Raw genomic sequence first — 234133 nt, forward strand, 5'->3', positions numbered from 1 at the left:
GCAGCAGGTCCCACATGCATATACCGCATTCTTTAGCTTTAATAGGTCATAGGTCATATAATGTCAAAAGTCATGGAACACAATATTAGTCTTATTTTCAACTGATTTTAAATTGCTTTTTAAGCTACTTTTACTACATATAAGAAGTTTTTATTTATTCATTTTATTATGTGAGGTGATTTTTTCCTCTAAAAACAGAGAAATAACACCTCACAAAATAGAAGGAAGCAGGAGATGCACATTTTGCCACACTTTAGCAAATAATAAGGGAAACAGTATTCAGATTAATGTAAGACAACGCATAAATATCTTCCATTAGTAACAACAAACATTTACAGATTTACTGATCATTTAAATCTGTCATATGTTACAGTTCTGCTGTCCACAAAGGCTGTTTCTTGTCTACAAAGGGTGTGGTAGATGTTTGGAGGCGGTGGAGGATGGTTCTTCTGCTCTGTCTTAAGAGTAAAGTCAATAAACCCACAGGTTGAAGTAGGCCTTTTCCACTAACACAGATTATACTGGAGATAAGAGGGTCATCATGGGGTCACCAAGACAATCACTCTTCATGAAGTCAATAGCAGCATCCAGCACGCACAGCACATCCCTGAGGGCTCTAAAACCACGTGCAAAAAATGAGTTTTTCTTCCGAGTTCGTAAATCACACCCAGAATGCTGTTTTGCTTTTCAATTCTTCAAGCACAGCTGCAGACATTTGATTTCATATTTGTTGTGAAATATAGTTATCACAGCATAATCTGAGGGTCTTAAATGAACATTCCAGCATCACCAGCCTGATCTCTGTGTGCCACTCTGGTGTAGTAGGGTATGGTATGGTCGATTACCACAGGCAATCATTTTGATACATTTGCTCGTAATCCTGTAGTATCAAATTACACTATAATAGAAGTCTGTGGGCTATGAACACCGGTTCCAGTGGAAATAGTACATTTAACAGTAAAAGCCAGCAAATATAGAATAAAATCCACTTTACAGGCTGAAATCACAACACAAGAGAAGTATTATGAGAGGATACTGAGAGTCTTCACCAGCTCTGGTAATATGAGAAAGCCTCTGTGACTCACTCTGTGTCCCAGGCCATGGCCAAGCCCCTTCTGTTTCATTAGCTACTCCTCCCGTTTCACATTAAACCCCCAATTTAATTTCAGCACAGGGAGAATGAGCCCCTCACACGCCAGCATTCCGCCAGCAAAATCTTTTTTATGGCCTTAAACAGCGGCAGACCTAACGACCTCCTCTAATTACACAGAGTCAATATTGTTGCATTCTAATCCCATCCCAGTCGCAACACACAGAGAAATGGCCGCTCAGCCGTGGCTTCTTCTCTGTAGATGCAGGTTTTGAGCGAAAGCTAGGGAGACTTTCATCTGCTCTGTGACTGTATTCTCAGCATATGTTGTTTGTTTTCTGATCTGTCTTGTCTTTAAGATCGTCTGGTATGATGTTGTTGATTGACCTGCCTACCTAATAATGTGGCTACAAGAACACTTTAGTGCACTATAGCATAATAATGCTTAGTATACTTTAATCTACTTTTTTTCACTAGGGCATGTTGCTGGTATAATTCTGAATAACCAGCATACCAATGTTTAGATCACATCAAATACAGGTTTATGCTGGTCTGATTATGATTCACCAGCACACCAATCTTTATTACATGACAGAATATTAGTAAATACTGGTCTGATACCTGGCTGACCAGCCTACCAGTGTTCACAACAAACAATGCTGGGCTGGGCTGTTGCTGGTTGACCAGCTTAACTGTGTTCAAAGTAAAACAAATGCAGGTTTATGTTGGTCAGATGCTGGTTGGCCAGCATGCCAGTGTTGAAAATACTATATATGCTGGCTTTTGCTAATCTGGTGCTGGTTGACCAGCTTGCCAATGTTCAAAATGCAAAAAATGTATATGATTTTGCTGGCCAAACGAAGGTTGCCCAGAATACCAGTGCTCAGAGCACAACAAATGCCGGTTTATTTGTACTTGGTGCTGGTTGACCAGTTTACCAGTGTTAAAAACATAATAAATGCTGGTTTATGCTGGTATGTTAAAGGTTTACCAGCATACCAATCTCTAAACACAACAAATACTGGCTGACCAGTCTACCATTTGTTCTAAACACAAATACTGGTTAATATTGATCTGATTTGCTCTGGTATAATGCTGCTTTACCAACATATCAATGTTTAAAACATAGCAAATGCTGGTTTATGCTGGTCTAGTGCTGGTTCATCAGAAAACAAATGTTAAAAAAAAACACAACAAATATTGGGTTATGCTTGCTTGGCATTGGTTGACCAGCACACCAGCGTTCAAAACACATCAGATGCTGGTTTATTCTGGTCTGTTAATGATTGACTGGCATACTAACCTTCAAACCACAACAAATATTGATTGTTACTGGTATGGTGATGGATGCTCAGCACACCAGTGTTCAAAGCTCATTAAATGTAGGGATTTTAAGGTCTGGTAATGGTATGATGCTGTATGATCTAGCGTACCTGTATTCAAAATACAACATGTGCTGTTTTTATTGCCTTTTTAGTAGTTTTTTTTTGGTTCTTCTTTAGAAAAGGATTAAACACTGAAGACCTCTGTATTTGTTTCAACTGCTGGAGTTTAAAATTTGAAGCCTTTCATTCATTATTTCTTTCAGACTCTTGTTTTGACCTCAGTCATGGCCTGTGCCGAGTGACATTGAGCAGTGTGCCCTCATCCAATGCAATGATTGATAATGAGGCCTAATCAATATGAGGAGAAGACTCAAACTTTATTAACGTCTCCAATTAGACACGCCAATCAATATTCTGTGTGACATTTCGACAGAGAGACGGATCAGCTGCTACAATGACAAGCAGCGACAGACAGTCATCTAGACGCCAAGGAAACAGGCGCGTCGTTATAGCATTGAACTAGACAAGGGTTAGCGTGAAACAAGAGCTCTGGTGGCTTCTGGGAGTATAAAAGATTTTTTTTTGTTTTGGTGAGAGTGTCTCTGTGTCAAGGCAAAAAAATAAATAAATAAATCTTAAAACACGTGTCCAGCTACAGCCCACACCACCCCCACCTCCATGACCTGCCACAACCACAATCGGATTCACTGCTGTGTTGGATTAATGAAGCGCAACACAAAAGCTTATCGTGCTATCATCGGATTTGCAAAGGATATCTTGAAGTAAATGCCCAGGCGTAGAACCGTGTACGCTTGGCTGCAGCAAAACAAGGGATGCCTGCGTTTGAACGCAGCAGCGTGTAATTCACTCCAGAAACCTATCCCATTCCCACTAGAAATGAGGCAATAACTCAGCTCTGAAGAAAAAGCACTGGGGGCAAAAAGTGCCAAGTACTGTTTAAAGGTAGTGCAGTTCTCAAAATGACTTTGACCCCCAGTAGGGTAAACAATAACTCTCTTAAGTAAATCTGATTTACTACACACTTTAAAAGACAAATTCACTGCATTTGTTTGAAGGAATGGTGAGATATTAACATTGAAGGATAATAAGCAGCGTTACTTAAAAAAATATATGTAATTCAAGCTAAATTACACACTTTATTTATCTCTTAAAAGAATCATTATCAGTTAAAAGGATAAACTGTTCTACATAAATGGCTGCTCTAACCCAGTAAAAGTGTATGTGGTTTGTGTATATACTGTAAATGAGTAGAATTGATATTAAATATGAAAATCATACTGTTACATCTTTTAAACCACATGTTTCAAACAGATCTTTGAACAACTTTTTTATTTTATTTCAATTTGTTTCCCCATTTTTGCCCCAATTTACATGGCTAATTACCCAACCCACTCATTTTCCGGAGTGCAGGTATTTAACATTCCTTGGTCCACAGTGTCATTTCTGTACTGGCAATACATCATAGAGGTAGACAGCACAGTCTACCTCTGTGTGGTAATGTAATTAGTCCCTGTACCTTTTTGGTCAACAGAAGACAAATTGCTATCAGATATTAGCAAGTTTTTTGTTAGATCATTACTGCAAGACCAATGCAAACAAGTCTGGAGCTCCTGCTTTAGGTTTTAAAAGATTATTCATTATGGAATTATTTCTTATTATTATTTCTTACAGGCTGGTAAAAACTGTTTGCAGATTTGAATGCTGATAAACACAACAATAACCAGTGCTTTAATGAGATGGGGCACTCTTTGGGTGGTATTGCTTTAATAATTACACTCTGCATTGTTTTAGATTAAGTCAGTTTTTGTCTGCTTTTGTCAGTTTTTTTTTTAACAAAATGCAAAAAATGACAAACTTTAAGTAATATATATATAATGTAATATATATATATATATATATATATATATATATATATATATATATATATATATATTTCTTTTTTATATGTAAATAATTGACCCATATTTATTGACACACTTAATTGACACAAATATATTTCATAGGTTTGATGTCTAAAGTTTCTTTATACAGCTCTGGAAAAAAAAAATAAGAGACCACTTAAAAATGATGATTTTGTTTTTATTTTACTAAATTGAAAACCTCCGGAATATAATCAAGAGGATGATGGATGATCTAGAATTGTTGGTTTAGAGAATAAAACAACAATGTTCAATTTAATCGCTCATATAAATATAAATAGCAAAATCAGAGAAACTGATTCCGACATTCATTAGCTCTATAGCTCAAAATTTAAATCAAATAAAGCAACTTTAGACACTAAACCAAACATTTAAAATCGGACTATATTCAGGTTAAGGGGAAAAATACATAAATTCAGTTTTTTACTGAACTGTTCCTTTAAAGCAACAACATATACAGACGGACTGTTCCATATGACAATAGATAATGAGCTGAGAGTGAGGCCAAATGTGCAGAAAGGCGTGTCCCTTTGTGAGAGACAGTGGGTGGGATGCATTCTGGACCATCTCTGTCCAAATGGAGTGATTTAACCGCCTGTCATTTCTGCCATAATGTCTGCTCATTAGGGTAATTAATCTCAGTAATTAGTGTGCCATCATTAATACAAGTCTAATGACAAGACCAAGAACAACGGCCACTTGAATTGCAGCATCTGCTGTCATAATCGAAATGAATTCTTCAAGAGCCTGTTGTGTTTTACACACTAGATAAGCAACTATATACCACACATGCTCACGCGGTAATGAGAACGAATGAAAACCTTTATACTAAAGTTAGAATAATTAAAAACACAGAGAGATATTTCTGTTATTTTAAATAGCTAGAATGCTCGGCAAGCAATAACTTCCTGTGCAAAGACTTTCTGAGTTTAAAAGAGGATAGAATACTTTAAGACTTGTATAATCCAGCTAAATATTCCTTAACGTAAGACTTGTCTCTGAGTGGGGTTTAATAAAGGATTAATTCAAACTTTATCCTGCAGATTAATCTGGTCTTATCTGGGGAAGTCAGTTGTTGGAAACAGGATGATGACTTTTGTTTTTTTTGTAGCTACTGTTGCGTGTTGGTCTGTCACTACATAACTCTGAGTCTGCAGTTTAAAATGCTACACTACTGAACTGATGAAGCCTGATGCTACAAAAGACTTCTGCTATTAGACTTTGTGACAAACAAACACTAACCCAAGCTAAAGCCACTGTAGCATACACATAACCTATAATATAATTCAGAGTTACAATATAAATATAATCATATAAAGTGGTATAAAAGGTAGGGGAGGAGCCCAGGATAAAAAAAAAACACTTATCAGGTTGTGCTGCTTCAACATCACTCACAAGATAACACCTAACAATTTATATATGTGTGGTCATTCCCAAATTGCCACCAGAGGTAACACTTTGTGATCTAGTAACAAACTGCAATCCCTTCACTTCTGGTATTTCCATGGTTCTGAATCAACTGTAAATATAGTTTCACTGCATGAAAAGAAACAGTTTAAATTAGTGGTGTAAACTGATATGAAAAAAATTATCAGATTAATCACTTTAATCATCTGTGATTGATTATGATAAATCAAGCTTTTTCTTCTTCTTAGTACGTTTAATATAATAGTGGATATTTATATGTAAAATAATGTTATATTCTTAAAAAAACAGTTTCTTTTAAAGTCAAACAAGTGCTAGATCTTAATTTACACAGATTTCTCTTCTGAAAACTGTTTACTTGGGTGAGTAAAGCATGTTTATTTACAGTAAGCTTAGATTTCCAGATTTCCACTAAGGCTAGCATGACAGAGCTACACTGAGGAGCCCTGAGTGTTCCAGTAAGCCAGGGCGATATTAGCCACGTAGCTTGTTTTAACATGGTAAATGCGCAAACTACAGGCCGGTTATACTCACCTCTGAACAGCCAAAGCTAGCGCTAAGCATGGTTAGTAGAGGTGTGCCAAAAAATCGATTCACATAAGAATCTTGATTCTCATTTACTATGATTCAGAATCGATTTAAAATGTCCCAAAATCGATTCTGAGGGGCGGGTTTTAGACTGATTTTGGGCTGGGTATTTTTGTTGGACCTGGCAACCCTGGGGATAGGGCTTGTCCCTTCAAACTGAGATCTTCCAGACACACACAGAGCGTAGGTGTTTGAGAATCACCGGTAAGATGGCAGAACAAGCACTATATTACCTTAGATTAACGTGTAGTTTCAATGTTTTATGGCAGAATGCTTCATAACAAGCATAAAAAAGATCGCTAGTAGTTAGTTTCAGTAACTGTTAGCTAGCTAACTAGCTAACTTTCCAGTTCCACCTTAAATAACGCTACAGGTGGCAGCGGGCTGCAGCATTTAAGGCGGAACGGAAAAATAACAATAAGCTAATCAGAGCTAATTTCAGCTCCTCATCACAGAGGAATTAAGGAATGGACAATATGAATTAATTTCTCCACCTCCTGCCCCCTTTCTGAGAAAATACAACGACCTTAAAGTTAACTAGTTAATCAGCAGCTGCTCCTGAACTTTAGCGCTTCACTGCTATCATCACATCAGCCCAGCAGCGTCACCTACACACCACCGCTAGTAGCCTGGTAATAAAGCAGTGTTATTTATTATTTATTTATTGTTCATTAACGTCATTGTGATATCCCAGTGATTTCTCTGTCACTGAGGACCCACATTCCTGCACATTTTATTGTTTTTGTAACACATTACTTGCTCCAGGACCAGTGTATATTATGGAGGGTTTTTTTTTCAATAAGATTCATAAGCCAGAAGCAGAAATTTTTATAATTCAAATCGTTTTGAATCAAAAATCGATTTTGAATCGAATCGTGGCCCCCAAAATCGGAATCGAATCGAATCGTGAGATAGTAAACGATTCCCACCCCTAATGGTTAGCGTCTAATGCTAATGCTGCTCCAAAACACCTCTGAAAGGCAAAAGAGCTAGCGCTTAGTACAAACTCCTGTACAATGCTGTACTTAAAAGTGGCTTTACTACTCCTTTCAACCTGACTGGTAAAATTCATACATAAGGTGCACTGGATTATAAGGCACACTGACATTTTTGGGTGGAATTAAAGAATTTTAAGGGCGCTTTATAGTGCAGAAAACACTGTAATAACATTGATAGCATAGCATTAGTTTAAATATTGTAAGTGCTAGCACAAGTGCTTGGATTTACAATATTTTAAATCCAAGCATATGAAAATGCTTGGATTACAGGACATTTTGTGGCCAGGAATAAAACATTTTTCCTGGTCAGACAAACCAAATCCAGGATGATCCAGGAAAATCCTGGACAGGTGGTCAGTCTACCTGCTGCTGAGTTTGCCTTGCTGTCTGTATGTGCTCATAGGTCAGTTATCCATGCAGTATAGAGAGAGTGGAGAATTTTATCAGCCATGCCAGCTTGCAAGATTTACGGCTGCTCCTGCCAGAACCACATGTTGGCATGGCTGCTGTAATGTCGGTTCAGTGTTAGCTTGCATGTAGCATGTACTGTGTGATGCAGGCTAGCATTAGGTTTTTTCACGTAATACAAACAAACCCAAATGTATTTCATTGGGATATTGTGTATGATGACATACCAACACAAAGTAGTAAGTAATTGTGAAGTGAAAAAAAAATTAACAAATAAAAATCTGGAAACCGTGGCAGGTATTTGTATTCATCCCATCTGAGTCAATACTTTGTCGGATCATCTTTCACTGCAATTACAGATGCAAGTCTTATGGGGGTATGTCTCTACCAGCTTTGCAGAATAGCTCAATCTCATTCAGAACAGATGGAGATCTGTGGAGCATCTGTGAACTACAACGTACAAGTCTTTCTAAATGGGATTTAAGTCAGGACTTTGATTGGGCCATTCTAACACATGAATAGAATTTGATCTTTGGCTGTATGTTTAAGTTTGTGGGTGTAATGTGAAAAAATGTGGAAAACTTGAATGGGTGTGAAAAGTTTTGCAAGGCACTGTACACTGTCTGTAGACTATGTTTTGCGATGCTTTATGGGTGTTTGATAGTGAACTATATAGGGAATACAATTAACTGTTGGGTTGTTGAACAGCACTAGAAAATGGCTGACACACTGTATATAATAGGGAGTGATTTAAAATGCAGCTTAAAAATGTGAAAAAAACAACATTTTATAATAGTCTCTGCTATGGGCTTTATTTTCAGCAGCTGAAAAATGCAGCCAACCTATCAGCCTATTAGCCACACTAGATTAATGACAAAAACCTATACAATATCAGTAAAAAATCTAATAGCATACTTACAATCTTCCCACAAGTTTCCCACAAGATGTAATGGAATTTTTTTTACCAGCATTTCTTTCTAGCTAGCTTTACTGACCTATCAACAGTTGCTCTGAAAGACACAGACAGGTCAGTTATCATCAAACGGTGTGCTTTCCTTCAATTCCTTTAGTAAGCTGATCAGCTCTGTGCTGAATTCCTGCTTTGGCTTGTCTTCCCGCAGCGATAAAGCACAGCTACTGCACGTGTGCTGCTCAGCAACAGCGAGAGGAAAAAGGAAACCGTGTCAGTGTTTCAATCTGGGAGGTGGTGAACAGGAGGCAGGTGTGTAATCCCACACTGAGTTTGATTTAGAGGCCTAGAAGTGGGACATTGACGGCGGTTGAAGCGCAGGAATCATTAGCGTGCACCCGCCGTCACCCCTGTAAATCACTCCACTGTCAATAAATGTAGCCTTTAAATATTAATAAAAACTGCTCACATCCTCATATGAGGGCCCATCAGCGGTAAAATATATCCCACAGTGGTGCTTCCTATATTAGTCATCCCTGCACCTCCAGCTATGTCACCCCACTCACAGACAATCATCTACTCAGCGTTTTTCTTAGTAGGCTATTTACCAATTCACCAGCAGACTGACATCTAATACAGAGAGCCCACAGGCCCAGCCTTCATATTGAATTCACTCTGTGTATTACAGTGTCCTGTTCAGCGCTGCTTTGTCTTACTGAAATCTGCTGTACTGGGCCAGGATTTGAGCAACTGGAGGAAACAAAGAAATATGTTGGATTTGAGGAATTCTGAAGAAATATGGCTAGATTGATGATCATAGAAAAACATGTAGCCTAAGGGTTGTTGCATCAAAGTTATTTTCTTTAAATGTATCACTTTTGAGAGCTGTCCAGGTACAAGGTACAGCCTCCCCACAGTGGGGTTAGGTTAAACACAGTGTTACAACTTAGCCTCCCACCGAAAAACAGGAGAAGTTGTTTTGTGCCCCATATAAATAAAAAAGAATGCATTTATTAAATGTTTTATTCACAGAATTGTCAAAAATATATTTTATTTTTTTCTGTTTAACTCATTCTTTTATGTGGTCAAAAAGAAACGACCCGCTATACAATCGCTCTTATGGTTGTCAAAATATGCAGATATAATCCACATTATTAACACACTAATCAATTGCATGTTTAATCACAAAGAGAGTATACTAATTTCTGGAGCACTACAGTGAATGATCCAGTGAAATATTTCTAGCAATTATTAGTCACCTCTAGCATTCGGGTTAGAGAGCTTGTCTGATTTGAAATATTGGATAAAACCATTTTATTCACATATTTTGTTTAATGTGTTTTAACATTTATTAGTAGTATTTTATTATATTTATTATCCATTTCATCCATTTTTAATTTTATTATTATCATTATTAACCACTTTAACGTACCAGAAATAATACTAATAATACTACTAACACTAATAGGGCTAAATAATTACTGACACCTTGTGATATCCAGTTTCTGCTGCATCACCCACCCATAGAATTTGGACTGGAACAATTGCCTTGAACAAACAACATTGATCTGCATTTATTTAACTTTACCAGACTTTTAGTATCTCTTATGACTAGCCCCTCACACTTATGGTATATATGTCCTCTATGATATATGTCTTACAAATATATTATTTGTATCTCTAATTTTGACATTTTTAAGCAAAGAAGCTAATGTTTAGGTTGTGCCCCGATCTCCACTAAATGTATTTATTTAAAGAATTTATCACATTTTAATCAATATTTGTTTTTGCATCTATGCAATGCTTAATTTATCATTCCAGTATTAAAAATGGAAAATGTGCTTTTTATTGTGTTAAATAAGTTTACATTATTATGATATATAGTTTATATGTAATGAAAATCTATAATACATTTTAGACTTAAGCTCTTGTATTTCCTTCCAATTAATGATATTGCTCTTACATCACCCAGAGTATGTATGCTAATAGTGACTAAAAATGGCAGATCTATATAAGCTTGTATAAGTCTATAAGAGTGTACAATTTTAGGTAGAGAATCACAGGCATGTCTGTTGAAGTTGAATGTAAATGTTCACATTTAAGGTATTGAAAAATTGGCGTTTTTTTCACGCAGCTGTCAGCTTGGAGACTGTCGGTGAAAGCAGGGTCAAATCCCCCAGGGGTGAGTGACCTGTCTTATAAAAGCCCCTGCGGAGGCCAGCTGGACTTCAACTTGGAGCCGTGGGACCCCTCGCTCTGAGGAATTTACATAACAACATAACAGACTGTATTCATGAGGCTGCGAGCGTGTCGGGCCGAGCTCGGGCGGGACGGGGCCTCTGATTTCAGCTCAGAATTGATATTTTGGCCCGGGGCCCGGCGTGAGGGATTACACCAGGCTCTGAAAGGTATTGGTCCATCCTCAGATTTAGCCTTTACATACACGTGCGGTGTGTTTGACCTTAACATGGGAATATTGGAGCAACATTTCTCCCAATATCAGATATAGACTTAATATGCAGTCAGAGACTTCACTGACAATGCTTTAAAGAAAGCTATCAATTTTAAATTTGAGGTTAACTACATAAAAAAACTATTAAATTTAACTATATTTATATATTATATATATATATATATATATATATATATATATATATATATTTTTTTTTTTTTTTTCCTTATTTTTCGCTCTATAAGGCACACTTAAACTCTATTACCCCCTGTTCTTTACTAGTGTTGCATAATGCGCCTTATGTATAAAAATAGACCAGAAAACAGATGTTCATTGTTGACGTTCAACGCCTTATAGTGCATTATAATGCTTTATAATATACATGTACAAGTACTATTCAGCTCAGAAAAAAATAAGAGACCACTTAAAATTATGAGTTTCTTTGATTTTAACAAATTGAAAACCTCTGGAATATAATCAAGAGGAAGATATATGATCACAAGCCATCAAACCAAGGAGTGGAGTTCCATAAAGTTACCCAAAAACAGTGTGTAAGACTGTTGGAGGAGAACATGCCAAGATGCATTAAAAACTGTGATTAAAAAAGGGTTTTTCCACCAAATATTGATCTTACAACTTTATAAATATGAACTTGCTTTTTCTTTGGTCTGAAAGCTCTGCATTTTTTTTGTTATTTCAGTCATTTTTCATTTTCTGCAAATAAATGCTCAAATGAAAATATTTGTATTTGGAATTTGGGAGAAATGTCGTCCGTAGTTTGTAGAATAAAACAACAACGTTTATTTTACTCAAACGTATAGCTATAAATAGCAAAATAAGAGAAACTGATTCAGAAAATGTCTCTTAATTATTGCCAGAGCTGGATGTGAAATTGAATATATTTTCTTAGTAAAGTTTACTATTTAAATTATGTTATTAAACACAAATTCACACATAGAGTTAGCCATATGGGTTTATTTTATTGTGTGAAAGAAGAATACAACATTAATCACACAAATCAACAGTACATAATAAATCATATTCTGTTTACATTTTGGGAGCTGAGCAATGCATGTGGCAGTGGTCTGCTTTCAACAGTGCCACTGAATAAAGGTCCACTAGCTCCATCTGCAGGATATACAGGGGAGGAGAAAGGGGCTGAGGGAAAAGCACCCTGCACAAGACACATCAGCTGACTGGCCCCATGTCAGCTACTGGGGCAAATTTTTGTGTGTGTGTGTGTGTGTGTGTGTGTGTGTGTGTGTGTGTGTGTGTGTGTGTTTATTTGGGCTAATAATACAGTACAGTACAGTGGTGTCATGGTAATAAAGGCACCTCATCAAAGCAAAACAAAAAAACAGCAAAACTTGAAGGGTGTGTCGCAACTGCATAGTGTCTATTAAAACCCTGGAACAATATTAGGAAAAATGTCAAATACCAATGCAAGTGCAGCAGCAATGGGAGCAATAGAACATGCGTTAACATACAGTATGTTATGCAAGCCCATACTTTAGTGCTTCACTTATACTGTAAATAACTGTAAATTATTTTTATCAGTTCCATAGGCCATATGGTAGAACCCAGAGGAACGCTATATTTCCCAATAGTTTCTGCTTTGGAAATGCTACTATGAACATCTATAAACATTTATGAACTGCCACCATCTATTTTACACCTTTTTTTTAAATTAAACATTCAAAACATAATAAATCTAATATATAATTTTTATTACAGTACACTTTGTTGAGCTTTAGTAACCGTAAAACCTTCAGATTGCAATATGAGACTCCTTCTCATATATACAGATCTGGAAAAAAATAGGAGACCACTTCTGGTACTGAATCATTTTCTCTGATTTGCTATTTATAGGTATACATTTGAGTAAAATGAAGATTGTTGCTTTTTTCTATAAACTACGAACAAGATTTCTCCAAAATTTAAAATATAAATATTGTCATTTAGAGCATTTTTTTGCAGAAAATGAGAAAAGGCTGAAATAACAAAAAAGATGCAGAGCTTTAAAAGAAAACAAGTTCATATTCATAAAGTTTTAAGAGTTCAGAAATCAATATTTGGTGGAATAACCCTGGTTTTTAATCACAGTTTTCATGCATCTTGGCATGTTCTCCTCCACCAGTCTTACACACTGCTTTTGGATGACTTTTTGCCACTCCTGGTGCAAAAAGTCAAGCAGTTCAGCTTGGTTTGACGGTTTGTGATCATCCATCTTTCTTTTGATTATATTCCAGAGGTTTTCAATTTGGTAAAATAAACAAAACTCGTAATTTTTAGTTGGGTCTCTTATTTTTTCCATAGCTGTATTTTGTAAAGACTTAGAACTGTAAACATGTTAAATAATAAGCACGGTCATGCACATACAGTATATCTTTCTGCCGTTTACTTTCTTCTGTCATGTTGATCTACTTCAGCTGCTCAGCCAAGGGTCCGTCCCTCACCCCCGCCGCCACCACAGCGAAGAAGAAACTGGGCAGCAGTGAGCGGATGTAGAGGGCGGTCCAGGGAATGGGGTGAGCTAGAAGCACCTCTCTTCTCTTTCCATTCACCACCTTCACAATCTCTCCAGCCAGGTCTTTGGGGTTCACACCGTGAGTCGTTACAGTCCTTAAAATGTCTGCACAGATAAGAAAAACACAATAAAAAACAAATCACTAGTGAGGTAAGACTTACAAAACACTGCTGCCTCATAAAGAGTATAAAGAGACAACACCTGCTGTTTAAATTGGTGCTTTATATAGAGTATGTTCACATTTGGCAGTTCAAAGCAATCAGTGATGCGATTACGATTGCTCCGTTAGTTAATTAAAACAACTGAGAATGCTGTGAGCCTTATAATCTCTTCACAATGTCTTAATTGGTCATTACTAATAATTATAAAAATGTACAATAAATCATACCTTCTTAAAAAGTACCCAAATGGACTATTTACGTTCCTTAGTCTAATCAGTTCTTAGTTTTAAAAGAAAATGGCTAATGCACCACCCATGCACTAATACAAAATTATGCCATCATCATTTGTGAAAATGTTAACTGGCAATTTGCCAGTTATATAAAGACTATACAAAAATGGAAAAGGTCTGTTAGAATAGTTTTTTGAATGGGCAACATAAAATATGTCCAAAGAGCTTAATTAAGTAAGTGACTGAAGTAATACACTTGGTTTAGCTGAATAGCAATACTTTGAGTTGGATTGGCCAAATGTACTTGTGTTTTTTACACAGGACTTTTGTGCATAGTTCCATAAACACATCCATCTTCCTCTTAAATATTATATTCAAGAGGTTTTCAATAAAAAAAAAATAATATATATTTTTTTATTAAACTTTCAGTATTTTCAAATTGTAGGATTTGTGAAAACTACAAAGAATGTGAACAGTTTGAAGATAAAACCCTCTGTCCATAAACTTGCCAGCGTGTTTCTTAATGTCTTATTTATTACCTTTTTGACAATATAGTGCAGTAGATAATTTAACTGTCTGTCTTTCCCTGTGTCTAACTGGTGTATTTGTGTATTCTATATGCATCTTATTTGTAATTGGTGGATTCCTATGTCTATCTATATTTTGTGTAAAACTAACCAGTGGATAATCAGGAAATAACAAATTAAAATTAAACTTGTTGTTTAGCAAGTCAAACATATATTTTAGGGGTTGATGGAAATCTCAAGCCTTTTTCATATCATTGTAACTCTTAATATGTAAGAAGGCAGATTCTCCAAATTTAGAAGAATTTTTAACTGTGTTTCTGTGACGGATTATTACTGAGATATTAATAGAAACACTGAGATGAGCAGCGAGGTCATGGACCCCAGAGGGTTAAAGAATGACAGCCCAGAGGATCGTTCTTCACATAGGACTGAATACTTCCTATATAGTTTCTGTGTCTGTTTAAGACTTACCAGAAGACTTATCCACACTAACACATACCAAGATACAACAAACCATGAAAAATATGCGTTTTTATTGCATCATGTTAACAACTCTATTTGTAATTTAAAACTTAATAATTTAAAACTTTTTAAAAAGTATAAACCACACATAAACTTACATAAAACTTACGCAAATGGTTTCCAAATATTATTCCCATTATCACTGTAGAATATCATTAAATCTGCTCAGTCAGTTTGTTGCTTTTGTCTGTTTAGATATGTTGATATACTGTTGAACATATCACTGTGATGATGCTATAATGTATAAAACCCAGGCCTAGTCTGGAACAAGGAACTGCACTATAATTATAAACACATCCTTAAAGGAAACAGTTCTCAAACAGCCAAGCCTCATTTCCATAACTGGGTCAATTAATTCAGCGTTAATCATTTCTTGTATCAGCTAGTGTGATAAATGTAAGACTAGGTACTGTAGCACCAATTAACCTTTAGAGCTCCATTATAGTTTTATGACTATTCTAGAGTTATTATAGTAATTATTAATCATTTAAATACAATTCTAAAGTACACTTTATTTAATCATTCATTTGCTCCTGCCTGGTCAGGGCTGTGGAAGGTCTGGAGTCTGCCTGAAATCACTGCAGGAATACCTGGACTCAGTGCCAGACTATCACAGGGTGCCACATACAGCCAATTCACTAGGGATGCACTGAATATTCAACAGCTAAAATTATTAGTCAAAAAGTGACATAAAAATCTCTTTTAGTGTTCGGCCAAATAAGTGAAAAGACTGAATAATTTGTACAGAACATTAGTATTCTTTGTTGAAATGGTTTGTCATCATTTTAAAATGTTTGGCATTGTAGATTAATATTGAAGTCATACAGACTATGAAGAAAAAACTATATATAAACTAGTGTTAAACAAACCAGGATATGTTTTCTCTGTCAGATTTATGAGGTAGTCATCTGAAATGGCTTTCAGTTAACAGCTGTGTCTGAACTTGTTAAGAGTTAACTACCTGAATTTCTTTCCCTCTTAATGTGTTTGAGTTTATACACAGTAAATCACACTATTAAAAGAAAGCCTTAAAACCCTATCACCTACGATGTGTTTTTAGGGAGTGGAGGAAACTGGATTGGACTTGAGGAGAACACACCAACCCCCTCATAGACAGAGACCTCAGGACCCTGGAGCTGCGTGGCTGTGCTACCATGCCTCCCCAGGTAATTACATATGTGCATAAATAATCATACAAATGTAATGAATTACATTTACATTTGATTAACATTTAAGTGAGAGCTATGCACGCTAATCTTGCCTTTGTTACAACATAAAGAAATATAAAAAACGTAACACAATGAATGTTGAACTGATTGTGTAATCTCTACCATTAGCAGAGGTTACAAAATCCACTGGAATCACTTTGACTTTGTATTTGCTTTACAGCACATGACAATAAATATACCGTAAAATTATGGGTTCCTAAAAATATACTATTATTATCATATTATATTGAATGTGTATATATATATATATATATATATATATATATATATATATATATATATATATATATATATATATACAGCTCTGGAATATAAAACCTCTGGAATATAATCAAGAGGGAGAAAGTTGATCACAGGCCATCAAACCAATTATTTAAGGTCTGAAAGTGCATCTTTTTCAGAAACTGAAGTGGTCTCATAATTTTTTTCCAATGCTGTTTATGGCTTCAAATATCAATATGAGTATGGCAAATAACAGTATCGTGCTATCATAGTTATCGTGGGCAACATATTAGATAATATTGTATTGTGAGATTGTATCCTGGGATTCCCACCCCTAAAAATACCCCATCTTCCACTACTGTTCTTCTACTACAGATTTTTGTGTGATTAATTCAACCACATACCACAAATAATTAAATAATGACTATAATAGTTATATGCAGAATACAGCAACAATGATATCTAAGTGTTATAATATATAAAACATTTCATCCTGCTTTGCTGTGGGAATGAGTTGCTGTCACTACAGTCTGGCATGTCTGCTACAGGTATGTGGGAGAATCTGCGTAATTGTTTTTAACGTTGTCTAGAAACCGGAATGGGAGTGTCTGCAGCCGTATGCATGATGTTTTTTAAGTGTTACTGTATAATTACTCACATGCCCACAGGGCGTTTTTGGGCTGGGAGTTGGAGGGGGCGGGGTTCTGGGCGGTGGCGTTAATGAAGGTGTGGCTGATTGTGCTGACAGAGATGCCGTACTCCTCCACCTCTGCTCTCAGACAGTCGAAAAAAGCTTGCACTGCATGCTTGGAGGGAGCGTCTTAAACAGAAGCACAGTAACAACATGAGTAAAAACACGCTTATCTGATAATAGTAAGCACCAGTTATATATAACTCCAAATAAATGGGACAGGACTGAAAATGCAAATAAAAGTATAGTGTTTCTGACATTTGCTTTGACATTTATTTCATTGCGGACAGTATAAACCTCAGATACTTCATGTTTTGTCTGTTTAACTTCATATAATGTGTCACAATGTTACATTCACAAATGCCCCTGAAATCTTAGCATGCTAAACAGAAGCCGTATGTTAGCCATATGTTCAGAAGTGGCATATATGTTTTTTTGGGTTTAGAGGCATCTAGAGGCATCCACAAACCTGTATTGTGGTCAGAAAAATCAGTATTTCAGATCTTTTTTGAAAGAAATGGACAATGTGAGCTATGATCAGTTATCAAATCCAAAACCCAGGGACTGCAATGGTATAATATTGGTTCAAAACACTTCTGTGATGCAGCAGTAGTGCAGAAATGTATACTCAGATCTTAGAGTAATAAACGCTGCATTCAAAATTGCATTTTCCTCCAGGGACATCCATGCATTTTCAGCAAGACAATGCAAAACCACAGGCTGCACATATTACAAAGGCATGGAAGAAGAAGGTATGTGTACTGGTCTGGCCTGCCTGCAGTACTAACCCAAAATATCACTTCATAATTTGGTATCCTCAGTGCCAAACTGTCTTTTAAAATTTGTAAGAAGGAACAGCAACATTACAAAGTGGTAAATGCTGTACCATTCCAACTTTTTTGGAATATGTTGCAGGCTTAAAATACAGAAATGGATTTATATTAATAAATAAAATGAAGTTAAACAGACAAAACATTAAATATATTGAGTTCATACTGTCTGCAATCAAATAAGTCAAAGTAAATGTAAGGTATGTAAATGTAAATCAATTTTTAATTGTTTTCTCTTTTACTCTACAGTAAAATACATGTAATTTGACAAATAAAAGAAAGATATTTTTTAAATCTTACAAGAACTGCGGTATGGGACAGCCAGTCTTCCTTGGATGCTGTTGACGAGTACAAAGTGACCGGTTCTCCGAGAAATCATTAATGGCAGGATGCCTGGGGAAAAATCAAAACACTATTTAATCATTTGAACATTCAGTTGCCAATAAGCTGACAGTGCATTGTTATAAAAAGTATGTTTAATATGATAATTAATGATTTATATATTACAGTGACAGTGTGGGGAAAAAAATCCCTAAAGTGGCTAATGTGCTATTAAAGATTGCACTACACCAATTAGCACTGTGAAAAAAAAGTGAGCATAAATTATAACACACACAAATACAAGCAACTATAGGTGTGTAGGTGTGTACTATAGGTAATAAAAGACAGTATGCCTTTTTATGATGCTAATTGTTGAGTTAAAATGTCCATGTCCAACCATTTTATAAATAAAGATCTGTGAAGATCTGAAAAAATATTAACTGTATGAAGCTGATCTTTGGAAGTTTAATTTAGTATTTAAAAAGTATTTAAATATTTCAAAAATATTTTTACTGTCTGTGTTAAATGTTTAAAAGATAATCAGATAATCAGATAATCTGCAATTAAGGTTTTTGTGATGACAATAATAAATGTTTAAAGTACAGTCAAAAAATACTTTTTTTCTCATTTTTCCATGCTCTCCCAATATAGCTAGGCCAATTGCCTCACCCTCACTCCTCAGATACATGTGAAGTCAGACACCGTCTTTTTTCGAACTGCTGCTCATGCAGCGTTTCCGAGTAGCATCACAGTGCACTCAGAGAAAGGCGAAGCAACTCGGTTCTGATACATCAGCTCACAGACACAGCCTTGTGCTGACCAGCATCACCCTTTGGAGTGATGAGGGGAAAGAGTGCCATCTACCCACCCAGAGAGAGAGCCAGGCCAATTGTGCTCACTCAGGGCTCCGGCAGCTGATGGCAAGCTGCATGACCAGGATTCAAAACAGCAATCTCCCAATTGCTTGGGATTGCGTTGCTTTGAATGTCTTTTGAATGTCAATTATTAACAAACTTTTGAATATAAGTAATTGATGTTTAAAAGACATTTTTAAAAGTAGTGGCAAACAATTATCTTTGGATGTGTTTTGGACATCAAAAGGGCATCTTTTGGATGTGACTTTCCTCATGTGTAAATATGTTATTATTATATGTTTATTATGATTATTAGCTCAATTAGAAACTGTATTTATCCTCTTAAAATTAAAGAAACACCAGTGGTTGGTTTAGGGCTTTATTCCCTACTGGAATAACAAAACAGGCCAGTTTGTTTTTTGTGTTATTATCATATAGTATCCCTTAGTCTGTATTAAATTTACAGCATATGGGGTTAAGATACCAAAGGATTTTCAGAACACTCATATCTACCCTTTGCCAAACTGATGGGCCCAAAGAAGTTGACGTCCATGACGGTTTTGTCCATCTCCAGGGAGAGGTTCTGTACGGGGGCTTTGACCTTCATACTGCTGTTGAATATCAGGACGTCCACACAGCCGTAGCACTCCCCGATCTCTGTGATCACTTCCGCCATGCTGTCTATATCACTGAAGTCCAGCAGCACCAGCTTGGGTGTGAAGGTCTGTGACAGGAAACAAAGATAACAGCCATCAGAGGGATGGAAACCAGAAGCCATTAGAACAGTTGAAAATGGTCATACTGAGACCCATTTTGGAGAAAAATAGCCTGCAGGTCAAAAACTTCATGGAAATGCTCGACCTCACTCTGCGGTCACCACTTTGAAGTGCCTGGATGAAAGTGAATCATTTTTAAACAAGGGAGTATAAGAGAACTGGATTTATTTAACTATAACTGAAAGATTATAGATGTAGAGATGTAGAGAGTTCACAGGTTAAAACAAATAAAAGGGGAAAAATCCAAACTTAACAATAATTTGATTCCTCCTTGTCCCTAAACAATTTGTGTAATAATCTGTGTAGCATGAAAATGCTTCATGACTACAAAGCAGGAGAAGACTATTAAAAGCAGGGCTGGGCACTTGACTATTTACAAAGCTACATACATACCTACCTACCTATCTACCTACCTCCATATTTTAATACATACCCACCTACCTTTTTACATACCTGCGTCTCTACCTACCTACCTACTTGCCTATTTACCTACACACAACTCTGGAAAAAAATAGGAGACCACTTAATGATGATGAGTTTCTTTAATTGAATTTTTGCACCAGGAGTGGCATAAAGTTATCCAAAAGCAGTGTATAAGACTGGTGGAGGAGAGCATGCCAAATTTGATCAAATATTGATTTCTGAACTCTTTAAACTTTATGAATTTGAACTTGTTTTCTTTGCATTATTTGAGGTCTGAAAGCTCTGCATCCTTTTTGTTATTTCAGCCATTTCTCATTTTCTGCAAATAAATGCTCTAAATGACAATATTTGTATTTGGAATTTGGTAGAAATGTTGTCTGTAGTTTATAGAAAAAAACAACAATGTTCAATTTATTCAAACATATACCTATAAATAGCAAAATCAGAGAAACTGATTCAGAAAGTGAACTTTTTTCCAGAGCTGCATATACCTACTTACCTACATATTTACCTAGCCTCTGACCTATTTACCTACACTGTAAAAAAAAAACTGTAGTTTTTACAGGAAAACGCTGGCAGCTGTGGTTACCAGAGTTTTCCTGTTAAAATTACAGACGATAAGTAAATAACTCTACTGAAAAAAAATGTAAATTAATTTACAGTGATTGAAATCACTGCTAAATTACAATAATCTGTCAAGTTTACACAAATTAAATGTTAATTTTGCATAGCAGTGTTCTACATAAAAATACCCTTTCCTGTATTTTTTACCTCTAACAAATGTCTATATCTATCTACCAACCTACCAACTTACCTACACCCACACCTATTTACCTACCCAACCTACTTACCTGCCTGTGTACATACCTGTTTACCTACCTACCTACTTTTTACCTACCTACCTACGACTCTACCTACCTTTTTATTTACATATTTACCTACCCACCTACCTATTTACCTACTTATGTGCCTATTTACCAACCTATTTATCTACCTGCCTACCAAACTTACCAAACTTCTGAAATATTTACCCACCTAACAAATTAACCATCTATTTATCTACCTGTCTATGTATCTACCTACCTATAAATAAATTCACTCAGTAATGTGAACGCTAATATACTTGTTACTCAGAAAGTTCTGGGATGTGTAAGATAGCAGTAGACTCAGCTGTAGCTGTCCGTGAGGATATCCTGCTATTGTTCATCAAAGAGCAGGAAAAGATGACAGTGACACTCATATATAGTTCCAACCCCAAGCATTTAAGAGCCAAAATAAAGACAAATAAAATGGGGAAAGAGTTCTGACTTTCTGCTCAAAGCCCTCAGTGTCCGTGGCGGTGGTCCTTCCTGTCCCTTTGTCTGGTAGGGAGATAGGACGTCTAACTCAGGTGGGTAAATAGGTGACGTCAGGCTCTCAGCCCATATGGCCCTGAGTTAAGCTTTACTCACTTTACTGGGGTCTGCTCCACTGCACAGTGAGTCATACAGAGACTCCAGCTTATCCCAGCTTGGTCCACACAGCACCAACCGGGCACCACCCTCATGAAGCATCCTGGCACACTCTGCAAGAGGAGGAGGAGGAGAAAGAGAGAGAGCAAAAGAAATCTCATGTTATTAAAAAGTTACAGTTAGTATATTACAGATTGTAAAGTGTATCCTAGTTAAACAGGGTACTTTATACCAGTTTATCTAGAGTATATTAAACATGGCATACGGATGGTATCAGTGGGTGGTGGTGTGCTGCTGACATCAGCAGAAAGTACAGGATCAGATATCAGAGAGAAAAAAAGAATGGATTTGATCCAATCCTGTAATAAATCTGTCTAAAAATAACACACGCTCACGCTGTGGAATGTCAGTGTGTCAGCTGTGTGTTTATTAATGTGAGGTGTTTGTAGTTTGAGCATGATATCATACTTTTAAATGCTCGAGATCTTCATCTTAAGAACTTAACATATTTCTTATAAGCTCTGGAAGAAATGAAGAGACCACTTCAGTTTCTGAATCATTGTCTCTCATTTTGATATTTATAGGTACATGTTTAAGTAAAATGAACATTGTTGTTTTATTCTATAAACCACGTACAGCCTTTCTACTAAATTCCAAATATTGTCATTTAGAGCATTAATTTGCGAAAATTGAGAAATGGCTGAAATAACAAAAACAAGATACTGAAAAAGGTTTTTAAACCTTAAATAATGCAAAGAAAACAAGTTTATATTCATATAGTTTTAAGAGTTCAGAAATCAATATTTGGTGAAATAACCCTGGTTTTCAAGTACAGTTTTCATTCATCTTGGCATGTTCTTCTCCACCAGTCTTACACACTGCTTTTGGATAAAATTTTAAGCCACTCCTGTTGCAAAAAATCAAGCAGTTCAGCGTGGTATGATCGCTTGTAATCATCCATCTTCCTATTGATTATATACCAGAGGTTTTCAATTTGGTAAAATCAAAGAAACTCATCATTTTTAAGAGGTCTCCTATTTTTTCCAGAGCTGTATGTAACATAATCTATAATTAATAATATATCTATATCTGTCAGCACTCATGACTTCATGACTCATGACTCATGAACAACAGTATAAATATAGTTTTATTTTTAACTGCTCATCTTATGAAAATAATACTGATAATTGTTCAAATGTTTAAAAACGTCATGCTTAAATATTATGTCTTAGAAAATCTTTTTTTTTCTTGGAAAAACTTATATTCCCAATTAGCTGTTTTTAACTTTTTGACATCATTTAAGGCTGTTTTTGAGTTCTTGTTTTTCTATAATATGTTAAGCTATTCATTAAATAGACAATATCTCCAAAAATATGTAATAGCTAATAAATAATATCTTTTTATATTGATTCTTTTGGAGGATTTGTAGAGGACTTGTTCTTTTATTCTCTCTTATAAAAAATAAAGAAAACATACCAATTGTGATGTTTACACTTTTGTATACTGCATTATTTATACATAGTAACAGTTCAATTAAATTCAAATCATACCCTGATGAAAACTTTTACAGTTCATAGGAAAATGGAGCAAAGTTTAATATTTTAAAAGGTTTAATGAATTGCACAAATATATTTTTCATTTATTTATTAAGGACATGTTACGTTCATTAGGAAACAAAATGAAACAGTATCGATAAAATTCAAGATTATGTACAACTCATTAGGAGATCTCTTCTCATACTGCGGTATAAGATCTTTTTGTGTCCTGATTTTATCAGAATAGGTCACATGTCATAATTTATACACGAGTGAACCTGAAATTAAGTTGTTTTGCACATACATACAGGAATCCCTGTTTAATAGAAAAAACTATTAATTAATTATTATTATTAAATATTATTAAATATTATTAATATTTCAAAAAAATATATAAATATTATTAATAATGTTTTATTATTTTCTATCCATTATAAATTAGCCAATTTTGAACCTGTTTTAAAGATACTGCGAAAATCGTGATAACCCTCTCATGCATGAATTATAATAAACTCAGTAAGGATTTTTTAAATAAGTGTTTTTATACATCCTTAGGGATGTAAAACAAGGTTTGAAAAAAATATATATTCTATCTTTATTCGATAAAGAAATATTTATCTGTCCACCAAGTGTACTTCATGCATGTTTTATTGTAAAAAACACGTATATGTAATAACTTGGTAGTTATATAGGTATACTGGTAATTCAGTTATACAGTTGTAATATGGTATTCTGTTGGAATGGTGGAACTGAGGAGGATATTGTGACACGAGAAAAAGTCTCTGAACTGTAGAACCTTATAGAATCTTGATTGTAACTGGTATTATCATACTGTATTCTTGTCAAGTCTCTGAACTGTAAAGTCTCTAAACTGAGCATATTCTCTAATAGTATTTTATAGCATGCATCATATTTCCTGTCAAATCACGCTTGTTGTTCATTTCTGAGATTATTTTCTATGATGGTTGCCAAAGCATCCGGTGCTCAACTACCTCAGTAACATTTCCAGACTCCTTACCTTCACTACCACTGCTTGACCCTACTTCTCTGCTTGCACCTGTCTGTACTGGCAGCCATTTGTCAATCAAAGAAGTTGATTCACAGCCAAAACATTAAAAGATGTAAATTATTTTCAAGAACAACATTGGTAGTAATTGACATTGTATTAAAGTTAAAACATAGCTAGTGATGCATGATGTACAATTAAGTGGACAGATGATTAATCTGCAATGCCTCTAAATATAAAATTGAAATTTTGAAAATCTTTACATAATATGTCACCTTAGATGTTATTTGATGTAATTATATTTTTTTACCTGCAATGGTATAATTATATAGAAGGTAGAAACAGAAATAGCCAAGGTGTTTGGTGGTTCTCCCTGTCTGCCAGCCATCTTGGTTTCATTGACTACTTTTTCCCATTACAAGGACCAACCAATGGGAATTTTTTGTATAGGATGATGCAATAGTTTCCACTAGAGTGGACTATTCACAGCAGTGCCCAAAATTGCAAACATTTACAGAGAAATAACACTTTTAAACAGCTGTACACTGTAGTGACCTCAATGCATGAAAGGGTTAAATTATTATTATTATAAATATATTATATATTAAAAATATTATTATTAAAAATACATTAGTTTGTTGTGGCTGATCAGATGATAAGGGGCCACAGATTCTTTAATTGTTAGGTGTGGAACCTGTTTTTTTGTAGTTAAAGGGGTGTGAGTGGGAGAGAAGAATATAGGGGAAGAAAATAGGCTTTTTATGGTATAACGTCAGTTGTTATGTGTTGCTTCTATAAAAATCAGCAATATAAAACATTCACTGTGAGGGGACAGGAAACATTTAAATGTATTTGTAAATATTACCACTGCCCATTCCAGACACAGCATCCGTGATCACCACCACTTTGTTCCGCACTATGGACTTGGACATGAACTGGATGATCTCATTGTACAGGTAGTAGATTCCAGCGAATACCACCACCAGCAGGGGTAATATCATCACAGACGGGATGCCCATCTGCAGAAGAGAGAGAGAATAAAGGAAGATTAGATTATAAAAGGAAATCTGGTGTGTATTCTATTACAATTCCACCTACAAACCAGGAATAAATATTTACAGTGACCTTAGAAAGGCATTTGTGACTCAGTATCTGAGATGACAGCAGAGCACATGGACGTGGGAGTGTTTGGTGTTAAGTTGGTCATTCTGTTGATATTAGTTGACTCAGTAGAGTGGGTCAACTGAAAACACCTGAACCGAGTCCTGCTAGTGTACTGGCATCCTTTTCCTCTCTAGACTGCTAGACCTAACTGCTCTTTACGAGAAACAAGATTGTTGAAGCAACACTTTTATCTAAGCTAGATTATGGTGATGTGATTTACAGATATGAATCAGCAACTACACTCAAACCACTAGATTCTGTATATCACACAACATTAAGATTCATTACTGGTGACTCGTACAGTACACATCATAGTTTACTGTATAAAAAAGTTGGCGTGGTCTTTTCTTGCTCTGCGTTGAGAAACACACTGGTTTATTTTTAATTTTAAAGCACTTTCTGGCCATATGCCACCGTATATCACACAAATGCTTATTAAAAAAACACACCAGACTCACTCCAATGATTGGATCACCCTTTAGGTACCAAGAGTTTTTACTGATCTGGGAAAATCTCTCTCTCTCTCTCTCTCTCTCTCTCATATATATATATATATATATATATATATATATATATATATATATATATATATATATATATATATATATATATATATATATATATATATGCTTTTGTGTTTTATTTTTCATCTGTAGTTTCATTCTTATCATATTTACTACCTTTGATTCTTACTTTTTTTTTTGTTTGTTTTACATCTTATTTAAAAATATCTTATATATCTTATTAAAAATGTTGTGTTTTTTTATTCTTTTTCTTTGTCAATCCCTTTCCAATGTTCCAATTTCTCAGCTACATTATAAACAAGGGTCCCCCTTGTACTCCATGTACTCCATGTTTAAATAAATGTTAATTGATTCATTGATTTATTGATTGAAAGTAACTTATATATCAGACTAACTTAAAAAAGAATATATGAGATAAACATTTTGGACATGTATTGGTCATTATCAGAATTCTAGTAGTCTTTTGGCCCTCATAACTTAAAAAATAAAAAAGATATTTATAAAACTTATTTTTTCAAACTACACAATAATAATTCTAGCATAGTATCTTTTTTTTTACTTTTTATTTCCAGTCATGCATACGTCCACCCTGTCATGGAAAGCTGCAAGGCAGGATGCACAATTTGAATGAAAATTGGTTGAATTTGAATGAAAACATGGTTTACCCAGAGTTGCACAGTTGTTCAATTGTTTATGGTGATTTAAAAAATACAAGAAATTTTAATTAGGAGGATTTTTTTTTCACTACAGAGTGCACAGCCTAAACTTTAAAGGTAGAGACACTATAAAAATATTTATCAAATTTATTATTATTAACATGATGCAAGTGTCCTTTATCCCTTAAAACAGCATGAAGCTTGTGATGTCACTGAGGTTACTCTGCTTTCTAAAAAAGATCATAATAATGGTCTTCATGAAATGTCAGGTTGCTTTGCAATACATTCAAGTTTGCAGTTGCCTTTACAGTAATAAAGCACCATGCAATAACTACAAAATGATCCCGATGTGTATTTAATATTATATATTTAAACTTGGAAATAAATTCTAAAAAAAAAAATAGGGTTGTCAAGTCTTTCGAATCTTAAAGTTCATGTTCAATTCAAGTTGCAAATCTTTTTTTATTTTGTTGAGTCAATTTTAAAGCCTTTAGATTTGTGACTTGGGTCAAACTTAAGTACAAGTCATGTGATTTAAGTGCACACCTTTGCTCAAGGTTCAGAAGTAACCTGCCAGCCACCATGTTTAACAGAAGGGGGAAAAATCCTAGAGTGACCACAACAGAACAGAAAGTTTGTTTAAACATTGTTTAAACTTCCTGTCTTCGGGTCCTTTTTGACCCATAAGATAAAGTGAGTAAACAGAATGTTAAGACTACATAAGGGATTAAAGCACACAGTATAAGCGGTATAAGTCTGCTCACTGAGCTGTGATCTAATCAGCAGACTAGGTACTGAAACCAAGATCAAGCAACACAAGTAGCAAGACAGTGATATGATTAGCAATAGCTCCAACTAATTTTATCTTCCAGCACATTTCAGCTTTATCTGCCTTCAGTTCACTACATACAGCTGCCTTTGTCTCCTAGCACGTCCAAAACTACTGCCTTGTAAAGTGTGGTCGAGGACATGGTTCTAAATATACATTGGCCTGCACTAATCTGCTGCCACAAATGCCACCATGTGTGACACTGGATATTCAAGGACAGTGGACTAGGATTCTGTGGATTTACTGTTTTATTATTAATAATAAAAATTCACAATTATATATTTTTAAATATCTTAAGGGTTTTTCCAGCTTATCTTAAAACACACCTAAGTACAACCTAAGCTGGCAGAGCTTTACAACTGAACACACACAGATATACACACACAGGCAAGCAAACACAGTCTGTAATCTGTCTTATTTTCACTTACAGTGTGTGTGTGAGGAGTTAAGCCTCCAGTGGAAAAGTCTGTTGTTTTCCGCTTAGGTAACCAGCTTGAACCCTTCTTCCTCCTGGTCCATTCACAGACCCCACTCCCTCTCTCTTTCTTGCTGTCTCTCTCTCCCTGTGTGTGTGTGTGTGTGTCTGGCAGGAGCAGGGGTAGGGGGCAGCAGGTCAGGATACAGGGTCTTTTAATAGCATGTGGCTGACTTAGTGATTTTTCATGTGTGTTGTAAGTTTGGCACAGAAGACAAATGGTATCTCCTGGAGATGAGTGAGCATCTGTCTCTTTCTCTGTCCATCTGAATCTACCAAAGTAAAACATATTTACTTATATTATAATATATAATAAAAAAACTAATATCACACATTTTTTCAGTAAAAAGATACTGAAAAGATACTTCTACCTGCAAACCCACAAATGCAGAACAGATGTAAAATTGGCTTCACATAGTATTTGGTTTGTTTAATACTTTTAAGTTTACTACATGATTTCTTATGTGTTCCTTTAAGTGTTAATTTAAATTGTAAAAAAAAACATTGAATTAGAAGGTGTGTATAAAGGTTTGACTGGTACTGTACATATATTTGCGTTTGTATATTATTTAAAATGATTCAATATTATTTACCATGTTTATATTTGCCCAATATAATATTATTGTAAAGTAGGAGTATTTTAGTTTGTGTAATACTTTTAAGTTTACTACATGATTCCTTATGTGTTCCTTTATAGCCTGGATGAATTCAGTGTTAATTTAAATTGTAAAAAAAAAAAAACATTGAATAAGAATATATGTATACAATTATGACAGGTACTGTACATTTATTTGCGTTTATTTCTATGATTTAAAATTATTCAATATTATTTAACATTTTTATATGTACATAATATAATATAATATCATTTAAACGTTTATATTATATTTGTATATTAATTAATTAGTTTTGAATATCATTTATTTTATTGTCTTCTTATTGTGATTGACACCATACATTTTAAATAAATATATAAAGTAACAAATAAAAAATACTGCCTTCAACAAAAAATTTATAAATTGATAGATTTATATATTTATTTATTGTTTATTGTGTATTTTACAGTCTTAGCCCTTGACTTTTTTGATGCTGGGTGGCGTGGTGGAGGGGTCGGATCTCGCGAGATGTGCGCAGAATTCCAACATGACGGTACGAGAGTAGCGTCTCCCTCCCTCCCTCCGCAGGGAGAGATCCGTCCAGCCTGAGCAGCGGGGAGAGAAAAGCGCACATTACTGCCACTAACGCCGACTGTTCGTACAAACCCGGCCAGCCGCTCTCCTTTACGGGCCCAACGTTATGCCGAACCCGTAGCGTTTGGTTTTGAAGCCAGAAGAGAGGAAGATCATGCGGTTTCGAAGGAGACAGAGAGGACTGGAAGCAGCGCTGAGTTCAGGGGAGATCTTTCATTAGCCTGTTAGCTAACGAGGCGGCTAGCTTAGCCTGCTGGAGAAGTTCGAAGGTGGGGAGAGATTGGGGTTAAAGTCGGGCTACCTCATTATTAGCGCTTTTTTGTTGTTATTCTCTTTACAAATGGGAGTTTGGCTTCGTCACACTGGTGGGTACGGTGTGTGAGGCTGACGGTTGAAGCTGAAGGTCTGAAGCGGCTGTTTTGTTTACGGCTCTCTCTCTGTCTCTCTCTCTCTCACGGTAACAGCTGAGTGGAGCTGGAGCAGCCCTAGCTACCGTTAGCGCTCCTTAATCACCCCGTGTCTGCTTTGTGAAGGCAGGGCAGCAGGCCATGGACTGAACAGCCGCTCCTCCACCCGCTAAAAAGGTATTAGCACGCTAACGTGCTGGCTGGCCGCTTGTCTGTTTACACAAAGTCGGATTCAGACCTATAAATTTTATCTCCGTGCTCCAGAAAAGCACACAGAGACTCGGGGCTGGACCGTGCAGAGGAGAGAGCCTGTACTTTCAGACCATGTTCTGGATGGTGGAGTCGTCAGTCACATATTGGACGAAAGCCTCGTGAAGATCACACCCGGATTATTATTATTATTTCTATTCTATTCTGAGCCGCCACATTTGGGACCTTAACGCAAGCTGTGGGAATCGATTAGCCAGCTACAAACATAGACGGCTGTTCATCATGTCTACCGCGAAGGAAAACCCTTGCAGGAAGTTTCAAGCAAATATCTTCAACAAAAGCAAGTGCCAGAACTGCTTCAAACCTCGGGAGCTGCACCTTCTGACCGACCAAGACCTAAACCAGGTAAGCAGCAGTGTTGACTGGAATGACTGGGTTGTTGTGCTCGTTAGTAGGAGGCTGGTTTCTCTTATTCGCCTCATTCCCTGCTTTAAGCGTGACTGGAGTGGAATAACCAGGCAATTCTAGGAAGGATTAGCTAGGTTAAGATTCCCATGTCGAGTTGTGTAATCATGGGAATATCCACACTTTCTGAATTGTTAGCTGGATTAGAGATTATTAGACATTAACCTGTTAATGGTAGGAATGTTTTGCAGTTTTTTAAATAGTTTTTGCTGTTTTTTTTCACTACCATGTTGCCACTGAGGGAAGTTCACATTTTGCAGTAGCCCAAGGTACAGCAATGTCAGACAGAGTGGCAATAAAATAAAATTTAATATTATTACAATTCTAAACAGCTATATGATCAAATAAAAAATTTATATGAATTATAGAAAACAGGAAAACCTTGTGTGTATTAGGGATGCAGCAATTAGTCGACATAATCAACAATGTCTATTTAAATTTGTTGACTACAAATTTCATTGTCGACTAATCGTTAATTTGTAATACTTCAGCATTACATTGGGGACAGAAGTGCAATGGGAGATGTGCAAATGGCTCATTCACACAGTTTACACTTAACTTAGTCTGTGTCTCCAAAAGTGCTTAAACAAAACAGATATACATATTTACCCACTAAAGGAAGGAAACTCACAACATTTGAATGTTTAAATGGCTTCTGAATCTTATGTTCAGCTGTTTCTATTTATTTATTTTTTTGAGATGGAAAATATAGCAGAAATAATCGCTGACTAAACGACTAATAAAAAAAAAATAGTAATCAGATTAGTCGACAACCAAAATAATCATTAGTTGCAGCCCTAGTGTGTATTGTGCAAGTGTCACCCAACTATAAACAGTACAGCAGGTCATTGATGCTTTTCCCACAGAAAAAGAAAAGTGTTTATTTGTTGAAGTTCACTGAAGTTCATGCTTTTCCCCATGGCAGCATTGCAAAAAAGTACTTGGTAAAGTTCTGTGGCCTCTGAAAAATTGAGTTTGATCATCTGTGCTACCATACTAAAGGGATCAGGCTAAAGCAAATCTTCTCTTTGCCCTTCTTCATCAAGTTAAAGGAGTGGATAACAACATTTAATAGTAATAATGTCATCAGGTTGTGAGGAATGGCTCAGGATTGTGCTATAAAGTGGGAAAGTCAGGAAATTAAGGTGAAGTTGTGTTTTCTGAATTCTGCTAATTAAAAGCATTCAGTAGATTTTCCTGTTTTGATGAATGACCTTATAAACATGCATGTCTGTACGTTTGTAAGTAAAGGAGACCATAACTTTAGATTACCATCCAAATATAATAATACTGTGGTGAAAATCCTCATCGTTAACTGATCACCAAATGTTTATTACTAATTTTGTAGTGCAATTAACATCCAATTTAACAGAATTAACAGAACCCTCAGAAAATATAGGGAAAACTGCAGTATTTGACAAATATGAGTCCTTCGGACCTCAGTTAAGAGGTATAATGATATAATGGTATAAAAGATGTATATATGTACAGAACTTGGACTGGTTTCACCAAAGTAGAACACTTGCACTGTAAAATGGCTTTCTAGAGTGGCTGTTACATAGTTCTTTTTGTTTAAAATCAGTAACAGTTAATTTAGTTTTAGGTACTGGAGTTATTCTCCAATTTCTCTCAAACCATACAAACACAGTTAAGACTGTTTCTTTTTTCAAAATATATACATACATTTTCTCTCTTCGTTTTAGTTTCCGTCAAAAGAATTTGTCCTGAAGGATTTTGTTTTCCTTCAAGAAATTCTTTCTTCACTGCTGTATTTGGTTTCATTAAAGCAACAGCCATTCACAAATGTGTCTCTTTTAACAGAGAGTAATAGAGTAATCTGACCAGCCTGTGTCAGCATCCAAAAATTGTCAGCATCCATTTTGTGGAGCCATCCAGTAAATGGCTGGCCAGTTGTTTGCCAGCATAAAGGGGTCAAGGGAAAACTGTGCTTCTGCCAAGTCTTTAGCGATTGGGATGCTTTGAAGAGAACATCTCCAGACTTATTTCAGGTGCTTCGTACTGCGGTTTCTAACGCTGATATGCAGGCCTTAATTGGTCATTTGGCCTTAGTGTCTCTAGGTTTTCTGTTTTTAGATGTGTAAGAATGCATCTTGAATTGATTTAAATTGAATTTAGTTCTCTGTGGAATGTGCTGTGTGAAGGTATTAACTCTTAGAAACTTGAATGTGATTGTGAGCGAGCCTGAGTAAGACATACGGGCTGAGCTGGTCAGTGGATAGCTACTTTGACCCCAGGAAGTTGTCTTAACCCCACATCCCCTCATGCAATGAGAGAACAAGAACATTGTAATACTTTTAGTGACAAAAATAAAATAAACTATGACCAGCTGTTAAGAGCATCACTGGTACAAGGTTTAGGATGGGCCTAATGCGTGTTCTAGAAATATGATAAGTAAATATGACACACTAGCTGAGTTTGCATTCAGCTGTTTCACAAATATAATTCACAGTTACAAAATTTCTCCAGAAAAAATGTGAAAGGCGTGTTTCCTTATATTGGAGTTGCATGAGGAAATTGTAGATGACGTAGGCAACCTTTTAACACGTAAAATGAAGAGCTTTAACTCCTTTAGGCAGTTTTTATATTGCTATGTTGTTTGCAGTTCAGATATACTAGGCAAGACAGAAGTGGCTCACCTAATGATTCTGAAATATTGGTTAGGCTTCCCATAAGGCTACATCTAATAGCAACACCCATGCCAGTTTATAAAAGAACGTAACTTACAACTTCAAAAAAACCCTGTACTTGTATTTTTTTTATGAATTTTGGTTTTCCATGAAAAATTCCACTTTTTTAAAGGTATATTTGGGAATATTTTTAATGCATTTTTTTAATTCCCAGAAATGTACATGGATATTCTATGTCTCATAACCCTATCTAAGACCCTTTTGATTTTTGTCTCTCAAGACACCACACACATTGCATTTTCCACACACAACAAAACACACATTGCATAAATTCTTTGGATCATTAAGGACATCCCACAATTGACCACTCACACACTTTATAGAAGAGCTGAAGACCTAAAGCAAGGTCAGCATCTTGCTGGCCACATGTGGGGTGTGTGTGTGTGTATGTTTGTGTCTCAGAGAGAGAGAGGGAGAGATAAACAGCCATTAACCCTTGCTCTGTGTCTTCCAGATTACATCACTTATCAATCCCCCTGAGATGAGGTAATGTTGATAGATGTACCGCTTAAAAGCTCTACCATCTTTTAGAAGATCATACTTCTGACGTAACTGCCAAAAAGTATGCTTGTGACCTAATAAAGTCAAAGAGGGGGTTTGGGTGTCGGTTGAATTTAATGGTTTAGTAACTTGAGTGGATGAGATGGAGCATATTTGCTCATTTGTTTCTGTAATTTCTCGGTAAAGATTTAGTAATCATGGATGAAGAACTTGGTTACTTGTGTGAAAGCCCTGTCAGGATTATGACTTCTCTGCATGAGTTGATTAGTTAATTACTTAATGTGGTTGAATGTTTTTGTAGTAGACGGTTTTTACATGTGTGTTTGTACAGCTGTTTGGTAACCCTATGAGCTATTCTCATTTTTTTCTGTTCCCATCTGCAATACAAATAGATGGATGTGCGCCCACCCTGAATGAGAAAGTAACATGGCTGCAGGAAGAGGATGTATAACCATATAAGGTTTCGCAGAGAGGCTGTAAAAAGGATAGCGACTGTGGATACACTTCAGCTGTGTTACTTAAGCTTGGATGGATTTCCCAAAAGCATATTGGCGCAAAGGTCTAGCAAGCATCAAACTGAACACTGAATCAGTTATAAGATGATCTTACTTCTAAGACACTAATAGGAAGCTGGCCCCAAAATTGGTTTAGATTTTACAAGTGCAGAGGTTTCAGGACACAACAGTTGCAAAGACCTAAGCTCTCAATAAATAGCTCGTACATGTGGCGTTTTCACCTCGTATCCTTCTTAAATTAAACAAAATTCCTCTTGGTTTGAGGAATTTCCAACATTATGAAAGCATTCTTGATATCTATAGAAGAGCTTCAACAACTAACCAACATTTTTATACAATTGATTTTAGATGGACCTAGCAGTGTTTTTGCACTATATACTAAGTATCCTTCTAAACCAAGAGCAGGGCTGGATGCCCCAATAACCTTTCATGGCAAACTTGGTAGTGCATCATTATTCAGGACTTGTGTAACATTCTGTGCATTGGCCTTTTAAGGTCAAATTACTTTTGGAGTTTTTGAAATCCGCAACATTTGTAATGATATGTAACTCTGAGCACCAGCTATGGACGTCTGTGAATTCCTTTAGTTTCAGTTTTTAGTAAAGCTTGCTAGCTCTGCTGATACTCACTGGGCTGAGTGATGTTCTCTCAAAAGGGGTATCAGGTTAATAGTTTTAAACCTTTATTCTGCCTTACCCAATGCGGGATAAGCTAGATTTTACAGGTTATATGTAAATATGTAGGTTATATGTAAGTTTGACTTGTTCTAAAATATACATACAATCTGAATTGATCTCAGGATTGCCTAAAGTACCATACATAGCCATTTGCTCTGTTCTCCTCTAATGATGTTGATACATATGGGCAGTGTATTACATTATTGATCAGTTGACATGATTTGTGCAAACCGCTATTGAACCTTAATGAAGAGATGTCTGCTGTTTTATTATGCTACGTTTTATTACTGCAAATACATTAGTTACACAGTTGTGACTGCTAAAGCTGCTTGTTTATTCAGCTACAGATACTGACAAAACGTTTTTTTACCTGACTACATGAAAACAGTTTTAGGCTGCTCTGCAGTTTCTGTTTTCTTAAGCAGTTGGATGTTTTCGAAAAATCTGTGATTGTTTTATGTGTTATGAGCTGCTTTAAGACTATATGACGTGACTAAAGGCTGGTTGTTTCTATGTGCAGTAATGTTATACTTTCTTACATGATGCCCATAAGCATGCTTTCTTTTTTTTTTTCTTTTGCTAATAGGTAAAACTGTTTGAATAGAAATGCAGCGCTCTACAAAAATCAGTCAACTTAATAAAAGCAATGTCATATGTATTTTTGTTAATTCTGCACCTGTTACTTCAAGTACTAGGATGTCCATATGTCTTGACTAGGTGTCTTGTAATTAGTCTCATGCTTTAAATATGAAATATGTAGTTATTCATTGACTAAGAACATTAATTATTCTAAAGCATAATGAACCAAATAATAATGGATGATTATGAAAATAGTCATGCTTTACTGCCATACTGTATACATTATTAGTTTATAGAAATCTTTTTGTACAGTTGAGAGAGTCTTGTGTCTCTTCATTGTGGTTAGCAGTTCTGTTAAATGCTTGAAGCTAAAATAGAACCAGTCAGAGCAAGCAGGTCTCATGTCTCATTATTTGTGTAGTACTACTCTGGCACTTGATTGATCAGATTAGTTGTATTTACTTAGTGTGCTCATAGAAACAGGCCCTCAGACCTGGCACTGCAATGCACCCGTCTTTCTTCTCGAACAAACCGCTTAGCTTACGACCTTAATTGGTAAATTGAACAACAGTTAACCATTAACATCTCCAGTGTCCAGCAGAATAGTGTCAAATACGTGACTCATACACTTGGCAAGGAAAGAGTAACCTAATAAAGAGATGAAAGCTGAAAGCCATTAACAGTGGATAAATGCACACAGGGATGTTGCCAAAATACAAAATATAAGAGTAGTTTAACAGTGACTAAATAAATAAGAATACTATATAATGAGTGTCCATGACATGTGTTGAGTAGAAAGGCTAAAAGAATAATGCTATAAATGTTAGCATTGAGCGATTCAGTTCTTACTGTTTGTCCACTAACAGTATTGATATGACAATACAGTTAATTCAATACAGCTAAAGGTTTCTAGTGCCTAAATAGTAAGGACCACCTAATTTTTTTATTACATCTGTAAGAATATCATTGTGAGTTATTTTAGACATGCATAAAGTACAGGCCAAAGGTTTGGACACGTCTTCTCGTTTTCAATGCGTTTTCTTTAATTTAATGACATTACGGTTCTCACTGAAAACATTAAAATTATAAATGAACACGTGGAGTTATGTACTTAAAAAAGTTGAAATAGCTAAAAATAATAATTGTATATTCTAGTTTTTTTTCTTCAAAATAGCCACTCTTTGCTCTGATTACTGCTTTGCACACTCTTGGCATTCTCTCAATGAGCTTCAAGAGATGGTCACCTGAAATGGTTTTCCAACAGTCTTAAAGGAGTTCCCAGAGGTGTTTAGCACTTGTTGGGCCCTTTGCCTTTATTTAATTAACTTATTAAAGATGAATGCTGTTTTTTAAAGCTGCAGCACACAATTTAAACCAATACACTTTTTGTACAATGTTTATTTAGTTTCCTTTGTCTTTGTGCTTTTTGGGAGTGGGTAAATGGAAAACGAACAAAGTGTCTCAGACTGAGAAACGCAACACTATTCCTGCCAATCAGCAAGAGGGAAAATGTGTTTCCATGCACTGGACAGCGAAACTGCAGGAGAGACTATGCACTGTGTTTTGATTAGCTGCTGTAGTTGTGGCTAACACAACGTAACTAATGCTAAACTAGCTAAATTTGCTATTGTTTAATGGCCTTGCTCAGTAATTATTACAATTTTATTTTATTTTTGTTTTTTAAACTACACAAAGATACATATACATTTTGGAGGTGGATCTTCTGAAGCTACACTGAAGGGAGAGGTGTGTGTGTGTTGCTCTGGCATTCAAATAACAGTCCATTATTATGCAACTGACTTGCTGGTTGATAGTAAAGATGATTTGGTGATTACCCGTTTTTCTAATCATGGAGTGGATGGGTGTGAAAGATTCTTCAAAATAAGCTGAAGAACAAAGACAAGAATAGAAAAACTTAGATTTTTGAGGACTGGAATGGTCTTCATCAAAGCTATCAGATTTTGTGTGTGGGAGTAAACAATAGAGTCCAGATGATACTATAACCATTGCCCTGAGCATTTAGTACCTTTTCTTGTGTCATTTTTGGAAAATGGTCTGCTTTGTTTATCTGAAGCTCTCCCGTTAGCATCAGGGAGCTGGATTGCCGGGTGTGGGAGGCCGAGGCGAGAGGTGGGAGGAGGGCTTGTGAAAGGAAGTGTAGGTTGGGAAACTGGAGTTTCCCAAAGGTCGCTAGCACTTCAGAAGCAGCAACACAGTCTGCAAGAGGGGGACTGGTAGGCTGAGGCTGGGAGGCCGGGGGGTTGGGGGATGTCTCGAGGGGGGTCCTGAGCCGGCAAGACTCAGAGAGTGCATCCAGGGGTGAGAGGGATGCTGGGATAAAGCGGCCCACTGGGAACGGCCCGCGCCCCTAGGATTTAGCCTGGGAGGAAATTGGAAGTTAAACCTGATGCCGGCAGGAGGCTGCAGGGTTAGAAGAGGAGCTCTGGAGAGGAAGCAGGCCTTCAATGTGTGGAGGAAAAGTGCAGGGGCGTGCCGCCGTTCTCTTGGCCCCATGGCACACCAGCAATGCAACACTGCAGCCACAGCTGTGTTTTGTTGTTGTGCCTTTTCACCCTCCTCGAAAGAGGAAGGAGCTCTTGGTCCTAGTTCTTTTTTTGGACTCTCCCGGATTGGTGGGTCTCTCAAAAACTGTTAAATTGCTTATCTCATCGATGTTGCCTTTGTTGACGTGGTTGTCTTGATATTGTGGTATTGGCATGTTGTGAATCACGCTAGTGATTATTGAGGAGAAAAAACATTTAACACTTTGCACTGGGGAGCAGTTAGGGACAAGGTGTTTTGTTGGGTATAAAAACAGAGACCTCTGGTTCGAGGCTTGCTTCTCTAAGTCTGGCACACACTCTACAATTATTGGTCTGATTTTAACTCCTATTTTGATCTTTGTGAAGTGAAATCTGAAGTGATTGAATCTTTGGCTACGTTGACATTACAAGCCTCAGATTGGAATTGGCTATCTTGACGGTTCACACTCACTAATTTAAGTGACCTGTATCTGTGTGTAATGTGAACGAATCTGTCCCTAAAACGCCTCACATGCGCATATTAATACGTGTATAAATGTCACCTTCTTCTCCAACAACAAAAATCGGCAACTCATAGCTTTATAAAGGGAAATGGATGAGTTAGCAGCTCATATGTGGAGTATCTTTTGCTTGATTGGAGAGTAAACAGCTGGTCTGAAGTACATCCTCAGGTCGAGGAGGTCAAAAAGGTCAGGCGGTTTTCTTTTGCTGTTTTTGCAGCTATAGCTGCCCAGCTGCACCAAGAGATGTGTGGGCACGAGAGAGAAGCACGTAGCTCATGCATAAAAGCATAAAGATGCATGAATTCCTATTTGACCGTTCACATTCACATCACATGTCCGTGGATTGGATACGTATCTGATTTAGGACCTTTATATGATAGTGACTGAAATCTAATTTGAAAAAATCGGATTGGGCACAGTCACACAGCCATAAAAAAAAAATCAAATCTGAGCCATATTGAGCAAAAAATCTGATTTGAGTCACTTCAGCCTGGTAAAGTGAATGTAGCCTTTGTTGTGTAATATTATATATTATAATTCTTGCTTTTCAAGCCATATTTGAAATAGCTTTTATTTGCTTGAAAATATAACTTACCTCCAAGGAAATGATGTTTGTTTTACCAGTCAAACATTACTCCATGTATTTTGCTTTGTTTATTTTTTTTGTTTTGGTGCCTCTCTTAAGATAAAAGCACTGACAACATGGACAGCCAGGTACATAACGTTTCACAAGGATGCTTGCCGTATTTGGGGTGTGGGAGATTTCTTTGTTGTTCAAATATAGGAGACCTGATGTTATGTCCGAGATGTGCTCCAATCTGTTGGGATTTTCAAAATCCTTAGTGTGTACCAGGTTTTAGGCAACAGCTGTTCAGAATCGAGCTTGCAACTCCTGTTTTACCAGACCAGCGCTTTAGCCTCTGAGCTATGGAACCCTGTGTGAATGGGGCTAGATTCACAGCTACTGTTGCTGATTAATTAATGTAACTGGGTAATTTGCACATTTTGCAGTAATTTAAATCAGAATTGCCTATGACTGTGCAGTCACTGGAGAAAGAGAAACTGTTTGAAATAGTTTGAAAGTTTGTTTCTGTGTTTTAGCAATATACAGTACAGTATAAACTAGGGCTGTCCCTAACGATTATTTTTTAAACGATTATTCTAACGATTATTTTTTCGATTAGTCGACTAATCTATTTATTGAGAAACATATTTAAATAATTATTATTTTACGTTTTAAAGCAAACGATAAATTACTATATTTATATATAATAACAACAACAACAACACAAGCCTACTAAACCAAACCCCACACTTATAATCACTTACATGTACAACACGTTGTTTAGATCTATAACGCTAAAAATGGATAAGCTCCCATACATCACAACCGTGTGTTGCACTGTTTTCTGTGACCGCTAGATTTTGTGACCACTGGCAAGTAGTTCTCAGCAGACCGTGAGCACTGGCCGATTCGAAACGTGTTCGTTTCTAATGTTTACCCCGACTGGCCAAAACGGTTAAGTTTAGGGCTGAGGGTAAGGTGTAGGTATAGAATGCTTCCGTTTTGCCAATGAACGCTCATAACCGTGAGCACTGGTCACAAAATTCCGACGGTGACAGAAAATGGTGTAACACCGCAGCGCCGACGGCGCTAGCTAAAATAACTTAAGGCAGCTTAGCTAAACACCTGAACTTATGAATAATGCTACTGTTTCTGGAAACTGCGAAATGCCATGCACAAATATAAACCAAAAATTTATAATTTCTGCCCGTGGCAGGTTTAAAACCTTTGGTAGACAGTCTTAAGTCTTTTTAAGGACACCCGCGGAGACCCTGATGTAAACGGTAACTTACTGTGTGACCCTGTGGACATAGTGCTCCTGGATGTTTGCGCTTCAAGTGCTCCTTTTGCACATATGGCAGAGGACCACATTGTTGCCCTTTTGCGTGAAATGCTCCCAAACTTTAGATGCCCGCTGGCGTTTTTTTGTAGCTGGAGATTGCTCTCCGGAGTCCAAGCTCTCTAGAGCTTAGATTCTCTGCCCGAACCCGACATGACCCGAGGCCCGCCCGGAAATCCGACCCGGGCTCCAGAAAATAGTCCGAGATGTAGGCGTCTGTTTTTTAATTATATTTTTATTTAAAAAAAAAGCGAAAATAACGAAAACTGAAAGTGAAACTAAACTAATTTATTTATAAGCGCTGTTTTCACTACCGCAGTTCTACAGAGGGGGTGTTGTGCCGATTCTGTCCGCGAAGCGGGAGTCGGATTCAGCAGGGAGTCGGATTCGGCACAAACGCGGCAGCACCTCGCGGTCCGCGGTGTCAGTTGTAAGCTCTCGCGCTAGCCGCAAAATACGCAGAAAACACTGAGGGAGCTGCAGAATTATGAATGGGACTAGAATATGAGCACGAGGAGATCAAAGAGAACCTTCACATGTGAGTAGCTCTCACCAGAACACGCAAATCTCTCTCTCTCTCTCTCTCTCTCTCTCTCTCGCACGTGAACTCCTCCGCGTTTGACTTGCAGAACTGTGTTTAGCTGTTCTTAAAAATCATTTTAATTAAATAATAGTTGTATGCCTCTATATTACAGTGTAATTTAACATAATTCTGATCATATTTCGCTCATTAAAACAGCCCGAAAACAGCCAGTCTGAATTTTTGGGACCGATCTAACCTCTAATGCTCTCCCCAGGCGCCGCCATGTTTACGACGCGCCGACGCACGTTATGCAAATCGATGTATTTTCGTAATCGATGACGTCGATTATGTCGACGCGTCGCCCCAGCCCTAGTATAAACAGTATTTTACTATTCGGTGGTCTGCCATTCTGTACCACCTCTTTAGTTGTGAATCAGTTATAATGAAATGAAAATGTCTAGACGTGAATCAGAGTTATTGCTTACATTGGCCAAAAGCTGCTAGCTTCAGGGCACATTAGAACATTGATAAACAATTTGTGTGGAGCTTCATTGCATCATTACACTATGCTCAGCTGTCCAAAGCATTTCAGCTAAATGACAAGCAGTTATAGATGACACATGTTTGGTAATGGAGAAGTCGACAGTGCTGCACAGTTGATGCTCAGAGCAGAAAGAGCACTTTTTTTTTTTTTTTACTTTAACCGGTTCAGTGCTGTTCTGCAACCGGCAGCTGAATGCTAATATCCCACTCAGCTTTTCTGACGTGGCTGATGCAGCCATGTGGACTTGTCCCGTCCTGCACTGCTGTGTATGCGTGTACTGATGCTGGAACCAGTATTGCCTTTTTTTTTCTTAGAACTGAGTATTAAAGCTAAAGACTGGACAGTTCTGAAGACAGCAAATGAGGAAAATATGCATTAATACAGTTTTCTGCACAGGGGTTCATACTGGAAAAAAATATGGACATAATTTAGTCATGCAATATCAATATCAAGAAGTCCTTCTTTTGCGGAGTGCCATGACTTATTACTGTATTGCACAAACATCTCCATTCTCTCACTTATTTAAATAATTTAAATGTCAATAATTTTGACTAATAACATATTATTAAAAAACAGAAACTAAAATGGGTCCAAAATGACTTGTTTTACATGATGTCCAGTGTTCTTTCTCTTGTTACCATTTTGTAGATGGAATGATTGAGTATGACAGTGCTATGCTAATGAAAATGAAAAAAAAAGAATAATCATAAATAATGTTCTTATGTCTCTTGATTATTAAATTATAGATTTTTCAGAAATATATAGACATGACCTTAATCAATTTAGCTGACCTCTGTATTATCCTTTATATTTTACTCTACTAGCAAGGAGACTCCATTAACATAAACATGCCAATATATTACCCTTGTTTATTTTTTTTTCTATATGTTAGGTTAATTTTATATGTTAAATTTTATATACATTGTTTTATATCAAAATATTCTTGAGATTCAGAGGTGTAAATATATTGCACAAATAAAGAATATTACAATCACAGGCTTAATAAATAAATAATAAAAATAGATGTGTGCAAAAAGCACACAGCTTGAATAATAGCAAAACTGAACACGTTTAAAAATCTGTTCCTCAACCCAAACGATGTACAAATGAACATCTCCTGTGCATTTCTGTATGAGCGCTAAGCTTCTAGACACGATCTGTATATGTTTAAATGCGTGAGTGCGTATGTTTGGCGTAGTGCCACTTCCTAAGGGCTGATCAGCTTCTATTAATCTATGTGGTGGTGTGTGTGTGTGTGTGTGTGTGAGTGAGTATGTGTATATATTATTGATTTGAGTGCTGTTTCCTGCCTTTTCATATCCAACTGCAATTAATCCTGCCTGAAAGAAACAGAACAGTAATTGTTCAGCAATGATCGGGGATCTGGAAGATCTGGCTGGTATAAATCATCTAATTAATGTTATTGTAACACCAGGATGAAAAGTCTGGCTTACATCTTATCTCACATGATGATGATGCATAAGCGCACTGCTTAGTTCTCACAGTTGTATTCCACTCAGTTGCTGATGAAGCATTTTCTTGTGTCTTCACAGGCCAAACCTATCTATGGAGGATGGCTGTGCTTGGCTCCAGAAGGAACGGATTTCGACAATCCCATGCACAGATCTCGTGTAAGTATTTAGATACAAAATTGGCTGTTTTGCTATGTCCATTCTGTGCCTTATGTAGTAGATGTTCATGAGATGACATTGTTCTGCCAAATACTGTGGACGTATAAATAGGAAGCTCATAATAAGCCGTAGAGATGGCATGAAGCAACTTTTTATTATTGGCTGATACTAATATCCTTTCTTTGTAGGCTACAAATATATAAAAATGAACTGTTTTTTTTTTCTTTAAAGTAAAGAAGAAGATCTTAAAATATTTTGCACTGATTATGTAAACATTCTGCTTTCACACAGGAGGGAATGCAGCCAACATTACATCCTACAAAACGTTCATGAGCAAAATCTCTTAGAACAACATTTAAAAAAAAACTCAGAGTAACACCTTTTTTATATAGTAATGCTTGTTATTTCACATCGGAAAGGGGACACACATTGTAAGACATTACTCATTACTCAGCATTATCTGTCCTGCCTGCCCCCAGTACAAAGTCTGGTTAAGGTCCCAGTGAGCCCATGGTATGGAAAATCCCTGGCTGTACTCTATATGTATGAAAGAGTAATTGTAGATAATGACCGCCAGACATATTTTTATTAGTTCACATGGGTATACGTTATAGCATCAAAGATAGCTTTTTTTTTCTCTCTCTCTCTCTCACTGCAACATGCTTTGATGGTTTTCTTTATTTACTTTACGTTTTTTGTTTATTTGTTTTTTCCTTAAATCAGATGGCTTATAGCTTATTGTCATGGAATTTAATTTTAAAATACTCACTTTCACTGTTTATTAAGATGTTTATTTTTTTAGATGGCATGTGCAACAATAATATCATATATTTACGGGATTTTATGCACATTCTTTCTTTAAACCAAAGCCATAATAATGATGCCAATGTTACTGAATTTGTAAGACTGCATTGATTACAGAATATAGGCTTAAGTATTAAAAACTGTTACATTAGCTGTAGATTCTGAGCTGCTATCCGTTATTGCTAATATGCACACATACATTTATAGACATTTGTAACAGTTTAAGGGACCTGTCCTAACCCACAACCTTCTTTTACTGCAGAAATGGCAGCGGCGATTCTTTGTCCTGTATGAACATGGCTGCCTGCGCTTCGCCCTGGATGAATCGGTAAGCTCTCGGAAATTCCTTACTATTTCTGAAAACACTGAACTTTTCTCAGTAGAAAGTCTTTCTCAGAAAAAAGAGGTTGTTTATGACTGCCTTTACTGCTTCCTAGCTTGTTAAAATGCATGCGGGAGAGCACATGGAGTGTAAAGAGGAAGTGAGGTATCCTCCAGCATCGTCACAGTTAGGGCGCTGGGGCTAACGAAAGCCTTGCTTAGCCAGTTTGACTCGTTGGAATGTGACATGGGTGACCAAATTAGCTGCCTGATCAGCTCAGAGATTACAGCGTTTGTATATAAACAGTGAGGCCCACACACGGACCTGTCATGAAGATCGAGAGCCACGGGGCCTCAGCACTGAACCCCTGCAAGCCCCAGGGCCCTTTTCCTAAAACCAAATGTGACTCCCTATCAGCAGCTGCAGGACTGTTAGTTTATAGCAGGGCAGTTTTATTATTTGCATGCGTAGTAGCCGGCAGATAGCGGTGAGCTGGGTGTTGCCTGGCTGATGTCATGTTATCTTTTGCGTTGACTCTGAGGGGAAACTGCAGAGCGCTTCAGCAGATGCTAGGGACGGCCGACATCGGTTCGGAGCTCTGTAGCTTTTCCTTCAATTGTAAGACTGTGAAAATTCTGTCAGGCCTATTGTCTTCACAGGCTTTTCATCTGTGCTGGGTGCCCTCAGGAAAAGTCTGGAAATTAGGTCAAGAAAATGTCTGCCTTGCACACTGAAGAAGCTGAAATTAAAAATAATAAATTAAAGTGGTTATGTAATTCTCTAGAGCCTTAGAAAAAAGAAATACAAATTAGAAAACTAGATCAGTAGATCAATGCATCGTAGAGGCTTGTGTAATAGTGAACATGGTTCTGCAAAGCATACAGTATAGCTGCTCTTTGAAGTTTGCACAGTATTATTATTGTAGTGAATGGTAAAGCTCTGGGGGACATTTTCTGACATTCAAGTTGTCAAAAATTGATTGGCAGTTGGCGGGTATTGCAGTTGATTTTATTGGTTAGCCTGAAGAGAGCACACTTCTGTGCATCCGCTTACACACAAAAATGTAGAACTGATGTGGTTTGTCATCAGTGAGCTGATCTCTGCGTGGACCTGTGCTTAGCTGGGAGCTAAATTAACTTTTTCAGGCAGGCTAAAGCAGGCATGATAAATATTAAAATACGAGCATGAACGCAGTTAAGTTACTCAAATGCCTGGTCAAAAAGTAAAAGTCACACACTAATATTTTGTCAGACCGCCTTTAGCTTTAATTTTGGGCGCACAATCGCTGTGGCATCTGTTGACAAACTTCTTCAATGTCATAAGATTTATTTGAATTCAGTGTTGCATTAATTTTTCACCAAGATCTTGCAGCATTGATGATGGTAGAGTCTGACCACTGCACAAAGCCTTCTCCAGCTCATCCCAAAGATTCTTAATGAGGTTAAGTTCTGGACTCTGTGGTGCCAATCCATGTGTGAAAATGATTATCTCCTGCTGCCTGAATCCCTCTTTCACAATTCCAGCCTCATGAATCCTGGCGTTGTCATTTTGGAATATGCTTGTGCCATTAGGGAAGAAAAAAAGTCCATTGATGCAATAACCGGGTCTATATTCAGTATATTCAGGTAGTCAGCTGACCTCATTCTTTCAGCACATACTGTTGCTGAACCTAGACCTGACCAACTGCCGCACATCATTTACTTAAGTTTTCTTAGCCTGACAGTGTATTATAATACACTTACCACAGTGCAGTACTGTAAGTTTCAATACAACATTGTGTATCACAGTACATCTGAGGATCAATTAGCATTTATTATGGTTTAGCAACTAGCATTTACCAGCTGGGTAAATTGGTTACCACGTAAACAGTTAAATGAAAATGTACTCGGAATGATTTATTAAAACTGTGTGCATGCATAACTATGTTCAGGCAGTGGGTGATTAGTGTGTCTGCTCCTCTCAGCTGAGGGGGGTATGTAGCAATTAGCATACTGCCCTGCTGTAAGAGTAAAGTCACAGAAATGTAATTATACACACTTTTAACACAACCATGTCTGCAGTCTCTCGCTCTTTTATTAGTTTATTTACAGACCGTGGAGAAGAAGTGGTCACATTTAGACAGGGCTAACATTAGTATGTTCAGAGTTGGGTCACTATTGGTTGTGTGTGCAGAATTCTGTGTTCAAGGTCGCTATAGTTGAACATTTCTAAAAGTGCAGCTTAAGCGGCAGCTTATTCATACTGCAAGTTGCTGGGTTGAATTCCAGCAAAAATCATTAACAGAAGCCTATACAAGTCAATAGGAATTTAATTTAATGCCGGCATTAGCTGATGTCCTGAGCATAAGGTTAGGACAATAGTAGTAAAACCTTTATTTTAAATATTATCAGCAGATATAGCTTTTTTATTGCGGAAAAATGCAGTAGTTTCTCAATTGTCTCAGTGTTTGAAATTTTCCTCCATGTTGCTTCCATTTCACAGATAGGACAGGGAGGAGTCACGTGACTACACAATTGACAGAGTGTTTTTAGGGGGTGGTACATGAGAGCAAGCGAAAGTATTACTAGAATAAGAAAACATTAAAGAATAATAATAATAAAAAATCTGTATATAATGAAAAAATAGAAATCAAAGTAATCAATATTGGTTAGAAATTAGGAATCTTGATTTTTATTTATTTTTTCTATTGGACAATTAAATTTTGTCTTTAAAATGATGTAGCTCTGTTCTGATTGGCTGTTCTATTTGTTCTGTGCTTCATTCAAAAAGCACTCAGGGCTAAAACACTCCTGATAACGTCTGCATGAATTGGTGGATTTAAACTGGGATAGTGGGCTAAGGATGTGCAAATGCAATGTGTTTTATGATATCAGAGAGACAGGACTTATTTTTTATATAATCTATTTTAACAGGATAAGTTTAACGTAAAATGAAGGCCCTTTAATATGAAGGCACTTTTTAAAAACTTTTGCAGTATGCATTATACAGTATGTAGTATGTCATTAATAATTTTACTGCCACCTTTCAGGTGTTTCCAGCTGTTTGAGTACCTTTTTTCCAGTAAAAGAGATGTGTTCTTATATGTAACAAGCCACAGAAGACAATAGGTCTTCTATTGTCATTCTGAGATGCTTGTGTTTAGTAAATTCAGAATTCATCTGTGCTGTTGAATCGTTTAAGGTAATTTAAGTGTTGATTTACTTTAGTAAACTTGAACTGCCTATGTTTCCCCATGAGCAACCTTTTTTCCCCTGTGGTTTAAATAAAACAACTGCGTCTGCTTTAACTGTGCCTGAATATGGTCGAAAAGGTTTAAAGCAGGTTTCTTCTGCTAATCCCACTAATCCCAAATTTGTTTCCATAACTTGTCTGTTTAGCTAAAGAGAAGCTGGCAGACAACCACCATTCGTCTAATAGGCTCAGCATTAAACGCTGTAAACATTGCGTTGCGTTTGCCAGCTTGAGCGCGAGCTCTTGAAGCAGCCTGTTTGAGCTGCTAGATGGAGATGTTCTGAATGCGGCATCCAGGCTCAGAGGAGCATTCCCCCCTGATATGACCATATTTGGTGAAACAGCTAAGAGGGCTATTGGTGACGTTGCTATACTCTGAGAACGTTTAGCCCCCTAAAACCACATGGAAATGTAAAATATGCTCCGAGATTTTCATTGCACTGAGGGCCTTACCACAATACCTATTTTTGTAACCAGAGCCTGAGTTTAGAACAGCCAAATCAAATCATCTGGAGAAGACAGAGGGGCAGAGGGTCATCGCTGTGCTAGTTTTAAACCAGTCTCTGATGTAACAGATGTTCCAGAGTCAGCGAGAACACTTAATTTTCTTCTAAGAGTCGTGGACCAGCGGGGACAGAACACCAGGTGTTGAATTAAATGCTGCCGTTTTATTACCTTGACATATTTTAGAAGTTTATCAGAGGGAAGGATTTGCAGTGAAGTTAACACACTGTCTTTCTTTTGCCCTTGAAACTTGCTGCATTTGAATTGAATGTACAGCAAGTTGAGGCACATATGTGCTATAAAATGTGTGGTTACCAGGCTTTGTGGTTGCTGAGATGCCTAAGGATTTTCCTATGCAGTTTTGAATTAGCTTGCGTTTGGAGATTATCAGCCATTATGTTTGTTTAAAGGAGAAAAATAGGTTTATTCCCCCCATAATAAATGATTAGTACTTAGGTGTCAGTAAGAATGTTTTTATTTTCCATAATAACATGTCTAAAAATAATCAGCTAGTTAAAAAAACTGTCTGAGACAATAGAAGGATATGGTATTTGATCCTGTGTTTTGGAATCTGCCTCAAGATAATGTAAAACGTATGAATGGCAGACTTGGCAGACTCGCTCTCTTTGTGTTGTTGCCAAGATCAGACATTTCGTACTCCGACACTATAGCTATCCTTTAGCCTGTGTACAATAACACTAGAATGCCTTTTTAACTTCAGCAAATGATTTGCAGCCTTGCCTCATGTTTACATCTCTAATCTCTAAAAAAGCTGTTTAAAGATTTCCACTGCAACATCTGCAAGATCCAAGTCATCTTCGGGTGAACTTTCACCGCACATATATTATTACCTACATTACAAACAGTCCTGGTTAGCATATGAGCTCTCCCCACGCTTTATAGTACTCACTGTCTCTCGTGATATTCGATCTGACAACATCTCTCACATTCACCGTTCCCGTACTCTCAGAGCTTTGTGCTGAGTGACGTGCTATTCTTTATTATACACTCCTGTGCCTCTTCCACTGCTGGTGTCTCATTACCCAGATTTTTCCCCCCAGAAGCACTCTGTGCAGTGAAACAGAAACACTGCTGCAGTTTGTAACTGTGACACACTGTAATTGCCATATTTGGCAGTCCCTGAGGTTTGCTGGCAGCTTTTAATAAAGCAGGATCACTTAAAATGGCCATAAAAGGAGCCAGGAAAAAGACAGCACCTGTTTTACATCTAGAGGCCGCAGAATGTCTGATAACAGCTCAGGCAGAAATTGCAAGATGGTCCACCATGAATCTGAGGCTCTAAGCAAGGAAAAGTCCAGTGGTGGACGCTTGGGTGCAGATCAGTGGATTGTTTGTAGGAACTAGGTGAAGGTTGTTGATAGTGTAACGTTGTTTATTCTACTTTATATGAGTCTATACAAGGAACTACAAAGTAAAAGTGATAGTGCTGTAGATTATGAAAGATATTTATATAAATGTATATTATATTAATTTATATTAACTTATATAGCAACTATTTATCTAGCTATGGTTAGATTTTAATGTCCATAACCATTATTATGCTTGGAGAGCTTGAACCATGTTGATTTTTACTAATCTAAATAAATATACTACCCAAGCTTTTTGCTTACACAAGAAGCCAAAACCAACATCTGTACTATGCTACCTCCCTAAAATATTTCCCTAACTCCATGGCGGTTTGTTGATAACCATGTAATGACCTTACAGTACACATAGATAAGCCAGGCCTTTCACGAAGTCACAAGTAGGACATGTCTTTGAAATTATACACTGTTGAATGTTACAAAATGCATAGCTGTAAGTTTTAACCAGTGGATTTTATAGGGCCGTATGATTTCTGTGGGGCAGAGAGCATGGACCAAATTGCAGTTGATTTCAAATATAAATTTAATTTGTTCTTTTAGCAACTATGCTTATTACACATGCTGGCATGCTCCTGTCTTTTTGCACATGCATCACAGTTAGTGGTGGAAGTGAGAATGCTGAAGTGAAAGCTGCAGCTGCGTTGCAGAGCTGCAGTAAAAACATAAAGACTAAGCAGCTAAAATTATACTCGCATGTCTTCTATTTTTCTTTTTGCTGATTTTAAAAACTGAGCAGTTCGGATCCTCAGCAGACATGGTTGCCCTGGGTTTGTGAACAAGCCATGGATGCAATTTTTCACATTTTTAAAGCATTTTATTTATAAAGTGGTAATCACAATTAATTTCAATAAAAACAGTGCTTCCCTGCTACATTGGAATTTTGCAGTTGTCTGTGTGAATTATAATTGATGATCCTTAAAGGAAAACCTGTTTAAACAGAAATTTATAAATTTATGAAAAGATCAAACATAATTCACATATTTAATAGGACTTCCTATTCCTATTTCATTTAATGACCTTACAGTAAACATAGGTAAGCCAGGCTCTTCATGAGCTCCTGACACGTTTGTGGAATTATACACTCTTAAATGTTACCGAAGCAGAGCTGTTCGCTGTTAACTGACACAGCGTGTTAAAATTATTTATTTCATGCCACTGTTTCCAATGTAAGGATGATGTTATGTGAAATAAACACTAGGGTACATTGTAAGGTAAATATACTGCTACTATGGGCTTTGTTTGTTTGACCTGTTTAGTATAGTTTGGTTACTAAAGATATAAGTGGTATTTTATCGATGTTTTTCTTTTGTAATGGACCTTTGGATTTACTGAAAGAAAAATTTCCGTCTGGTTTCCCTCACAGCCAAGCACACTACCGCAGGGAACTGTCAACATGAACCTGTGCACAGATGTGATCGATGCTGAACCTAAGACCGGCCAGAAGAATGCACTGTGTATCATCACTCCTGATCAGGAGTACTACATCCGGGGAGATAACAAAGAAATTATCAATGGGTATGTAGAAGTTACCCACAGCACACTGGCTTTCATTGTCAGCAATAATGGATGGAATGCAGAAATGTAGCCCCTGTGTGGCACTCCCTTGTAGGTGATTATTTGTCTATTACCAGGTGGAGTGAACAGCTGGTTGTGTATCCAAGGACCAACAAGCAGAATCAGAAGAAGAAGCGCAAGGTGGAGCCGACAACTTCGCAGGTGATTTCTGTGGGCCTTTTATTCAGTTTAATGCATGCTGTGTGCATCAACTGGAGTTATTGTTAACTTTTTGGTAGTGAGCAGTTAGCTGCTAGTGTGTAAAAACAGTGCTTTAGTTTTTAATAAAGTGCTTAGGTAAACAATTTCTTTTTTCCAGGAGCCTGGTCCGGCTAAGGTAGCTGTGACTGGTTCAGGCATTCCCGAAGCAGAGAAGGTTCCAGACTCCAGCTCCATCATATGGCAGGAGGAGTTGCACAACAGAGAAGCAGATGTGGCGCAGGTGTGGGCTTCCACAGAAATGTCACCACAGAGCGCAATGTTGCCCTCTGCAGGTATGGATGACCTTAAGTCAAGTTGGGGAATACGTGGATTATATTAGTAATAAAAGAAAAGGTTTTATACAAGCTTATAGTTATTGTTATAAAATTTTACACGATTTAGGACGTACAAAAAGCTCTGTAAGGTATCCATGGGGGATTTTTTTAAATTTAAATTTAAATTCAATATATATATATATATATATATATATATTAGTAAATAGCTATTTATTCTGTAACTGCTACGATTATTTTGGTGCAATAAAATTAATCCGCTCTCTTTTTCTCTCTCAAGCCGAGGAAGTGTTAATGGGTCGTGGTTCGGACCAGGGCTCAGTGAATGGAGACGAGGTGGATCGGAGCGGGTTCTCCTTCCCACCTGTGGTCTCTCATCCACCCCAGGACCTCCTGTCACCCACAGGAAGCTCTTCTAGCCGGCACAGCGGGGAGCTAGGGGGCATCCCACGATGCCTGTCTCCGGCGCCTAGCGACCCCTTTCCTTCAGGCAGCAGCCTTCTGTCCAATGGCTCACACATCAGTGGTTCCATGAGCTCCCTGGACTCGGACGCCAGCGGCAGCACAGTCACTAGCACCGAAAGCCACCCGGCCGAGCCTCTGGGCCGAGCACACCGGGCCCTCCACGACCCCCCTTACTCACGCCGCCTCGAGGGAGAGGCACGCAAGGCTGAGAAACGAAGTCGCCTCCGCAGCCCTGAGAGGCAGAATAGAGAGCCTCTCTTCAGCCCAGAGAGAAGGTGAGTCTGGCCCGGCAAGAAGTGTTGCTTTCACTTCAGCCTACGTTTGCCACTGTTTCTCCTTATAAAGGCATCCTGCAACTGGAGCCTTTTCTTCCCTTTCTTCTCCTTTTCCAGCCTCTTTCAGACACTGCAGGCAGGGTAGATCTAGATGTGTGAGGGTACCAACAGAGGAGATAAAACTACACATACCTTATTAGGCCACAGAAACACATAAAAGCTGCCCACAGCAAAGGCTAGTTTTGCATGCTTTTGCCATGGGATAAGGGTCAGTACAAGCGAGTACTTCCCCACCCTCAGTTCCCAGTTTCTACATTGCTTATGTTAGAAGTAAACACATTTACGATAAACAGTTCATGTGCTCTCGACGAGAGGCCGTCTTTCTGGGATTCTCCTCTCCCACAGCTCAGAGGTCAAAAGCCTCTGTGACGAGTGCTTCAAATAAAGATGCTGACATGCTCCTCTTTTCGTCAGGACGCAGAGAACATTCCGATACCCCTTCTCATGAAGACTATTCACAGAGAGGCAAAGAGAGTTAAATAACTCAGAACCTGTCCGATGGAGAGAGACTGCTTCCATTTTGTTTAATTTGGGTTTATGGGAACTGTGCCACTCTGTACCCAGCAGCCAATGAGGCTGAGAGCAGTCATGTGACATAAATGCCTTACTGACTAGCTGTCTTATTTCCTTTTAAGGAGGACCTCCACCACTCTGCATTCCCCAAAAAAGGGCAAAATTCAAAATGAGCAATTTAATATTTCCAGACACCACTTTCTACACTGAATTCTTTGAGTCTTAAAGAGTAAGAGGAGAATACCTCAGTTATGCCGCACTATTAACACTTTCACTATTAACACTTTCATTATTTTAGGATGCTTTCTACAAAAGGTTTCATTTAGTTAAGATGATGCTAGGCCTTTCACAACAATGAAATGATCAGACTTGTTGCAGACCCTAACATTGGCTGTGGTGTTTACTCTCATGTTTGTTTATATAAGAATGATACATATATATATATATATATATATATATATATATATATATATATATATATATATATATATATATATATATATATATATATAACTTTTTTTATTATTATTGTTTTATTGCTGAAAAAACAACAATTATTAGAAAAGTATGTTTAATTAAACGTCCGTTGGTCTTTTGAAGGGTGTAATTGCATCATTATGTTATTATACTACCAATATCAGTGTTTTTTTTTCTTTACTTATATATTGTCCTAAAATATTAATTATAGGACTAGATTAAGATGTAATTCTTTAATGTAATTGCACTGAATGGCACTGTGTGTTTACTGTATACAGTAAGCAAGTTAGTCTATTCCATAACACCTAATTTAATAGGAATTCAGTATTTGTCTCACTGTATTTGCTAGTTTGGGCTCTGTCTTTTATTACCTATTTACTTAAAAAAACAGTTCACTCTTATATAACCTCAAATCCTGGTTGTCTCTTAGAAAAAAAATGGCAGGTGTTCTTCCTCTCTTTCTCTCACACAGCGGACGTTCAAATGTGATAGAGAAGCTGGAGGCTTTAGAGCTGGAGAACGCTGAGCGGATGGAGGTGGAGGAGACAAGTCGCGGCGAGACCAGACAGGGCCGTAGTGAAACTAGACGCTTCCAAAGACAGGTAGAAGACTTGAGAAGAGTTCTGTCTCTGTCTGCACACACAGTGCAGGTGCTAGGCCTGTTCCTGTTCTGCTACCACCAGTCAGATTGTTTGCATTGAGGCAAGGGGGTCCGCTGCATACCGACCTCATTGTACACTCTAGACTGTGATCGTTTTACGTTTTCCTCAGTCTGTGCTGTTTTTGGGACAGAATTTCTTTATAAGGAATTCCTTTAGCTTTTTCAGTGTTCAGCGTGCACACCCACATATTTTTTTAAAATGCTGTTCTTTTGTTTCCACTTAGGCTGGTTCACTGCAAGGTTGGTGTTTACCCAGAACAATGAAAAAGATAGAGATTTTGATAAAGGATCACATTCTTATGACGCGTGTTTGTGATAATATCTTCCATGTGCTGCTTAGGTTTTTGCATTTTTCTGAAAATGGGTCCATTTGGTAAATGTCTTGAGGCACAAGTGTTAGTTTTGAGTTGACTAAATAACAGACTCCATTATCCCAAAAATCTGCATATCCCCCTGTACTGAACCTTATTAAAAAAAACAAAGCCTGGGCAGAAACATTTTATACAGTCATGCAAACGTTATGGGTATATGTTACTGTAATTACTGTTAAGTAATTGAATTTGGGCATCCTATATGGTCTGTGCTTAGTTCTTAGCAGTACACAGCTCTAATGTTTAGATCATGTTTAGGTCACTTTAGCATGCACTTCTTGAGATACTCCATTGTGGATTTTGAGGTGATTTATCCCGCATGTAGAAGCCAGTGCTACAGACAGTGTGTTGTAGTGCTGTGCAGTACGACCTCAAATGACTTCAGATTACTTTAAATTATATTGATTATGAATAATCAGTTATTCTTTTAATTAATAACGGACATAACATTTTCTGTAATATTATCTGTGAGCTGCTGCTTGAGTTGCTCAGTTGTTTTTTTTTTTTTTTTTTTTTTTTTGCTTGAGTTCTTCATGTTGCTCCATGTTTCCGACTTGATGGGGTGGGGTCATGTGACTACACACATGGTCGTGGTTTATTTTTAACTGATATAGCTGATAGAAGCCTACAAAAGAGTACAAAACGTGTCTGTGCTCTAAACTTCAAATTTTCAATTAATCTGAACAAAGGACTCTTTTCCAAAAAGCACCAGACTGGATTGGGTGTTCCTTCTTCTTCCGATGTTGAATTTTGGGGTGAGGTTTCAGAAAACATTAATTTCAGTGCAATATAAATTTATTAAACACAGTGGTTAGAGCCTGGTTTATGGATCAGCATCCAACTGGGAATGGACTAGAACCTATGGCTAGAGCTATATTAATTGAAAGTCCATGACACAGTGCTGTTTTGCAAACCCAGTAGTGCAGATCACTGATGATGTGATGTGTCCATATAGATCAGAATTGTCCAGGAGTTGCTGCATACTAGAACAGTGCACCTCCACTTAAGGGTCTGAAAAATCTTTCTGAATGTTTTTTGCAGACAAACAGTTTTTTTGATTTGCCTTTTTAGCAATCCTGTGAGAAATTCTCTGTGAAAGGTCCTTTACTCTTCCAAACCTCAAATTGAACTTCTTGACCGTTTCTTAAAACTTGCATTTCTTAATTACATTAGAAACTGAATATACAAGCCAAAGCCCTAAAAAGTTAATCAAGGTCTGTGATCTTGCTGAAACCTTTCTTAGAATCAAATCTCTCAAACTATTTCATGCTGCTACTTTCATGGACAGTGCCCCAATTTTTTAAATGTTAAAAACAATGCTTTATCTTTAACACCACACCTTTTGGACATCACTTTATCTTTATTTATTAACTTTTTAACCAAAGTTCCTCTAAAACTGACGGTTTTTGCAGCTGAGTTTCCATAGATGAATTGTATGGGAGGGGAAGCGAGCAACATTTAGTGTTCCACAATATGCAATCTGTAATTAAAAAGGGGTTAAGTATCTGCTTGTTTGTGCTTGTTGTTGTTTTTAATAGGATCAAAAGCTTGACCAAGCACAAGGTGTAGACTTCCACCATTCCACTCTGCCACCACTGAGAAGAGCCAAGTCACTGGACCGCAGGACAACAGAGTCAGTCATGACAGTAAGTACTCTCCCCTTTACTGCGACTTACTGCCGGAGTCCGAAAATTAGCCTGGTGTTTGCGGGGGAACGCTGATATCATTGAACATTGTGTACTAAGGGTGTGAAGTGAATGGATTTGGAAAGAAAGTGCTCACAAAGACTCTGTTGTTCTGAGAGGTTCAAAGGTCAACGAGAGGCATGTTTTCTAGGAAAAAGTGAACTGCTGTTTCGGAACATTTCAGCTGTTGTACAGAGTGGCACAGTTTAGCGTGAATGACGTTGGATTTTGATGTTTTTACACTTCTATTGTTGCATCATATAAGTTTTTGTTAATTGTTTAGGTGTTTATATAAGCTACAAGCTTACAGTAGTTCATTTTGTTAAAATCAGACTATGCTGTTTCAGTTATTGATTAGGCTGGAATGTTTTGTGCAGTGCTTTTCTGTTTGGAATGCAACAAATGTTTGGCAATCGAAAATGACAAAAAAAAATGTATATTGACAAATTACTAAATTAAACTAAACTAAGTCTTATTTCAGTGTTTTTTTTTTTCATTTTTTTCAACTGATTGTATGCTAAGCCTTTAGCATCATTAATCATGCTTATCTTACAGAGCCTTTCTCTGTGTAAATTTCCCTCACATGTGACTTGATTAGCACTGTTGAGATAAATGTATGATTAGAATAGCACTGCTAGAGTAAACGTATTACTAAAATTGTACTTTTAAGCGATCTAGCTAGCGAGTTAGCTAAATGTATGACAGAACAGCACTACTAAAATAAACTAATCTTTAGGATAGCACTGCTGAGGTAAATGTATTGGGGTTTGTGTGTTGGGATATTGATGTGAATGTTGAATAAATATTTTTGAATTGCAGTTTTGTAATCGTTTGAAAACAAAACAAAAAATGCATTTAGGCAATGTAAAAAAATAAAAATAAAAAGCTTTAAATCTTTGGATAAATTTTATTTTGTTCGTTTCTGACAAAAAATATTCCTTTTAATGCATCCCTACTTTCTAGTAGAAATTTCACTGGTTTCTATACTGAGACTAATCCTGGTCGCCATCTTGTTTCTTTGTGGCATCTTTTTTGTTGTTGTGAGAACACGGACGTCCTAATCCTCCCGTGTGTGCTGCTGGGTGTAGCATACTCCCTTCTCCTGCCCAGGTCATCTCTACATCCTCCCTGCATTCAGCCACACATTCCAATCCCTTCTGTTCGCCTTCATGTCTTCTCTCCTTCGCTCTGTCTGAGTGTTCTTAGTCGAGAGTGGATATGGGTGTATGTTTGTTTAATATAAGTGCATATAAGTGGTGTTTCAAATGCTTTGGTGGTGTCTGTCTGTCTGTATGTGTGTGTGTCTGTCTGTTCTCAGACTGTCTAAACTCTCGACACCCTGTGTTTTCCGGGCACAGTGCACAAATGCCTGTTTTGAGTTTCATGTCCACTGTGTGGATCACCTGAAGGTTTATTCACAACCAGCAAACATGCTGCGGAGAAAAGATGCTGAGAATTAGAAGCATGTGGTGTGTGTTTGTGTGTTTTTATTATCTCCCCTTTTCTCTTTAATCTGGTAGAGATCTTTTGACTTTGGAGCTGTTCACAATCTTCAAGAGTAACTCAAGTGACTCAGAGTCACATAATTGATAAAATGATAGATAACAATGAATCGAGGTAAAGAGAGCTGGTAAGGTTGGTCAGGGTTGTCTTGTTGAAATGTCTGAGCTTGTGGAAAGCTCCTTGTGGAGATTGTTCCTGAAGATTCTTGTTCAGGTGTCTACTTCAGTAAGTAAACTGTTGATAAAACCTGCAGAGTGCCAGTGTTCAGCTCATTCTGCATGTAATACTGTGTGATCTCTCTGCCTGAATGACTCCTCATTGTGGTGGTGTTCATGTGTGTGATAATTTGTCTCCTTTCTGCTTTGCAGCCAGATTTGCTAAACTTCAAGAAAGGCTGGATGGTGAAACTTGACGAGCAAGGACAGGTAAAGCCACCACTCCATGCCTTGTATAAAAAGATTTTTTATTCCCGCAACATAAAAAAGGTTACTTCTCAACCTTCCCAAACCTTGACCCACCAGGTCAATCACAGACACAAACATACTAGTCTCTGGTGTTTTTTTCAATGTGGAAGCAAAGGCTTCAGGGATGATCTCAGCCCAAAATAATATAAACTAACTTAACCATAAGAAACAAAAGAAAAGAAAATCATAGCATAAACAAACCACCAAAAAAAGTATAGGCTACACTCTCACAGTATCACACTATAGAAGGTTCAAGCTAAAGGTACAGGAAATTACATACCAACAAAAAGCATCAAAACAAATCAAAGCTGGACAACGTGGTTATAAACCATCCTCCAACACTAGTCCACGCAATCAGCACAGAGTCTCGTTCGGCTCAGCAATCACACCTGAAGACTACTAGGTTACGTTTACATTACAAGCCACATGGCTCGAATCTGATTTTTTTTGCTTGACGGTAAGTATGTAAGTGAACTGTATCTGTGAGTAATGTGAACAAATCTGTCCCTGAAATGCCTCACATGCGCACATTGATACTTGTAGGAATATCACCTTCTTCACCAACACAAAAAACGTCATATTTGAGAGACGACTCGTAGCTTTATAAAGGTGAAATAGATGCGTTAGCAGCTCATATGTGGAGTATCTTTTGCTGGAGTGGAGAGTAAACAGCTGGTCTGAAGTTCATGCTCAGGTCAAGGAGGAGAAAAAGACCAGGCGGTTTGCTTTTGCTGTTTTTTTGTAGCTATAGCTGCACAGCTGCACCAAGAGATGTGTGGGTACAAGGGAAATGCACGTAGCACATGCATAAAAGCAAAAAGACGGATCACTTCTGATTTGATATTCACATTCATGACACATGTCCATGGATCAGAAACGTATCCGATTTAGGACCCAATCTGATTTAAAAACTCGGGATTTGGCAAGTTCACAAAAAAAAATCTGATCTGAGCTACATTAAGCAAATAATCTGACTTGAGTCACTTCAGCTTGGTAATGCGAACATAGCCTTAGGTAGTAAGGGAAATGACGGAGCTCAGAAAAGTAAGAAGGCGAGAAAACATGTAACGAAACAGCCTCTGCACGTAAAAAGATTATTGCAACTCCTAATCAGAAAATGTCCATGTTTTTTCCTGATCAACCTTGCAGCAATGACTTTATAATGTGTGCAGCATGTGGTTTTGTATATATCTTGTAGGAAAAAAATGCACAGCCCTCCCTGAAAAAATATCCACTGCATGTAGCTCTTATTCACTCAAACATGTTATTCATGGACCTCACTGAATGTTTACAATCCACAGATACTTTATCTGCTATACTGTTTACAGTGGACTGATACTTCATCTTACTTGCTCTTTTAACAATACACATTACACATAGTATTTCTCTGTAGTTTCTGTAGTTTTTATCAGATTTGTATTTTATTGTATAGTTCTTTACTTATGTACATATTGTATATTATTATTAGATTTTATTTACTGTTATCTTTGCCGTTTCTCTACACTGGTGTGCTTCAATTTGTGCATTTTCCTGGGATTAATAAAGTATTCTGCCTAGATTTTTTTTGCAATGTGTTGCAAGCCTGAAAAATGTTTTAAAACGGCATTTAATCAGTCTTACAAGCAAACCATGTACAGCTTAAGTACCTGAATAGTTATTTTACAATAGAACAATTTGTTCTTTCTTTTGCTCTCTCATTTCTTTGATCTTTATTATGTTCTTTCAAACAAATAAATAGTATGTATTTAAAATAATCTAATGCTTATGAGTTGACCATGTTCCAGCTCATGAGGTTGGACCAGAGGCCTGCTACATCAAAAGGTTGAACATCTGCAGCAGCTGCTTTCAGCTCTTGCCAAACCTGTGAAACAGCCATTGCCCTTGTGTCCATTCATCCAGTGCTAGTGCAAGGCTGAGCCTTTCCTGTTTAATATGTGCACTGACAAGGATTTGACGGCTTTCATTTCTCGTTATGAAAAATCTTCACCTTTCTCTGTGGTGAGGTTCTTCAAAGTTGCGTGCTCACATGTTTGCTGACGTCGCTCTCAAAAGGCTAAACAGAGCTTTGAAAGGGCACCGTTAGACTTTGATAGCCATGCTTCAATGGGGGAAAGTTAAAAGGTTATGGTTTTTATGATCTTTAAAAGCAGACTATGTGTCTTAAAAAGCACATGCAGACCTCAGATACCAGCAGTACTCCTAGCCAGCAGCATCCATTTAATCAGCGACAGGATGTCTTGTTGATGTTGACTCTTTTTTTTTTCTCTCTGTCTGGTCATTTTCAGTGGAAGAAGTATTGGTTTGTACTGACGGACCACAGTCTGCGATACTACAAGGATTCAATTGCTGAGGAGGTAATGTTTTATTTTCTATTCAGGCTCAACTGCCTGGTATGTTTGTGCTTTGATATTGTATGTACTTTTTGTCTTCCTCGTTGTTCATTCATGAAACTTTGAATACATTGTTTTTGTGAACAGGCTTCTGACCTGGATGGGGAAATTGACCTCAGTACATGTTATAATGTAACGGAGTATCAAGCCCAGCGAAACTATGGCTTCCAGATTCATGTAAGTATATCAGGCTTTCTTTAAGACCGGTTTATTAAAAAAAATAAGTAAAAACATTTAGAACCCTAGTTTAACAAACAGAGTTTCTTGAGTGTTTTTCAAATATTAAAATAAAAAAAGAAAGGTACAAAAGATTCAAAAGAGAGTTATTCAGTTAGTTGCAGAAGCTAACCAATATAGCTACAGTTTGACTTAAACACCTGTAAGGAAGGGAGCGTGATGACTCTCAATAATAGCTAGACTTCCAGAGTCAGGTTTAGTCTCCTTAGTTAAGTTATATAAGCAGTATAAGGTACTAGGTGTATTTAACTAGAATTTGGAAAGGTCCAGTTCCAAACAAAGTTGCATTGAGAGTTGCATTGTAATGCTTTTCAATAAAAAAAGATATATTTTTTGGTACTAATAGATGCTAGATACTAACAAAATAAGGCATAGATTTTATAATCAGTAGAAAGTCTTATGTCCATTTTACAATTGTGGTGCTGGTGTCTGTTGCATTTTTTTATACAAAATAAAAGTGTTGTCTTCATCAGGGAAACAAAATCAGTTAATGGACAAACAACAAATAGGGACCCTGTTTATGCTTGTGCCTTTGTGCTGACTTTTTTTTTTTTTTTTTTAGATGCCCTCATCCAAGTGCTCTTTTTGTGTTTCTATAAATGTGTTAATACTTCCTGAGCTGATATACAGCTCTGTAGTTTGTTCCTGTTCCCTTAATCAGTGAGTTAATTATAATTTACAAAAAATAGTTAAGACAGGATAAATCACTACAGAAGACTTTTACAGAAGCATTGATGTTGCTTGTTGAGGAAGTTACAAAAATACAGCCTTTTTTTTTGTTTGTTTTTAATACATACACTGATGGGCTCTGCTGCAGTATAAAGAGAATTATTATTACAATAATTGAATTTCTAAATAAGATATTACATGTTTCTTTAAATATAAATTGATTTGGTTTGAAATTGTAAGAATCCATGGAAAATGCCATTTTTAAATGTTTCCAGTGGTTTCATAAGTAGGCCACCAATTTGATATTAATCAGAAATGCTCGGCATACTCTATTCTTATGTTGTCCTTTCTCATCAGACCCAGGAGGGAGTGCACACCCTCTCTGCCATGACAGCAGGAATACGACGCAACTGGATTCAGGCTGTCATGAAAAACGTGCGCCCCTCCACTGCCCCAGATGTTGCTAGGTGAGTAATTTTTGCTGCTGTGTGGATGTTCAAGTTATATTTGTCTTTTTTTAATTGTTTATTTATAAATGAACTGTAACTGAACAGAGCAGTCAATCTTCAAATCAAATTAACCTACATATGTCTATGTTGTACAGCCTGACTGATGACCATGCTCCCTGTGGCCCTTTTGAGAGTCTTGTCCGGCCCGACATCACTCAGGACTCTCCCTCCTCCGAGACCTCCTCTGTAGAGCGAGAGCCCAAGAAGAGTCGTGCACGAGAGAGACGGCGCGAGGGCCGATCTAAAACTTTTGACTGGGCCGAGTTCCGCCCCATAGCTCAGGCCCTGGCCCAGCAGAGAGTTCAGGAGGTGGACGCTCTTCAGGCTCAGCTGGCTGACCCAGAGCGCAATAAGAGGAGGGAGGAGAGGCGGAGGAGGTATGAGAGTGTGACGGGGAGCTCGTCTTTCGAACCCACTACTGACAATAGCAAGATGGACTTTGAGAGCGTGGGCGTTGTGTGTCCGCCATCCCCGGAGCGGCAGCAGAAAGTGGAGGATGAGATTGAGCAGCGCTGGCAGCAGGTGGAGAAGACTCCCATCAGGGAGGAGAGGAGGGTTCCTCTGGCCACATCACTACAGAACAGAGATTCCGCTGAACTTGAAAAGCTACTAGAGAACTACAAAAAGGGGGTGTGTTGGTGTTTCATTTAAAATAGAGAAAAAAATAACACTCTTATTTGCTTAAAAATAATTTACAATAATGCGGTTGTACATATATGTGAAGCCATCACAGGTCCAATTACACTAGTGTTTGTATCCCTTGCCAAAATATTTCTATGTTCTGCACCAAATACAGTTTAAAACATTATTTATTCTTCTTTTCATCTTTCTAAATCAGAATCCGTTGGAATTATGAGGTGCCTAAAGATTTTCACCACTACACTCCTAGAACCTGAAAGGGATTCTTCAAAATTTCAGAAAATACACCACAATTCTGTAGCAGGTCTTTAGCATACAATTTTTTAATGAGTTAATGAGATTTTTAACTAATACAAATACTGAAAAATTAGTGTTGCATAATAATTTTTTTATGGAATATGAAGTGGTTATTATATATCATTACTCCTAAGATGCCTTTTGGCACCTATAAATCTGATTATATTATATTATTTAAGTTTGCAGGCAGACTGACCCAATTCTAACTGTAGTCCAGACATTATTAATATCTCATGTCTTGTGCATTTTCTGGATTTACAGGTAGAAGATCTAAAATCTGAATTAGAAACTTGCTACCAGCATCTGGCTGATTCAAACCACCACAAGTTGGAATTAGAGGATCAGCTCAAAGCTGCTCTAGAACGGGAGCATCAGATCCGTGCTGGGTACATCTCACCGGTAAGCCCAAATTCATTTTATATCACAGGCTTTTTGTGATTTTTATAGATATTCATATTTTTATACAGTGGTTGAGTGCCATTATTTCCATTAAACAGACTTTGCATGTCTCAGTTTGAGAATATAAACAAACTTTCATCTTTACCATCGCAGATACAAAGCTGCCAAAATGTGCCTTTGCATGTTCAAAGTTTCTTGCATGTAAATGAACAGATTCATTTTCTCTTTATGCTTTTGCCTCTTTACCTTTTCTTGTTGGTTTAGAAGTAATGACAGTTTAATATTGCATGCTACATTATCCATTACATTACCTCAAAACATTACCTTTATGTCTTGGCCTTCGATGTATCCTCCAGATACATTCATTTACTGATTTCCCAAAGAGTTTTGCAGTTTGCAGTTTGGTTTACATATTTATGATTTTTGTCAAAGTAATGAATAATATAATAAGCCAGTAAATAAAAAATGAACATACACTTTAAGGAGAGCTGAGTTTCTCTCTTCCTTCATTTCCAACATTCTCTTAAAAATAAAGAGCACTGATTGATCTAAATTGTTCTGTGTTGTAAAATGTCACAAATGTGCTTAATTATGAAAACTTGTCGAGGGTCAATTCAATAAAATCACCAAAGACCTGCTTGACCACCTTAGATATGCTTAATACTTTCAGGAAATAATGTAACTGTGTCCAAGATGGTGTTAAGGACTGTAGGCTTGATTTTTCATTAGTTACATAGTTTAGATTCTTAGTGATCAATCAAATTTATTTAAACAAATGCTCTGGAAAAAAAAGATATCAGATACTTAAGATATATTATTGCTTCAATAAAAAATCTGAGGGGTTGTTTGTTTTTGTTTTTTTATGTATAGGAGAATATGGTTAGTTTGCCAACTAATTTAGAAGATTAAAATTCTTTGTTTAGTTTAAGTTTTTTAATCATAATATTACTTTGTAACGTATTTGACACTGCTGTAATGTTTTGCTTATTTGTTTTTGACCTTGATCTTTGAGACAAAATCCTAGTTGTAAGCAGTAAAAGTTTAAAAGATGGGAGAGTAACATTTGTCCAGAGCAAGAAAATGTTAAAAACTAGTAAGACATTAAATGGTAATCATTCATCAATATGCTCTAGCCATTAAATGTTATATTAAATTTCTTACTTCATCCAAGGAACTCATGAACACTCAAGCCTAAAGTTTTTCTTCCTCCTGGGGCATAACTATATTTTTTCCCTAATGTATTAAATAGATCTGAAATGGTCGGCAGAACCTTTTTTTCTCTGGAATATGGTGATTTGAGGCAGATTTACCTTCAGAAATATGTAAAAGCATGCATGATATTATTGTTTTGAATAATAATTTATCTGTGTAGTTTCTGAACAGTTAAACATATACAGTATTGTGGATTGAAAATGCATGCATCAGTTTATGGAGGTGTGTGTTTGTGTTTGTTTGTCTTTCAGTTTTAAAGGGTTTTTTTTGTTGCAGTAAACATATTGGTTGCAAGTAAAATTGAATTTAATTAAGACATCAGAAGTAATTTGGATTACATGTGGTTAAATTTAAATCTTTGGTTTTAATCAATAGGAAACTGCTTTAGTTTTAGATTTTTTTTTCTGGCTGTGAATGGTGATATTCCAGCAGTCACTAGACAGACAGTAATGCAGTATTTTTGATATTTAATTTTGCTCATGGACATGTTTTTTTAGTTTCACTAGTTTACAGTTTGATATTTGTATACAGGGTATGTAACCAGACATGGTCTTGCTATAATCAACAGGGCTGTCCCAATTCAGGCAAAGATTAGTTTAAAGTGTTTTAAATTACATGAAACGTTAAAAAAAAAAAAAAAAAAACTTAATAAAATACTAAAAATAGGGGTGTGAATGGTCCAGTGAACTAAGGCGCTGCCACTATGGCAGATCGGTAGATTGCTGGTTCAAATATTGGTCAGGCAGCTTGCCATTATCTGCCAGAGCCCTGAGAGAGCACAACTGGCCACAATTGGCCTTGCTCTCTCTGGGTGAAGGATGGCGTTCTTTCCCCACATCACAAAGGGTGATGTCTATCAGCACAAGGCGCCTGTGAGCTGATGTATCGGAGCAGAGTCGCTGTGATGCTTCTCGGTAATGCTGCATCAGCAGCAGTTCAAATAGAGGTAGTCGCTGACTTCACATGTATCAGAGGAGGCATGTGCTAGTCTTCACCCTCCTGGTGTTGAGGCATCACTTTTGATGGGGGATAGACAGATGGCTAGCAGCTGAACCGGTTGGACAATTGGCCAGAATTTTGGAAGAACAACGGGAGAAATTTCTAAATAAATAAAATGAAGCTGGCGTTTTAAAGTAATTTGTAGCTTAGTATTTAATTTTTCTTTTACTATCTTGCTTACTGTATTGTCTGTGAAAATACAAATGTACAATGGGATACCTGACAGACACTTTATATTTAACAACACTGATCAGACTTTGGGCCTGGAACCAGACATCCCTGCAACCTAGTCTATAAAATTCAGTTGTTTAAGTTGTTTGTTCTGTAGCTGGCACAAATATTGTTTTCCTACAACACATGGAAAGTTCAGTACTACATGCTTGCGGTAATGCTATGCAGTCTGTTTCAGATTAAACCACTAGAACTAATTTTGCATTACTTACTTCATGAAGTAACTCTTAACCATTTAATGTGCATGCACTGTGATTTTACTAACCATGGCCATTAAGCCTCTTTTTCCAGCACTCTAATATGCATCATTTAATGACTGAAGCTGGATGTGTCCATTCTCGCTTTAACCTTAACGGCTGGACAAAGACATTTTTGTAATTAAATATGAGTTTACTTTGAATCCTGAAAGAAAGTGTTGATGTAATCTACAAATGAAATGATCCTTAATCACCTCTGCTGAATGTTAACCAACTGTCTGGTCCCCTTTTCCAAGCTGGAGTCACCTTTGAGTCTTGAGACAAAGCCCCAGATGAAGAGGCCAGAACTGGTTAGTTCACAAGCTCAGAGCTTAACAAAGAAGTACCAGGAAACCAAAGAGCTTCTCCAGCTGCAAGAACTGAAAAAGCGCAACATGCAGGCACAGCTTGGCCTTTCTCTTTCACACCTGTCCACCACGGAACCTCACTTTTCTGACACCACAAAAACCTCCACCTCAGAGACACTTTCTTCTGCACCTATTAAAAAAGCAGTCACTCTTGTGCTTCTGGATGATGAGGGAAAGATCAGAGAGCTTGAGGATTTGATAGATGTTAGTAAGCCTTTGTCAGTTAAGGAGGTGATAAGGCTGCTGTTCTCTCACAGTGATTCAGTACTGTCTGATTTTCCTCTAGAAAAGAATGAACTAGATAGGTCAGGCGACATTACAAAGTGTCATGAACTTTTGGAGTGTCTTAAAAACCAGCAGGAAATAGAGAACGAGACCGTGCGGAAGAGTTTGGCAAAGGCTGGGGACAGCATTCGTAATTATGAAGCTCGTCTTATCACCATGGAGGACATGCTGGGGAGGGTCCAGAGACAAGAGGGTCTCAGAAATCCTTGCACGTCTCCTTGTCAGAGAGATGAATCTACTCAAATGACCAACCGAGGTCTGTCTCAGAGGGTTGAAATACTAACAAGTGAAAATGAAGCGCTGAACCAACGGTATCAGGAAATTGTCAACCAAATGAGAGAGGCAGATAGGGAAATAGACAGGCTGAAAGCAGAGCTTCAAAGACTCCACAGTGGGCACCCTTATCAGAAGGGTAGAGAAAACCAGGACATGTTGGAGAAGGAGGACTTAGACGTTACAGCCTTGAAGAACTTTTATGAACAAGAACTCAGCGACAAGTCAAAGCAGCTTCAAGAAGCTCTAGTTAAGATGGAGGTCATGAGCCACAGTTTAAAAGAGACAGAAAAACGATTACAGCTCAAGGAAGCTACTCTGAAAGGCCTCGGCTTTCAAGTGTCTGAGAATGAGCAGAATGAAACACTGCTGGAGAAGGAGCAGCTCAGGCAACACATCAAGGTCATGGAGTCCAAGCTTTCTGAAAAGGAAATGTTGATTCATTCTGCTGATCAGACTTGTAGAGACCTTCAGGCACTGAATGAAGAGCTTCAACTGAAAAGCCAAGAATCTGAAAGAACTTTTAATCAAATGCTGATAGAGGCTAAAGAGGAGATTCGAATGTTGCAAGAGAAAGTTAGTGTGGAGGTGGAGTCCGATAAAGAATGTAGAGGAAATAGTGAGTGCCAGGAGTTAATGCAGGCCAAAGAAGAGATGATTCAGGAAGTGTTGGAAGGGTTTAAGAGAAGGTCTGATGCACTTTACCAAGTGTTGGGCATGTTGATGAAGGCCAGTGAGGAAAATCAGGAAAATCTGTCCAGCGTTGGTGTTGAGGAGGAAGGTGTGGGAAGGAGTTGGGCCGGCATGGTGAAGGTATTGTTTGAACGTGATCTTTTAAGTAGAGTTTTAGATGGTATTGAGAGTAGTCAAACTGGTGAAGGAGATTTTGTTATAAAAGATGTTGTAGAGCGTATGTTAGCGGAAAATAAAATCCAGTTTTCCAAGATGAAGCTGTTTACGGAACAAAAGATTGGAGAACCTTTAAATGCGGGAAGTGCTGAGCATGGAAATTTGATAGGTGATCAAGGAAAAATGACAGATGACGGTATGCTTAGTGGTGTCATTATGAAAGAACTTACTGAAGCAGTGCAAAGTAAGGTAGCCCTGTTGAATCAGATTGCTTTGAGCAGTTATGAACCTGGGAATGACCTCCTCATCCAGTCCTTGCCTTCAGCTTCTTTTACTCCTATCTTTGCATCTCAACAAGGACAGTGGATTCAGTGCATTCGTGATGCTGTGTTAGATGTAACTTGCAATTATCTTCTAATACGTCAGAAACATCAACAGAAGATTGAATTACAGTCAGTCCTGGATGCAAGCAAAGCTGACTGTGCTAATTGTTTTCAGTTAAAAGAGCAAAACATGGAGCTGAAATTAAAGCTTGAGCAATTGTTAGACCACCAGAATCCTATCAGTGACGACTTACAGCCAGTGACCCACATCCAGATTGAGGGGGAACCAATTGATTCTCTGGACAAGGCAATTCAGTTGCAAGACACGGTAGCTAAACATAAGAAGGAGCTTAGAGAGTTGAGGGAGGTCTATGAGAAAGAAGCAGTTAATCTACGTCAAGAAGTAGCCAAAGCTGGAGAAACCCTAAGACTGAGGTCAGAGGAGAATGTGAAAGAGATCGACTCTCTGACCGTCTGCATGGAGAATCTGAAGGAGAAGCACGAAACTGAGCGGAATGTCTTGGTAGAACGTTTCAACCAGGAGCTAACTGAGCTTCACGATGCATTGGGCCATTATGGAGCTGACCTTGCAGAAGAAGGCAAACCTGATCCAGCTTCCATCAAGCAACAGATCCAAAAGCTAGTGGCACAAGTGTCTCTCATGACCGAAGAGATGAAACGTCAAGATCGCGACGGGGAGGCTGCATTACTTCGTCTGAAATACGCGAAAGACCTGGAAAACCTAAAGGTCAAGGTGTTCCTTGTCCTTGTTGTTCTCCATCCGTGATGGCTTGTATCTCCTTGTGGCAACTTAAGACTTGACCCTTTCCCCATCCTTTTCACTTACTAATTCTGCCATCCTTTTCTGCTTCACCTATATAACTCATATTCAGCCTTGCATGGTCGTTAACCTTCGGCATGCTTGTAGCTTTTGGTGTTGGCTATGTGTCGAGGAACCCATTTTGATAGCGCTTAGATAGTGCGTAGTCTCGCAGTGCCTCCTGAAGAGGAGGGGGATAAATGAGTTCCTCAGAAATAACACAGCATGCTTCATGGCAGACTCCTAACTCCTGAGCAGTTGTTGTGCAACAGTTCTCAAAGTCACTCAGTTCAGCCCTTTTGAAGCACATTTAAAACTGTGTAAATAGAAAGCAACACGTTTTTTTTAAAGCAATAAAATAAAGTATTTTGTTTGCTTTGAGCTTTAATGAGTTAAGCATGCTCTGTAAATTGTTTTAGCTTTAAGTGAGGCTCTGTGCTGGGGACCTGATTGACTTTGATATGGTGCATTTATTTATTTTCTTACTTACACCTTATTTAACATCTTTCCTTGCAACTGTAGATTAATAATCAATGAATGTTTTTTTGTATTAAAACTATAAACTACAGTCTTATATACCAACTTCAGTTTACGAGGCTGAAAGAATCAAGAAAATAAGGAGCAGTTGTTTGTTCAACACAAGTCCTGTGTCTTAGAATCACTAGATCACATGTTTCTGTTCTGTTCCAGCTCCCAACACACACAAGCCAGGCAAACAGGGGCAATGGAATGCTGATTGCCTGGCTCAGGTGTGCTGAGAACTATAATAAAACAAAAATGTGGATGGCCTGGTGGCTTTCAAAGATGCACTTGACTTCAAAGACTCATTTAGAAGTTTTAGTTGAAGTCAGAGAGAACATTTGATTTTGGAAATGGATACTTTCTTAAGCTGATTGTAGACGCTATTATTTAAACAGTGTAAGTACTTGGCTAGACCTGGCTCTGTTAGTGTGTATAATTTTAAACCTTTCTTAGATTCTTTTGTGATCCAAATAAATATATTACACACAAATTAATTACAAATTGGAAGTAAAAGGCTTATTTATGCTCAACATTAAATACTGCTATATAAACACATGGGGGGCAATCAAAGAAATTCAACATTTTTACACTATTTTCAAGGACATTTACTGCACTGCCTCACGTCTTTTTTTTTTTTTTTTTTTTTTTTTTTGGCTGTAGTAACTACATTAGCACATTAGCACGACCACCACTGTCACCATGATTTTTGTTGTCAAACTTTTAACTCTAGTAGATGTTTTGTTTAACGTCCATGCCAGTTTAAAAGATTAAAGTATGTGGGCATTGTTGGATACAATATTTGATAATTAATTATAGACATTCATTTTCATACAATTGAGGTAGTATAAATGATCCTTAATATAAATCCATTGTACAAATATATCTCTTATAAGGTAGCAATTTTTTATTCTGTTGTATTTTTGGCACTCTAGCATATACCTAACTGAGCACAAAGGTCCATTTTTAGTGTGGTGATAAGTGTCAGGAGTGGAGCTGACATGAAGCATTAGTATTTACTTCATTATTTATTAGTGTCATACAATTAGTTCTTTATCTTCTTTATACATTTGAACTGTCTAGGGTTAACAAACACGCCGGCGTGTCATATTCTTTAGTATCTTTGTGTTAATATATTTGTCAGTCAGGCAGCATATCTTCTGCTTCTCACAGTGTCTGTGACTGTGTCCATCTGTTTTGTGTGAAAATGACCAGTAAACACTCTGTAAATCACTAAGGACTTAATTATATAATTGAGGAATGCAGCCTTCCAATTAAACTTGCTTCTTCGTTAAGTCAAAGAATCAGGCAGTGAAGCGCGATTCTACTCTCAATCCTGATTCATACCCTCTTAACTACAGATTCAAGTCCGGTTTAATCCTGTATTAAGATGCAATGGTCAGGGCAGATGCTTCAGGTTCATATATAATTAAAATTGCAAAAAATATTAATAGAAACATAATTTTTGATCTGCCAATGTGTTTGTTGAGACACTGTTGGCTTTTGTTGGCTTTGAGTGATGCCATAGAAAAATATTGATTGTTTTTTTTAAATTAGTAAAATACCTTTGCATTTATTTTTTTAAATGTTTATTCTTCACACAGTCTTTTGCATCTCTTAAGCCCTATCCGGACAGAATTAGTTTCTCAGGTTGTTCTGGGGTAATTTTGTATTTTATGTGGGGTCCTCTGCGATTTTATTCCCGTCCAGAACTATCATTTGCGTGTTTATCACACACACACACACACACACACACACACACACACACACACACACACACACACACACAATACTGAGCCCACAACTCTCTACTCAATAAGTCTTAATTGCTCCACAGCCACCACTGACCCTACAACCAATACCAAAACAGATTCTTCTATGGTGTCACTTAAAGACCTCCTCTAGCACTTTTTTTAAAAGTGTGTAACTGACATATCAGTAAGCAAAAGAAATAGCTTTTTCTATATATTTCGGCAGTTTAAAAACAATATATAATGTATGACCTTTTTGTTTAATATTATACTCGTATTCTTCAGTGCAGTGCAAACTTTTAAGCCTCTAAATAGTTATATATTAAACCTGAATATTAACCCTAAAGCAGCCTTTTGTTTGTATATTTATTATCACCCAGTGGTAGTATCATTTTTTTTTCCCAAACAATTGAGGAAATTAGGCTTTCCCACTAAGAGATTCTGATGAGTAAACAAAGAACAGTGTGGCCTGGACAGGAAGCTGCTCTGTTCACCGTGGGAGATGGCTTCTTTTAAAGCAGAGGTTCATGAGACAGAGCCCCGTCTCTGGGACTTAGCCCTATGAAAACAACCGCCCTGCATGCTCATCTGATCAGGCCCACAGAGAGTTGGACAGTTTCGACGAGCGAGGACCAAGATTAGAGGCTATTCAGTCGGCAGAGGAAGTGGGTTTGTTCAGACGCAGGAGGAAGGCTATTCAAATTCCCTCTTGCGGAAACTCGCGCTGTAGTTATAAAAACGTGGTGAATATTTTGCTTTGAAACTGCTGATAAAAGATTAGAAAAACAATCTCCTTCTATAAATGTCTTGTCATTATTAGTAAACAGTTGATCCTATGCACTAAGCTTCAAATGAGCATTACCAACACATTACCAACACTTTGGAGTTTGGAGCTGTTGCTATTTTTTTAAGGCTTGGCCCTCGTTCCAATAAGGATATAATAAAGACGGCTAATTAAAAACGCTTCCCAAAGTATAATTAGCCTGTGGAACAACTAATGAGCAGTGTTTCGGTAAAAATGAGGGGGGAAAGGAAACATTAAGGCTGTGGAAAATAAGATTGCACCAGTTTAGGAAGAGCTTCAAAAACCTTCCTTAGCAAAACTTCCCTCTCTCTCTCTCTCTCTCTCTCTTTTTCTTTGGCTTTTATGTGCTGTCTGTGTTCAGTGTAGACCCTTAATTTTTAGCTTTGTGTGGAAACCTCTCTGCAGTGCTAATGTCTGTCTGTGTATGTGTGCGTCTGTGTAACTGTTGTCTTTGTGAAACGACAGCATTCTAGTCCGGGCCTTCTGCTAAATCGTGCACTAAACGGCGCCCCCTGTTGCCTGCCTCCTTATTGTACCTACAGGCCACATGTGAGCGAGGCTTTGCTGCCATGGAGGAGTCCCATCAAAAGGTGATAGACGAGCTGCAGAGAAAACACCAGCGGGAACTGGAGAACCTGCACGAGGAGAAGGAGAGGCTTTTAGCAGAGGAGACAGCGGCCACCATTGCTGGTGAGTTTTGAAAAAGTCTGGTGCATCAGTGTTGTGACCAACACATAAAAACTAAAAAAAAGAATCAGTGTTTCTGTATGTACAGGTCTGGCAAAAAAATAAGAGACCACTTCACTTTCTGGATCAGTTTCTTTGATTTTGCTATTTATATTTTTGTTTTATTCAATAAACTACGAACAACAGAGTTCAGAAATCAATATTTGGTGGAATAACCCTGGTTTTTAATCACAGTTTTCATGCATCTTGGCATGTTCTCCTCCACCAGTCTTACACACTGCTTTTGGATAACTTCTTTTGCACTCCTGGTGCAAAAATCTAAACAGTTCAGTTCGGTTTGATGGCTTGTGATCATCCACCTTCTTCTTGATTACATTCCAGAGGTTTTCAATTTGGTAAAATCAAAGAAACTAGTCATTTGTTAGTGGTCTCTTGATTTTTCCATAGATGTATTTTGAATATTTCTGTACTATTTTATTTTCTAGCTATTGAAGCAATGAAGAACGCACATCGAAATGAGCTGGAAAAAGAGTTGGACAAAGCGCGGAAGGCAAATAGCAATACTGAAAATGCAGACATTGAAGAGATTCGCAGACAACATGAGTAAGTATTCCACTTTTACCACATTAAGTAAGCAGATGTCATGCTGATTTGTCATTATCTGTATAAATAAGTAATAGACACCAGGTTCTCTGTTTTTGAAACAGTACACACGTTGTAATTCAGCCCAGCTTCACGTTCCTCATCAAACACTGTGCATCAGTTTGGGTAATAACAGGATTATTGCCTGTAATGAGATGATACTGGCAAATACGCACGGCTTCCTTTTATAAACTAAAGTAATTGACTTGTTTGAAGTGTTTAGGGTGATTTGACCAGAGCCTGATTGTGTGACTTGGCTTGGTTGCCAAGAGCATTCTAGAGCAGTGAGGTTAAGGGCTTGATGAACTTGCCAAAACTGGTATTACCCAGCATTTTCATTCGGATGTTGTTTGGTTTATTGGCATGGTAATAATAGTAATAATAATAATCTGCCCACAAACCATACATTGGCACAGCTTCTGTCTAGACACGTTCAGTTCAGCGTTTGTTGTTGGGCAGCAACATAAATGCAGCGATGAGTGAAGTCACTGTTTCCTGGCATGTGTGTTTGGTAGGGAGGAGCTGCTGTCATTCCAGAGGGAGATTGAAGTGCTGTCAGAGCAGTACTCACAGAAGTGCCTGGAAAATGCTCACCTGGCACAGGCACTAGAGGCAGAGAGGCAGGCCCTGCGCCAGTGCCAACGAGAGAATCAAGAGCTTAATGCGCACAACCAGGTGAGTAAGAGCACTGATTGCAGTTGAAGAGTGGAGTGTATGGCAACAGTGAAAAGCAAAAATATACAGTGATTTATTTAAAGATTTAAAAATATAGATTATTTGAAATGGAACAGGAGAAAATAACAAATAGTTTATAAAATAACTTGAATTTAATGAATTTAATGTCTACAGGTTTCTTTACAATTTATGCTGCTGTTTTCCGTATTTAGTCTAAATGTGTCTAAATGTGACTATTAACAATGCCTGTGTTCATGGCAGCACAAAATGGACATCTCAAAAGATTAAATAAAATAATATAAAGAAATAGGAATTATATGATAATGTCAACTTAAGTGTAATACTTGCTTCTTATATGTTTTGTTAAATTGATATGTTGTGCTATTAAGAAAATACAGGAATTTTCTACCAGATTTTACCACAAATCAGTAATACAAAATGGAATGATCTTAATAACATGCTCACTAATATTAGTAATATTCATTACATCCTGGCGAAGCTGAAACAACATAGAGTGAAACCCTTCCCATGATGTACTTAAAGAAAGCATATGATCATGTAATATAATAAAGTAGCTCATTGTCAGTTTGACCATCCTTGTTTAAAACACCTAAACAAGCACAGTGGCTTCCTTTATGGCCGTCTTTTTCATTTTTCTGTGTTGGATTTTACATATTGAATTTGTACTAATTAGTTTTAATATTAGAAATAATTGTGATCATACTAATTAGTGGTAGTAGGTGTATTTGTGATGATTCCATTAAAGGCTAGTTTAAACTTCTGCGTCAATGTATGCCGTAGCCTGACTCGCACCTCTCCAGCAGCTCTGATTGGTCTGCGAATTGTGTCAAATTGTGTTAATAGTATTTAGTGTTAAGAGTAGTACTAGTAATAAAACTAGTTACTGATATTAGTAATCATTGTGATAACAGTAATAATTTTGATTAGTGTAGAATAGATGTATTAGTAGTTGTTTGTGTCTTTTTTCTTTTAAGAATATTTTTAACCCAGAAGATCTAATTGTACGAGCTATATAAAGAAATTAACACACAGGTTTTTTTTTTTTATTTTAGAAATGATTGCATTAAATTTCAGGTAAAAATGTGGCCTTTGCCCCTGTGTGCTTATGCTTATAACATGTGAGTCCAATATCAATGTGTTTGGCTTCATGTTGAAAGGAGCTGAATAATCGTCTGGCTGCTGAGATAACAAAAATGAGATCAATGGCCAGTGAGGATGGAGGAGAAGCTGGAACAGTCATTCAAGGAAAAGAACTGTATGAACTGGAGGTCGGTGTTCCTGTTTTTTAAAACACCCTTTTATGTAAAATTCTTCTTCTGTACATTCCAGGCTCTTTACTGATGTGGCTGTTTGCTTATTTCTAGGTAATGCTGAGGGTGAAGGAGTCAGAAGTGCAGTATCTGAAGCAGGAGATCAACTCATTAAAAGACGAGCTACAAACCGCCCAAAGAGTATGAGCTTGTTTTTGTGTTTTTCTAATTCATCAAGCAAATTTATTGAATATATTTGAATGTACTGACCGCACTGGGAACCTGAAACTGATTTGCTTTTGGTGTTTTAGGATAAGAAATATGCAACAGATAAGTATAAGGACATCTACACAGAGCTGAGCATTGTGAAGGCCAAAGCTGAGCGGGACCTGGGGCGGCTGCGAGATCAGCTCCAGCTGGCCCACGAAGCCCTGGGAGAGCCTTCACCAGAGGAGGTGCAGCGAGGAGGTTATGGTATGATCTCAGATCCTGATCCTGTCTGGTGTTGAAGCCATGAAACCAATCACAGTGACAGCATTTAATCTTGGGATTAGAGGGATTTTTAATTTGGAGTACTGTTTTATGTGTGATCTATATGAGTTTAGTTCATCATTCATATCACTGACTTTGTGTACTTTGATTTCAGATATCATGAAATCAAAGAGCAATCCAGATATCCTGAAGATGGCTGCAGTGGCTGCGAAACGCTCGGAGCGTGCCATGAGGTCAAAGGTATGTGCCTGGACCTACATTGAATTCTGAAACTGAATTCTGGTTGAAGTCTGTAGCCTGTTTTGTCTTCCGCATATTTTTGTGATTTATAAAAAACAAGTGTAGTGGAATTGAACAAACATAGTCAACCTCAGCACAGCTTACCTGTCCGATTAAAGCCACTGGGAACACATTTTATAGAGAAATTTGTTGTATAACACTAAACTTGGGTGTTACCGAAGGCATTAAGTTCCCCCAAAATCAACGAATTGCAATTATTAGACCTACATTCGAGTACATTCCGGTTGTGTTCTTAATATTCTAATGAATATGCTTGATTAATAGGCCTCTATCAATATAGAACATTTATAGAAGCTGCATATTTTTTCCGTTTTTCTTTGATAGGCAGTTGTACTCTCCCTGTTTAGTTGTAGATTCTTAGTTTTTATACTTAAGCTTTCCAAGTTACTTAGACTCAAAGAGAGGGCAGAGGCATGTAAGCATTGTGATTGGCCAGAATATGCTGATGTAAATCTGACTAGAGCTGGACAATAATGTAATATCAATATATTAAGGAGGAACCGAGAGGGGCAGGAAATTAGACTAGAAGTAGTTAGATTATTTGGGGTGTTAGAAGAACAAGTGCTTTTTGAAAAGCTCTGGCTTTATTTGTTTCTTAAAGGGAGTGAGAGATTCTCCTGCTCTAGTAGTGGAGGGTAGTTTGTTCCACCATTGGGGAACTCTGTATGAGAATAGTCTTGATTGCTTTGTGTGAATGTTTGGCAAAGTGAGACGACATTTACTAGAGGAGCGAGAGGCACTGTGATATCTGTGCAGAGATCGGGTCAATAAACAAGAATGACAGATAGAGCTGGGTGTAGTCAGGAAAGCAATGGTAGAAGAAGCCATGTGAGCAGATAACCTGACCTAGAGGGGTGGTGTAGATGGAAAAGTGAAGGAGTCTCAGTACTGAGCCCTGGGGAACCTCAGTGGATAGTGAGTGGGCTAAGGGCCGCTACATCCTAGCCACGACACCTTGAATGAGCGCCTAGTGAGATATGATTTGAACCATGAAGCAGCATTGTCTGAGATGCCCATGTTTGAGAAAATCATGATTGACTGCGTCAAAGGCGGCGGAGAAGTCCAGCAGAATGATACTATGTCTTTTAATAAACATTATTTACTGTCACTTAATGATACTCATTACAGAACACATTACTTGAATTGGCAAACTCAGTTTTCAAGGGTATGGACATTCTTTCTTGACATCTATTGCAGGTTTTTTTGTGTCTTTTTTATATTGTTCATACTAATATCTGAAGGTTAAGAAACATATTTTCTGATAAATTGTGTCCATATCGCCCAGCCTTAAATTCATTAATTAGGACCACCATTCTAGAAATGGTGAAAAGAACAGTACTGGCGAAATACAGCAGATATGTGTTGTACTTTGGGAAGATATTCATCACACATTCTTTGTACATTTACACTGTGGGCCCTGAGGAGCCAGATTAAAATAATTAGACAAAAGACTTTAATGTAGGTTCCCAGGGGCTTTTATTATGTTATAGTGTATTGTGACATTTAGTTTACCACTCTCTTAAATTCCTTTAAAAGTTTAATACATTTTTGTAGCACTTCTGAAATATTCCCTTTTAGTGATGTTTAAAGTATGGAAGCTATATGTTGCTTCAGCTTTTTCTGTATTACTTCTTACAGGAGAAAGCCTGGTAAGTAATGGTGAGGTGTGTCCTTACATATTCCCTCCTCTAACACAGTGATGTGGCTGTTTGTTTGTGTGTGTGTTTGTTTTCCCCATTTCCCCTCAGTCTGTGAATCGTGACATGCCCTGGGACAGCTAAAGACTTAAAGGTGAAGACCTACTGACTGCTAATTTTAGGTGAATTGCTTGGAAATAGACAGACAGAGAACTACAGAAGACTCCATCTTTTACTGAGGACACTGGGAACCTCAAAGATAGCAGATAAGGCTTAATAATGGCTTAATGAAGTAATAGGCAGGCAGTCACTATCACTGTGGTGGTTATGGGTGTTTTGGGGGGGTCTGTGCATGCGTTATGTTCTTTACACCGTTCCACCATGTGCACTGAGAAGAGCTAATGATGTCATCCCCTCACATCTGCAGTCACCTCCATTCTCACTCCCTACTCACACAGTATATGGAAAATGTTAATGTAATTATGAAATGTTATAAATGATATGTTGTGCACTTTTTTACTGTTCCAAATGGGCTATTTCAATTATTTACACTTCAAAACAACATGGCATTTGTAAATCAGAAGGTCAATGGTAAATTTGTTAATCGGAAGGACCTGCTTAAGCCTGAAGAACCATCATGCAAAATGTAGTTTCAGCTTTAATTGTACATACCTGGCACAGATACACTAGCTGTCAAAAAGAACTGCTCAGGTCTGCATGTGGGATAGACTGTTTTGTTTTTGTTTGTTTTTTTCTTGTGAATTACAGCAAAAGTAAATTATTATTAGGGGTGGGTGATATGGCTCTAAAATAATATCACAATATTTCAGGGTATTTTTGTGATAACGATATACGAATATAGGAAAACTAAAATAATTAATTTGTTTCAGGAATATTATAATAGTATAACAATAATCATAATGTGGCAAAATAAATAATATAGCATAAAATAATATAATGCAGCAAATACTGCCCACCCCTAATTTATATACCTGTATCTATAGCATCCAAAACCTTTGGTCAGCCGTCCCAGACACGGGAAGAAAACAGTTCTGAAGCTTCAAAATGGACTGACATGCTGATCCACCAACCAACCACAACTAAGATGCTTTTCTCTCTCTCTCTCTCTCTCTCTCTCTCTCTCTCCCCCCCTCCCCCTCTCCCCCTCCCCCCCCTCCCCCTCCCCCTCTCCCTCTCCCTCTCCCTCTCCCTCTCTCTCTCTCTCTCTCTCTCTCTTTCTCTCTCCCTCTCAATCTCCATGGCTTTGCAATGACTCCTTGCATTACCAGCAAGCTATTTGGCTCTTTTTTAAAGGACGGGATTTTATGTTGAGTGTTCTCCTTATTAATCACGTATACACAGTTTTAGCATATGTAGTGCTGTTGTCCAGAAAACATTAAAATTGTGCTATATCTGTCAGCCCATGGGAGGCATTAGTCCGGAGCCACAGGAGAATGCTGTATGGTAATTCTGAAACTGGAACAGCACCCTCTACTGCATGTTTGAAATCTAATACATACAGACTTTTGAATGGAGTTTGTATGAGTGCTTGAAAGGCTATGACTGATGCTGTTTCTCAAGTACAGATGAGAACACAGGTTGAGATTTGGCACTTAATCCTCGCTTCCTTTCAGTTTCTTGCACAGTATGTGTATTGCCAATCTTAGCAGATATAATCTGCCTTTCTAAAACTTATAAAGGCCAAGCAGTTGTGAGGTAGTCCACAAAGCTAGAGGAAGGCCAACACATCTTGACACTCTTGTCTGATTTTCTTTTTTTTGTTTCTTTTTTTTTATTTTTGTCTGTATGTCTATGTTTCTGTGATCAATACAAAACCATTTGAGCAATTCTTTTTGACTGTCATGTAAATGTATCCAGAAAAGTCAGTCCCAATCAGCAGGTTCCTGCGCTGCTAGTATAAAGCATGTTTATTTATCCCAGTGGCCATTCACACCCTTCCTGTTTCACACAACCATGCAAGTGTAAAACGGGTGGAACTGCCCTTTCTGCAGTTCTTCTGAAGCCAAGATGAAGGAATTGCATGTCATGAAGTAACCTTTAACTGGGAAGTGAAAGTTCACACGTGCACGGATAAGTGAGCTTTCTCTTGTCTAGTCATGAGAGAATGCTTGCTGCCAGCATGTTACTTGGATTATTCAGATTCCTGTCGGTGTTGAATCATCCACAGTTCCACCAAAATGACCTTTTTACCTTCTCCTGTCTCTCTTCTCTTTTCAGAGTCTCAAGGAAGGCTTAACGGCAGAGCAAAGACTCCACTTGTTTGACAACAAGGACACTAAGGAGTTCTGACAATGACGCGTCCTCCTGACTTGCTGCATGTTATAACGAGGCCCACCGTATTTTAGCCGCGCAATTTAATCACTTAGAAACACACACTGGTCACTGCACACGGCATATATTAAACATGGTATGAATTTTGAGTTTTATGTCTGTAGTCTGCATTCTGTGCACTTCAGTTACTGTGACATTTTTTTTATTACCATGTCTTAATGTAAATATTTGTTTTTAATGAAGCCTCTGTCATGCATACACTAAAACTGACCGTGTAAGCTACTGTTTTAACTCTTTAGTATGTGTGAATAGCCAAAGGATAAATAAATATGTAATGACTCAAATAATACTTACTTAATAAAGAGTAGAAACAATCATACCTGCAGGTTTCCTTATTACGCTAGATGTGGTCTTCACATTCCCTCTGGTTTCGTATTATTCGACCAATGGTAAAAGGTAAATTGGACAAATTTGACACTGCTTAATACCCAGAAGTGAACCTGTACATGCTGAGTACTGAATGTTTAAGTATAGGACCATTTTTTGAGACATTGTCCAGTAAATGCAATGAACTTTTGAGGGCTTTTGTTAGTGTAAAAATATATATGAGTTTATATAGGGGTTCCCTTATGTAATCATGATGGTCAGTCCACTGATTGGGAGGTCATGGTTGTTTAGGATTTTATTTTTATTTTGTTTGGTTTGTTTATTTTTTTTCCTTCATCTTGTCTCACTCTTCAAGCTGATAATGTCTGTAGTGTTGTTCAGTGGCAGTCCCTTGTATTTATTTAAATGTCTTTTTTTTTGCTAACATTTGCATTCCTCTATACATTATTATTGTAAATATACCACAAATGTACACCAACTGACAACAGGTTTATTAGCAATAAATATTTTTGCACCCTGTATGTTGCATATTAATCTTTTAGATTTGCACACATTGAAACTTGCATTCCATTTACAGGTATCAGGATTATACCTGCATATGGATAAACCACATTATAATGGACATGTTGAAATGGATCACACTCACTCAAAAATGTGTAAACACATTTAAAACAAATCCAATCACTTAAATCATATTAAAAAGTGATCTTAAACACAAATACATTTGTGCCATGTTAAAGCAGTTTAACTGAATCAGTCTGACTCATTTGACAACCAAAACTCCACTGTACAAACAAATAACTAGCTGTAATTACTGCATAATGAGCAAATTTGCATAATTAGATTAGATTTCAGTCTGACTAACTGGAGATGCATTTGACAATCATGCATGTAGCTTAAATATAATCAGGATACAATCACAATACTAGTCACATGGGAACAGTGGAAACTGCTTTTTCTGAATTTCATTTTATTATTTGTCTGTTTTGATTGATCAGAAATAAACAGGAGTGAATTTAAAACGAATGGGAACACTATATTCTCCCACAATGCACTTGTAATTTATGGTAAAACACTGTCGATCACTGCATGATTTAACTGGTGAAGAATTTAAAAGGGAAGAGTTTATCATCTAGGGGAAAAAAACTAAACAGAAAATATGTTGAATAATAATGAAAGTGCATTAGAAACAGCAGCGGGAGAACTTCAAGTGATGTATGATGGCACAGCAATGGCTTATCACTTTCTATTAGTGCAAACAGTGTTCACATATTAATGTTTTCTGTACTAATCTGCTGGACTTGCACTATTAAGATTATTGTTATATACTTAGTACATAGTATTACTGTTTCTCTGCATTATTAGAAAATGTCATGATATTTTCCCAGGTAGTTTATTACAGGAATGCTTAGATTTCTAAACAACATACATGTCAAAGATTATTATTCTATGCTTTAACTAACTTTTATTCAGAGTTCAGTTTCTATGTATGGAGTTTAAACATGGCTCAGCCTCTAAAAATAGTACACTGAAATGGTGTTTTTACCGCACACATTTGTTTATGCAGTACTTATTGTGCCAAATGTACAATAAGTACTGAATTAAGGTGCGTTTAAATGCATTATGGCCGTTTACTCCAACATGAGTATAATTACATTCCTACTAGTAAAACCCTCCAGTTACAGATATCTACAATTATTGTTTTATTAGTTATTCTAGATATCGACACTGAGTCCACATAATGTGTCTGTAAATGAATTCTGACTAGCGCCAGTGCTTATGTGAGATATATCTAATGTAGTTTGACCTGTTTAATGTGCATAAGTTTAGATCTATAGCTCCCTTCATACAGAGGTGATTTAAAGTGTGAGATTTGAGACATAATACAGAACAATGTTAAAAGAAGGTCACAAGACATTATTATTAAAAGAATAAAAATATAATGAAAAGTAGGACCAAAAATAAATAGAATAAAAATACATTTTTTAAGCTAAATGAACGAGAAAAAGTTCTAAAAGTGTGCAAAGGAGTCAAGGCAATATTAAATAGTTATAGGTAATATAGATTTTTGTCAGAATTACATTATACATAACTGCTATTAATGGAAAAAAAGTCATTTTACATATATGTAAAAAATGTCATTGTTATTATTATTACTTATTAATTAGGCAGGGGAAGTTTATATCTACGGCACCCTTCATACAGAGGCGATTCAAAGTGTGAGACATAATACAAAACAATGTTAAAAGAAAGTTACCAGACACAAATTAAATAATAAAAATGTAATGAAAAGTAAGAACAAAAATAAATTTAAAAAATAAACATAAAATTGTATTTGTATAAAACAAAATTAATAAATTCTAAAAGTGTGTAAAAGTCAAGGCAATAATAATAAATATAAGTTGGTAATATATATAGATTTAAGTGTCAGAATTGTATTATAGATTTCTAAAATTACTAGCTTTTATTATTATTATTATTATAAATCTCTGTAAATCAGTAGTAAAATATGAATAGTTATATTATAGAATAACATTAGGGTTATGTCGTAATGTGACGCAGCTATAGTGTCTCTATAGCACTAATATTGTTAAAAAATAATAGTAACGTTAACAAATATAACTGTGGCGGTTATGGTTGTCCCATAATAAAAATATCCCATGGCTGGTATCTAAAAATGGAGTTTATAGTAATAAAACTGTATTACTAAGATGCTGAATTAGATTTTTTTTTATCAGTAAAAGGTGAGTAAAAGTAAAAGGGCATTCCACAGCTGATTCCTCACATTACTACAAGTCCCATAATTCTCCCTAATGGCCTCATCACTGACAACTCTGCCTGTATATGAGCTCAGCTCGGACTCAGCTAGCCTAGTTAGCTCTACCATGGACAGAGGACTTCAAAGTATGACAATCTCCTACTTGTGTACAGTCTTATCTGAACTCAGCGGCGCTGCGCTCTTTTACAGCCGCGCAATGATGAAGTGAACAGTGGAGTGGAGTCGGAATGGGGTTTGGACTTGTTTTATCGGTGTGAATATTAACCCCACTTTTCGGGTAAGTTTTAACTAATGCACTCTTTTCTTTGTTTTAGCTTCAGCTGGCTGCAGCTGTCCTCGCTGAGAGTGTCTGACTCGGGTTCAGCTGCTGATTGTAAAGCCTTAGCTTGGGAATTGGGGGTAGTTCAGATATTTAGCTAAGCTACTTTAGCCCGGCTGTGTTTTTCTGAATTTACTTTGTTGGCTGGAAGACTCTCAACCTGTCTGTCTGTCCAACTGTCTTGAGTGTCTACCTGGTAACCTTTTTACTGGTCGGACTCATGTTAGTGCCAGAAGTGTCAAATCTAGCTCCTTATAGTAAAAAGCTGCCCCAGGATTTTGTTCCAACTGCGTGGATGACACAGGGCTGCGGTTAATCCATTCGGGCAGTTGGAACCAAATCCTGGGGCGGAGTTTTACTGTATGGATCTGGATTTGGCACAGTTTGTTACTAGCTAGGTAGCTTAGCTAACGTAGTTAGCTACCTCAGAACCAAACAATCTCACAGCACTGCGTTAACGACATGATACGTTTTGTTGTTGTTTTATGTGTAGTTGTAAGCGTTTGAAAAGCATTCGTCAGTTGTAAATTTGTATTATTTTTATTATTGTTTAAAAAAATGCCAGTTAGCTAACGTTAGCTTACTCGCTTATGCTAGTTAGCATGCTAGCTAGTTGAAGCCAGACAGTAGGTTATTTTGATAACCACGTTGTTAGGGGGCGATAGAGACTTCGCTAACTAGCTTAGCTAAGCCATCTAGATAGCTGACTAGCGTTAGCTTAGCCGGCTATTGATCTCCAGTAGTATCAGTCCTCAGTGTGTTTTGACAGCAGGACTTCAGCTGCTGCAGCTGCTGCTTCTGTTGCTTTTGCTGTTGGTTCTCAGTCCTCCAAGACTAAAATAATGTGCGTAGCTAATAATTAAGAGATTCGTTGTTCACTATCTGTTTTTCTTTCTCTAAAACTCTGATGCGTGCTGTCCAGTTTCTTTACTCGGTTAACATTAACCAACGATATCTGTATTCACAGTAGGTGGGTAACCTCGTTAAGCTAATTAATCTAGCTAAGGGTTGTTTATGATCAATGACAAGCCGTTTTCCATAAAAGAACACCACTCTATCTCAGTTTATGTCAGTAAAAACTGTACATTTAGATACCAGCAATGAAAAGTTTACTATTATTATCAGTTTTACAGATCTGTGAAGTCATTTTAACTAGACGTAATGCCAGTATGATATGTCCTTCATTTAACCCTTTCAGTTCTGAGTTGTGTTCCAGTGATGGACAAATATGTAAAAAAGCTGTTTTCTACATCTGCCTTCAAAATTAAAACTAATAGCATAATATAAAATCCAGTTAAATCTAGTTAACTAAAATATTTATTCTCCATTGTTTTGAAAGCCTGCATTTAACATTTTTTTCTATTTGATAGGGCTGCAACTAATGATTATTTTGGTAATCAACTAATCTGCCGATTATTTTTCTGATTAGTCAACAATTATTTCTGCCATGCCCTGTTTGCTCTGTTTGCTGAGGGTATGGCTCCTGTTTGTAGGCTTTACTATTGGTTCAAAACAATAAAACAGCTGAATGTGGGATTTAAATGCCCTTCAGATGTCCAGAGCATTGTCCTTTATTGTCCTGATATTTAGTGAAAAAAAGGGTAAATCTGTTCTGATTGGGCACTTTTGAAGACGCAGGCTGATTTGAGTGTTACCCATCTAACATTGTGTTTTTGTCCCCAGTAATTTGTGTAGTGCTACTAATTGACGGTTAGTCAACAACAGACATTTGGAGTTGAAAAATTCGACACTGCTGATTATAACGACTAATCGTTGCAGCCCTAATATTTGATATTGATCTTTTTATGTCACAAACCATTCCTACACATTAAAATAAACATGATTTATTATGTAAAATCACATAAAATTAGTAAAGATGAGCTCTTATTACTTTGCCTTATTGGCTTAGTGAAGTGGATGGGGCTAAGCTACTGACACAGGGTTTGAAAGGGTTATATATGACGAATCATATCTTACCATTAGATTACATATGATTAAAAACACTAATTTTAGATACCAGCGAGGAAACATTTGCTAGTAACATAAGTTCTGCAACTGTATGAAGCCATTCCGTAATGCCAGGACATCCTTCATGTTAAGTTAAATCAAATAAATTATTTTATTGTTTATATTTTTTTTATTGTTATTTTGATACAATTTTCACAGTAAACACAAAGAAAAACATGCAATAACATCATGAACTATAGCGAACTATACAAGGCAGGTGGTAGAGTGAGGTAGACGTCCACAGTGAACACATATGCCAAATTACGTCTTGGCCTGGAAAAAAATAAGATGTTTTAGCTGTTTGTCAGGTTAGCTGAAAAAGACCTCTGGGGAATCTTTAGCAACTTGTTTCCCTCTCAGCAAGGGTGTTATAACAGCATTTATTAAAAAACTTAAATCATGTTTTAGGGATACAAAGGCTTGTATAGAGTGGGAAACTTAGCTAGAACCCAAACCTGACAACCTGGTGGCCAATTTTTGTTCTAAGGAGCTACCACATTTTAGATTTTAGCTCTAACCCTGATCCAACACATTTGATGTGGAGAAGAAAGCTCTCCAGGCTCATCTGAAGCATGTAGAGCCAATATCTGTGTGCTTCACAGTGGTAGATCTCTAGGCCCAAGCCCAGATGCTTTCAAGCAACTGTCAGTTAAATTGTTTATTTGCTTTATAATCAATAATAGTTCTAAACCCATGTGTATTTTTGACTTGCAGCTGATATGGAACAGCCACAGGAACAGCCTCAGGAACTCTCCTCTGCCTGCAACCTGCCCAGTGTTTTTGACCTGACGAGGAATGGCGAAGAGTGTCTGTTGAAAGCCGGTTCTATAGAGTCCTTGCATGTCGTCCAGCCTCCAAGCTGGTATGTGAGTTCTGGGACAAGTAATGCGATGGTGCTCCCAGTGGATGATTCCCTCCCCCAGCCACAGCCCAACTGTGACCAGATTCAACCGGACAATGCGTTTTCGAACACAACTGTCACACTCTCTTATGTGAGCAGGTCTCATGTCTTTTCTGGTCAAAACCCACTCTCAGAGCATTCCCAGATTTACGGGGTTCCACTTGGCAAGACATTCTCTCTGCACCCTGCTGCCTACGATGCTGGCCAGTTGGTCACTGATGCAGGAGCCGCTCCACTCTGTGTGGAGTTGGACCAGCATTGCCTCCAGCCGATCTCTGTGCCAGTTGGATTAGCAGCCTGTGCCAACTCGTTTGAGTTTGTCACTCCAGCGCAGGTTGTTGAGAATGTTGCAGGGCTCTGTTATCTCCAGCAGGCTCATGACCTCAGTGGCATACAAGATGTTGAAAGCCTTACTTTGGAAACCCTTAGGTCTTTGCAGCAGAACAACCCTAATGAGTGCAAGATTCCTCTCAGCCTGGACGATATGCAGAATGGCACCATTGGCACTCTGTGGGATGCAGGAGCTTTTGATGGGAGCTTCCCAGCTGGACACATTGCAAATGCAGAGGATCAACAACGGAACGGAAATCCTGAGGTACTGTTCCTGATCTCCAGATCAGAGGAGCCAGTTGTGGTACAAAACAGCCAGGCACCTGCAAGCCTTGCTATGGCTGTAAACCAAGACTTTATAAGCAGACCGGAGGATCCTGTGTCAGCCCCTGTTGCCCCACTGGATGAGGCAAAGGATGCATTCTCTCTGCCACAGACTGCAGGATCACCAAGTGAGGAAAATGTGAAGTCATTTAGTGAAACTGATAACACTAGGCAAGGTGAATTAAGTAAGGCAGAATCTGATCTGACCACAAACCTGGAAGAAACAGGTTTATCATCCGTCAATGAGGTTGCATTACAAATCGACACCAGAACTAGCAGTCACTGTCAGCTGACTGGGAATACTGCTGACATATGCAAGCCTGAACAGACGGAACAGAGCAGTGATTTATCTGAAGTAAAGGAAGATGAGGCAGAAGAACTGGCGCCAACAAATAGGAATACTGATTCGAGCTGTGGTGTGCTTGCCAAAAAAGACACTTTTATAAAAAAAGAACTTCCCCCACGGAGTAGACGAGGTAAGAGATTAGAGGCCATTGTTCAGAATATCTGCCCTATCAGGTTCAGATCAAGTCATGTTCTTTCTACTAAAAAGCTGCAGCATTTAAACACTCGGGTGGATGAGACTACTCACCCGGGTCTTGAACAAGATGTGCCATTTGACAACAGTAGCCAGGTTTTTGTGGAGGAGGAGTACACTGAAGAGGCGGCGACTAAACCTAAAAAAAAAACAGCACAATTACAGGAGAAAGAAGAAGAAACAGGTGTCACTGATTTGAACAGTTCTGAAAGCCAAATATCTACCTCATGTTCTGAAAGTGTTTCAAAACATTCACTTGACCATAGGTCTCCAGGGACGTTACACAAACCAGTCAAATGTGGAAAGAAATCAAAGAAAAGGCAAAGAGTTTCTAAGAAGTCTCCTGTGAGGGTAAGAAAGCGAGCTGCACCGCCTACACCGAAGACTCCTACAAAAAGCCCTTCGAAGCAGAAAACATTACGCACAAGTAGCAAAGGTTCACCAAGAGCAAAGAAAGTTCATACACCCAAAAGAAAAAGGAAAAAGCACAAAGGTGGCCAGAGTTCCATTTTCTCTCCAGAGGAGCCTGAGATAAAGCTCAAGTATGCAAACTATAAAGAGGATAAAAGGGAAAAGAGAGACAAGATCTTCTCACCTTTCGTTCGCATGAAACTGAAGCCGTATTCTACCTGCACGGTCATCAACTACCCGGAGGAGAGCGAGAGGGGAAAGCTAAAGGTGCCCTCCAAGTTTACATCTGGGGCAGTACCTACATCGCCTTGTCTCCAATACAGCCGCATCTCTATGGAGGCAGCTCAGCGGGGTGCTTTGGTCTGCTGCCTGTGTGGAGGCTCTGCCAATGCTATGGACTTGGGGGACTTGCATGGGCCTTACTATCCTGAGGGTTTCAAACCAGTGTCAAAAACACCAGCTAATGCACAGGAGCAGAGAGAAGAAGACTCCAGTGACTCGGACTCCTCTCACCTTGTCAATGGCAATGCGTGTGTGGTTCAGTCACAGACTAGTTGGACTCGTAATGGTCACCACAAACTCCGTCAGGCAGCTGCTATAGGGACCTATCAGGCGTGGTCCAGTGAAGGTGATCTTTCCTGCAGCCCTGCACCTAAGAGGTCCAGGACAGACTCTGTAACGGACTGGTATAGCCCTCCCATAGTGCCACTAGAGGCCAATGAGTATTGGCTTCACGAGGACTGCGGCATGTGGTCAGCAGGTGTCTTTTTTGTGCGAGGGAAGCTCTATGGACTTGAGAAAGCCATTAAGGTTGCACAGGAGACGGTATGTACACAAATCAGTAAAAGGTTGCTTTAGCTACAGTTACAGTTCCTTTTTGCAGAAATTTAAATCAATCAAATGAAAGGCAGATTGTTTCCACAAGTTGGTTAAAACAATGATCTGATTTGATGTGTGTTGAATGTCAGATTGAAAGAAGGCTCGCACATAACCCACAGGCCAGTGCAGAATTATTTAGCTTGCAATGATCATGGAAAACGTAATGGAACAGAAAACTAGGTTCTATCCCATGACTTTTAACATGTCAGTGTATATTACTCATCACATGTTGTCAAGAATTCTTAGGTAGACTTGGACCATGTTTTACATTGTACTTCAGTCCAAAACCTCGGAACTGTGCTATAGACAACAAAACCTGTCATGCCTGATTGACTCCATTTGAGATGTGGGTAAAATTGCAAATTTAATTTGTTTCTTAAACTGGGGTTACACTACATAATTTATGCAGCAGCTAGCTACTTTCTGTCCCAGGTACACATCTGACACTGCCTTATCATTTAAGTTGCAGTTGAGATTCCTAATACATCTCATATTCTTTCAGTATATTACGTTAAAATAGATTAATCCTTGTCCTTGTTCAGAGTACAGATACAGAGCCAAATTAATGCAGTTTGCTTTATTGCAAGATGACAATATTAATTACACAAGTTCAAAAAGTGTGACAGGCAGTTCTGTGGTTACAAGATGTACCGGGACTGGAAAAAAATATCTATATACATAATAGATACAAATATACATAATGAGTGAGAAGAATTTAGATATATGTTGTCTGTGCAATGAAAGCAGCATTTGTAAAGTGAAATAACATACAGTGCATCTTTCCAGGTTTGCTCGTCTTGTCTGAAAACAGGAGCCTCTTTGGGGTGCTTTTTCAAAGGCTGCCCTAACAAATATCACTACAGATGTGCAATGCATTCAGGTAAGTGGCATTCTTCAGACAAAAGGCAAACAGCTGCATGCATACAGTGTAGATGAACTGGCCATGCTGCAGACTCCCTGCTTCATGTTTTATTAAGAGTTGCTTTTTTGGCTGCGTTAACTAAGCAAACTTGTCCAAGCATGAGAGTTGACAGAAACAAGAATCTTTAAAATGGGGTGGTGTTAAAGTTTGAAAGGATTGTGTTTGAGCATGTAAGATATTAATATAAAGTTTATAGAAGTTCAGGATGTAACTTTAATTCTGGAAGGTCTCTTTTGTTAGGCCTGAATCATAAACCTTTCTCAGACATTAAAAGCTGTTCTTCTTGCAGGAGTGTTGTGATATAAACAGTGTGCTGGCTACAGTTTTATATGCTTGGCATGCCCTTCAGGCTGCTTTTAAACAAAGTTTTTAAACTATTTTTTTCTTCGTCTGGAGTATGTAAGAGCTGTTTGCTTTTTTTCTTTGCAGGCTGTGTTCTTAATGAGGAAAACTTTTCAATGAAGTGCAGAAAACACAAGGTATGTTGCCCCCCCCCCCCCCCCCTTTCCTTTCACAAATGTGAATTTGAATAAATACTGTTCTTGAGGGTCGGTGAGGCTAAACTTAAAACATTGGCTGTGTCTGAAATGTAAGAAATGTTGAGTACCTAGACAGGATTCTGAGGCAGGAAGGCACCCAGTCATGTCTGAATCAGAGTTTAGTAATCTAGCCTTCTAGTTAGAACGTATGGCTTCCTTTTGATTTGGTTCTAAAGGAGATGGAGTTTGCAGCAAGGCTTCAATTGAGCATTTCCTGTGTTTAGGGTACTGGGAAAATAAAGCCGTATATTTTACTTTCTACTTTTTTAGCTGTAGTTTGTACTTATCATGTGCCCATATTCAGTAATAAGGTATAGTCATGTGATAAATTAAGATACCCCATAAAACGTTTGGCTAATCAAAGCTGTATATGTGAATGTTCTCAGCTAGTGTGTGGGATAGTGGTATATACTGCCATTTATTCCTGTGGGAGAAAAATGTACTATGATACAGTAGATATCTTAAAAATGTAGGTCTTTCTTAAGGTACAAAATATGTGAATAATAATAATAGCTGCAAAAATGTAATTAATAAAAATACAAATTCTATATGCAAAGTTAATTAATTGAAGTTAGCAATATTATTTACATCTCACACTATTATTAAAATGTCCATATACCTTCAGTTAGATAAAACATATCTATAATAGACAATTTGTTGGACCTTCAGAAATAATTCTGTATTTTTTTCACTATTGATTGTTTAGATACACAGAGCAGCTTCCATACTTTATTTGTACGTACAAGTGTTTTGGTTTGAGCACATCCATGGCTTACATTATAGGTCTGTGTGCTTTTTCTTTTCACACATTAAACGGCTAGTTACAGTACCGTGTTTTTTTTAATTCTGAAAGTATCCCAAGACATGATGCTCAAGAGCCAAACACATCATGCCCAGATAGAAATCCTGATAAAGGATCATCAATACATAAGTGTTTTGAAAATGCCATTTTACATGTGTTGTCTTATACATGTGGACACTTGCCTTTTTTGAGCTGCATTGCACAGTTTCTCCTCAAGAGGGAATCTGAAGTCAGTGTGGTATGATGTAGACTTTCTGATGACTTTGCAAACAGTGCTTTCAGTTTTCTTTTTTCTTTCAACAGAACAAATCCTTAAAAGGTGTTTCAAATAATGAACAGAGCAGCAGGTGACCGAGGACGCGACCCTACACAAGGTTTCTGTTTCCAATATATAATACATTTGTATTGGAAATGATTTTAATGTTTCTCTTTTATTTCTTTCATACTTAAAAAGTCTTTAACAATTTTCCTTTTTTTTTCTTTTTCTTTCTTTTTTTTTTTAGAACCGGAATCATCTCTTTGCGCTGGCGTCTACACTCTCTGAACTCTGTGGACAACTTTAAACGGACACAAAATGAAATGCAGACACCCATATACCTTAATGCTTTCTCCAACTCTTGCACTAATTCCTCTTTCAATCCTTCTCCACACCAACAGAGGCTCTGGAGACTACAGTTCACTGCAGTTATTTGCGAGGTGAAGGATTCTAGAATCCTGCAGAAAACAAAGCCTAGTTTCAGCCTAAAGCAATTCTTAGTGACACTGCGATCTTTCTACTCCAGAGCTTGACTTGCTCTTTGTCTTTGGGCAAAATTGGCTGTTATAAATAAATGGGATACAGTGTGAAGCATCTGAATTATATGCACATTCATAGGGCTTAAAGAATCTGACAAATCTCCTAAACCATTGGCGCAGCACAAAGTCAACTGCCTAACAATGTTTTGATTACACGTAGTTAGTTTGTAGCACATTTGTCCTGAATTTATTTATTGTATTTGGGGTAAATTAAAATGGAAGCCTCTCAGTTCTCAGAACTGTGAGTAATCTGTGTACATGTTAATTTAAAAAGTAAATTAATTCTCAAGACTCTGCTCTTCTCCTAATGGATTTTATAATAGGCTTTGCAAAATGCCCTCTTAATTAAATGCAAGAAATCACATTCAGTAGATTTATAGGCAACACAACAGTCTATGTACATTTGTATTTCATTTTCCACATCAGCTTAGCAGCGGCGGTTGCCCTGTAAATTAACTGGTTGATGAGCAGTTCTTGCAGAAGCTTCTGGACCATTTTCTGTGCATTGGTGTTTCTTTGCCTAGATTCATTATTATAGCCTTTCTTGTATATTTGTAAGTTAATTTGTGAATATGGAGTAATTATTCTTAGCGAAACTCTAAACTGGGTGGGGGGATAATTTTCAAAAGCACTTTGAAAGGCATCTCCTATATAAAAGCATTTAATTATTGAGTCTATAGGGTTTTTGTATTTTCTTATGTAGTTCTACTCTCCCTATAGGACTTGACCTCAGCCCTCCCTGAAATTAAACAGAAGAATACAGTGATAGCTACATCATCACATAGTATTGTAGTCATTTTGGTACTATGCAGACCTGATCACTTGTATGCAGTATGTCTGTCCTAAAAAATGAGTTCTATGTATTGTTGGAAGATACATAGGTCCTTCAGATCCTACAACCGGTGCCGAACTGTTTCATAATCGGATTACTTGCTTGTTGTTTTACCAGCATTCATTTGTTCATCATGGGACTTAAGCAATTCAGTTGAAGTCAATCCTACATTGAATGTAGGGCACTTTGCCTTTAATTAAAAATTATTTTATTTTCTTAGAAATGTAAAAATATGTAATTCCATATCATTCACTTCCTAAACAGCTTTTCAGTTCATGTCTGTGTAATATAAATGTATTTTAAAGGATTTGAATTGGAAAATTCTTTTTAGGGAAGCAAGTATAACTTAGAACAATACTCAGAAGGCCGCCAGCAGATAATGTGGAGGAGTATTGCCATTTACAGTTGAGTTGTGAAGCTTAACTATAAGGCTAGAGATATATTTACTCTTTGGCTATGCATTCATGTAATCGGCTGCATTGTGAACAAAATGCCTTAAATGTGCTTTAGGCAAGGACATGAATTCTTACAGATGCACAGACTGGGTTTTGTGCATTATTATATAAAAAAATATGCCACATTTTTACGTAATGTAATGCAAATGCAAGCTGCATTCTGATTATTGCCTCAAGAGGCACTACAGCAACAGTCACATTGTTTTGTCCAGTCAACTTTCATGATGCTGTTATCTGTTCAATAACAAATCCCGTGAGTACTGAGTGTTTTAACTGACACAGTAACGTAACACGTTATATTTGTAGAGCGTAGGCGTTGTAGGAGTTTGCATACTTAAGTTGAGCATGTTTATGTCATGATTGTTCAAATATTTGCCACTGGATGCTACTGGCTAATGACACAAAGCACAAAGGCAAGTACTTAAACAGTTACATTATTCATGTAACCTGCTGTCTATGAAAAAGCATACCCAATAAGCAAATATATCTCTATCCTAAAGCATTACATTCACATTTTCAACTTAGTTTATTTTCTTCTCTTTCCCTCTCACGTGTTACTGCCTTGCCAAGACTAATCAAAAGTTAAAGACCTGCCTTGTTTGGAGTTCATTTTTGTTAATGGTGACATGCAAATGTTACTTTACTGAAGGACAAAACCCTTCTCATGTGTTTTCTTTCCTAAAGTTACTATAAAAAGTGTCCATAGGGTTGGTCAGAAGCTTTGACGCTGGCTTCTTTAACCTGTTCCTGTTGCTTGCTGATGTAGTTTGTGTTAGGATGGGAAACCGTACACTGTTAAAGATGTTCTAAATGGCTGTCTGTCTTGCTGTGTTCATACTCTGTGCCATATTCTCCTATTGTAATTCTACACTTTTTGCTGCAGATTTTAATTGATTTCATTATCCATTTCTGTCAGATTCACAATAAGTCATTGAGCTTTATATCACCACACAACTGACATACTGACAATGTACCAAAAAATGTGCTCTTCTGTTGTGACCTTTTTCTTTCTTTATTCATGTGTTGTGTTTTTTCTCAAGACTTGTTCTCAGGGTCGAGCCTCAATTCCTTTGTCATCTTTTTACTCCCAGATTTATTTATCCATGACTGACAACTCGAACTTATTATTTGCTGAATAATAAATTGGCTTCTTTTATTTTCTCTAACACGCTACTCTGCTTTGCAGTTTTGTTTCTGTCTGTGGTTTTCTCTACCTGACAGCTCAGCACAGACCAGGCAGAAGTTGCTAGATTATGTTTTTGTTTTTTTATTTAAGTTTAAGTCTCTGGAGCAGTATAGGAAAGTCTGAATATTCACTGATCTTTTTCAGATGTCTGGAAACAAACTTGATAAAGGTGTTTTGAACTGAAGGTCAAGATCTGTTTAATTGCCTGTAACTTCCCAGTGCAACAGGGTCCAGATCCACCAACTAGATTAACATAAATAATATACATATGTAAATCTAAATAGCAAAGTAGGCTACACCTGAGAAGTAGTTATATATTTGTGTTTCTTTATATCTTTCTGTGGGTAATTTAGTTTAAGCACTCCCTGGGGTCTTTTTTCTTAACAGATAATGATAAATGCTCTTTTCATCTCTTTGTTTTTACTCTATTGATGCATTTTTTCCCAGCAACAAGCAGCACTGCTAATTTGGGGTTTCTTACTTTTCCTAAGCTCTCTTACATGCTTGGATGCATCAGTTTGAAAGTGGTGAATTACATTAATTATACACAGAATGCAGCTGGTTGCTTACCAACCAAGCATCACATCCAACAGCAGCTGGTAAATTAAACAACACATCCAAAAGTAGACAAAACACCAATCAGTACATCTTACAGCATTCAGGACAAATAAAAGTCACATTTAACCCAAAAGAGCCCATGGTGTTGTATGTCACAGAACCTTTTAAATATGTCAAAATCCTTACAGCACTCTTTCCTTTGTTTTAATTCATGAAGTTCATAAAAACATACTGAACATCCTGAGAGAGCATCTTGGGACAATGTTTGAATGGGTGTTCTTTCAGCTGACCTTATATACAAAATGTAGGTATGCTGGGTTAGCAGCAAGTTCGTTTAATGTAAAACGCTCTATTTTAATAATCTAACATTAAATATAGAGAACGAACTGCATCAGCCTGCTTCTACCTCTTTTGCCCTGTATTAATGTGTGGGCATTTTGGTGCCAAAGTTGCATGACTACTTTCTACTTTCTGCCGACCTGTGGAATAAAGTTGCAGTTAGATAGTGCTGATATATTCAGGCTATAGGACTACCCAGCACAATCTCTTCAGCTTGGTCAGAGTTGCTAGGTTTAGGGTTTTCCCGCCAAATTGGGCTTGTTTGAAAATCCAGCCGCTTCAAACATGTGACAGACATATACAGAAAAAATTAAAAGACCTTAAGTTTCTCTAATTCTGCTATTTATATGTATATATTTGAGTGAAATGAACATTGTTGTGGTATTTTATAAACGACAACATTTCTCCTAAATTCCCCCAAAAATGTTGTCATTTAGAGCATTTATTTGCAGAAAATGAGAAATGGCTGAAATAACAAAAAAAGATGCAGAGCTTTCAGACCTCAAAAAATGCAAAGAAAACAAGTTCATATTCATGAAGTTTTAAGAGTTCAAAAATCAATATTTAGTGGAATAACCCTGGTTTTTATTCACAGTTTTTATTCTTGGCATGCTCCCCTCCACCAGTTTTACACACTGTTTTGGATCATTTATGCCACTCATGGTGCAAAAATTCAAGCAGTTCAGCTTGGTTTGATGGTTTGTGATCATTTATCTTCCTCTTGGTTATATTCCAGAGATTTTCGATGTGGGAAAATCTTTTAAATGGTTTCTATTTTTTCCAGAGCTGCATTTTGGGCTAGTTTAAACTTCTAAAGGGCAGGTTTTTGACTGACTTTGGGCTGAATGTTTTTGTTGAACCTGGCAACCCTGAGCTGGGTCCTGTAGCAGCGTTGTGTGAACCTCAGTGCGTGGTGCTTTTGAAGGAGCGCGCTGCGGCGGGAAATTCAAATATTCTGGCGGTTGGTGGAGGCCTGACAGGATTTACAGTAAGTTATTTATAAACTAGAAACATAATGAATTTTGCAGCACACTTTTACAATTTTATATCCCAGCTTTCTATAACTAACTTGGCAATTTTCTCTTATACATTATTCTGAACAGCTAATTCAACATTGTTACTTTTATCAGTTCAAATGAACCTAACATTGCTGTTAGCATTCAGCTAACTGATAGTGAGCTAACCCAGCTAGCGTTAGCTACCAAACTTCCACAATTGTTGTTTTCTAACGTATTTCTCTGTAATATTCAGGAGTGTATGAGCCTCCATTGAAAATATTAAGTATATTTAAGTTAATTCGACAATTGTGACTGGTTAATGAGGCTGAAGTTGGCTTTTTTTACACCAGTGTTCTGGCCAATAATATTTCAGAAAAAACACACTGAATGCTCCAGTGGGCTTTTATATAAAAAATGCACAAGTCTGTTTAAATTAGTCTTTAAAAAGTCTTGTATTTATTTTTTGCTGTAAATGGATCAATATACTTAAAAGCAGCATACTTAATAATCAGTACAAAAATGTAACAACCCTCTGTTAATGTTTTTCATTTTGACATACTACTAATGTAGCACAAACTACATGAACACTTTGTAACTTCTATGTTGGTGTTTTCTGTACTACAATGTTTTTTTTTTTTTTTTTTTGAGTGAATGTACAGGTAAACAAGGTGCCAAAAGAAAAAAAGGTCTAGAGCTGGGGTTCTTTAGCCAGTCCAGAAACCTCACTGAAGATTAGTGTTGTAGTTAATTAATCAATTTTTATACCATTGCTATCATGAAAAACCTCTTTAAAAAACAGCAGCTTTACATAAAAATAAAATTATTCAAGACTTTCAGCAAATGTCATTTGAAAAAAAATTGTATTCCAAGTAATTTGGGGGCATTTTTATTACAAATCCATTTGTTACAAAATTGTGGAAATTAACACACTGGAGATGCAAGAATTAAATATGAAGAATTTCCACACAAATCAAAGTTGATTAAATAAATTATAATAAGTTATTGCAAAAAAACAAAATTGTCATTGAAAAACCCTTAAATGCTACTGTCATTATGATAATAGAATAGCATAACTTAGCAATTATACCATTTTAACAAATTACCCATAAATAATTAAACAGGCCACACAATGTACTTTTTAAACTTGCTTTTAATAAACTTTGAACAGGAAGACAGTAGTATTGCAAAGACAGAAGTGGACAGAGGGTCAGGGGTTTGGTGCTGACTGAGTGAAGGTCCACTGGAGGTGGCCAATCACTTTTTTTATTCTAAACTAAAAAATGGCAAAAGCACTTTGCTCTGAGGGTCTTTGTGTCTGGTACACTGCATGTTCTACCAACATGGCCACAGCTGCACACAATTTTCAGAAGGTGACAGATGGTAATATCTGTGCTGATTGCTGTACAGTAGATCCAGCCCCTTTCTGTAGACTGAGAGACCTTTCTTTTCTTTTTTTTCAGAAGATGTTTCCAGCACAGATAAATTTAAGTTCATGCACACATCATAGGGAAAATAAATAACACACATGAATATACACAGAAGAGTAGCAATTATCCAGTTTTTCAGGGCAATATGAACAAAAAAATAGATTCTTCTGTGGAAGAACCCCAGTTACTGTGCCAGTCAGTACTCTGGAACTTAGTCCTTAAGTTTTAGGAAGACAGTAACACAACAACAAGTACAACAACAAGAACAACAATGCACAAATAGAACACGTTAAAAACTAACATCATCTTGTGTTGATTTTAGCCCTAAGTTGTTTCATAACAATGATTTCATTCTGGAACATTATGCAAGAAATTGTGCTACAGCAAAAATAAAATTCACTTAACGGTCAGATCTTCGTAACTAATCTTTCCCAGTAAGGATGCTTGTTTTGGTTTCTCAAATATTCATGCAACTAGTAGACGTGATTGTGTACACCCCAGTATGTTTAGTTTCTCTTTTGAATTCAAATCATTATACTGAAATAAAATTCACAACAATTCGCTAATCAAGGGTAAACAAAAAAACAAATTATTACAGCAAATTAAGAATATACAGTAGTAAAATATGAGTTCTCAACCTGTAAATCTTCCTGTAGATATGTTTGTCTCGAAGGGCTGGTAAGCAAAATGCAGCCCAACAGTCTCACGACATCATAATGAGAGCATTCTCACTACCAACAATCATATCCTTATCGGCAGATAATTGCTTTAAAAAAAGTGGACAGGTTTTAATATTTTACTGATATTTGCTGACATATTTATTGCACTCCGGAAGAACAGAATGTTTAGATGATGTGTTGCATCTAACTGCATTAACCCTTTACAAATAAACACAGCAGTCACATAAAAACCTTGTATCTCTAAAAACATGAGCTTTACAGTAGAAGTAAAAATATCTTTATTTTCAATAGAAGTCAATGTAGAAGATTCGTTTCAACTGCATTTCTATTTGTTCATTTATTGTGAATTTTTGACAAAAAAAAAAGAACTGGCAGATTTAAAATGCATTAAAAGTGAACAAAAACAGCAAAAATGGAGATACAAGGTTTTGGCGTGATGTTATATTTCTTTATAAAACTGATCCAGGTGGATTTAGACCTAATCTCTATTATATGTAGGAGGTTTTTGTGCAATGTCAAATTTTTTTTTTTTTTACATTATTCTGCTTGATGTCAAAGAAATGACAAATTATTCTCAGTTTACATGACAATTCTATGATTATTTTTATCTCACCAGTATTGTTCATTTTACATCAAAACTGGATACGCAGAGTGCATTAATAATATTGTGATATTTTAGATCATTGAGTTCTGGTATATTGCAATGCCAGTTTTTTTTTTCTCGTCCAATATCGTGCAGTCCTAATATGTATTTTATGCATTAGAATCAGTTGATATGAATAAGAAATATATCAGATATTAGCATTGGGCCACAATTCCCATTATGGGTGTTTTCCTAGAGAAACAGTAAAATTACAGTACAATACCAAGAGAAAATCCACTAAATATCTGGACTTCTATCACACAATGAAATCATAACCAGTCGTTAGCTTTTATTGTAAAAGAGGTCACCAGAGGTCACTGGAGCCACTTTGACCAAAAGGTAATACACAACACTAAAGTTGGCTCAGTATGGATTACAATTACATGATAAAATAGCTTTAGCTTTCAGAAGAATCTGGATTAATCTGCTAAAATAACATAACACAGTGGGTTGTAGGGTCCATGTCCCTTCACTGACATGAACTCTATGAGCCACTACTTTTAGTCAAGTACCATTAGCAGTTTATTAACACTCTCTGTCATAAAAGGCTTATTTCAAATTTTAGTAGGAAATGAAGAGGTTTTTCACACTGCAGTGTGGCTGCACAATGCCTGCTAGATTTGGCACAGGCAGGTCAACAAAGTACCAAAATAACTTAAATGGAAAACATGAAACTACATATAAATAAATAGAAAAAATATACTTCTGAATATCGAGAGCTCAAATAAGTTAGATCAATCTAAAGTAATACTCAAAATAACAAAACTTCTACTCCGTACTCACAAAAACCTACAAATACACTCAAACACACACCCACACACATACTTTTTTAACATTTTGTGTACAGCAAAGTCTTTTCGTATTCTTGTCACATGTTCAAAAAAGATTTTCCTGACAACATCAAATGGAAGTTTTTTTCCATACCACCATTTCCACCACAAGGAGCCAATGTGACTTTTTTTTTTGTTCCAAAGTGATCATCATTGTCCTCCCAGGCCGGTTCCTTTTATTCATTTTTTGCATCATGTATTGCTTATTAATCTGTTTTGATCTAGCCCTAATCGCTCCTTTAAATCAGCCATTTTCTAGCACAATTTGGCCTACTTTGTGTAGCTCATGCTTTTCCATTGTTTTCTGATCCTGGTTGATCCAGCATGCCCATGGCTCCTTTCAAGATTTCCACTTGAGGAGGTGCACTCTAAGACAGTCAGAGACTGTACTGAAGTCATTCCCTAAAGAGTGCAATGTAGTCTCACTCTAACTGTACATAAAAAGACACGAATCACAAGCAAAAATCAGCTTCAGTCTCTGGAGAGTTGATCAAATTTTTTGCTTTGTTTCACTGTTGAATCGCACTCAGTAGCGTCAGGTTGTTCTTCATTATTCTGTATTAGGTTGTGGAAGTAGGGAAACATATGTATTACTCAGATAGGAAATTATATAGTAGTTTGTGTACAGCAGTGGTCACCAAGCATCCTTTTAGAGATCTAGATTCAAACTACTAGTTACCAACTTCAGAGAACTGGTGATATATGAGCTGTATGAGGTGTTGGGAAGTCATGCTAAATGATATATAGATATATTGATTGTTATTTATTATTGGTGATATGTGCCTTCTCAATATCTGTTACTGACATCATTTAAGGCTACAGTATGAAAATTATCTCTCAGATATAATTTTATTACACAAGTTGTAAATACATCGTGTTGAAGAACCTTTGTGACAAGATCATATGATGTTGTAGCTGAAAAGGTTTGTGATGGAACCCCATCTAGGATGGCTGCTCTGTTATTAACTCCAGCACTGCTATTTATCTTGTTTTTCATGTCTCCCAATGAGCTCCCCAGTGCGGTAAAGTTCCACTTGCTATTATATTTGCAGAAATGCTCAACACACAAAAGCACAAAATCTAATAAGCCTTTCTACCAATGTAGTACAGTACATCCCTCTAATCACCCAAAATGTGACTACATCTAACTGCCATCTAAAGCTATATGTAAAATAATAATCCCCTATTAGGAAACAAACCAAGCCCAAGCCCAAAGTTGTAAAACATGTCCTTAACTTAGAGTCCTCTACTGCATTGCTTATTACAATTTCAAGAAACATAACTGCAATGGTAGTTGTCTAGGCATAGGGTTGGTGACCACTGGAGTACAAGTGGTGTACTGGATCTCTACACACAGATCTCTATGGGGGTTGTGACCAGGATACGGCCGTTGGCAGCATTGTCCCTGGGAACACGTTCATAGCTGTTGGTAGATGACACAGAGCTGTTGGTAGAAACAGAGGTGAAGTGGTGGGCGGCTGTTCCTGCCTCTGCTGCTCCATTCTTCGCACCACTACCCTCTGGAGACAGTGTCTGCTGCTTCATGCGGTCCACCAGCTGCTCCTCCTCCTCCTCTGAGGAAGAGCTCAGTGTTCCCTGATGAAGACTGCCTCCTCCTTCTCCATCCAGCATCCAGCGGTGGCCAAAGTGTGCAAACACCTCCTTGACCTGGCACCGGCGCTCTGGCTCCAGGGATAGCAACTTACGGAACATCTGCAGTGCCCCATCGCTAAAGCGGCGCCACTGTGAGGGCACCACGGTCGTCCTGCGCCACTGCCAGCGTGCAAACTCCTCGTAGAAGGCATCTGAGGGCATGGCCTTCTCCCAGGGGAAGTTTCCCGTTAGCATGCAGAACAGCAGCACACCAAAAGCCCACACATCTGTGCCATAGTCTACACGGAAGCCGTCACGGGCCGCAGCATCGCACAGCTCGGGTGCTGTGTACGGGATGGTGCCACTCACTCGCTTTACAGGAGACCCAGCCCGCCGTGTCATCCCAAAGTCAGACAGCTTCACCTTGCGACACTCCCTGTCAAAGATCAGCACGTTTTCTGGCTTGATGTCGCGGTGCACCAGCTTCTTGCAGTGGAGGTAGTCTAAGGCGATGGCTACCTGGTGGACGCAGCGCTTGGCCACAGGTTCCGGAAGTCCCACCTGTAATAAATAAATGTTTTTTATCATCTAGTTTATTGCATTGCAATAGGCAATAGTCAGAAGGCTCAAACCATGTGACATTATGTACAGCAAGGGGATACTGATGGTTGTGGGTTCAACACCTGGGTCTGCTGCTGGCTGGTGGCCCATAAGCAAAACAGCATGGCTGACTTTGTCTTTGATTTAAAACTAGACCATATTTTATAAATAAAGTTTACTTCTTATGAAAAAAAAACACTGTTGTAACCCTAATGTAAATCCAATTGATTACATACCTGTGTTTTTAATTAATTTAACTGTATCCATAATTTCTATGTATACTATTTAAAATCTAATGGTAAACATAACCTTTACTGCATTAGCTGATTAAACAAGGGATTAAATGAGTGGGATTTTTAATACCTGTGGAGGAATGATGTCAAACAGATCTCCTGCTAAGGCGTACTCCTGCGCAAACACATAGTAATCCTCTGTCTCGAACGCAATGCCAAACATGTTGATTATGAAGGGACATGGAGAGAGGTACAGAGAGATACTGTACTCTCTCAGAAAACTCTTTAGCTTCGTTGTTTTCTTCTTAAGAAACTTCAGAGCCATCTTGGTACCTGGGTTATGAGAAAAGAAAGAGTATATAAAACCAACTTCACAGCATGACTCAAATACAGAAAAGTAAGACTGTGTTCTACCTCTGATTTTATGAATGACCAGGTCCACTTTCCCATAGGTGCCTTTCCCCAGTTCCCGGATCACCTCATAGTACTTGTTGACCTCAACCTTCTCCAGGTTCTGGGCTGCAAACACCTGCAGCTCCTCTAGGATGTCCACAGACACACGAGAGCCAACCGGAGAGGAACTCATGCTTCCACAGGAGCAGTTCCAGCTGTCCAAATCTCAGCTTTACTGCATATAACAGAAGAAAGGTAACACACAATCTAAGATTAAACAGGATTACACAGAATATTCACCCAAAAACGACCAAAAAAGCAATGTTCAATGTTCAGGTGCACAAGTGAAAAGCCCAAATAATTTATACTGAACTAAACAGTGAGCACTGGATACTAAGTGGTGAGCATGGGATACTAAGTTGACCAGCAAACAGTGTTTTTTTTCCCCAGTTAGTATCTGGTGCCCACTAGTTAGTATCTAATTAAATCATTTCATTTTATTTCATTCAGCTGTGAAAAAGGTGGCAAAATTAATGAAAACTTGCAAGACATTGGGACAATATGGAACGACACACTTGCATATTTAACCCATTTATACACATAACACATAAACATACTCATTCTATTTAACTGTGGCTTTGCCACCTCAGCACCCAGGGAGCAGTTGGGGGTTAGGTGCCTTGCTTAAGGCCACCATAACCACATATGTTGAGGGAGGAGAAAGCACTGTTCCATCCCTCCCTCTGCCCCCATTTTCTACAAATCAAGGAGATAAATTATTACATTCTTCCATGCAGTATGTAATGTAATGCAATGTAATTTAAAGTAATCAATAGCAATATATCATAACTATAAACTGTACTATGTACTCCGTATTATCAGCTTTTAAATAAATAACCTTGTCCATCTCTTACATTGTGTCTTGATGTCTGTAAGCAGGGTGCACCAGTTGAGAGTTATGAAACAAAAAGAAAAGAACAGGGTGTTTCAGGGTGTCTGAGAGCAGCATGGGCCATTCCTCCTCCTTTTGTAACAGTAATTTTATTTCATTTGAAATCAGAGTGGCACTGTGGAACTCAGCGCAGGAACAAGCCATCACACTTAATCAGCCATTACATAATCAGCCTGGTATAAAATGTTCTGCGGCTTCTCCTGCTCAATCTCTCTGCCTGTCCCTTCAACAACCTACAGCACAGGTTTACATCCTCCTTTATTTCAGCTCCCTAACCAGTACGTAGCTCACATTTAAGGGCAAAAGAAACATAAAAGGCCTTATATTCTAACAGTATTCTTCAGTTTCTGAATTAGTTTATTTGATTCTGCTATTTATAGGTATATGTTTGATTAAAATGAACGTTGTTGTTTTATTCTATAAACTACATTTTTCCCAAATTCCAAATAAAAACATTGTCATTTAGAGCATTGTCATCTTAGAAATTGAGAAAAGGTTGAAATAAAGACCTCAAATAATGCAAAGAAAACAAGTTTATATTAATCTCATTCAAGTTTTAAGAGTTCAAAAATCTATATTTGGTGGAATAACCCTGGTTTTTAATCAGTTTTAATGCATTTCTGTATGTTCTCCTCCACCAGTCTTACACACTGCTTTTGCATAACTTCATGCCACTCCAGGTGCAAGAATTCAAGCAGTTCAGCTTGGTTCGATTGCTTGTGGTCTATCTATCCTCCTCTTGATTATATTCCAGAGGTTTTCAATTTGGTAAATGCATTTTTAAATGGTCTCTTCCTTTTTTACATAGCTGTATATCTAATATACCTATATTTGTTTAATTGTAACCTGGAGATATATTTGTGTGAGTTTATGAGCCAAAACAGTACTAATTTTTGTTTTGATGGCTTAAGCTGTAGTGGAAAAAAAACTTTTAAAACACTTAGTTTAATTTACTAGCACACACTAAACGTACACTGTCACTGTTATCGTGTGATGTTTAACAAACTATTTATTTACAACTGACATATGCAAATGACCTCTAATCTGTTTGTCTTTTGTTTTGAGTTTTGTTTGTTTTTTTCAGTTTTGGGTAATTTAGAGGTGATGCTCACTGCAACACCAGGTGATGCACTACGCATTTCCGGCGCTCCGCCCACGCGGACCACGCACAGCGTGTAGGACACCATGTGTCCGTGTAGGAGGCTCGTGAAAAATTATCCTAATAAAGGTAACGATAACGACGTTTAAAATAAAAATATGTAAAGATGTTAATACACATGAGCAATATTAAAGTAACATATTTGTCTGTGCGGCCTCTCTCCATTCTGCCCGTGCAGCCCTTCCCCTCCGCCCAGTGATCCGATCATTACACCTCAATCTCAGGTTCAGCAGCACCTGTGACTGGACTTGTGTATGGACTGTGTTGGTTGGTTGGTTGACATGACGGTGAAAGGCATGAAGACTCGAGGCGGAAAAGAGAGACGTCGTTTGCAGGTAGGACAGTGTTTTAAATAACAATTTATTATGTAACATTTAGCGCTTGTGCGTGCGTGTAATGCAATAAGTAATTGATGCTGACTAGCTAACCTAGTTATTTCACTGTGGATATGGATTATTAAATGCATTTCATTACGGTCTCTCAGCTTTAGTTAAAATTGGGGCTTCAGAATTGGGCTACATTTATATTACTACGCTGAAGGGTCTCAGATCTGATCTTTTGCTCAATGTGGCTCAGATCTGTTTTTTTTTCATGGCTGTGTGAACTTGCCAAATTCGATTTTTTTAAATCAGGTTTAAGTCACTTTTATTTGTCGTACTAAATTGGACACCTGTCAGGTCTACGGACATGCGACAAGAATGTGAACGGTCAAATAGGGAATTATGTGTCTTTTTTTTCTCCTCCTCGTTCCGAGCATATACTTCAGACGAGCTGTTTGCTCTCCACTTTCGTATCCATTTCACCTTTGTAACGCTACAAGCAGTCTTTCAAATATGGTCTTTTTCTATTGTTGGATCAAGAAGGCGACGTTTATACACGTTTCAATAGGCGCATGTGTGGCGGTTCAGATGCAGGTCACTTACAATTGTGAATGTGAACTGTCAGGATAGCCAAATCCGATCTGAGCAATGTGGCTTGTAATGTGAACGTAGCTTTGGAATCCTTCCTCCGATTGCTAGCTTGCTATGCTGTTTTTGACCAAGCTTATCAAGTCCTCAGCAGCCAAGTTTACTTAGCATACTGTATTCCAGGATGTTTGTTTGGCGTTTAAGTATTATGACCCCACAAGTGTGTATTTGTGTAGTGAAAAAAGTAACGCTGAGTAATGAGTAAATGGAAAACAGCTCCTTATAACGTGAACTTTTGAAGAAATGCAGACCTGTGTCTCTCTGTAGGACCTCTAACTGCCGGTTGTGAAAGTTCTATAGCGTGGTGTTCTTGTAGAGATGGTAAAGTTCATCTGTAAATTCGCAGTAAATTGTGCAGTTATTTGTAGGTTAATTGTTTTTTCATGCTTGTGTATAAACATTTGTGTGTATGAGGATGTAGTGTATATGTCTGTATGCCTTCCTGTATTAATGCTGTTAGTGCGCAATGCAGTCCTCCAGGTGAAGGATTGATTGTTTTTTTGGGTAAAACGCTGTGTGTGATTGGCCATCACTTCTAACTGGTTGTCTGTTGGTCAAGTGCTAAGTGTAAAGGCCTCGGCATACTTCATGCGGAGACGACGTTCGCGTGGCTCTAGCGAACAATGTGACGTAATTGCGGAGAAAACGAACAGGCGCGGACGTCGCACAGGGGCTTCGTTCGCCGTGTCGTGCACATGGAAGCTGGGCGAACTCCACGGCCGAAGACACAACGCGACAAAGGCTGTGATTGGTCGTTAAAAAAGAGGCGTGCCAAGAAAACAAACATGGACGATTTTGAAGAAAGGCTGGCTGAGCAGGTACAGCGGTACCCTCACCTTTACGATTCACACGTTTTATAGTATTTCACACGTTGCCATACCGGAGCTTGTGTAGACAGAGCGCGTTGGCTTTCCGGTAACAGCACCACCTGCAGTTGTGGAGCATGCGAGACAGGCAAAGCGAAGCCGCAGAAAGTATGCCAGCTCAAAAGCTTGCGAAAGCGCGCTTGACTTCGTGCAATGCTCACGAAATTCGTTTCGCTGGAAGTATGCCGAGGCCTTAACCGTGCGTCCACACCGAACGCGATGCGAGCGACAAAGCAGCCGGAAGTCATTCATTTTCAATGAGAGCGAGCGACACTGGGCGACAGGCAGCGGCGCGACGCGATGCGAAGCGGGCGGTTTGAGCGACGCGAGAGAGTTGACCAGAACTTAACTTTATGCAAATGAGCAGCGACGCGCGGCGGCGACTACCAATCAGAAACAGATTCTCATATGTTCGGCCTGAAATCGCTGCTCTGATTTTCGGTTCCTACTGAAGATTTATTCCGCCAGCAAAACGGAGAGGTAAAATACTCCACTACACCAGCTAGTTACCCCAGTATAGTACTATCCTTACAGAATTACCTTATTTAATAGAAAACTATATATTAAAACTGAGGAAATTATTTATTAAATTAATACATTAATACATGACGACTAAGGGAATATTTTTAAATTAACAGAACCTTTTATTGAAACAAAGGGAATTATTTATTCAAGTTAACATAACGATTTATTACAACTGAAGAAAGTATTTAACACATTTAACGTAACGATTTATTCAAACAGAGCTATGGAATTTGGAACGATTTAGTTAAAACTGAGGGAATTATTTATAACATTTTACAGAAAGATTTATTAATTTTTTTATTAAATTAAGAGAAGACTGTTTATTAAATCAAGAGGATTATTTAATATATTTAAGTAACCATATTAATTACATCCAAGGAATTATTTATTATATTAAGTTAACAATATTTTAAATTATGGTCAAAAATATTTATATTATATAATATATATTAAGAGAATGATTTACTACATTAAGGAAAATAATATATTATATTTAAGTTAACCCATTTATTGTAATATGATTTTTTTATAAAACAATTGTACTTAATAATAGTTATAAAATATATAAAGATTTATTGTTTGTGAAACGTCTGTACGACTGTTTATGGTTTAGGAATTCTGTAGATAGGCGGATTAGGAAAACGCCCACCAGCGACAGCTCCTTCTGAGTGAGACACGCCCCCAAGCGACTCATCGCCTGTTGGACAGGCGACACAGAGCGATTTTATCGCGTTCGGTGTGAATGTACAGTTAGAGGGCTATGTAGTCTTAATTGTGGTTTTTGAAAGTTTTCTTGAGAGGCACAATATAAATGTGTTTTATTTACTGATGATGAAGATAATGCTATAGATAACACTGTAAGACAAGTCATGTGTTTGGGAGGAAAAATGCATACACTATAAAATCTACCTTAGTGGACCACCCACACTTTCTCAGGCCCACTCCAAAAACAATTCAGCCTACAACCGGTACACCCGGTATGTCGTGTTTGATTTTTAGACCATAGCTCTTTCAACGCCAACAGACCAATCCAATAGTCTGGAGGTGGATTTATGAAGTAGGCTGCAGGAGCTGGGCCTGTAAAGCAGACATTCCCACCACCACTGCTCAGTCAGAGGGACACGACAAAATGGAAGCTGGGCTGGAGCAATATGACTCACTAGGTCAAAGACAATGTCAGCGCTGCATGGCTTTAAGGCAAACAGATGCAAAACGCAGAGCATGAGTGTGCGGCACAATGGGCTGGAAATGAGGAGTGTTGTACTGTTCCTGCAGTGGATTGGTTTTATAACTGTACCTTCTATTAACAACCACACTGAGTCTCAATTGGTGTCACATTGTATAGACCTCCATCTCCACTGTGCAGAAAGCATTAGCACACAAAAAAACAGTTGGATTTTCAAGGGAATGATATGCACGCACCTTTTTAAGTTGATTCAACATGAAGGACGTTGAACTTAATTGTATTAATGCTATGTTTCAGATATACTTCTGACTTAGTGTAGGCTATTCAGAATTACTGTACCAAACAACCAAATCATTTCACAAATTCAGCTGCTGTCACTTAAATTCACAAATTCTTATGTTTGAAGTTATGAATTAGTCAGTTAACTTCCTAGAAACTAAACAGCTGAAACTTTTAGCTAAACATAGAGCCACTCTCAGTCAGAAATACATCTCAAATGAGTTTTACAGTAGTTTATACAGGCTTTTTTTTAAAGTTGGTGAAGCAAAGGTTGTTAACATGCAAAAATCTGAATGTAAAATGTTGCCTATACACCCTTTCAAAAAGCACCAAAAAAGCTTTGGTAAAACAGCTGGTTAAATTTCAAGATAAAGTCACATTTCTGAAAATGCTAGTGTAATCCATGTCTTTGGCCAAGAGGCTACATTCTTGTACCTGTTACAAATACATGTTTCAATGTGAGTCGCTCTGGATAAGATGATCAGCCAAATATGGTTATTTGGTCAAAATAAGGTTGCATTACTGAACAGTGCTTATGACAGAATATCAACATATTTTTAATTAACACTATTTAAGACATTATTAATTATTAAAATTATTATCTTATTTCGTTTTTATTTACAACATTCTTAAGCATGAAGTAATGTTTAATAAGTTTGAGACATTCACCATTTAACAATGTTTATTTTTTTATGAGTATTACCCATAAAGGTAATATAAAATATTGCCCCACAAACCCACATAAATGTCTTCAGTTTAATTGGGGTGTATATTTTTGAAGTGCCACACAAACAAAACATTCATCTTTTCAAAGAGTGTAAGTCATTCCAGAGGACGATGTACAACACAATACAATACAGTGTAGCTTTAACCTCCGAGACCACCATCATGACCAACTGAGAAAGAGGCAATTTATGAAAATGTAAACTGGTCTCCCCTCCATGTTTACACCAGTTTCATGTGCACAGAGGAGTGACAGTTCCTCCAGGTCAGGAGTGAGATGAAGAGTGTTTGAATAGTCACCCCATTTCCTTTCTTTCCTCCCTCCTCAGCCTCGGAGCCGCAGCTTTGTTGTTCTAAACGATTAGCCACGAAATGCAACATTCTAAAGCACTTCATGCTTATCCCTAAGGCGAGGCCTTGCTCCAGCACCAGAGCTGTGTTCACCATTCATCTGCCTTCGCACTTATCTTGAGGTTGCGGCCTGGGAATGCAGACCGAGGGTGAAAAAAAAAAAAAAAAAAAGAGCGAAGTCAACTCTGCTCTCTCAGCCCCAACTTCCCCACTAGATTATTCATGTTGCTCAAGGTCTTTCTGCTTTCCCACGAGTGTTTCTTGGGGCACTGAGGGAAAACTTTCTCTAAACTAACCTCAAATGCAACGTCCCCTTTCACTTAGACTGCAAATCTGCAACCTGCTGGCCTCAATAAGACACTAGGACTTGAAAAATCATAAATGCTGACTAATGGTTTACATAATGTCTAGCTGAAATCAAAACTGACCTTTTTAAATCTTGTTTGTTCAAGGCCCTCAAAACAAACCCTATCCCTGTGACCATTTCATTAAAATGTTGCTGTGATTTAAAATCAAAATGTAACAAAATAGGTTTTACAGAAAGGGTCTAGATTAAGCCTAGTTGTAGACAAAAATTTCCTTTCAGTAGAAAATCTTCATTTACAATACAGTGTATTCCAAAACTAGTCTTAAACTCCTACTACCACTAGAATAGAACTCTCTGGAGCAGATAAACATATTGAACATATTAAACATATTGACACTATGCCTAACGTATGTAAACTGTGCTCTCTGAAATAATGGTACTCCATCCAGTACTCTTACAGAGGAGTTGGGCAGTTTGGGATGGATTTGGGGAAGTAGGGGGAGTTGAAGATCATCCAACATCCTGATCTAACTAACTCTCGACACTGGAAGCAATCCAATCCTCACTGCGCAATATGGTTAAATGAGCAGGTGTCCCGATACTTTTGTCCATATAGACATTATGGGTCAGTTTCCCAGACATTAAGCCTAGTCAGACTATTTTTTTTCCTTTCTGTGGAAAATCTCCATTCAAAATTGTATGTAGTCCAAGACTAGGCTTAATCCCTGTCTGAGTAACTGCCCCAAAATTAGTTTGTGTCTGACTGTTTTTCCTGGGTCAGTACAACCAATGACTGGCAACAAAATCAGATATACTTAACCAGATTTCTGTAGTTACCTGATTTATTCAAGCGGTCATATAAACAGCATGTTCTGATTTCTTAGATAGAATTAAGACCTAGAAATGTGTATAAAATTTATATAAAAACTTCCCATTCTTTGCAGCAGTATTGAGAAAATATACAGAAGGCAGTGTTGCATAAAATATATCATAAAGTATATCTGCCGGTAAGGTCCATGTTTACAAAAAACACAGGGGAATTTTTGAAGTTCTGCAAGATTAATGTCTGGTTGCAATGTTGAAATTAAATTTTTTGCCATGATCTGATTCCCCAAGTGCATGTAAATGCAACAATTAGAATGCTGACAAACCCAGATTGTTTTGCAGGTATTGGACTATTGAGAGCATTATTTGGGGAATTTTATGAAAAAATGTTTGAGAATAACTTATGTTTGTGGATATAATAAATGTAAGTTTCAAAAGAGCATATTTAGTTCTTATATTTAGTCCCGAAATTGTACAAAAACTTTATAACATTATGCATATTGTATAAAAAAGGTTGGGATTGTTTTTGGCTGTATCAGGTGTACTACAGCAGGGAAAGCACTAAATTTGGTCTAGACAATAATTTAATATCAATATATATATGATAGAAATAGTTTGTGACGAATTTACAATAGTTACAGGAACCATTGCATGAATAAATATTCATGAATTTCATTAGTTTGTAGGTACCAATTCATTGATGGGTACAGACATTTTTTTTCCCCTCTGGATTTATATATTGATATGAAATTATTATGAAATTATATTTTAGTGACTGAAGTGATGAAAGATGTGATTATACATTTTGCCCTATTGTCCAGCCCTACCCTGAACTGTGCTGAACAGGAGTAAAGTAAGGCCAGGACCAGGATTTGAACCCACTGGTGTAGGTATTTTTGGAATTAAACTTTGCTGACAGAACAACTGGCACAACTTGAGCCAATCAGTGATCCAGCTGTTCCAGCCTACAGCTCTTATCGCTGCTTGAGTTGCTTTAAAAAACCCTGAGTCAGTAAAATCCACAACGTGAGCATTTAACACGGCTCAACAGGCCTAGCACAGGGCTGGAGCTGCATATGATGTTGCTGTTTAGCTAAAAGGGAGTATGATTACTTGTGAAGGGCTGGACAGGTGCAAAAACACAGGCCAGGCTTTCTGTGCCAGCAAATCCAGAGAGTCGTTCCACAGCCCTGCCGAGCGGGCAGCTTTCCAGACAGTGAGAAACCGTTTCATTCGCTGCAAAATCTTCAAAGGTACGGTAATTGAGTGAGCCCTCTACAGCCAATACCTCCTCTGACAGCTTAGTTTTTCAATCTCCTCATGCCCCCCTGCATTACATAACACCAGTCCCAGTCAGAGATAGGAGCAATGCTCTGCTCTTGGTTTTACAGGCAGATATGAGGGGATATCTGTAAAATGTTACACCTGTGAAGTAGCAGAAGACAGCAGTGCCTGTGGAGCTCGTCCATCTCTTGAATCGTTAATTAAAAGCTGTGAGTCCCCCACCTTGTGCTCAGACCACATGGGTGTCAAAAAGAGGACCAGAGCGAAATACAAAGGCTCTTGTGCACTGCTGTTCATTGACTTACTGTACAGTCAGGGTGGAAGAAAATCTCAATATATAACAAAGTATCTGATTAATATGTTTTGCAACACTGTATCAATTTTCTAGATTGATCGCAGTGTTGTACTCTGTCATTAGATATTAGATCCCACAGTTCTGATTGCATAACAAGTAAACTTTTTATTTAGATTTTATAAATTAGTGTTTTGTACTTAGACACTTTGCATCTTCAGTCCTTGCTAGGACACCAATTTTTTAATTAAATTACACACCTATATTAACATGCATAACAGGGACAATTTTATGATATGATTTGTTCAATTTTTATGTCTTTTACAAAACAGTTTTGATATTTTTATATTTATTTAATTTTGATCTAGTTGTGAACGGAGGTGGGCTGTTCGACAAAAGTTTGTACCCAAGTCCATTTCACACCAGAGTTCTACTTTAATGCTGTTGCTGTTGTCTTTCAAAATGCTAAACACATGGTCACTCACTCAAACGCACACACACACACACCTGCGACTGCTTCAAACATTGAAAAAAAAAAAAAAGGTACACACTGTCCCAGCAAATCCAGCGAAGCCTAATGTGGTCAGTGGTCACTTCCACTTCAATGAGGTAAGTGAGGTCAGTGAGTGAACTGTGTGACTGCCCTACATCCAAAGCCAACACCATCCGTATAAGCCTCTTTTCTTCAGTTACTGACTTTTTAACTTCCAAAGAGACTATAAAAACACTTTTGTCCTTCAGAAAGGCATTCAGAAAACGGATCTATCACCTTTACACATCACAGTTCACTTATCATTTGAAGATTTGAAGATGCTCCTCATTATCATTTTAAAATCTGAGAAAAAAACAAAGCAGTGTGCATTTTCAGAATGGTTTCCAATTCCAGGCAGTTGCTAGACTCTTCCTATGTGGTTGTTATGGTATGCCAAAAGGAGGCTATTTCAGGTGGTGTCCATGGTGTTGCTAGCTGGTTGTTTTAGTGTTGCTAAATTATTGGTAGGAGCTTGCTTTGGTATCCCATGTGGTTGATCTGGTATTGACTGCAAGGTTCCAGCTATACTGTTGCTAAGTGGTTGCTATGGTATTCCAGGTGGTTGATGCTATGATGAGTGTCTGCTAGTTGATTACTATGGTGTTGATAACAGGCTGATATGACATTGCTAAGTGGTTACTATAAAATCCCAGGTGGTTTGGTTTTTGATGTTGCTAAATGGTTGCTAGGCAGTTGCTACAGTATCCTAGGTGGTTGCTATGATTTTATTTCCAAGTGGATGATATTTTGCTAATTGGTTGCTAACTTGTGTGTGTGAGTGAGTGAGAAACAGACTGCTAAAATTATGTTAATAAAATATTGAGATATAATTGATGTTATATATTTCATTTGTGTGTAAAAAAATATTTACTCTGGTATGCTGGTTGTAAGAAATACAGAGTTTGTTCCCCCCTTTTCTAGGCTGGTTGGCACCAGTCCATTCTTTGAAGAACCATATACAGGATGTTTTCTTGGATAAAAAACACATTGATCAAACAACTACATCCAGGATTCTGGTTGTTCATAGTTCTATGTAGAACAACTGCCATTACTAAGAACAAGGGCTGCACAGTATATATTATTTCAAAATCATTGCTGCATTGTGTAGCACAAACATCTACAAATAGCAGAACATGTGATGTCACAACAGGCAAATTCATTTGTACACGTCTAGAGCTTGCTTGATAAAAAAGGTAAAAATGTGCACTGCCTACCAGTGGCAGGGATATATCTATCAAATGTTGCATTCTAACAAATTTTAGTTTTTTTCCCCCCAATATTGCACAGCCCTACTAAAAAGCCTCAAATAAGTGTGCCACATATTAATATTTGGTTGAACATGCTTTTGTTTTATCTTAATATTCACCTGATAATATTCACATCTGATGTCTATTTTCACAATCCCCAGATTCACTATGAAAGTAACTTCATTCAGCAATATATTATTTATATTTTTGGTTTGCTATAATGGATGACCAAATTTTTAAGCCAGTCTGAAGTACATCCTCCACACTGTGGGGTTAGTTTTACTTCAGTGTTAGTGTTATTATTACTAAGCTTCCATACATAAACAGGGACATTTACTTTTTTTTTTACTCTGACAAAGACCTGCCACAATAATTGTGTTATCCACTTATCATACAATGTATAGACAGAACCTTAATCATTTTAGCTGACTTCAATTTTGCCCAATGGCCATTGTGTTTAGTTAGCAAGAAGAATACATTAACATCAATAAACTGATATATTGACTTTATTTAAAACAGTGGCATGGTTTGTTTTAAGCTTTCTTTTATTTAGGATATTTAAGTATTTTTATTCAAATTCCATTGTCTAAATGACTGGAATAAAGTAACAATAATAACCTTTAGCTGGAAAATTTCTAGTTCAATATTTCCCCCAAAAAAGAAGCTTATTAAAAAGTGACAGGCTTATTCTGACGTATAAATCAGAAACCAAAACGTGTCAGTTTACCAGCCTAAACATACTATATTCATTCAGTGCAGCCTATTTATCTGTATGAGAAACAATCACTGTGTGTCTAGACAAACAACATTCACACACATTCTGCATAGTGTCCTGTGTTGGTATGAGTGTGTAATATAGGACTGTGTGGCTGCTGTTTTCCTCTTTATCACACTGCAGGCTGTATGGGCCATTATATTATCTCGCTGCATGGTGTCTTAAACTGGCCTCGCTTTGGTCACCAGTTCTCCTTGTTTGTTTTTGTTTTTCTAACCTGTAAGAGGTTTGTTTTTTCTCTTCTTTCCTTTCTTGCTGAGCCATTGGGTGACCTACAGGATCCTGACTCATCCTGTCTCCAGCAGCTCACCAACAAAACAGAATGATCCCAGTACAGGCCAGCCAGCAGCAATAGAGTCCATTCTCTGAAACTAATGGGACTTTCTTATGCATGCTTATCATTTGCATATTATGCATTATACATATTATTCATGTATTCATTTATTGGCTTTTGCTATTATATTTGTTGTCATAAAGTGAATACACTAGGGATCATTTTCATTCGTTTTGCAGTACAATATAATATGTGTGTGTGTGCTGTTTGCCACCAGCTGAATAAATGGATATAGATAGTCCGCAGTGCTGCTGAAATAATATACCAGTCAGCAGCAGCAGCCTTGTATTTACCAACAGCCAGCAGCAGCACCACCAACAGAGCTCATCCCAAACCATACAGGCTAATATTCTCCACACACACACACACACACACACACACACACACACACACACACACACACACACAGACTGTGGCACTGCTGACCCCTCAGGAGGATGAGTGGTGTTTTGTGGTGCAGGTGATCTGCAGTGTCTGTCAGGATTTACTCACCATTCAATCTGTCCTTGTTGTGTGTCTAACCTGTCCGCTCAGGCTGCAGATATCCCGGCTAGTGGATGAAGGCAGGGCATTGTCTCTCTCTATTTCTCTCTGTTTATCTCTGCTCCTGCTCTTCAGTCTCTCCTCTATCCGCATTTGGACTCTCCTGGTCCTGTTTGTGATTCCTCTGGTGTCCGGCCGGCTGTCCCTGCGCTCCGCTCAGCTCCGCTCCGCTATTGTCTGCCTGTCTCCGCAGCTCCCGATCCCAAATCAAAGCCTCACAGAACCGACGGAGAGACACGCCCCCCGGCGCGCCTCAGCCAATAGCAGCTTTTGGAACCCTGGCTAAAAGACCCTTCCCTCTACGGGAATCTGCCAATTGTCGATTTATAAAGCCACGCCTTCTGTAATCCTCCGCTAATAACCGCATTCAGCACCGTGCTTAAGGCCCCGCCCCCTTGGTTCTCAGCCAGTAGAAGAGCAGGTTCCAGACCGCGCGATGCTTTTGTCGCCCCTGAACTAGAGAACAGTGCATGCATGTATGTGCAGTAGCCTACAGATTAACGTTTGTATCAGTGTATCAGTGTATTTTTTTTACAGCTCAAATAGTAGTTTCTGAATGCATTAAATAATATAATATAATATAATATAATATAATATAATATAATATAATAATTTAACCTGTGCTTTTCTGTGCTGAGGTCAAAATGAAAACGATATTATACCCTAAAATATCATGCCATATCACCGACCCCTACTTATCACATTAGGGTACTACTACTTTTTTTTTAGCAACGCTGTTCTCATTTCCCATTATATATCTACTAGAGACAGATTATATCGGTCCAGTATCATTTATTTTACTACAGTTCTGGATATATGGAGATATTTTAAGTGCATTATTAGTATCATGACATTCTGGATCATTGACTTGTGTTAAAAATCTGATAAAATTCTTTTATTGTTTAATATTTCTGTGTTTGTTTGTATTGAAAGTAAGAGTATTGTTATTGCGAAAATACAATTAAATATCCTTATTATTTTAGGGCCATATTGCCCAGTGTATTCAATTTATGATGACAAATATAATAAAAAAAGCACATAAAATACATGAATCATTTATGGCCAGTGATGGGAATAACATCGTTGAAATAAACAGCGTCACTAACGCCTCTAACCTATAAAGTATTTCCTAAGTTCTGCTGGACCTATTTAGGCAATGCTACACCATTAAGAACCCCTGATGTGTAATACATTATTGGTGGTAATCTCTAGGCACCTTTCAATTTGATTTGATTATGATTCATAGCTCCGATGCAATTATAAAACGATTATCAATGCATCTTGATGCATCTTTTTCTTCTGTACAGGATTTCTTTTTTCTCATTGCATGAGCATGTCAAAAGAACGCTGTACTAGAACTGTGCTAGCGTCTTCAGATGTCTTGTTTTCTCCTGAAGTCTTCTCTTTACATTACTGAGATACTGATACACCTACCTCCCTGGAGAATGTTCTACTTTTGGTTGGATGTTGTGCAGGGTTTTACTTCACCCCCTTTTTGTTGGTTTTTGTGTCTCACTTAGACTTTCAGTCTAATGATGGTCTGTTTTACCAATGAGAGTACCTTTAACCACATGTTGTGGGTTCACAGTAGCTTCCAAATAAAAATGTCACACCTGGAATCAACTCAATACCTAGTTATACCTAATTAAGCGATGATGGATTAATAAAGGAATAGCCCATGAAATAGCATTTAAGATAATTTGTCCATTAATTTGTACCCTCTAAATTGAGGAGGCTTTGTAGAACTCCTTTATAGGATATTAGGATACTCATTAATTTTATTAATTAGTTTGCACTTGTGGTGCACTCAGTAATAGGCTTTTCCTGAACTGGAGCATGTGTTCAAACAGTGCAGTAAGATGTACAGGACAGGGAGACTCCATAGCTGAGAATTACTCACTGGTCTTGTTGATCTGCAGACCAACATCAAACAACACTGTAAGCATGGTGTTCTGCTCTCTATGTTCAGTACTCCAATATTTATTCATTGTACTGCAATCAAATACAATATGAAATAACTTCAGTGTAAAATTTTAAGGTGAACAATAAAAAGGACCAAGAAAATATTACACTCAGATGCTTCTGCTAAATGACTGTAACCTAATTCAGCAGGATGTTACTCCGTGGTTGCATCACAACTCAATAAAATACAGGTTTAAAATTCACCACAATATTATGTAGATGACTTTACAGAATATTCAACATTCAATTCAAAAACAATGAGTGTTTTCTTTTAATCACAAGCTTGGTCCACAAGGAATAGAATGGATGTACTGTAATGGACATTTATCAGTTTTTCTGCCATGGAAATGGACAGCGTGTTTTCACAAGCGTGTCAATCCTATCAGGCAGAGATTCCTCAGTTAAGCTTGAGTAATGCGTGTCTATTTCAGCATTTCACCTGCTGTTCCAGTCTGAGAATTAGGTCTGAGGTCTGGTGATTTCTGCTGGTCAGTCAAAATGTCTCGGTGCTCCATCATGTGTTATACCAGCCACACAGAGCCTACAGTTGTTATCCTGGAATGTGGGAGTGTCAGTGCTGTGTTCTGCTTGGACAAGATGAGCAGAGTTTATAGACTAAAATAGACGGGAACGATCCAAATGACTTAACTGGTCTGAAACTGTTTAGATGCTAAAGCAATTAAAGGTCAGGCTATTAATTCTGAAAGTTCTTATTTGATGAATAAATATAAATGTAAATTTTAAAATGTAAAGGTAAAGGTATATCATTATAAACTAAGTTTTTGGCTGTTCACACTGTCAGACACTAAAAAGCGAATTATTTTTTATTTATTAAGTCTAATATGTATTTTTTTCCTAATCATTATCTGTCTTAGTACACATGCATGCTGTTAAATGTTATATTCATTTTTGTAATTTTTTTTTATACTGCTTGACGTGTATTCCTTTAAAAGATCTACCATAATACTGCGTTTAGTTTAAGGTTTACTTTTTTTTTTTTAACAAACATATTTTTGTACTAAGATACTATTACTTTAATAAATCAACAGCACAAACATATTGCAAACATATGAGTTTATATTAGGTAATTTAGTTCCTTTTATTTTCTTTCAGTGTAAAAGAAGTCAGCTGTAAAACACATTTCTTTCTTTCTCTTTCTTCTTTAATGAATATCAGTGTAATAATCAACACAGATGTTGTGTCTCTATTTTGGTCCAGTTCTGGTGAAATTAAATAAGGATTTGTTAAAGATGCATAAAGTACAATAAAAAAAAGAACCAACAACCAGTTTCTCAAAACTTAAAACAAGATAGACATATTTAATAGTGACAATCTGAACAAATAAGAATTAAAAGGAATTAAAAACTTGTTTACAACATGAAATAAAATAAATTAAAATCCTATTTAAAACCCACAAAAGCTGGCTGTTACTTCATAACGTGAACAATGAAAACAGAAGTGGTGATTTATATTTTATCAGTGCACTAAAACACAGAGACACAACAGAAAATTAAAACTATATAAAAGGGTAAAATATGTCAGTGCTACACAAACAGAAACAGCTCCAGTGTTTTGGAATGCAGGTGCTGGGCGAGGTTTTTGATGCGACACAGGCGGACGTTTTGTGAATCTCCGGCTCCGTACACTCTGTAAATGTGATACTTATCCTTCTCTTTCAGTGCAAAGTCCAGCTCATTGGCTGACAAGTGGATGAAGTGCCGCTCCCGTTTCACTGTGGTCTTGACTTCCACAAACACCTCTCGTGTGCCGTTCTGGCCGTTTGCGAAGGTCAGCTTGAAGTCACAAGGTTGGCCGGTTTCACCACTTTGGTTGTACCAGACGACCTCACTGGGTCCGCTGCCGGTGTCTCTCCAGTGTGTGAGGAAAGAGTAGACCAGCTGCTCTCCCCATTTGCCGATATCAGTTGTGTCATCAAAGTCCTCCGCCAGCTGCAGGGATTGAGGCAGGCTGCAGTCCAGCACAAGGTCTTCCAGAACGGCTTCTGCGGTCAATGGTTTGGTCCACACCGCACTGTCCAGTGGAATGAGTGGACGCTGAGGACTGCCTCCCTGGAACTGGCTTGTGATTATCTCTGGAGCTTGAACTGGTTTGTGAACCCTAATCACATACAAACACACACATTTGGAAAAATCAAAGACTGCCTTCATATGCGGAACAAACTGCTAAATAATCAAAATAAAATTTATACATTTAGGAATCTCACTTAGAAAACAATCATTTTCTATATGGTTTATGTTAGACATTTGAATAGTTGTTGGTGGGGCTTAGAGTCACTGAGATTTAAGTCTGAGTATTAATAGTTAAGATATTTTATTAATAATAATAATAATAATAATAATAATAAAGTAAAATTCAGCAGGGGTGTTGCTATAGTATACTAAATGGTTCGTATGACATTGCTATGGTGTTGCTGGGTGGTTACTAATGAGTTGCATGGCAGTTGCCAAGTGTCTGCTATGGTATTGCAAGCTGGGTGTGTTGGTGTTCATATGTAGTTGCAATTGAATATCAAATGGTTGGTCTAGGGTTGTGTAGCCGTTGCTAAAGGTTTAATCAGTGGTCACAAGTGTAAAACTGTCAGATAGTTGGTAGCTGTAAGTGGCTGCTATGGAATTGCTAGGTGGTTTCTTTAATGTTGAGGATTGGTGCTTATTGGTTGGAAACATAACGTACGGCTGTGGAGGTTGTGATGTATGTGGTTCTTCAGTTGCTGGACTGCTCTCAGTTGTTATCTTGTCTGTGCTTAGGTTAGGCGTCTCAGCAGGAGTCGGGCTGGGCTCAGCAGGGGGTTCTTGGCGAATATCCTGGAGAGTCTGTGCTGGTCTTGATTCTGTGGGACCTGGATGATGTTATAGGGATAATACACATTACAGGCTGATTTGGTTCAGCAGAAAAAAAAAAGTTTAAAACACTACAAAACAATACAAAGAAACCCTGGGAAAAAAAAACGCTATATACATGTTTTACTGTCCAGTGTCGATATATAAAAATTTCTGTGGTGAGATATGCAGCAATTATCCAGCAGAATAATAATACTAATATAAATTGCACAATATAGTTATTACTTTAATCTGAATTATTAATCATCATATAATTTTGCCATTATTACTCTAATACTTAATCCAAGTTAATGGCTTTCCAGAAATTTGTAATAGCCTCTTAGTCTCACAAATTAGCAATACAAATCAATTTTATTTTTGGTCGGGTGGAACCACCACCACCACCTAATTCTGTCATTGATGATGTTCTTCTGTCACAGCGACTAACCTGAGTGAGGGGCGCAGCCACTTGCCCTGGGGACAGGAGCACTAGGAGCTCCTGATGGAGTGCTGTGTTGTTGGAACTCTCCCGTATTCCCCTGAGAGCTCACACTGGAGGGGGTCCTCTCTGCTCCAGAGCCCCGCTGAGCTGGAACCGCTGAGGAAGTTGGAGGTGCTGGAGGAGGCCACATCTTCATCACTGCATCCACAGCCTGACTTCCTGCTCCTACATGCACAAAACCAAACAGGAAAGACACGTAAAAGGTAATATATTGACTAGTTATATGACTTCTAATTGAATGGCTACTGTTAATTGTTCTGTTACAAACTAAAATGAAAGACATGAGACAATCTAAATTATTTTAACACATCTCACTTAGAAAGGGTCACTGAGATTTGTTTGAGTATTAATATTGAAGATATTATGTAAATATAATAAATAAAAGTGAAAATATTATCAAAATATTTTTGAATGCACATTTAAATAGAGCAATCTTAAGTATCTCATTTTTGTAAATATATATTTTTTTATGGGACACTGACAATATGACACTTTGATGCAATGCAAAGTAATCAGTATACAGCTTGTATAACTGGGTGAATTTGCTGTGCCCTCAAAATAACCCAACACACAATTTGATGAATATCCCACCTCTGTTCTTTCGCAGCATTTAGAAATACAGCGCTTTTAACAGATGCTACCATCAGGCTTAAAAATACTAGTAATGAAGGCATATCATAGCTATGTGTATACTTTGAGCTTATCAATGGTGTAAAAATAATGATTTCTTCGCAAAAGCGCTGTATTTCGGTATGCTGGTGGTGAATGGAGGTGGGCTATTTGAGTGTGTTAAATCTTGATATAGAGTATGATTTTTTTTTTTTGTCAGAGTCCATTTCACAGCAGAGTTCACCTTTAATGGCTAAATTACTGGTAACAAAAGTGAGTACACACCCCTATGTAAAAATGGCTAAATTGTGCCCAGTGTTTCTATTTTGTGTGGCCACTATTATTTTTCAGTTTTGCCATTTTCACTTAGGAGTGTACTTACATTTGTTGCAGGGGTGTAGACATTAATGGTTGTTTGTCGAGTTATTTTGGGGGCAGAGCAAATTTACAATGTTACAACTGTACATTATTACAAGTATTATATCTTCAGATTTGTCCTATAAAATTTACTAAAATATGAGGAGTGTACTTACTTTTGAGAGATAATAATAATAATAATAATAATAATAATAATAATGTCATCTTCTATAATGTCATCTGTATTAATAGACATTTTATGCATGGTCTACAACAACCCTGTACCTGTGCTGCTCCCTCCTGTTTTACCAAGCGATGCTCTGGGAGGCCAGCAGTGCAACTTATCATCTTCATCCTCCTCAGTCTTCTTCTCTACTTCCTGCACACTTGCAGCTCCAGATGCGAGGCTGGTGGGCACTGCCAAGAGAATCACCAGCCATCAACACAGCTTAATCATCAGCAACAGTGTAAGAGCCTGTCCTCATACTTACTCAGTGTTTAGCTAAATCTAATATTCTAATGTTGGGTTTCTCTGTGTGCAGTATGGATTGTGTATGTATGTATATGTGCAGTGTTATGGTAATAATTGCTGTTAGGGTTACATATATTACTGTCAATGTTAATGTGTGATCAATTCAGAAACTTTAAATATGCTGTTTTTTTTTTGTTACACAGAATATCACGTCACCACAACTGGCTGCTACTGCTTTCTGTAATTTTGTAAAAAAAAAAAAAAATTGTAGTATTTAGCTATGGAAACACTGCATGGTTTACTACTGACGAGTTCAGAAGGTAGGTTACCTTTTTAATTTATGATACATGTTTTTTTTATTTTTTATTATTATTTAAGCTACATTTCCTCCATTAAAATTCTTGATTATTTATGTCCCTCTCCCAAAGATACAAGGATACCGGCATAAAAATCATGAGACAGAAACAAGTATCAAGTCCAATGACCTTTGGCGTGTCTCTAGAAAGCTAAAACTACTGTACTGACCTGTCTCCAGCATTAAATGGGCATGGCATTTCTGTCAGACTCTGTCGGTCACAATTATTACCACCCACTGCGCTGTCCACTGTGTGTGGTAATTCATTTTATGATGTATTTACGGTATTTACCGGACACTGTGGATCAAGAAATGTTCATTTCTGTTCCATAAATCTGCACACTCTATCAGACCTGATAATTCAGGTCTCTTTGTCATGAGCTCTCTGGCCAGTCCTCAACCTCACTCACAAGACAAAACCTAAAAACTTTACGATCAGTTTACCAACTGCTGTCCCATGACTTTCTGCATTTTAGGTGTATTTCAGTGCTATATTTTGCAGCCCTAGTTGTTGTATGTATGGCTGTTGTTTAGCTAAAGCATGCATGTGCATAAAGCGTACAGGAGGGATGTTCCCCTTTGCTGTCTTGAAACTAAGGCAACAGCTGCGCTTTCATGCCAGCAAGCACAGCGATGAAACAAATCCCTATTAGCATATGTAGCCCGCGTGTCCACGTGCATGCATGAATGGAAGATGAAAAGGAGGGAAAATAACAGACCGCTGGAAAAGACTAGGAGAATTCTGGGATTAAAGCAGCAGTGCATGTCTGAATTGCAAATGTGTCACAGATGCGACTTCAAAACCATGAGAAACATCAAGAGAACATGCTTGAACCAGGCTTGAACTTACCAATGGGATCTGGCTTGAGCACCACTGGCGCAGGAACCTCCCACTGCTCTTCATCCTCAGGAAGCTCCTGAATGTCCTTTCTGTCCAGGAATCTTCTCAACCCAGCTTTATCCTGGATCAGACACAGACAAAACAGATTATTCATAAAAAATCTGAAAAAAAGGCAATGGCTCACACTGTCTCACTGTGTGCTTTTGTGTTATAAATGTTTTTGAGATTTGACTGAAGAGAAATCTGACAGCTCAACACTGTGCAACCGATTGCTGAAACAAAGGAACACACAGCCATGTAGCTTATCTCTTCCAGACATTTCCGTCTATGGTCCCCTGATGTGCTAATTAGAATGTCTTAAAGTGCGTCCGTTCAATCAGCACATCAGTTCCAGTTGCCAGGCGGCTGTGACAAATCCCCCAGAGACATGACCCACTAATGCAGAGCGCCTTTCTCATCTGTAGAGCCATGGCTGGGATGACTCACCTGTGTGCCGAGGAGCCAGGCACCCATCTCTGCCTCCTGCACATTAACTCGTGGCTTTAGGACCAGTAGTTAAGATTCTCAACATTATGGGTCCTCGTTATTACCTTTCTTAATAGCTGCCATGACCTTGTTTTATCATTAGTGACTCATCCAGCTGCACAATGAATAGGAAGTGGAGCCTAGATTCAGGCAGTGCAAATACTGACTTATATTATCAATAGCCGATGCTGATTAAGATGGGCCATCTATCTGTGTAACTGTGAATTGTTCCATATATCCATTTATTTACTTATATATAATATATACTCACAGGATAACACCTAATAATGTACACATTGTAAATGTAAACATGGGTGTTTACATATTGCTATTCCATGACACACAGATGCAAGTGTCCCCAATACATCATGGGATAGCAGTATGTAAATGTTTGTGAGGTGTTCTCCTGTAAGTATGTACTATAGAAATAAAAAAATGCCAGGATATCAAAGAGGGTAGTATTAACAGTCTAACAGTTCCATCTGTGACATTAGAGTACGAATGCAGATGATTAATGTCTGTCGTGTTTCATAGATTTTAAAACACACCTTTTACTTTTCAGGTGTTGCAACAATGTTTTCAGAGAACATTTCTTATTTTAGTGCTGAGAGTGACAATGTAAATAGAATTTTTAAAGGATTTAATTGGGTGTACTTACACCAATGCTTGTAACAAGGCCTTCAACAAAGTGCTCCAGCTCCTTTGCCAAGTTTTTTTCAGATGTGAACAGTTTCACCAGCTCTCTGCAATCAGACAAATGCAGCCACTCATAAGAGAATTATTAATTTAAGTTATATTACAGTGTTTACTGTAATGTCCAGATTTTCTTCTGAAGTAAATGTATGACTATTTAGTCAATTTATGATTATAATACAATAGCACTGCTGACGTAACTGTGATACTAAAATTACACTGATGGGGTAAATGATACTGTATTTTGTTTATATATGAATAAAACTCCACTGCTAAGTTTAGTGTGCTTTGTTGGTTTGTCTGCCGAGATATGTTACATGTTGCATAAATAGATAAACAGTAGTTTTTTAATTGAATTGTGATTTTTTTTTTTTTTAAAGCAAGAGAAATTTTGTATGGTTTTGGGCAAAATGTTACATTTTAGTGCATCCCTAGTTTCTAGTGTTAAACAAAAAGAAAAAAAGAAGAGAGTGCGAGCAGATGCTGTACCTGCCGATGTCCAGTTTGGGTAGCTGATGGTCCTTCTGAATATATAACTCCTTCCTGTCTTTCAGCAAGCATATGATGTCCTCGCTCTCTAAAATAGGCTGCTCGTCTGGCTGCTCCAGACGGTAATAAATGTAGAGTTTTCCAACCTACAATAAAACACAATCCATTTTATTCAGTCCTCCAGGTAAAGTGCATGATGCAAGAGTGAGCAATGACTCAGCAGCCTCTGGAACTAAGCCAAGAATGGCAAACGTCTAGATATTGATGGAGCAGAAGGACAAAGCACACCTACCTGACCAAAACTCAGTGACTGGATCTCCTGGGCAATGCCATTCTCTTTCAAGTCTTCATATATTTCTCCCAGCTCCTCGTGGTGGTAGATGAACCTCTGAATATATGGGATAAGGTCGTGGACGAGAGCCTGCATGACTGGGCACGGCCTGTAGTTTTCAGTCTGAGCTTCAGTGGTCACACAATGGGAAAGTTTCCTTATCCCACAGATCTCCAGAAACAGCTCTCGGTCTCGCTCACTGAAAGCTGGCTTCTCCTCGTGCAGCTTACCTGAGAAATACATACAATTCAATTCAAATTTATTGATATAATGCTTTTCATAACAGATATTGTCACAAAGCTACTTTACACTTTACAAAGATCTGTGTCTGAGCTCTTTTGAGCAGGTTGAATGTAACAGTAGCACTGAACACCCTTGGATCTAAACACATTTTTTATTTGTACCCCTACATCCTTTACGTCCCTACATAACCTTTATTTGCATAGGTTAAAATCCTTCCCCTAGTGCACTGTGGGTCACCCTGCCAGTCTGTTGTAATAGCAGAGAAACGGTAAGTGCTGCCCGATTTGAGGTGGAAGAGGGAAAATAGCAATCAATAAACACTAATAATGAAATGAGCCTCTAAAAGATCTGCACAAAATAGAGGTAGGGCTAAGTGTAAAATGGGTTTGGGCCTTGGTGTCTCTTTTTAAGGTACCAAAAAAAAAGCCAATATATGTTACAATAACTGGACAAAAAGCTGTCATGTTGCTTCAGCATCGACCCTTGGTTTCCCATTAAATTGAATATAAAAGACTAATGCTTATACCAATAAGAGCTGTCAGATCAGAAAACAACCACAGCATGGAATAAACCTTCAAGTCTATTGCTGCTATTTAGCCTAAATCTCAAATGGATTACTACTGCCTAGATAGTGCACTACATAGCTCATGATAATAGGGGCTTCTGTATCTTCCTGCAAGATCTTGCAAGACTTCAAAGGACTTGTGGGCCTCTTCACAATATCTCAAAATGTCAGTGCAATGCAAATAAATAATAATGTATTTAAAAAGTATAATAGTAACTGAATAATTTACATACAGGTAAACAGCTAAATAATCAATGAGAAAGTAAGAAACGTATTCTAAATATCACGTGAACAACATATGGATTGTAAATTATTACACAATAATGTGCACTATTTGTTAGAGAAATGGATTTGTAGATAATATAGTTAATCATCTTTTGTATAGGTAGGTGTATGTTTATAGACGGTATTTCTATTTTACTGTGCTGTCTGTAGCAAAGCACAGCACTACTAAAATTAAGGTTCTATATTAACATATATATTTAATTTCTTGTTTTGTGTTTATTAAAAATACACAGACTGCTTAACAACAAAATTAAAGTGACCTGATGTCCACTATAATTTAATTTTGTCTAATTTTTAATCTAATTTTTGAAGAAAATTGACTGCAGGTGGGCTGAACTAAAATGTATACTCTGCAGGTAGGAGCAGGACATATGCTGTATGATTAAAAAAAAAATAAGTCCTGAACAAACCTTTAATTCCAATCTGTGGAACATCTATTGCAATATTTGGGTGCTAAAGTTCACATTAAGTCATTTTTTAAGCTTTACCTCTTGGTCCAGCTGGTTTAAGCTTGTTTTTGGATTGAATGTTTGCTGTTTTCCTCTGTGCCGAGGGCAGGTTGAGTAGACAAACATCACTGTGAGATTTGAAGATCTTCTCCAGGCTCGGATCATCTGATATCATGGGCTTGCGTGCCAGCGTGACCCAGACCTGGGTTTTGGTAGGGAACACCCGCTTGTAAGACACCATTTCTGTCAGAAATTGCAGGAGACAAAAAAATGAGTGTCTGTCTAAAAAACCTCATCTTTATGTGCCTGTATATTTTTGCACATGCTCATAAGAGCTGTGCAGTGCTGTGACAAGTATTTGCCTTTTTACAATGAGTTCTGTTTTTGTGTATTAGTAAAATTTTCAGGTTTCTGATCATCCAACTAACTTTATTTTAAGATAAAGAAAGACAACCCAAGTAAATAAACTGTAGCTTTTCAATTTTTAAAAAGATAAAAATGTATTTAATACCAATCCTGTCATCCATGGAAAAAAAAAAAACCCTCAGCCATTAAATCAGCGTGCATCATGTGTGTGTTGCCTAAAGCGTGTACCCATAATACAGATGTAGCATCAAGAAATTAAACAGAAACATCTGAGTATATTCCTTTAAATTTGACTTAAAAAACACAGTCATACAGAGAGAGTTCAGATAAAAACAGCAGTTAATAAATAGCATCATCATAAACTCACCTTTCAAAGACCTGCAGTAATGCCTGTCTAATTCAATGTCTTGGTCTTGCTCTCCAGGCATATTTATTTTACATTTTTCAGCTTTTGTAAAAAGAAGCAAAACACAAGATGTCAAAACAATTCTTTTCAGGAAATCAATACTCATGGACGGCTGTATTTTTAGGGAGATACTGCAGGCAACACTCACCCAGTCGGGCAAAAAGAATGGAGATATCCTGAAGAACCTCTCCTGTAGGAATCGGTGATGACTCACAGATAACATCCAGGAGGTCCACATACTGCCTCATAGATGGACTGCGCTCAACATTCAGAGACTAGAGGAAGAGGAACAAGACCAGTAAAACAAATCAGTTCCATTTTTTTTCCTAATAATAATGATTTCATTCCATGTTTATTTCTCTACTACCAATGATTCCATTAATAAAACAGATTGAACAGTACATGTTCTAATCTAAAGACTTACCATGAACAGTTCTTTCATGTTCTGTAGTGGGTGATAAAATGGAGACAGAACTATTGGCTCTCGGACTCCGCTCTCCGGCCTGCGGATCAACTCTTTATATCTGACAAACATGCCTGTAGGATCGCTCCAGCACACGTCCTTTAAATGATAGAAGTGTCCAGAACAACACTCGTCCTTCCTGTAGGTGTTAAAAATAAAAGGCAGTAATGTTTCATTTCTTTAATTATATATTTTTACGATACATTATTTTCTCATTTCTTTTAAGTGTATATATATTTATACTTTTAAGAATATTTTAAAAATATAAAATATCAAAAAAATATTTTAAGAATATTTTAATTTTATTGTTATTATACTATATTATTATCTACTGTTATTAAATTATCCTTTGTCTCAATTTTTACTCATCAATTTTATTGTAAAGCATGTTAAGCTGCATTCTGTGCATGAAAGGTGCTCTATAAAACATTTATATGTGAAATTATTTAGAACAAATAGATTTAACAAAGTTTCTTCTGCAGTAGAGAATCAATAAAGCATTTTTTATTTGTGTGCTCCTGGGTGATTCTGGCAGGACGCATTTAGAACATATGATTCCCTGAGCTGGGTTTGAACGTGACCCTGCTGCCTAGACAGTGAAAACTTTACTTTACAACAGTCAGTCACCTTTAGTAGTGAAATGAGGGAGGCTAAAAGCTCAGCGATATGTACAAGACATTCAGCGGCAGCACGTGTTGCCTCTCATGACAGAGCTGTATAATAATAAATAAAGTGTGAAGGATCTACAGGCCCAGCTGCAACATATGTGGGCAAATGTGCTGCAGGACCCCTTTCCAAACTTTTGTTTAGTGTTTAGTTTTCCCCAGTACACCTATCCTCAGCATTCTAATCGCTTCCATGTATCATCATTACACTCAGTTTTTTAAAATAAATGTTTAACAGAAAATGATAAAACAATCTATATACTGGGAAATGTGATGAAATCTTTAATTTAGTTAAACCAAAAGTCTAACTGCAAGCATGCATTGTGCTGGCTGTTTTATTTTTGAGACTTTAAAGTTTACTGCTCACTCCATGTTTTGGTCTGAGGGGTGGGCTGAGTGCAGTCCTGACCTCTCCTTAAACTGTAAAAGCAGTCAAGAACCACCACCTGAGTCCACCAGCAGTGCCTACAGTGTACTTAAAAAAATAGGAATAAGAAGAAGAGAAAGAGAGTGAGACTTACCTGTCGTACTCGATGAAGACAGCGGGCGAGTGCTGGAAGAGCTCTTTGAGCTGTGCGGAGGAGCACTCGGCCTGCAGGTAACAGTAAACATAGTAGATGTGCTGGACGGTCGTGCTGAAGTCCGCCCCCTCGGCCTCACCAGTCTCCTTCTCCTCAGTCGCCTTTGTGCACCAGAGCTTCAGATAGCCCACCATTTCTTCCACCTTCACACTGTGCCTCATCCCTGCACACACACCAGGAGATAGGGATTGAATTCATCGCTTTCATAACAGTAAAGACACTCTGACCTTAAAACCAATGCTTACATGTGTTACAATATAAGCAAGTAGACATAAGGGATTCTGAATTTACAGCAGGGTTGTACATTTTATCATTGCATGAAGGGGATTATAGCAAAAAATAAATAAAACAATTCATGCAACATGCAACCGTGCACTTCATTTACTACAGCAGCTTTACTATTCAAAAACTTGTCAACAGGCTCACTGGCACCACCTGCTTACCCACAGCTCTGGAGAATTCGCTAGGAGCCAAATCGATGTAATGAACGTGAGCTCCCAGAAGTCTGTGCACCTCAGCAGAAAAGAGGTACACTGTGTTAGGGCACAAGTAGGTCACGGTGCGTCCTCCCTCCAGCACAGGTCTGAACGCAGGCACCCAGGCCAGCTGGGTCAGGGAGTGATGGAACGAGGACCTGGTGTCTCTCAAAGGTCTGCTCTCACCGTCCAACACCTGAGCGCTGAGATACTGAGAATATTTCTCCCTGAAAAACAGACAGATCATGATTCATGCATCACAGTGGAGCCAATAGTAATCCAGTATACTGCATGAAGCTGTACTAAACGTGAATCATTATACTACTAAGCTATCACCACATTACAATTTTTTTTTGTTTGTTTTTTGCGTAAATAATTTTACCCCTAGGATAATGACCTATGTGACTTATGCAGCTACCTTTACTGAACTAATTTCCACAATTTAGAGCTTGTCCCCAGGCTATAGGCTATAAACATTGTGTAGTTATTTAGTTTTATTACTAAGTCTGCATTTTTGGTCTGAATTTTAGTCAGTAAAATAGCTAAATCCATATATAAATAAATCCATAAAGCTATCTAGAATCATTAGACAGATTGTTGCTGTTAAAATGTTAAAAATGTTTTCTGTGTTTTGAAGTAATATTTTTAAAAGAATGAATCAGGATTATGTCTGGTTGGTTCTTCTGCTCAACTGTATGATAAACTATTCTCTTGAATATAATTATTTTTATAGCTCAGTTAATATAAATCCTGTAAATAAAATAATTTGTAAGTATTTACAGTTGTGGTCAGAAGTGTTTAGGCTACATTCACACAACAGGCAAAAAATAAAAATCCAAGCATTTTTGTCATATGTGACATAATTGCAAAAAACACTGAATTTCACATTTCACATCAGTTCCAGTTTGGGTCTTTTATGTTACACCAACTAAGACTTACATCCATCATAAATGAGTACAGCGAAGAAAGAAAAATACAATAACAATAAGTGGCTGATACTTCTAAATGTATTATTGCTTGCATCCAGACAAGCAGGTCACATTAAGTATTGCTCTTTTGTGCATGTGCGTCAGTTTATGAGCGTGGACTGTTTTGATGAATGTCAGATACATAGTAGCTCACATCACATTAAAAAGATAGTGTGAACAGCCTGAAATAAACATCAGATTTGGTGAAAAAAAAAAATAGATTTGGGTCACAACTGTTGTGTAAATTTTGCCTCAAAGACGGGTTTGAATCTGCCTTTTCACTTCATCTTTTCCTCCCATTTGGCTTGTGTACAAATGTGGTATGAATCACGATTTTCCCAAATTTTAACAGCAAAATGTTTTTTTAAAGGCTTTAACACTATGGGCACTTTAACATGTTTAATGAAGATTTATGGAGCATAAACAGTGTGTGTGTATGTGCTGTGCTGTGTGTGTGTGTCCTGGTCTGACTGGCTGATGAGTCATATGCTACAGCAGGGACAGGCTGAGGGGGGTGAAGTGCTCGCTGAGAGCGATGCTAAAATGCACATTTCATGAGGTCATCAGGAGCCTGCAAAAGTTGCCACTACAGTGAATTCTAGAATCAGCTTTGCTGCTGGTGGTTAAAGCAGCAGTCCTTTTTCTTTTAAACTGAAAGCAGTAGTATTCCTGAGTGTGGAGAGGACAACATATGCTAATAAAATAAATGGCATCAACATGCTTCTGCTACCATCCCTGCAAAGTCTGTTATATATTTAATCTAAAAACATATAGTGTGCTCTGGTAGGTTTTTCCAGGAGTTGTTTAGGCTATGACGGCTTTTGATGGTTACTGAAAAAGTGTGGTACTTCCAATGACGCTGATACAGGAGCTAGTGGCGAACATAGAGACATCAGAACGGCAAATGTTTACTTGCTCATTGTTAAACCAAAGAACCACAGAATTAGAACTGAAGTGAGGTGGAAATATAAAGCTAAAAAAAAAAAAACTCAGCTCACTGAAGTCACTAAATCATTTTAAACTTTCAGACAGCCTGTTTTTATTTTATTTTTATTCTCTTAGTTTTTTTATTTTCTTTTAATTTCTTTGTGCAATTACACATTCTGACACACTTACAGACTGTCACTTTACGAAAGGCCATTAATAAGAACTACAGAACTGCACGCAGGAGACCACACAGTTCAATGAACTCTCAGAAACTAAAGCTCAGGCTCAACACAGCTGTGTTCTCACAGCTGCAATGTGTTGCTGCATTTGTTACGTCTTTCTTAAGGGTCAGCACTTTCCGAGAATAGGAGCCGAGTCTACTCCTGTTTCACTTCTATCACAATACAGAGCAGCTGAGAGCAAGGCAACAACGAGGAAAGGACATTAAATAGATTGCACAAATCCACAATGAGCTTCACACTGATTTCCAGCCTGAAAGTAACCCAGTAACAGCGCAGAGCAATAGTTCTCTTCAATCTAAGCTTATGAGATCAGAGGGGATAATACACTGACAATGGCCCCATTACTATCCAGCCAACTGTTTAACACGGTTCTTTGGAAGGGAGGGAGACTCTTAGCCACCAGCAGGGGGATGGAGGACATTTCAGCAGTTATCTACACAACTAGGCCAGTAGTGTGAGAAATGTGGACTGGAGAATCAGAGTAGATACAGGACGCAATCAACAGATTGCCCAGAACACAAATGGATTTGCTTCACAATGAGCCACAGTTTGTGTGGATTAGGGGAAAGCTAGCAGGCAGACAGCAGTGCTGGTGTATCTGTTCTTAGATTGGAGCTATAAGGACTCAAAATGTGAGCGCAAAACATGGTGTACTTTTATGTCAGTTTTTTTTTTTACTATAATAATTGTGTCTGTTGAAATCATGTATTCACAGTACAGATATGGGCAAAATACAAAACTTTAATACCATATAGAAAGAAAATCAATAGAGCTTACAGATTTTACAGTAAGCTTGTTGTTCCTGTATTTTGACAAACCAATATTTCATACAAACCTAAATAAACAGTTTTACACAAAGAAAAAAACTTTTAAATACTGAAAATAGGGTCCAACCAGTGTCACTATATTTCCTCTTGCCAATTCAAACAGTATAATCTCCACTAGGTAAAAACAATAAAAAACATCCCTGCTAAATATCATCCCCCACAGAGCCATAAATAATACCAGTGTTTTTGCTTAGTTGAGTCTGTCATAATAGCATAATAGCATAAAAGTTGCGTATGTGTAATGTAGAAACTGTAAAATGCCATCTTTAAAAACAAGTGTATTTACTGTCTGTAGCTATTTAAAAAACTTTTTATGTGATGACTTATGACACTTGAAGACACTTTTTTTAGCTTAACATTTTTTAAAACCTTGTAAGATTTGTAAAGATCTGCAGACACTCTGTGTGCAGTGGGTAGATAGAATACAGCTTTACCTACATGTCATGTGATTGGCTCAGTGAAAATAATAGAACTGTAGATACTGTACTGTATACTGTATTAAGGTGAAAAAGTGTGTTTGACAGGGTGATGATGCGTAGGAACATACAGTGTACAGTGAGAGTGGTGTGTGTGTGTGTGTGTGATGTGTGTGTGAGGCGTGAGTGTGTTACCCCGTGTCCCAGTTGTGCTCCAGCAGGCTGATCAGAGCTTGTCTCTGTTGGAGTTTGATGTGGGTGGGGAGCTGATCTGCTGTGAGCAGGGAGTGGAACTCCTCACAGTGCTGATCCTGAATAACATACACTCCGTCTGCAGGCTTAGCCCACAGCTTGCCTTCTGTGGCCCACGGGCTGGACGCCTTAAAGAGAGACAGGGAGGGAGAGAGAGAGATTAAGACAGAAATAAGTGAAATACAGTACTGAGCAAAAAACAAGACTTCTTGATGAGAGCCAGTTTCATCATTATAATGTTTTTGATGGTCATTAAGCTTAGTTGAGTAGTTCTTTCCATAATATGCATTAGAACATTATTCAAATAGAGCTATTCACTGTATACCACTGTATACCTCTTCACAACTTTACAACTGATGCTCTCAAACACATTAAGAGACAAGGAATCCAAGTAATTAACTCTTGACAAGTTCAGCACAGCTGTTAACTGAAAGCTATTCCTCATAAATCTGACTGAGAAATGACAAGAAGTGTGAAGCTGTCATCTAAGCAAGAGGTGCTACTCTGAAGAATCTAAAATATAAAACATATTCTGGTTTGTTTAACACTTTTTTGTTTACCACATTATTCCTTGTTTTCTTCATAGTTTGGATGACTGTAATATTAATCTATCAACAATAGGGCTGCAACGATTAGTCGATATAATCGACAATGTTAATTATTTTAATTTATCTACTACAAATGTAATCTGTCAACTAATCATTAATTTGTAACACAAAGTGCTGGGGACAGAAATGCAACAAGAGATAAATGAGTGGAAATGGCTCACTTACACAGTTTACACTCAACTTTACTTAACGTTTGTGTCTCCAAAAGTGCCCAAACTCAGCAGATTACATATTTAATCACAAAATATCAGTACTTTCCACGTTTAAACAACATCTTTTTTATTTAAATGCCTTTTAAATCTCATGTTCAGCTGTTTCTGACGTTTTTACAGATGGAGGACATGGCAGAAATAATCGCTGACTAATCAACAAAATAACCATCAGATTATTCAACTGCCAAATTAATCATTAGTTGCAGCCCTAATCTACAATGCAGACAATTTTTAAATAATGGGAAAAAAAATCACATAATGTAAGCTGTGTCCAAACTAAATATATATATATATATATTTATATTTTTCAACAACTCCAAGATCACTGCTTTAACTGTGTGCAGTTACAACATATCACCTTTAAGAATATAAAAAAATATATATTAGCAACTCTTTTAGACTGCAGCTCCAGTTAAAAGCAGCAGTGTTGTCATGGCTGTGGGATAAAGCAGGGTAGTATATCGGTAGCAGAGGGATTAAGGTGGTTAAGCAGTCTTAAATCCAGCTAGCGCACTGCATGAGCTCCTCACTGCAAGCTGCGGTTACACTCTGAGTCGCATGAGGAAGAGTGCAGGATACAGCCGCAGCACTCCGAGCTCCACAGCTCTTCCAACAGGATGAACAGCCTGATAAACACACCACGGAAATGTGGGTCAAACCCACAAGTGCTACAAATCCAGCATACCTTCAAAGACCATCATTTCCTCCATCATGTCTACTCCTCTATACTCTCCCCCATATAAACCCATGTAACTGAATATAAACCCAACTGCTGGGTTTACAACACTAGGCCATTCATTTGGGAGCACAGTGAAAGAACGAGCTGTACGCAGTGGGCAGTAATGACCGGATTATGTGACTGGCCATTGTCTGACACAGTTAATACTGTATTTGAGCTGCTGAAATTTTGGCACTGCTGTCTCGGTTTAACTGGTCACTGGTGTGACTCAGAACTGCTGTCCTTTCATTTGGTTTACTTTGGGGAAAAATGATTCATGATCATGACAGTACTAATGTAAATGTCATTCGTTCCTTACATATCTGCAGAAACGGGGTGTTTTGATACATTATTATAATAAGAAGCACAGAAAATCTGCTGAAAGAATATGAATAATATGGATGCAAATGCAATTTATTACGCAACCAAATACAAAATTATGCCATTACATACAAACAACTTTTATGGATGTGATTCTTGAAACTGATGTTTATTATAAGAACCTAAAGCATCAGGCACATTTTGCCCATGTTGTGCATGAAACTGGAATCAATGTATTCACAATGAAAATAACAAATTTCAGTATGTGTGTGTATGTATTTAGAGACCATATAAAATGAGTAATGATAAATTTTGCACCAGATGTGGCATAAAGTTATTTAAAAGCAGAGTGTAAGACTGGTGGAGGAGAACATGCCAAGATGCATGGAAACTATGATTAAAAACCAGGGTTATTCCACCAAAAAAGTATTTCTGAACTCTCTAAACTTTATGAATATGAACTTTGTTTTCTTTGCATTATTTGAGGTCTGAAAGCTCTGCATCCTTTTTGTTATTTCAGACATTTCTAATTTTCTGCAAATAAATGCTCTAGATCACAATATTTTTATTTTGGAACTTGGGAGAAATGTTGTCTGTAGTTATAATAAAACATTGTTCATTTGCTCAAATATATACCTATAAATAGAAACATCAGAGATTTAGAAACTGAAGTGGTGAGCTGTAAACTGTGTGGCTCTACTGTCTAATCGCTGGACTTATTGTTGGGAGATTGTGGGTTTGATAGCTGCTGATGCCAGAGAAAATTGCAGAAGGTCCAAGTCCTGAAGATCACAGTGTACCTCACTATCTTCAGATGAGCAGGACGACCTGCCCTTTTTCCCCAAACCAAAATTTCTTCTCAGAGCTCCACAGTGTCAAGGCCAAAGTGAATGCCGGCATGCTTCATTAGACTTTGGCCCATTCAGAATTTAGACTGACACTTTACGACCTGCCTGACCAGCCTTCCCCCCCCCCACACACACACACACAACCTCACACACACACAGCTGAGTTACAGCATTTCCTTACCAGTTCTGCAACAGTGAAGGTGTGCTTCTCTTTCCTGAAGATAAGCAAGTCCCTCACCCCCAACTCACTGAACATTTCCCTCCAACCAGACACATCTCCATCATCCCGGAGGTAGCATGGGTCCAGCAGCACCCAGTCCACACCTAAAAAGACAAAAATATTATACCTTGTGCAAATATATAAACCTTAGTGGCTTTAAAGGAGAAGGAAAAAACATTTTTTTTTTTTTTTTTGTGGAAGTCGATCTAAAAATGTCATTTTGCCGCATTTCTTTAATCGATTCAATATGACAGTTTAATATAACTTAAAGAACAACTGGCAGATTTGAATTATGTCAATGTCAAATTCAGTTACGCAAAAATACAGATACAAGGTTTTTGAATGACAGCAACAAAATGCTTTTGACATGGTGTGTTGTGTGAATAATGTAACAGTAATACAGTTTTTTTCATTTTGTCCTCCAGAAGAGATGAAAATGCAGTGTGTCAGCTATAACTTGTAACAGCTATAAGACCTTCCCAACTGGCTTTAGGTTTCCAAGTTGTGGAGTTCACATCTGGGGTGTGTTTCCCCACAACAATTTATCTTAACATTTAACGAACGCCAGTTTAAGGAGCCATATACTGTAAATAGTCCTTTATTCTTGGCTCCATCTCTGCATTACATTTGAATTTGTGGTGTGTGGAATACCAGGAACACACTAATAAAAGCTGCCAGATTAGCTCAATTAAAAATAGTAGATTATATTTTTGTTGCTACTGGATGAGGTGTACACAATGCAATTCTATTGAGCTCAAATACAGACATAATACACAAGTATTTGAATCTGAATCTTAAGTTATTTTGAAATTGGATGTTGTATGTAACAGCTAATTTCACGTCCTTAAAAGTTTAAAACGTGAAATTATTAAAATTCAAAAAGGACACAATTACATATTTCAAGTTAATTAAAAGTTAGATATATTTTATTTAAATATACAAAATGCAGATTTAAATACTTATTTCAGCTTTAAGCTCTATACTGTTGCCGTAAAAGGTTATTAAGTCATTTAATTGTTATGTGTTATTAGTTTCTTAGGTTTGGAGAAACATAAGAACAATTTTAACCAATTTGAATCCAATCCAATTAATCACATTTTTGGCCAGAGTAAATTACACAGTTACTGTTGCTTCTTGCACACTGTGCTGTTTTATATGAAGAAAGGCGACATTAAAGATGGAAAAATGGAGGAATTGTACAATTGTAGTGTCTGAAATGTGGACCAGCACCAGGCAGGTCGTGCGCGAGTGCGCTAGGTCATGCATGCTAACACATTTTCCATCCCACATTCACGAGCAGAGCTTATATAACTCTATAAATTCTCCCCACAATTTCACGCCTTGCTTAAGCGCCTATAAGGATAAAGACCACATTCTATTGGAGGCTCTGGTCCCTCTTACATCCAGGCCTGGCAACAAGACCCACAGTAATCAATTATGTGGGACAGGGCGAACGCGGACTGAGCATAAAGGGCAGAAGCACTGCTTACTCATTCCTGATTTGCCCTGGGCTCAAGAGCTGCTGCTATTTCAGACTGGAGGTTCTCTGGGTAAAGACTGAGCCCTGGTTCTTCTGAAAAGCTCTTTCTGTGTTTATTTTCTCTCAGAGTGCAGACCCACCCACATTATAGTCAGACATATCTAAAAGAGCTTCGTCCAGAGACCAGTAACACGCAACAGCAAGGGGAGAGGTGAACAGTGAATCAGAGAGAGGGGCTATTTATGCTGCTATTTTTGATGATGGTTGAGGATATATTGTCAGACAGTTCTGTAATAAAGAGGACCACGTGCGTTTGGATTAAAAAGAGTGTGCGGTGTTTACCCGGCAGCTTGGTGGGCAGGTCGATGTTGCCGTACTCTTTAGAGAACTGGACTTTGCTCTCAGCAGGGCAGAGGAAGCCCTTGTTAGTCCAGACAGGGATGTCTGCCCTCAGTGCCCTGTAGTCCTGGTTCTGAGAGTGCTGTTTAATAAACACCAGGTAGCTGACAGTGATGTCCTTTGACTTTTCCTGTGAAGGGAGAGAATTGTGCCGCAGGAATTTAGATAGCTGTAAGGTCAGATGATTTTAAATGTTCTCTACTTAGGCAGCACAACTGTATCCATACATACTGAAGCTGAACAAACTTTAAACTCTGTATAATATAGGTTTAATTTTATGTTATTAGTATTAAAAGTGCACAAGCAAAGAAAAAATGTTATCATGTCACGGTTATGTAAGTAATGAGAATAACAAGGATGAGTTAAAAAATGGGCCAATCCCAAAACTTAAAAACTCTTACATAACAGTCCTGATTCATGATATGCACACCCCCACCATAATTTTAATAGGGTGACACAATTTCAACATTGCAGTATAAACTAATCAGATTGGTTATGCTAACTGAACTCAAATAGGCAAAAAGGGATTGTAACATTTCAGAAAGTTTAAAGCCTACCATTTACTTATCTGTGTGCCCTGTTTTTGCTACCCTTCTTCTATGAAAAAAAATTAAACTTTAAAATGACAAGCAGGTCGTCCTGCTGAGATTTTTTAGTGATGTTAATGTTAACATGTGGGGTTAATTCGGAAATTTTAACATGCTTTTGTTTTTTATGCAGATTACTAATCAATCACCAAGTTTGCTCATTTTACAGAACAGAGGTGTTCATTTCCTCTATGTACGCTCCCAATTATTTTTAATTAGTTTAACACTGGCACCTTCTAATATAAATATAATATTATAAAATAATAATATTTTATAATATTTACAATCTAACAATAATTATTTTATTTACATTCAGATAACCATGATTAAAAGCTTAATCTTAAGAAGAAGAAAAGGTGTGACTAATCATAACTAAGCACAGAATATAATATGTATAATGGCCTGTTCAACCGAAGCAGTTGAATCTTAGATCTGCATCAGATCTAATGCAGGGTAGCCAGATACCTCAGAATAGAGGTCATTTAAAAATACATTAAATACATAAATCAAGATATGGGTATTAAGACAATTAGAAACAAAAACAGCTTTCAAAGAAAAAGAGAGTGGTTGAGAAATAGTCATATTAATATATATTTTTGGGTCCACACAACGGCCATAAGTCGACCTCAAAGAAAGAAAATGTATACAGTACAAAGAAATTTGGTTTTGAGACATGCAAACTGCCTGTTTTTAAAAGGATTTATCATAGAGTTCAAATTTAGTGTGAATATTCTTAGTACCATAATGATACTGAGTAACATTACATTACATTACATTTGGCAGACGCTTTTGTCCAAAGCGACTTACAATAACAACTATGAAATTTTCAATGGTTGTTTATGTAGTTTTAAAAGTTATACATTAAACTATGTATTTATTAAGGCTACATAGTTAGACTGTTAATCAGTAGAGTAGCACTGTTTTCTGTTGTTCTGACCTTCCAGGCTGTGCTCTTCAGAATGGGGTAGATGTGCTGTTGCAGCACCTCCTGTGGCTCCAGGTCGTGCACCTGTAGTCTGCGGAGCAGCTCGTGCACCTGAGAGTTCCCCAGCTCATTCAGACAAGACAACAGGCACGGCTCCACGATGTTCAGGTCCTTATACAGAGCCCTCAGACCTGCAGCAGGGCAGAGAACAGGGGATGTGAGCGTTTATGAGGGTCAGAGGCGAGTCCAACTCTCTTTAAGTTTTGCTTGAAATGTTTCCATATTTTCACTGTTGTAACAAAACTGTGCAGAAAAAGAAATAATTGGGCCAACGCAAGATTAGTGTTTTATTTTTATACACAGTAAGCAAATGTAGGTTTGGAAAAACAAGACTGCAGAATTGTATGAATAAAACAGCTTTCAGAATATTGAGCACCGAGGTGGACTGATCATGCTTTGGTCTTTTGGAGCATGTGTTATTATTAACACATATTACTGTTACTGAGAAACACATATTCAATTAAACACCAGCAAATCTTGGTAGCAAACCTCACACTGTCTATATAAGGACAGACACTTTTAGATAAAAGGCAATTACAAGGTTTAATAGAGTGATGTTAGTGTTGTTAACCAATGTTACCAAAGCAACCAGAACAGATAAGGACAAATCAGAGACGTCACCAGATCAGTGCTAGGGTCAAAAAAAAAAAAAAAAACAACAACTTGGCAACAGCCAAACCAAACCGCAGAAACCTGAACAGTCTAAGATCAATAACCAGTCAGAAACAAACAATGAGTAAACACTCAGTATGCAACAGAAAAAGTTTGCAATACTTCACAAAGAACCCAAAAAAGATACTAACAAAAGTACATACAGCTCTGGAAAAAAAATAAAAGACCACTTAAAAATGATGAGTTTCTTTAATTTTACCAAACTGAAAACCTCTGGAATATAATCAAGAGGAAGATGGATGATCACAACCATAAAACCAAGCTGAACTGCTTGAATTTTTGCACCAGGAGTGGCATAAAGTTATCCAAAAGCAGTGTGTAAGACTGGTGGAGGAGAACATGCCAAGATGCATGAAAACTGTGATTAAAAACCAGGGTTATTCCACCAAATATTGATTTCTGAACTCTTAAAACTTTAAGAATATGAAATTGTTTTCTTTGCATTATTTGAGGTCTGAAAGTTCTGCATCTTTATTTATATCAGCTTTTTCTCATTTTCTGCAAATAAATGCTCTAAATTACTATTTTTATTTGGAATTTGGGAGAAATGTCTGTAGTTTATAGAATAAAACAACAATGTTCATTTTACTCCAAAATATACCTATAAAATAGCAAAATCAAAGAAACTAATTCAGAAACTAAAGTGGTCTCTCCTTTTTTTCAGAGCTGTATACACAGAACTGAAATTACATACAGATGACACAATTCAATACTCAGGTGATGATGAACATGAGCAAAGTTCATGATTGGATGAGAGCTTGCAAGTCCTCTTGAAAAGCGGAATTATTGTAAGTGTAGTGAAGGGATATATACGGAAGAGAGAAGAGAGAAGCAAAGTATTCTTGTTTAAATATAAAAGAAATGTGTTGTCATGAATATTATGCTTTTTAGAATCAAGTACATATTTTACTCACTGAACTATTCACACTAAATGATACTTCTTATCAGGGGCGCCCAAACATTTGCATACCACTGTAATTTGTTTTTAATCTTAACTTCACTTTACTACAGCTTATTCAGATATTTTATGCTAAGCTTGGTGTAGCATGGGAACACTAAAATAAGCTCAGATATCCATGTATTGGAATAACCACGCCTATCCCTGGTGAGCATGTGTGTGTGTGTGTGTTTTAGTGCACAAGTGACTATGACCCACTTCCTCTGGCGCTTGCCTGATCTCTTTAGACCCCGACGCTGATGTTTAATTCATCCGACATCCGCTTTTAGCCAAGCTCCTCAGCTTCACCTGTCAGCAGTGTCCTATAGAATCTGCCTCCCGGTTTTCCACTGGCACGTGCAATCAGCTCATATGACTTTCACAGCCACGAGCACAAAACCTATATGTTCCCCTAAGCAGGTTAAGAGGAAAAATACAGGTGTATGGAGTGTGGGTGCATGTGTGTATGTATTTATTTACACACACTTAAGTCATAATATCATGATGACCTCTTTGTTACTACACTTATTATTCATCTTCTCAGCTCCACTGACCATTTAGAAGCACTTAGTAGTCCTGCAATTATTTTGGTGGTGGATCAGACACAGATGCAGTGCTGCTGGAGTTTTTAAACACCACATACAATCCAGCCTCTCTGTAAGACACTCCAACCTGGGGGCTTTGAGTGGTCCAGGGGACTAAGGCGATCAAGGAGATTCAAATCCTGTTCGAATCCTGTTCATGTAGCTTGCTCTCAGCTACCAGAGCCTTGAGAGAGCCTTGCTCTCTCTGGGTGGGTAGGTGGCGCTCTCTCCCTACATCACTCCAAAGAGTGACATCTGCAGCACAAGGCTGATGTATTAGAACCGAGTCACTGCGCTTTCCTCAGAGTGCGCTGTGATGCTACTCAGCAAAGCTGCATCAGCAGTAGTACAAAAAGAGGCGGTGACTGACTTCACATGTATCGGAGGAGGCTTGTGCTAGATAGCCTACACCACCTTCCTGGGGCATCACCAGTGATAGGGGGAGTCCTAATGAGTGGGTTGGGTAATTGGCCGTGTAAATTGGGGGAAAATTGGAAAATTTGAAATAAAATTATTTAAAGAAAGACACTCCAACCTAGCTGATCCACCCTGTAGAAGTCACAGACAGATACTTCTCAGTTTGTGTTGATCATCCCCTAGTCAAAGTCACCAGCTTCTTCATGGCTCACAGGATACAGGCCACAAGACACTACTGTCAGGATATTTCCAGTTGATGGACTATTCTCAGTCCAGCAGTGAAACTGAGATGTTTGAAAATTAATAATATAAGAGATTCCACAATTCTGACCGATACTGTCTACGTTGACACACATGCCATGTTTGTCACACATTGCCATGTATTTTTGTACCTGCTGAATATAAAATGCAGTGATAGCGCTGAAGATGGAGCAAAAATATGTCTAAACCTACAAGAAAACCTTTCAGAGGGCAAATGCATGCTTTATTCATGGCTTACGCTCCGAATGCTTCAAACAAAAAAGGAAAAAAAAATCCCTGTTCTCCTGCAACCCGGTGCAAGTGATGACGCAGGTGGCGTTTTGCTTCACTACTTGTGCCCTCTGTGACTCACTGCATTTATTCAGGAGAGCTGCTCGAAATGAGGAGGAAGCGTCCTCTCTGTACAGATGGGCCGGGGAGAGGCTGTCTGGCTGAAATGGCAGCAGTAAAAGCAGACAGAGCAGCCCCCTGCTGCAAATGAGGACGTAAATGAGGAGCGCTGAGCGGTGTGTAATGTCTTGGACGGGATTTTCATGTTCATACCTGAATAAGACTTCTTTTTGTCACTGAGAGGAAAGAACACGCCCTCTGCACTGAGAGCCACCGTGCGGCCGTCTGCCAGAGGGATCATGGGAACGTCTCTTAGGGCCTGCAGCTGATCGTCTACCTCCCCGTACTCCAGCTCCAGAGCGCGGAAGTTACACGCCAGTAGCTTGGCCAGCTTCTGCAGGCCATTATCTGTGAAGAAAACTGTAATGAAGGCGTGGTGCAGACTGAATAAAAAGCTTGTGAGTCACAGTCCTGCAAATATCACCCAGTCACGTAATGCTGTGGGAGTACATTTCAATTACAAACATAAACGGCTCAAGTTTGACACCCAGCTGTTCAAAATGCTGTGGGCATGAACACGTTGTCCTTGTTGATCTGCAATAATTACCATATAAACTCTCTAAAAACACTCTATAAACACTCATTACGCAAGAATTTGAAGTGTTTTTTGCTTCTTCTGGGCTTTTCCTACAGACACAGAAAGTGCACATTTTAAGGTACTCTTAAAATACACACTTTATACATGCATTTCTGGACAAGCTGCAAGACATAGAACTGTCACTCGAAGTGAAAAAAGCCTATTGATTGAGGACCTGTAAGGCTTCAACAGGCAGTGCACAGTATGTCATTATCCTAACCAACTGTTGTACCTGACTGAAGGTCGCCGTGTTGTGCAAGGCTTTTGGCCATGGCGCAGATGACGGTGGTGATCTCATGACCCCTCAGCCGGTGGATGCCCAGAGAGTTGAGGAGGGACTGGGACAGAGCCGACTGTAGAACCGGGTGCAAGTAAGACAGATTCAGGTGCTTAAACAGCTCCTCTCCTCCAATCACCTCCTGGATCAGTGGGTCCTGACACACAGCCACCTGGGAAGGCAGCTTGAACTCTACCTTGCCTTCTGCAATAAGATGTGAGGTGGGGGAAAAAAACTCTTAGGAACAACAGAAGCATGGATATCAAATGCTATCAACCAGTAAAATGTGTTTTTTCATCATTTAATAGGTTATATTAATAAACAAAACAAATAAACTCAATAACACACAAGCAGTTGTAGTGCTTTTAATTAAGCACACCAAGTAAATGTCAAAAATGGAGGCTATGAAAGTAACTAGACCCTTATATTTATTCACCAAACACATTCTTAATAACCAATTATAAAATTCAGGTTATTCCACCAACCATAGATCTAGAAACTAGCAGACTCACCACTGTCCTCCTTGGCTGGCAGGAAGGGTTTACCCTTCAGCAGCTGGATGATCTGATTAGCCACAGGGTTGAAGAAGTCCAGGATTTCACTGGGCTGAGGAATGAACTGCAGAAAGTGGCAGAGCCCACGCAGTCCACTGAACTGGGGGTGTTTCTGTAACATTTTAAGAACAGCTGTTCATACTCTCATACTTTTCAGCATGACATACACAAATGCTAAGATATGTTCTAGTTGTAATGGAACCCATAAAAAAAAAGTTTAAAGGTGCAAGCATACAGAGAAAAAAAACACAAAACAACAGAAATGCACTTTACAGCTACAGTATAGTGCATATGCCAATATAACACTCTGTGCTTACACTGAAGACCTCCATGGCTTGGAGAAAGACCTGAGGGATCTCAGAACGAAGCCACTGATTCCAAGAACTGTCCCGATCAACATCCTCTCTAGAGGAAGGAATGTCAAAATCTCCTGCAGGGAGAAATTGAAAGAAACATTCAAACTTGCTAATGACTTTTGTTTCATTTGCACCAAATATTTGTATAAAAACAACCATAGTGGGCAGTTAATGTGAAGAATACAGGGATAAATAAAACCAGAATAAAAATCATTGACAGAAATATTAGGCTAAAATTGTTAAACAAAAATTCAAAGATGCTAACAGCAGCAGAAAGTCAAAAACCCACTTTTAATTAGAATTTTTTGTCTCATAAAAGTCAAATGCAAAACGTTGCTGGCAGACAAAACATGTATCTCCAAAATACCAACGTTTGTTCCTTTACAGTAGATGATTTTATTCCACTTCATTCTGGAATGTTGTTATTGGCCCATTTGTCATAAAAAAATGACACAACTAAAAACTGTCAGTTGCACATTGCAAATGACCAAAAACAGCAAAAATTTAGAATTTTGTCTTAGTATTTTGTCTGACAAAAACGATATGTATCTTTTATTGAAAAACAGAAAAACATTAGCCAGCCATCAAAACACTTTGACAAAATATAAAAGAATGATCCAAAAGGACCTTAAAACAGATAAAAAGATCTTTCAAAAAGTATAAAACAAAGTTCAAAGATACAATATGAAATTGACAGTGATATGTAATCTAATTTTTTTTTTAACTGAGCAAATGTTCATTAGTACAAACTTATTCCTGCCTTTGCAGCCTTTAAGTTAAAAACCAGAAGAAAAAACAATAAAAAAGAACTTTTAATTAATATGCTTTTTCACCACATACGCTGCATCATCTCAGAAAAAGATCTGAAGATTCTATTAAAGAATGCTGGAAAAACAGGCCTGATGTCAAACATCAGAGATGCGCTTGTAAAATGACAAATAAAAAAAATATATTAAACAATATCTGGATAAGAGATGCACAAATGCAGATGTGTAAACGATAGATAACTGAGCTCCAACCTTGAACGATGAATCGGAAGCCGAAGCTGCGCAGCGGCAGAAAGGCAAAGACGGGCTGCTTTGGAGGCTGCACCTTCACATCACATGCGGCACCGTCACTGAGCTGGAAGGCGAGGGCAATTTCTGTAGACTCCACATCCTCTTTAATCTAGAAGCGCAAAGAATAACAGGGGCATTCGGTTTTAACCCAAACTATTTTAACCTACAGAGGGAGCTTCTTAAAAGACTGTGAAATGCAAAGCATATATCAACACAATGCAAAGAGTGAAAGAGCACTGCAATGAAGCGGAGGGAAAGTTCATAGTCTTTTCCACCAGCTGCATTCTTAACAAGGGGGAGGAAAAGTGATGGAGGAAGAAGAAAGATAACAGAGAGATTAGACCGAGAGAAAGCAGCAGGTATTGCTCAGAGCCGGCCTGTGAACACCCTGAAAGTTCTCAAGGTAAAGAAAATTCAGTATTCAGTTCACCTTGTTTAGCTTGCTCGATTTTCATTTGAAAGAGATGAGTAGAAGAAGAAGAGAAGAAGAAGAAAAAGAAGCAGCTTTTAGTGTCTCTGGGGTGCAAACTGTGGAACACTTACGCAACACAGACAGCAGCAAAACGCTGCACAGTACAGACAGCAGGTTGAAAAGATGCATTTTTTAAAAGCCTGAACAAAAGCCAATTAAGGAAGCAGGAAAATAGGCCAACAGAACTCAGCAGGAACGCAGGATCAAACCTAAACACGGCCCAGACAAGCTGCTATTAGTGATGCATAAAGAAATAAGTGACCGTAAAACAGAGGGATTGTGTAAGTGTGTGGTGTGCTGACCTTCTTAGGGTAAAGCAGTTTCTTCACCACCAACCAGCGCTCCACTCCACCAGTGTGGTCCACCTCCAGTATGTTGTGGCTCTGATCTCTTCGGGTCATGGAAACCAAGCGCTTATCAGCCTGAGAAACGCATGCACACAAAAAAAAACAACACACACGAAAAATCTTCCTTAATTTTTTCCCCACAGTTTTGCTCAGGTTCATGTTTGCAGGGGATGTATAGTGGTCAGTAGACATGAACCATAGACAAGATGACTGTTGGTAAGTGATTGCGAGGTGGGTGCTATCTATGGTGTTGCTAAGTGATTGATATGGAAGCTGGAATGCTGTGGTTTTTCAGGCACTTGCAATCATGTTACTTGGTGGTCGCTAGGTAGTTGCTACAGTATACCAGGTGCTATGGCACAGCAGGTTGCTATGGTGTCTCAGTTGGTCACTCAGGTGTTGTCAAATGGCTGATGTGGTGCCACATTTTAATGGCTGAGTGTTACAAGTGTATTTGTATCATTGTGGCATTCAAAAGATGGCAAAACGTTTGAACCCCATTTATTGCTACAGGGGGAAAATAATCTGGAAAATCTGTTGCTAAACAGCAACTAAGCATCCAGGCAAAAAATTATACACAAGCCCTGATCACACTATAAAATTAAACAAGCTGTAGCTGGAATAATGTTAACATGTAGAAACTGTGGGGAGCTTTATGTGGCAACATAAATAAGTAAATAAATAAAAAATTGGATAATAGTATACTTGTATGTATAAAAAAAAAAAAACAGTTCAGCACTTCATTAGGAACATCCTTCCAACTGTTGAGTAAAAAAGTGGCTCGATAATGCCTTGGTCTTGTGGATTGAGGAAAGTTTCATTGGTAACGGGGGAAAAAATATTAAAATATTAAGATATGTTTCATCATTAATTTTATGCCTTTTATCTTTTAAGAGGAGAGTCCAAACCTTAAAAAATCTCTTAAAATTGTGTGAATATTTAAGAACAAATGTATTAACTAAAATACACCAGAATTAGGGGGGGTAAATTATTTATTTGCATTAATGTTCAGTAATGTAAATTTTCATGTTTAATGATTAAAGGCTAGACTTTTTTCATTATTCATTATTAATTAATCTAAATATCGACATTAATCTAAATATATGGGTTTGGTTGCATAACTTTTGTATTTGCATACTACTGCCTTTTTTAACATAAAACAAACAATTAAGTATTAATAAAGTACTTTTTAGCACCTCCCCAATTAATCAGAGCACCATACAGTGGACGAAAAAGGCATTCCCACCATCCAATCAAATCTGTGAGGTACTAAAGTGCCTCTAAATGGACTCTACTCACCTCGTTGTAGATGGTGATGGAGCGCAGGCGGTGGAGGAAGAGCAGGAGGGAAGGGTGCACATCATGGAAGAGGTTCTTGGTCTGGTAACTCTCTGATCGCAAAGGTAGGAAGATTTTGGTGGTCCAGCTGCAAGTAAAGTAATAAAGGATATAAAGAAATTTGTAAAAAGAGGCCCCATATAGTTGCTGAATAATATGCCTTAAAATGTACTAAGCTTTGGAGTGTTAAGGTGTTAAGCAATACTAAGATATCTATCCATATGGCAATATAAATGTATTAAAATGATTTGTAAAATGTAACTAATAAAAAAAGCTATTTTAAAATGACTACGCCATTGAAAGTTCTGGAGGAGCCTGTTATATTTAAACCTCAGATATTTAGTTTGTTTTGCTTTTTGGTTTGTTAAAGAGTGGATCATTATGACCAGATCTAAAAAGCTCTCACTCACACTATCCAAGCCACTTCTGCCCAAGATCAGAGCAGAAAATCCTAAATCCTAAAATGTCACCACAGGACCTACAGTTATCTCCTGTCACAGTTAATAGACGTCAACGAGATGAGATGACACAAATAAGATTTTTATGGGAGCAAACCCAAGAACAGTTTTTGTTCCAGAAGTCTTGTTCTTTGTGTAGATGTTTTCTTGCAAACTTTGCACATTAGGTATTTGTGAGGTGTCCTACATTTCTCACCTCACAGTAAACCAAGCGTTAATTTCAGACACATTACGAGAACACATTTTGGTCGCATTGAGGTACATTTTGTGCTGTGCGCATCTGCGCATCTGGCACCTCAGTGTTTGTACAGGCAAGGGCAAAGTGCACATTTCTTTTCCTTCACCTCTTCTCAGCTATCTCCTTAGCGTTGCAGTGCACGTGTCTGTCCTCCTCTACCCAGTGAGGCAGTATGTATCCCATGGGGCTGCTGGCCTTGTCGAACAAGATGTGGAAGCCATTGGAGTGGATCTGGGGACAATCTGTGACTTTGAAAACCGATTTGAAGCCAATACCTTTCTGCCCTGCATTGAGAAAACAAACAGAAAACAGCAGCACTCAACAGATGTGGACAGAAAGATGTGACTTGTGACTTGTAATGAGGCGAACAGCAATTCTATTGTTGTCACTCTGGTCTTGGCATGCAGTAACTGCAGTATGTAACTGGTAAAATATACAGAACGTTAATCACAACTGCTAAAAACTGCATAACCGCATTTCTTGTCAGCTTGTCTAGAAATGCATGTGGATAGTGTGTCCTTCCAATTCATATACAAATTCTCAAAATGTTGTTTTAACCCCTTAAAATGCAAAACCCAAATACAAAACCCTTTTTTCTGCAGTAAAATAACATATTTACATTCTGAAAATTTGAGGACAATTAAAATCTCCTACAGGACAATTGGAGAAGCTGCCTGTTCACTCTCTACTCCACTTAATAATTCCAGATCAGTAACAAGAATCAACCCAAACTCTGCATGTTTGAAAATAAAAATAAAAAAACTAGACAAACATAATGAAACTAAAGGATTGGAGGACACAAACTGTTTGATTTGTGTTCAGGAAAATATTGATTTAAAAAAAAATTAAATGAAAAAGTTCAGAAAAGAGACAATTTTATGATTTTATTCATTATATTTTGACATTAGCAGATTGACTTAAATATATATATTAAATATTTTCTATTACAATTACGCTTTTCAGTAATGTTCCTCATCAAACATAAAATGTAATGCTTGAATAAAATTCCTCAAGATTTATAAGTGGTATAATGACATACGTAAGTGGTATAATCTGACAGACAACTGACAAAATCCTGGCCTGTTAACCTTCGGACGTAAGCAGTTACAAAAGCATGTTACACTAGCTAGCAGTGTGCACCTACAGACAAGCTGGCGTAATTGTGGAGCAACAAGGAAAGGGGGTTATTGCACATACGGTAAGGGGATTGCATCTATGAGACAGCATACCAGACAACAAACAACAATAAATAATAGCAAGTGCTCCAAAAAGTAAGCACTACATGTGGTATGAAGTGGAGTGATAGTGAATTTCAGGCATAAAAAAGTGCAGTGTAATACCATGTGCAGGCAAATACAAGTATGTCGCTCACCTATATAGCCACAGATGTGCTTTCCTTTGGTGCTTTTGCCTACATCACAGATGGCACGCACATTCTTCTCCTCAAAGCCGCACTCATTGTTCAGGATGGTGATGCAGTCTTTCTGAACCACAAAAGCCAGAGCAGGCTGCTCCGTTCCGTCCTGTGGGTAGCTGTTATCATCAGCATTCTGCCCACAAACAAGAAATATTTATTACATTGATAGTTTACAATCAATGACACCAAGTATACCAAGAATATACAGCATAACAGCTATGACAAGAAAAACACAAGAAAGTTATATAAAGGATTTGCACTGGGTGAAAATATCACATTGTAGAAAGAGGCAGGCAGGATATGAGTCTCATCAGGCATTAAACCCATTATAGACTATGAACTATGTTAGGAACTGTGACAGTTTTAGCAGTCTAGGGCAGTGACCTGAATGAGCTCCAGCACAAAGTGCGTGTCCTTGCTGTAGAGCTCGGTGGAGAGGCGTTCCAGACTGCGACCCGTCCTCGCCTGGTGCTTCTTCATCAGGTTCTGGCCCTCTTCATTCAGCTCCACCCCAATACCAAACTCACTCTTCCTGCAGAGGTCAGAGAAAACCAGATGAAAATACACAGCAGTGTTGCTACATGGTTGCTATGGGGTGCAGTGGTGTTGCTACATGGTTGCTGTGGTGTTCAGTGGTTGCAATTGTGTGCAGTGGTTGCAGGGGTGTTGCAAAGTGTTGCAAAGTGGTTGCAATGGTGTTCAGTGGTTGCAGTGGCGTTGCTACACGGCTGCTATAGTATGCAGTGGTTGCAATTGTGTGCAATGGTTGCAGGGGTGTTGCTACAGTGTGCAAAGTGGTTGCAATAGTGCTAAGCGATTGCAATTGTGTGCAGTGGTTGCTACATGGTTACTATGGTGTGCTACATGGTTGCTATGGTGTGCAGTGGTGTTGCTATATGGTTGCTGTGGCGTTCAGTGGTTGCAATTGTGTGCAGTGGTTGCAGGGGTGTTGCTACAGTGTTGCAAAGTGGTTGCAATGGTGTTCAGTGGTTGCAGCGGTATTGCTACACGGCTGCTATAGTATGCAGTGGTTGCAATTGTGTGCAATGGTTGCAGGGGTGTTGCTACAGTGTGCAAAGTGGTTGCAATAGTGCTAAGCGATTGCAATTGTGTGCAGTGGTTGCTACATGGTTACTATGGTGTGCTACATGGTTGCTATGGGGTGCAGTGGTGTTGCTATATGGTTGCTGTGGTGTTCAGTGGTTGCAATTGTGTGCAGTGGTTGCAGGGGTGTTGCTACAGTGTTGCAAAGTGGTTGCAATGGTGTTCAGTGGTTGCAGCTGTATTGCTAAATGGTTGCTATGGTGTTCAGTGAATGCAGCAGTATTGCTACATGGTTGCTATGGTGTTCAGTGGTTGAAATTGTGTGCAGTGGTGTTGCTACATGGTTGCTATGATGTGCAGTGGTGTTGCCGCATGGTCGCTATAATGTGCAGTGGTTGCAATTGTGTTCAATGGGTGCAGTGATGTTCAGTGGTTGCAGGGGTGTTGTTATATGGTTGCTATAGTGTGCGCTGGTTTGACTGGTCTACAGTGGTTACAGTAGTGAGGTGGTTCCTATGGAGTTAGTTGTTGAAATGGTGTTTACTGGTTGCAGTGGTGTTGCTACATGGGTGCTACGGCATGCAGTGTTTGCAATTGTGTGCAGTGGTTACAGGGGGGTTGCTACAGTGCTGCAAAGGGGTTGCAATAGTGTTGATACATAGCTAGCAGGCAAAATTCAGAGATTGTTCTGATAATAATCATATCCAGTATCACCTAAACATTCTGCTCTGCTAAATGCACCAAATACTAGTTTAAAGTAAGAGTCACAATGAACAAAAACAAACATTTATGCAATGCTGTTATTGTTGTTTTTACTGGCCAATATAATTCTTAAATTATTTGATTTTAAGTTCCCAGATATGTGTTATGTGAATTTTGAATGGGACAAAAAAGGCTATTGCTGTGCATACAGCCTGGTTTTGCAGAAAAAAGCATACCATTTTTCACCTTTTTTAAGGAATAATTTAAATGAAAAGAAATAGTGCTGTAACTATTGTAATCTCTCAACACAGAACATAAAAAACACTGTAATTAATTTTGCAGTTATGTAACTGCATGCACATAATGATGCAATATAAGCAGAGCAAAAACAGGGCCAGAAGCAATTAAGAATTTTTATATATTAATTAACTTTCTACTGGATCTAAAGGAGTTAAAACACAAAAACAGTGAGAGGTGGGTTAACCTGATGTCTTCGACGACAGCCCTCTGCTGACTGATGCGCTCAGTAGCTTCAGATTCTTCAGACTGTTCTTCAGAAGATTCCTCTACTGCTTCATCCTTATCATCCTCCTCTTTACTCTCAGCGCTGAGGTGGTCTTCATCGTTCTGCTCAGACGCCAGCTCAAAAAGATCTTCATCTTGATCAACTTCCTCCTCACTGGCATCACTGGCATCATTAGCATCATTCTTGGCAACATCATTAACACCTTAATGTACAGAGAGTGTATGTTCAGTGTAAACATCTGCCCCCGATGCTGTTCTTATTCACAGTATATGTACAGTATAAATTCTTTGGTCAGTTTTAAGAACCCTGTATGGTAAAAGAGGAGAGGAGCAGTGGGGGTAAGAACTCACTCTGCTGAGCAGCTTTAGCGGGAGTGGAGCAGCTGGAGCTGGAGCGAGCACTGAGCACAGACTCCTCCAACAAATCCTCACTGTCAGCCAGACTCAACATAGACGAGCCTTCACTCAGAGTGTCAGCCACCATGTTCTGCAGAGAAACACAACAATTTAGATCCTCAAATTCTGCAAGACATAACCAGAGCTTCTTTTTACAAACTATACAGCGACTGCACTCACATTGGGCAGGAACTATTATTGTGTCCCACGATTCTTCCATGTACCTTGAAAGCTAACATATAGGCAACCATATATACTTTATTTCCTTACCTTAGAAGTTCAGGTTTTGACCAAACCTTATACACATTTGTAGGACAGTAAACACCATGATTAGGGAAGCACTGATATAGCACTGATACAGATATCTGATATTATACATGTACATACCTGCCAATTTCGATATACATTTATATATTTATATCTTATAGAGAGACCAGACACCCCGCTATAACTTTAAAACGTTTGAAAATAAAATAATTAAAAACAAAATAAATAAATCTTGCCTAAATCAACCAATTTTAAAGTAGCGTGGCCAGTGTCGCCCAACTGTAGTTGTGTGGCCAGCATTGCTCAGTCTTTTTTCTTGCATAAAATAAGCAATATTTTAAAAATAGTATCGGTTTGACATTTCTGGTAATGCAGATCATTAAAAAAAGGCGATATCAATAAAATTCCGTTATCATTGTGCATCCCTATTTTTTTTTAAACAATGGATATCAATCTTAGAAATGATTTTAGAATAAAACCTAAAATAATGATAAAAAAAAATTCAAAACAATTTAAATGAGAAAAATGACTAGTTTCATATAAAATAAATAATAGTTTAATCTAAAATATTAAATAAATGCAAATCTTTACTAATATATATATATATATATATATATATATATATATATATATATATATATAGTTTTTATTTATTTTATTTATTTAAACTGACATTAAAAGAAAAGATTTAAAGTCTTGGTATCTAATAATTAAAGAAAAACAAGCAAAACAGAAAGTACCATTTTATGGTAAATAATATGTAAGTGTAAGTCTTAATTTTGGAGTTTCCAGTAATTCTGTATGTTTTATTGTGTAAAAAAAAAAAAAAAAAATACTGAACACATAAACAGACCACAGAACACAATGTTGTGTCCTGGTAACTTAACAGTTTAATTGGAAAAAAAAAACAATATTTTAATGAGTTCCTCCATACCTTGGCTGTGTGTGAGGGAACTTCAGGAGGTGCTGGTAAGATGAGTTTGGAGTGGAAATGCCGCACCCACTCAGTGATTCCCAGTAAAATACCCATCTGATGGAGCTTGTTGAGGTACCTTGCCTCACACTTGGCTGCATCCAGTAGGACGGATTTAGACTTGGCTTGTCCAAGTACTTTAGAGAGGGGCTCCAGGAAAACCTACATGATACAGTTAAATTTTACAAATATAAGATGATATGATTTTAGGCTTTATTTTAGGCAGTTAAATATATGGTGAGGTAATGGTGTGTTAGACAGTTAATCATCATACTCCAGTAAGAAATACAGCAATGTTCAGACTCTAATCTGACTCTAAGTGCAGCTATGGGAGTATAATGAGTGTGGAAGAGCAGTTCCCCAGGCAGCAGACTAATGGTCTGACAGGAGACTGATCTTCTGACCCTGCCAGGAACGCAACCGGCTAACTGACACTTGGCAAGGGTTGTCATGCCAACAACCTAGATACTGTTCTTTTTATTTTCTCCCTGAAGTCTTGCCCACCCACCTGCTGTGTTTTTTTCACCCTTCTCCATAATGATATAACTAAGTGTGTATCACGGACTGCATTTTTCCCCTAGAGGCTCCGCTCGTTTCCCCAATAATTAGAGTTGCAGTGACAATTCCTGTTAGTCACTGTGACGCTAACCTTCTTAAATCTGGAAAAAGTTACAAAATGACAGTGTATTGATTATATTCTGTGATTTCTGAAACACACCTGCTGCAGAAGCTCCTTGCAAATTCTTGTAGGCATCTGAGTCATGCACTCCAGCACGAATTTGGTCACAGTGCTGAATGAACAAGCATCTTCATCATAGGATAAATCTAAGGAAGAAAAAACACATTCAAATAAAATACAAATCCCTCCTAAAGTTTGTTAGCTGATTTTATAGATCATTTCACATTAAAACTTGCTAAAAAATAAATAAATAAATAAAAGTCTAAATTTCACATTCCTAAGCTGCAGTCAGTCAAATGTTTGATATCTTTATTAATTCAGAACATGAGATGCCAGGCTAACACAGCTGACAAACACTGGAGATTTGTAAATTCATACTCCATCCCTCTATGTTTGTCAATGGAATGTGATACGACTTACTTTAGATCTATTAAATGATCTCCACATGGCTAAATAGCTTAAATTGTTTAATACTTCTGACAAAACAGTATAGTTAAGACACACATCTCTGTAGCTGGTGGTGGATTTGTATGTCCAACTTCTGCTTCTTGTCTCCAATTGGGGGTTCATTAATCTGCCTATATTGTGTGTAAAATTGACCAATGGACACAATAAAAATTTACTCAGAACCAACAGTGTTTTATTGTATAATTGCAGAAAGACTTCCAATTAACCTTGATTTCTCAGCAGGGCAGAAAAAGATCATCTCAACAGTAACCTTTTTATAACCTCAAAACTCTGGATGTAACAATGAGAAACAATGAGAAACAAAAAAGTTGTTAACAGCATTAGCCTAGAATCTCTTTCTGTAAACTATACTTCAAGTATGTAATTTCTTCAAAGATTAAATATTCAGCGGAAGGAACAAGTATGTAAACCCTTTGTAATGTCACGGTGTTCTGCAGAAGTTTGTCAGAAAATGTGATCTGATCTTCATTCAAGTCGAGTGTAATGAAACATGTGCCTAAAATAACGCCACAAAAAATGATGATCCTTCACGTCTTCATTGAGAAAATATCATAATGTTAGTGGAAGTATTAAAACCCTTGTGTTAATAACCTTAACTTTGCAAGTTAAAATATAAAGAGGATATGCATAACAAAGTGATTTCAAAGAATTTAGAAATTCACCAAAATTCTACAATAAGGTAAATGAGACAATTTAGGACTGTGGCTACTCTGCCAAGAAGTGGGCAGATTTATACAGAAAACATGACATTTACATACTTTTTTCTTGTATCAATAAATCAACAATTAATCAAGTCACTTAGATTTTGCAATTTAACCTTCTGTTCCACATTTTTAAAACCCCATGATTGTCCTTACTTAATATGTAAAGAAAGTCTAAAGCTGAAAATACTTAGATTTTAGTAATATAATGACAGTATGGATTTTTTTTATATATATTCATGTTCTGCATACACTTTAGGTGTCCATCTTATGATCAAAACTAAACAGAATCACTTGAGATGCCTAGTGAGCACAGAGCCACGTGACCATCCCATTTAGCACCAGTTGCTTATGAGTGTGCTGGAGGCAAGCCCTGTGAGAAAGTGTGGCGACACTAGCTCCTACCTTCTTGTGCCACTGCTGTTGCCAGTGAACTCTCCATGTGATTGGCCAGCAGAGCCGTGGGGGTGTTTGAAATTCCATCAGCCACCACGATGGAGACCAGGTGGCCTGCTGTTCCAACAGGGTCCAGGGCCTGAGCTGCTTCAGAGAACAGTTTATCACCTGTGGCTGTGGTGATCCTCAACAGAACTCCAGGAGACACTTCTAAAGCCAGTAGATCAGTCTTGCCTGTATCAGACAAAGGCCATAGTCAGCTATCAGAATGCAGTGTTGACATTAAAGATAAATATTTACAGCTCTTGGAAAAAAGTAGGAGACACTTAAAAAATATGATTTTCTTTGATTTTAACCAATTGGAATATAATCGAGAGTAAGATGCTTGAATTTTTGCACCAGGAGTGGCATAAAGTTATTCAAAAGCAGTATGTAAGACTGGTGGAGGAGAACATGCCAAGACGCATGAAAACTGTGATTAAAAACCAGGGTTATTCTACCAAATATTGATTTCTGAACTCTTAAAACTTAAATATGAATATGAACTTGTTTTCTTTGTATTATTTGAGGTCTGAAAGTTCTGCAATTTTTTGGTATTTTAGCCATTTCTGCAAATAAATGCTCTGAATTACAATATTTTATTTGAAATTTGAAAGAAATGTCTGTAGTTTATAGAATAAAAAACAATGTTCATTTTACTCAAACACATACCTATAAAAAGCAAAATCAGAGAAACTCATTCAGAACCTTAAGTGGTCTCTTAATTTGTTTCCAGAGCTGTTTATATGTGCTGTTAAAGTTAACATGTTTTCACTTTAATCTGGAAACTTGTATACATTTTTTAAATTACATGTAAATAATTTGACCAACTGTGGTTCTAAATGTGTATCAAAATTCAGTGTTTTTACAGTATCTTGGTATTAGTAATATTATCTGTTATAAGTTGTGTTTAAAAGTAGAAGTTCTGCTGTCCAAGCTCCAAAACTGTGGTAGCTGTATTTAAATTCCTCCATTAAGTGCCCAATCCTCACTGTGTTTAATGCTAAAGCTTGCCCTGAAACCTTTACTCTGTAGATTATGAAATTCTAATTAAAGAAATCTTACAAACTACACTGATATGTAATAAAATTAAAAAAGCATATAATGTGTGCCAAACTACACATTTATTTGTTGTTTATCCCTCTCAAAAATATTACGAAGTACAAGCCTTTTAATTGTTGATCTATCATGAATTACCACAAAATATTGTTGTGATTAACCTAATAACTTTTTCTATCAATAGTGTTTTTATCAACAGCATCATCAATAAACGATTAACATGTACGCATCAATGCCAGTGTTATCAGTCTGGCTCAGTTTAGTAGCACTATAGCTGAACTGTCATACCGCAGTATTTATCGATGAAGTCTTTGAGAGGACCATGGTTGGGCTGGAAGACCAGCTCCCATTGGCTCCACTCTCTCAGGTCCTGCAGCAGTGGAGCTGAAAGCAGGCTCGCCACTGCCTGTTCACGGCTCACCTCCCCCAGCAAGCCCACAGTCTCCCCGAGCCCGTCCCTGAGGTGAGAAAGAGGACACACGCACACAGATCAGACACCATGCCAGAGAACACAGCATACCAAAAACTAATACAATCACCCAGCTTTGTCCTGTTTTGGCTCGGGTTCAAGCTAATGACCTTTCTTAACCTTTAGAAGCGGTTATTATGGCTTACAATAAAAAAAATATTGCATAATTTGATAGTAATTATGGCAAAGCAATGTCACGTAACTCCTCGCATAGTTTTGGATCTGAACACTGTTCCAACTTCACAATGTTGGTCTGGTTGTGTAATTTGGGCGTGGATACAGCTTTGGTTAAATGTACGATTTATGTGCATCATGAAGTTTTTAGAAATTCTTGGAGACACTATACAAAAAACACAAGTGACACTATATCAATCGCCTAGCAACCCCCTAGGAATTCCCTTGCAGACACTAAATAAAACCATACCTAACCAAAACCAACAACCTTCTAGGCTGCCACTGTAAATAAGAAATTGTTCCTAATGATTTGCCTTAATAAAGAAAGGTTCAAAATAAAAAAAATCTATTTGCAACAGTTCATTATGTAATCGAAAGGTCTGAACAAAAAAATTAGATTTGTAGTTAAAGCACAAGTACTTCTGTTGTTTTTGTTCTTTATAAAGCGCTACAAACTGTCTCACTGTTTTTTCAGAAAGATGGAGCCTCTCTTGGTGAAAGTATGAGAATTAAATGACTTATGTAGGCTGTTAAATTTATACACTGTATGAGAATAATTAATACTTATATATATGATACCATGGAAACCACTAAGCAACTGGTCAGCAACTAGACAGTGTAACCACCACCTAGGAACCTTAAAGTAACTACTTGCAACACTGTTGTAACCACCTAGCAACACCATAGTGATTGAAGCTGCACCATATCAAACCACTTTGCAACAAACATAGTGACCACTTTGAAAGGCCAAGGAAACCCCCTATGTAACCAAACCATAGTAACCACTAAACAACACCAAAGCAACCACCAAGAATGACATCAAACACATACCAACCCAACAGCAACCAAAAAACAACCGTAGCTACATAATTACAAATACAACTATGTAACTGCATCAGTATAATTAAATAAAATAGCAAACAGTCTAAAACACTGAGGGGGTATTCTGCACAGGAAGGTCTGTTCTGCCATAACAATAACAATGCAGCAACATATATGGGGAATATATGAAAGCGTCTGGCTTTCAATCTGCCATTGAGTGTTGACTGAGGCACCATCATGGTGAAAGTGTGTGTGTGTGTATTTGTGTGGGCGGGCAGGCAGTGCCTCACCCTGGGTCTTTTGGAAGCAGAGGGCACTCGTAGCGGATGCAGCTGCTGATGGCCCCACCACTCATCTCACTCTGGCGTTTGGCGAAATCCAGCAGGATGCGCAGCTGCCCCCAGCCCAGATCTCTGCTGTCTCTGATCCTGTACTGACTCCTCAGCGCGGCCTCGATAAACGGGATCTGCTCAAACACAGCATCAGCAAAAGACGTTTTAATTTAAAAAATTGATAATATACTACGTGCATGAAAAGTTACCAACATTTTTACCTAAAAGTAAATTAACATTTTTTTTAGTTTTATAGCCAGTACATGACATACTAAGGTGCATTAAAAAGGAAAACTCTATTTCTCTGGGCATAGTTGAATAATGAGAGTTCAGCACATGGAAGTAACAAACTATGCACCTCAAACACTGTTGTGACCTCCTGCAAAAGCAAAACTCATGTAAGTAAAACAATGCTATGTTAGATTTCATTAGACTAGGCTGTGCTGTGCTAAGCGGCTCCTGAAGGCTATTATGGTGACGTAAACAGTGAATAAATAACAGGGTTGTAAACTGACTTGTCAAACCACATCTAAGCTTTCTTCTCCCCAACTAAACTCACATAATGATCATATGTAAAAACACATGGACAGCTTTTCCTAACTGTACCATATTAGGGGTAGTACAATGGCACACAAAGATTGTGTGGTACTTGGAATAATATGTCAGGACTCTTTTCCAAAGGAAAACATATTTCCAATACGTATTAACAACAGTTTGGAAAGGAAAACTGTCAGATCATTATTTTTTTATTTTTAATCTGCTGTTTACACCCAGTTTCTAATTTGGTGAATACAAAGCAGTAACTGGATGAATATGCTGCAAACATATACAGAAAGTTTACAATTTCATGTGTATGAAAGCTTTGTAGATGATTTTCCAATCAAAGTGTATATGTTACGCTTACATTTAAAAAAAAAAAAAAGGCAAGATGGCTTCATAATTGGTCAGTACATATTTGGAAATATGAGGTTTTTTATATCTATGACTTTTTGGGGAAATTACAGTAGCTTACATTAATGGTGGCCATGTTCTGGACACAGTCTGGGGTATTAGTATATGTCACTTTCTCTTTTGTTTTGTTCTCATTTTTGTTTTTTAAATGAAATGGCATCCTGCTAAATTTTTACACAATTTACATTTGCCTACAAATCTATTAAAAGCTTGTTCTTTTATTGCTTGATAAAAGGTCATAACAGTTAAGCACTATATATAAAGAAAGTAAGTTATGATTTTCTACAGGTAAACATGCTAAATACATGTCTAGTACTCACTCGGGCAGGATCTGGCTCTCCACACTGTTTAATAAACTCATACACATCCTGCTGGCTGGGTCTGAAGCCACAGGATCTGAGGTCCTGATTGCTGATTGCCACAGTGCCACCTGCAGCATCCTGGAGAACCTGCACACAGAGAGAAACCACAATATATATATATATATATATACATATATATATATATATATATATATATATATATATATATATATATATATATATATATATATATATATATATATATAACTGAAATATTGTGGAGAGTTTCATGATGGTGACAGTGGTTACCATGTAGAGACCTTAAAAAAAACATTAATCATATGAGGACGGAGGAGAGCATGAAAAGGTCACTAATACAGTATCAAAGTCTGAACAAAATATTGTGATAAGACTTGTGATGGGAACCCTCCAGCAACACCTTCAAACCTCTAACACAACAGAGACATTAACTAGAATATAAAGGTATGCCATATCAGATCATACACAACATATTGTGACAGTAATATTGCAATTTAAAAAAATGATATCAGTATAATAACAGTTTATCTTGAATTCCGTCGTATTTCTTAGGGGCAGGACAAAATATCGATATTGTGATAGTGTTTTTATTTGCGACAAATTATTGATACATGGCATTTAAACATAATATTTTGTATCAAAACATAGGTGCTCTAAACTTCCAGTGAAACCCTGGTGCTGTGGAGCTAATAAAAAAAAAAGTGTTGTTTTAGTAACACAGAGGCCGTGAAGTATAGTATTGCATTGCAATATGTTGAGTATTGCAGAATCACAGTATCATGATTTTGATGTATAGTGTATAGTATGTGTTTTTTTTTTTGTTTTTTTTTTTACATTTTCTTTACTATTACTTAAGGAAAGTCCATTGCTTGTCAAAAATAAACAATAAAAATAAAATAAATTACATGTAACATTTATAAAAACAGCAAAGTGTTTAGATTACAAAGGTCCACTGATGACAAAATGTCATTAAAGGTATTATCACATTTCAGTTACATAAAGAAACTGAATTTACTTGAATGGTGATTCATTTTATTAATTTAGTTTTTAGTGAACTAACCATCACAGGGTATCCATAATAAAAAAAAACAGATACCTCTGATCACTGGTGATTTACATTCCAACATATTTGAATAAGATTGTCTGCACTTGCCTGGCTGTTTTTGATCAGGAACTCAAGGAAGGAGCCCTGCTGTAGCTGCCGGAACTCCTTGAACTTGAAATGCTCCGCCACCTTCTTCTCCAGTCTGCAGAGGTAAGGCAGAGTCACTGTGCCAATGAAGCTGGACACACACTCCCGGAAGTACTGCTTCACTGCAGCTGTAGAAAAAGATCCCAGAAATAAACAAATCATTTTAATTCTTTTTTACTGACCTCAAGACAAACTGAAAAAGTCAGAAATGCAGAATAAACAGCCTTAACTAAGCAATTTCTAAAAAAAAAAAAAAAAAAAAAAAAGAAAGAAAAAAAGGGGCACCTTCAGCAGGGGGTGGCGCACTGGCGGTCTCCTCAACTGGTTTCTTTTCCTGAGCATGCTTTTGGGGTTTCTCTTTGGGCACCAGGTCAGTAGGGACGGCAAGGGAGCCCCCGCAGATAGCCAACTGAAACAGTGACCGGGCCAGCCGATCTCCTGATACACACATGAGGAACTCCTGAACTCTCTGGAGATGCAGAAAGAAGGACTGACTTAGACTTTGCACATTTTTATATTACAGTATAGTTATATAGTTATTATGCACATACATTTAATGACCTGAGAAAAAAAAATGTTTTTTGTGCATTATTGAGCAACTATTCAGGACTTTATCAGAGGTTCAAAATACCTTTTAAAATACTGTGTACCCAATATCTGGCTGTATGGTATTATTATAAAAATAGAAAAATCACTAAGCTGGAGATTCAATAGATAATATAGAAATGATGACTAGGAAAGACTGTATCCATTTATCAGCTTAGCAATCTTCTCATCTTCAAAGCTAAAACATCACATAACAGTTCTGCTCATTTCATCTATGTGCTGTATCCCTTAAATTGAAAGAACCATTAAGCCTCCCAGTACAGTGAAGAAGAAGACAAAGGAAACAGCAGTCACAACATCTACAGACGTTCAAAGAGGAAAAGCCTGAATGCTGAGGTCAAAATCAGCCCAGTATAATGACCTCTCTATGAGTTATGGCTATGGATTAATAGATTACAAGCGCGACATCATATTAATGAGGCAAGGACACTCTGATGCTGCTCTGCTGCTCGTCTGCCACCCACTTAAATCCTTACCAGAAGCTTAAAGGAATTAGAGCAGAGACTTTCATGGCAAAATAAAGCATGAAATAAAAAGCAGACTTGTTATGAGGTTCTCTATTTTTTGGGGGGGATAATATTCTCAAATCCCTGACATGTAGACTCCCACCCAACTCGCAGGCGACAGAGAATTTGGCCTGGTAAAAAAAAAGCTCATCACGCTTGAGAGGAAATGAGGCCATAATTGGATAATGGAGAAATGAATAAGCCTTTAGAAACATTATAGGGGTCATTTAGTACTTGAACTTCCAGACTGAAAAAAGTGAATCTGATACATGAATGTAATCTGTCTGCTGATGTAATATCAAGCTGATATATTCTGGAGGTCAAACTATTTTTTTTTTATTTAGAAGCTGCTTAATGTCATGTAGAAGAATAACATGGCATGCATAAGGTGTTCAAACACCAGCACTTTTTTATGTCTGGTAAAGTCAGACTTTCAGGTCCAATTTGATTGGGCAGGTGTGAACACAGTAATCTGTCAAGACCTGTAAGAGGAGGTGGTCTCATTCTGGTCCCAAATGAACTTTGGACCATTTTGTTTATGGAGATCCAGCCTTAATCTAACCCATCTATCAGGTGTTCTCTGCAAGTTTGAGCTAAACAGCTTTGCTGGTCTAATTTAACATGGTATTCTGCCAAGATATATACGAAAGCTGAAGAAGTAAGAAGCAAATTGCTGCAATTTACATAATCAGCTGCAATCCAGCCCCCTACATGTGCAGGCTTTAGGTTTTGCTTAATACAGTGTCTCTCATTTTGGTCCTGGGGAACAACTGCCCCATTTGTTTTAGTGTTTTTCTGGTTTAGTGAACCACTGGTTTAGCGTGTTTTCCTGAAGTTAAAATCAGGTCCACAGAAATGTCAAGATTTCTGAGAAAAACAACATGTTTGAACATTTTGATTCATCACTGTCAAACTCAGCTGCCTTTCCCATTGCAAATTTGGCCATTTCCCTAAAACCACAGTCATGCTGTAGAATGTGCAACTAAGGGGTATATTCTAGGGTAAACGTGGTGTCAATTCATACTTTCTATAGGTGCAAAAATGTAGACGCCCTAAGATGCACTTACCGCCTTACCTTGGCCTAGAATTAACTCAGTAGGAAGTCTCTACTGAACCCACCTTTCAGTCCACAGTAGGGTTCACTATAGAATTCAAGCACTTATAATAACGCAATAATACAGAACACATTCTATTTCACCTCTAAGCCAGAAGGAAAGTTCCTCACCTTGGTCATCCTTTGATTAAAAATGCCCGCAGAGTTGGTGAAGACCTCCATGACACCCTCAGCAGCAGTGAGACTGGCATACTTCTTCCTGAGCTCCATATTGCCAGCAGAGGAGTAGAGTGGATTTCCTTGTGCTGGCTCCATGAGGCTTTTTTTTATTTTAAACAGTCTGGCCTGCACCTCTTCTTCAATCTCCTTCTGAATGGCCTCTCTAGCTCTGTCCATGTAGGTGTTCTCACAGCTGTGTGCTTTTGACAAGGTCTGATGAAAATACCAAAAGAGAACAGGTAATGATGGACACCACACTTGACCCTTTAATGCAGTTATATTGACTTATTAGGTCTTGCTTGTAAATAAACAGCTTACCGATATGGGTAGCCCAACACTCTGGATCCTAATGCCCAGCTCATAAGGTGATTCACAATTGTACTGGTCTGCAAGGTACTGCATGAACTCCGCAAGGTCCACCTTAGCTTTGTGTTGGGTTCGCCTGAAGTTACGAAGACTCTACAGAAAGCAAAATCATATGAATTTAAAAATGCAAGAGCTGCAAAGAGCTATACCAGTCTAAAAGTAGTCTATAACAGTTATTCATTCATTCATTTATTTATTTGCTCCTCATCTAAAATTCAGTTGACCTGTTCAGTTCAAAATACTTTGATAATGAATTTGATTAAATGCAGTTAATTTAGATTAATCACAGAGCATGTAATTGATTGTATTCTTTTCAAAATAAACTATTACAAATGTGATTAAAAAAAATATATAAAAAACAAAAAGCAAAAAAAAAAAAAAACAGAATTTGACAAAAAAAAGATTTAATAAAGTCATACTTTGTTTCTAAAGTGTATAGAATAAAATACATAAATAAATATTACATCAAGACTATAATATGCAAAAAAAAACTATAAAAAAAGCTATCACATGGGGATAAAAATGCTAAAAAAGCTATTACATGGGGATATAAAAACTTAGATGGCAAATTCATGAATGATTCACTAGTTAGGCTTCTTAGCCTTAAACAAGAAAACTGATATTTTCTACATATACAAAACCACGTATATTTGAGGCACTAATTTGCTGCAAAGCAACTGTGATTCAGTAGCTACCAGGAGCCAAAATACCTTACCCTAAGAATATCCACAGTTTCGATCTGCTGTATATCATCATCTTTAGTGTTGCAGTCTATTTTGAACATCCGATGAACGAGTGGGAACTTGCAGAGAGGGCCTAGGTGGAGCTCCTCGAAGCGCTTCTTGTTCTTGAGGCCAGCAACAGACTGACCCAGCTCATACAGAGTGCACACAGAGGAGATGGCCTCTACTGACTGACAACAGAGGAAAAAGAAGTCAGATTAAAAAGTGTTACACAATTGAATTAAATTCACAATGTAATTTAATCAATTAAACTACAGACGTACTATTTAGGAAATAATAGAAAAATGACATAAACTGACAAAACTTTATGGGACAGCAATTTGACTGTTCTGGTGATATGATATGATATATGACATAAGGCTGCCCTCTATGACATATATTATCACTACCCATCTGACAATATGAATTGAGGAATCTTAAAATGTCCCAACCCACACCCACAAATCACCCCTGCTCAAACTCTGATAATTCACATAGCCCTGCCATGAGAATGCTGGCCAGTGTTCAATCGTATTCAAGAGATAACACCTCGCAACTTATTCCCAAACTGTCCCTTGAGGGGATCAACATATATTGCTATCCCATGACTTTTGGCATGTGTCAGTGTGTGTGTAAAGAATTAGTCTGTGGGTGATCATTTATTGAGTGATCATTTTGTTTCACCCACTCATTTCTGTTCTAATTGTCTGTTATCTGTCTGTCATGTCTTTTACTGAACACTATAAAAACTATAAAAAGCTCCTCACCTGAATGAAAAGGTTGATCTCTTTGATGGTGCGGGTGAGCTCTTTCACTGCAGGCAGCTGCCATTGAGGGTTGATCCTTACAGAGTACAAGGAGGGCACTTGCAGAAGTGTGCACACTTTGCTAATCACCTATTAAAACAAAACAGATTGATTTTGTAGTTACCGTCAAAATCAAAACAACACTTTCTGAAAGTGAAACCAGATAATATGATACGGACATAAAATACTTTAGATTAGATGAGCAAATCCAGGGTTTTTTTTAAGGACATCTCTGGCAGTTTTCTAATTTTCCAGGTGTTTCTATCACTAGAGAACAATTATTAACTGGATATATAAGTCAACACCTAGTGCTAAATGCAAATCTCTTTCATAAGATGCAAACTCTTCTGCAAATGCGAGGCACATTTGTTTTCAGAGCTAAACATAGAGATGGACACATTTGTAGATTTTGGACGCCTGCTCATTCATTGTTTCTTCTGAAATCAAGGTTATACTACATGAATGTCTTACTGTAACTGGGCACACTTTTTTTATTTGGACCCTGTCATGGCTGCAAATCATGTTTCTCTGGGTGCACTATAGTTTGTTTATGTCCACAAAGAACTGCAAAATGTGGCTTTCTGTAACAATGAGCACTTATGCAAAAAATAAAAATGATATACAGCTCTGGAACAAAATAAGAGACCACTTAAAAATGATGAGTTTCTTTGATGTTACCAAGTTGAAAACCTCTGGAAAATAATCAAGAGGTAGATAAATGATCACAAGCCATCAAGCCAAGCTGAACTGCTTGAATTTTTGCACTAGGAGTGGCAAAGAAACTATCCAAAAGCAGTGTGTAAGACTGGTGGAGAACACGCCAAGATGCATGAAAATTGTGATTAAAAAGCAGGGTTATTCCACAAAATATTGATTTCTGAACTCTTAAAACTTTATGAATATTAACTTGTTTTCTTTAATTTAGCAGAAAGGTTGTCCGTAGTTTATAGAATAAAACAACAATGTACAACTTCACTCAAACATATACCTATAAATAGCAAAATCAGTGGTCTCTTATTTTTTCCAGAGCTGTATAAGAGCTAATGGGCTTATTTCCCCATTCACAAAGCATTAAAAAAAATCATCATTTTCATTTTTCAGATGGAGCACATACTAAAAATATTTGTACCAAAGCTTTAAGCCCCTGAAGCAACAAGTTACTGAAAATCTAGATTTCCATACACATTTGATGGTATGTGTGCCTTACTGCATGTTTTAGAAATCACATACCTTATCAACAGTCACATGCTCCCCCTCCACTGCAATGGCTCGAATGGCATCCTCAGCCAGACTGTTCACATTGTCTGGATTCATGTACGTCCTTTTGCGTCTCCCCAGACTGCCGTCTTCCTCTTCCTCCTCCAAAGCCTCTACTGCCCTCACATTCGATCCATGTACTTCTCTCAGTTGGGCGTGATGGGCCTCCCGGAACACCAGAGAATTCCCCTCCTGGTTGCCCTTCAGCCTCCTCTGCTCAGACCTGGAGAGTCTGGTGCCGAGAGCAGGGAAATCCTCCAGCTGTGCACTTGGTAAAGGTGTAGGAGAAGCAGAAGCAGTGGGCTGGAGTGGCCAGATAGGAGAGCCGGTTTTGGAACGGACCACTTCTTCAGCCAGGCCATTAGAAACCGGCACAGGCTGTGGGCTCACAGAGGTCCTAGTAACCGTCTTCGCTGGTGTTGCTGGATTACAAAAGGAACAAGTGGAATTAAGTCAACAGGGCAGTCAAACGGCTACAGAGATAGCAGTATAAATGAGTCTGAAACGGTTTAGCAAACAAAAAAAAAACATTATAATTTTCATAATGCCTCTCTCCTAGTCGCGTACCAGCCAAGACACATTTGACCTAACAGAGAGTGTTTTTGAGTTACTCAATTTACTAGTTTCAGATTCTCTTAATTCAAGCACTGTATCTCATGTCCAAATTAAATTGACTCAGAATTGTGTACCCAGGTGGCATAACGGTCTAACAGCCTGCTCAATAAGTGTGTGGAGATCATAAGCTCCAATTTCAGCAGGGCTAAACATTTCCAGGGGACGTCATGTGATGGGGACACAAACTAACGAAGAGGAACACAACCTGAAAAATCTTACAATTTATTTAATATTTTAACCAATTTACACTGCATCACAGTAACAAAATGTTCTGTTGACCAAAATCTAAGGAGATGTTTGGAGAACTTTAGACTAAAGAAAGCAAAGTTTAAAAAAAAAAAATACAACATAGTGTAACCAGCTTGCCTTTTAAATGTTTTACTAAGCAAGAACATAGCTTTGTATCTTCAAGGCAAAAAGGCATATTTTGGACATCAAGGATGACTGTGGTTTGTGAAAAACATTAAATGTCACAACTAATAGCTAAAAATTTTACTTTCAGTCATACTCTGATGTATGTTCTGTTCTGGATCTGTTCAATATTTTGTTGGTCAATTACAACAAAACGAGATTTGCCCTCAATGTAAGACTCCATACCACCCATCAACGTACCAGCAGATTTTCCTGGTTCCGGTTCTGCTTTTATCAGCGCTTTGCTTGTAGGTGCCTGTGGTTTATTCGCCTGACTATCGTAGAGTGACATATAAAGCTTCAGTGGCAGTATTTCACCAAAGTGAAGGAAGTAGCCATTCTGCAGCTGTGTAATGGAGCTTCCAGCAGCTGGGTACACCTTGATGACTTCTTTAACTCTCTTGAGCAGTTCTTCCTGTGTCATCTCGTCCACCTTTGGCGCAGTACTAGCAGGACCAGCCCCAAAGGAGACTCCGGTAATAGAAATTAGAGGAGCTGGGGTTTGACTTGATGATGCTGAGGGCCCAGGGGTTGCCTTGTGTGTCCTGTGAAAGACACTCTCATTGTCTACCAGCAAATCCTTGGACAGAGAGTCAACAAAAGCATTGACTGAGGAGAAGCCAAGCTCTGCCACAATCAGGTTCCTTTTGTACTGCTGACTGTAGAATACAGCCAGCTTTTTCATAGGGATGCCTTTTGGGTGCTCTTCAACCAGGTCCACGACTTCTTGAGAAACTGCATCCATGTCACCATCTGGACAAGACAATATTGGAGAAATATGGGGCAAAACTACTCTTTTTTATGTAATGTAATATAACTAGGGATGCACTAATACAAAAACAATCCGAAATCAAATCTGAAAAAAAATCTATGATGTATTTGACTCAGGTTTTCTTTCATTTTGTCTCTTTTTCTCCACTGCGTAAATAAACAGTCTTAATATATTTAGCATAAACAAAACTAAAAGCAATTAAAAGACAAATTATAAATAACCATATTAAAATAGTTATTGAGAGCTGAATATTTTAACATCACATCACAGCACTCATCGAGCAACCACTAGGGTGTTAAGGAAACTTGTAAACACTTAGAAACTCCACAGCAACCACCTAGCATCAGAACTTCTGCTTCTTGCATACGAATTGAGAAAGAAAAATATATATATATGTGTTTAAATGCAGGTTTTCATTCATTTTGCCTCTTTTTTTCCACTATTCTCTTAATGCAATAGCCTAAATATATCTTGCTCTGTTTTTCAAAGAAATAAACAGATTATAAACTAACATAATAAAATTAATTTAACATCCCAGCAGAAATAAAATTACAAAATAATGATTCAAAATGGTCATTCTGCAGTGACCAGAATGTTTTTGACTGCTAAATATTAGATGCTTCCCTAGTTATAGCTAGTCGCATAACTAGGGTCATAATATCAGTTCCAAACAGACAGTATTATTTCCAATTTTCTTGCTGTAGTTATGACACATACATCTGTCTAGCAACCATTCAACAACACCATAGCAACCACCTGGAATACAATTTTAACCACCTAGAATCCACCCTGCAATACTGTAGGTCTACTCTAGCAACATAGCAAATGGTGGCTATAAGAGTGTGGCTGATTAAGAAAAAGGACACTTTTATCAATTTGGCCCAACTTCTTTTGCTGAAAGAGGAAATTCGATCAGCCTATTCAGGTCTGAATAAAAAAGCAAGAGCAACCAAAGCAATCAGTGCAAATTAGAATTGCATTTCCATTAATGGAGTCATTACCTGTGGATGGAGTGTGGTTCCTGTGGTGAACTACTCCACCCTTCACACACAGCTCTTCGCTTAGAGAGTCAATAAAAGCGGCCATGGTGGAGAATCCTGACAGGACGAAGTTTCTTTTGTACCTCTGTTTGAAGGACACTGCTAGCTTGCTGAGTGGAATTCCTTCAGGGCAGCTTTTAAGCAGTTGGACCATATCCTCAGCATCCTGATTCTGCGGCCTGTGTTTCCTGTGAAAGACGGTCCCATTCTGAACCTCCAGATGTTCAGATAAAGAGGTTATGAGATCAGCAATAGAGTTGAAGCCCAGGTCTGCCGCGGTCAGGTTGCGATGGTATCTCTGACTGTAGAACACTGCCACCCTCGAGAGAGGGATGCCTTCAGGGTTATGTTTCAGCAGGCGTACAACGTTCTTACTGGTTTTATCCATGTTGCGATCTGCAAGTGTTCACATTCAGCACAGTTAGAAAAGAAATTAACAAGGAAAATACAGATAGCCAGACTGCTCAGAAAAAAAAATCATCAAAGGGTTTGCATTAAGGATGTCAACGTTAGAGTGTTAACGCTGTTAATGTTATCAAATTCGCCATGCATTCTTTATTACAGCGCCCCAAGTTGGCTTTATCTCCCCTCAAACATACAAGTATATATTATATATTTTAATTGGCACCACTATATAATTGCATTTTACATTTTTAACATTAATTCTTTTATTTACATTTAAATATTCACTATAAAAATGTGTGTCTTAAGAACAAGCTCGATTAAATGCAGTTAATCACAGAAAAGTGTTGTGAATAATCAGACTGACACCACTAGGTTGCATACATCAGGGTCAATATCAGTATGGTTGTATGTGGTATATAGTGTATATAGTTGTATATTGTGTGTATTTTGTTATATGGCTGTCTTGTCCTGTTTTCCATTCAGAGTAAAATAAAAAATGCTCATCGTTTGTGTATTTTACTTTATACTACTTTTGTGTGTGTTTTACTCATGATCTCTTGTTAATATGTTAATGTGTGTTTCATAAAGACCCTGGGAAATGCACTGAACCTCACATCCCAGGAGGAGCACGAATGGTTGTGTTCACTTGCATTATAGCATAATGTAAGGATATGCTCCATCCTCATATTTCAAGTGCACCATTGTGAAAGGCCTTAATCTAAAAAGGAAACTGCCTAAAAACTAGTGCTGCAACTAATGATTATTTTGGTAGTCGACTAATCTGATGATTATTTTTTCAATTAGTTGATTAGTCAGAGATTATTTCTGCGATGTCCTCCATCTCTAAAAGCAATATAAAAGCTTAACATTAAATTTAAAAGGCATTTAAAAGTCTAGATGTTGTTTAAATGTGGAAAGTACTGATTATTAGTGAGTAAATATGTAATCTGTTGTGTTTGGGCAATTTTGGAGACACAGACTAAGTTGAGTGTAAACTGTGTGAGTGAGAGATTTACCCATTGCGTTTCCGTCCCCAGCACTTTGTGTAATGCGGGACTGTTGCAAATTAACGATTAGTCTGATGAGGGCCACCCAATGGCCCATTCTGATTCACAGCATCTTTATCTGAATGTACATCATATGCCTAATAATTTACACCATATATCTTTGTCCTGGTTTGTGCAAGTTTTCAATTCCTGTTTTTTTGGGGCACATGTGTCGGGGTGAAAGGGGGTGTTCAAGCTCTCAACTTCAGTGTGGGGGCTTAACTCATTCTCATTTTTTGGTAATATTTTGCACAAACAGGCAGCTTAAGACAAGAACATTACTGCATGTATAAGCATTAAAGCACCCTTTTCAAGGTATACGTTTCTGATTCTTAATTTCATTTCTTGCTTATACTTTTTCTTTTGATACTTTGTACAAATTAAATACTTTTCTCCAGCATCCTTTGTCAGTTTCCACGACAAGCTACAGTACTCCTAGGAATCACCAAATAAATAAAGAAATTGCCCAATTTATTCTGGAACATGGCATATTCCTGAGTAAACTACAGTCTGACCTCTGAGTCTGATATGTGGAGGTGATGTAATGACTTTGTTGGTTAATATTACTTAGTCTCCGCCCACTGGTGCAGTAATAGAAACTCAGAAGACATTTCTTAGGAGAACACCTTCATCTAAATTTTCACAGAAAAAGAAACTCAACTAATTTACCTAATATGAGAAGATAAATGAACAGGATTAAATGTCAGTTTTGATTTGATTTCATCCTCCATTTTACAGCAGAACCAAAATTTAATTCTGACATGATTCAGCTCCTACCCTTCTCAAACATGCAGCGCAACAACATTCAATAAGTTAACCCTATAAGTATGTGACGCAGTTATAGAGGGTGAGGAACATAAGTGTTGACCCTTTAGGTTTACCATGTAAAGCATCATGACCAATGTAACAGTGTATCCATAATGAACAGTCCAACTCTATAAAAATATGACACAGTAAACAAACAAAAATTACAGCTGTCCAAAAACTTGTCTGAATTTTTGCTACTTTTTTATTTTTAGACATAATTTAAATCTGTTATTTTCGTGTCAAATTTGTGTGATAAATGCTCCAAATGACTTGGAATAAAATTATTGTGCACTGACTCTCATTAAAAATCTATATTTTTACCTTATTTTGAAAAACTGTCATATATATGATACACATATGTTGGGTTTCCACAACTAAATGCAAGTAATGCACATTTACAAGTTATAAAGAGCAAACTTAGCCTTAGCAGTGTAAAAATCAGACTTACCATAAGTGATGACCCCTGTAACAGACCGGTTTAAGTCTGTGTACCAACTGAGTAATAAATTTGCCTGTTCCTGGCTTATAGCACTCTCCTCCCCTAGTCTTTAGTAAACAGCCAATAGGAGCTGTGCTGGTCATAGAATGAAAACAGGAAACAGAAAGTAACCCACAACATCACCCAGGACTCAACCTTAACTTTCATTTCTACAGAAACAGAATGAGAAAGAGAGAGAAAGCCTCCATTTCTCACATTAACAAAATCACTATTCGTTACATTTCACTACTGTTGATTATGACAATTGATTTTGGGGTACATGAAGACCCTACAGCCATGGCAGTGAAGCATTTGATAAGGCATTTATACTGCCTTAGGTTTCAGATTCCTCCACTGGCTCTCAGCTGATCTAATACCGGCTGCTGCCAGCACTGAGGGGTGGGGAGGAACCACGTGACCCAGCCTTCAGCAACAGCACACACTGTTTAATGACCAGCTGGAGTGTGAGATAATGCTTCCATTCCTGAAACTCGAAACCTAAACTGATCTGGCCAGTTAACCCTGTACAGGATCAACCTCAGTGTGTGAGTAAATGAAACAACTCCCTTCCCCACACTGTTTACATATACCTTGATCTTACTCATCAGCAGAATAAATACTAACTGATACACAGATGTGCCATGGATCATATTATATACAGCTCTATGCAAAAGACTGGGCATGCTTGGTCTTCATAATCCAACATAAAAAAGAATATTATCATCATTTAGGCCCGTCACAATAATTACGTCAATCAAGCCTAACATTATGAAACTTGTTTCCACACCCATTATCCATTATTTTTTCATCTCCACTGAGCATATGAGAAAAGTATGCACTGTAGGTCGATACGGGCAGATTGTAGTCTTGTATCTGCTTGCTTTATTATCCTTCTTTCACCCTGATCTTTAATGGCCAGACCCCACAGGACCACCACAGGAGTGGATCAGACCCAGCAGTGCTGCTGGAATGTTTACACACTGTGTTCACTCTCTTACACTATAAGACACTCCTACCTAACTGGTCCACTATATTATACCTGTTCTGTGGTGATATATTAAAATGAAATATTAAATTAGCAATGTAATTCTGTTATTAAATGCTGTTTTTTCATTGTTTTAAACATTCTGAAGTCTAAATACTAAAGTTGTCCAGAAATGTAATAATTAAGTAAACAAAATTGTGTTCATCAAACAAGAATATATGTTTTATATTTTAGATTCTTTAAAGTAGGCACCAATTGCTTAGATCACATTGCTTTGCCTGGCTGAATAATCCCAGTCAGTTTTATGAGGTAGTCTCCTGGAATGGATTTCAGTTAACAGCTGTGCTGAATTAATGAATTACCCAAGAATAATTATTGTTCCTCTACAGGCCTGCATAAGGATCAACACTATGGCTTCTCACCATCATCATAACTGTATAACATATTAGTTTCATAGCAGCTGCTAAATAATGTAGAATATACACCAATAAATTAGTGCAGTGAATAAAAGTTTATTGGGACTTTTTTTTTTATTAATTTCTGTAATACTGAACATGTTTTGAATTTTGATTTTGCTAGGTTTCAATACACATTTTTGTATAGCTTGTATATCAAACTATCATATTTTTCCAATCACCTTAATTAGTAATGATAAGTGACAACATGTTAGCTAGCTAAACTAACTAGTTAACCAACAAAATGTTAGGATAGTAGCTAGGACCCTATGATTTCTGTGACTCGGAGAACACAGAATAAGAGGAACAAAAGAGGAATTCAGATATGAACACTGCTTACACATAATTATACGAGTTAATAAAACTGAATAACTGAAGAGCAGAGTAATGTACAGACATCCTACACATATTATATCCACAGCCGAAATGACCATATCTAACCAACACAGTAACACCATACTGATATCAAACATCAGAAAATAATTAATCTCAGAAAACTCAGCTCGCAAACCGTTAGAAAACCCCAACTAACCGTTAGCATCGCCAGATAGCTCACAGGCCAATGCACCATTTTTGGCTTTAAGAAAAAAGCCCCAGGGCAGAAAATATAAATAAAAATATGTTAATTTAAAAAATCCTTGCCTACAATAATAAAGAATATTCGTTTTTTTTTTTTATTAGACTTTTGATCAAAATATGGTCAAATATCTAAATTCTGAGAATATTTGCATCTCATTTTTAAGCAGGGCTGGTATATTTTATTATTACAGAGCAAAATGTTTCTTAACATTAAGACAGTTTTAACATTTCTTGATAATAAAAAAATAGCCAAACAATTATCCATTTCTGTAATACTGAATGTTTTGATTTTTGTGGTTTTACACTGTTGTTTTTCTGCTGTGTTATATCAAGTCCAAAGTCAGTGCAGTGTTTTCCCAGAAAATGCTTCATGGTTCCTTCTGCTGACAACTTTTATGGAGATGTGGATTTTATTTTTCAGCAGGAGTTGGCACGCTGCCTACACAACCAAAAGTATCAATTGGTCTTATATAATATTTTAATTTTCTAGGACACTGATTTTTGGGTTTTCATTAGCTGTAAGCCATAATTGTCAACAATAAAAGAAATAAACACTTAAAATAGACCACTCTGTGTGTAATACATTTATATAATTTCTCAATGATATTCTATATTTTTTAAGGCACTAGTAGTTTTCTACAGGCTGGCAGGGTTCTTATAACTCTTCCTGGATCATGGAGGCCAACTGACCTGCACTTTTTAGCTAATGTTTTCCCCACTCTGAACTCTAACCAGATAATTACTAGTCCAGTGTTGGGTTAAAGTGGGTGTGTTAAAGCAGAGAAGGCACTAAAATATGCAGGATAGTAGAAACAGTAGTTGTAGCTGATCTTCTGTATCCACACAAATAAACAAAAATAAACAGGAAGGGCAGGTTTAGCTCAGGGTAAGGGAGGTAGGGTGGTGTGTGGTGGTACCTGATGCTGTGGCATGGTTAGAAAGTCCCCTCTGAGCTGCAGATAAAGCCAGTCTTTTGTGTGTGGGTCTCTGTGCTGGAGAGCCATGCTGTCTGTCCATCTCCTCCTCTGTTCATCACTCGCTCCCTGTGCGAGCCTGCAGTCTCTGTTAGAGTCCTCCCTGCTGCTGCTGCTGTTGTTGTGAGACTGGTACAGACATGGTGTGTTTTAATGGGTGGTAAACTAGTTAATGACCCTAGCCAAGTGAACTATAGGTTAACAGAGCTGTGTTGTTGTGGCCGGGCTGCTGGGGCTGTGCTGTGCTGTGTTGTTTGTGTATAAAAAAACTCGGTTAACTCGTTTCTCCCCCGCTAACCGGCTGCAGTTATGTTGTTCGTGTGTGTAAAATAATCGCAGGTGGATGCGCTGTAAGCTCCAGTGGACACATATCAATATGACGCTTAATATTAATTAAATTTCATTTCACTGTAAATTTAAATCACCCGGACTTGCTCTGTGCTCCTCTGGAGCTTCACACTCTCCACACACAACCGGCGCTCTCTGTCGCCCCCTGCTGTACAGGAGGATTAGTTATACACACAACTAGAGGTCGGCAACTAATCAATCAGTAATATTTAAAATAACATTTAATCACAAATACATTTAATCAACAAAATGCATTTTATTGTACTTATGTTTATTATTAGTTAAATCCAACTAAAGGTCATTTTACAACCTAAACATGCTATTCCACATTACATTTCCTGCTGTATGCAAAATATGTGTGCAATGTCTGAATTATTATATATGTATATGACAAAAACAGTCAGTTATAATAATCTGTCATATAACAGATTATTACTATTATTATTATTATTATTATTATTATTATTATATTATACACTTTTTTTTACTACGTAATTCCATAAGTGTCCCTTTATTGTTTTTATGTCTTTAATATTAATCTTAAAATAAATTCAACAAAAAAATAAAGAAAAAAACATTGAATAAGATGGTGTCCAAACTTTTGAATGGACTTTATTTATTCATTTTCTACATTGAAGATTAATATTAGTACATGTTTGTTTGTTTGTTTGTTTGTTTGTTTGAGAAGAGGAGTTTAAACTTTTAACTGGTACTGTACATATTTAACGTAAGCAACGTTTAATACAAACAATACATATAAAACCATGAAATGCTCAATTAGTATTAAACCAACATAAAATGAATGTGCATTAATAAATTAATTCTGACATTGAAGATTAACTTTGTTTCAATGCATCAAAAATGGAAAAATGACTGTTGTTCCAACATACTTTTGTTGTCTGGTAAGCAATACAATTTCACATAAAAAAGATATACACAAGAATGTGCCACCATTTACTTTATTGTAGCTTCTATACATTTAATGAGACACATATGCAGTTTTCCTTCTGTTTTCCATCAGACTACATTGACTCAATGACAGAAGCTAGCTATAGTAGATTATAGACCAAACCCTTATAGTCCTAACCCCTTTTTAAAAACATCCAGCTCAAGGCCAGCTTCTGTTGGTTTCATAAGCTCTAAGCTGGTCTTTGATGGTGAAGGTAGTTAAAAAGGCCATTCATATGAAAAAAACATACTATATACTGGGTAAGTAAGCTTGGTAACCAGCTCTTGACAGCATAGTGCATGCTAAATATGAGTTTTGTAATGCTTGGTCATGATGGTCACCCAGCTTTATGATTTTGCCACAGAACCCATTGTTAACAACCTATACTGAACAACATCACAGCTCAACATAAACCATACAGTAACTGTTGTCACGATTGATATAGAAAATATTAGTTATATTAGTTATTTCACAGTAATATGATGGATACCGTATTTTCATAGTAAAAAAATATATATTGTTACATATTGTTACATTTTTGGCAGTAATTAACAGTGAAGGATATAGCGGTCCAGTGCATTTTAAAACATTTTCTATTAAAAGAGGTATAAATGTATTTGTTAAATATATTCAAATTCTGACAGTAATAAAAACAAAGGATATAATATTTCAGTGCATTTTAGTTTAAGCACCATTCTGGAGAAGTTGTGTACAAAAATGTTAAACTTTTTAGAAAATGTTTAATTCCCGTTAATGGATAAAAGGTATAACGATTTTGTGCCTTGTTCTTTTTTTTGTTGTGCAAAGTGGTTCATGTAATTTTGAATTAGCCACATTAATAAACAGACACCCAGGCAGGTGTAATAGTAAATATTAAAGTAATAAAGGGGTAAATACACTGATTTGGTACAAAAAAATAGCACTGGTGTTAATATTGTAAATATGAACAGTGCATTAATCCTGCCTGATGAATGCTGGGGATTTTATTAATCCCATGCAAATTTAAATGTGACATCTTTCATCTTGTCCTTGTAAACAGCATCAAATTGCTCTGTTTGGACCTCAGTGAAAAGGTTTTTCCAGTCACCAGCAACTCCTGTCAAAACACACAAAACATTATAGCTTTAGGAAGAGTCCGAATTTTAAAGCAGCAGTTTCTGATAATTGTTTTTAAAAAGCTGAAAGCAGAAGTATTCCTAAAATAACAGGGGCCAAAATATTACAACTTATGACACCAGTGTCCTGGCATTACCATCCCTGCAATGTCTAACATATTCATTTTACAAATAGAGAGGTCCGGTAGGTTTGTTAATATAATTGCTCTCTACATTTTGACAGTATTTCATAAATGAACAAAATGAACAAAACAATATACTTAAAAACACAGAATTTCACACAACAATATATTTACATACATTCCACATGTTCTTTGAAATGACACATTATCACCAGAGAGATCTCTAAATCCCCAAATCACAAACACTTACAGGCTGTTGCTTTAAAGATCTGTAATCTTTTCCTATGTCATCTACTGTACTGTATATTTACTGGATTCTCAGACATTTACCTTTCCTGAGGAACTCAGATTTCTTCTGATCCATGAACTCTGATGGAACCAGAGAAAAGTTGGACATCTGATTCTGCTTCATGCTTTTGAACTCGCAGTTCTCCGCTATTTTCCCCACCACCTCTGGACTCAGGGACTTTCCAAGGAACTGGGCGATTCTCGACACAGAACCTTTCAAATCCTGCAGTGTATCAAATAACAGAAGCATACCACAGTCTCAGACATGCTCCTTCTTGCTTTATACATCTGATTAATGAACCATTCTGATATTCAACAGTGAGCCGGAACATTATGACATGCCTAGATGAAATAAATAACAGTGAGTGAACATAGTTCAGTTTTCTTTAACCGATGCGATGAATGCAGGAGGAATTTTCAGGCTTAAATTGACAAGGACAAACCACAGACATGGTGCTGGATTCCAAAGGGCTCGTAAATATATGAGATTAATAAGGTCCAATCTGTCTGGTTTGAAATGACAGAAATGCTACTGTGGCACTGGTCACAAATACACTATATGACTCAAAATATTGTTACTCCTGCTTTTTCAAATTAATGATTATAAAAAAAGAGTTTATTCTGCTTATGTTGGAGTAATTGCCTGTACTGTCCAGAAAATGCTGAGAATAAAGATGTTGGATGACCACCATCTCACCTCATCCACAACTCCTCCCAAAAGTGTTGGGTGGATCAACATTATTCCAGAGAACACAGTCCTACTCCACTGATCCACAGCTATATTTCTCTGCTCAAGAGAGTCCTATTCACCTCACAATACACCTGTACTCTATTACACAAGCTGTGTGTGTGTGTAACATTTGTACATCTATGTCTGGATGCATTCATTAGGAGGGGTGTTCACAAACATTTGGACAAATAGTGTATATTAATGATGCTTACAGGAGAAATGTATTCAAACACACAGTCACTTTCATGTTCCACTTCTTTTTTCAGTGTATGTACAATGTGCAATACGTACTAACCTGTATCATTTCTTCATAGGCAATATAGAAAATGTTGTCCTCGTCTTTAACATTCAGCCAACTCTTCACGTGGTCAAACCATGAACCAAACATGACTGTGGACAGGGAGAATGTAAATATTAATTAAAGCATTGATAAAAAAAAATGGTATCCTAAAGCAGTTCCAAACCACAGATAGGCCTGTCGTGATATGATTTGTTTTGGTATGTCATGTCTATATATTATTTGATAATGCAATTATCTGTACTATGACAGACCTACCCACAGATTAAATGTGTTTTTTGTTTGTTTGCACTGCAGTGATTTAATACTGCAATAATGTTATCACATCACAAATTATATTACAGATATACTGGACTAAACATCAGTGGAAAATAATACTAATTTAAGCATGATAGCAGAGTTTAACCAGCTTAACTGGTATGAGTGTTAAACATGAAAGTGTAACAGTATTAGAGCCGGTACTTTGTACTTTAATCTTTAAGGCTTGATAATGAGGAGATAGAAAGGGCAGTCCAAGAACTATAGCTCACAATTAGCCTCGGTGGTTAAACTGACATATAATTTAAAGATGTGAAAGAAAGCCCTACTTTTCCCATTCAGAAACTTTTCCAGGAACTCGTCAGCAGTGCCTGGATTCACCAGGTAGGAAGCCATCCCATAGTAGTGGAAGGAAGATGTGAACACATCCTTGGGGTTTCGCAATACGTAAATAACCTGAAAAATATAAATACTATAATCTATAACTATACTCTATAATCACTACTCATTTTCTCTTCACGATATCTGTCACATATTGTATTGTATACAATAATTTATTTTATTATTATTTAAAACAATCCATAACCTAATAAAAGTATTTTTCTGATATTAAAGCAATACATTTGTTTTGCTAATTGCTGTGAAGTTTTATGGGTATTTATTTACATTACATTATTTTTATGTTATATTACATTATTATTAATTTTATTATTTATTATTTTTTATTGTTATTATTTCTTACACATTTAGAGTTTTAGTATGTAAACAACGTTGATTTTTCTGTTACACCAAATAAAACTTTTGTTATTTAAAAAAAAAATGGATTCATAAACTGATTCATACAGCCTGATTGGAAGCTGGAATGCTGCCTCCAGCATGCATTTCATGGGTGCATGATTTGTTTTCATTGCAACGAAAGCACTGTGACAACACATACCTAACATTTCAAAAAGATATGAACCTTTATCAAGAATAGTTCTATGGAAAATGATGCCAGAACTGCAGTGTTGTTTTTTTTTAAGATTTTTATTCCAATTCCAATATCTGAATATTCTTATTAATGAAAAGTTCATTGTAGAAAAGTGAGTCTTTTTTTAAGTAGATCAAATCAGTTTTTAAAAAGATTTCAATATTTTAAAAAGTAGTTCAATTCAGTTTATAAAAAGATTTCAATATTTTACAAATTAATTCAAATAAATTTTATTATTTAAATAATTAGTTTGGTAGGCTTTTGTTACATTACATTAGTTGTATTATAAATTATTTTTATAACATTATTATTAGTAGTAATATTAGTAGTAGTAAATTTTAAGTGTAAGTGTTAAGTTATGGCTGATACAGTAAATCAGAATAATAATCAGAGTGTGGTTGGGACCATGTTGAGTGAGAGGGGGAAGGGGGGTGGACAGATCAGCCCACTGATTACATTACACCCGGTTACCTTTGGCTTCACTTTGTTATATGACTGGTTCATCATGCCCCGGTGGAAGTGGGTGGCGAAAGCTCGGGGTGAGGGTCTCTGCTCCAGATTCAGCACGAGAGCTCGATGCTCCTCCAGCCACGGGACCCGGTCCCAGTTTGGTACGGTCTGAACGGCGGAGAGATCTCCCGCGCTGAGCACCAGCGGTACGATCTCCTGTAGCCATGTCGTTCCTACAGCAGCAGAACAAAACTTCACAACTTAACAACTGCAGCGAATACATGTAAAGAGTATTACAGGTTTAGCTCACTTTATCGGCTAAAGAAAGGTGTAAATATGCGGTTTGTAAGAAGCAGTGTGTGTAACGCTCCAGGCTACATTCCTGCAGGAAAACTAAACCTACTGTGGAAGATAAAGTCAACATTACTTAGAATATGTTAAACATTAGCTAGCGACAGCGCTGTTTGCCAGTGTTAGCCCTTTTTATAGCAGTAAAACTGTCGGCTTTATCCCCCAAACCCACTACCTCAGCTCCACACTACAGTTCTACAGTAAAAAGAAGTAAATCCCCTCAGTACAGTTTCTTACCAGACTTGGGGTAGGTCACAATAAGCACGTCGTCCGGCCGGAAGGTGAAGTTCTCGTAGTACTGGAGGCTCTCAGGAGGGTGGAGATGTTTGGGGACATAAACCCCCTGGTACACGTCATATAACTCCGCTTCAGTCATTATTCTCCAGCAGTTAGAGTGAGAAGAGTCAGGGCAAGAGGGCTAGTTCTGTTACCCCACCACCTTTAGACTCTTTACATGAACTTCAGTCTGCTCTGAGTGCAGGAGGAAATTCACTCTTGCGCTCCCCTCACTGAGAGCTTGCGCCCTCATTCCTCCTCCCACTCTATCACTCTCTCTTTCTATCTCTCACTATCTCTCTGAACTCTTGCTTCACTGATTAACACCATATGTGTTCCAGAGTTACACTGTTTCACACCGTTTAACATTTTCACTTTATGACAATGTTTTACTCTTAACAGTGTTTTACTCTAAAACCCTAACACTGTCTCAAGAGAAACTCAAAAACTTTTATAACACCATCTCAAGAGAAACACTGAAATTCTAACATTGTCTCTCAAGGGAAACTCTTAATCTCTAACACTGTCTCAAGAGAAACTCTAAAACCCTAACAAGGTCTCAAGGGAAATTCTAAAACTCAAACACAGTCTCAAGATAAACTCTAAAATGCAAATAACACTGTCTCAAGGAAAACACCTAAATCCCTTACACTGTCTCAAAAGAAATTCTAAAACTCTCATACTGTCTCAAGGAAAACTCAAATACCCTAACACTGTTTCAAGAGAAACTCTAAAACCCTAATCTCAAGGGAAACTCTTAATCTGTAACATTGTCTCAAAGGAAACACTAAAACTCGTCACACTGTCTCAAGAGAAAGTCTAAAATTCGTAACACTGCATCAAGAGAAACTCCAAAGTTCTAACACAGTTTTAAGAGAAACTCTAAAGCTCTAACACTTTCTCAAGAGAAACTCTTAAACTCATAACAATGTCTCACGAGAAACTCTAACACTCCTACACTGTCTGAATAGAAACTCAAACTCATAAAACTGTCTCAAGAGAAACTCTAAAACCCTTATAACACTCAAAAGAGAACTAACACTGTTTTAAGGGAAACTTTAAAATTTGTTACACTGCATCAAGAGAAACTCCAAAGCTCTAACACTGTCTTAAGAGAAACTTTAAAACTCGTAACACCGTCTCAAGAGAAACTCTAAAACTTGTAACACCGTCTCAAGAGAAACTCTAAAACTCATAACACTGTCTCAAGAGAAACTCTAAAACTCGTAACACCATCTCAGGAGAAACTCTAAAACTCGTAACATTGTCTCAAGAGAAACTCTAAAACTCGTAACACCGTCTCAAGAGAAACTCTAAAACTCGTAACACCGTCTCAGGAGAAACTCTAAAACTCATAACACTGTCTCAAGAGAAACTCTAAAACTCGTAACACCATCTCAGGAGAAACTCTAAAACTCATAAAACTGTAAAACATGTAACACTGTCTCATAGGAAACTAAAACTCTTAACACTGTCTCAGGGAAAACTTTAAAACTCTAACTTAGTCTCAATGGAAACTCTAAAACTCGTAACAGCGTCTCAAGAGAAACTTTAAAACTCGTAACAGTGTCTCAAGAGAAACTCTAAAACTCTTACACTGTTTCAAGAGAAACTCTAAACTCTAACACTGTCTCACTAAAACTCCAACAGGAGTCTGAGTGGATTTAAGATCATAAAAAATATATCCAATATTAAAAAAAAAGAAATTAAAGACTTAAGAGTTGCTGACTCGTTTATTGCTCTGACGGTTCAGATGAGGAACATTTCTAGGTGAATTTAATCAGTATTCCATTTATGACAAACATAATGTGTTGATACTGATGATTAATAATCAATAAAAAGTCATGTTATTCATTAAATAGATTCCACATCTGACATAAAAGCAGAATAAAGTCAAAAGAGTCAAAAGAATAAAATAAAACAACACAAATAGCATTAGAAAATCAAAATACATTAAAAAAATGAATCATCTTGTTTATTAAATCAGGACGAGTGCTTTGCATTATCCCACTTCAGTTTGAAAGTGCACTTGTAGTGAAGGCAGAGGAGATGTTCAGAGACGCTCAGTGTTTTGGCGTCTTATCTGTGTGAACCGGTTCAGCTCGGGACAACAGTAACTGAGGCCTCTCCCCAGACTTCTGGATGAGCTCCCTGCCGCTGGAGACACAAAACAACAGCTGTGTTAGAATGTAAATCGAGTTACACAATTTATTCATTAAAATATGTAAATCATTACAACACTTGAATTTAAATGAAAGTAATAGCTCTGAAAGTCTAAGGATTAACCAGGCAATAAATGAGAATCTTGACTCTTGAGAACCGTTGTGAACTCACATGTGGTAGTCCAGTCCTATCAGTCTGTGGCCATTCACTGCTAGAATTCGATCCCCTGGCCGCAGTTTCTGGCTCAGAGCTGCTGGAGACCCAGGTATGATAGACCTAATGTAAATTCCACTCATTTGTAATGGAGTTTCCTGTTAAACAGCACAAAAAATATATATTTTGTGACCAATAATAAATATTTTGGTAATGTCAGTCGAATAAAAAATAATAATTTAATAAATAACAATATTCTCCTTATCACAACAATATTCTGTTAATTAAAAAAAAATGATATGTCCCTGTATTTTTGTGAGGAAGTAAAAAATAATTGTGTAGTGTTTTATTCCTGCCAAACAGACTAGAGATTTTTTGTACCCTATAATATCTTAGATTAGTTATGATGCTTATTAAGTTAGAATTAAATTATAATATTTTAATGTGCTACGTAAACGATAAATGGAGAGCTTTAAAAAAGGTTAAAAGTATAAATATCCATAATTAAAAAGTAGTCTAGCTACCTTCTGAACTTGACAGTAGCATGCCAGTAGGATGCTGTATTTAAATAACTAAATAAAACTAATGTCATCAGGCCCTGTGAATTTAGTAACTTGATTATTTGCAGTAGAAAATCTAACAGTAACATTTCCAGATTAATCGCATGCGTTAGTGTTAACAGCATTATATACGTATATATATAATATTATATTAAGCCAACAAATATCCGTACTGTAGATCAACCAATCAGTAATTTTCTTCACGATTATGAGGTATTTTATTTTAATTTGAATTAAGTGCCTTCATAAATTAAAATATGAGTCTAAAAGGAAATAAATAAATTATATTATAATAATTAAAGAGAGTTTATTCTGCTTTAGTTTGAGTAACTGTGCTGTCCATAAAAGGCTCTCTACTAGACTTTGGACTGTATAATTTGTCTGCATGATCTCAAAACTCTATCTCATCCACAAACTAAAGGGACTTTTGGAGCATCATCATTAGGTTTAGTACCAATAAGGTCATGTTTATCTGCTCCAGAGTGTTTTATTCTATTGTCAATACTACTGCAATGCAGGAAAGAAAAGCAATGGGGGCAACTTAAAGCAGCTGAATAAATTTATTAGAAGGGGTGTACACAAACATTCAGACCATAGTGTACATTATAACTGCTACACAAACTTTATTTTTGCTGATTTAAATGAATAATAAAATACTCTAAAAGTATGTTTCCACTGAAAGTACATTCTTTGACCGCATGAGGGAGCCAATATTCCAATAAGTGATTCACTCACTTAACTAGGAGTCTTAAAAACTGCCACCAATAGTTAAATGGCAGCTTAAACAGCATGTTTTCCTGCATTGAGTTGCAATAGTTTGGTCTTATTGGTCAGATGAGATTTCTTACACAAACCTTCATTACTGTAAAAACAAAGTGCCAGTTAAAAAAACATGGAACTATCCCAGCCCCTACAAAAACCCATTAAAATACAACAAAAAAGCCTATAAAACTTATACCACCACATTTCTGCAGTGAAACAATGTATTTCAGAACTTACCATCCCATCGACCAGCGCCAGCCCCAGTCCACCATGACCTCGTTTCAGCTCCAGCACAAACACCTCATCATTTACTTCATGTTTCTCACATTCACCTAAGATATTAACACATTAAAAATGTTGTCCTTGTGAGTAAACACAGAAATGTGCCCCAACCAGCAAATAAACTTTTTTTTGGTTTGGTGTTTGAGCTGTATAATCTTAACGGTCATTTTATTACATAAATAGCTCTAAAACGGTGATCATAACCTATGCATTATCTTAGTTTAACAAATAGTTACCTTAAATTGTGCAGTAGCAAAACTAACGTCATCTCCCTGTCTGTAAGGAAGTACGGGTTGACAATAATGATTACTTCCAATGGGAAGGGTGACACTTGAAAACAGGGTGAAGGGATACAAATTAGAAATGGGATTAGGCCAAAATATAGCTTTTAGTGGTGCCACTAAGACACAAAAATCGCTGGTTCAAATCGCAGGCTGCTTGTCATCAGCAGCCGGAGTCTGAGAGAGCCCAATTAGTTTTGCTTTCGTTGGGTGGGTGGATGGCGCTCTCTCCCCACATCACTCCCCAGTCCCTACATGTGATGATGTTGGTGAGCACACGCCTGTTAGCTGATTTATCAGAGCCGGGTCGCTGCACTTTCCTCTAAGTGCGCTGGCAACTGAGTAATGCTACATCAGCTGCAGTTTAAAAATAAGCAGTGGCTGTGTTCACATGTATTGGAGGAGACATGTGCAAGTCTTCATCCTCATGTGCAAGTTTGGGGCATGCCTAGAATAGGGGGGGTCCAAATAAATGGATGTGGTTGTTTGCCTTCCAAATGCAGAAAATTTTATGATTTTTTTTACTAACCCACTAACAATTTTTTTTAAGTGAGATGAGATTTTTTAGAAACATTTTCCTTCTTCTCCACTTGGGGGAGCTGTTTACCCAATAGGGACTCTGTAAATGTGACTACATTGACACACAGCCCAGTCAGAATAGAATGTCACCCTGAGGTGCCTTGTATCAAACTGTCCTGCAGTAAATGTTTAATGTGTTTATAATCTTGTTGCATGACATCATCTCCAATGGAAGCTAAAGCACACTGCACTGACTTCACACGGACAGTTCAAGCCAAATGCTGTCTGTCACAATCCTTACCACAATCTGCACTGTCCACTCTGCGTGGTAATGCCTTGAATGACATATTCCTGGTACACATATGACACTGTGAATCGAGGAACTGTGAACTTCAAATCCATATCTGGCATCCATTATTAGGCCTAGCTCCAACGCGCACAATCATTTATTCAATAATTGCCTTTATATGAGTATGCTTGACAGTGTTTACCCTCACAAGATATATCACAACTTATACAGCTGTGGCTGTTCACAAGCCATTCCTTGATCAATTTTACTTCATGATCAGTTTACTTACTGTTGTCCTAGTAAGTTAGTGAAGTCTATAATTGTAAAAAGGATCCTAATCTAAAAAGACGCAATATTATTACACTGCCTGGCCAAAAAAAAGTCGACACCTCGATTTAACTAAGTAAATGATGTGGGGTTGATGCTGCAGTTGGTCAGGTCTAGAACAGTATGTTCTGAAAGAATGAGGTCAGCTGACTACCTGAATATACTGAATATAGACCAGGTTATTCCTGTGATTCAGGGAGCATGAGATCATCATTTTTACACATGGGTTGATCACCACAGTGTCCAGACCTTAACCCCATAGAAAATCTTTGAGATGTGCTGGAGAAGGCTTTGTGCAGCTGTCAGACTCTACCATCATCTACCAATGAAAGATCTTGGTAAAAAATTAATGCAACACTGGTTTTAAAAATGTTGTGACATTGCAGAAGCTTATCGCACGCAGCAATCAGAGCTAAAGGCGGTCCAATGTAATATTAGAATGTGTGGCCTTTTTTTTGGCCAGGCAGTGTATATTTAGTTCACAATTCAAGCAGAAATCCTTTCTGTAATGTTCATTACCTTCCTCTTCTTCTTTCAGTGTATCGCCGCACTGAGCAGTCTGGTGGTTTGTATCCTGATACTGGCATTCAGCTTCTGAATCTACCAGATCTGCACTCTGTGGTGTGTTGGGAGGGGTCAGCAAGCATGAGGGGTCCAGTGCTAGACGTCTGTTGCTGCCGCTGTAATTTCTCTGCTTGGACTGTATTTCTAGCGCCTTTAGCTTTTGGGTGAGAAGGGCTTCAGTAGTGCCGAGTTGACCTGGTCCTGAAGAGCATGCCACAACACTTTTCTTAGGCAGCACTACCTCTGTGTTTCCTGACTCTAGAAGAGCTTTTGGGAGGACCTCCATTTTAGTGCGTTTGGCCTCCAGAGGGACAGCAGACTGGCGCTGAAAAACGTTAAACGTTAAGAAAGGTAAGGTTGTGCAATATTATTATCTTCAAGATATCAGCTCATGCTTTCATGAGTTAATTTGCTCTTATGCATTTTCTCTAGCACTTCCTGTTCTCTAACAATATTCACTATAATTGTAATGGAAACACAGATGGAATCCAAAAATCCATCCATGCAGTGAACACACACATGCACACACACACACACAGTCATACAATGAACACACAATGCTGAAGCAAACGGCAACCACACTGTGGCCTCTAGGAAGCAGTGATTGTTAAGGGCCTCACAGTGGCAGCCTATCGATTTCACAATGAACCCACAACCCTTGAGAGATTGCTGTCTATACTATTTAGAGATGGATGTTATCCCTTCCTGACAGAATTATTATGGAACTTACCAGTCAGTTTAATTATTTGGTTAGCATCCTCGTCTGTGTGTGTGCAGCAGCCATTTTGTGTGCAGCATGAATTAAAAAAATATATATATTTCTGGGGGGTATCCATTCAAGGCTTCACATCTGACTTGAAAACAGCAAATGCTATTGCTAACTAGCTTAGCATACATGGTGCCCGGGTGAGGTAATGGCACAAGACACAATAAGTGACAGAGCAGGCCACTCTGTGCTCTGTGGAATCATTTCACACTGATTTTGGGACAGAACAGATACACTGAGGAAGTTTATGTACATATCATGTAGCTCTCATGTAAAATCCAAACATAAAGTTTTGTTTCACAGATGTCTAACATCTTCCTGAAAGTCCAGCTGCTTACCTGAGACATTGTCTTGCTTGGCTCAGGATCCTGAAGCTTCTTAATAAAGGTGTGAAGTTGTGTAAGCTGTTTTGTAAGAGTTGTGTCTCTAACAGGCCTCTTTAAATCCAACACAAAGCCATCGATGGGCAGAACGAGAGGAGGATGGTCATCAAAACTCTCCAGAATATCAGCTACGAGGGCAGAAAAGAAGGGGGCATTGTTTGTTATACAACAGGCAAAACAGAGTCGCCTCATGCACCCACACACAGATGTCTGGACGCAAAGCAAACCTGGTCCAGCCAAACTGGTCTGGTCTTGTGCGGCTGCAAATCAAAGTCGGTGAAAATTATGGCACACCAGCCATAATTGGCCAACAGAGCCTTCTACAGTTCTTGGCATCTTTGGTGGTGAGCATAAAGACCATAAAATGTGTTAGTAATTCATCAACATGATCTAAAACCCTTAAACCCTAAATCAGAAAAAGTTGGGACAGCTTGTGTGTGAATCGCACTCCCATTAATACATCACTTGCTCATACATTTCACAGCAATCATTGAATCATTTTTAGTAGGTACTGAATATTATCATTTTAGATTCATAACTGTACAATAAGCTTGAATATTTACTTCAGCGAAGTGTTACATTTTCCTTTATCTTTCTTTCAAAATGCTCACCAGTATGGACGGCAGCTTTGGCTTCGTCACTGGATGGTGTCCAGGTGGATGGGCAGGGCTGACGTGGGCTGTACTCTCTTAGCATGTGGTGCAGCTGGGCGGGGCTTATTGAAGGAAACTCCACCCTCAAAGAACCCCAAGATGCCTAAGGCAATACAAGAATCATTATTAATAAGGAGAGAAAAATAAAAGCCTATTCAACAATAAGAACCAATCAGCTTGCTGCTTATGTTGCCATGGATGAGGGTCAACCTGCTAGTGGGGAAAGCTCCCATTGATGAGGAGATCTGCGCAAGAGCAAAAGCCATATCAAGCTGGAAAATCAGGATTTTCTGTACAATATGGAGCCAAAACCAACAAACTATTCGTGAGGTTTTTGTCAGATTTTATCAGCAATTTAAAATATCTTGTTAAATTGGGAATTTGGCTTTTTGGGGATTTTTTGGGGTATTTTGAGTATTTTGGGCATAAAGTGTTTTGGGTTGTCATTTAATCATGTTAATGCTGAATTGCTGAATCATCTTTGATTGCTGCATCTCTAACTGCACTCTGTCAGTGTAGCTGAAGTCGCCTCTTACACTAAATCTGAACCCGTTGAGTAAACATGCTTTTAAATTCCTCAGCTGCAGAACTGTTTGCTTATATTCTTGCCATTTAAAAACCTGTGAGTAAATATTGGGCTCAAAAGATCAAGAACAAGAAAATCTTGCTGTATCAGTAATAGGTAAGTCCTGCCTCTTTTTAGAAGTTGGTAAACGGATTTAGGACATTGGGGAAGCACAATATTTAAGCTTGTTTTTATGTTATTAATGCAGAAACTACTACTATTTGGTAGCAATATAGCATATTTTGTGACTTCCAAAGAGATTTATCTGAAATTGATGTTTAATATAAGAATAACAGTGTTATGATGCTAAAGAACTGACATGTCGGCCTACATACAGGGTTAAAGGAGTTCACACCATGCATTAATCTGTGTTTTATGTCTGTATCATATCTAGATATGCTTCAAATCCATGCCAGAATCCATTTACTCTTTTCACTGAAATGAATTCCCAGTGTGGCCTGATAGGATCTTCCTCAGATGAGTACTTTCCTGCATATGAAGGGCATCAAAATATACGCTAATTACCGTACGTTGCCCACTGTAAACATGATTCTGTTGCTTCCAGTATATAAATCAGTCTTTGGTGGAATAACCCTGGTTTTTAATCACAGTTTTCATGCAACTTGGCATGTTCTCCACCACCAGTCTTTTGGATTTTGGCTTTTGGATAACTTTATGCGACTCCTGGTGCAAAAATTTAAGCAGTTCAGATTGGTTTGATGGCTTGTGATCATCCATCTTTCTCTTAAGTGGTCTCTTAATTTTTTTTTTTCAGGGCTGTATAGTATAATAAGTATAGTATAACTAGCCAATCATTCAGAATTCAGTAGATGAATTTTTATCTACATTAGCATAAATGGACACCACTTCTTGATGATATTTGCGCATTGAAATGTGATCTAAGCATTCAAGAGTTTTATAATTTATTACCAGAAATGTGTTAATACAAGTCTAGGGGTAATCCATAAGCATGGTTATAACATCAAATTGAAACAGCACAAATAAACTATATTAGAAAATATACATAACGTATATAAATAGGGTTACTGTACCAGACCACAGTCTTTACAATAAAATAAATATGCTACAGCCTCCCAACCATATTTAGCCACATTCAAAATAAGAATATGCAAAACCTACAGCTATATAATGCAGAACAGTATAGTATGAATGGTGACATTTACACCAGAACAATGTGCCCATACTGCAGAACATGAAACACCCAGCTTTACATGCACAGACAAGACTTATCTATCATGTCATCTTTATCTGCTGGAATGAATGAGACTTTTTGTTCATGGGTTTAATCCTTTAATGATTAGTGCTTCCTGTTAATCATTTCTGAAGACTAGACTAATTCCTGATGTCTACCCAGATACTGCTGAAAGAAGGTCAATGTAAACTGGTAATTGGAAGAGGATGCTTTAAGGCTGCTGTGCTATGTTACTTGCACGCTAATAAAAAATATAAAAAGGTTGGCAAAATTATGTTTTTTATTAACTCAACTTGGCTTAGTTAAACCAACAACTTAAAAAACTTGAATTATTAATCATTAGTAAATGACTTGCAGCTGAAATTGCTTAAATAATATGGAAGATTTTTGTTTTCAATTCTCAGAATCCTGACCATGGAGGGCTGTTGTGTTGATGGGATTCAAACCTATGATCTTCTGTCTATTGGCAAGCATGCAGTTAGACAGCATGACAAATATTGATTTCTGAACTCTTAAAACTTCATGAATATGAACTTGTTTTCTTTGCATTATTTGAGGTCTGCAAGCTCTGACAATATATTTATTTTGGAGAAATATTGTTCGTAGTTTCTAGAACAAAACAACAATATTCATTTTACTCAAACATATACCTATAAATAGCAAAAACAGAGAAACTGATTCAGAAACTGAAGCAATCTCTTATTTTTTCCAGTGCTGTATATCTGTGTAAAAGAAAAAAATGTAAAACTTATTTACTTAGAAGTGTGAGCAATTTTTATGTAGTGGGTTTTTACAGCTCTAAGGTGGCACAACAGTCTAACTGCTGCTCATTAAATGTGAGAACACCGTAAGTCCCCAAATTCCAGCAAATCCCAGCAATATTTCAAATCCCAGCAACCAGTCCATCATCAAAAGCTTCTTAGTCTGGAGAAGCCATGTTATACGAGAAGTTCTAAACTGGAGATAAAAGGAAACAATTTGAAGAAGAGGGTTTAAGCGATATATACTTAAGCCTAAACCAACTGAAGCACTTTAATAATGGTTTTAGGGCTTTACCAACAATGTATTGTTGACCACTGAGATGCAGAAGTATAAATTTGAGTTTTTGAATGTGTTATAAATGTGAGTTAGGAGAACTAAGACTTCACTTACTTTAAATACCTCAAACAACTCTGGAACCACTTATACTTTATCATTATAACCCTGCTATTCCAAAAATCATGTGACAGCATTATGTAAACTGATCATGGAGTTTGTAAGTAGTGAGGTGTTATCTTGTGTGAGTGAGGCTGAGCACTGGCCAGTGTGCTCACGACAAGCAATGTAAATACATTACTATTACTATATTATAAACCAGCCTTTAATCACAGACCTGTAGCAGGGTTTCTCTGGGTGTGGCTAGCAGATTGACGGCCGAGGAGAGTTTGATCAGGTAGTTCTGCGCCAGCTCCCCCAGCCCGGCTGCAAAAGCCCAGTCCATCAGCAGGTCCAAATTAGCCCGGATCTGAACCCCACACGACCAGTGGTAAAAGCTCCCTCCTGATCCTGCAGACAAATATGACATGAGTGAGCCCGATCTGTTCTGATCATTTAGAACAATTCAACAAAAAATTAAACCCATGCATCTTCTACCTCTCTCCATGAGCAGGTTGAAGAGGAAGGCGTTGATGAAGAAGAAGAGGTAGGTGAACAGTTGTAAGGAGATTTCTGGGTGCACATGGAAGTCTTTAACAAGATTCAGCGTCTTCGTTAATATAGTCAACATGCTGCCAACGACCTCCGGCACTCGCACCTGTCCGTTCTCTGAGAACGGGTTACTGTCCAACAGGCCTGGGAGGACTGGGTACAGGAGCTGTAGGTGAAACAGGGAAAAAACAAAGCTAGAGTGAAAATTAAAGAATGATTGAAAGGGATTTGCATATGTTCTGCTCTACAGTGTATAAAATCATTAAACAGCTTAAAGAATTAGGGGCAATTTCAGTGTATGTAGTTTAAACTGAACACCCGTGATCTCCAGTCTCTCAGACAGCACTGCATCAAGAACTGTCATTCAACAACAGCCAGTATAAACACATGGGCAAGGGATTACCCAGGTCAACCTTTAGTCATACACTAAATTCATAAATGGCACTTAAAACTGTGCAAAACAGAAGCCTTACTGAATATAAACCATCTCCAAGCAGCATCAACTTTTTTTAGGCTCAGAGGCATCTGGGATAGACCATCACACAATAGAAACATGCACTGGGGACAGATGAAGAGCCAGGGTCTCTCATTATAAAGGGTTGGGCCAGGTCACTTCTGTGTTGGAAGCTTTCGCTGGCCCAATACTATTAATTAAGGTGTAGTCAGCAGAGTTCGCAAGCAACATTTTGAGCAGTATATGCTTACCAAAGCAAATGGTGTTCTACTGAGTGCATCACATCACTGTTAACTGATTTATATGTGTTAATATAAATGGTTTCCCATTTACCATACATCCTTTCCCTAGTTTTCAATGTAGCAGTGTGTCTTATTAGAGAATTCCTAAATTTGGTCCACTTGAGAAGCCAATCTCACTTCAAAAATAATATCTTAGCAAGATAAATCCTCTTAAATGTAGTCTAAATCAAATAATTCTTATTTTGAGATTTTTAAAGTATTATTACATGAGTGAACAACTTTTGTATTTAAAAATATTTTATTTATTTTAAGGGATTATGTACCAAAAGTGTCTTACTATATTGGGGAATAGTTTTGCTTAATTCAGGAAACAACTGATTATTTTGTTTTTACTGCTTAGAAATGCATATAACACGGAAAAATAATGAAATAACACTTTCAGTAGGTTAACAAAAATAGACAATATGATAAAAGGGAATTTGGTGAAATGGGCAGCTGTATTGTCAGTTGGCAGTGTTTTTATTATTTTTATTTTTTTGCACAAAAGTCTTTTCTTAATAAAATTGATTACTAACTGTGTTTGTCAATTTTAGAAGGACTTTTAGGAAGTTTTAGAGGGAAGTTTCTCCCTGGTAGAACTGAGCTGTCAGCCTCACATTGGCTGATTATGTGCCCTTCAGTACTTGGAGTGTTCTTATTGGTTGTTGTGTATGTTTTAAAAGCTGGGATGTTTTTAACTTTTGTCTTTTGTTAACCCTGATGAAGGCCTGATTGCTGAAATGCGTTGGTTATTTTTTGTATTTCTAATAAATCGGACATTCTCCAGTCAACAAGTGCTGCTGTTTTTTTATCACTGAGTTTGTTGCCAGGTACCGTGTTGTGTAGTGAAGTTGCACCAGATCTATTCACTTCTAGTAGGTTAGCAAAGAAATAAATGTTATATATAAAATGAATATTCTGACAACAATGCAAAAATGTGTACTTTCAGATATTTACTAGATTTAAGAGGATTTAACTTGCTAAGATTATTTTTTTGCAGTGCTCAAATTGGTTAAGAATTCTATCTGAAATTACCCAACAGCTTGAGATGACTCAAGCTTACCTCTTAACACTGCTCATTGCTGTAGAATTAGCTTCCATTACTTTTTAACTCCATTAGCCTCCAAGCTACAGCTCTAACCAAAGAGCCCAAATCTACACAGACTTAACGGTCCCAACTGAAGTAAGTGCATTTTATGTCACTAATTGTGAGTACTGTAAGACAAGCGTGCACAGAGCATGTCCAGTCCTTATCAATAAGCAGCATGTGTAGCTTTCAGGTCATAAAGAATCCTCTTCCGTGTCTTTTCAAGAGGATACAGTGTCTCTGGTAAGCTTTGAGGATCATCCCTCCCCTCCTTTCAGTCAAATCCTTACAGGAATGTGTGATAAGGCTTCTCTGGTAAGTGACCCTTATGAGTAAGCTGACCAGAGAAGAGAACACCCCCTTCCCCAATCCAGTGCTAAAACAATACACATTCCTCACTGTCATCTTTCCTTCCCTCTGTCCTCTTCTTTCCTTTTGTGGCCTGACTCATTCCATAAAAGGGAAAAACATAGGAATCCTTTAAGTGCTCAAGAGAAAAAAATCCATCTGTTAGACATTAATTTAACCAATAAAAACACAAAATAAATTACACAGTTCATTCCTCCGCCCCAAAAATAGTTTAAAAAAGTGGAAAATATACAGAATAAAGTGGTCATAGATTTTTTTTTAGAAACCATTACTCATTAGGGTCCAGTTTCACCAGCTGTGTGTAAATTCAAATGTGGACTAATAACCGTTTGCGTCAATAGCAGAATAACATGCAATATTTTATGTACGCAGCATAGATGGTTAAAATTTATACAAACACTATTTCAACACCTAAAAGAATAATTCAACTTAATTATATACAGCTCTGGAAATTTTTAAGAGAACACTTCAGTTTCTGAATCAGTTTTTATTATTTTGCTATTTATAGGTATATGTTTGAGTACAATGAACATTGTTGTTTTATTCTATAAACTACAGACAGCATTTCTCCCAAATTCCAAATAAAAATAATAAAATTCCAAAATAAAAATTAAGAATGAAAAGCTCTGCCACCTTTAGATGCCCAATTTAATAGCACAAAAATATTCTAGGCCATATTTAAATAAATATAAGTATAAGTCTTAATATTATAATTTAACAATCGCGTTTACTAAGATATACTACTAAAACCGCAGCAAATTTCTGTCCACTTTCTTAGCTGATGCTATCGCTAATGTTGCTGTTGTGCATAAACAAGTATATTAAATTTTAAATACACATTCAGTCATTGTTTATGTAGGGTTAGGTTTTTTATGTAATATAAAATCTGTGCTGGTTGCCATATGCAATATTTGTCACCATGTAAAAATGACAGTGTTTACCTCAGTGCATTAGTTTTTTTTTTACCATAGTTAATTATACCACAGTTAGTTCCGACCCTGCAATGTCATTGGCTGAGAGGAGTTCTATAAGTGCCGGTAATGCACTGTAACCGAAGCTCTCCATGTATTACTTCGCCACATATAAGTAACCTAGCAACGATGCAGTGCTTACAAGCAGAGCAGCAATTAAACTATTATAACCAAAAAGATCATATTTTCTCGTCCCCTTATCTCAAAAAGTTTCAATAAGACAAAAAAATAATTAAAAAAACAGTGATAATGGAACTGTACAGCAGTGCCAATATTACACGTTATAGCATGAACCTCTAGTGCATTATTGCTTCTCAATATACTGATTTGTGGTGCAATCTTAAGATATAACATATGCAAAAAATCAGTGCATCCCACTCCAGAACCCTAAATAGCACATCACAAAAATCGCATAGGAAGAATACACATCTGGCCAGTGGGGGTGTTTCTGATGCAGACGGGGGAATCCCTGTAGTGGAGATGTATTTGGTTGTTGGAGGAACGTCAGGCCCCGTGTCGGCTGAGCAGCGAAGCAGGTCAGAGAGAACAGTGTTGTGTGTGTGAGAGATCATCACCGCTGGCCTCTGAGCTGCCCCCACCTTCTGCAGCTCAACGCTCCTTTATGCTCTGAGTGCCAGGACCCAACAACGCTGCCTTTGTTCAGGCCGTGGACAGCTGCGGCCAGTCCTCTTTTGGCAGCCGCAGCCCAACCCATCATATATACAGTATACATTCTCAAAACGCTGCATCACTCCTGCACGGACCAGTTCTTGGAAACCGCTCGCTGCTTTGGCAACTTGCTCACATAGCAAACATCCTGCATATCATTCAGCTCAATGCGCAGAAACAGAGAGAGAGAAAAAATGGAAGACTCAACAATGTCTCTTTAATTATGGGTCTGAGCCAAGAATGTAAATAGTACAATTTCATTTTCCTGGCTATGCATCTGCTGCATCAGATCGGACCAGAAATTTGGGGACAGCTAGTTTTTCCAAATGAGCAAATTTGTACAAATTAGAAATGAGAATTTCGTATCATACACTAAACTTATGATTTAAGGCCATGGCAAAATCAGTTTATACCAAACTGTCTTTGCATAGCCGTGTTAGTAGATATGTAATTGTTTGAACATATTCTTTGCATAAATTATTTGTTGTAACTCATCGTTGCTGCCACTTCCTTGTAAAAGAGATCTGTGATCTCAACTGGTTGGACCTGGTTAAATAAAGGTTAATCTAGCAGGTGACAGAGGGATAAAGGACCAGTCACTTCATAAAAATGGATTCATGATCAATATAATTTGTCTTTTTTGACAGGAATTCACTAAAAAAAAGGGAAAACAGATTTGTGCAAGGTAACAACAACAAAATAAAAACAAAAGAATGTAAAATATGTGATTGAATAAATATTCACCTCACTTGAAGTGATGACTAATATAATTTAACAAAGTTCTTTTTCGGTCAATTGGTGCCACTGATAAAGAATTAAAAGATGACCAAGACAAACTATACAACAACAGATGAGCACCACCATGTCTGTGTCATTGCAGTACTGAGAACTGCGGAAAAAAATGGAGAATAGGAGGAAAAAAGTATAATAAAATATGCAGAGAAACATTTAATATAATTATACAACAACAAACTGCTTATGCTATGCTTAGTGGGGCTGAAAAAAATATAATTTCTGTAGAAACAAGATTATAATGTTATGATTGGTAATGTTATTTTATTGGTGTGTGGACCTCTGTTAAATTAGTCACTCTAAAGTACTGTAAAGTAAAGGACAACAACAGTAAAGGAAAAATCGATAGTCGGAAAACAAGTCAATAATTAAGGAAACACGTTGCAAAAGAGTTATATAACTAGATTCAATACTCAACAGGGGACACAGCAAACTGAGGAGTATTTATACTAGACAGACCAGGTGGAAACAATCAGTAACTTGGGGAGCAGGAACACCAAAGCTTTACCTGACCAGTGGAATCAGGGAATTTCGGTGTCCAGAGCAGGCAGGCTGTTTATATAATTTACTGCATTAAAATCTGTTTTCACTGAGATTTTTTATAGTTAAAAAAACAAAATATATTATATAAGAATGTAGATGTGTAATTAATTAAGATGCAGTTATGTCACTAATAGTGAACTATAGTGAATATACTGTAGTGAATGTGCTCATAAATGGATAAGTATAGTATGTAAAGGTAGAGCAGGTTTGGTGTAGAGCGTTAATACTGCTGTTCAAACATTTCTATTAAAAATTATGAAAAAAACACAAAGTAAGTAAGTAAGTAAGTAAGTAGTAAGTAAGTAAGCTTTATTTATAAAGCACTCTTTACACAGCTTCCACTGCCCAAAGTGCTGTACACAAAATGTCTAATAACTACACATACATACAACCAAAAATTAGATAAAAGAAATCACTTAAATAACATATTAAAATAAGAATCCCAACATAAAACAGAAATAAAATAAATAAAAAAAAAATGCTAAAAATACACATAAACTAAAATGCACAACAACAATATATAAAGGATAAATCGACCTCTCAATTTCCACAGTAACTCACTAATCAAAAGCAAGTTTGTATAAGTCTTTAAACCTGATTTAAAAACCGAGACAGAAGTAGCTTGGCGAATAGTTAGTGGCAGACTGTTCCAAAGTCTTGGGGCATACACTGAAAATGCACAATCACCTTTGAGTTTCAAACGAACCCTAGGAATGACCAACACATTCTGTGCTGATGATCTCAGAGAGCGCTGTGAGACTGAGGAGGTAAGCAAATCTGCAATATAAGAGGGTGCCAGACCATTTAATGCTTTAAAAACTACTAAAAGCACTTTAAACTGAATTCTGTATTCGACAGGTAGCCAATGAAGTGAGGCGAGAACTGGTGTTATATGTTCTCTTTTCTTGGTTCTTGTCAATAATCTGCATGCAGCATTCTGAACTAACTGTAAGCGATGCAGAAGGGACTGGTTAATCCCAATGTACAAAGAATTACAGTAGTCTATTTGTGAAGAGATGAATGCATGGATAACTTTCTCAAGGTCAGAAAAACTGAGAAAAGGCTTTAGTTTTGCAATGTTTCTGAGCCGGAAGAAACTACTTTTTATCACAGAGTTGATTGGTTTATCAAATCTGAGGTCTGTGTCAAAAACAACACCCAGATTTCTCACTGAAGACTTAACATATGACGACATGTGACCAAGGTTATTAGAAACATTGTTACAGAGATGAGAGGTACCAAAAATAATAAGCTCTGTTTTACTTTCATTCAGATGCAGGAAATTGACAGCCATCCACGTCTTGATGTCCTCAAGACAATTCTTGAGTGACATAAAGGAACCATTGTCATTGGGTCTAATAGGAAGATACAGCTGTATGTCATCAGCATAAAAATGAAAATTAACATTATGCTTCCTAATAATTTGACCTAATGGTAGCATGTATAGCGAAAAGAGGATGGGCCCTAGAATGGACCCTTGTGGAAAACCACACCTCACATCAGCAGAAGAGGAATAGCAGTTGGCCAAATTTACTGAAAAAGTCCTATCTTCAAGGTAGGATTTAAACCACTTCAGGGCCACACCCTGTAGCCCCACCCACTCTTTTAAGCGGCCAGTAAGAATATTATGATCAACCGTGTCAAACGCAGAGCTTAGATCCAATAACATAAGGATGGCGCCATTTCCTGAATCGACAGTTAGTAAGAGGTCATTTGTCACCTTAAGAAGCGCAGATTCAGGGCTGTGCATAGCCTTAAAACCAGACTGAAAAGTCTCAAAAACACTATTATGGTTTAAGAATGGTAGAAGCTGAGAGTACACAACCTTTTCAAGTAATTTAGCTAAAAATGGCAATTTGGAGATTGGGCGATAGTTACTAACAATTGTAGCATCAAGATTCTGCTTTTTTAGCAAAGGAGAAACTACAGCATGTTTAAAAACTGCAGGAACCATACCAGTGGCTAGAGAACTGTTTATGATATCTAAGACAAATGGCCCTAGGATATCAATCGTGGCCTTAATCAGCTGTGGGGGCATAACATCTAGTGGAGTGGTTGTTGGCTTAGTGCTCTGACATGGAAACCAATTCAAACTCTCTAAAAACACCTATGCATGACGGAGAAAGTGAACAGTCAAAACCAACAGAGGGAATAAGAGACCTAAATGTCTCAAGCTTTCCAATAAAAAAGTTTAAAAAATCTTCACAAAGGCCAGGAGATGGGTGCCCTACACCAGATTCGGGTTTAAGTAACTTGTTAATTGTGCTGAACAGAACTTTAGGTCTGTTACAGTTTTTGGCAATTATGTTTGAGAAGTATACTTCCCTAGCAGATTTAACAGCTTGCTGATAGTCACATAAACAACTATGGAACATATCAAGATTTACTTGTAGTCTGTATTTTTTCCATTTCCTCTCTGCTGTTCTACATGCCTGTCTTATTTTCTGAGTGGCTGGATTTAGCCAGGGCTGGGCTTTACATTTGAAACGTACTCTGTGACAAACTCTGTGTGTTATTAAAAAAAAAAAAACAGTTTGTTTATGATGATCTCAGAAGCGCTAAAGCAGTGTGTGTTTGCCTCAGGGAATCACGATCCCACAAACACACCATGCTTTTATTTTTCTAAGCTCACTAGCAGCTGCTTCCTTTTCTGCTGGATAGAATGGCATAACAGGCCTGAAAACATGAGAGACAGCTCTGATTGTGTTATTGTAGCCGCTGTTGGCTGGCTGTGTGTTGGCTTTCCTAGCAACAATGTTTGCATTTGGTTAAACTTTCCTATTAAAAATATTGACCATGCATGAGCGGCACTATGTACAGTTTTATGTTATTTTTCATTTATTGTGGAAATAAAGGAAAAGGATGTGGGAAAACTAAATATGGGAAAACTAATTGCACCAATACAAGTGAATGCAGGAAATACAGTAATACAGGTGAAAAGTTTCCCTTCTACAAAACATTATTTATAATGCCCATTATTTAAAGGCTAAACCATATCTGTGCAAGAGTTTAGCAATTAGCATCTATTTTAATTGTATGTTAAACCTTTGAAGTTAGATAAGCTAATAAAAATCAACTTAAAAACTCATAAACTCTGGGCTTCGAGTGGGCTGAGTGCTGCCATTATGATCAGGAGATCGCAGGTTCGAATCCTGTTCATGTAGCTTGCCATCGGCTGCCGGAGCCCTGAGAGAGAACAATTGGTCTTGCTCTCTCTGGGTGGGGAGCTCTCTCCCCACATCATTCCAAAGGGTGACGTCACTCAGCACAAGGCGTCTGTGAGCTGATGTATCAGAACAGAGTCGCTGCGCTTTCCTCCGAGCGCGCTGTGATGCTACTCTGCAATGCTGCATCAGCAGCAGTTGGAAAAGGGAAGGTGGCTTCACATGTATCGAAGGAGGCATGTGCTAGTCTTTACCCTCCTTTTGTTGGTGGATCACTACTGATGGGAGGAGTCCTAATTAATGGGTTGGGTAATTGGCCGTGTAAATTGGGGAGAAAATAGGGATTATTTTTTTTTAATAAATTATAAAAGGAAAAAAACTCATTAACGCAAGAGTTGCTGTGGTAACAAGGTCTGTACCAGTAACTAACCTTTGGCGATCTTTTTAGATCCCTGTGCTGGTAGTCTGAATCAGTGTCAGAAGAGACTTTACACCCTAACATTTTTCCACTATTCCTAATAAACATATAATTTAAAGAAATGAATACACATGCTTAGTCACCATAATCCAATGTTAAAAATACATTTATAAAGAAATACATTCTAGCAATCTGGCTTTACTAATGGAATTTCTGCATTAATCAGAACATAGCTGTTCAGTGCACATGGCAAGATTTTGGCCTAATCAAGAAAACATCTGATCCTGTAAGAAACATATCTCCAAACATAACACAACTAATTCAGTATCTAAAGTCTCCAAAGCCTCCAAAGTTCAGTATACTACTAAAGATGCTTACCTACCATCATCCATCATTTAAAGCTGAGATAAAATTCAGAACCATGATGCAAGGGTTAACTGGACACAGAATCAGGCTCTGTTTACACCGTGCATGTGGGCTACTGCTTAAAATACTACTGCCTTCTTCATGATTTAATGGAGCGTATTCTCTCAGGCAACCGCATTCGCCACATCCTTTTCTGCTAAGCCTGACGACAGCTACATTCCAATAGCAAACCTGTCAAATGCTCAAACACCATCTTCCCCAGGCAAGGCATGTTCACATTCTGGGCCTTTAAATCCCTCAAATCAACCCGCGCCCATGGAAATTGTTTCTTCCCATGACAAACGGTCTCCCTGACCAAAGGCGAACTGAAATTTCCCAGAGAACTGACGCCTCAAGGAACCTCGCAAACGGAACATGGATCAGCCCCAAATCCAGGCTCTGCAAAATTATGTCTGAAGGTTCGGGAGACAGAGGAGGGTGGGGTTGAAGGGAAAATCTGGGTCTACATCTGCCAACAAGGAAAAGTCACTATAAAACATCTCCCCTTACCCGAGACCCTCAACTCGTATGCCCAGTGTTTCTTGTGGTTTGAGGAACACATTTTTAAGGCTATGATTTATTCAGCTTCCATATTTTATAATGGCTCTGACAGGCCTGAGCCAAGGCACTTTCCCTCAGACTGTGGGTTTCTGAGCCATTCTCTCTGCGAGTTTAACTTGTGGGTTAGGCCACTGTCAGACCAGATTCCTCACATTGTTTTATACAGCATGGCTGTCGGATGACCGTCAAGTCAACCGTCTAGAACGGACTCAAACAAGAGACTGAAAGGCTGTGAGAACCGAATATTAAGCAAAATATTTCACATGAAGCTAAGGTCAGCGTACATAAAAAATTATAATAGCACACAAAGGAAGTTTTCAAATTAAATTTTTAGAATTCAAACATGATTTATAAAGGCGCTTTATGGCTTTGTGTAGAATCCAACATAAAAAAAAAAATCACTGACTCCATACGCCTACAGTGAAACCAAGTAATTATCCACAGAGCCAGAGCGGAGGAATTCATTTTAAAATCCATACAAATCACTTTGCAAAGTAAAGTTATCATCAGAAAACACTCGTCTGACCTCTGCGCTGAGGGGAAGCCAGACTGTGATAAAACTGACCATGACTCAATGGAATAACCTCAATCAAAAGGAGCAGAGCAGGCAGGACTCCCACTTTAAGCTGGAGTCTGTAGAGCGTAACAATGACTATTTAAATGTCTAGAGATTCAGCCCACAAATGATATGGATACATATGACTTTTTCCAGGACAGCAAACCGCTCGGTGGAGCCTTTCTGTTAATAGTAAAACAGCTCAAGAAATTAATTTCACTTATTGGATTACATTGGTTTAAAAGTAGTTGTCTAAATGCAACATGTCTCTCTCGCAACTGGACAAGGAAGCTTAAAAGCAACGTTTATAGTAACCGATTTCTTAAACCAAAAAAGTGTCCATGGCTAATATTATAACATTTTTACAGTGTCTTGAACACATGCTGTTAGCTTGTGGAACATCTTGATAGCTCCTGTGATTCTGGAAAAGATTTAACTGAAGCTTCACATAAAGCAATGCTCTCTTGAATATGCATCTCAGTAGCACAGTGCAAAGTGTTCAGACAAATGTCGGGTATGGGTCATTAAAACAATTAAAACAATTGTATGAACAGCCTAAAATAAAAATCACACTTAAATGCAGGTTTTTTTTTTCAGGTTTTTTTTCCCAATTTAGCTCGGCCAATTGTTCCACCCATTCAGCCGCTACTCAGCTGTGTACCCCCCCATCATGTTTCCACAACACCAGGAGGATGAAGACTAGCACTTGCCTCCTTCAACACATGCAAAGTCAGCCACCGCCTCTTTTCAAATTGCTACTGATGCAGCATTGCTGAGTGGCCAGCACACTCGGAGGAAAGCGCAGCGACTCTGTTCCGATAAATCAGCTCACAGACACCTTATACTGATTTACATCAACCAAGAACAAGGGAAAAGAGCACTATCTACACACCCAGAGAAAGAACAAGACTAATTGTGCTCTCCCAGGGCTCTGGCAGCTGGTGGCAAGCTGCATGACCGGGATTCTAACCAGCAATCTAGCGATCATGGTGGCAGTGCTTAGCCTGCTAGACCACTCGGTGCCCCTACTTGTATGCAGTTTAACTTTCATTGGGGTCTTAGACATTAAACCCTTATGCTCTGTGACCTGTATTAACCTTAAGGATTACTATAAGGTCACTGCATGTAATTGTTTCTAAGTAAAACCAATGGGGAAAAAATCTGAAAACATTAGTGGTTCTGAGGATTTTAAAAGGTTAAACAGTGAGGTAATGCAAATTCCAAAAAGTTATAAATATAAATGTGACCCCACAGACCTTTCTCAAAAAATAGCTCCTCTAAGCAGCTGCCTGGCACTCTGATTATTAAACTTATTGAAGTTCATAAAGGCAGGGAAATATTATAAAAAATTGCAAAATGCTTTCTGTTAGCTGTTTCATCACACCACATAATTTAGCCTCAGATGTTTTCCAAGGGATATCAAAACTAGCCAGAAAACAAGTTCTTTAGACTGATGAATTGTAAATAGAACAATATTTTTTACTGCAAGGAGCAAAGGCATAAAGAATATCTCTAAAGATCATTACAGCTTTTGGCTTCTATTGCAGCTAGTGGCATAGAAAACATTTCATTGGTAGGGAGAAGAATGATTGAATTAAGTACTAGCAAATTCTGGAAACAGAAATCTTCATACACTGTCTGTAGAAACATGTTTAATGGAATTGTATAATGGAATTACATGGTATGCATAACTTCACTGCCCTGACAAACCTCCCTGTAAACTGCCCACCTGAAAGCACTCAAGGCCAACAGTATAGATCTGTAAGTGGTAGGTGCTTCTCACTACATAAACACTCTATATTTACAAGACACACACTGCTCTGCTGTGTAGCGGCTGCTCACATAGTTGCCGTTAGTTTTCCTGATAATGTCTCATTCATTACAGCCTCGACGACTCAAAACATGCTCACATGGCTCGCTGGGGAAAGGTAAGCTCTGGATTATTTTTCTTTCTTAATTCTGATCCCTGCAAAAACAACAGACTCTATGTGAAGAAATAAGCAGCTATTTTTAGTAGGCTGTTTTTAGTAAGCACTAGTGTTTCAGAGCTAAACCTCTAGGCAAAAACAGGCAGAAAATTGGAGCACCACTGACCTTGGTAAGGTAATAGACACACTGCTGGAAAGTGAACATAATGACCTCCTCCAGGACGGTCATCGCCTCCTCGCTGGCTGGACGCACTGTGGACAATCGCAACTCCAGCACAGCTTTAGAAACACCCAGGAGGAATGAAAGGAGCAGAGACACTGTCAGTATAGATGTGTATTGGCATGAGCTTGGCAATACAGTATAGATCACGATACAAGTGACACAATTCAAAATGTCACTATATATTGTGATATTGTAAGCAAGGTGATTTACTTAGATTGTTAAAATACAATTTTAGAACAAAAATGTTAAAGTTTAAAAACCATATTTTCGTATCACAGCACTGCTATCTAGAGTTTGGAGTTTAAACAATATAAATGAAACACTGCCTGAAACCAATCTTTACATGTAAACTAATGAAGAAAGAGAAAAATACTGGTACAGTCATTTTAAAAATCAATAGGGTGGAATAAAATATTGATCAAGCCACTCCAAACCTTTTAAAACACGCCCCCCAATTTGACTTACTAAAGTTACTGTTTATTACAACACATGGTGGCTCTAATCAAATAAACTCTATAAAATTCAGTGAAACCGACACCAATAAATACACAATTCCTGGTATTTGCTTATGTAAGAGTATTTTATTCTCTGATGCCGTACAGCTTCACAATATCATGATATTATAGTTATCGTGGGAAATGTTCTGTGATTCCCAGCCCTAATCCTGCAAAACAAAATACTGGAATATAATTTGATATTAATAACAATATTTTCTTCCACCCCTAACCGTCAGCAAAGTATAGTAAAGCAACAGCAAATTTTACTGCCATTCAAATATTTACCCATACAGTCTTCTTCCTCTTCCTCCTCCTCCAGTGAGATCCCATGCAGTATGCAAGGCACTTCCTGATTGATAAAATGAAGGAGCTCGATGGAGTTTGCCATCCATAGAACAAGTGGCTGTAGACCACCAAGAAGCTTCTCAGCACTGATAAGCTCCCCAAGGTCTGTATCACCTCCACTATTAAAACAAGTAAAGACAGATGTCCAGGTAAGAAAAAGAAAAAAAAAACAACATTTAACATTTCTTAAACATTTAGCATATCTACAATACTGATATTAAGCCTTTTAAAGTAGTGACTAATCCAAACCAAAATTCAAATACTCTCTTCCCCTTACACCTGATCATACTAATAAAGAGGACTAAATATACTATTCATATGATTTTTACTATGCAAAATGTAAAGACTCAGTTCCCATTTCCGGCTCAGATTGGATTTTGCTATCTTGACAGTTAAAATTCCTAAACATAAGGAATGACCTGTATTTATATATAATGTTAATGAGTTGTCATGCATGAAATTTGACGGCATGCATTTGCATATTAATAATTGACTTTATGCACTAAGTGAATGTTTACAGGCAAGAATAACCTGACTGTTCATGTTCACTTCATGCTCATGAATCATATTATATCAAACAACTGTGAAAGTGACGCAAATCTGGTTTGAAAAGATTTGACACATCCACACAGACCTGATAAAACCTGATTTTAGTAAAAACTATGTATGAAATATTATGTGCTCATGTTCATGACACATGCCCACAAATTGGAAAAGTATCCAATCTAGAGCCACGTATGAAAGTGACTCAAATCTGAGCACACAGCCCTAAACAAATCTGATTTGAGTAATTTCACTCTGGAAATGAACATGAAGTGAACATGACATAAGTGGTCTAAAACCCTTTTTTCTGTGCCAAGAAAATAAGATCTGGATGCATTTCCAATGGGTTGAGAGATCTTTTTGGATATATAATTACATACATGCTTGGTCAGATTTAAATTGAACAGTTTCACAGTTTACATTTAAACAGTTTTATATTGAACACTTCAGTTTTACAGATTTAAAGCAACTAAATGTAATTCTGCACTCAGAATTCTGCTACAGAGTACACACTGTAACTGCTAATAGCATCTTTATGTAGACATTATATTATGCTTAGATGGCTAGGCCTGTCACAATAAATACATTATCGATATGTGTAGGCATAAAATATATGCAAATGACATCAATGATTTTTGCAGACCTCAATATTGCCCATTGTGTTTGTTTACATGAGAATGACTATTAGCAATATATATTTTTTAATTAACACCATTTTAAAATATCCTGTGATTTTTTGACAGGCAGCGTAAATTGCCAAAAAAACATGCATCTCCCAAATAATGAATAATTAAAAGTATATTGCTTCTTAAAAAGATGCAATTGCATTATTATTGCAGGTATATCATACTAGGATTACATTGTTAGCATACAAATATGGCCTTACAATGACAATAATTAATAAATCAAAATTATTTCTGGAATTATACATGTTTCTTCCAGAGTGAAAAAAAAGGTTGATTGATTGATTGATATATTGTCCATAAAAATAGCTATCATAAAAGGTCTACCGATAATATACAAAAAAATAAACTTACACTTCAGGTTGGACTGCTGCCAGCTCCTTAGCCTTTTCCTGGTAAGCATAATAAACCATAAGCTTTAAAAACACTTACAAAATGAAAAATATCCAGATGTGTGGTCATTTAAAATGTAATAATCCTTACCCACACTGCCACCTGAACCTCGTTGGCTATGTGCAGCATGAGTCGTCTCAGGTCAGCCAGGGGAAAATGTGTGGTTGACTGCTGCAGGCATAAGCACAGCAGGAACGACGGGGTTAGTTTGTGTGCTCCGTCATGGCTGTCCACCCTTGTGAAAATCTCCTTCAGGATATGTTCTTCATGTTCCACCTCATAGGAAAGGATGAGCCCTCTCCCGCTTGAATCCTTCAAGCACGGCAGGGTGTTCAGCGGCCCCTCTGACACAGATAACACACACGATTTACACAATGGAGGTGGCGACTGGGTTGCCAGAGCCAGCCAAGGCAAGGCCGCAGCGGGAGGGTCACTTTTCTGACGTTCAGTACCGGGATCTTTGTACATGAAGATGTAATGGTCACCCAGGCTTATAATATCTCCTGACCGTAGCTCAGTCTCTTCACTGACGATGGCTCCATTCCTCTTGACTGCAGACCCATGAAGTGGGGTAACCCATACTCCCCTTCTGAGCTCCTGGTCAGGATCGGAGGCAGGACCAGACTCGAGGAGCCGCACACAGCAGTGCTGGTAATTAATGTCAGGAGCCCAGAGCTTCACGCCTACATCTGGCCATACTTTCTCCTGGTCAGGCTGCTCAAGGCCACGGCCAAAAATAGTGTTGCTCCCAGTTAATGTGTAGATGATGAAATCCTGAAGATGGAATAAGATTAGAACAAGAAATTAATCACAGGTTCCCAGATCCAGATTATTGTATATTTAGAGGTAGTTTGTTTTTTCATTGTCTATTGTTAAATACACTATACATCTGCCTCAAACAGTGTCCATGCCATAGTACTATCATAGTAGTTTTAATTATTTATGTCTAACTTTATTCCATTTCTACCCAATTCAGAAGGCCAAATAAAGGGCCTTCAACACTTCAAACAACTGTTTTTTTTAACAGCTGCTGATGCGGCATTAATGGGTAGTCAGATTATTTTATATTTAGAGGTAGTTTCCCAGACAGGGTTTAAGTCTAGTCTTGGACCACACAGCATTTTGAACAGAGAATACGGATACAGAGAGGATATAGGATAGGCTTAGTCTCTTTCTGGAAAACTGACCCCTAAATTTTCACTCAGCTGCTAATTCTAATTCTACTCATTAACTAATAATAAGCAGCTAATGTGCTGGGTCAGGTGTGTTAGTGTCCAAAAACACAAAAAAGAGAAGAGCATAACTGGTGCCATATGTTTGCTTCTTTGGTTTTTCATTGTCTATTGTTAAATACACTATACATCTGCCTCAAACAATGTCATTACCATAGTAGTTTTAATTATTTATGACTAACTTTATTCCATTTCTACCCAATTCAGAAGGCCAAATAAAAGGCCTTCAACACTTCAACCAACTGTTTTTTTAACAGCTGCTGATGCGGCATTAATGGGTAGTCACTAGTCAGTGCTCTTGGAGGAAAGTGCAGTGCCCCAGCTCCAATACATTTACATTTACATTTACGGTATTTAGCAGACTTCAAATATCCAAAGCTAGTGTGTATACTAGGATCACGAGATACACAAAGCTTGATCATGTTTAGAACCCTTTATTGTTAGTTTAGAAACTCTTTAAAAAGATGAGTCTTCAGTTGACGTTTGAAGACTGCGAGTGACTCTGCTGTTCTGACAACCAGTGGAAGTTCATTCCACCACCTTGGTGCTAGCACAGAGAAAAGTACACCAGCTACATCAGCTAACACATGCCTGTGATGACCAACATATATTAATGTACTAACCTATAACCATTGCAACCCCTTAGAAACACCATAACAAGTATTTGTTCAACCCCATAACAACCACATTGAAACCATCACAATAGAAATCATCTAGCAACACTAACACCTCCACAGAAGCCACTAGGAATGTCATATAAATCCTGTAACAACAGCCCTGCAACTGCTTGGAAGTGGAATTCACTTTAGAAGCACAACTATCCAGAGTTTCCTTCAGGAAATGCACTATTCTAGTGTTTGTTTGCTCTCCAGGGTACTATTTACAGTCTTTACTAACAGCTCTGACATACTGTCACATTGCACTGCTGTCACTTAGACGCTTTGTACAGTCATGGCCAAAAGTGTTGGCACCCCTAATTTGTTTTGCCAAAAAAGAAAATATATTTCTGCCATAAAATATTGTGATTACACATTTTGCTATACTCATGTTTATTTATTTTGTGTGTATCAAAAAAAAAACACGAGGGAAAGAAGACAAAATTGATATAATTTGAGGCAAAACTCAAAAAACGGGCCTGACAAAATTCTCTTTTAATTCTAAGTAAATAACTTTGTTTTAAACATATGATGCTCACACTTGACAAGTAACAGGTGCATTGCTTGTCTATGTGCGCAAATAAAAAATCAGGGGTGCCAACACCTTTGATTTATTTATTAGTCATTAGCAATATGTATTTTTGGAGCACTTCTTTTAGAACTTTTTATATGAAATAAATCAAACTTTGGACATAAATCATGTCATGGCTGGTCAAGTACAGTTAAGGTAGAAGGAAAATTTGATTTTACACTGAAATGAAATGAAAACAAACAAAAAAACAAAAAAATTCCTGCCTCAGATCAGTAAAATCCCTGTACACTGCTCCAGCCACTAAACAGCCACTGACTGATTCAGTGCATAAACATTTTAATTACACATGGTCACGTGCTGTAGCGCTAATTCTGTCACAAACCCTCTTACTGTTCTCCCACATGAGTGTTGCAAACAATAAACAGCCTCTCATACCACTGTATGAACAAAAGTATTGGGACACCTGCTTATTTACTGTTGGATCTGAATGTATTCCAAAGAACACAGTTCCACTTCTCCACAGCTCAAGGCTGAGGGGCTTTATACCCCTGGCTTTGGGTATGTTGCCAAAACTTCAGAGAGTCCTATTCAGTAGAAAGGGCTTCCACAAAACAATTGGACCTATAGTATATTTGTTATCTGACATTTAGCCAGTGCAGCAGACTGAACGCCAGAGGCCTGACAGCAGCTTTCTGCTGTCCTCGGATGAACTTCTATGCTAATAAGCAAGTATGAACGTGTATGAAGACCACCGGGGAATGAGACAGCCCTTCATAATGTTTGAAGGCCGTTCTCACAAGCTTGCAGTTCAAAGCTGTGTGATGCAGTTAGAGTAAGCAGAGCTGAGGCACATCAATGCTTCAGATGGAAAGAAGACTAAGTCTTGCTAATAAGTCCGTGGTGGGTATGTATGTTGGAATCTGTTACGGCTCTATATTTTGCTCAGAACTACTTGAAGCTGGTGTAGAATGGAAAACTGTGTCTCTCGGTATATCTAGTTAAAAAATAAGAGTTTAGTACATGGGGTGACAAACCATAAATCTTTTGTTGACTGTTATGTCCCCCTATCACAAGTAATGTCTCAACCAGACATGTATAAAGTATTGACTTGAGTAGAAGTTGAAGTGTTCTTTAAGCATCATACTTAAGATGGATAGATAGATAGATAGATAGATAGATAGATACTTTATTTATCCCGAAGGAAATTTAGGAAGTAGAAGTATTAAAGTAGAAGTAGAAGTATTAAAGTATTCAAATTTGTAGTGAAGTAAAAAAAGTAGTAGGAGAAAAAAATTATACTTCAGTAAAGTACACATACAGCTTTTTACTACATAAGTACAGAAGTAAAGTAGTTCTAACTCAGTAACTCAGGCCTCAACACCAGGCAGGGTGAAGACAAGCACATGCCTCCTCCGATACATGTGAAGTCAGCCACCGCCTCTTTTGAAAATGTAGCATCACAGCTACCCTGAGCGACATCAACCTAGGATTGATGATGGGAAAGAGCGCCATCTACCCACCCAGAGAGACCAAGGACAAGTGTTCTCTCTCAAGACTCCGGTAGCTGATGGCAAGCTACATGAACAGGATTCGAACCGGCAATCTCCTGATCATAGTGGCAGTGCCCTAGTCTGCTGGACCACTTTGAGCCCACACTTCAAGAACAATCTTTACTGAAACTCAAAAGTTACGATTTCTCTTCATTTATATTCTTTTATGCACTGTGTAGCTCCAGTTTGGTAGTGATCTGAAAAAGTCTAGCCCAATATGGGTGTATGAAACAAGACTGTTGCTTAGCAGTTACAGGGTTTTTAATTGGCCTGTTTTGCAGCCTTGTATTTGATTATTTCTGAATTTTCTTTTTTTTTAAAGGAGACATTGTTTGAGGTTAATAGACTGTACAATACTTCCATGTACCAAACTAATTATTTAATTATGCCATACAGTTTTCCATTCTATATCAGCTTTCACTATGGAAGTAAATCCTTAATATGTTATATTTCTGCAGTTTTCTTCTTTTTTTTTCAAATTGTACCTAATATGTGCAGCGTAAAGTTTTTTTACACTGTATTATTTAGAAATAGCTGTTTTACATGATTGCTATCTCTGGCCTTATTTTTACAGTTTCTGTGTGTGTACTACTGTAAGTCTGATCACACAGCGGGCAAAGCTAATCTGTCAGGAAGTGTGTCCACCCTCTGGACACCTCACATTCAACACACTACTTCCTGTGCTGTGTTTATATATCCAGCTGATTTCTGCACACATGGCTGTTTTTTCAGGGATTTTCCTCTCTGTCTGGCACTCAGCATGGCCCTGCGTTCTTTTCCAATGGGATTGAGGTGGAATAAAGCTTTGTTCCATGGCACACTGACGTCACGTCGACTGTAGCGACCCAAAGCTACAGGGTCAAACCCCCTGTGAGGTGAGACAAGCAGGCTACCCTTTGATTAGCATGTGATTAAATACCAGAGCAATAGTCGTTTAAAAATTAGCACCATGGGTCACTTTTCAGTTGCATTTAGTGGCGGATAAAAAATGTAATGTATCTAATATAGAGGTTTAAATATTCAAAAGTTACAACACAATTAAACAAAATCACACTGAACTCAAATTTTAACAAGCCACTGAGTCGATGTGAAGACAAAAAGAGATAATTCAACCCTGTAAAATCTTTTTAACTCAAAATGTTACAGCGTAAAATGTATAGGGTTGAAGATTTTGCACTACAATAGCTGATACCATTTTATGCTGTCACAATAATTACATTATAGACTTATATATCAATATATTGATATGACTTTTAGCAAACTTAGCAAAAAGAACCCTAAAAGATGTGAATGATTTGTTATGTCAACTTTGTTAAAAAACTTTGTTATTTATACTTATAAATTTTTATATTCCAATTTTTATATTTAATGTAAAATATCAATCTCTTTTATATATGTGATGTGTACATGAATTGTTCATAATTGCTGTATTATGAAATCAGCATAAAATGTAACCTAATCTCTAGGCACCGCCATTTTAAGGTAAAAGATGGTGAAGTCCAGAGATTAGGTTATGCTACAGGTTGTAAACAGTGGTTTTTAATAAGCTTCTTGTGCACTTTTAAAACGCCTCGTTTTAAATGTCAGGGCTCTTCAGATTCTATCAATGAGGTGTTGAGCTACTTTGAGCCTGGATAAAGATGTAAAAATCGATTAATCTGCAGGGGAAAAATATGCCCCATATCATCCATTCTATAGCATGTATGAAGAAACTATAAAAAATTACTGGATCTCAGAAAGCTGCGGGAGAAAGGAGGGGGGCTAGTGCTCTTTATCATGTTTTACTACACCAAAAGTAAATTTTACACCAGATTTCTCCTTTATTTATTAGCTCAAAATAGATTTTCTACATCAATAAACTGAAACAGAAAGATTTGTAAACCTAATTTCCATGACTTTTCCAAACCCTCTGCATTTTTTTACTTTTCCAAAACTTATCCAGGCCTGAAAATTGCTATTTTCAAATTCCATGACTTTTCCAGGTTTTTTTATGACCGTACAAACCCTGTTATGAACCCTGATCTGTTTCACTTTTCAATACTTATGGCAAAACATTGTATTTAATATTTGTGTATTAATAATGTTCACGCTTTATTCAAAGTAATCCAACAAAGCATTTTATAGTGCACACTGATATACTGATATAATAATATAGTGATATAGTGATTGAAGGAGGCACTAACATATGCAACACAGACCCTCACCGCAAAAAAAAAATGTGTTAGGAATTCCACACAAAAAACAGTAGCAGTATGGATATGGAATGGAAGAGAAAAGCACAGTGTGTGTGTGTGTGTGTGTGTGTTCAGGGGGGGGTCTGTACTACCTGTGTGTAACTGAAGCCCTGCAGTAGCAGGAAGTAGGGGAAGTGCAGGGGTGGGTGAATGGAATACTGTGTGGAGTTGTCATCGCTGCTCTCTGTCTCCTCTTTTTCTCTGGCTGGACAGTCCGGCGCTTTGTGGGTGCCTGATTTCTCCCCCTGTGATTGGTTCTTAAGGCCATTCTGGGGCTCGGGGGAGGACCCCTGCTGGCTTTGGCAGTCAGATCTTAGGTCCGCTTCACTTCGGCTCCTCCACAGACCACTTTCCACCACGCCTCCGATCAGCGCCATGGACTTCCCCCGCGAGCGTGTCTTCTGCAGCTTACGCGCCTGAGCATTGATCCCTACGGATCACACCGAAAAAACAGCTCAATATATTATAGATGTTTCTACATTTCTATGTATTCTAAGTATGATAGAAACTAATTGCCAAGAAACTGTTTGCTTATGTCTCACCAAACTGCCAAATACATGACATTCTTACATATACTTTAACTTATTTCACTGCAGACAGTATGAACCCCCTATTACATGTAGGGATGTGCCAATTCGAATGCTTACATTGTAAACTAATACTAAAGTCATCCAGACTTTCAAGGAAAGCATGAGGAATCTTGTAGTAAAACTAAAAGTATTAAACAAACCAAAATATTTAGGTAAGCTATTATCTGGGGTGTTGTTAACTTGTAGTTCCTGAGGCAGTTTCATCATTACATTTTGATGTTTTTTTGCGACTGCACTTGAGAATACTTTCAAAGTTCTTGAAATGTTTCGGATTGACTTACCTTCATTTCTTAAAGTATTTTTTCTTTCCCTAGTTAAGTAGTTCATGTCATTATATGGATTAGAATATTACTCAAATAGGAATATTCACTGTATACCAACTCTACCTCTTTACAACTTTACAACCGATGCTCTCAATTACTTTAAGAAGGCAAGAAATTAAGTAATTAACTCTTGACTAGTTCAGCACAGCTGTTAACTGAAAGCCTGAATTCCAGGTGGCTCTCCCTTATAAAGCTGACTGAGAAAATCCAGTCAAGATGTGTAAAGCTGTCATCTATGCAAAAGGTGCTACTTATTTAAATAATCTAAACTACAAAACATATTCTGGTTTGTCTAACATTTTTTCTGTCTACTTAGGATTAATTTATTAATTAAACAGTGCAGATAAATTGTGATCTTCTGTATTTAGACAGTATTTTTTTAGTAAATGTGTAAAAAGATATCTGTTATTTTATACAGAATAATCTAAAACAGATATAACAGACATTTTCCAGTATATTTTCCTTCTGTTATGGAAGGATTTTTTACAGCGTGGCAATGTGGGGGTATGTTTTTATTTTGTTGGACTGCATCAGAGTTTATATCTAATATATAAAAAATTAAGCAGCAGGGTGTCATGGCTGAACTTTGGAAGATTGAAGACAAGTTGTGATGCTGTATTCTTTTCTGGATGAGCTGCAAGGACTCGGCACACATAAGAAGACCCGCCAGAAGTGACTTATAGTACTCAAATGTCGAGATAACTGAAGAGATGAAAAAAAAGGCTGTGAGGGATTCCAAGATAGAAGGGATTGGATCTTCTTGATGTTGCAGAGAAATGTCTGTAGAATAGAAACTACTATTAAAATGTAAAAAAAAAAGGCTAACTGATTGTGGCCATGTTTTCTAAGGCCAGTGTATGTTGATGTAGAGATGGTCCCAGCATGAAAAGTGGCATCTTGTGCATGAGCCAAGGTCATTAGGAATGTGAAATGGACTGTGTGCAGGAAACTAGCTCAACTGGGACAGCTAAGGAAAATAAATAAGTAAACACAGATTAAAAGTGGGCAGAGGAATGGGTTGCCTGTAAACAGAGGTGTGTGTATATACAGGATACATATACATACACACATCTGACTGTGGTAATCTTTTTTAAAGGGCATTTATAGTAGTTAAACAGAGCCGTGTCGTACCTGCTGTCACTGTGTCTTTGTCTCTGGAGCACTTCTCTTCCACGATGGCCCTGCGCTGGATCTCAAAGCGCCGGGCGTAGCCTTCTCTGGGCTTCCACAGTGACTGTAGGAGAAGTGGCCGCTCGTTGTCCCCCACGACCCGCACACACTCCGTCCTCCACTCCTGCTCGCTGATGCAGCCGATGACGTCGCACAACACGTAGGCATCGGCTTCAGACTTGCTGAGAGAGTATCTGTGTAAATACAGTTTAAACACTTTTAGCCTTTCTGCAATAATAATACAGAATAGAATGACTAAATAAAATAAAATGGAAAACTATACATTTATTTTTCTTGGCACACAAATACACTCGTGACCCTGCAGATAAAGACCTGAAAGATAAATGCTCGCAAAATTGATAACACTTTATAACACCTTACAGCTTATACAGATATGGCCATTGCCAAAACATCCCTTGAGGTAAAATTTTATGATCAATTTACATACGTTCACTTAGAGTTCCCTTAGATGATATTTTATTGTATCGTGGTACATTTTTATATCGTATCGACAATATGTGTAAGTCATAGTGCTTAAGGAACCCTGTCCAAATTCTGATTAACAGTTTTTACAGAGAGTGTAACATATCCTGTTCAATTGGTTGATGTGCACCAAAAATTGAATAAAAATCATGCATAAAAACCTGCATGAAGAAGTATTTGAATAGCAGTTTTTAAGAATCTGCTACTGCTGATACATTTTGTCAAAATATTGCAATAAATACTGTGCATCACAAAATTTGTGTTTTCAAATATCATGATACAATGAGACAATGGCATTTATACTGTTTATACCGACCAAAGTTAAAATATATAATACCAGTCAAATGTTTGGACATCTCTTCTCATTCAGTAAGTTTTCTTAGTATTTTCACAGTGTCTTCATGAGGCAGAGTCACCTGGAATTGCTGAACAATAGTTGCTGAATTTCCACTTGCTATGAAGCTCCAGCTCATCCTACTTGTTTACTATGTAATCCCATATGTGTCCCTTAATTGTTTATGTGCTTAATATTAATCTACAATGTATAAAATAAATACAAAAACATTGAAAAACACTGAATGAGAAGAGATGTGTCCAAGCTTTTGACTGGTACTGTATAATTACACTATTTTAAAGTGACATCAGTGACATGAACATCGAACACTGTCGTCTATTTACTAATAAGGAAATCCGGCACAAACAGAACAGAGCTGTAAAATGTGCTGAATCCTACACCCCAAATACATACACACAGTTTATTAGCACACTAGCTTTCAACACCTAAGACTGCAACACCTATATAACACCATCAGATCGCCACCAGACTCCGCTGGTTATTTGTATAAGTATTGCTATTTGAAATAGTCATTGTGACAGCAGCTATTCCTGTGCCAGTGTACACAGATGTATCTCAAACTTGTCGAGCAAGAAAGTGAAAACCAGGAAAGTGAACAGGTATACAAGCTAGGTAAAAATTTCCGCTCTATCACAAAAATCTCTTTAGCTTGTTAACACAGTATCTGCACACTGTGCCTAGAGAAGACCCAAACAACATCAACATTACTTGAAAATACCTTGAAGTAATTACAAAAAAGGCAATAACAAAGACTGTGTTCCTGTTATAATGCTAAAAACAAACCCACACTATGCTATGCTATTCTATGCTACACAGCTCTTGTGAGATGATAAAAACAGAGCTTATAGGTTTTTTATTAGCCCACTATAAAAGTAAAACCAGTATTCTGAGGCAAAACAACAGCTTTTTAAATTGCCATCTTTCCAACCAAAGTCAAATACAAAATACAAGTAAAAACAAGTTGAATAGCTAATATATGCAGTCTATTGCACTTAAAACTGGATCCAAACCTCATTCCCCACTACCAACTACACATATTTCTTGTAATTAATAACTGAATTATACTTTTCAGGTTCAGATGCTTTATTAGCTGTTAGATTTACTTTTTTCATAATGTCGCTGTCCAATAAAAAACTGTACCAACAGAAATTCTCCAAAATGACATGAAATAAACTCTTTTCACTAAAAGTTTTATGTCTTTCTTGTGAAGTTTTGGGATACATGTTTTTTTTTATTGGACAGTGAGGTTATGTAGTAAAAAAAAAAAAAAGAAAGAAAGTTAAAAAACCTAGACCCCCACACAAACACATTCTCAGCCACACACACGCACTAATATGTCTGGTCACGGAATATCTGAACACTGAAAGAAATCCAGCTCCTGAAAGATCAGACTCAGCATTTAAGCGGTTTGCATTCACCAAGGAATTCACTGCAGCTACAGTTTCCCACATCTCCAAAGCAAATGAGACCCTCAGCACCGTAGCAGACGTCTACTCACACACACTCACTGCCTGTTTCATGCTTACCTTTACAGTATAAATCTTTAAACCATGTTTAGCTACTTTCAACATCTATGAATATTACAGCACTATAAGCATCATAGAGACACATTATAGAGACACAATAACCCAGTCATACCTCACTTCTTATAAGGTACAATACCATAAGCACAGATCATTGTTTTTTTACTGAGCTACAGATTAAATATTTATGAATGTTTGGGAAGAATTTGTGTCTGGTACGATTTAACCCTTAAACTCAACGCCTCACTGTTATAAATACATAAAAAAATCATAAATACTAAATAATTCACAGTAGCTTCTGAGTAATGACTCCAAATAAGTAAAATACATTTTCATTAAGATAAAATGAGTCACAGGCCTGCAGTTTTACTGGTTAATATCAATGTTCTAGTCGTGTTCTGCTTTATGAGAAATGGGAGAGCAGGAAGGGGTTTAGGGTTCAAGGTATATGATGTAATGGCAGGTAGGACTTTAGGATGTTTTATATAGTGTGGTAGAGCTTCCTTCTTCCAAGAGCCTGTAGGTTATTACCTACACAAACTAATAAAAAAAACATTAAGGTTCTGAGAGAGATAGAAATTGATATTTTAATTTAAAGGCCTTTACTCTCTATATGTTATGTATTTTAATATTTTCACCCCAAATTGAGATAAATTGAATCATTGCCAATTCCCATCAGTTTACTAGGTTTTCCCATCAAAGCAGATGAAAGTGCTTAGTAATTCCACAATAACACACACTTAAATTACCACCACATATTTTTGAGCTGCTGCTGACTGGTGGAGAAAAACATGTCATTACAACCAGACATGTCATAACCACAAAACTGTGATTAAAACCAGGGTTATACCCCGAAATATTGATTTCTGAACTCTCAAACTTTCAAACTCTCTTTCTTTGCATATTTGAGGTCTGAAAGCTCTACATCTTTTTTGTTATTTCAGACATTTTTTGTTTTCTACAAATAAATGCTCTAAATGACAATATTTTTATTTGGAATTTGGGAGAAATGTTGTCCGTAGTTTATAGAATAAAACAACAATGCTCATTTTACTCAAACATGTACCTATAAATAGCAAAATCAGAGAAACTGATTTAGAAACTAAAGTCGTCTCTTAATTTTTTCCAAAGCTGTATGTGAACAACTTCTGTTCTGATGGACAGACTGCTCTGAAACAATCCCTTAATCTTGAGCATGAACAAGCACTAAAACACTAAACACTAAACTCTTCTACTTAAAATTATGTATAAACAATGAGATGATTTTTATGACATGTTCCCTGGCCATGACACACTTTACCTATTGGTTTTGCAATAAAGTTATGTGACTAACGACAGTAATTATTATGGAAACTTTTAACAAACTACTAATGACTAATTACCAACATAATGTATTTTTGTCCATTCTCATTGATCAGCACAGAACTGTCAGAAGCAACGGTGGTGGTTAAGGATTTAATAACACGTAAGCTACAATAGACTGATCTCCAATGCGAACTACTGGAGCGAACTTCTGACACCAACACTGACTAAATAAAATTTGGGGTATTTAGAGAAGTAATTTTGAGGTACACTAAATTCAGTAGAACACACCAATACACTCCAGTTTAGTGAAAGGGTGCCCTCACCTTTCTAGAGCCTCTTTCACCAGCTCTTTGGCACTGGAATTGGTCGTGGCCAGGACACTCTTATAGTTTGCACCTTCGCAGATCTCTGTGCCAAAAATCTTTAGGATGCCGGGGGCAGTGATGTGGTTGGACAGTTCAGAAGGGTCTTCAGTCACCTCCAGCTCATCTCCTGCTAAGGCCATCTCTCCACGGGTCCTGAGCACGCTGCGGCTGAACACAGAGGACAGGCGGTGCTGATGGCGGCGGATCTTGCTCTTGGCCGGCTGTCTGAATCCCACGCTCTCAGTCGACCTGGCCGTGCCACTGGATGAGCTGGACCTGGGCAAAAGTGGATAGGCGTGACGATACAGCACTGGTAGTACAAACGTAGAGAACCACATCAGTAAGTGGCAGCTCAGATCCACATCTTTCCTCCTGCTGACCCCCAACTCCAGCAATGTCCTTCAGATAAGCTGAACAGCAGCAGCCCTGGTACTGCTGGTAGCTGAAGCAAATTCTGAAAATGCAGAAACTCTGCACAAAGAACAGTCTGTAGATTACCACTGATCCTGTAATCTGCTTAATTCAGAACCACGAGGGTCTCTCTGACCTTAAGATTGGATCAGCACCATATCTGAGCCATGCTCTGCTGGATTACACTTACACTATGAAACTAAAATATTCTACTCTACCCAATCTCTATTTAAGAACAGGTCAGGGAAAATCACACATACAGTTTAGATCTTATAGAAGTGGGACATATACAATACATGGTGTATTATTTATATACTGACAGCAGTTAAACACGTTAAAATTTTATGAAATGAATAACGGGACAGAAAAGGGCTTTCTGTTTGAGACTCTCTGTCAGAACTGAAGAACTGAAAAAGCCTGACACCTGAGACTGAAAGAGGGAGAGAAAGAGAGAGATAGAGAGTAAGGGAGGACATGAGAATATTAGAAAAGTGAAGAAGAAATGAGATGAAAGACAAAGAATGAAGAAGTGAACAGATGAGGAGGAGAAGTGATAAAAAGAGATAATAAAAGAAGAAAGAAGAAAGAAGAAAGTACAGGTAAAGATGAGAAGAGAACATAATTAAGGAGAAGAAAGTAAAACAAAAGAGAGAAATGCTATAGAAAATAAGAAGAAAGGAGAAAAAAGAAAAAAGGAAAAGAGAAGAATAAATGACAATAGAAGAGAGATGAGAAAAAAGAGAGAAGAAGGAAGCAGAGAAGTGAAAAGCATAACTGAATAGTAAGAGGGTAAGTGAAAAGAAGAGAGTGGAAAGCAAAAAGAAAGAAAGAAAAGCAGATAAAAGAGTGAAGTGAAGAAAAGAGTAAAAGAGAAGAGTAGAGAATATAGAAGTCAGTAGAGGAGAAGAATGTAAAGAGTAAAATAGAACAGAAGAGAATTCAGTGTAAGGGAAGACAAGTGAACTTGGTAGAAGAGAAGAATGTAAAAAAGGGAAAGAGTAGAGAAAAGAAAATAAGCCAGAAGAATAAAAATGTGACAAATTGGAAAAGTACAGAAAATATAGGTGAAAAGATGAAGGAAGGAAAAGAAGGAAAGACAAGACATGGCATTGCACTGGACTTCAGAATTCCTTGTTCTATTCTGAAAAAGTGTTTCACTAAATTAAAATTATAATAATTATCATCACCCCAATCATTACCTTATTAATATATTAATATAATAAATCACATCAGCACAATAGAGATATAGACTTACTGCAGGGATCCATTGCTCTGCTTCCTGCGGGCTCTGGAGAAGGAGCTGCGGGCTGCGGGTGGCAGAGAGGAGGCTGAGGAGGGTGATGATGGGGGGTGAGTCCTGGACGGCATTAATACCCCCTCAGCTGAGATCATAACTTCACTAAATACCATGAACTGCCAGTCAGACTCTACCAGCAGCTCTATCAGACTGAGCAGAGTCCTGTACAGTCCAGCATCCTGCAGAACAGAGACAGAGAGCTGGTCTGAGACAGTCCACAGACAGAGAAGCGGGCTGCGGGACTCATCCTGAAGAAGAAGATCCTCCGCGGGCTGAAGAAGCTCCGCCGCTGCTCATGTTCTCACAGAGCTGCTTCTGTTCCTCAGAGTGACCGGAGAAAACTCGAGACTGAGGTTCTTCTGCTAGTTTTAAAAGTTACACACAACTCAAGCTGGGCTGAGCTTCGCCTGACAGTTTGAGTGTGTATAGGGGGGTGGGGGGATGGGGGGGGGGGTGCTAAAACTTAAGGGAGGGTCTATCTGCCAAACTCTCTTCAGTCAGAGTGACTCTACAGTCAGATCTGAGAACTGTTTATTCATTTTTTTAAAATCCAAATAAAGACATTAAAACCATAAAATACACACTGCACTCTCTGAATGATGAACAGCTGTCAGTTACAAACACAAGTACAAGAGCTACTAAAATACAGCTATTAAAAAGACCGCTACAGTTTCTGAATCGGTTTCTCTGATTATGCTATTTATAGGTTTATGTTTGAGTAAAATGAACATTGTTGTTTTATTCTATAAACTACACACAACATTTCTCCCAAATTCCAAATAAAAATATTGTCATTTAGAGCAAGTATTTGCAGAAAATGAGAAATGGCTGAAATAACAAACAAACAAAAAAAAAGATACAGAGCTATCAGACCTCTCATAATGCAAAGATAACTAGTTCATATTTATAAAGTTGTAAGAGTTCAGGAATCAGTATTTGGTATATTTCACAGTTTTTATGCATCTTGGCATGTTCTCCTCCGCCAGTCTTACACACTGCTTTTGAATAACTTTATGCCACTCCTGGTGCAAAACTTGAAGCAGTTTAGCAGTTTTTCCTCTTGATTATATTCCAGAAGTTTTCAATTTGGTAAAATCAAAGAAACTCCTAATTTTTCAAAGCTGTATAAGATCATTATTTTACAAAATGCAGTAAAACATACTAGAGTCATCCAAACTATGAAAAAAAACACATATGAAATTATTTAGTAAACAAAAAAGTGTTAAACAAACCAGAATATGTTTTATATTTGAAATTCTTCAAAGTAGCACCTTTTGCTTAGATGACAGTTTTGGATTACATTACATCCTGGTTGGATTTTCTCAGTCAGCTTTATAAGGTAGAGTCACCTGGAAAGTCTTTTAAATTGAAGTTTTTTGGGAAATCTCATCATTTTTTAATTAAGGAGCATGTCTTTGTTTGTTAAGTTTGCTCTTAATTGCTGAAGTTTCACTATGATCAGCTTCAGTGCACTCTAAAAGGCCTTCAGAAAGAAGGTTATAGATACAGGTGAGTCTGGGAAGTGATTTAAAAGGATTTTACTGTCATACCAGTTATAAATATGCCTCTCCACTTTCCAAAAAATTAAATAATAAGTGTAGCAAAAAAAAAAAAAAAACTGTCAGCGTGGCCATGGAAGGCTATCCAAGCCCAAGAGAAAACCGCAAGATGTGTAGTCTCCAACAATCCTTAAATATCATTACGGGACCTATAGGTAACTCCTATCAGTTGATTTAAAAGTGCATGCCTCTACCCTAAGAAACAATTGATGGTTACATGAACAACTTAACTTATTATAAACCCTTAAGTATTAAATTTCATTAAAATATTAAGTGTTGCATAAAGTCTCTTAACTATCTATTCATGAGTCAGGGCAATGAATGTTTAAAAATGAAAGCACACTAACATCTTTCATTATTTTATTTTTTTGTGCTGAAAAAAAGAATGAATAATGAAACAAAGTATAAAGATAAGTTTATATTTTTTCTGCAGGAAACTGAAATAACTGTACTATCCCTGTGGTCCTGATCGAGCACTGAATGAAACTCTCAGTAGCTGAATGTAAAGAAATGCTGAGTAATCAGTCCTGCTATTTTGCTGCGGTATCATGTTAAGGTGGCTTTTTAAACTTTTTTATCAAACAAAGAATCAGGACACATAATGTAAAGCTGCTCTGTTGGAATAGAGCGCCCCCAGATGGTCACAGCATGACTATATGCACACTAAACCCAACCAAACCCAGAAACATCTAGCTTGTGGTTCTTCCCACTGATCTCCTTATAAAATCTATCTATCATACCTGCAGCAGTTACAGACTGGAGCCCATCAGCTGTATCTCATTCATCATTGGTCATTTATTGTTGGTAAAATGTTACTTGAGTGACACAGCTGTGACTCAAATGGAAATGGTGGACATAATAACAATATACTGTAATATACTGTAACGTCTAAAAAGGTACATAATTTAATATAGTAAGAGTTATAAACAATACCTATAATAAATCATCATAACAAAAAACAACAATTATTATTATGAATTTATATATGTTATCTGCTTCATCCCTGTCAGTGTCACTGTTGTTTCAAATCCTACCTGGAACGACAAAGCAAAAGACTGGGATACTTCTGGAATTACTCTGTCTCTGCATCTTATCATCCAAACCAATTATTTCACACTCACACCATAATATTAATATTGTTTTAAAAAGACAACACAAGATGTATTATTTTAAGCCACTGAACAACAGCAGCAAGAGGTACCCAATTAAGGTATACATGTTTTGTAAAGAGATGTGTTCATCGCTTTTGAAATACAGTCCTATGCATAAATGTGGACATCCTGGTCAAATAATGTATGTTGCTGATCCTCTACATGACAGAAAATAAATATGGCAGTTCATAGATGCAATTCCTCTTTATTTTCTGAAATGATAAAAAAATAAATCAACTATTATACATTTTATTTTTGAACATACATTTTTTTACATTGTTAAAAAAGCCAACTAAACATCAATATTTCTTTAGAATGTGCAGAATTATGTCTCTATAGAAAAAAACAATACAATACATAATATAATATTATATAAAAAGTGATCAGGAGAGTCTAAACCTTTGGCATATGATTGCAGATGAATATAATACGTAGTAATGTTACAACTAATATTGTTTGTTATTATTATTATTTTTTTATTATGTTTTATTTTTTTACAGTTGATTTTAGATTATTTAAACCTTAAAGGCTGTATAGGATAATTGATTAATTTTCTTATACACTTTTAGCTTGTCAGGGTGAGTCTGGAACTTGGCACATGGAATGAATAACTCACATAAAAATATGCCCTAGAGCATATTCAAGCAGGAGCAACACATAAAGCTCTGAAAACAAATTAAGAGACCACTTCAGTTTCTGAATCAGTTTTTCTAATTTTGCTATTCATAGGTATATGTTTGAGTAAAATTAATATTATTGTTTTATTCTATAAACTACAGACAACATTTCTCCCAAATTCCAAATAGAAATATTGTCATTTACAGCATTTATTTGCAGAAAATGAGAAATGATCAAATAATGCAAGGAAACAAGTTCATATTCATAAAGTTTTAAGAGTTCAGAAATCAATATTATGTGGAATAACCCTGTTTTTTAATCACAGTTTTCATGCATCCTGGCATGTTCTCCTTCACCAGTCTTACACACTGCTTTTGGATGATAATTTTTTGATCATCCCTTTTTTCTCAAATATGAGGTTTTTAATTTGGTAAAATCAAACAAACTTGATACTTTTAAGTGGTCTCTTTTTTCTTTATAGAGCTGTACACACTGCTTGCTGTACTACTATATTCCACACATACGTGTATCATTTTACTGGTATTTCAGTGTTTAATGCACACCTCTTCTACTCGTGCAACTGTCATAACTGTGTGCTAAATGCTGAGCCAGTAGAGTTTGTTCATTTGCAGATAGACCTGCAGCCTGCAATGCATGCACATGGCAACAGCCGCGGTAGAGATGCTGATCAGATTTTAATGCTTACAGTATAACCCAATACCCATGCACACACTGCTTTAGCCAGTCCTGCCAGTGTTACCTCTAGAGGGCATACATGTCTAACTGTGTAACAAATGCTTTCAGCATGTAGCAGCAGAGCAGCATGATCAGAAGGTGCAGCACGTACAACATGTGCATATAGTAGCCTATACTGTGGACAGTAGTCCTATAGGCAGCCCATAAGCAGAGCTTTCACATATCCTCATGTGAAATTTATGTAAGGTGGCCGCAGATGCATCTGTGCAAAGTCAGCTATAGTTTATCAGACACCACAATCTCACCAAGCGCATCTTCAGCTTCCTGAGGTGACAGCTACTTAAGTTGTGTAATGCAGTCGCTTTTCTTTGATTTTAAATCATTTACACCAGGCTTAGTATTTATTCACTGTGATTCAGAACAATTCAGACACCCCATTATACTATAATTCTAAAATTCAGTTTCTTTTATTTGTAATTCAACCATCAGTTGTGCATTAACCCTATAGAAAAACTTTACTTAAAGGCCAATAAAACAGAATACTCCATAGTTCACAGTGCTGCAGGAGGAAAAAGTGTTCCACTATTCCTCTTATTTACATGACTGTCTGTCAAAAACAGAGCAGTAGTGTTTAAAGATTAAAACTATGATTATCATCAAAAGAGTTTTATATACAGTTGTGGTCAAAAGTTTACATACACTTGTAAAAAAACATAATGTTATGGCTGTCTTGAGTTTTCAATAAGTTCTGCAACTCTTATTTTTCTGTGATAGAGTGATCGGAACACATACATGTTTGTCACAAAAAACAGTCATAAAATTTGGTTCTTTCATAAATTTATTATGGGTCTGCTGAAAATGTCACCAAATCTGCTGGGTCAAAAATATACATACAGCAACATTAGTATTTGGTTACATGTCCCTTGGCCATTTTCACGGCAACTAGGCGCTTTTGGTAGCCATCCACAAGCTCCTGGCAAGCTTCAGGTCGAATGTTTGACCACTCTTCTTGACAGAATTGGTGCAGTTCAGCTAAATGTGATGGTTTTCTTGCATGAACCCGTTTCTTTAGCACTGTCCACATGTTCTCAATGGGGTTTAAGTCAGGACTTTGGGAAGGCCATTCTAAAACCTTAATTCTAGCCTGGTTTAGCCATTCCTTTACCACTTTTGATGTGTGTTTTGGGTCATTGTCTTGTTGGAACACCCAACTGCGCCCAAGACCCAACCTTCGGGCTGATGGTTTTAAGTTTTCCTGCAGAATTTGGAGGTAATCCTCCTTCTTCATTATCCCATTTACTTTCTGCAAAGAACCAGTTCCACTGGCAGCAAAACATCCCCAGAGCATAATACTACCACCACCATGCTTGACAGTAGGCATGGTGTTCCTGGGATTAAAGGCCTCACCTTTTCTCCTCCAAACATATTGCTGGGTGTTGTGGCCAAACAGCTCAATTTTTGTTTCGTCTGACCAGAGAACTTTCCTCCAGAAGGTTTTATCTTTGTCCATGTGATCAGCAGCAAACTTCAGCCGAGTCTTGAGGTGCCTTTTCTGGAGCAAGGGCTTCTTTCTTGCACGGCAGCCTCTCAGTCCATGGCGATGTAAAACACGCTTGACTGTGGAGACTGACACCTGTGTTCCATCAGCTTCCAAATCCTTGCAGACCTGCTTCTTGGTGATTCTTGGTTGACTCTTGACCATCCTGACCAATCTCCTCTCGGCAGCATGTGATAGCTTGCGTTTTCTTCCTGATCGTGGCAGTGACACAACTGTTCCATGCACTTTATACTTGCGTATAATTGTCTGCACAGTTGCTCTTGGGACCTATAGCTGCTTTGAAATGGCTCCAAGTGACTTCCCTGACTTGTTCAAGTCAATAATTCGCTTTTTCAGATCCACACTGAGTTCCTTTGACTTTCCCATTGTAGCTTTTGTAGCTGAGTCTAATCACTGGGTCAAATGAGCCCTATTTAAATGGGCTCATGAGAAGTCAACAGCTGTAGTCAATCAGAATCACTTACAAGAAGTGAAGAGGCCATGACATGAAGCTAATTTGATTGACACAACTCGCTACATCACCAAAATTGACAAATTTTGTTGCTGTATGTATATTTTTGACCCAGCAGATTTGGTGACATTTTCAGCAGACCCATAATAAATTTATGAAAGAACCAAATTTTATGACTGTTTTTTGTGACAAACATGTATGTGTTCCGATCACTATCACAGAAAAATAAGAGTTGTAGAACTTATTGAAAACTCAAGACAGCCATAACATTATGTTTTTTTACAAGTGTATGTAAACTTTTGACCACAACTGTATATTCAAATAAACGAATTACCTGTCTAAATGCAAATTCAAGAAATGAAATCCAACTATCATGTATGCAGCTGATCCATTTTTTTTTACCCATTTTGAGACTACTCTGCTATAAATAAGCTATGGTCTAAAGTATCTGGTGTTTTATCAGATGCACTAGGTGTTAATATTACAGCCTCACCCTCCTTGTTTCCCCGTAAAGATGATTCTCCATTCCAGCTCTTTCTTCAACAGCACAGGTTCTTTCCTGTCATTCTAAAAAAACAAACAAAACACACACACACAAACACACTCATGCAATTGCTAAATTCTGGTTTAACCCCAGCTTCCCATTTCATATTAAACAATGACAATTGTCATTTGTAGTTCATATAAGGTCATGAATTAAAATACTATATCAGAAAGCTCTTTTAACAGGCATCTTCTCTTAAGTATAATCATGTTTGTTCTAATTTCTTCTACCGATATACCACATGTATAGGTACTCAGTATTTCTACATGTTAAATGATCATCTATTATCGAAACCTATGTGACTCACACAAAACTAACAAGAAAGAAAAAAGAACAGGTTGTTCTCCTATACAGACCCCCTCCCCCCAAAAAAGGTTGTATCTTAGTTTATCTTCTATAATGATGGTGGAAAATTAAAGCTATCCCAAAACATCCAGCCAGCCTTAAAAAAATATCTCTCAAAACATACGTTATCCCTACATTTAAAACTAATATTAAAAGCAGTTTCTTTCTAACACAGATTCCAAATGCACCCTTAAGCATCCTAAAAGCACTACTCTCTTGCAATACTTTTAAATTATGCTATATTCCTGTCTTTACTCCCATATTTTCTTATAGTTAAACCTTACATTTAACAATGATACATTAGCATGGCAGAAGTAATTTTTTTGTAAAAAAGAAAATAATTAAATAAGACAAAAAACTATTTATGGCAATCTATGAAAAAAAAATCTAATTTATATATACCAAAATATATATGTGTGAGATAAATATTGCTATTAAAGAAAGGCTCTAACTGTTCTAGATAATATTTTCTATCTTGTGGCAGCAGTAAAAAAAAAAAAACTCATTGTGAGTGACATAAACTGTGACCAAGTGCATTACGATTAGCATATACATTACAGTAAAACAATTACCAGATTAATGGTTGGAAGAGTGGCTTATTAATAAGCAGCTGAACACAGTCAGGAATGTACAGAAGATTTTAAATGTATGCTGAGGGTCAGATTAGAACTTTTATCAGGCCTTTTTTGTTCTAATAACAATGTAAATGCATGTACCAGTATAGGCCAATAGTGGCATTGAATGGGCAGTACTTACACACTCTGGGTAGGTAGGTGGCACTCTCTTCCCTCATAACTCCCATTGTGACGATAGCTTGTACAGGCGTCTATTGGGTGATGTATTTGAGCTGGGGATACAGCACTTTGTTTAGGATGTGCTGGCTGCCTTTTAATGGTGTATTGACAGCAGTTTTGACTGGGACAGTGGCGGACTTGTCTTTATCCTTTTACATTAAATTACATTACATTACATTACATTACATTTGGCAGATATTGAAGTGCAAATAATAGAAGAGGTTAAGTACAAAAATAATAGAAGTTAAAAATAAAGCATCTATAGATAGGGCCTTAAGGAGGTCAGAGGGAAATAATGGGATAGAGGAGTAGAGAAGAGGAAGAAGGAGATGAGGTTAGAATTAGTTAGTTTGTTAGAGGTGTTAGGAGAGTAAGTGCTCTTTGAAGAGCTCTGTCTTCAGGAGTTTCTTAAAGATAGCGAGAGATTCTCCTGATCTGGTAGTGGAAGGTAGTTTGTTCCACCATTGGGGAACTCTGTATGAGAACAGTCTGGATTGCTTTGTGTGAGTGTTTGGCAAAGCGAGGCGACGTTCATTGGAGGAGCGCAGCGGCCGGGAGGTAGCGTAAGCCTTCAGGAGCGAGTGCAGGTAGGAAGGAGCCTGTACTGTCATCACCTTGTAGGCGATTGTAAGCACTTTGAATTTGATGCGAGCAGCAACCGGTAGCCAGTGGAGCTCAATGAGCAGCGGAGTGACATGTGCCCGTTTTGGTTGGTTGAAGACCAAACGTGCTGCTGCATTCTGAATCATCTGTAGTGGTTTTACTACACAGTAAAAGCGCCCAGTGAGGTACGATCTGAACCATGACAGCGCATTGTCTGAGATCCCCATGTTCGAGAGTATAGTTAGGAGGAAGTCATGGTTGACTGTGTCGAAAGCAGCCGAGAGGTCCAGCAGAATGAGCACTGAGGACTGTCCTGCAGCTCTAGCAGAGACAACAGAGCCGTCTCAGTAGAGTGCCCTTTCTTGAAACCAGATTGGTTCTGGTCCAGGAGGTCATTTTGGGTGAGGAAGCCAGAGACTTGATTGAGAGCTGCTCTTTCTAATGTTTTAGAAAGAAAAGGCAGTAGTGAGACCGGTCTGTAGTTATCAACCTGGGCGGGGTTGAGAGAAGGCTTTTTAAGCAGTGGTGTGACCTGTGCTTGTTTAAAAGCAGTCGGGAACACACCAGATGTTAAAGAGGCATTGATCGTGTGAGTAATAGCCGGAATGATTGCAGGTGCAATGGTTTGCAGAAGGTCTGAAGGAATCGGGTCAAGTGGACACGTAGTAGGATGGCTACGCGTTAGGAGAGCCAGTGTCTCGTTCTCAGTGAGAGGAGCGAACGAGGAGAAAGCGACGCCTTCGGTAGAGGGATACCGGGCAGCAGAGCATGATGTAGGACTGCTACATGTCGCATGAGTAAACTGTCTGCTGATAGCTGCCACTTTCCCAGTAAAGAATGAGGCAAGAGCTTCAGCCGTAAGGCAGGTAGCCTGAGGAGGAGGTGGAGGGTTGAGTAGTGTTTTGAATGTAGCAAATAGTTTCCGGGAGTCTGTGAGAGAGCTGATTTTTTTTGTGATAGAATTCAGCTTTAGCAGCAGTGAGGCTGGCTGAAAAAGAAGCCAGGAGCAGTTGGTAGTTTTTTAGGTCTGTCTGGTTTTGCTTTTTTTGCCATTTTCTTTCAGCAGCTCTGAGTTTGGAGCATAGTTCCCTGAGCGTGTCATTTTTGAGCCATGGCTGCGGTTTGCTTGGTTTAATGGCTCGAGATGTTTGAGGACAGAGGTCGTCCAAACAGGAGCTTAATGTGGAGCAAAGAGTATCAGTGGCATCATTAACATTGAGTGATGAAAATGAGCCTAATGGAGGCATATTGTCAGTCACCAGCGAGGAGTACTGGTCTGCTGGGAGATCTCGAAGATTTCGGCGGAACGAGACCATAGTAGGAGTAGCTGTGGGTTTTTTCGAAATGCGAACGTTGAGTTGCATGAAGAAGTGGTCTGAGAGGTGTAGAGGAGTGACAGTTAAAGAGTCGGTGTCACAGTTACGAGTGAAGATCAGGTCTAGATGTTTGCCAGCTTTATGTGTTGGGGGGGCTGGGGACCTGCTCCAGATCGAAAGACTGCATGAGGGATGAGAAGTCTGTGAAGCTGTTACTGTCATGATGGATGTTCATATCCCCTAGAATGAGCATGGGGCAATCTTGCTCGGGGATAGAAGACAGTAGCATGTCAAGTTCATGTGTGAACTCGCCCATTTGTTTAGTGTTGAAGCACTTCAATGATGAAGTCCTAGTAAATGGCTGGGTTAATTGATTCATCTATATGAGCCTATAAAAGGCCATTTCACATAATAGCAGTTTTTGACTAAACAGGTATATATCCCCCACCGTTCCGGGATGTGGGGCAGTCAATCCAGTGTCTTTTTCAGATGATCTGAATTGTTGGTTGTGATCCAGACTCGCCTAATGTTTTTGTGGCTGAAGGTAATCAAATTCTTCACAGCATTGTTCCAGTATCTAGGGTAAGGTCTTGCCAGAAGATTACAGGCTGTTACTGTAGCAAAGGAAAGACAAATATCCTATTAACACCCTCGATTTAAGAAGAAATTGAAACATTACATCTTTAGACTGAACAACAAAAAGTCTAAAATGCCTCCCGATTGGGTTATATTGCACTGACAATTTCCTTTATTCCAGTATAACTGCTGTCTTCCGGATACTGGTTCCAAACAAATTGGATTAACATCTAATGAAGCAGCAGCACAGAGCAGAGCATATTACTCACAGTATAGTAGTTTGGACATACAGCAAGTGCTGCTGAAAGCAGGCCATTAGGTGCAAGGTAAATTAGTTCCTCTCCTGGCTGCAAACCTAAGAAAGGTGTGTGTGGTGGGATTTCCTTCGTACAGTGAATGAACAGCTCAAATGTTGTTCCTGGAAAAGAGGAACCAGTTGTAATGCCTGTAATGCGATCAGGCTCATCAGGATCAAACCTCCAGTTTCACTCAGGGAGAGATTGTGTGTTTATGAGGCCCCAGGGCTCGAGAATCTTTACATCTAATTTGAAGTGCCACAACAAAATCCCATAAGTCAATAATAATAACAATAATAATATTACACTTGAATTGGCTGAGAGCAGATAATACTTCTTACACTTCCACTATCAGACATCTTGACTTTCAACAGAAATCAACCATAATCAGTCTAAATCAATCATTGTCATGCATTTCCACAATGCTTTTTCCACAATGCAAGATTTTATTCTTTTACTTCATAAAATTTGAACAATTTTGACACTGTCACATGTGAAAGCTTGGATACATCTGTTCAAATAGTGATATTTGTTGATTGAAGTGTAAATGTGGTCATATTATGGCTATTATTAATGAACACAGTATTCTGCGTGACGATAAGGGGACGGCCCTGTTTGTTTACTTTGGGTTAAATCTTCCGGGGTAGCAGCAGAGCACTGATATAGGTTACACCCACAGTGATAATACATGTACAGAATAATTAATACAATATACTCAGTTAATTAGTTACAGGGTGTCACAGTAATTAAAAGAAAAGGAGAATTTTGCTTTAACAACAGTGAACACAAAAATATTGGGGTCTTGAGGAGTTCCGTTTAAATTATATCCACCATTCACAGAAGACGAGCTGCTAAATATGTTTCTAGTTTTTAACGAGCTGAATTAGGTATTTAGGTAATAAAAAAATATTTAGAGCTTCACAATATCTCAGTGTTTTATTAACTGACATTTCTGGAATGGTTCTGTTTTACACTAGCTAGCTAGCTATGTTGTACAGCTAATTAACTGGAAAAATTAAGAGACCACTTTAGTTTCTTTAATAAGTTTCTCTGATTTTGCTATTTATAGGTATATGTTTGAGTAAAATGAACATTGATGTTTTATTCTATAAACTACAGACAAAATTTATTTAAAATTCAAAATAACAATATTGTCATTTAGAGCATTTATTTGCAGAAAATGAGAAATGGTTTGAGAAGAAAGTTTTGAGAGTTGAGAAATCAATATTGGGTGAAATAACAAAAAGGTGCTGAGCTTTCAGACCTCAAATAATGCAAAGAAAACAAGTTCATATTAATAAAGCTTTGAGAGTTCAGAAATTTGGTGAAATAACCCTAGTTTTTAATCACACTTGTCATGCATCTTGGCATGTTTTCCTCCACCTCTTTATGCCACTTTTGGTGCAAAAATTCATGCAGTTCAGCTTGGTTTTATGGCTTGTGTTCATCCATCTTCCTCTTGATTCTATTCCAGAGGTTTCCAATTTGGTAAAATCAATTATTTTGTTCCAGAG

At 37.5% G+C, this 234133-nt stretch overlaps 7 protein-coding genes and 1 long non-coding RNA gene across 26 annotated transcripts; 3 read left to right on the forward strand and 5 right to left on the reverse strand.

Moving 5' to 3' along the window:
• Positions 1-12096: 12096 nt before the first annotated feature.
• On the reverse strand, positions 12097-28208 carry dhrs7cb (dehydrogenase/reductase (SDR family) member 7Cb). The gene is made up of 7 exons (XM_007257230.4): positions 28043-28208; positions 25307-25460; positions 21901-22013; positions 19764-19974; positions 18376-18468; positions 17213-17374; positions 12097-13768 (listed from the first exon to the last, which is right to left on the reverse strand). Exons 2-7 carry the CDS (start codon positions 25458-25460, stop codon positions 13557-13559), a joined length of 945 nt encoding a protein of 314 aa, XP_007257292.2. The 5' UTR covers positions 28043-28208; the 3' UTR covers positions 12097-13556.
• A 1040-nt stretch (positions 28209-29248) lies between these two features.
• Positions 29249-80470, forward strand: mprip (myosin phosphatase Rho interacting protein). 6 transcript variants are annotated; one of them, XM_049464359.1, is made up of 25 exons: positions 29249-30301; positions 42912-42989; positions 44056-44121; positions 50599-50750; positions 50867-50951; positions 51109-51283; positions 51564-52023; positions 53546-53675; positions 55644-55751; positions 57662-57718; positions 60043-60111; positions 60235-60324; positions 61411-61520; positions 61658-62192; positions 62760-62897; positions 65833-68421; positions 72111-72258; positions 72741-72858; positions 73413-73572; positions 74751-74861; positions 74958-75044; positions 75155-75317; positions 75490-75575; positions 77384-77454; positions 79511-80470. In XM_049464359.1, exons 1-24 carry the CDS (start codon positions 30179-30181, stop codon positions 77414-77416), a joined length of 5871 nt encoding a protein of 1956 aa, XP_049320316.1. In that variant the 5' UTR covers positions 29249-30178; the 3' UTR covers positions 77417-77454; positions 79511-80470. The 6 variants fall into 6 exon arrangements, with proteins under 6 accessions (XP_049320316.1, XP_049320315.1, XP_049320317.1 ...); XM_049464358.1 differs by having other exon boundaries at positions 77384-77426; XM_049464360.1 differs by lacking the exons at positions 77384-77454; positions 79511-80470 and adding an exon at positions 77274-77377.
• A 2193-nt stretch (positions 80471-82663) lies between these two features.
• On the forward strand, positions 82664-93950 carry si:dkey-94l16.4 (uncharacterized). Of its 4 annotated transcripts, none has more exons than XM_049464847.1 (6): positions 82664-83007; positions 85771-88385; positions 89226-89319; positions 89791-89840; positions 91006-91076; positions 91206-93950. In XM_049464847.1, exons 2-5 carry the CDS (start codon positions 85776-85778, stop codon positions 91051-91053), a joined length of 2802 nt encoding a protein of 933 aa, XP_049320804.1. In that variant the 5' UTR covers positions 82664-83007; positions 85771-85775; the 3' UTR covers positions 91054-91076; positions 91206-93950. The 4 variants fall into 4 exon arrangements, with proteins under 4 accessions (XP_049320804.1, XP_049320807.1, XP_049320806.1 ...); XM_049464850.1 differs by lacking the exon at positions 82664-83007 and adding an exon at positions 83201-83409; XM_049464849.1 differs by lacking the exon at positions 82664-83007 and adding an exon at positions 83612-83893.
• Positions 93951-95611: 1661 nt separating this feature from the next.
• On the forward strand, positions 95612-128349 carry LOC107197834 (uncharacterized). Of its 9 annotated transcripts, none has more exons than XR_007424424.1 (10): positions 95612-95855; positions 102324-102519; positions 103325-104444; positions 104554-104710; positions 119054-119481; positions 120655-120919; positions 121935-122149; positions 122358-122474; positions 127040-127142; positions 127827-128349. It is a non-coding gene; the product is annotated as an uncharacterized LOC107197834 (long non-coding RNA). The 9 variants fall into 9 exon arrangements; XR_007424425.1 differs by lacking the exons at positions 127040-127142; positions 127827-128349 and adding an exon at positions 122583-123337 and having other exon boundaries at positions 95622-95855; positions 103325-103984; positions 104282-104444; XR_007424426.1 differs by lacking the exons at positions 127040-127142; positions 127827-128349 and adding an exon at positions 122583-123337 and having other exon boundaries at positions 95627-95855; positions 103325-103460; positions 103858-104444.
• On the reverse strand, positions 96998-102457 carry bsk146 (brain specific kinase 146). Its single transcript, XM_049464618.1, has 3 exons — positions 102286-102457; positions 102002-102204; positions 96998-101599 (listed from the first exon to the last, which is right to left on the reverse strand). The coding sequence occupies exons 1-3, from the start codon at positions 102455-102457 to the stop codon at positions 100793-100795; spliced, it is 1182 nt and encodes a 393-aa protein (XP_049320575.1). The 3' UTR covers positions 96998-100792.
• wu:fj29h11 (uncharacterized) lies at positions 118515-176339 on the reverse strand. 3 transcript variants are annotated; one of them, XM_007257235.4, is made up of 46 exons: positions 175827-176339; positions 170116-170550; positions 168544-169095; positions 167290-167738; positions 166021-166149; positions 165247-165444; positions 164484-164624; positions 164118-164378; positions 162066-162249; positions 161742-161908; positions 160568-160696; positions 159255-159430; positions 157788-157957; positions 156411-156635; positions 154876-154982; positions 154119-154319; positions 152873-153008; positions 152481-152724; positions 150635-150782; positions 150206-150383; positions 148940-149117; positions 148099-148225; positions 146755-146874; positions 145942-146089; positions 144884-144996; positions 144525-144678; positions 143968-144216; positions 143312-143506; positions 139850-140028; positions 138269-138455; positions 136408-136550; positions 133463-133647; positions 129855-130114; positions 129352-129574; positions 128127-128304; positions 127851-127977; positions 127664-127744; positions 126970-127173; positions 125350-125618; positions 125058-125203; positions 124534-124618; positions 123360-123471; positions 121968-122099; positions 120663-120881; positions 120069-120234; positions 118515-119492 (listed from the first exon to the last, which is right to left on the reverse strand). In XM_007257235.4, the coding sequence occupies exons 1-46, from the start codon at positions 175924-175926 to the stop codon at positions 118919-118921; spliced, it is 9084 nt and encodes a 3027-aa protein (XP_007257297.3). In that variant the 5' UTR covers positions 175927-176339; the 3' UTR covers positions 118515-118918. The 3 variants fall into 3 exon arrangements, with proteins under 3 accessions (XP_007257297.3, XP_049320574.1, XP_022523611.2); XM_049464617.1 differs by lacking the exon at positions 175827-176339 and adding an exon at positions 172861-172964; XM_022667890.2 differs by lacking the exon at positions 168544-169095.
• Positions 176340-177174: 835 nt separating this feature from the next.
• sult2st2 (sulfotransferase family 2, cytosolic sulfotransferase 2) lies at positions 177175-182288 on the reverse strand. The gene is made up of 6 exons (XM_007257234.4): positions 182000-182288; positions 181433-181644; positions 180321-180447; positions 179731-179825; positions 178748-178928; positions 177175-178276 (listed from the first exon to the last, which is right to left on the reverse strand). Exons 1-6 carry the CDS (start codon positions 182136-182138, stop codon positions 178167-178169), a joined length of 864 nt encoding a protein of 287 aa, XP_007257296.2. The 5' UTR covers positions 182139-182288; the 3' UTR covers positions 177175-178166.
• Positions 182289-183744: 1456 nt separating this feature from the next.
• si:ch211-176g6.2 (ras-associating and dilute domain-containing protein) lies at positions 183745-222547 on the reverse strand. Its single transcript, XM_007257236.4, has 16 exons — positions 222071-222547; positions 220363-220680; positions 216335-216567; positions 214383-214720; positions 208177-208860; positions 208048-208085; positions 206408-206586; positions 205569-205681; positions 193151-193370; positions 192891-193063; positions 189699-189843; positions 189043-189215; positions 187894-188263; positions 185914-186008; positions 184373-184512; positions 183745-184195 (listed from the first exon to the last, which is right to left on the reverse strand). The coding sequence occupies exons 1-16, from the start codon at positions 222223-222225 to the stop codon at positions 184102-184104; spliced, it is 3468 nt and encodes a 1155-aa protein (XP_007257298.3). The 5' UTR covers positions 222226-222547; the 3' UTR covers positions 183745-184101.
• Positions 222548-234133: the final 11586 nt, after the last annotated feature.

This window comes from Astyanax mexicanus, chromosome 15 (genome assembly GCF_023375975.1).
Source record: "Astyanax mexicanus isolate ESR-SI-001 chromosome 15, AstMex3_surface, whole genome shotgun sequence".
NCBI classification, from domain to species: domain Eukaryota; kingdom Metazoa; phylum Chordata; class Actinopteri; order Characiformes; family Acestrorhamphidae; genus Astyanax; species Astyanax mexicanus.

What these genes read in the sequence shown, in the direction of transcription:
- dhrs7cb (XM_007257230.4), bottom strand. Translation starts at nt 25,460, where the DNA reads ATGGGCATCCCGTCTGTGATGATATTACCCCTGCTGGTGGTGGTATTC. An exon ending in TGTGTCTGGAATGGGCAGTG is followed by an intron (nt 22,014 to 25,306) that starts GTAATATTTACA and finishes CTCCTCTTGCAG; the next exon opens with AGTGTGCCAGGATGCTTCAT. An exon ending in TGTCCCATACCGCAGTTCTT is followed by an intron (nt 17,375 to 18,375) that starts GTAAGATTTAAA and finishes CTTCTGTTTAAG; the next exon opens with ACGCTCCCTCCAAGCATGCA.
- wu:fj29h11 (XM_007257235.4), bottom strand. Translation starts at nt 175,926, where the DNA reads ATGGACAGACAGCATGGCTCTCCAGCACAGAGACCCACACACAAAAGA. An exon ending in AACTGCTTTACCCTAAGAAG is followed by an intron (nt 146,090 to 146,754) that starts GTCAGCACACCA and finishes TTGCGCTTCTAG; the next exon opens with ATTAAAGAGGATGTGGAGTC. An exon ending in CCCAAACTGGACATCGGCAG is followed by an intron (nt 124,619 to 125,057) that starts GTACAGCATCTG and finishes GTCTGATTGCAG; the next exon opens with AGAGCTGGTGAAACTGTTCA.
- sult2st2 (XM_007257234.4), bottom strand. Translation starts at nt 182,138, where the DNA reads ATGACTGAAGCGGAGTTATATGACGTGTACCAGGGGGTTTATGTCCCC. An exon ending in AAAGTTTCTGAATGGGAAAA is followed by an intron (nt 179,826 to 180,320) that starts GTAGGGCTTTCT and finishes CCCTGTCCACAG; the next exon opens with TCATGTTTGGTTCATGGTTT. An exon ending in CCTATGAAGAAATGATACAG is followed by an intron (nt 178,929 to 179,730) that starts GTTAGTACGTAT and finishes GATACACTGCAG; the next exon opens with GATTTGAAAGGTTCTGTGTC.
- si:ch211-176g6.2 (XM_007257236.4), bottom strand. Translation starts at nt 222,225, where the DNA reads ATGGTATTTAGTGAAGTTATGATCTCAGCTGAGGGGGTATTAATGCCG. An exon ending in CAAAGACACAGTGACAGCAG is followed by an intron (nt 214,721 to 216,334) that starts GTACGACACGGC and finishes TGTGATCCGTAG; the next exon opens with GGATCAATGCTCAGGCGCGT. An exon ending in CCAGAGAAACCCTGCTACAG is followed by an intron (nt 189,844 to 192,890) that starts GTCTGTGATTAA and finishes GTATTGCCTTAG; the next exon opens with GCATCTTGGGGTTCTTTGAG.
- bsk146 (XM_049464618.1), bottom strand. Translation starts at nt 102,457, where the DNA reads ATGAGTTCCTCTCCGGTTGGCTCTCGTGTGTCTGTGGACATCCTAGAG. An exon ending in GGTCATTCATAAAATCAGAG is followed by an intron (nt 102,205 to 102,285) that starts GTAGAACACAGT and finishes CTCATAACCCAG; the next exon opens with GTACCAAGATGGCTCTGAAG. An exon ending in TTGACATCATTCCTCCACAG is followed by an intron (nt 101,600 to 102,001) that starts GTATTAAAAATC and finishes TATTTATTACAG; the next exon opens with GTGGGACTTCCGGAACCTGT.
- si:dkey-94l16.4 (XM_049464847.1), top strand. Translation starts at nt 85,776, where the DNA reads ATGGAACAGCCACAGGAACAGCCTCAGGAACTCTCCTCTGCCTGCAAC. An exon ending in TTAAGGTTGCACAGGAGACG is followed by an intron (nt 88,386 to 89,225) that starts GTATGTACACAA and finishes GCATCTTTCCAG; the next exon opens with GTTTGCTCGTCTTGTCTGAA. An exon ending in TGAAGTGCAGAAAACACAAG is followed by an intron (nt 89,841 to 91,005) that starts GTATGTTGCCCC and finishes TTCTTTCAACAG; the next exon opens with AACAAATCCTTAAAAGGTGT.
- mprip (XM_022667884.2), top strand. Translation starts at nt 30,179, where the DNA reads ATGTCTACCGCGAAGGAAAACCCTTGCAGGAAGTTTCAAGCAAATATC. An exon ending in CTAGACGCTTCCAAAGACAG is followed by an intron (nt 53,676 to 55,643) that starts GTAGAAGACTTG and finishes TGTTTTTAATAG; the next exon opens with GATCAAAAGCTTGACCAAGC. An exon ending in ACTGCCCCAGATGTTGCTAG is followed by an intron (nt 61,521 to 61,657) that starts GTGAGTAATTTT and finishes TATGTTGTACAG; the next exon opens with CCTGACTGATGACCATGCTC.